Source organism: Ursus arctos, chromosome X (assembly GCF_023065955.2).
Source record: "Ursus arctos isolate Adak ecotype North America chromosome X, UrsArc2.0, whole genome shotgun sequence".
Taxonomy (NCBI): Eukaryota; Metazoa; Chordata; class Mammalia; order Carnivora; family Ursidae; genus Ursus; species Ursus arctos.
Window position 1 is genome coordinate 93,519,177 of NC_079873.1, and position 260,282 is coordinate 93,779,458.

The window sequence follows — 260,282 nt, forward strand, 5'->3', positions numbered from 1 at the left end:
GGGTAAAGGCAGGTGTGTGGGCACTAGGCAAAAGCATGCCGTTTGCCAGTTAGGATAGAAAGCTGAAAACCTGGCCAAGCGACATTGTCATTTCACTTCAGCCCCCGTGCTTCTCTGTGTGTCTTGGGTCATCATGGGTTAGTGCCTTGGTCTATCCACCAGGAAGAATGGATATCAATTTCTCTTGTTGGAGTTTCAATACCGTTTCTTAGTTCTCCTACTAGGGGCTATGGCCCTTTTCTGAATTTCTAGAGCCCGACAGATTGGATGAAGTGAAGCCTGTTTCTTATGATAAAACAATTGATACAACCAAGCACCGGGGACTTCTCAGAAACTCCAGAACCAGGGTAGGATCATGGCTATTTTGACCTCTTCTGTGCCTGATGTCGTGCTAAGCGCATCACGGGACGTAGAGTAACTCTCCCGATCCTCTCGACAGGCCTGAGAGAGAGGAATTGTAATTAATTCCATTTCACAGCGGACAAAACTGAGGCTTGCCGAGGCAAGATAATGCATGCACTCTGAGCCGTCTGACTTGACGGGAGTTTCAAAGAGCACGGCACAGTGAACCTGTCCAACATTTTATTGTGGGTCATGAAACATATTAAAATATGAAAGCCGGCTAGTTTCAATAACAAAAGACAGAATCCACTTGACAAATATTGAAGAGAAATTGTAATAACCAAAGCACGGTTCACAGAATCCATTTTTAGAGAACAGGTTATTATCTCTTTTTATTATTTTTATTGTTTTTTTATTTTTTTACGATTTTATTTATTTATTTGAGAGCGAGAAAAAGAGAGCATGAGCGGGGGGGGGGCAGAGGGAGAGGGAGAAGCAGGCTCCCCGCTGAGCAGGGACCCCCCCCCCCATGTGGGGCTCGATCCCAGAACCCTGGGATCACGACCTGAGCCGAAGGCAGACACTTAACCATCTGAGCCACCCAGGCGCCCCTGTTTTCTCTTTTTAGCCAATTTAAGAATTATTGTTGTAAAAAAAAAAATCACTGGAACCTAAAGCTCTCGAGTTAAGTTTGATTTTATTCAAGTTGCGTTAACTTTTCCGGGACAGACCTTCCTTCTAAATGAAGGCTCTTCGCCAGGAATGCAGAGCTCCCTGTAAGGCTGCACGCCTGGCGGCTGGGAATATGGGGCCCTGGGGTAGGCTTAGCCCAAACCGAATACCACAAGCACATGGCCAGATAGTGTTGGGCGCCCCTTCGCCCCTCCCCAGGCTTGCAGAGACCTGGCTGGGCCTTGGTCTATCTTCCCCAATTGCACCTTACCTGGAGAGACATTCCTACTACTCTTCTCAGCACATGCTCTGTGGTCCCAAACCAAGCCACTTGCCATCCCCTTGTCACGCTGCCTATCCACTTTGAGGTTTCCAGACTTGGCTGTATTACTCCTCCCGCCCTCTGCCCCGCTGGCCCCTTGACCAGGACACAGTCCTTCAAGACCCAGCTGAGATCCCACGTCCTCCTCGAGCCTTCCCCAGACCCCAGCGCCCAGGCTCTCTGCCATCTTCTTCGAAGTGCTAAAGTAGTCTATCTGTATCAGCTCCACGTGCACAGGGATTTTGTCTGGTTCATTCATGGTTGTAGCCCCTGTGCCTAGAACAGTGCCTGGCACGTAGTAGGTATTCAAGAAAGACTCGTTAAGTGATTGGATTAAAATGTTTATTTCATGGTATGGTAGCCACGTGTTTCCTTGTCTGTTTCCATTAGGGGTTCTCTCTGGCTCCTCTTTACGTTCCTAACACTGAGCACAGAACCTAACACACAGTGAATGTCCATTGGAGAGAGAAATGAGGGAAGGAAAGAAGGAAGGAAGGAAGGAAGGAAGGAAGGAAGGAAGGAAGGAAGGAAAGAAGGAAGGAAGGAAGAAAGGAAGGAAGAAGGAATGCCATGTGGCATTTGTTCCTCTGGTTATCCATCGGCATGACTGTATTTGGGCTGGATCCAGCCTCTCGCTACCTGGGGACAGTCCTGCAGTACTAAACTGCACGGGGCCTTCCTGACTTGCATCTGTTGTTTGCCTCGCCCCTGGGCTTACAGGGAGGATCTGGAACAGCAGGGCTTCGGAAATCCTGTACTACTGTTATGTTGTCCATGCTAGGGAACTAGAGAGCCAGGGGCTGGGGTTGCATCCCTCCCCAAATCTGCGTAAAAACAGGCCTGAGTCCACATCAGGTGCTCCTACCAACCTGTGAGCACACGCTGCCCGTTTGAGCATAAGCCCCTGGCACAGGGTAAATACTTGATGGGTATCTGATTGTGATGGTGACAATGCTGAACACCGATTGTCACACAAGATGACTCAGGCCACTCCAGGGGAGAGGAACAGGCATGTTATTGGGGCACCTGAGGACGCTGCCATCAGAGCCGTACCAACGGCACACCCACGTGACCTATTAGGGCTGATTAGACCAGACATACTTCTGCGCCTGGGCCTGATGTTCCCAGCTCCTAAGACAGCGTAGCGTGCTCATTGAAAGCGGTCAGAACCCTAGAGTGAACGTGACCCTCTTTGACCTGCTCTGAAAGCAGGTGAGTTTGTTCTTTCCCTTCCTCTCTCCCTCCATCTCTGTCTCTGTCTCTCTGTGTCCTTCTCCCTCTCCCTCTCTCTCTCAGGGCGATGGGAAGCCCTTAGGGGGAGCAGGGTCTTGGTCTATTGCTGCTCGCCATTCGTCATTTCTGGAGCGTTTTACTATGGGCCAGGCACTCTTTACTTGCGCGTGGATTCTCTCATGCAGTGCTTTCGGCAGCTTTATGATGCAAGGGCTATGATGACCATTTCTCAGATGGGAAGACTGAGGCCCCTGGCGTGCCACATAAAGCCCCTGCAGCTGAAAGCAGAGGCCCGGCCTCTCAGAGAGGGCCGGGCAGCCGCGCAGGATAGCGCGATGCCTGGAAAATGACCAGGGAGAGCTGAGGAAGCGGACTGCTTCCGCCTGGGAACCACCGGCCTGTGTGGGGACTGGCCCAACGTCAGCCGTGAGGAGAGGCACTTGGTATCGTGCTTTATTAAGAGCATGACTCTGCCTCTTTCCAGCTGCAAGACCGTGGGCAAGGTCCTAAGCGCTCGGCGCCTCAGCTTGCTCAGCTGTGAAATGGGGTCAAGAGCAGCACCGTAGTGCGGACGGCATCAGTGAGTCAGGACCGGCGAGGTGCACGGGCTAGAGCTTGGCACAGCCTGTGAGCTCACGCGGGAAGGCCCCCTCGTCCGTGCAGAGGTCGGCTTTTTCCAGGGAAGCTTTGTAGGGGGCGCTCTCGGCGTGTTGGCGGTACGGTAGTCTTTGCTGTCGACGGGGGAGCGGCCGAGGGAAACGTACCCACCTGCCGCTGGCGGAACTGGGGGCGAGTACCTGGCCGAGCGGAGGGCTGGGCACGCCCTGCGGGGACAACACGGCTGTCGTGGGCCTCGTGGCGACTGAAAGCGGCTGGCGGTGCCAGGCTGGGTGAGAGAGGCGACTGAGAAAGCCCCCCGCGCGGCCGCCGCCGCCAACGGCGAGCTCACGGCCGCCGCGCCCCGGGCCGGGCTCCGGGCACCTCCGCGCGGCGGCCTGCAGAGGGCGCGCTCCCTCGCTCCCGCGGCCCTGCCGCCCTGCGCCCCTGCTCCCCTGCGACCCCGCGCCCCTGCGCCCCTACGCCCCGCGCTGCCGCCGGCCGGCTCCCGGTGCGGTGCCCTCTGCGCAGGCCGCTCCCCGCCCATATCCGGCCAGCCCACCTCTCCCAAGAAGCCCCCTCAGTCCGCCAAGGCCGCACGCTTCCGCCCAAGAACCCCCAACCGGTCGTTCGCACTTGCGTAATTTGAACTTGGCTGTGCGCTGGCTGGTTCCCTAAGAGCCGGCACAGCAACAGCAAAGCAGGTCCCCCCCCCCATCACACACAGCCCCTGGCACCCTGGGAGCGAGTGCCCAGCAAACACTTGACTTGCCTTTATGAGGTCTCGCTGTAGTGACTCCCGAAGGAGAGCCCCCGGAGTGGCAGAAGAGGCGCCGGGCAGGATGCCTGCATGGCCTCAGTTGTCGCCTTGAGCCTCCACTCACCTGGTGGGACTGGTAGGCCAGGCCTTGGTGCGGAGGGTAGCCGTCTGCGGGAGCGCCGGCTAGGTGGAACACTGCAGTAGGAGCCCTGCGCTGGCACCCAGGGCACAGGTATGAACAAGCTGCTGGCCCTCGGGGGAGGCAGCGTGGAAAAATGGAAATGAGAGATTTCGAGTTGGGAAATCCCCCCCCCCTCCACTAGCTGTGTGACCTTGAGCATACCATGTCACTTGTCTCAGCCTGTTTCCTCGCCTGCGTCTCTGAGGGGGGGTGGGGGGGTGGGGGGGATGGGGTGGGGTGCTCAAAGAATACTGGAGCCAGGTCTGTAATGTTTGCGTTTTCACGAGGAGAATGTATTTATCTACTAAGTAATTTAAATTACATTTGATTGTCAGTTATTTATTTTTGTAAGAGTCTGCGTTTTTAAAGTAATCACTACACCCAACATGGGGCTCCAACCTACAACCCCGAGATCAAGAGTCGCGTGCTCCACCCACTGAGCCAGCTGGGCGCCCCTAAATGACATTTTATAGTTGAAAAGTAAAATGGCAGGGGTAGCATTTTGTAACAACCAAATGATCAAATATTTATGAAAGCTCTTCATTCATTCAGGGGGGCTCCACAAAGGTTCAGCGGTTTTTCCATCGCTCAAATACACAGTAGCCACTTGCTAACTGCTTCTGGATGAGAAAGAAAGTGTGTGCTGGGTGATGACGGGAATAGGAGCAAGTCAAATGACAGGATCCACATACCAGTGTGAAAGTTAAGGATACGAATGGCTGGCGTGTGCCAAGTGACTTGTGCGGACACCCGAGCTGTCCAGATGGCAAACGCTGGGTGGCCTCAGAGCTGGGAGTAATGACCCATCCCTGGGAGTGGGTGCAGGCTCCCCGGTGGGGGCCAGGCTCAAGACGGGCTTTGAGGATTGGACTGGATTTCAGTAAAGAGGCATAGGGAAGGGCATCTAGAAAGAGGGAATGGCATGAGTAAAGGTGCAGAGGCAGGAAGTATGAAAGGTTAGGCACGGCAAGTGCCAGAGACCCAGGACCTCCGCCTCATTTCACTATCATGTCCCAGGGACTAGCACGGTCCTTGGTACGTGGTAGGCCCTCAGAAAGTGTTTGTGGAAGGAACCAACAAATGAGCGAATGAATTTGACCAAGTTGAAACCAAAGTTTCCCATCCATTGAGTCGGGACAAGCAGACAAAAAGAAACCAGAAGGACACAGGGGCTTTCAAGAACATTTTCTCCCCCGCCAGATTGGAAGCTCCAAGAATCGGGGACAGAGCCATGCCTGGCTTGTTCCTGCCTGTATCCTCAGCACCAAGAACGGGACCCAGCACACAGAAAGAGCTCTGTAAGAACTCAGTGAAGTGAGTGGATGGATGTGGCGGTTTGTGGGAAGGCATAGACCGTGGAGTCCGAGAGCCCCGAGTCTGAGGGTTGGCCCTACTGGTTATTGCTTCGGTGACCTCCGACAAGTTGCCTAACATCTCGGAGGCTCAGTTTCCCTTCTGATGATGACTCCCACTTCACAGGGTTGTCCTGAAGATTCAGTGACAGAACGTGTATCAAGGGCCTGCTGCCACCTGCAGGGACGGTTCGGAGCCCTCGCGCTCACACCCCGTCGGCTGGAGCAGATGCGGGAGTCCGAGTGGGCAGCGGGGGAGATGGAGAGAAAGGGATGAGGGGGAAAGGAGGCTCGAGGGCCCTGGTTATTTCTGAAGGGAGACCGCAGGGTGCACGCCTGCAAACTAAAGGGAGAGATAGGGACGAGCTCCGGAAGAGGCAGACACCTGCCAAGTGGGCTTTACCGCCGAAGAGCAGGGTGCTGTCTGGAGCCCCCAGGCGACAAGCAGAAGAACCCAGAAGACTCACAAGGGGTTCTGCTGTTCCTGGTCAAGGAAAGCCGCCGTGGCTGATTCCCAGACCCTGCCAGGTTTTCGGGTATTTTCGCAGGAATTTTAGAGACTCGCATGTATTTTCTTCTCTTCTCCCAAAATGTCACAAAAGCACAGTCCACAAGGGGGCAGATGCTGTCTGGCGGAGTCCAATCACCCTAGAAACGCGGGGATATCAAAAGGCCAGCTTCCCCCATAGATGCTCTGGCAACGGAGCAAGCGATGGCAGGGTCACTGGTGACAGTCCCTCCCCCGCCTCATTAGCAGAGGTGTGCGAGTCGTGATGTGGCCACGAGGTGAGCGCTGGGAAGCCGCGGGGCCCTGACTGACGCCAGGGGACATCGGTGATTGCTCAGACTCGGCACGGCTCCCTGCTTCTGGTCTAGCCTTGCTGTTTGTGTCTCCCTCGCAGGGCCGGGGAGAAGCAAAGGGCCTGATGGCTGGCAGGCCTGACGGGGTGAGCAGAACTCCTGCAAACAGATCTGGCCCATGCCCACTCCATGCAGGGCCCGGGATTGGGTGTCAGGAGATGGAAATCCAAAAGAAAGCAGAAGAATCTAATGGAAATGAGGAGGCAAACCCACACTGATTCAGGGAGTGGCTCTGGGATTAGAGAGGCCTGGGTTCAGATCCCAGCTCTACCACTTCTTAGCTGTATGTCCTAGGACAAGCTTCTTAACCTCAGTTTTCCCGTCCAGAAAATGGGGAGAGTAATCACGGTGCTCACCTCATAGGGTGGTTGTGGGGTTTCAGTGAGATAACGTATCAATGAGATAGTGCCTGGGCAAACGACCCTCAATAAACGGCAGCTGGCATCCTTGTTACTGCTTGTAGTGACAATGAAGCAGTCTGGCACATATTGAATACAGAAAAACCTGGAAGACACAGCGGCAAGGTATGCGGAGGCGGGTTTTACCCTGAGTTGTTGAAGGTGAAGAGGCAGGAGTTGTGAGCACAGAATGGGGAGGGCGTAAGGGTAGAGGGAAAGGGAGGAAGTCTTCAAGGTCAGCAGGTGGCCTCACTGGGGCTGAGGGGCCGCAGGCCCTGGCGGGCCAGGCGAGACAGGCTGCTTGGCTCCCCTTCTCTGAATTAGGAAGCCGGGGAAGTGATGTAAGGAAAAGAGTGTCTCAGGTGATTGGTAGAGAAGTCTCTTGGTTTCCAGCCTCAGCATTTTAGAAGAGGAAGGCGAATCCAAGAGAGCAAGTGCATTAGAATTCTCTAGAGAAACAGGACCAATAGGAGGTAGACACAGATTGATGATAGAAAGGTAGATGGATAGATGATGATAGATAGATAGATAGATAGATAGATAGATAGATTTCTTTTAAAGATTTTATTAGAGAGAGAATGTGCACATGCGAGAGAGAGAAAGCGAGAGTGAGCGAGCAGGAGCAGAGGGAGAGGGAGAAGCAGACCCCCCACTGAGCAGAGAGCCTGATGCGGGGCTCGATCCCAGGACCCCAGGATCATGATCTGAGCTGAAGACAGATGCTTAACCAACTGAGCCACCCAGGCGCCCCTAGAGAGATAATTATTAGAAGAATTAGCTCATGTGATTACGAAGGCCAGGAAATTCCCAAGAACTGTCATCTGCCCCTGGAGACTCAGGAAAACTATTGGTGTAACCCTGTCTGAGTCCAAAGGCCTGAGAACCATGTGGCCGATGGCATGAGTCCTGGTCCAAGTTCAAAAGCCCAAGACCAGAAGCATCAATGTCTGAGAGCGAAAAAAAAAAAAAAGCAAATTTGCCTTTCCTCCATCTTTTTGTTCTATTTGGGCCCTCAATAGATTGGCTAATGCCCACCTGCATTGGTGAGGGCAATCTTTACTCAGTCTCCCAATTCTAATGCTAATCTCTTCCAGAGGCACCCTCACAGACACACCCACAAATCATCTTTTACCAGCTAGCTGGGCCTCCCTTAACCTAGTTGACATGTAAAACTAACCAGTACAGCAAGCCGAGGAAGAGAAGAGTAGCAGTGTTCTCTCTGCAGGTGCAGACCCAGGGGGAATAAACTGAGAATACAGAATAAAGGAGTCAGACACGTATATGGAATTCCACCACGGTGACCCAGTGGGACCTAGAGGTCAGCTTCTACCCACAAAGCCCTCAGCTATCAGCTGCAAACACTCATCCCCAGGCAGTGCCCTCCCCCAGCCCCCACCCCAGGGCAGTAAGTTGGAAGGGGGTTCCTGGCATTTGGAATCCCAGGCCCTGGTCTAAGGCTTTCATTTCCATGCTGATTTTATAAGCTTAACTTTCCCTGTTAGCAGATCTTTTTAGGGCCTTGACTCAGGGCCAGCGGAGCTGGGCTTATTTCCTGTCTGCCCAAATGGTATGTACCCAGAGAACCCTTGGTCCCATAGGTCCCTGGGGGGAGGCCTCAGCCCGAAGAGCCCCAAACAAGCGATAATAGAAGAGCCTTTTATATTTAGCTTTAGGATATCATAAGTGATTTTTTGGCAGCACATTTCCCTTCGTAAATAGGGCCGGATTAGGCGACAATTAAAATTAACTTTATGAGAGGCAGTAGAGCAGAGTGGTTAAGAGCCTATAAGCAAAGCGCTGATGGGCTGGTAACCACATGGACCGGTTTCCAACAGGTCCCCACCACTTACTAGCTGTCTTTGCGAGGCTGAGTTTCTTTAACTGTAAAAGGAAGACAGACAGAAGCCCTTCCTCATGGGATGTCCGCGAGGACTGCTCGAGAGAGAACGCGTGTACGGTGCTGAGCTCCGTGCCCGACCACAGAAGCGCTCCCGAAACGGTAGCAGTCATGCTTATTATCGCATGGTTACTATTTCCCAGCAGATGGGATGCGCTTCGCAGAAGGGAGCCTGAAGGTAGCCTGGGGGTGGGGGGTGCAGAGGGAAAAGTCAGAGCAGGATTCAAAACGGCCAGCACACGGTCCAGAAAAACCACGCCACACCGGAAAACTGACTTGTCCACCTGCCCTCCCCGAAACCACCAGAACCTACTTTGCCAACCCTTGTTCTCAGGCTGGGGCTAGCTCCTTAGCAGGTTTCGGCTGGATCCAGCCGGAGGCATTGGCTTCTGCCCAGCTGGCCAGAGCCGATCGGGGACACACTTCTCTGGGCCAGGGCCAGGCCTGGCTGGGGACAGGGGCGTGTCTGCAAGGTGATGGGCTGTCACCCACGGAGTCACCTTTGTCCATGAAGGGCGGATGACGCAGTCAAAGCCCGTGGAAGGACAAACTCCCTTCTGCCTTGTCACCTGCCTCCGCATTCTTGCCGGGTTATCAGTCTCCTCATGTGATGTGCTTGGAAAAACGACAAGAAAACACCCACCTCTTTCTAGCCAGGACATGGTAAGAAGACCTCTTGGAAATAATCGCTGTGGCGAGAGCCCAAACAAAGTGTGTCCCAGGCCAGGAAGACCAATTGGTCAATTCCGTTGGTATGTCCTGGATCCTTCGTCGTTGTCAACAACCCTGGCACTTCAAATCTATTTTTTTTAAGTTTTATTTATTTAAGTAATCTCTACACCCAACATGGGGCTCGAACCCACAACCCAGAGATCAAGAGTCGCACGCTCTTCCGACCGAGCCGGCCGGGTGTCCCTCATTTATTGTCTGCATAGGTCATAGGTGCCTCTGATAGCAAATTCACAAGGTGACCGCTTAGTCTCTCTCCCACTGCTGTAGCCAAACCACTCACAGGCAACCCGTTACAACGTTCTGCTCTTGCCGTCCCCAGGTGATCGATGCATGGGCAAGCATAGATCATATCAGCACAGATGGTAGCATTTGTACTCATATTCGTAGTCCCTGTGCCCAGCGGAGTGCCAAACACGTCTCCCTTTAAAGAAAGTTCAGTGGTTGAAGGTTTTGGCTCCGAAGTGTGTTGCCCTCGTCCCAGCCCCGGTGCGTGCGCTGTCTGCTTGCTATTTCCACAGGCAGAGAGGCGCGTTACCAGTCGGGGCTTGCAGCTCTGGTCATACTTTCTCAGGACTGAGATTTACAAGGAGGCCACTGGGGCCTGGCTCACTGTAAACAACTTGTTATCTACCCCGACGAACTCGTTTTCTTCCCCGTTCTGTTCAGTGTCCGGCCAAAGCTTAGCTCTGGCCGCTCTTTGGTGGTGGTTTTTGCCTGAGGCTAGGGTTAGAAAGATTGTGATGCCATGGTCATCTCTGGGGAGTCCCTAGGCACACTCAGCTCAGAATTTGGGCTCGGGAAATGAGCTGCAGGAGTTTCCGAACCCTGGAGGTACGCCTCACCTCTGCTCGAGCTGACTTTTCCAGAACCATCCGAGCATCCAGACAATGTCCTCATTTTCTTTTTCCCTCTCTCTGTCTCTGGTGTGACCAGGGGACAGGCTGGACCCCTGCACTTCATCCATATAAAAGGGCCTATGGAAGAGAGTTGAAAAGGGGAAGTAGGAAGGTTGCTCCTTGTCCTGCTCTGTTCTCACAAGGATAAGCCCAGGGAGGCAGCAGGACAAAAAAGTAAAGAGAACAGAGTCTGGGGTTACACTACCTGGGCTGGAGTCACTCTGCCATTTATCAGCTGTGTGACCTTAAGCAAGCTATTTAACCTCTCTGTGCCTCAGTTTCTTCAACTATCAAATGGGGATGATGACTGGACCTACTTTAAAGGGTTGTTATGAGAGTTAATGAGTTAACAGATTGCAAAGCATTTGAAACTGCCTGGCATATGGTTAATGCTATATAAGAGCTTTAGAAATAAAAATGAAAATGATCGTGTTAGCAGTTCCTGCGTTAGATCCTTTTCCCCCTAGTCCCTGGCTGTAAGTTTCCGGGCCGCCACTCGTGGATCTGGGGCCCGCTGGTGCATGTTTTTTCTCTTGGGAAAAAGCTGAATGCTGTGGGGTGTATGGCGCATCTCTGACCCAGAGGGAAGCCTGGAGAATAGCCTCTATCTAGACAAAAACGCCTGTATAAAGGCAGGACTGTGCTAAAGTCCTATGATGCCGACCTCTGCCTGGGGTTGCCCTGGGGGCTCCACCCCCATCTCTAAGGGGCTGAGAAGAGCCCTCCCGCGAGCTTCCCCAGCCAGTGCCTTCTGGGAGAGGTTGCTCTGGCTTCTGCACTGGGCGAAGCCCTCAGCCTCCCCAAAGGCGCTTGTGCTGCCATGGCAACGCGCAGCGGCCCTGTGGAGCTTCGGAGGGAGACACCAGCCCGGAATCCAGGTCCGGGTCTTGGTGGGCATCCGAGCTCATTCTGCCAGATTGGCAGGCGGGGCTCCAGACCGCGGAGGTGCCCTGCGCTCTTCAGAGGGCTGGGTTATCAGCCCAACTTCTCCTACGCCTCCTCCCCAAGCCTCTCCTGTTCTGTTTTATCCTGACCCAAGCAGTGTGGCTTCCGAGTGACCTAGCTCCAGAAAGACTTCCCGAGTCAGCTTGGCCAGGGCATCCTGGAAAGTTCCATGGTAGAAGCCAGGGACTGTCATCTAGGAAGACTTCAAAACCTCAAGGATGGGTCCTGGACCTCCCTCAGTCACCCTTGGAGACTCACTCAGTTTTTGGCATCCCTCAGTAATGGGAACCCTAATGACCTTGACCACATACACTTACATTTCCTGTGCGCAGGCAGGGCCGGGCCCGACTGTGCCAGAAGAGCGGGGGTTCGAAGGGCACGGCACCTGGTTCCCAGATGTCACCCAAACAGAGCTTAGTGCGGTTCTGTGGAAAGGTGGGGGAGGGGAGCGTATCCTTATCAACCAATACACATCCGGACTCGGTCAGCAAACCTTTGTTGAGTGCCTGCTATGAATCAGGCCCTGTGCCAAGTATTGAGCGAAGGGGAAGAGGATACAGAGATGAGTTAAGTGTGGTTCTTGTCCTTAAGGACTTTGTCCTCTGCCGGAGAAGCCAGCGACATGTATATATACAGCTAACTAACTAGCTATAACATGAGACCAAACTCATTCACTGATCTGACATTTGAATACATATTCTGGGCAGGGCACAGCAGAGAGCAAGAGAGAAAAAGCTGTACCCTTGAGGAGCTTGTAGCCCAATGAGGGAGGCAAAGAAGTAAGAAGAAAATTACGATACAGTGTGACGAGGGTGTTGATACAGCTTCGGGAGCAAAGAGCATGAATGCCTGACCAGTGCTTGGGGAATCTGGGAAAGCTTCCAGGAGGAAGTTTCATCTAAACCAAGACCCCCAGCTGCCACTTGGCATGGCCGCAATGTGAATGGCACCCCCTGGAGTTGTGCACCATTTGTGGCAGCCCAGGCTGAGGGACGGATAAGAGTTAGCCAAGAGTACCTGGCGGGTGTAGCAAACGGACAGTGGCTCATAATGGCTAGAGTGCAAGGACCAAGTGGTGACTGTGGATGGAGGGAGTGTGGGAGTTGGAGACTTGTCATTTTTTTAAAAGATTTTATTTTGAGAGCGTGTGTGTGCATGAGAGCAGGGGGAGGGGCGGGGGCAGAGGGAGAGAGAGAATCACAAGCAGACTCGACGCTGAGCGCAGAGCCCAACATGGGGCTCAATCCCAGGACCCTGAGATCACGACCTGATCAAGCGTCGGACATTCAACCAACTGAGCCACCCAAGTGCCCCGGAAACTTGTCATTTTGCAGCTATCATTGTAAGGACTGGATCGGACAAGAATTGCCAATGGATGCTAAACTCAGTGGAGATTTTATTTTTATTTATTTATTTAGGGGAGGGCAGAGGGAGAGGGAGAGAGAGAATCTTAAGCAGGTCAGGTTCTATACCCAGCGCGGAGCCCCATGTGGGCTTGATCTCAGGAACCTGAGATCAGGACCTGAGCAGAAATCAAGAGTCCCAGGCTTAACCGACCGAGTCCCCCAGGTGCCCCCCAGTGGAGATTTTAATGAGAAGCAGGACATTTGATGGTCTTAAAGTGTCTCCCCACAGACTGTTTATTATATGCAAAGGAGAAAAAAAAGTAGCTATAGGGTCGAGACCTCGGGCACCACCTTGAACTGGTGATTGAAATTTGCATCACCAATGAGAGACAGATATCAGCTGCGCGCCCCCAGATTGCAGAGCCCCGATCTAATCATGAGGAAACACCAGGTAAGCACAGCATGAGGAGCCTTCTGCTGAGAAATGTTGGCAGGAAAGAAAAACGTGAATATTTATATTGGCGGGAGGGGGAAGTGATCTGTGCAAAAACAGCAAGGTCATAAAGACCCAAATGCGTGGGGTGTTCCAGATTAACGCAGGCTACATAGAAAGAACAACGCCGGGGCGCCTGGGTGGCACAGCGGTTAAGCGTCTGCCTTCGGCTCAGGGCGTGATCCCAGGGTTATGGGATCGAGTCCCACATCAGGCTCCTCTACTATGAGCCTGCTTCTTCCTCTCCCACTCCCCCTGCTTGTGTTCCCTCTCTCACTGGCTGTCTCTATCTCTGTCGAATAAATAAATAAAATCTTTAAAAAAAAAAAAAGAAAGAAAGAACAACGCCATGCAACACCTGACGCTAGAGTAGCTCCTGTACTGGAAGGGAAGAAATGTTCTAAAGGGCATCAGTGTGTCACCTGACAAAACTGCAATGTGGACAGTGGATTAAAGTATTGATTGACTCTAGGGGCGCCTGGCTGGCTCAGCCGGTTGAGCGTCTGACTCTTGGTTCCGGCTCAGGTCATGACCTCAGGGTTCTGAGATCGAGCCCCACGTTGGGGCTTCGTGCTCAGCGGGGAGTCTGCTTCTCCCTCACCTTCCCCCTCTCTCCTTCCCTCTGCGCGCTCACTTTCTCCCCTTCCTAAAAAAAAAAAAAAGTATTGTAACACTGTTCCATGTAGGAAACTGAAAGCCATTCTCTGGCTGTGGGAGAGGATGTCTCTCTGCTTAGGAAATTCACTGAAGTGTAGGAGTAAAGGATCATGATACATACAACCTCCCCTCGCGTGGCTCAGACAGGAGTGTGTATGTGCGAGTATAAGATGGTATTCAGGATGTATATATGTAATGTGCACATACGTGTGTGTGGATAATGTATACACATGATGTGTGCGTGCGGGCAGAGAACCCAAATGATAAAGGCAATGGGATAAAATATTAACAATAGGCTTATACAAGTGCTCCTTGTGCTATTTTCATTCTTCCAGTGTTTTCTAAATTGGAAATTCTTTCCAAATAAAAATTAAAAAATGATAACCGGCTGTCAGGTACAAAGGAACAGGGGTTGGGGGAGCGCTGAGAGGTAAAAACAGCAGCCGGACCTTTGTTTTTGCAGCTTTCCTGAGCTGTAATTCGCAGATAACACCGTGTGAGTGTAAGACGTACAACGTGATTTGTATATTGTGAAATGACAAGCATCAGAGTGTTCACTAACACGTCCATCCCGTCACATGCCATTTCTTGTTTGTGCTCAGAACATTTAAGATCGACCCTCCTAGCAACTTTCAAGTATATAATACAGTCTGATTAACTATAATCACCACGCTGTTAGGTCTCTAGAACTTACTCATAAACACAAGTGTACCCTCTGACCGACATCTCCTCATTTAGCAGCCGCCAGATCTTGAAGAGACTTGCAAATTATGATTGGCATCTGGACTTTAATCCCGAGGACAATGAGGTCTACACAACCTGTATCTGTAGGGAAAAAAAAAAAAGACCTTTCGCCACAATGTTGACTCATGTTTTGTTTTGTAATTTGTAGCTTTGGGTAGTTTGGGGATTTGGAACCCTCCCCACCTCCCGCGTTACAGGGCTGCGGGGCTGAGAGAGGTAAAAGATGGATTCCCAAGGACTGCAGGGAGAGGGGTTGGCCTCAGAGGAAGAGCCAGCACAGAAGACGGGCCCCTTGCAGGCTGAACGGGGAGAGGCATCGGGGTAATTATGTTTGGGGGGAAATGTGGGGCTGTCACCTCTTGGAGTCAGAGGTCTCCGAGGGGAGAATGGGAGCTCCTTCTACAGCCCCACCCCCAATTCCCTCTCCCTGGTTTCTGCCCCCTCTGGAAGGAAGCCCAACCCCCTCCTGGGAGATGTAGCCCTCTCCCTCTGGGAAGTCTCGGATGGCTCCACCCCCGAGAGACCCCAGGAGGGAAGTTTCCGTCCAGTCACTGCAGGAGCTGGCTGGTTCCCACCCTCCCTTCCCCAGGTCAAGGCCTTCCTCTGGGCACACTTTCTTCTAGGTGGTCCCTTCCAGACCCAGCCCAGCCCTTTCCCGGAAGCCACTTTTCTCGAATCCTGGGAATCGCCTCTAGCCTTGCGGACCTGCACATGACCCTACTCTGGGCCTTCCCCTGCCTTTCTCATCCGTGTCAACGCTTACTTTTTATGTCACATTTCTTCCTTTCTGCCCAGGAAAACTCGATGCCAGTAGGAAAAGTCAGAGAAGCTGGGTTCTGCTCCAGAGCGAGCTAGCTAATAGGTCAGCCATGTCCCCAGAAACTACCGAAATAAGGGGCATTTCAGGCACCTACAAGTTGGAGAGAAAGATGCGTTTGGGCAGGTGGGCCTTGTCCCCGCTGCCTTGGGCACATCATTCGGGACTGGTTTAGGGACAGGGCTGTGGGACTGGTGTGGGGGGTGCAGCCGGGATGCTGGGAGGATTGGAGGCAAGAAAGCACCTCAAGAGGCTGTCACCGTGCTTCGAGAAGTTGGTGAGCTGACCTGAGGTCTTGGCAGGCTGTGCAGGGCCAGCTGGATGAGGCTCAAGTGTGCAGGACAGGACAGGCTTGACTTGGTGGCCAAGGGAAACGGGGCTGTGCGGTGAGGGAGCGCCCAGCTTTCCCGGTTGGCCGCGGAGCTGAGTGGCAGTGCGATTTCTTGAGAAAGGGATCATGGGGCAGGAGCGACTGTGGGTTCGAGGGGGAAGGAGGGGACGAGAAGCGTAGGGGATGTGAAACAGCAGTTGCCTGTGGGACATCCAAGTGACACCTGGACTGGGGGCTCCGGAGCACAGGAGAGTCTGGTCTGGAAACACAGTTTTAATATTTCCACACACACACACACACACACACACACACACACAGACACAGACACGGGCACTAGAACTTCCAGCCTGGCACCCTCGGAGGGTCACAGCCCAGGACGTGTTGAGAGGAGTGGCTGCGCTCCCCGGAGCCGGGCATCCGGCATTGTTAGAAGGACGGCAGCGACCCTGGGCCCAGAGACAGCTCGCTACGGGCGCTCCAGTGCCATGCCTCTCTGTGGGCTTCCTCGGAAGGCCTGCCCTCTCTCTCTCCCCTCACCCCCGTGAATGGTGTTGTCCGAAGGCGTCTGCCGAAAGACAGTGTGTGGATGCTGGGGTGGGGGTGGGTGGGGTGCGGGGGCTTGGCAGGGAGCGGACCGCTTGTACCTCTGTCTCCTGGGATCCCTCCCGCTTCAGAGGGTCCTGAGCCCGTATTGTCTCCGTCCTCACCCCGGGCTGGTCGCTTCCCATCCCGCGCCGTCCAGGGAGGGCCGGCCCAGCCTCTCAGCAGTACAGGATGTTCTGGGGCTTGACGCCAAGAGCAGCCGCTCCCAGTCAGCACTTGGGCCAGCAGCCGGGCAGGGGAGGCGCGGCGTGGGGCGGCGCACGGCCGAGGGCTGAGGGGTAAAGGTGACTTTTCTCTTAGGTTGGAAGGAAGACATTGGCGTCCAAACTTCCTGGTTACCGAACAGCTAACTGGTAAAAACCGTGTATGCGTGGAGGTGGGGACTGGGGAGTTTGCCCCCCCCCCACATGTTAGCAATCTAGAGGACGCTCCTTGGACAAGATTCCAAAATGAGCGCTTCCACACCGGGCTCCACACTGTGATTCTGCTTCACCAGGAAGCGATCTTGACTGTCCGCCAGGCGTGTCCTCATTGATGCATTCAGTCACTGAGGGCTGGTCCTTGTGCTGAGTGCGCGCTGGGGTGGGGCCGGGCACTGGGCGCTTGGAGAGCTGCCAGCCGAGGTGCAAACACAGCCCGCTCATTCATGCGGTGGCATCCAGAGCCCAGCAGGGCCCAACCGTAACCGAGCAGCTGGACCTGCTAAGTTGCCTGGGGGTGACCTAGAGAGCAGAGACAAGGGCATGTGGCCTGGAAGGAAACAGGGTTCGTCTGTGGCCTGTTCTCGGAGGATGGCCTAGAATGCTGGGCAGACTTTCCACCAGACATAATTAGATTCCAGAACAGACTTGGCCAGTCAGGAAGAGGCCCAACCGAAGACCCAAAGTCACTGCCACCCTCTCCTACCGCAAAGGAAATGGGCCCAAAAAGTAGACTCCAAGAACGAACTTTGGACCGCCCTCGGGAGTAGCTTCCAGGGCTCTGGCTAACATCCTAGAGGCAGGAGGGAAGGGCTTGCCCCCCTTCCCTAACCTACAGTCTCCAGGGTCACCAGCCTTTCTGGAAAGCCTTCAATAAGAAATTATAGCCCAGGAGTAGGGCCAAGTGGACAGAGGGCTGTGCCTTCCAGGCTCACCGCAAGTGTCTCTGGCTCTCTTCCACCTCTGCTTTTTTTCTCAGGTAGAAAGAGGCCACCCAGCCGTGGAAAAGCCCCTGGTGTCCCTCTGTCCCCAGGGCCCTCACTCAATGTGGCAACTAGGGTTAGCTCTGGAATCTAGGCGCTCCTCATCCATGGCAGTGGGCTGGGAGGTCTAGACTGAATGGCAAAGCGGTGTGGGAGTGGGGATGTGGGTCATTCAGGACCTGGAAATACAGCCAGGCCCAGGCGTGTGCTGGAGCTGGCTCCTTCTGGCTCGTGACAGCCAAATGCTACATTGTCACAAACGTGAGCTGGCTGTTAAAGCTACACTGAAATAAATTCTATTAAAAATTTGGTAAGAAATAGCCCCACACTCATCACTTCCTAATCATTTTACTCTATTTCACGGTCATCTGTGCACTTACGTGATCATCTCCCGCACCTGTGTGGTGGAAATACCGCAGGGAAGCTGGTGACTTGAGATCGTGGCGGAGTGCTTACGACTCAGAGATCAGTAAATACTCTTAATCAGGCTTTGCTTTATTTGTTGTTGTTGTTGTTGATTTGCTAGACCTAAGAAAGTGAGGCGGGGAAATGTTAGTAATGCAGATTAAACTCTACTGTGAGCCAAGTCGCTAGCTGCCGCACTGTGAATAATACCAAATCATGGGGCAATCATCTCCCAGTGTCTGAAAACCATGATCCTAGTCAAGAGAGAAGTCACTCACATCACTGAGGAATGAATGAAGTTCCGACGTACGTCTTTGTTGTTTCACACATAAATGAAAAGGTCAACTAACAGTCATGTCGGAACTACATCTGTTTAGCAATGGCAACCACAAGTTGGTTACAGATACAAGAGTCCGGCAAAAACCCACGAAAGCATTCTGCGAGAATTGGTCAGCTACTGATTAACAAGTAATACTAAAATTATTACTTAATGCCAACAATATTATTAATGATAATGATGTGTGGCTAAGAAACTAGTTGAATACATTTATAAATTAATTTATTAATAATGAATCTTTTATTAATAATGTTATATGCGTTTTATAATATGTGATGTGTGTTGCATGCATACTTAATATCGGTAAAATTTAGAATTATCTTAGGTACACATATACATGTATACACTTCCCCCCAGAGAGGTGACTGTTAAACATTTATCACACGCCACTGGTTAAGCCCAAGGTTCAGAACTCCTTTGGCACCAGAAACAAGTTTCAAAGGTCTGAGAGCTACTCCAACCCCCACCAAAACTTGGTAGACGATGGACACGTGACTAAAACTCATGTGTGTGAGTTTTTTAAGCCAACAAATAAAAACCTTTCTTGGATCTCACGAGGCTATCAAGTCTACGAAGGGAGGTAGGGACTTTGCCCTTCTCATTCATACTGATAACCCGGGCACCCGCTCCGCGCCTGGCTTGTACAAGGTGCTCAGTCACGTCTTCTTGAAAAAAATGAACGCTTCTAGGTGCTAGCTTGGTGTCTCCACTCCTTGACAAACCACTTAGGTCTAGCCGCCAACTGTGCCTGTATGGACAGAATGGAAGGAAATTAGGGCAGGGAGGGAGAGTACAGGCAATGAGGGAAGTTCAGAAAAGTACATCCCAGATGGGAAGCCATTTGGCTTGGGGAAAAAACAAACATAGACCAGTCTCCTGACTAGCAACCTATGGAAATTTCTAGTTCAACCTACCACTAGTGGCTGGGAGACCTTTGACAACCACTTTACCTCTCTGATCCTCAGCTGGCTGATGTAGAAAATGATCTCGGGGGACTCCTCTAGATCTCCTTCACCAGCTTTGCCGGCTTTGGGGGCTGCTGCTGGTACGTACCCCTGCAATCTAGGGGGGATTCTGATGCACCAGAAGATGGCATCGCTTGATGCTGGGGAGAGGTGTGTTTTTCAGAAACGAATTTCCCTGTAGGAAGAAGCAAAAGCGTGCGGAAAACATTCCAGTCGGTGAGGCCGACTGAAAAAAATAGGGCTGCAGCATCCGAAAGGCTTGGATAAATGCATGGCTGACCGTTTACTAAAGGACTCGAGGGCATTGGGGTCTTTGCAGCCCATGATGTCCTTGTCCGAGTAAGAGGAGTCGGGCCTCACCCACAGTGCGGCATATTCACACTCCTGTGTTCTCGTGTCCTTCAAATGCTCTGGCTCAAGTCCCTGCAGCCGCATAGGCATGCCCACACCTTCTTCCCGCAGGAAACCACCGCCGCAAGGCAGGCAAGGTGATCTGCAAAATGAAGCCCAGCAGCTTCCGGAGAGCAGACAGGAAGCTGCTCCTCGGCTCCGCTCCCCCCCCCCGCCACTTCCTGTCCCCAAAGGCAGTGTGGGCTCAACTCCCTGTGAGTGCAAGTCCTAGGCTTCTCGCTCTGCTCTGCCCCATCTCCTGATGCTGTGAGAAGGGTACGGCTGGCGTTTTGCAATCCTGCCGCCACACTGCTCATAGCAGTGGGAGCCTTCCCCAGTGGTGCTTTCCTCCTGCTTCTCTGCTGTTCAGGATGTCTCCAGCTGCCTGCTAATTTGAGCCCAAATTCATGGCCTCACCTTCGAGAAGTTACCATGAGTCGACACGTGCTCTGTGCCAGGCATATCGAATCCAAGCGTGGTCATAGCCCCTGAACCCAGTAGCTAGTCTAGGTTAGGCTGTCTGCTGTCTGTCACATGAATGAGTGAAGAAGTCTTCAGAACAACCCTGAAAGGCACCTGCCTTTAATTCCCTGTTCTACCAAGCAGGAGACTGAGGCATAGGGGAGTTAAGTTTAAGTTGCCCGAGGTCATGGTTAATAAGAGGAAGAGTCAGGATTCAAGCCCAGGTCTGCCCGACTCCGAATCCTGGAGATGCTTTGTATACATGGTTCTTCAAGTCTCTCCCTCCCTCAGCCTCCCTCCCCCGGGAGGGTTCTGGCCTGGCACACTCAGCCCTGTGATATTTTGGGTTCCAGTTACACCTGTGGAGCAGCTGCGTCCTTCAGGCGGGGGGCACCTATAGCAGGTGCCCCGTCTACAGGTTCACTGCCCTTCACACATGGCTTGTCACATCCAGAGGATTGGCCGGATAATAAGGCGCTGCGCCTGGGAATTTCGCCCGCCTTCCCGGGATAAGCAGACCATTGGCCAGACCCAAACCCTGGTACATCAGGGGAAGAGGCACTTCCTAGAAGTTCTGGTGGTAGAAGGATTTCCTTTCACGTAGCTGCTGTGCAGCCGGGAACCAGGTAGGGGAGCAGGGAGGATGGCTCCGCCTTCCATTAGGAGGGATGCCCCCAGACCCCCCACTCTGCTGCTATGGAACCTACTGACCCCTTGTGGGCAGAGTGTAAGTGCACTGTGACCAGACAGCCTTCGAGGGCTCAGCCCCACAGCCACCTGCCTCTCCGGAAGCTGGGCTCCCTCATCTTCCTGTTCTTTGGAAGCCTTTTTACCAGGCTTCCCAGGTTCGAGGTTTGATCTGTCTCTGACAGTGCTGTGCGGTAGGTCTCTGGACCTTGCTGCGCCTTGCTTTCTTTCCCTGGAAAATGGGGATCAAAAAAAAAAAAAGACCCCTGCCATATTTTAAGACACGAGGAAAAGCTTCAACTGGGGGGGGGGGGGGGAATGTATGGGTAAATTCAAGACACCAAGGCCCCAGGTAGACATTCAAGAAATTCTTGTAGCCTGATCAGAATGATTAGAGATCATTCGACGATATTAATCAAACTTTTTCATGTCACAGCACACAGAAAATATTTGGCTAGCGCCCTGGGAGAGAAAGGAAGAGGCTTCTGTGGGGCAGAGCTGCTCAGGCTCGGCCCAGCTAGCCCAAAGGCCAAGGGCGCAGACAACGCTACGTTCCTGGAGTCCTTCTGCAGCCCCTGAGCTATTCCTGGCCGCCGTAGACAAAAGCCTTGGTGACATTCTCTTTCCCCTCTTTCCTGTGGGTCAGCCAGCAGAGGGCTGGGGTGGGAGGCCCTGCTCTCTGAGCACCCCCCCGCCCCGGGTGGGAGTGGTCGCCGGGCAATGGGCAAGGGTCTTCTCTGCCTGGCTGTGGCCAGGGTAGCCGGCTCGCTTGCGCTCCTTTCCTTTTTTTTTTTTTTAAGATTTTATTTATTTATCTGACAGAGATAGAGACAGCCAGTGAGAGAGGGAACACAAGCAGGGGGAGTGGGAGAGGAAGAAGCAGGCTCATAGCGGAGGAGCCTGATGTGGGGCTCGATCCCATAACGCCGGGATCACGCCCTGAGCCGAAGGCAGACGCTTAACCGCTGTGCCACCCAGGCACCCCTTGCGCTCCTTTCCTAATGCAGGAAGGTGAGGAGGCCACAGCCAGCCACAGACCTCGAGGCAAGCGAAATCGTGAGAGGGGACATCTGCCTTCTGTCTCCTCCCAAGATTCTTGTTCTCTTTTCTCCTCCTGCTACCCCCTCACATCTCATTGATGCATCCATCCCCAAAGCCCTTAATAAGGGGCAACCAATTGCCAAACCCCGTGCCCGGTACTGGGATTACAGGATGGAACAGTTGGCTTCAAGGAACTCAGTCCGGTAGAAAGAAAGACCTGGAAGGAGAGGCAGTGAAGAAGGTGCCCTAGGTCTTATGGATGTCTGTAAAGAGGAGGGAAAACGCGCGGGCTGGAGACAGCCTCGGAGAGCCTCGGAGAGCCTGGGAAGTTTGCAAGGACACTTGCAGCATAGATGGGGGCTGGGGGAGGGAAGAGAAGCTGGGGAGTCATGAGGCAGCTTTCCAGAGAGAAGGACGCGCACAAAGGAGGCATTGAGACATGGGAGAATGAAGCATGTTCAAAGCACTTCAAGCAGTCCAGTTACGCGAGAATATAAAGCACTAGACGGGGTGGGGGGTGAGGAAGCCAGGCAGGCGGTAGCCAGATCAGAGAGGCGCCAATTACAGGCGTCTTTACTTCATCCTAAAGGCAACAGGGGGCCACTGAGGCATTTGGAACAGGGGAGCACCATGATCCAAGTGACTTTGAAGGAGCACTGCTCCGGCAGCAGAGGGAAGGGCGGTGTCAAGGCGGAGAGGCTGCTGAGGAAGCTTGCTGCAGTCATTGGGGTTATATGGGTCCAAAGATCAAACTAAGACATTGTCAGTGAGGGCAGGAAAGAGGGATTCGAGAACCTTCGAATGAGCAGAATCAACAGAAGGTGATTGTTGTGGAGAAGTAGGTGACATGGGAGGGGCGTCATGCCTAGAACAGTGCCGGTTTTCCGGCTTGAGTCACGGGGTACACGGTGGTCCCATTCACTGAGACTGGAACACAGGGAGGACGCAGGCTGCGGAAGGGGTGGAGACGAGCGCCATCGTGGATAGGCTGGCGTTGAGGTACTTGCGCGACGTCAAGGGGGGACTGTCTCATAGCCACTTGGATTCAAAAGTGTTATCACTCAGCGGCAGAGGTCTGGGCTGGAGGTAGGAATTTGGACACCTTCGACGTATGGGAGTGGTTGAAGCCATGGTCATGAATGACTTCCAGAAGAAGGAGAGGGCTAAGGGTGGGGCTCTGGACATCACATCACTGAAGGAACGTAAAGAAAGTGGGAGAGAGCCACGTGTCCTGGAAATGAAGAGAGGAGAGAATGGCCGTCAGAGCCAGATGCCCCAGAGAAGTCAAATGAGACAGGGCCGAAGCCAGACAGCAGCGGGCCAGTTCCAGAAGCTTAGACTGCGAAGGGTTAGAAAGAACAGAAGCTCGAAGGGGGCTCCGTGTCAAAGGAGGTTTTTGTCGAAGACAGTTGTTCAAATTTCCATGCTGAGGGGAAGAGATGGAGGGGGTGGGGAAGTTGAAGCTTCGGGAAAGAGAGAGAAAATGAGTGATGGAGCAAGGCCCAAGGGGAGGTGAGGGGGACCGGACGCCAGCACACCAGAGAGGTGGGTCTCATCCTTGGGCAGGAGGGGGGGTGGGGGTAGGAGAAGAGAGCGTAACAGGTTGGGTTTGCTGAAAAGCCAATTCTTTTTATTTTAAGATTTTATTTATTTATTCAAGAGAGAGAACTGGCAAAGGGAGAGGGAGAAGCAGACTCCCCACTGAGCAGGGAGCCCAATGCAGGGCTTGATCCCAGAACCCCGAGATCATGACCTGAGCCGAAGGCAGACACTTAACCGACTGAGCCTCGCAGGTACCCCGAGAAGCCAATTCTGAGATCGAGATCAGCAGGTTTACTAGGGAGTGCTCTTGGGAGGACTTCCACCACCCACGGAAGGGAAGGAATGGGAGCAGGATGGGAGGAAGGAGATGTTGGGCTGCAACGTGGGTTCCACAAAGCCTCGGGCAGCCCCATGGGAAGCTCTGAAGCTAGGAGTGGGGACCAGGGGGTTGGCCTTTATACTCAGTCCTTCATGGGGTGCAGGCTGCCCTGGGAAGGGGGCTTTCTTCAGCTGAAGCGATCCCCAAAGGGGGCTGAGGGCTGAGGGCCGTGGGCCACAGGCACCGCTGAGTCCTTCAGTCCGGAAGGGGGTCCCGGAAGCACATCCAGTGCCCACGGCAGAGAGGAAGGGGGCGCTGTTGCATTTGAGTTGAATCTGTGGGCCAGCCAGTGGCACTGAAGAGGAACTGATCAGGGACATGGGGCAGGATTGCCAAGTGGTGTTGTGGTCTTAGTTAAAGCTAGAAGACGAATCATTTAGACACACCCAAACAGTGCTCAGATTTCAAGGTCCCTCATCTTTGGCCACTTGGATCCGTCCTCTCTCCCTTGGATTAGTTTGTACCAGGAAATGTGTATATTATTTAGAGAACATTTTACGACACTGTGTTCCTAAATTCCCCAATTTTTTACCTCAACGACTTCCTTTTTTAAAAAAAGGTTTATTTTTTGTCGTAACCTACACCCAACATGGGGCTCGAACTGACCGCCCCCGAGATCAAGAGTCACATGCTCTTCTGGCCGAGCCAGCCTACCTCAACTACTTCCTAAACGCGACTCAGATCCAAGGATTTTGGTAGATAACCATTATTTCTGTTATGACAGTCGTTACTTATGTTAATGCCAACAATCTAAATCACAGGTAAATAAAACTGTGGATATTGCGTGTTATAAAAACCCCTCAGGAAACTATTTCTGAGCAATGAATAAACACTTGTCTCTGAGCGGATGAATGAAAATCACGGGCGTCAGGACTAAGCCTAATTAGTAGGCAAATACAATATGTAGAAAATGACAAAGGAAAACTAATTATAAAGCTACAAAGGGACACGCATGGCGGTGTGGCCCGACACAGAACGGGCGGTGCCCCGGGTACTACAGTGACAAAAGAGAAGTCCGCTGCCTAATTACAGGGGCTTTCTAAACCCATACAGGAATGACACAGATGACCTTCAAAAACAGTGCCATGCTGTTCTGAGAAGAAAGGGTCCCCGCGTGGGGGGGGGCAGAATGAGAGCCCCCTGGGCTTACAGCGCGGGCCAGGCCGTCCACTGCGCCTCACTCAGGAAGACAGCTTGCCAGCCCAGAGCAACTCTGAGCCAGTGGCAACGACTTTTCTAACTGGCCATAGCAACGTGGTTCCTAGGACAAAATGAAAAACAAAGTCAGCCTTGGTCACGGGGCCTCACCCTGAGCCCCCACACAGGTTTGCCTCCGAGCATACATTTTAACGAAGGCTTTGTCGCTCGGGTGATGGGTGACTCTGACTGCAGGAACCTTAGGACACAGAGAGTGGCAGAAGGGGAGGGGAGCTCTTTAGGAGGGATCACCTTGGTGTGCCCTAAAAACCATTCTAGATGGAAGAGCAGTCAGTCCTGCTGCCAGCCCGGCCTTCGGGGGTGAGATGGGGCTGCTTACAGCTTCTAGGGGCAGATCCGTCCTAGCAGATACCATCTTCTAGATCCTGCCACCAGCCTGCCAGACCACTGGGCGTAAATTCTGGAACCAACTCTTGTTCCACATCCCATACTGCCTAACCTCAGAAACACACACACACACACACACACACACACACACACACACACACCCCAGGTGGTCTTCTTCTCCAATGCTAATGCCTACCTTATCACATTCCAGACATTCTACTAGGGGCTTTGCCTTGTCTTTTTCCCTCCAGAACCCTGTAGGGTAGGCACTGCTGTTATCCCCACTTTATGGAGAAGGACACTGCCACAGAGAAGTAAAGTGACTTGCCCAAGGTCACAGGCAGGCGTGTGACAGAGCCCCTGAAGGTAAGGTTGTGCCCTTCCCATGGACTATTATGCCTCCCACCGTTTGAGTACCAGACCCGTGATTCCCAAAGCATTCTTTCTTTTCTTTTTTAAAGATTTTATTTATTTATTTGAGAGAGAGAAAGAGCATGAGCAGCGGGCAGAGGGAGAAACAGGGAGCCCCTGAGGCGGGGCTCGATCCCAGGCCCCTGGGCTCATGACCTGATCCGAAGGCAGACCTTCACCGACTGAGCCAGCCAGGCGCCCCTGCCCATTCTCTCCTCACGGGCCCCTCTGGTGAAATCAGTGAATCCCCTTCACAGAAAAATGCCCATCTCCGCGTGCACACCAAATATGTTTAATGCCAAGGAGCGCGGGCCGCACCGTGGAACGCGGCCGGAGCGCCGCCGCCGCAGGCTAGCCCGCCCGCAGCAAGCAGCCCGGCCCAGACCAGCTCGGCTGAGCGCGCCCTAGCTTCCTCTGGGACACTGCCGACCCGGCTTGGGGGCTACCCCGCGGCTGGGGTTCGGAACGCTCGGCCTCTGTAGCCCCGCACTCGTGCCCTCCTGTCCCCCGCGCCCCGTGCCCGGGCCAGCCCCCGCCGCACCGGACTGAGGTCTCCGGTGGGCTCGCCCAGCCCCGGCCCGGAGACCAGAAGAAAGCTCTAGGCGGCTCCGCGGACAGACCGGGGCCCTGGGCTCCGACTGCGGCAGCGGAGACGGAGGGAAATCGAGCTCCCGGGCAGAGCCGGTGAAAACGGGGCGGGGGGGGGGCGTCAAGGGCGCCCCAGGCCCTGCCACGGGTAACGCAGTCGAGGGAGGATGCAAGGGGACGCAGAGGGAAGCTCGCCCTGAGGGCCTCTAGGGTGGCTGCTGCGGCTTGGCTCCCCCTCCCAGAAGCGCGGCAGAGGCGAGCCGTTGGAGAGAGCTCAAGGAGCTGGCTCTGTGGCCGAGCCCAGGACGGGGGCGGGGGGGACCCCATCTGCAGCTCATTCATTGCAGAAACAGGGAGCCCGGCCCCCGTGCTAAGCGCTTGACAGACACGAACCCGCTTGGCGCTCCTAACGCCAGATGAGACGGGCGCTACCACTGTCTCCCCCCGACAGATGGGGACCCTGAAGCCCAAGGGGGAGGCGGCGACTTGCCTGAAGTTACACAGCGAGTCAGAGGCAGAGCGGATTCAAACTCGGGCGGTCGCGCCCACAGCACCCTCGCTCGGCTCTGCAGAGAGCGCGGTCCGGGACCCGGCTGGTTACTGGCCAAGGAGCCGGGAGCGGCGCCGCCGCAGGCTCTGCCCTCGAGGGGCTGACGCTAGACGGGCGACAGGTGATCACGGCCGTTACCATGCATTCCGCCGTCGGGGTGGGGCGGCTGTGGCCGCGCTCCGGAGTGGCCGGGGCTCCAGGCTCCCCAGCAGCAGCTCGCAGGTTGCAGGGATCCCTTTCTCGGCCCGGGACCGAAGGAGCCAACGGAAGGAGGGGAACCCTCCCTGGTTGTGGGCCCACCCGTGCAGCTCCCACGCCGAAGCCTGGAATCCAAACAGCTGTGAGCGAGGCTCCCGTCAGGCAAGTGTCCTCACTCCTGTCTGGGGTATCCGAACAGGGGGTCCCTACAGGCCTGTCTCATCGCCCGCTCTCGCAGAGGCAGCGAGCTCCCGAGGGCTAGACGTAGGCTTGCATCTTTCTCCATCATACCGCAGGGCCTAGCACGGCCGGCGCAGCAGCCAGCGCTCAGCGTCTGCTCGGCCCGTGCACTCACTCCGCCGACGTTCGCTGAGCATCCGCGATGTTACCGGGAACGCTGCTAGGCTCTGGCATACAACAGCGACCCCAAAAATAACCCCTCTCTTCGCTGAGCTTACATCACGGTGGGAGTGCCAGACAATAAACAAAACGAGCGACAAAAATATATGGAGCCTGGGGAGGGGGATGGCAGCAAGAAAGGAGGGTAGGAAGTACGGGCAGGTGAGGAAATTTTCAGGAGAATGGACAGCAAAGACTTCTCTGAGAAAAAGACATTAACGTCAAGGCCCGAAGCAGGTGAAGGAGCAGGCCACACAGATACCCGAGGAAAGAGCGTTCCAGGCAGGGGAACGGCAAACGCGAAGGCCTCAGGCGGGAACGTGCCTGTGAGAATGAGGGAACGAACCTGTGAGAAGCGGGGAGGAGACCGCAGGGGCTGGAGGGCAGTGAGCGCGGGGGGATCGCAGGAGTTGGGGATCAGAAGGAATGAACAAGCCGTGGAGATTGTGCGTGGTGCCTAGGAGCAGGGGAACCAAACTGGATCCCCGGCTTGGAAGCCGTCCAAATCGGGCCGGGACTCACGGGGGGAGGGTGGGGAGGCCCCGCAGGAAAGTCTATTAATAACTCACTCTCTCCAGGGCTCCATTCCAAAGGCATGACCGGGTTCCCTCCTGCACCCCCAACCCCCAGCCACCCGGGAGGACAGGCAGGGGCTTCCTGGAAGCTCATCCTTGCTCTCAGTCTTAGGCCAGGGCTGAGCTGGAAGGGGCAAGCTGAGATTAAGAACGGACCTTTCAGGGCGCCTGGCTGGCTCAGTCGGTCGAGCGGGGGACTCTTCACCAAAAAGAGAGAGAGAGACTTGACCTTTAGAGTTGACTCGGTCTATCCTTCCACCTCCAGAGAGCACTCCACTCACCTGTCCTTTCAGGGTCTGTGACCGAGGCCACGATGGGCTGGGGCCACCTGTTCCCCTGGTCTTTCTGGGAGGAAAAACCCCGTTCAGTGACGGTTTTTCGACAGCAAATTCTATTTCAGAGTCCTACCTTCCCACCTCCCTCCCTCTCTCTGGCTCTACCTTCAGAGGCAAAAGGAGTCAGTGGCCTTGGCCTCCTTGTGGGGTGTCTGTGTCTGACTGCCAAAGTCAAACCCTCTATTGTCTAGATGATTTGTAGTTCTCTAGAGATTTTGGACATGAGCTTTATACTTTCCTGTATTAGAAATATCTTCACCCGCTCTGTGGTTTGCTATTACACGCTCTTAATGGTGTTTTGTTTTGTTGATGAACGGAAGCTCTGAATTTTAATGTAGCCAAATGCATACCTCTTTTATGGTTAGTGCTTTTTGTGTTTTGATTGAAAGGTCTTTCATTTCCCAAAGATAATGAAAATATTTTACTATAGTATTTTCTAGCCTTTTTTTTTTTAGAAGTTTTGTTTGTTTTGTTTAAAGATTTTATTTATTTGACAGAGAGAGAGAGCACAAGTAGGGGGAGCAGCAGGCAGAGAGAGGGAGAAGCAGGCTCCCCGCTGAGCTGGGATCATGACCTGAGCTGAAGGCAGACACTTAACCAACTGAGCCACCCAGGCGTCCCTAGAATTTTTTTTTTTTTAAGTAAACTCTACACCCAATGTGGGACTTGATCCCATGACCCTAAGATCAAGAGTTGCGTGCTCTACCAACTGAGCCAGCCAGGCTCCCCATTTTCTAGAAGTTTTTTTTATTTTACCTTGCTCATTTAGATCTATGATTTATCTGGAATTGATATTTACGGATGATATGAGGTAGTGGTCATGTTTTCTTTTTGCCATATGGCCAGGTAATTGTCCTGGCGAAGTTTATTGGAAAAAAATCCTTTTCCTACGGAGAAGCAGTGGCACCTTTGTTACATAGCTGTTGTATCTGTGTGGGTCTGTTTCTGGATTCCCTGTTCTGTTCTATTGGTCCATATGCCTATCACTGGGCCAATATCATATTGTTTTAATTACTTTCGCTATATAATAAGAATATCTAGTAGAACTATCTTTCTACCTAGCTCTTCGAGAGTGCCTTGGCTATTCTCGGACCTTTTCCATAGAATTTAAATTACCTTGTCAAGTCACCCCCCCCAACACACACACACATACAAATGTTGGGATTTTTGAATGGAGTCTCATTGAATCTATAAATCACTCTGCTGAGAATTGACACCCTAAAGCTATCGAGTCTTCCAACCCATGAATATCACTCCATTTATTTAGGTTTTAATTTTTCTCAGTACTCTTTTATATTTTTCTAGGTAAAGGCCTTACCCATGTTTTCCTAGATTTATCTGTAGGTATTTCTTATGCTATTATAATGACTTAATATTTATTTTTTTAAGTTTCCAAATGCTTGTTGCTTAGAGAAATACAATTAATTTTCCATATTGACCACATGTCCAGCAACTTATGTAAATTCATTTAACAATTCAAACGTTTATCCTTCAATTCTTTTGGATATTCTTTGTACACGGTTGTGTTTTCTACAAATGATGACAGCATTATTTCTTCTTTTCTAGTTCTTTAATCTTTTTGTTTATTTTTCTTCTTTTATTGCACTGGCTAGGATTTCCAATACAATGGTAATAGAGGGAATCCATGTCTCATTTCCAATTCCAGGAGGCAAGCTTTTAAGTATGATACTTGTTGTACAATTTTTTGTAGATACCTTTGATCATTATTAAGAAATTTTTCTTCTATTCCTAGTCCCTTACTCCCATGTATATCTTTACAATTAATCCCTATTATTTAAGATAACTTGAGTACCTGTTCCTAATATCCAAAAAAACCTTAATAAAACAATGATCATTTTGTCACTTCCTTTAAAATATTTATACCTCTCAATCTTCTTATTTTATTCAGGAAGGTAGAACTTCCAGAATAATATTGAGTAGTAGCAATGATGGCAGGCATCCTAGTCTCATTCCTGACATTAATGAAAATGCCTCTAGAATGTCATCTAAATTCTACTTGTTAACATCTTATTTAGAACTTTAGAACATCTATATTCAGGATTTTTTTATATGTATATTTTTAGGTGAGATTGGTCCATACATTTCTTTTTCCTGCTATCATTGTCAGGTTTGGTATCAGTTATCCTATTTTCATATAAAGAATTGGGGGAAATGATCTTTTTCTATTCTCTAGAACAGTTTAAGAACTGTCTGTTCATTGAACTGTTCACTGCTAGAACTCAATGACACATTCTCATTACCCAGAGATCACTGCTGTTAGTATCTCAATGCATATCCTTCCAGATCTTCCCCCTCCCCGTGTATACATGTGTATACATGAACAGATACATAATAAACCAAGTAAGATCACTCCATATACTGTTTTGCAAACTGCTTTTTTCAGCCAATAATCTTCACCATTTTAATAAGCTTTCATCTCATCGAATACCACATATGTATATTATATTTTCCCAATTGACCCCAAAATGACCCTTACAGCTGGTTTATCCAAAGCATAACCCAATCCAGAACAAGGCATTAATTGCATCTGATTATTGTGAAAAGGAAAGTTTTTCTAACAATTATATCTGCCTTAAAACGGAAATGGCTGCTTTGTAAGACTGGAGACTCTCAAGCAAAGGCTGGGCCAATATGTGTCTGGGGGGCTGCCCGGGGAATTCCTGCATGTGGGAGGTTAGAGCACACGATTTTTAAGGTGTTTTTCCAAAGCTGAGTGATGAAGATACTAGGACTGATTTTCTACAAACAGTATTATTGTATCATTTTGCACTGGCTCCTATCCCCTCCTGTCCACTCAGGTAGATTACTCCAGTAATTCCCTCTCCTGCATGATCCATTTTTACTTCTCTCTTGGCTTTTTCCTCATCAGCATTCAAATATGCTGTTATTTCTTCTATCTTGAAAATACCTACTGTCAATCTTACTTCCCACTTCACATACCACTTTTCCTTTTACAGCAAAACTCCAAAAAAAAAAAAAAAAAGTCATCTGTATTCACTGCCTCCAATCCCTCTCCTCCCATTCTCTCTTGAATTCACTCCTGTCAGGCTTTTGCTCACACCACTCTCCTGAACGGCTCTTCTCAAGGTCACGGGTGACCTCCACTAAATGCAATACTTATTTCCAAGCCCTCACCTTATTTACACGTGCTGGCCATTTGCCTATTTGTTCTCAGAGCCACCCCCCCCCCCGACCTTTCCGCTCTTGTTGTGTACAATAGACAACTACATTTCCCAGGTGCCCTTTCCCTCTGACTTCCGATCGGGTTTGGCCAATGGGAACCACTGGCTGAAGACTGGCGCGCAGGCGGAGGGGAGGAGCCAGGGTACTCCCCTCCCTTTCCCTCTGTGTGGAGTGTCATCTCTAACAGTGACTGCACCTCTTCCGAGGCTCCCCCTGGATAGGCCCTCCTCCCTCCACGGACCCAGCTCCTGCTGGGCCAGCCTTCCTGCTTCTGCTGGTTACCTACTTGAGTAACACCACCTCCTACTTTTACCTCCTGTGGAGGGGAAGCAGCTAGAAGCCCTAGAGGCGAAGCAGCTTCCTGCTGTTGCGCAATTTCTGGGTAAATTCACCATCCCCACCTTCGCTTCTCAGCGCTTCCTGAGAGGAATAGCTCTCACCTGAGTAACCAACTCCTCATGTTAGGTTCTTTCCGTTTAAAATTCTGAATGTGGTGTCTGTTTTCTATCTGGCCCCTGGCTGACAGAAAACACCCACTTCTCTCAGCTTTCAGGATAGTTCCCTCTGTTCCCCTCCAACCTTACTAGCCATATCTATTCAGTCTTCTTCGCTGATTCTCCTCATCTCTTGACCATTAAATGTTGGGAGCGCCCCAGGATTCAGTCCTTGCACCCATGCTCTTCGCCATTGACACTTATGTCTTTGGGACTCTCCTCCTGGCTCGTGGCTTTAAACAACATCTATCTACCAAAACCTCCCAAATTATCATCTCTATAGCTAGTCCTCCACCATTGAGCTCCAGACTACATCGCCAACTGACTGCTTGACATCTCCACTTTGATAGGCAGTAGTTATTTCAAACATAATACATCCAAACGGTGTGTTTGGCTTTCCCCCGAAAGCTGTTCCTCCGCATCTCAGTAAATGGCACTTCGATTCACCCCCTCTAGCCACAAATCAAGAAGTTGTCCTTGATTTCCCTCTTCCGCTCACTTCCCACATCTGATCCATCAGCTCATCCTGATAACAGAACCTCCTTTTTTTTTATACATATATATATATGTATATACATACACGGCCCGGCTCCTACTCACTCCTCTGACCTCACCTCTTGCAGCTGCTCGTTCTCTCGCTCCGTACAATCTAGTCCCACTGGCCTTCTTTCTGTTCCTCCAACATGCTCAGCGTATCCGTCCACTGGGCCTTCATACTTCCTATTGCCCTCATCTGGGTTGCTTCCCCCTCCCATCCTTACCTGGCTGACTCCTTCTCATCCTTCGGGTCTGACAGGCTCAACGGCCCCTCCTCAGAGTCCGTCCCTGACCACCCGTCATTCTCTGCCACATCATACTATTTTAACTGGTCCATTTCTGGCTCACCTGCTTGTCTGCCACCCCTGCCCCCGGACATGAGCTGCTTTGCTCTCCACTATGTCCCCAGCTCCTTGTGCAAAATCTAGCCCATTATCGCTACTCAATATATAGTAGTTGAGTAAGGTACCAGATGAGCCTTGAGCAGGAAGAGGGCCACCTCTTCCTCCGGGACCAGGAGGAGAGAAGATGGGGAATGGATGCAACTAAGGGTGCCCCTATGTCCTCGGTGCTTTGGGAAGAAAAATGCTGAGAGAGGGGGGGCTTGCCAGCAGAGAGGTTGGGGGCAAGCGGTGAAGCGGTAAATTGTTCTGGGGGGAACCGGAGGGCTGCTGACCGAAATGCACAGAAGGACTGGCGAGCTGTGGCGGGACCCCATCTGATTCTGAAACCAGATATTCATGATGTCAGACTCCACCCATTTACAAGCGATAGACACTCATCTATCTGGGTAAAAGGTCAGAGAAAGCAGACAGTGGGTCTGCTTCTAAATTGGGAGTTTGCAGGGCAGACGTCATACTATTAAAAGGAGGTGAGATTTATCTAATTATGTTTCCAACGAAGCACGGTTGCTGTAACAGAAATCAAGGCCAGGGTATTGATCAGAATGTTTGATAATTAGGAATCATTGGCAGTGGCTTAGACTATTTGGGCAGAAGACTGTTACTGTATAAATTTGGCTAATTTTTTTTTTTTAGAAGAACTGCAGGCCTGGCCTCCGCACACCGGGCTCTAACCGCTGTCACTAGGATGGCGTGGCATTGCCTCTCACCCACTTCCCACACCTGCTGTAATTCCAGACCGGCTCGCCTAGAGACCGCTGAGCCGAGAGACAACAATGCATCCCCCGGACACTGCCACAAACACGTATTTTGAATTTTCTTTATGGCCTTCCCCAAAAGGTCCTGCAGCTATTGACCAAAGCTCCTGTCCGCTAGGGAAGGAGAGCCAGAATACCGCCACCAGACAAGCCAGGCTGGGGGCTCAGAGCATGGGGTCAGGAGACAAATGCAAGTTCAGCCTGCGTTCATATCACAATAGGTCTCAGTGAGTTTGCAGATCCACTCAGAGATTATTTTCCTTGTTTAAAAGGAAGTAAGGTTTGGGGCACCTGGCTGGCTCAGTTAGTAGAGATGCAACTCTGGCTCTCGGGCTTGTGAGTTCGAGCCCCACATTGGGTGTAGAGATTACTTAAAAATAAATGAAAATTAAAACAATTTTAAAAAAAGAGGTAAGGTTTACAATAGCACCAGAAAAAACAACAACAACAACAAAGTACTTAGGTTTAAATTTAAACAAAATATTTGCCCAATTTGTACAAGAAAAACTACAAAATACTGATGAAAGAAACCAAAGATCTAAATAAATGGAGAGAGAACTGTGTTCATGGGTTAGAAAATGCAATATTATTAAGATGTCAATTCTCCCCAGATTGATCTTTAGTTTTTACACAATTCCAATCAAAATTCCGGCAAGAATTTCAGAGACACCAAAGAGCTGATTCTAAGATGTCTATGGAAAGGCAAAGGAACTAGAATAACCAAGGCAATTTTCCAAACGAGCAAAGCTGGACAAGTCACGCTGCCCGATTTCAAGACTTGCTACAAAGCTGTAAGAGTCGAGTCCAGGTAGTGCCCCGTCAGTGCACAGACAACAGCCAGAAGAGAAAGGCCAAAAATACAGTCAACTGACTTTCAACAAAGGTACAAAGGCAACTGAATGGAGAAAGGAAAGTCTTTTCAGCAGATGATGCTGGAACAATTGGACGTCTATATGCAAAAAAAAAAAAAAAAAAAAAGAACCTCTACACATGCATCACACCTTATACAAAAATTAATTCAAAATGGGGGAGCCTGGGTGGCTCAGTCGGTTGAGCGTCCGACTTTTGATTTTGGCTCAGGTCACGATCTCAGGGTCTTGAGATCAAGCCCCACGTCAGGCTCCCTGCTCAGTGGGGAGTCTGCTTGAGATTCTCTCCCTTTCCTCGCTCTCTCTCTAAAATAAAAATAAATCTTTAAAAAAATTAATTCAAAATGGATCACAGACCTAAAAGTAAAATATAAAACTTACAGAAGAAAATCTGCATGATCCTGGGTCATGAAAGCTACTATACTATATTATATATACTATATATACTATATTAAGAGAATAAAAAGACAACCCCCACCCTGGGAGATGTTGCAAATCACATGTCTGATAAAAGATTTATATCCAAACTATACAAAGAGCTCTTAAAACCCAACAATAAAAAAACGAACAAACCCAGTTTAAAAATGGGCAAAAGATCTGAACAGATGCTTCTCTAAAGAAGGCATACAGATGGAAAATCAGCTAATAAAAATATGTTCACAACAGCAAATCAAATAATCCAATTAAAAATGACCAGACCTTTCTCCAAAGATATTATACAAATAGACAAGAATCATATGAAAAGGTAATCAACGTGACTAATTATGGGGTGACTGGGTGGCTCAGTCGGTTAAGCATCTGCCTTTGCCTCAGATCATGATCCTAGGGCACTGGGATCGAGTCCCACATCGGGCTCCCTGCTCAGCAGGGAGTCTGCTTCTCCCTCTCCCTCTGCCCCTCCCTCCCACTCATTCTCTCTCTCAAATAAATAAGATCTTTTTTAAAAATTCAACATAGAATTACCATATGATCCAGAAATCCCACTTCTAGGTATTTACCCAACAATCGAAAGCAGGGCTGCAAAGACATCGGCTGTCATTAGGGAGATGCAAATTGAAAGCACAAGATACCACTGAGAAACTGTCACAGACCAGAGGAGACTAAAGAGACACGGCAGCTAAGTGCAGCGTGCAATTGTGAATGCGGTCCTCAGACACAGGACATAGAACAACTGGTGAAGTCCAAATAAAGTGTGTAGTTTAAGATTATTGTACCAACGTTAACTTCTTAGTTTTGACCATTGTACTATGGTTTTATATATATTAGTCTGCTTGGGCTGCTATGACCAAATACCATAGACCGAGTGGCATACACAATAGACATTAATTCTCACAGTTCTGGAGACTGGGAAGTCCAAGGTCCAGGTGCCAGCTGATTCAGTGCCTAGTGAGAGCTCTTGTCCTGGCTTGCAGACGGCCGCCTTCTTGCCATGTCTTCATGTGGGAGAGAGAGAGGCAGGTAGAAAGAGAGAGAGCTCTCCAGTCTCTTCTTTGAAGCGTACTGATCCCATCATAAGGGTCCCACGTCATGATATCATCTAAACCTAATTACTTCCCAAAGGCCCATCTCCAAATCCCATCACACTGGGAGTTAAGGCTTCAACACAGGAATTTTGGAGAGGACGCGATTCGGCCCATAGCATTATATAAGACGTTACTATTAGGGAACCCGAGTGGAGAGTATACAGGAACTCTCTGAACTCTCTCTGGAACTTTTCTGTGCATCTAAAATGATTCGAAGACCTTAAGATAAAAACTCAAGGTCACGGGCCCCTGGCTGGCTCAGTCGGTAGAGCATGCGACCCTTGATCTCAGGATTGTGAGTTCAAGCCCCACTTGGGCATGGAGCCTACTTAAAAAAAAAACAAAAACAAACTCAAGGTCAGAAGGGTTGAAGGTGAGAGGACTTGAGATCCCCAACCACAGGATCAGGCTGGTTCGGAAAGAAGACGGGTAGTGACAGGATGGCAATACCGGGAGAAAACAGGAAGATCAAGGTTGTATGACATGTAAGGTTTAGTTCACCACAAGTGATGTTTTTTGTTTTCCTGAAGGAATATCAGATACTAAAAGCTCAAGTGTAATGGACTGTGCTTTGTTAGAACAGAGTTAAAAAATGGAGTAGCCGGGGACGCCTGGGTGGCTCAGTGGGTGAAGCGTCTGCCTGCAGCTCAGCTCAGGATCCCAGGGTCCTGGGATCGGGTCCTGCATCCCGGCTCCTTGCTCAGCAGGGAGCCTGCTTCTCCCTCTGCCTGCCGCTCCCCCTGCTTGCGCTCTTTCTCTGACAAATAATAAAATCTTTTTTAAAATCTTAAAAAAAAAAACAACACAACAGAGTAGTCAGAGAGGCAAAGCAGCAGCAGAATAAAACATCAAGGAAATTAAAAAGGGAAGCTTTTTCCTTAAGAGAGGGAGGTGGTCCATAGTGATAATCAGGATCGCAAAATGGTGGAGACGAGCTAGTTTTTAAAAAGCTTTTCAATTTCTCTTATGCAATAGAATTACACTTCCAAATGTAACCAATTATTCCCGTGGAAACATTTCACAACATTTTACTATTTTAGTACAGTTGACAATGTGCACAAACACACACAAAAGAAAACAGAGTAAGACTCTCCAAAATTGCAATATGGCTCTTAATACCAACAGGAAAACACTGTATTTGCTGCTAAAATCCTACAAGGAAATAAAGAGACTAGAGAAACGATGGCATATCATTTTAGTAAGTATTTCAATACGAAAGAAGCAAACGTTAAGGAGCACATGTTTATTTGGTGCTAATGCCATCATGATTTGCAGTCCTAAAGATGAAGCAAACTGCGTAATTTGAACCAGATGTTAAAATGGTTTAGGGTTAGCATCTAAGGACACATATTTCAGAAAAATATGTGGAAAGGTGACGACAGATTTGCTACAGGGAGTTCTCTATGTAAGTGTCTTTATATCGCATTTTACTTGGTTTCTCAAAATGAAATTGCTATCTGTTCTCAATAATAGATTTAAAAAAAAATCCCACAGGAGAAACATTTCAGCCTAGTTTGATAGTCAGATTTCTGGCTTTAGCACTTCCTGGCTATGGGATCTTGGGAAACTCATGCTCTCGGAGCCTCGGATACTCGTTTGAGAAATGAGAATGAGAACACTTAGACCTATCTCATAGGACTGTCGTCTGGTTTAGATTAGGATAATACCCATAAAGTGCTTTCCATGGCACGTGACACATCGTAAAAGTGCCCATTAAAGAGCATTATCCTCATTGGTAAACGTAAGTACTAATAAAATAACCACCCTTCAAATCTAAAAACAAACAAAACCGGTTTAGTGAAGTCAGAGCACGAGAGTAGCAATGTTAGGAGGCTGGGATCAAGGAGCACAAGTCTGGATGTCAGACGTGGTGGATGTGGCAGCCGGGCCGCGGTCCTGGGAGTTGGTGGCTAAAGTGACGTGCAGGGGAAGGTCACTGTTTGGAGGTGAGGTCAAGGCCCTGTGAGATTATGGGTGGCCACCCACATGCTGGGGAGGTATCTTTCAGAAGGACGACAGGAAATGAGGTGGAGAGGAAGACTCAGCTGCAAAGACCTCACTGGATGCAGGAGAATAACTTGGAAAGATGGTAACACAGCCCCACCCGGCTCTCCCAGGACCCCAGACGCCCCTCTTTCTCCCAGTTCTTGCTAGCTCACATCTACCCCCCTACTCCAACCTACTTTGCCTTCCAAATAAGGAAGGCAGGAAAAAAGCAAAGAAAAATGCCCTATTATTTCCCAACAGTACCTCACATACATGTCTTGAGTGACTGCTAAGTGCAACCCACCGTAGAGAGTACGGGGAGCTTAAAATCCTCGTCCGGCCCCGACGGCTTGTAATACAGGTGAACAGATAAAAACACATACGTAACACTCCACACTGCTATCACTGAAACAGCGTGACATTAAATATTTACCTTTTTTTTTATTTTTAAAGATTTTATTTATGTGAGAGAGAGCGCGTGCATGAGAGAGAAAGAGAGAGAGCAAGAGCTGGGGGAGAGGGAGAGGGAGAGGCAGACTCCCCGCTGACCAGGGAGCCCGACACGGGGCTCGATCCTCAGGATCACGACTGAGCCACCCCGGCGCCCCTCAATATTTAAATAGACAACACTCCTCTACAAATAGCAAATGTGAACCGCAAGCTAGCCAACAGATACTTCTGTCTTGTCTCAGTATCATTTCTTACTCTGTGTCTCCCTCCCACACCCACATGCGGACGCAGTGCTCTTCTCAGCTGCCCGACGGGACGACGGGACGGTAGCTACCTTGGGTTGCTCACTGAGACCCCATTTTCATGTAGATCTGGGCTACCCTACCCGCCCCCCTCACTCTAATCTGGCTGTTCCTTCTTTAAGTACAAAGTCCGATCAAGAATAATTCACCTGTAGCTTCACCATTTGAAGGAAAGGAAGCAAGACTATACTTTCACGGATCATTTCTGTAGTTTGTCACCGGGGAAGTTTCTCTGAACGTGAAGCTTTTAAAGGAAGCTGTATGTAGGTTCTGGCTTTTCACTGATTTTTTTCTGACAGTAGACAGTTTTAAACCATAGCCAATCCCTGCCTAAGAATAGAGTCACTTAAAAGAATCAGAGCTGCTGGAACTTTAAATATAATCTATGCCACTTTTTCTATGACACATCATGATACTTTTTCAAAAATCTATAAACATTAACTTTGAAGAAGGAATAAGAACAGCTACTTTAGAAACGAGACACACTCGAGCACTGATGTGTTCACAGAGTTTCCACACAGCTGAAGAAGTTTACATCAAATGGACAAAAAATAGTACAGAAGACCTATATACGGAAAGATTCAGAAAACCCATCTCTAGAAAGCAGGGCAGATGGACTCAAAGACCTCACCGAAAGTAGGAGGAATCAATGAGAAGCAATGGAAAGCCTTCTGCTGGGGCAAAAAGGTGGCCACAGTCCATGGAGTCAAGAGACCGTTCTTTTTCCTCCTCATGTAAACGCTTGCCTCAGGTCTGGGTTGAGAGAAGGGTCCTGATCACTTGAACTGGTTGTCAATCAAGGTCCCCTTCATCTTTGCTTTCTTGGCTTCCAGTTCAGCCTGAAAAGGAAGAAAAGTATATGCCCTGATACGTGCCATGAAATTCTTCCTTTCCTTCCTTCTTCTAACTGCCCAAACACTATCCTTTCATGTTCATTTAGTACAGAAACTAGAACAGTGGTTGGCAAATTGTTATGAATCTCTAGCAACCGATTTCCGAACTTTCTGATATTCTGGTGCACACAGAAAACGACGGTGTCTGCATGGTTAAGAGGCCGCGGTCAGAGGTGATCAGTGCAGGGCTCCTACAGCCCCAGGCCCCTCAAAGCGCCAAGGGAATCAATACTGTGGTATATCAGTATCCTATGCCTGGCAGAACAGGAAAAGAAACACTGTTCTCGAACGGTGTTACTTCAGGTTGTGCAGTCCAGGAACAAGGTTTGTTGCTGGTTCATGCAAGATACGTATGAAAATCGAGAGTTAGCATTTCGAAACTTACATAGTAATTTGGCAGAGTGATAACAAAATAAAATAATTTAATAAAAGCACTTGAGGCAAATGCATTTCTATGGCATTTTGTAAATTACAAATCTGTTCTTGACAAACTGGAGATTTAAAAAAAGAAGCAAGCCCTGGTCCCTCCCTTTGGCAAATGGGATAGGCACGGCTCTACACCATGACGGCGATGGTAATGCCGCTCCCAAGACCCACCACCTTTGTCACCAGAGAATCCTCTACGGTCACGCGAATGGACCGGCACACCCTCTGATGAGGCACCAAGGCCGTGCTGGACGATTCTAAAGAAACAGCGTAAGTACATTATTATCAAGAAGACACAGCTTGCAGGCGCCGTCAAACAGAAGTGTGCCCGCGCTACGATGAGCCATGAGCCGAGGTTAACATGAAAGTGGGGGCGGCCCCGGGGCTTTAGGAAGCAACCAGGCCCCCGTCCTGGTGCTGCTGATGTAGCCCTGCTGTACGCCCTCACATCCTGGGAGCACGTCCACGAACCTGACCTTGACCTCGACCTCCTGACCCAGGACCCCGGGTAGCAGGTTCAAGTACCATTCTGGTCAGGGCTGGCTGACAAGTACTCTAACTTCAGGCCTGGAGCCCGCGGTCACTAGAGCACGGTATACGGACCGTTACAGCCCAGGGGTAGACACCTAGCTGCCAACTACGCCAGGAAGCCTCGCACAGACTTCCTGCAGGATCTCCCTGACTGCTGGAGGGTGTCTCAGACCGAGAAACCCTTGCCGCCCCGGGCCGCTCACCAGCTCCTGCAGCCGCCTCTTGCTCATGCCTTTGCGCTCCAGCTGCTTTTCAATCACTTTGGCGTTCTGTGCGTACGAGTCGGCGACTTCTCTCTGAGGGAAGAAAAGCAGCCCCCGTAACCCAGCAGTACCAGTGAGTCAGAGAGACTTCAAGTAGCAATTCATACAATGCAGGTCTCAAAATCATTCCTGAAATGGGACTCTGTTCCCTCTGAACGCATCAGCTTCTCAGTAATCCAGCAGAGCTCAGGTCTTGGCTGACCATTTGAAAAATAACAGATAACATCTCTCTGTGAACCCCATTACACTGAAGTACCATAAAGGTAATCGCCACTACTGCCCAGGACAGCCTCATGAACCACTCGAGCCGGACTGGACAGGACCTGAAACTGCGGAGTCCGATAGGTTTTAAGCTGAAGAGGGATGAGAATCACCCCCTGAAAGCAACTCAAAACACAGTATGAAAATGCCACCTATCTCGTCCAACTCCCTGCTTCTCATTTTACAGATGTCCTTGGGATCCAGGGAAACAGGAACCGGCCCGGTGTCTAGTTTCTTACTAGCAGAGCAAGGCCTAGGAGCAAAGGTTCGAATTATTCCGCTACTCGAATGCGCTGGTTCTAGAGTCCCCGCTCCTTCCGGGCCCACCCCACAAGCCAGCTCCCTCGAGAGCAGAAGCACTCACAGCCTCGATCTCCTCTTCCTCTTCATCAATGGTAGACACGGTGACAGAGCTGAACTTGCCCATGTCTTTCGTCCGTTTGGTCATCATCACCTGGGGCCACAGGAGAAATCAGTCTCGTGCACTGCAAGAGGCTCTGTGAGCCGCACGCGTGTGTCCACATGCGTGTGCGCGTGTGTGCGCGCGTGCGCCCATGCCCGACTGCAGCGGGAGGCGGCTGCGGGGGCGGGGAGGACACACCTCTTTGGGACAGACTGGCCTATCTGAAAGTGCCAGTGGGTTTTTTCTCTATCTGGAGTCTATTTTTCTAACATTTGCCATCCAGGCTTTTAAAAGTATATTCAAAACTGAGCCTGCTTCCTTTCGTTTTAACTGTCCACACTGAAAAAAGACAACATTTCAAAGGAAATCGATGTGAATCAAAACTATGCCATTTCTAACTTAGCTCCTGGGACAGCCATAGGAAAGAAAAAAGAACACATGATAGGTGTTACGTGTAACATCTGCTTACACATAAAAATGGCATCCTCTTAACAAAGAATGCATCCAGAAGGGGCGCGTCCTCATTAGAAGCCGCTTTAAAGATGGAGGGCGAGCCACAGATTCGGAGCCACATTAACCAGTCTGTCCCCTTCAATCATTACCTTCTTAGGAGGCTCTTGTTTCTGGGTATAGATATTCGTTTTGCCGAAACCCTGGCCGAACTTGACTACTGCTCCATCCACGATGAAGGTCACGGGGGCGTTCTTGGGCTGGGACTGATAGAAGAGCGGCAGTCCACACCTGCAAACAGCAGAGTCGACCTCTGGGAAGCTCGGCATCCAAATCCCCAAAACACCGATTCACGAAGCGTGCTCAGACGCGGGAACAGTTTTGTTTGTGGCATAAACTAGGGATTCACTCCTTCCAGTGTCTCCCAAAACTACTTCATAAGAATCACTGAGGAATCGCTTTAACAAGTAAGAATTTGTTATAATTGCTGCTCGGATTCCCAGGTCCTACCTTCCGAAGATCCTGATTCAGCACATCTGGGAGCTGAGGCCTGGGAATCTGTCACTTTCCTCAGCATCCCAAGTGATTATCGCTGGACAAGTTTGGGAAATGCTGGCTCCTGCTACTGTTTGCTTTCCAGTAAAAGCTGCTGCCATTCTGGGGCGCCTGGCTGGCTTGGTTGGGAGAGCATGCGATTCTGGATCATGGGATTGTGAGTTCAAGCCCCACACTGGGTGGAAAGATGACTTAAAAAAATAAACAACAATTTTAAAATAATAAAAGTTTCTAACAATACATATATTAAAAAAAAAAAACACTGGGGTACCCGGGTGGTGCCTCCAACTCTTGGTTTCAGCTCAGGTCACGACCTCAGGGCCGTGGGATTGGGCCCCGCGTTGGGCTCTGCACTCAGCGAGGAGTCTGCTTGGGTTCCCTTCTCTTTCTCTCTAATAAACAGGTATATCTTTAGGGGGAAGAAAAAACTGCTGCCATACTTTCAAGAAGTCTGGGTACCCAGCGTGGGGGTTTTGTCTAGTTTTGTTTGGGTTTTCGTAGTGTCGAGGGGGAGTGTTCTACTGCAGCGGCTGGCAAAGCGCTCTGGAGTAATCGTCACGCTTGCTTTGGTTGGTCAGTTTTATTGCACTTTTTCAGCTACATCAAGTAGACTCATAAGACATGATAAAATGGGGGGGCGCTTGGCTGGCTCAGTCGGTGGAGTGTGGACCCCTGACCTTGGGGTGTTGTGAGTTTGAGCCCCACGGGGGGTGCAGGCATTACTTAAAAATCAAATCTTAGGGGTACCTGTGTGGCACAGCGGTTAAGCGTCTGCCTTCGGCTCAGGGCGTGATCCCAGCGTTATGGGATCGAGCCCCACATCAGGCTCCTCCGCTATGAGCCTGCTTCTTCCTCTCCCACTCCCCCTGCTTGTGTTCCCTCTCTCGCTGGCTGTCTCTCTCTCTGTCAAATAAATAAATAAAATCTTTAAAAAACAATCAAATCTTAAAAAAAAAAGAGAGAGACATAGAAGAAAGTTAACGACTCCAGTGTGGCTGGGAACTCAAATGCCTTCTTAGCTATTTCCGTGCCTTGATTCTCCTCGCCTGAGTCTTCTGAGAGCCGAGATGTAACTGTCGTGCCATCAACAAGATGAAACTCACTGTAGTTTAGTACTCTCACTACTAACGGCCTAAAGCTGGAAATGGATATATAGCTTTAAAGAACAGTGTCTAAAGTTCTTGGGTCTGTGGGCCTACAAGAGGCTTTATAAATGAGTCTGGATTACATTACGCTATATTCCATTTACTGTATGACCCAGCAATTCCACTCCAAGACAAAACACATGTCCCCACCAAGATTTATACTAGAATGGTCAGAATAGCTTTATTCAGAACAGTCAAAACCGTTAGCAACTCAAAATGCATTTCGAGGGGTGAGGAGGGAAACTGGCACCATGAATACGACTCAGCCATAAAGAGGAACAAACTATCGATAAACCTAACAACTTGGCTGAAACCCAGAAGCGTTATGCGGAAAGAGAGCAAACTAAAAGCTACGTACTGTATGTAGCAGAACACACGTCGTAGAATTCAGATCACTGTTTTAGAAAAGGCGAAACTGTAGCTGGAGCAGGCGGACCAGCGGCTGAGGGGGTGGGGGGTAATTTGGGGGCTGACCGCAAAGGGCCCAGGGGGGCCGGGGGATGTCCTGCATCGGGGCAGCGCTGCTGTTACAGGGACCTCTCACACTGTATGCTTGGTGGGCAAATTGGGGGGGCGCCTGGCTGGCTCGGTCAGTACAGCATGTGACAGCTGGTCTTGGGGTCGTGAGCTCAAGCCCTACAAGTGGGCGTAGAGAGTCCACAAGAAAAAAGAAGGGCAAATGTTATCATATATAAATTACATCTCTACTTTAAAAATGATACTATGTTAAAAAAAAAAAAAACCTTTTCTGTGACCAGCTGGTCAGAGATGTGACTTCGACTAGTCTGTCCGAGGAGCATACTGGTGTTTGTGTAGTTGAAGTCTGAAGGCAGCTAGGATTATAAGGATAAAGACACACCAGAAACTGTATCCACGTAATTCTTTTCCGAATACATTATTGCCTCTTCTTTCTTATGCTTGGACAAACGCACGCTGTTAAATACTTACTTTGCACACTTCTTCCTGTACTGTCGTTCAATGCCTTCAGGCCTGTGCAGAAAATGGAATTTAAAAAAAAAAAGATATGAACAAATCTCATAACCTACCCACCTCACTACCTCATTTCTTCAAATGCTAAAAGGGCCTTTCGAAAGTTTTCATTTCCTAGATGAACCGGTTAGTTAAACCTGTATTAATTTTAAAACATTCCTGCCTCCCCCACCCATTTCCTGAGCCCCTAATGCGGGTCAGGTATCTCCCTGACACGGGTGGGGAGGAGCGGGAGCTACAGGCACCGCGGCGGGCAGGGTCATGGTGATAACAATAACAACAACAGTAATAATACCAGCAAGCACGCGGGCCCTGTGCTCAGGCACACGGGGATTAAGTCCTTTGAGCCTTACAGCAACCCGGAGAGGTAGTTCCTACCACCATTCACATTTTACAGACGAAGGCTCCTAAGCACAGGCCACATGATTTGCCCCAGGTCAGAGGCAGGAGGCAGAACAGGCTGAATTCAAGCCCAGGCCACCACGCCCAAGAGCCCACAAGACCGCCACCCACCCAGATGCTTAACAAAAACCTGGGACTCATCCTTGATTCTTCTCTTTCCCTTACCACACCTAGTCCATTAGCAAATCCTCTGGATTTTATCTCCAAAAAAAGATCTTGAACCTGCCTGCTTTGCTCTACCTTCCGGCCACCATCCTAGCCCCGGCCACCAGCAGCTCTTCCTCGGGCGACTGTCATCGCTTCCGGACTGGTCTCCTCACGTCCCCTCCCCTCGTTTGTTTCCATTTTTTAATAGGCAATATGCACACATGGTATATACAAGAGTACAAAGAAAAGTAAAATATCCTCCCCGCCCACCCTTCACCCACCCAGTTCTCTTCCTTGGGGGCAAATATTGTTTCTGGTTTCTTCTGTTCCTCCTAGAGATAGTTGATGATAAAAGCAAAGAATCCTTATTGATATATAAAGAAAACATATTTTATTTTCCTTTTTAGACAAACGCAGCATACCTTACACTGTTCTCTACTTCTTTGTTTGCTTAAAAATGTGTCCTGGTTAGAAAATACGTATGTGACCCTTCCTTACCAATTGACAAAGACGTGCCTCATTCTTCATAAGGGCTGCACTGTATTCTTTTGTGTGGATAAACCGAAATGTCTTTTACCTGTTGGATAAATTCCCAGAAGTGTATCCACTTTAAATTCTGATAAATACTGCCAAATTACTCTCTAGGAAGTTGAACCAGTTTATGTTCCCACCACCAATGTGACAGTTCCTGTTTCTCTCCAATTTCACCAACACAATATGTTATTAAATTGCACAAGTGCCAATCTGGCACGTGAAAACTGTGCTCTCATAATTTGCATTTCCTTTTTTAAAGAGTGAAGTTAGGCATCTTTTCATATATTTAATAGGCATTTGTGGTTTCTTTTTTTGGCTGAACTGTCAGTTCATATCTTTTGCCTACTGAGTTGTCTTTTTCTTTTCTATTAAGGAGACTTGCAAATGTTGATGGGCCTTGTAAATATTTCTTCCCCAGTACGATGTCTGTCTTTGGCTCCCCCCGATGTGGAAATTTCAGATTTCTGTGCAGTCAAATCAACAGAATGTGTGTACGCGTATGCACGCACGCATGCGTGCGTGTGGTATGCAGTTAGGCCTTCCCCATTCTAAATTCATACCTAACATACAAACTTTAACTGCTATTCTAGAATCTGCTTCCACGACTGTTTCATTCCAAATCATTCTTTAAACAGCGGCAAGAGTGGCTTCCTAAGACACCTAGAATAAAATCCAGCCTCCTTACCGTGACCTCCTAGGCACCAACTGAGCGCATAACCGGCCCCGTCTCATCCCACAGATGCCCGCCCTCCCTCCCTACGAACTAGCCACACCAGCCTTCTGTTCTTTGAGCAAACAAGTGCTTTCCCACCTCGGACCTTTCACACACACTCCTCTCTGCCTGGAATGCTCTTCTCACTGCTTTCCCATTCTCATTTTCGGGGTCTCAGCCACCTTTTCAAAGAGGTTTTCATGAGCTTCTCTGTATGAGCCCTTTGTTTCATTCACAGAACTTCCCATAATCATACTGACTTCATTTTTCTGTCATCCCACTAGACTGTAAGGTCCATGAGATCAGAGATTAACAGAGACCATGCCTGTCTGATCCTCTATCCCCAGAGGCGAGCAACAAAACAGACATGCAATAAACCCTGGCTGAAAGAATTCTTTTAAGAATTCGGTTGAGTGAGGAAAATTATAATCATGGAGGTTAAGTTCTTAAATGAAGAAATGTATACCATGTAATGGGAACGCAGAGGTGGGAGCACCAAGTCTGTCTGAGGCAGTCATGGAAGGCTTCAGGAGGAGGTGACTGAAAGCCAACAGTCCTGATAGAAAGTAGTATGTCAAGCAGTGGGAATACCGCATGCAAAGCCAAAACCGCACAGCATACTCAGGGAATTACAAATAGTCTAATGTTAGTAGGACTTTAAAAAATCAAGAGTACTACTGGTCTGACAGAAAAAGATTTGTAAGATTATACTATGAATGACCGTATGGCAACAATTTAGATAGTCGAGATGAAATGGGCAAACTCCTAGAACAACAGAATAACACAAACTACCAAAAGTCACTGGAAAAGAAACAGAAAATCTGAATAGACTATTCCGCGCAAAGACATTTAATTAGTAATCAAAAACCTTCACACGGAGAAGAGCCCAGAACAAGTGGCTTCACTGGTGAACTCTACTAAGAGTTCAAAGAAGAATTAGTACCAATGCTTCACGAACGTTTCAAAAGAGGAGGAAACATTTCCTAGCTCATAGTGTGAAGCCAGTATCACCCCGATACCAAAACCAAACAAAGGCACAACAACAACAAACTGGAGATCAATCTTGCTTAAGAATACACAGGCAAAACCAAACACTACTAGCAAAGTGAACCCCGCAGCATATAAAAAAGATTATACAACATGACCAAGTGGAATCTATCCCAAGATGCGAGATTGGTGCAACATATAAAAAAATTAATAAAAGCAAGACAACACAGTAACAGAAGAGAAAAAAACACATGATCATCTCAACAGACACTGAAGAAAAGCACTTGACAAAATTCAAAACTCTTTTAATATACTAGAAATAGAAGGGAACTTTCTCCACCTGATAAAGGGCATCTATGAAAAACCCACAGTTACTAAGTTACCTAACAGTTACATAAACTAATATCATAATGGTGAAAGACTGAAAGCTTTTCTCCTAAGATCAGGAACAAGACAAGGATGCTTACTCTCAACACTTCTACTCAACATCGTATGAGAAGTTCTAGCCAGGGCAACTAGGCAAGAAAAAGAAATAAAAAGCATCCAGATTGGAAGGGAAAAAGGAAAACCATCTCTACTCGTAGATGACACGATCTTACATATAGAAACCCTAAAGAATGCACAAACATATACATAATTAGAGCTAATAAACAAGTTTTGCAAGGTTGCAGGTTACATGATCAATATATAAAAATTAATGGTAGTCCTATATAGTAAAAATGAACAATAAAAAATAAAGTTAAGAAAACTATTCCAGGGGCGCCTGGGTGGCACAGCGGTTGGGCGTCTGCCTTCGGCTCAGGGCGTGATCCCGGCGTTACGGGATCGAGCCCCACATCGGGCTCTTCCGCTATGAGTCTGTTTCTTCTTCTCCCACTCCCCCTGCTTGTGTTCCCTCTCTCTCTGGCTGTCTCTATCTCTGTCGAATAAATGAATAAAATCTTTAAAAAAAAAAAAGAAAAGAAAAGAAAACAATTCCAGTTACAATAGCATCAAAAAGAATAAAGTACTTAGGAAAAATTTAACCAAATAAGTGCAAGAGTTGTGCACTGAAAACTACAAAACATTGCTGAGAGAAATTAAAGAACACCTACATAAATGGAGTAAATCCCGTATTCGTGGACTGAAGACTTAACATTATTAAGATGGTAATACTCCCTAGGGGCGCCTGGGTGGTGCAGTCGTTAAGCGTCTGCCTTCAGCTCAGGGCGTGATCCTGGAGTTCTGGGGTCGAGCCCCACGTCAGGCTCTTCCGCTGGGAGCCTGCTTCTTCCTCTCCCACTCCCCCTGCTTGTTTTCCCTCTCTCACTGGCTCTCTCTCTGTCAAATGAATAAATAAGATCTTTTTAAAAAAATTTTTAAAAAAAGATGGTAATACTCCCTAAATGAATCTACAGCTTCAACACAATCCCTATCAAAATCAGAGCTGGCTTTTTGCAGAAATTGACAAGCTGATCCTAAAATTCACAAGGAATTGAAAGGAATCTAGAATAGCCAAAACAATCTTGAAAAAGAACAAAGTTGGAGGATTCATATTTGCTGATTTCAAAACCACAAAGGCCACAGTAATCAAGACAGGGTGGTACTGGCATAAACACAGATCAATGGAATGGAACTGAGAGTCCACAATAAACCCATACATATATGGCTAATTGATTTTTGACAAGGGTACCAAGACCATTCAAAGGAGAAAGAACAGACTTTCAATAAATGGTACCAGGATAACTGGATAGCCACATGTACAAGGATGAATTTATTAGATTCTTACCTGACGCCATCTAAAAAAATTAACTCAAAAAAATTTAACTCAAAATGGATGAAAGGCTTACACCTAAGAGCTAACACTATTAAACTCTTAGAAGAAAATGTAGGCATATACCTTCAAGACCTTGAATTAGGCAATGGTTTCTTAGATAAGGCTCCTAAAGCACAAGCAAAGAAAAAAAATAAATGGGACTTGATTAAATTAAAAGCTTTTACGCTTCTAAGAATATCATCAAGAGAGTGAAAAGGCAATCCACAGAATGGGAGAAAATACTTGCACATCATATATCTGATAGAGGGTTAGTACCCATACTATATAAATTCCTAGGACTCAACAATTAAAAAGACAAATACACCAATTAAAAAATGGGCAAAGAATTTGAATAGACATTTCTCCAAAGAAGATACACAAATGGCCAAAAGGTACACGAGAGGATGCTCAACATCATTAGCCAGCAGAGAGACGCAAATCGAAACCACACCAGGACAGCTATAATCTAAGAGACAGCCCATAGCAAACACTGGTGAGAATGTGGAGAAAGTGCAACTCTCATACATTACTGATGAGAATGCAACCTCTTTTGAAGATACTATACCAGTTCCTCAAAAGGTTAAACATAGAATTATCATATGACCCAGCAATTCGTTAAGTATACACCCATGAGAACCAAAAACATGTTCACATAAAATCTTCTACACACGTTCACACGTTTACAGCAATATTACCCATAATAGTAAAAAAAAAAAAAAAAGGAAACAGCCCAAATGCCCAGCAGCTGATGAACAGATAAACATATGGTATACCCATACAATGGAACATCATCAGCCACAAAAAAGAATAATGAGTCGTTCTACATTATGGATGAACCCTGAAAACATGCTAAATGAAAGATACAAGAAACAAAAAGCTACAATATTTATGGTTCCTTTTTAGTCAAGTGTCTAGAATAGGCGAATCCATAAGGACACAAAGTAGATTAATGGTTGCCAGGGGCTGTGGGAGAAGGAAATGGGGAATGACTACTAACAGGTACAAGGTTTGTTTTGGGGGTGTGTGAAAATGCTCTGGACTTGGTGATGACAGTTGCACAACCTCGTGAATATACTAAAACCACTGAATTGTACACTGTAAAATGGTGAGTTTTATGATACATGACTTACCCCTCAATTCAAAATACTACATCTCTGAGGGTGGAGGTGAGGTGTTAGGACTTTTTTAAAAAACTCCCCCAGATGGTGCTAACACAGCCGGGGTTGAGAGTCACTTCACAAAGGTGCATATGAACAAGAGTAGAATTGCACAGGAATAAATGAGATGCGTCTTTACTATACTCGATAATGCCGAAGTGCCTTCCAAAGTCATTATAACTATTTACGGTCCTTCTGGTACCGCAGAGACTCCTGGATGCTCTTTGACAACACATGGGTATTAGTTAAGGGATAAGGAAACTGGGGCCCAAAAAGGTTAAGTGAGTTGTTCGAAGTCACAAAGTGGTCCTGCTCCACCATGTTTAACACCCCGCCTCTCCGCGTACAAGTGCTGCTTATGTCCAATGTGCACCATGGGACTAGGGCCCTAGCAATAGTTCTTGCTAGGTTCCGTGTCACTCCTGGTTTCTACCGGGACTCTAAATTCACCCTCAGCCTGAAGGGCGACATCCACCATACAACTGACTTCTAGAATCCTGGAGTCAGCCAATCTCATAGGCCTGAGCTTTGAAAACACAGGATTTCAAAAAAAAGGGGACTATATATTTCTCAACGAGTTAATCTTCAAATACCAATGCCAAAGGGGATTTTGTCGAGTTTATAACAATTTATCTATTCTAACTATGTGCCAAGAGTCAGGCAAGACGTACTAAGGGTTTTGGAAGTATAAGGCAGGATTCTTGCTCTCAAAAAGTTCATGTAAGTGAGACAAGATATTTTTTTTAAGGATTTTATTTATTTATTTGACAGAGAGAGAGACAGCCAGCAAGAGAGGGAACACAGGCAAGGGCAGTGGGACAGGAAGAAGCAGGCTCCCAGCGGAGGAGCCTGATGTGGGGCTCGATCCCAGAACTCTGGGATCAGGCCCTGAGCCCAAGGCAGACACTTAACGACTGAGCCACCCAGGCGCCCCGAGACAAGATATTTAACTGGTATAAGGAAGTGATGAGCTAGATATCTGCACTAACTGACCTTGGTTTTCTATCCTACCCTTAATCTCTAGGATTATGTGAAGGAGGGAAGGCCAAGAACAAAACATTCTCCCTGGTTGTGGCAGTTTCTCAGATGGCCCCCAATAATTCTTGCACCCTGGTATTGACACCCTGTATAGTCCCCTCCCAAAACGAATAGGGCTGACCCATAATACCAAGAGGGCACTGTAGAAATAATGGTGCGTAACTACTGAGTCTTGGTCATAAAAGATGCTGTGGTTTCCACCTTGCTCTCTGTTGAATTACTCACGCCGTGGGAGGCCAGCTGCCACAACACAAGGATATTCAAGCAGCCCTACGGAAGATCCTTGCGGTGAGGAACTACGGTTAGCACTCAGCTGCCAACCACATGAGTGAGCCACCTTGGAGGTGGAACCCCCAGCCCTAATCAAGACTTCAAATGACCGCACCCATGATCGACCTCTTAACCACGGCCTCAGGAAGACATGGGAACCACCCAGCTAAACTGCTGTTGAATTCCTGACCCACGGAAACTGTATGAGATGACAAATGTTATTTTTTTTAAAAATCAAGGGGCACTTGGCTGGCTCAGTTGGTAGAGCATGAGACTCTTGATCTCAGGGTTATGAGTTCAAGCCCCACACTGGGCATAGAGCTTACTTAGAAAAAGAAAAGAAAAAAAAATCAAGGAGTACCAGGAGACAAGGATGAACAGGCAGGCCAAGGCGAGACCACAGAAAGCCTTCGGGCTTCAATTTTACCCCGCTAACCATGATTTCTAAAACTGTACTCCACCATGACCCCTAAATGAAACTGGAGAGGGGAAGGGGAGGAGTCTTAATGGGTTGGGCTCAACTCTTCCCCAGTCACAGCAGCTTCCTGCTTATTTATACTTCTGGACAAGCATTTCATTTGAAGAAAGGATTCATTGTCTAAAAAATGTTTGAAAAGGACTGCTGTAGGTGATGAAGAGGCACTGAAAGATTTGAAGCAGGAGACTGATGTCATGTGCATTTGAGACCACTCAGGCAGTAGACAGCAGACTGGAGGAGAAAATGAGAGGCAAAAAGACCAGATAAGAGGCTACTTCAACAGCTCAAGCAAGCGATGGTAGGTACTGGAAAGATGGCACTGCGGTAGGGCTAAACAGGAGGAGGCAACCACGAGAGATTAGAAAGTAGAGTCAACAGGACATGGTGAGCGACTGGATGTGTGCAGGGGTGGTGGGGGTTGGGGATGGATGAGACAAAGGGAGGACTGGCTTGCAGATTCCGGCTTGGGCTACTGCATGAACGGGGGTGTCATCATAGGAGGAAGGGAAGGAAGGAACTGTGTTTGGCTGATAGAGACCTGCCTGCAATGGCTTCAACACAATGGTTTGTTCTTCTGTAAAAGATATCCGAAGAGGGGCACCTGGGTGGCTCAGTCGGTTAAGCGTCCGACTCTTCATTTCGGCTCAGGTCATGATCTCAGGGTCGTGAGATCAAGCCCCACATCGGGCTGCATGCTGGGCATGGAGCCTGCTTGGGACTCCCCCTCTCTCTCTCCCTCTGCCCCTGCCCCCCACTCTCTCTCCCTCTCTTAAAAAAAAAAGTGGTTCATGGCAGTGACCGGGACCCAAGGACAGTAGTGGTGAAAGCTCTGCAAGTCCTGTGGCCTCTCCTTCCTGGTCCCAGGATGGCTGCTGGTGCTCCAATTACCATGTCCATTTCCCCAAAAAGCAGGGAGGAATAAGAATAGAAGAGTAAAAAGGCCTTTCTTTGGAAGCCCCACCCAACAACTTCTACTTCTATCCCCTTTACTTGGCAAAGTGAAGTCACATTCAGGATCGCAGGGGTTGTTTGGTGGGGCGGGGGCGCTGGAATATACACCGTAACTTTGCAGGTGCCCTTATATAGGCAGGTATAAGAGAAGACTGTCATAGTGGTGCCGGGTCAGTCCATCTGCAGTGTTTCCTTATTAGAGAAACGATGAGTTTGGCCTTAGTTATGTCGGATCGGAGATCGAATCAGGTGAAGAGGCAGAGCAGGCAGTTAGGTAAACAGTTCTGGGTACAGGAGAGAAGTGTAGGCAGGTCTAGATTTCGTGAGTCATCAGCGTGTAAGTGTAATGGATGCCATGAAAGGTCATGAGAACGTCCAAGGAGAGTACAGAGAGGGGATAAGACCAAGGTCAGAGCCCTGGGGAATACCAACATTTAAAGGGCAGGAGGCAGAAGAATCCAGAAGACTGAGAATGCCAAAGAAGCAGGAGAATCTCAAGAGCAGCTTCACAGAAATCAAGGAAGGAGAGCATCAAGGGAGGCAGGGTCAACAGAGAGACAGACAGAAAAGCACTGGATGTGCAATGGTGGGACTGGTGGATGGGAAAGGGGGCCCGGGGAACAATAGTGTCAAAAGAGAGGAACTTTAGAATGGAAGACTCGGAGGTGGACCGCGATAGACTCCAGGGCATATGTACTCTTTTTTTTTTTTTTTTCCTTAAAGTAGACTCCACACGTGGAGCCCAACATAGGGTTCGAACTCACGGCCCTGAGACCAAGACCTGAGCCAAGATCAAGAGCCGGATGCTCAACCGGCAGAGCCCTCACATGACCCTGGGCTCCAGGGCATATGGTGGGCAGACTGCACGTGTTCAGCAACCAATGCTCTCACACACAGCTGGCTCAGGAGGGAGAGCAAGCCGAGATGTCCCCTTGGCCAGCAAGGGAGCAAGCTAGAGTGGGCCACTGGACAGACTGCTCATGATTACAGCAGGAACTACGTCAACTGGGGGAAAGGTTACCCTGCCTTGTTGGTAAACTCAGAACTCTCTGGCCCAACAGAGTCATTTGGCCAGAGGCCACGAGCCTGGGCAATACCTGGCCCTAAGGCTAGGTCCCAAAGCTGGCTCACTTCCAGGACGAGGCTGGTTTGATTCTGGGGTTTCTACTTCAGCCTAAGGCCACGCCGTTTTCTGGCCTAGAGGTGAGGGCGTCTGCCTTTTAGTGCCATGGGGGCCTGTGGCCTGGCTGTGTTGTTAAATCAGTTTCTGTATTAACTGAATGACATACATCCGTTCAATATATAGTACTACTGTTATACATTATTATATGTAATTATGATATATATAATGAATACATCATAAGTATCTTAGTGATCTTAAAGTCACTCAGTTGGCAATTTTCTTTTTTTAAAAAAGATTTTCTTTATTTGAGAGAGAGCGAGCGAGCGAGCTCAAGCAGGGGGAGCGGCAGAGGGAAAGGGAGAAGCAGACTCCCCGCTGAGCAGGGATCCTGATGCGAGGCTCGATCCCCGGACCCCAGGATCATGACCTGAACTGAAGGCAGACGCTTAACTGACTGAGCCACCCAGGCGCCACTCAGTTGGCAATTTTCAAAATCAGAAAACTACATAGGGGTTAATGGAGGGAGAAAAAGCACAAGACAACGGATTAGCTTTAGATAGGGCATCTCGTCAACCTTCCTATTTACCATAATGGAGTGTTTTCCCCATGTTTCCCGAAGGGCATTCCCTTGTAGATTTCATCAGTTTTATAATCTGGTTGTATTACTGGCCTCAAGTTGTATCTTGTATAAAACCAATTTCCTCTTCAGCTGCACTATTCTAGAAGCCCAGTTGTCATAATGGTGCTCGAGGCCTGATTTGCTATTGAATGTCACCTAGCGGTACTTCTTTTCATTAGTGTGGGCTGACAACAGTTTGGTTTCTTAAATTAACATAGCAAGACATCAGCCTGTCGCTTTTCCCAGCTCAACACTAGAATACAAGCTCCATACAGGCAGGGTTCTTTGCTTGTTTACTGGTTGTAGTGGGTTGGATGGTATCCCTTAAAAAGTCACGTCCTTCTAGGAACCTCAGAATGTGACCTTATTTGGAAAGAGGGTCGTGGCAGATATAATTAGTTACAGTGAGGTCATGTAGATGACTAGAATGTGCCCTTAATCCAATGTGACCTGTGTCCCTATAAAAAGAAAAGAAGAAGAACAGAGACAGAGACACAGGGAGAAGGCCATGTGATGGTACAGAGACAGAAGTGCGGCATCTACAAGCCAAGAAATGCCAAGGATTGCCGGCAGCCACCGGAAGCTGGGTGGGGGCCGAGGAAGGATCCTCCCCTGAAACCTTGAGAGACACCATGGCTCTGCCAACAGCTTCATTTCAGACTTGTAGCCTCCAGAAATGTGAGACAATCTCTGTGGCTTTAAGCCCCCTAGTTGGCGGTACTTTGTTGCAGGAGCCCCAGCAAATAAATACACTGGCATGCCGCAGGCTTCTAGGGCAGAACGCAGCACAGAGCAGGAGCTCAGGAAATGAAATGTGTGTGAAGGAACGTCTGGACTTTTTAACTGCCTGCAGCTGACCGCTCTGGGGCCTCAGGCACCTGTTGTGACCACCCTGGCAGACGCACGCACTCCCTGATACTCTCTTCTCCCATTTGCTACATCGCCAGGTTCCACTTATTTTGTCTGCTTTTTAAATGTCAATGTTCCCCAGGATTATATCTTCGGTCCTGTCTCTTCTTGCTCCACACTCCGTGTCATGTTAGCCCTTCCCAGCTTTCAATTCCTTATCTCAACCAAGGACTCCCAAATCTCAAACAGATCTAACCATGTCACTCCCCTGCTTAAAAGAGAGAGAGATGGCTCCTGCTGCCAGGTAAGGTCCAAACCTGTCTACTTCACGAACCTCTTCCTGTAAAGTCACCCGGGCCATCTGAAGTTCCCACGCACACCATAGTGCTCCTTTCCATGCTTCCATGTCCCCTCCCCCCGGGATGCTCCTCAGCCCCCTCAGCTCCTCGGTGAAATCCTAGTTCAAGGCCAAACACAAATGTCATCATCTTTTGGTGCCTTTCCTGACCACCACTCAGGAGAATGACCCACCCCCATCCATTTTCCCATAGCTTTTGGCTCACCACACCGGCATTTTATCCTATCACAGTAGATAGCCAGTTCTCCCACTGAGCCGTGGGCTCTTTCATGGTCACCTCCACAGAGCCAGTCCCCAGCTTGGTGCCTGGCACATGGCACGCTCCAAGACATCACAGGTTAAATGAACTCATTCTCCTTGCAAAAAAAACAAATTACAGCTATCAAATTGGCAACAGAATCACGTCTCAGCAGCATTTCAACAAAGAACAGCAAGGGTCTTGCTGCATTAGCAGAAGTTAGAAAGCTAACATAAATGTCAAAGTACTGGGCCCATAAGGATGACCTGCTCAGCACTAGATGGGGTCCTTATATTCCTCAGAACCAGACTGAAACACAACAAGGAAAGCCTAGACAGACAGCATCAACCTCTTACCTCCGAAGATACATGGTCTCCTCGTCTTCCGTGTTACAAAACTTGTGGGCGTGTTTGGCAGCATCGATCACGCGGGACCGATCCCGGGGCCTCATGGGCAATTTCTCTAACTGACAGTCTGAAGAAATGGAATAAGATTCGGTCACTAGAGCCCCTGAAAAATAGCCTGGGGCAATCACAAGTGTTCAGTGGGGGCCCTTAGCACTGTAATGTTTTACTATAATTACTATGCTTATGGAAGCCTATTATTGAATTCCCCAACTGAAAATGACTTGGTGTCTGAAGATCTGGAGCTCTGTTACCATCTTGGTGATCTTTGGCAAATTACTTCCTCTTGGGTTTTTTTTCCTTATTTGAAGGACAAGTAGATGTCAATATCTCAAAAGTCCCTCCCAGCATGGCAAGTTTGCTATGAATGTTTCTGTGATCATGGTACACTTGGTTCGTGTTCTAACGCATGAGAATCAGACGAGACAGTCAAGCCTCCCAAAATGCCTATGAGGAAAGCATTGGGAAAAGTGGTTAAGTGCTCAGAAAAAGAGAGAGAGAGGGTCGCTGCTATGCTACACGTGGTAAGCAAATGACCCAACCAGCTCCAGGAGTGTCAATCTGAAAACAATGAAAACATACAGGAAATAAATGAGGTGCAGTTAAAAACCAGATGGAAATTGATATCATGCAAATGAAGTACCTAACGGGTCACAGGGAAGTCAAGTGATCACAGTGCCTGGAGATGAATGGAGGAAGGGGCGGGGGAGTTAAAGAGAGCACCAGGCAGTTTGCGTGTTCATTAATCTCCACAATGACCTGCTGGAGCAGACATTTTGTATTCCTAGTTTAGAAATGAGGGAATTGAGGCTTACAAAGGGCAAGAGACTTGCCACGCATTTACTAAAAGGGAGAACAAGAATTCAGATTCAACTCTAGGGGATCAAAAGAGAACTCATTTATACAACAAAGATTCGAGGGCTCTCCATGTACCAGGCGCCGTTCAAACACTGCCGGGGATTCAGCAAAGGACAAAGCAGAGTCCCTGCCCTGATGAAGTTTACACTCTAGTGGAAGAGGCAGAAAATTTAAAAGAATTATATAATATGACCTTGAATAATGACAAGTGCTAATCGAAAAAAAATTAGCAGGATATTAAGAGGATGGACAGTGATCTCAGATAGTGATAAGTGCTACCAAGAAAAATCACGGAGGGTAAGAGGACAAAGAGTAACAAGGGTGTCATTTTAGATAGTCAGGGAAGAGTTTTCTAAGGAAGGGATATTTCAGCAGAGACCTGAATGAAATAAGGAAGCACCAAGGGAAGAGGGTTCCAAGCAGGGAAAACCGCAATCCCAAAGGCCCTGGGGCAGGACATTTTGATATGATGAAGAAAAATCAAGAAGGCTACTGTAGCTGGAGTACAGCTAGCCAGGGGAAGAGTGTTAGGAGATGAAGTCCGAGAAGTGGCTGAGGATCTGATCCTGCAGGGTCTAGGTACGGACTTTGGTTTTACTCTCGGTTTTACAGGAAAACACCAGTTTGGAACAGAACTCTGGTTGCTGTGCAGAAAGCAGACCACTGGAGACAAAGAGTGGAGAGTAAGAGGCTGTGGCAATTCCAGGTGAGGGATGATGGTGGCTTGGACTAGCGTGGCAGAAATGCAAGTGGTAAAAAGTAGTAGGGATTCTGGATAGATTTTCGAGGAAGTACTGGCAGAATGTGTCGATGGATTGGATAGGTGTAAGGGAGGGGAAAAAGAAGTGATGACTGATTCTGAGATTCTGGGTGAACAGTGCGGACTACACTAGGGTGGAACAGTGGAGAGCAGGAAGTAGGGGATCATGAAGTCGATTTGAACATGATCGTTTTGAGAGACCCCTCTGACATCCAAGTGGAGACAGGGAACAGGCAGCTGGAGTTGGAGGGGAAGCGTAGGTTAAAGATGAACATTTGGGAGGCATCGGCATGTAAATGGTAGTTAAAGCTTGGGAATGGTTGTGGTCACTTAGGAAGTGAGTACAAATTGAGAACAGGTGAGAGGACCCTAGGGCCTTGAAGTGCCTAAAAATCGGAGTCAGAAAAGGAGCCAGACACTGGGGAGGGGCAAAATCAAGGTAGGAGAACAATCAGGAGACTGTGGGGTCTTGGAAGCAACTGAAAAAAAGTGTTTTAAGAAGGATGGAATCATCATCTTTGTCAAATGACACTGAGGTGAGGACTAAACTGAGCATTGATAACTGACCACTGGGACTACTAGCAGGTTCAGTTATTGACCTTGACAAATATGGTTTAGATGGTGAGGTGGGAAGAGAAGTCTGGCTGAAGTGAGGATGCAGCGACAGGCAATATAAGCAACTCTTTTTGGAAGTTTTGCTATAAAAGCAGCAAAGAAATGGGGTTACAGCTGGAAGAGAACGTAGGATCAAGGGAACGTTTTATTCTCGTTTAAGAGATACGACAGCATTCTAGTATGCAGCAGAAAGGTTACAAAGTTTCTAGAGGCGGAGTGAGAGGAAAGGGAATAAACAGTTTATTTTTTCCGAAGGAGGAATTTAGTTTTGAGGGCAGCCTAGATACACTCACAAGGTTACACAGAAAAGCTGCCCTGCAGTGGGGCATGGAAGCATCAGCATGGAGCAGAAAAGCCCACCAATCTTCAGAGACGCGCCCCCCAGTTCACAGCCAGAGGCAATCCGCCCTCGAGACCCCGAAGTTTCGCTTCTTGCGGACGCCCTCCGGTTCCCGACTACTCACCCAGCACCAGCACCATCTGGCCACACAAACAGTAGTAGACGTGCAGGGGCTTCTCGCCGTCGTCATACTCCTCCCGATCCCGGGTGTCGGAGCACACTACCGACCGCGACACTACTTTAGGCATCCTTCACAGAAGCAGCCCGAAAACCCTGCGCCAAAAACAAGGGTCGCGCAGAAATGACGTCACAGACGGGCGTCGAGCCTGTTCCCAGCCGCAACGCTGGTCACGTGTCAGTAGCAGTCCTGTGGACTTCCGGGCCGTTCCATTGGGCCCGGATGCGCGGGGGCGTCCTGGGCCTCCAGAACCTCCTTTGCTTTGGCCTGAGTGACCTGGGACGGCTTTACTTGGGACACTCCTGATACTTTTTCAATTATTCATGTATATTTCGGTACACGTATGTATATGCAGATACATAAAACCAGATAAAGAACTATATTTACGCATTATAGGCATAATACAGGTTTTAGGTGTGCCTGTAAATAGGTTTTGATTTTAATGGCTGTACTCAGGATGAGTACCTGATGAGGTAGAGGTATCTTTTTTAACTTGAGATATAATTCATATGACATAAAATTCACCCTTATGAAGTGTATAATGCGGAGGTTTTAGTTATAGTCACAAAGTTGTGCAACCATCACCACTATCTAATTCCAGAACATTATCATCGTCCCCAAAAGAAATCCCATATAATTAGCAGTCACTCCCCACTTTTTCCCAGGGCCTGGCAACCACGAATCCACTTTCCGTCTCAGTGGATTTGACTCTTCTGGACATTCATATGAATGAAATCATATAGCATGTGGCTGTTGGTGGCTGGCTTCTTAGCATAACGTTTTCAAGGTGCATCCATGCTGTAGTGTGAACAGGTAAAAATCAGCAATGAATCAGTAAAAAGGAACTTCATTCTTTTTTTTTTTTTTTTAAAGATTTTATTTATTTATTTAACACAGATAGAGACAGCCAGCGAGAGAGGGAACACAAGCAGGGGGAGTGGGAGAGGAAGAAGCAGGCTCATAGCGGAGGAGCCTGATGCGGGGCTCGATCCCATAACGCTGGGATCACGCCCTGAGCCGAAGGCAGACGCTTAACCGCTGTGCCACCCAGGCGCCCCTATTTTTTTTTTTATTAATAATGATTTTTTATTATATTATGTTAGTCACCATACAGTACATCCCCGGTTTTCGATGTAAGGCTCGATGATTCATTAGTTGTGTATAACACCCAGTGCACCATGCAATATGTGCCCTCCTTACTACCCATCACCGGTCTATCCCATTCCCCCACCCCCCTCCCCTCTGTAGCCCTCAGTTTGTTTCTCATAGTCCATAGTCTCTCATGTTTCATTCCCCCTTCTGATTACCCCCCCCTTTCTTTATCCCTTTCTTCCCCTACTGATCATTCTAGTTCTTATGAGGAACTTCATTCTTTTTCATGGCTGAATATCCCATTGCATGGCTATCCCACATTTTGTATATTCATCAGTTAATGGACATTTAGGCTTTTCCCACTTTTTGGATATAATGATTAATGCTAATGTGAACAAGTTTTTGTGAGGACGTATGTTCTGAGTTCTCTTCCTTGTATACTTAGGAGTGGAATTGCTGGGTTATATGGTGACTTTATGTTTTACTTTTTAAGGAACTGCCAAGAGTGTTTCCCAAAGCAGCTTTACCATTTTACATTCCCACCAGAATATATATGGAGGAGGGGGTCTGATTTCTTCACAACCTCACCAATAATTATTTTTGTCTGTCGTTTTTATCATAAACATCCTGGTGGGTGTGAAGTGATACCTCACTGTGGTTTTGATTTTCCTTTCCCTGGTGGGTAACGTTGAGCACCTTTTCATGTGCTGATTGGTTATTTATGTATCTTCTTTGGAAGATACTGAAATTGACGATACTGAAACACTCCCAGAACGTTCTTTGTGGAGGACAAGGGCCTGGATCAATCCAGAATAAGGACATCGAGACAGTTTACATAGGCTAACTTCAAAAAATCCAAATGAAGACACCAAAATAGTGGATTTTTAACAGAGAACATAGTGAAGGCAGCAGGAGCTTGTGACTAGAAATTGACAGTTTGGCTGGAGGAAGTGTAGCGTTCAACACACACAAGATGTAAACCAAGGGGAATTTAAAGCCATCTGCTAGACCTCAAATGAACGTGAATTAAATAAAATATAAAAAATATATATGTATAATATATATATGTATGTGTAATATATATATATATTATATGTGTATGTATAATATATTATATATATGTATATTATATACCTGTACATATGTGTATATATGTATATAATATATGTATATATGTATAATATATATATATATATATACACACACACACACACACAAATGGAATATTACTCAAGCATAGAAAAGGAGGGGATCTTGCCATTTGCAATAGCATGCATGGACCTGGAGGGTATGATGCTAAGTGAAATAAGTCAAAGAAAGACAAATACCATATGATTTCACTTATATGTGGAATCGAAAAAACAAAACAAACAAAAAGCAGAATCAGACTTATAAATACAGAGAACAAACAGTTGCCTGGGGCGCCTGGGTGGTTCAGTCGTTAAGTGTCTGCCTTCGGCCCAGGACATGATCCCAGGGTTCTGGGATCGAGCCCCGCATCAGGCTCCCTGCTCCCCTGGGAGCCTGCTTCTTCCTCTCCCACTCCCTCTGCTTGTGTTCCCTCTCTCACTGGCTGTCAAATAAATAAATAAAATCTTAAAAAAAAAAAAAACCCACAGTTGCCAGATGGAAGGGGGGTGGAAGAATGGGCAAAATGGGTGAAAGGGAGTAGGAGATAGACTTCCAGGTATGGAACGAAGAAGTCATGGAAATAGAAGGTACAGCATAGGGAATGCAGTCAATGCCATTGTGTTAGTATTGCATGGTGATGGATGGGAGCTACACTGTGGTGAGCATAGCATAATGTATAAAGTAATTGAATCACTATGTTGCACACCTGAAACTAATGTAACATCATGTGTCAACTACCATCAAATTTTTTTTAAAATCAGTTCAAATCTTAAGGAACCACAGTGTTTGTTCCTTAGGTCTTACTCCAATGTCTTCTCTATGATTTCATGTTAGTCTGTATTTATTGATCTTCTACTGTGTGTTAGGCACAGCACTATATACTAGTTGTATAATGATCAACTATAAATTATCTCACCCCTCATGTGCCTTAGTCTGGTGCAGGGGTGAGTAAACTTTTTCTGTAAAGGGCCAGAGAGTAAATATTTTAGGCTTTGAAGGCCAGGAAGCAAAATCAAGAAAATTATGTGGGTACCTATATAACAAGAGAGAAAACAAATTTTCACAAGTGTTTTATTGATGAAATTCAAGATATAATAGTAATTATATTTTTGTAAGACAGGTCTGCTAATGAGAAGAATAGCATTCTTTTATGGAGGGGATAATATTTCACTTAATTAGGGTTCAAAGTGAGTGTTCTCTATCATCAGAATCATTTGCAATCTCAATACACCTTGACAGGTTTTTAAATTGCTTCATATTTGGTCAAGCTGAGTTTTTTAAGAACCTCATTTTTGGGGGCGCCTGGGTGGCTCAGTCGTTAAGCATCTGCCTTCGGCTCAGGGCGTGATCCCAGAGTCCTGGGATGGAGCCCCGCATCAGGCTCCTCCGCTATGAGCCTTCTTCTTCCTCTCCCACTCCCCCTGCTTGTGTTCCCTCTCTCACTGGCTGTCTCTCTCTCTGTCAAATAAATAAATAAAATCTTAAAAAAAAAAAAAGGAACCTCATTTTTGATTTATAATAAAAGTTTACAGTTTTTTTCTAGAGTCAACAAAATGAAAGCACCTGTTAATAAAGGTCTTCTTAAAAAGATTTATTTATTTATTTTTAGAAAGGTGGGAGAGGCAGAGGGAGAGAGAATCTTTTTTTTTTTTAAGATTTTATTTATTTATTCGACAGGATAGAGACAGCCAGCGAGAGAGGGAACACAAGCAGGCGGAGTGGGAGGGGAAGAAGCAGGCTCATAGCGGAGGAGCCTGATGTGGGGCTCAATCCCACAACGCCGGGATCACGCCCTGAGCCGAAGGCAGACGCTTAACCGCTGTGCCACCCAGGCACCCCAGGGAGAGAGAATCTTAAGCAGACTCTGTGCTGAGCGTGGAACCCAAGGCAGGGCTCAATGTCATGACCCTGAAATCACGACCTGAACCAAAACCAAGAGTCAGACGCTTAACTGACTATGCCACCAGCACCTGTTAATAAAGGTCTTAATGAAATAAATCAGTTGCAAATATTCATCCATTAATACTTATCTGTAATGAGATTTTACGTATATCATCTTTGAAAAAAATTTTTTAACACAGATAAGTACTGCCAAATACTGATAGCAAATACCTGATTTTAATTGAGCATATTCATCTTTTAGAAGGCATTTATGAAATTCAATTAGATTCTTCTCTCTCAAATATCAATTAGATATTTGCTTTTTAGCATGTCATTGCATACAGAATAATCATGTCCAATTGAAACAGGTGGAAGCTCGTGAATTGCACAGTGAAAATGATTTTTTTTCAATCAGAGAGAGAGCCCAAGCAGGGGGAGTGGCAGGCAGAGGGAGAAACAGGCTCCCTGCTGAGCAAGGAGACCTAAGCAGGACTCAATCCCAGGACCTTAGGATCATGACCTGAGCCAAAGGCAGCCGCTTAACCGGTTGAGCCACCCAGGTGTCCCTGAAATTGGTTTTTTTTTTTTTTGAAGATTTTATTCATTTATTTGAGAGAGAGAGAGACAGAGAGAGGACAAGCAGGGAGACTGGGAACAGGAAAGGGAGAAGCAGGCTCCCTGCCAAGCAGGGAGCCCGATATGGGGCGGGGGCTCAATCCCAGTACTCTGGGATCATGAGCTGAGCTGAAGGCAGAGGCTTAACCGACTGAGCCCCCCAGGTGCCCCCGGTGAAATTGATGTTTAAATATTGAAATTTCCTTTGCACTTTGCATCAAGTTCCGAAAAAACACCACTGGAATTGTAATTTGAGCTCAGAAAAGATATTCATTGCAAATTGGTGTGGGAATGCAAATCTTGATTTTTGTTTTCATTTTTGACAGCACAGGAAGAGATTAAAGTAATGACATTACTTGCAATTCAAACAATGTTAGTTGTCATTGAAATGACTTTACTGAAATGTAAGTTTCACATATAAGCAGTGTTTTGCCTTGTAATTTTAGTTTAAATGCATTAACATTAAGTCTACAGCAAAAGTTAATTTTAAAAACCATCCAGTGTTCAATAATAGTGGTTGCAGGTGGTTGTCATTCAGAAAACTTTCAATCTCAGCCCTAAGCTCAAAAAAAAATTTTTTTTAACTTAGAAAAACTTCGCCACTGCCAAGCTATTGAACTGCTGTTGGTTGGGCAAGTCAGAATCTTCAGCTTCTGTATCTGACAAAAATTCATGTGACAGTGGTTTAGTCCATGAATAAATGAAGTGTTGACACTAATGGTTGAAATACACAAGATAGACTCAAATATTTTCCTGCAAAATACCTGCAGTTTAATAATACAATGAATAACCAGAGAATTTAAACAACTCACGTTCTCACAAGCTTTGTAAACTAAGCTTTGTTCTGCTCCATACATATACTCAGCCTAGCAGAGTCTACTTCAGGTTGTACTGAATTAGTATTTTCTTGACTTCTTTGAAAATATTCTCATCTGGGGCACCTGGGTGGCTCAGTCATTGGGGAGTTGGCTTCTCCCGCTACTCATGAGCTCTCTCTTTCTTTCTCTTTCTCTCTCCCTCTCAAATAAATAAATAAATAAATAAGGGTTATGGTTAGAAGATTTTACTTATTTATTTGAGAGGGGGAGAGAAAGAGAGAGAGCATGAGCGGAAGGAAGTGCAGAAGGAGAGGGAGAAGCAGACTCCCCACTGAGCAGGGAGCAGGGAGCCAGACATGGGACTCGATCCCACGACCCTGAGATCATAACCTGAGCCAAAGACAGACTCTTAATGGACTGAGCCACCCAGGAGCCCCAAATAAATACAATCTTTTTAAAAGAAGAAAGAAAGAAAGAAAGAAAGAAAGAAAGAAAGAAAGAAAGAAAGAAAGAAAGAAAGAAAGAAAGAAAGAAAGAGAGAAAGAGAAAGAAAATATTCTCATCTGAGTTATTCCACACAAGCCAATTCTTCCATCACTTTGAACTCAGCATTGGCTCTTTGAGTAAAGTACAACTGAGTAGTATCGGTAACATCTGTCACCTCATTGAGAGCCGGGGAAAATCACTTGAAATCATTTTCCCTGGTTTTTTTTTTTGTTTTGTTTTAAGATTTATTTATTTGTTTGAGAAAGGGGGGACGGGCAGAGAGAAACTTAAGCATACTCTGTGCCGAGAACAGAGCCAGACACGGTGCTCAACCTCACAACCCTGAGATCAGGGCCTGAGCTGAAACCTTGTCAGTCGCTCAACCAACTGCGTCACCCAGGTGTCCCTGCCCTGTTCTTTTTTTAATGACTGTTCTTTTTTTAATGACTGTTGGTGTTGCTTCCAAAGTCCTCAACTCTTTGAGCCACTATTCTTGCCGAAAGGCATTAAAATAGTCTTTGAAAAGTTTATTCTCCCTGGACACATTTCTTTGGCTTCTGCAATCAAACACGATTTAATTAACTCATCATCAGTAAATGGCTTTCCTTGCTTGGCTAACAAATGAGCCACTCAGAAAATTACTGTGGCTGCAGCCTCATTTTCATTTTTTTATTTTTGTGAAGAATTTTGCTATGATAAGATATTCCATTTTAAACTTTCTAGTTTTTCTAACCACTGCTTTTCTGGGAATCAGGAACATTGCAACGAGCACTTACTTTGGTAATGTTGTTGCATACTGTATTCTTTTAGCAACACTACAGTGCCATTGTGTAATAAACACAGTGCTTTGACATCTAATGTGATAAACAGGTAATCTACATTTCACTGTGCCTTAAAAGCATGACATTCAACCCCCCCCTTTTTTTGACATGATAGTTATGCACGTGCAATAAAACAAACAAACAAACACGGAAATGCCATAATCTGGTGATACACGTGGCATTCAAAATGCTGTCGAGTTATAACCACATCACTGCGATGTATGGTACACCCACCAACAATGTGTAGTGGTGACGGCACCACATACAGTCTCTGTCACAGCTCCTCAACTCGGCTCCCAGAGCACAGAAACAGGCACAGACAACCCATGATGGAAATAGCATGGCTGTGTCCTGGTGAAACTTTATGGACGTTGAAAATCTAAGTTTCATATTATCCTCACATGTCCTGAAATATGAAATACTCTTCTTTTGATTTTTGCAACCATTTAAAAATACAGAAAAATCACTTTGGGCTTGCAGGCCCTAGGAGAAAAGATGGTGGGCTGGATTTGGGTGTAGTTTGCTGGTGGATATGGCCAGTTTGATTGAATTCCTGTACCCGACGTCGAAACCATGTGTATTGGTTTTCTGTTGCTGCTGTAACATGCTACCACAGACTTAGTGGCTTAAGGAAACACAAATGTATTATCTTACAGTTCTGGAGATCAGAAGTCCAGAATCACTCTCACTGCTTTAAAGTCAAGATGTCAGCAGGGCTGGTTGCTCCTAGAAACTCCAGGGGAAGACCCATTTTTGCCTCATGTGGCGTCTAGAAGCTACCAGCATCCCTTGGCTCCTTGGCTGGTGGTTGTATCGCTCGAATAGCTGCTTCCATGGTCATGTGACCTTCTTTCTGACTCCAGACTTTCTTCCCTCTTATAAGGACTCCTGTGATTACATCAGGCCCCCTGGTTTTATCCTGGATAATCTCCCCATCTCAAGATTCTTAATTTAATTACATCTGCAAAGTCCCTTTCACCATATAAGGTAACATATCTACAAGTTCCAGAGATGAGAATGAGAAGATCCTGGGGAAGGGGTGCATTAGCCTACCACGCCACGCCTTTGTTTGTGATTCTGCAACGTAGCAGGTAGTGAAAGTCTATGTTCATGGCCCTCATGTCCCCATTTCTCTAAACTTCTCTCTCCCTCTCTTTCTCTCCTTGTGTGCTAGGGTCTATCGATGAGCAGCTTACTACTGTTACTGCCGAGAATACACATTGTGACAACTGTTGTTTCCTATAAGCAATTCTCTTGACTTGGCTTCTGAGGCTATTGGAGTTGAGAAAGACCTCGTGATTTTATATTCTGTAGTTTCTTGGTGGCCATTTGTACTCAATGTTAGTGACAGAAGCGGGAACTATAGGAAAATAAAATTCCTTGCCTTCTCTGGCTAACAGAAATACAAACTCACAGCCTCCTAAGGCAGGAAATGATAGTTTATTCAGTCTCTCTCTCTCCGACCCAAAATAGTTCAGGAAAATCACAATCCAGTCTGCATTTCGAAAGCCTCATGAATGAAATCCCACAATTTCCCTAGTTATATATTCCCGTACCTTGCAGTCCTCCCTTTTAGGAAAATTCTCAAGTCCTTGCCTGGGGATGGTTTGGAACTTTTTACCTTCCCGGCAGCTGCATCTCTAACACACTTTTCTTTCCGCTGAAAAGGGCTTCTATTCTGGACCCCCTGCTTTTGGGGAGGGGAGTGGTGCTTGGCTGTGAAGAGGGTATTTCTTCAAGATGTTAAGGTGAAAAGGGGATGGAAGGAACGCTTGGCCAGCTATGCTATAGTTAACATGTTCTAGCCTGAGCCTCGTCTATGCTAGAGAACCATCTTCCGTATTGCTGCTTGCTATGACAACGCTGCTTCCGGGGAGGAATGTGGGGGCACAGTATTTCTGCAGCGTGATTCCACCATGCAGTCAGGGCATGCTCTCCCCATCCCCTGCTGCCACAGGGCTTCCAAACTGCTGTGGTTCATGTCCCCGAGGTTTCTTTTTTTTCTTTTTTTTTTTTTTAAAGATTTTATTTATTTGACAGAGATAGAGACAGCCAGTGAGAGAGGGAACACAAGCAGGGGGACTGGGAGAGGAAGAAGCAGGCTCATAGCGGAGGAGCCCGATGTGGGGCTCGATCCCACAACGCCAGGATCACACCCTGAGCCGAAGGCAGACGCTTAACCGCTGTGCCACCCAGGCGCCCCAATCCCCGAGGTTTCTTGATCAGACGGTCAGAGAGCTACTCGCAAGCTAAGGCGAATGAAGTTCAGAAAATCAACAAGCCCACAGCAAACTCAGATACATCTCTGGCCTTCAGTGAGTTTCAGACGTTTCTATCCAATGGCAGGAGCTTCCCCTCCCAGCCCCTTCCCTGCTTTCCAGTGCGGTATAGGCAGCTTCTCAGCACCTATGCGAGCTAGACCTGGAAAACCTATAAAAGCTGCCTGTCAAGGGGAGCCTGGGTGACTCAGTTGGTTAAGCGACTGCCTTTGGCTCAGGTCATGATCCTGGAGTCCCAGGATCGAGTCCCAGTTTGGCCTCCCTGCTCAGTGGGGAGTCTGCTTCTCCCTCTGAATCTCTCTCTTAAATAAATAAATAAATAAAATCTTTAAAAAAAGCCGCCTATCAAGCCTAAAGCCCTCATCCTTGCGTTTGAGGGCATCTAACCAACTTCTCCCGCCAGTCTGCCCAGTATCCCCAGAACATGCTTGAGCTCCACGTGCTCCTTCCTTTCCTGCTGGTGCGCTCAGAGAAACTGCTTGACTTCTCTCCCAGGAAGTCGCTCCCTGCTGTCACTTCTGTTTGAAACAAAACTGAAACAAACCCATTCCAGGAAGCTCATTCTAACCCCCAGCAGACTGAGGGTTTCCCCCGCTGTGCGGCCGGCCCTCTGCCTGTGTAGACTCACACACTTCTGCTCTGGCAGAAAGAATTCGAAAACCCCTGGCCGCAGATGGACACACACCTTTCTCCCAGTTATTCAGTCAAACGCTGGTCTACGTTCTGCTGTGAGGGAATTTTGCGGATGTGATTAAGGTCCCAGATCAGATAATATTAGGAGATGGGGGGGGGTTACCCAGGGTGGGCCTGACCTAATTAGATAAGCCCTTAAAGTGAACTGGGCTGTTCCTGAAGAAAGAGTCCAAGTGTGAGGGGGATTTCATGAGAGAGAAGTTCTCTGATGCTGGCTTGAAAATGGAGCAGGCCACATGGCAAGGAATGTAGGTGACCTCTAGGAGCTGAGAATGGTCCCCGGCTGGTAGCCAGTGAGCAAATGGGGGCCTCAGTCCTTACAACTGCAAGAAACTGAACTTGGCCTACAGCTTGTGGTAATTTGTTAAGGAGCAATTGAAAACAAATGCACTTGCTTTTGTAGATTACATAAGTGTGTATTAGCAGACTGCCAGTCACCAGATGAGAGGGAAAGGAGATTTTAAACTCATTTTTGTACCCCCCGCCCACCACAGTCACAATGTGATGCTATTAGGGAGACCTGCTTTAACTCCTGGTATGTTGGAATCAATGCGAGATAGAAATCCTTTCCCACGAAAGTTCCTGTTAAGCAGCAGCTAGAATCACGGCCATTGTCGAGTGTCTCCGGCCTCCCACCTTAGAAACAAATTTCTGCGCGACTGATATCTTACAGACATCTTTGCTCAGATGCCTCACCAGTCCCATGCACTCAGTAAGTTCCCAAACTTCCTGTCCCCAAACGGCCCCCTCCCCACTCTGAACCCGAGTCCTGTCCATGGCACCTTCAAAGCCCCAGTCTTAGAACTCCAGCCATTGTCGACTCCTTCCTCTCTCTTGCCTCCAAGTTCAATCTGTTGCCGAGTTCTCTCCCTTCATGCCATCCTCTCCATTTTGGTTGTCACTGCCTGGTTCAGTATTTCTCACCTGGACTATTTCAAGGGTCTCCTGGCTGCCCTCCGGGGACCCATCTGTGACAAGCACGGCTCTAATTACGTGCAGGCTCCTTGCAAGGACACTGTTAGCTTGACATTCAAAACTCTGCGTGACTCAACCCAACCCTACCTTTCTCACATTTTCAGAAATTCTTAAAATGAGTGTTTTGCCTACCTTCTAAGTTATTTGGGGATGACCTTTACAAATTATCCTTTAAAACTGTTATTGCTTTTGCAGGTCCACATACTAACTGTGACTCTTCTCTGCAACCTGCAGCTTTTTCGCGTGCATCTTACCGTTACTTTTACTTCAGACTCTCTGCCCTTCCAATTCTCCGCAGTCGGATATTCTCATACCTTGGACTCTTCTGAATATATAGTTGCCGCTTGGCTTGTTGAACTGCCAAGGGGAAATGTGGTTCCAGAGCCAAATTGTGAGTGCCCAGAGCAAAAACCTCATTGTGCTTTCCTTAAGCTCTCATTCCCTCCCCCAGGACACACACCACCATTTTATCCTGCTTGGGGGTGATCACTGGCCTAAACATTGCGACCCGAATCCCGCACGTTCATCTCATAGACGAGGGACCCACAGCTCCCTGTTATAGCCGAGGCCGATTTATTCTTTGGATTTTCGGTGATTTGAACCCGTCACACGCCCTCCTCCCCAGCCTCCCGGGTCCCTAGAGTTCCCGCTTTCTGAGAACCAGATTTGCCTCCACCCACTCTCTCCTCCCTTCTACTTAGGGACTTCCACCTTTCTTCTCTCCCCCCGCCCCCAGCCACAGTGCGCACCGTCATAAGTGATCTGATCTCCAAAAAAAAAAAAAAAATAGAGAAAGAAAAGAGAAAAAAGCTTCCCAGGGCTCGTCCTAGCCTGGGCAGGTGGAGACGGACCCCGTTCCAGCGCTCCTTCCCAGTGAATTACAGGCTCCCGCTCGGCCGGGCAGCTGGCCTCTCCCTCGCGCGCGAGCCCGGCGCTCCCCGCCTCCCGCTGGGGTTTAATGACCTAAGCAACTTTCCTTGCCACCCCCCCCGCCCTGTCTTGGTACGGCCTGTCCGGCGTTCCGGCGTTCCACACCCCCCCTCTCCTTCCAGGTTGGTTCAGCCCCCGTCTACTCCGGGGTGGTGCTTAGCCGGCGCCAGACCGACCCTCGACTTCGGAGGGGCAGTGCCGTTCCTCTGGGCGCCTCCTCCGCGGCCGCTTCGGCTCCTTCAGCCTCCTCGGCCTCCTCAGGCTCCGCCGGGACCCGAGACCTCGGTGTATGCCCCACCCCTGACCCCGCTAGAGATATGTCCACCCCGGCTCGGCGGCGCCTCATGCGGGACTTCAAGAGGTAAAGCGACGGCGGCGCCGAGGCCGGGGGCTGCCAGGCGGGGCGCAGGGCGGGTCCCGAGGCGGGCCGGGCGCGGGGAGGGCCGGGGGGGGCGGCCCGGAGCGGACGCGAGTGCCGGACTGCGGAGCCCCTGTCCGTTTCCCTGAAGGTTGCAGGAGGACCCTCCAGCCGGAGTCAGCGGGGCTCCGTCCGAGAACAACATAATGGTTTGGAACGCGGTCATTTTTGGGTGAGTCTGCGTTCCGGGAGGTGGCGGGAGGTGGGGGACTCGAGCCGGCCCAGCCTGCCGTCGGGGACCGGCCCCTGGCGAGGACGGAGAGGGAGAGGGGGAATGTTTGGGTCCGGCCGGGCCTAGGCGCCTCCCCGGAGCCTGTGCCTCGATTAGCTCAGTTCCCGCTGCCAGGGGAACCGTTTGGGGTTCTAAGGGGGGCGGAGCGGGGAGTGGTGGCGGTTAGGCGCGGCGGCCTGCGCCGGGTTGCTGAGCCCGAAACATCTCTTGGTAGTGGCTTTCTGACCCAGGAAGGGGTGGTTTACCAGAGGTAGGGTGGGCGGAGCTGGGAATAGCCGAGTCTTAGGGTGAACCTCTTAAGGGAGCAGGGAGCCCCCGAAGCGGGAACTGACTGTTTTTCTCTGTGTTGCAGGCCTGAAGGGACCCCGTTTGAGGATGGTAAGAGAGTTTCTTTACCCACCTTTCAGCAGCCTGACCATCTGGGGGAGAGGGTTCCCAGTCATCCTGGAAGTGCCTCCTACTTAAGAACCCGCTTCTCCCTAGCCTCTGCCTGCCAAAGGCTTGAGTGGACTCCCGTATGTGGCAAGTTGTTCTGGCCATTGTCCACTTGACTAGACCTGCACCTTCTTGCTTGCTTCTTTAAAAAAAAAAAAAAAAGATCCGGGTAAGGCAATCACTTTTTAGAAGGAGCATCATAGACAGCATTGGTGTTGAGGATTTTTGAGGTTGGGCTGTGAGCCTGCTAAATTCAGCACCCTATCAAGATACTGACTTAGTATCAGCCCAGCCACTTGCTGATAGACTCAGAGACCCCAGAGACCGCCTAGTTCAGAATTCTGCCACCAGGGCAGGGGCTGTGTTCAGCAGGTGCTTAATATGTGTGTTGGATGTTGGATGGGTGCGAGAGTCCCTGGCGCAGGACGATCTGGTTTCTACAATCTGGTGTTGAATGCCTGTCAGCCTCACTGCTCTAAGGGGGTCTTTAATGGTACCTTTAATGGCCAGTTTGAATATAACAGCGTTTCTTATTTTTAAGTAAGTTTTCAGTGTGTTTTTAGCAAGACTTGATGGTCACTGTTCTCAAAGCAGCTTCAGAATTGAGGGGAGCCTTAATGTACTCTCTTGACAAGTGTCCAGCCTTCTTAAAGGTACTATGTGTGTTGCAGTTACAGGATCTTTAATGGATTTAGGCTTGACTTTTAAAAACACGTTACTTGCTTTTTAAGTTGTTTTTTAAACTTTCTATTTTGAGATAATCAGAGATTCATGTGCAGTTGTAATTAATAATAATAATAACGCAGAGAGACCTTGTATACCTTTCACCCATTCCCCCACCCCTTTGGTAACATCTTGAATGACTGTACTACAACATCACAACCAGGAAATTGACATCAATCTAGTTTCATGTGCATTCAATTGCGTGCATGCGTGCGTAGTCGTTTTTGGAAAGCTTAATACATTTCCAACACAATTCAAAGCATTTGAACTACCGATTGACATCTTTAATATCTCAGGTATTTAAAAAAGAAAAGGACCTTTGTTATTTTCTTCAGTGACCATCTTCCGTTCCTCATTGAGCATTTGATACACACACACACACACACACACACACACAAACACATATATATATACATACACAGCGCTCCGTTTGAAGGTGGGAACCCAACCACTTTTGCAGACAACTAAGCAGGTACTTACATGGCCGAGTCGGATTGCTTTCTGACGCTACCCGTCCGCAGGGTATGATGAAGGAGGGCGACTGCAACCAACTCTCTAATTTGTCTGAAATACTCCGATTTCCCTAGGAGACTGTGGACGGTCACCCGAATACTTTTACCTTCCTCCCTGTCTCCACCCCCTGGGTAAATGTCACCGCTCTTCAGTGCCGCCATAAAAAGAAATGACAGCAAGCGAGTGATTCTAAAGGCATATACTACTTTGGTGCAGTAAATCGTTTGAACTGATCCATAGCAAGAGCTGGCTCGACTTCATTTTCCTCCGCTAGGCTGGTGCTGGTTGTTGATGCCTCAGCACTGTGTGCAGATTAGCTGTGTGTTTGCTTCAGCTCTGGTAGGCTCTATTTTCATTGGCTTCTTCTTTTCCTCCCGACTTTACTCAGATGGCTTTATGCTGGACACAGCTTTATTAATAGTACATCACTTTGCTGGAGGACTGGCTACTTAAATATTTCAAGGGTGCTTCACTCGTTTTAAGTGGTATGAATTGAGAAGGTACTTAAGGAATCCATTATCTACCTGGATCTTCCCCGTTGACATCACCGGTTCTATTTCTGACGATGTGTATCTCAGTACCGGCGTTACTGAAAGGAACTACTCCAGCTAAATGGCAGTACACTTTTCTGATTCATTCTCTTGAGCAGTCTGCTATCCATGGATGCTTCCTCGGGTGTCTAGAACATGGGCTGTGGCTACAAAAATATATTTTGACCATTTTTTAATACCTTTTATTTACACTTAGGGAATTCACTAGAAAAGACTGATTTAGGGACAAGTGGCATCGTTGATCCTGCTGTTCCCAACATGTTATATAAATCAGCAACCCCAAAACTACTTTTGCTGTTTCCTTGTAAATCATTTGTGGTGGACATTTCTGGAACAGCCAGGCCCCAGTTAAAGAGATGAAGACTTAAGGAACTCTTGAAGGTATTTTGATTTAACTTCACACACTTAAAGCGAGAGGAAAATGTTCTCAAGAACTTACACTACCAGACAGAACACTGGGGGGCAATGCTTCCTCATCAAAATACCTTGGCATGTAATGCTAGTACAAAGACTGTGGAATAAAGTATTCCCCGTCACAGCAGCTAAAAATTGTTAGTACACACAGTAAGATACTAGTATTTGCTTTTTGTAAGAATTTGGTCGTAAGTCTTTTAAAAATTCATCACTTAAAATCCACTGAGGGTGTTCTTAACGTAAATACATCCTATGATGAAGAGTATTTGGGTATTATCTTAAAAATCACAATTTCCGGTCATCAAAAAAATTTTTTTTAGTTGCACGTACTTTGTTTTCTCCTCCAGGGTCACAAGCTGGTGGCCAAATGGCAGAAAACGCAGGTGTTTTCTTTGGCCGACACAGTATTTTCAAAAATTTGAATTTGTGAATGTCTTTTGCAGAACACACACTCGCTAGTCGAACCATATCACTCCTTATTGCCATACCCCTGCCACTGGACGCATAGAACTTTCCCAGTCCCCGTGTGTGGCTGGATGGATTGATACTTTCCTTACAATGCTTTGGCCTCCTCAGAAGGATGAACAAAAGCAGTACAGTTGGTGTACAACGATGGTGAGGCTTAAGTGCTCTGTTATTTTAAAGCCTAACCTAAATATCCAGCGGATTAACTCTGGTCTCAACTGCATAATATTCTAGGATTTTAAATTTCCTTAGCGTTTGTTTCGGGTCTCAGAAATTGCGTTGAGGGTTGTATTAAAAAGGTTCCAGTAGTACAATGTGGCTGAAAGTATGAACTCTCCCCTTCTAAATAAGTATTTGAAATAAGATTTGGGGTAAGCCCTAATTGATATTCAAGCAGACATAAGCACGTTGTTTCACTTCCCAAGATAGTAAAGGAGCTGTTCGAAAAGACTTGATTCACTTATCTGGTAGCTAGTGTTGAACTTCTGGGCGAGTACTAGGCAGAAAGTTCAAGTCAAGGGTTTCGAGAGCCACCAGCCTACATACTCAACTTGAATTCAGCTGTGAGCATTTGCTGTCGATCAGAAAGAGTCGTATTTCGTATTTAAATTCATTAATTGTATATTTCTTACGGATGGTCAAGTTGGGATGTGTGGTTTTTGCCTCCTTCGGTTGGGTCTAGGGATGTGAAACTTCAGGATTATTGTAGCTACCGTATTTCTGGAGCACTGACTTTGTGTCACTGTGCACATTTCCCTCATTTAACCCTCACAACAGTGTAATGTGGTGGCTGCTGTTACTAACCCCATTTGACAGACGAGGAACTTGAGGTTTAGTCGAGTCCAGTGGCTTCCGCAAGGTCTCACAGCTAGTAAGCAGCAAAGCAGGGAATGGAGTCTGGGTCCGACGGCAAGGCTTGTGCTCTTGCCACTGTGTTCTACCGTTTCCACTTAGGCCTGTCTTACGTGTTGCCTTGCCACTTTGGGATATCATATTGAATGATGGTCTTGATTTAAAGTGCCCGGGACTAGTACCTGTGTGCTATTAAATCCGCCCACTTTTAGAGCAATTCCGTGATGATAAATGTCTTACCTATAATTTAATCAGATTTCAGCATTGAGCCCAATGTGTTTATACTTGAGAAGCATAAGGAAGCTCAAAGTTTTGAACTCTCTGACACTCAACCCCACTTTTTCCTGCGTATTATAATACCAGCGGCACTGAAGAGGGAGAACCAATACTTCTTCCTCAAAAAATAGGAAGATTCACGACCAGGTGGTAATAAGGCGAAGTATGTTCTGATAGACTGTAGCGTGTTTGTTCATCCCAAAATATTTCACTCTTGGCCCTGAGTTATACAGTATCTTCAGATCTGGCTTTCACGCAGTTCAGGGAGTAACAGTAGTTTGGGGACTGTGTCTTTATATGTTGCCGTTTAAATTATTCTGCAACTTGAACATAGGTTCATCGTACTAAGGGCAACTGTGTTAGCAAATGCTTTCCTGCGCGTTTGCCCGTAGGAAACAAACTTCGGTGTTGATATGTAAGCGATCCAGCAATAGAATGCGGTCCCTTTTGCTTAAGTGGCGATAAACCTGTTGATGGAAGGAGGAGATTGCCAGCTCTGAAGGAACCAGTAACAAAGTATCCTCGACCTCAAGTGTGGGCTATAGCATTAGAATAGATATATTAAATGGACCAGAGTAATGCAGTGGGACGTCCATTACCTTAGGCCGGACAGTGATTCCCTAAGTTTATCTGAAGAGATTTCAGTCAGGAAAAAACAATTGCCCGATTGTTTTCTTGGATTTATTAAACCCAATTAAAAAAAATATTTTGAAGGAAACAGTCTCCCCAAATCAGAACGTCCTACAGTCCTCGAATGAGATCCAGTTTGTTCATTCCTTATAAATAAGTCTATAACCTAGTATACGTCAGGGCCTCCTGCTACCTGAGTTGACACGTATTCAGGGAAGGTAAATTCATTTCAGTAGTAGCCTAAACAAACATCATTAGAAAGATAAATTTGCTGGAGACACGAATGCAATCTAATGTGATTTTTAAATTATTTCTGCCATTAATTCCCTCCATTAGTGTGAATAATTGAGTTGATTTTATAGTGAAGTGCCTTGTGAGTCATACTTAAGGATTTTTGAGAGAGACTATAAAGTTTTTTCTGGCTTACATTCAATTATGTTTTCATTATAGAGTCGCTATTCTATGAAAAGGAGCCAGTGAACACCTTGATACTTATTCCCTTCCATTTTTAAAGATAATTTGGTTATCGATTTGTATTTCTAGCATTGATTTTGGAACCTTTGTACTCTCGTTCTCTCTAGCCCACGTCAGAATCACTGGAGACTTTAAGGTGGCGGCTGGTTAAAACAGGCCTCTGAGGTCTCTCAGTCTTCTGAGGCATGAGTGCCAAATTTTGGCTCTAGTTTCTTGTCATTTTAAGGATATCTTCAAAGTGGACAGTGGCTCAAGTTATCCTGCACGCAGTACTTTTGAGTTTAAGACAACTGTATTTAAGTTCAGACGGGAATGACGGCAAAGCAAAAGAACAAATCCCCTTCGGAAGCGGCGGTTCTTATCATATCTGTTAATTTTTAGAGCCGTTCCTGGAGCTCTTACCTTACCTTGTGTCTACCTGGTCTTTCTTTCCTCTCTACCCTGTATCTTTGCATTATTTCGTTTAGTACTGGGAAAAAAATGTCATGTAGCATTAAAAAGAAAGTACTGCTGAACAAAGTGATAAATCTGTTTCTTAAACCTTTCTTTTCTAACTCCAGGAACATTTAAGCTTACAATAGAATTCACTGAAGAATATCCAAATAAACCACCTACGGTTAGATTTGTCTCTAAGATGTTTCATCCAAATGGCAAGTATCACTTTAAAGCAATATTTTAAACCACACTGTTAATTATGGGAGGTGTTCCACGTTGCCTGGGTATTTGTCCGTAGTACCTGAGTATTGGTCAGGCATCTTGCCGTTCCCTGAAAACAGCTCATTCGCGATGGTCCCCTTGCCGTCGTGATCTCTAGTCCTAGACCGCAAGCGGTGAAGGTCCTCTGCCTCGGCCGGGAGTCTGCAGGCCGCCTGGTTTGGATGATCGTCAGCATTCACCTACTGCACAAAAATAAGGACGCTCTCGACGTTTCCTTTTAATGTCGGATTGGGGTAGTCTTGTGTTGTGACTATGCTCACAATTTGGAACTATTTCGAACAATAGTGTTCAACCCCAGATGCAGATCACAATTACCGTGGGACACTGTAAAAATAGAGAGGCCTTGGCCCCACTCCAGACCTCCTGAGTGTGAGATTGTGTGGCTGAAGGCTACAGTGTATTGGAAAAGCAGCGCGGGTGATTCTAACTTACACTCTGCTTTTTTGGCTAGTAGTAAGCCTAGAACAGCTTGCTTTTTTATTCGGGTTAATAAAGTATTTTCCGGCATATCAGGCATTTTTTTATCTTCATGCCGAAATGAGACCTTGTGAACGCCGAGCTCTCTTTTGTTATTTCAGATAGGAGACAGAGTTTGCAAATTTAGTGGAATACATTCCCCACGTGTCTGGATGGCTAGGGACCCTGGTGGAAGACGTGTACGATTTCCTGGTTAATAGGGCAGTCTTTTCAGAAGAAAGAGCCCTGAGTATCTTCTAGTTTTATACCAATTATATTTGACAGTCTTTGATTATTTCGCTAGCGATGATTAGGACTCTTCTTAGGAAGGTAACTGAGAAGCAGTTTAGCAATCTTTTTAAACCTCACAAGCCAAGTATGCTTGACTCTGTTTGTCTTGACTGTGATGTTAAACATCTTACTGGTTTTATTACACGTAACGTACCTGCTTCTGTGCTCTTAGTCTATGCAGATGGTAGTATATGTCTGGACATACTTCAGAACCGCTGGAGTCCAACCTATGATGTGTCTTCCATTCTAACATCCATACAGGTGAATTTTCCTTCATGTGACCAACTATGGCCTTTGATACGTTTCCGTTAGCACTTGAATTGTTTCTGAAAGTCCTAACTTAAGGTAAAGGGCAGGTCATTAAGACCCAAGCTCCCAGAAAACATGCGTTTGCCTGGCTACTAGCAGATCGATGTTACTCTAGGTTAGTATGCCAAGAGAGCAACTTTTGTTTTACTGAGGACCATTCGGTTGAGTGTTTTGAATATATGTGTATATGTATATTTTACATTAAGGAACTGACCTTTTACAAATTGTCTCTATAGTCCCTATTGGATGAACCCAATCCCAATAGTCCAGCAAACAGCCAGGCTGCTCAGCTGTACCAGGAGAACAAGCGGGAATATGAAAAACGTGTTTCTGCGATAGTAGAACAGAGCTGGCGTGACTGTTGACCCGGGGGCAGCAAAAGAAGACGCCGGTCATAAGGAAAATATATATTGATGTGTCTGTCACCTTCCTGTTCCTCAGTGTCATTACATTACTTTATTAAAAGCAAAATAGCTGTCGTGCTGTTTCCATCTTCCCTTGCCGAGCTTTTCCGACCCCTTCTCCCCTCTCCTTGAACATCAGAAAACACCCTCTACGAGATCAAATGTACTGTACCTGGGTTACGTGCGAAAATTACTAATGCTTCGTTCCTTTTCTGTTGTGTCTCATCTCCAGTTTTAGGGCAGTATTGTGTCACTGTACTTTACACTAAGCTTTGAAAGTGAATCGTTATACAAGTGGTGCTTATGCATAGCTTGATGACCAGGATGTTATTTTTAACAAAAGGATCGCTAAAGTGTTTCATCCTGGCTGGTCCTTCACTTGTGTTGGATTTAGAAGTGAACGTTTGGAATATGGCCTATGGAAAACGGGGACAGACCCATATAAACACCCATTCTGAAAGAGCACTGGAGGCTACAAATGCTATTATACTAAGATCTAACCAATGTGAATTACAAGACAGTTTCTACTGGTACAAGGAAAAAGTTAAAGGACCCAGCCAAAGGAACGCAGCAGTAATTGTAACTGACACATCCTCTCCTTGCAAGATACTCACTGGGCTCACCCATGCTAAGTTTCAGAATACTGAAGTCTTCTGGGTTTCGGCTTTTTAAAGAGGTGTGGGAGCAGAGGAATGGAAACAATCATTAGTTTTTAAGCTAGGGAAGGTGGGAGTTCCTTTCATCTTTTCAAGGGAGCAGTGCCACCCTAGATAAACTGCAATCCCCCATCGTTTCTTAAGAGTTTTCACTCACCCAAGGAGGGGACCGTATCCGTGGCAAACTATTTTCCACTCAAACCCCGAGTTAATGCTGCATGCTTTAGTTTCGTCTTCCCTTTCAGTGTTAGAAGAACCTCGAAGTCACGTTTGTGATTTGTCTCTGGCTATTTATACTTTAGACAGACAGTCCCTTTAAGTAGCAGTGTGGGACAAGCTCGCACATGTTTTGTCTAATGTTCCATCGTCACCTTTTGTGCATTTGTCACTCTTCGAAATCTAACTTTGCACAAGTAACCCATGTAAAAACAATGTACATTTTTCAAAACTTGTAAATAAAAATAACCTTAAAATTTTGTAGTCAAGGTATAATTATATTTTAGCTCACTATGAACTTTTAGTGTTGACTTATTGGAATCTCACATCTACTCACTTTCCCCCTTGAAGCAAACATGGTTAAAGAGAAGTACACGCGCTGGGAGAGGAAAAAGAGGAGTAGATACTGCTGGAGAGGACCTCCTTTCTTGTCATAAGTGTTAATGCTTTGCCTTTTTTTAACGTTTTAACAAGAATGTAAAACTGTTAAATAAAACAAAGTTCCTTCAGCACATAGTATGGTCAATCAAGCGAATGAAATGGCTTTGGGAAGGGGGGTGATAAGCACACCTGGCTATTTACTGGTGCCCCCAGAGACCAAGACCGCCCTTGTTGATCCTGACAGTCCACCCCTTGAAGAAGCCCTAGCTTAAAAACAAACAGCACCAAACTGTTATAAAACGGTATTTTAACTCCCGAGTGAAGTTTGAGAATACAGGTACCCTCAATCTTAAACAAAACTGCTTTCTTCTGGGGAGCAACCGGTCTCATTTTAAAGAGCCAAGAACAGTGACTTTGTAGAAACTCTCGCCTCTCGTCTGGGGTAGGGTCTAAATGAAATTAAGTTTTTATATGGGGTGCCTGGGGAGCTCAGGTCATGATCTCGGGGTCCCTGGGATCGAGCCCCCAGATCGGGCTGTCTGCTCGGTGGGGAGCCGGCTTCTCCTTCGCCCTCTCAAATCTTAAAGATAAAAATGAAACGAAGTCTTTATGGTGTACGTACTCCACTCATCCTCTAAGACATGGCGCTTGAAGGAACCTCAATGTGGCAGAGTTCATTCAACGCATTGATTGGTTGGTTCCACCTAGAAGCATCATCCCGAGATGTGCTTAATATTTTCCCTCAAGTCCATTTCTGCTTCCAAGTAGAACCACATTAAATTGGTCTTTATGTGGTAGATTAGTTTTACATGAACTTTTTCATCCTACTGTGGCTGGGTACCTTAAATAGTGACACTGTTAGTCACACTTTAAAAAATTAAGGTGAGATTGGTAACAAGTGCAGATTTAATTTTTTCTTTTTATACACCGCCTGAGAAACACCATTCCATCTTTTTCATGGTTTCAAGGTTTCTTTAAAACCTTACAACAAAGTCAACAAGCTGATCTCTAAAAGCATCATATCCACAGTCAAGGCACTACAAAATCCATTCATTCAAACATTTAATGCTAATTTGCCTTTTTTTCTTTACAATGTTTTTTACAAATGCCACAGGCTGCCTGCAGATAATTAGATCGATAAAGTTAAAACAGATTTGTGAGGTCCCCTTACAAACGGCAGTCTGATTTGAACTGGAGTCTTCAATTCTGCACCTGCTGATACGGGGAAGGGGACATGGGGGAGAACCATAAGAATTGTAACCAAGTTATAATTAAGAGTCCTTTAGTTAGGACTCCTCTCCAGCTTCAGGGTACTCACAGCAAAGTGAATGCACTATATCCTACTAAAAAAAAAAAGTATCCCAACAGAATGCATGAAATTCCCATTCATTTGGCCATGAAAGGAGAGGGAAAAAATCTAAAAAGTAGATCTGTGAGACTCGAGGCTACATATGTAACTGAAAGAGTTACTTCGGGGCGCCTGGGTGGCTTAGCGGTTGGGCGTCTGCCTTCGGCTCAGGGCGTGATCCCGGAGTCCTGGGATCGAGCCCCACATCAGGCTCCTCCGCTAGGAGCCTGCTTCTTCCTCTCCCACTCCCCCTGCTTGTGTTCCCTCTCTCGCTGGCTGTCTCTATCTCTGCCAAATAAATAAATAAAATCTTTAAAAAAAAAAAAGAGTTACTTCCGCAGTGTAACTTTTTAAAGTAATTCAAATAAAACTTGAAGTGGCTCATTTATCTGTGGTTTTATAGCAAAGTTACTGAGTTACAAATGACTGCTCTTTCGAAGAAAAGGAAAATACAGGAGCCAACAGAATGGGGACAAATAGAACAGCGAGGTTGTCAGCAGCTCATTCTCAACATATTTTATTGTCAAGCAGAGTTAAGTGACTTCACTCTAATTCCACATCGATACCAAAGCCGATCTAAGAAGTCAGGAAATCTGGACCCTCAAAACCAGAACCAAATATATAGTTGGCCCAATTATTTGGGAGCCTTAATTAACTGTGACTACGTTAATATTCTGTTCTGTTAAACTTAGCTAAGAAAACCAGATTTATGTGTTAACATGTCCCTACTCCCCACCTCCCTCCCCCTGCCCTGTCATTTTGGGGAGATAAAAGAAATGTAAAAAGAAATGAGTTTTCACCCCGCCCTGATCCGCAAAGCCACTTGTACTCCAGAGAACTGAAGGCTGCCTTTTCTGACTTGCTAAATGAACCACAGCTTCTCAAGGCTGGCATGAGCCCTGTAGGTCTTTTTTAAAAAAATCCTATAAAATCTATAAACATCCTAGCTTATGTTCCCTTTGCCATTGTTAAAACATTAAGTGCCAAAATAAAATGCACACCTCATTTCTCTGCCTACCAACAATAGGAAAGGCCACACACTGTAGGAAGAAAGGCAGTTAGTGAAAAGCAAATATCACACAGTTAATCACTGCGGGTGACTAAAACTTACAGATCCAGGTATAAAAGCCAATCCCTTTATGTTTTTAAAATACTGATTTAATGACAACGGACAGCTTCTTGATGCAAAATATAGAAGAGAGGGGAAAGGGAATTACTGATTATCGTGGGCCAATGACGTGTCAAGCATGGTGCTGAATGTTTGCAGACACTCTCGACAACCTAATTGTTCTATCATTTCACTGGCGTGTTTAACCATCGATATTACTATTCGTCTCAGAATATTGATACTTGATTTATCGGAGCTCCAAAACCGAAGTCATGTCAAAGCGCACGGCCGCAGACGGGGCTGCAGCACGCTGGCCCCCGGGACACAACCTGGCGGGTGACCGACCGGCTGCTCGCACCCGCGCCGCCCTTGCGTTCACCTCCGTGTGCTCTGGTGGTGAGACCTCTCGGGCAAACACCACCTCCCCTCCTCAAATAAGCCGAAGTGTCGCTACCGGGCCGCTGCCCAGAAATAAGCACACTGCCGTTCTGACCAACGTCAGCTCCTTTTTATTCAGGAAGCATACACTAATTCTTTTTTATACATTTTTTTTACATTCCAGAAATAAGCGAAAATAGCAGTTTTAAATATGTTACAAAGTTGGCTTTGGGGGCTTCATAAGCTTTTTGAGAGAGGGACCAGCCAACTGACCTTTTCCTCAAAGCACCAATGTGTCTTCAGTCTCTTACCGAGCTGTGCCCCAGCTGTGGCCGCCCTGGATGTGCTGTACCCCAAAGCGCGTGAAAGCTCTACCGGAGAGTCGCTGTGAGTCTCTCTGCAAGGCACCAAGAACAAGCAGCTCCAGCTTCCTTTCTTCACATCGAATCAAAGTTTTTGAAACTTTTCAACTGCTCTCTCAAGTAGTGCTCTCTCAGCATGAAGACTAGAATTTGTTAAAACTCATATATATATATCACAAGAGAACAGTAAATCACTTCCAATATTCTGGGAACCACATGGTAGAAGTTATAAATAAATGAACGCTAAAATCACTTTAAGAAAGTTTTACATCATTTAGTCGGTAAGGACATTTACACGTACAGCACAATTTACTGTTAAACATTCTTCAACTGGCTTCACACAAAGATGAAAATAGTAATACAAAATGATCTGACATTTTCAGGAAGTCCAAAATTAAGACTGTAGTTTTATCATAATCAATATCAGCTTTACATATTGTTGCAGATTGCTGTGCTATGCCCCTTAAAATGGGAATTTCTTCTCGGGGTGAAATTCCATTTGGATAGGTGTTCTTGCTTTGTACAAACTACTAAAATCGGAGGGCACAGCAATACCAAGACACAACAGTAACTGCACGACATCATCTGCTGGATTTAAGCTAATACAAGTGGACAGAATTCTTCAGGTTCCAATATCCAATATCTAATAAAGTACTATATGAAATGAACAAGGTGAAACATCTTAAGAATGAATATACTCTGCAACCAGGACATGTGGCATTTCTTTAATTCACAAATCTGCCTCATTGGGCATTTACAAAATAAATGAGTTAAGAGCTCAGTTTGCTTGAGGCATCACAAGCTCGTAATGCCCCACTTGGCCTTCCTGCTTGAGCTGATCTAGGAGGTCTTCCTTCCGTCTCTTTCTACCGACCACCAAGTACCTATCGTGGCCTACCCCATGGGACTTACTCTTAAGACCGTACTTCTGGGCAATCTGGTGTATTTGCTTCCGCTCGTCGTTAGTCAGCTCCGTGGAGAAAGTCAAATCCGTGTGGCTCTCCGAGCGGGCGTAGTTTCTAATGATCTGTTCGATATCTCTCTTGGCGATTTTGTTCACCCTCTCTACGTCCAGCCCGAGCCCTTCTCGCTTATGCTGCTCTTTGACAGAGATCGGCTCCCGAATGCCCTCACCAGATTTACCTAAACCACCACCCGTCCAGCCCATCTTTCTCAGCAGCTGGTTTCCTATGTTATCTTCTTTGATTTGTTGTTTGTACGCCTCCTCTGCTGAGCGGCCCTGAATCTCATTCCTGGAAATCACATCTTCGATAGCTCCTTTCTTCAAATTGTTAATGACGGTCGGCTGGGTCTTTTTGAGGGTTTTTACAGCTTCCCCAGCAGCTTCGTACTTGACCGTTTTCTTCACCCCGACCGCTTCTGCGATCACTTCGCTCTCCAGGATCACCTTGCATTTCCATCGGAGGCCTGTCATTCTTTCGTAGACGTATTCGACCGTCATGCGGTTAAACTGAGCTGTGTCGTTCAGGGTGCACACCGGATTGGAAGAATTCTCGTAAACTACAAGATCCTTTATATCTTTCTTCTTTCCAGATCCCCTGGGTGAAGAGCCTGTCTGGCACTGTGAACTTTTGACCGAGGGGTAAGTGGGCTGTGTTTTTTGAAGGATTTTCAAAGCCTCATCGGCAGCTGCATGTTTACTGGTTTTTTTGGTTCCATAACCTTCAGCTAAGCAGTGATCTTGCAGAAACACTCGGCAACGCCACGTGCGATTCGGCATCATCTCGTATTTGTATTCGACTGACATTTTGTTGTATGAGGCAGAATTGTTGAGGATGCCGATCGCATCGTTTGCATTCTCTGTAAGGACAAAATTGGTCCAGTGTTTGGCGGAAGCATTAAAAATCGGCTGCCCGGAAGCATCTTTAGCCAGCACCACCAGCTCTTCCGGCGGCTTCAGAGCCGGAGGAAACTCGTACGCGGGCATGCCGATCTGACACACCACCAGGTCCTCTCCAATCGTGTGCTTGAATTTCCGCCGGACAACACGAACTTCGATACGTTTCTGCAAGAGTTTTACAGCTAGCTCAGTAGCTCGATCCCTGGACCCATTCTTGCTGCCAGCATAACCTGTGGTTAAGTAGATATTTTGGCATCTAACTTCACACGCATAGCCGTCTGTTAGAAGTTTTTTATTTTTGGGGATGTCAGCAGGAGGGATCTCTTTTAAAGGAGCGTATATGTACTCAGGATTTGTCTTACACGCCTGAATACACCGAGTTAACATATATGTATAATTAATTTTATCAGAGCCAGAAGTCATCTCTGGGTTAGAAAGGTTCTTCCAGATAGTCGCTGTTAATTTTTCAATAAAATACTGCTTCTCGGCTACCACTGACTCAGGAAATGTCTGTGACGGTGAAGGCTCAGGAGCTGACTGAGAGTTTGCCTGCTGTGACGTGCTGCTTGGGGCGGGGTTCCCACTGTCAAAATACATGTTGGCTGTTACGGGCTGGTCTTTTGTGAAAATAAATCCTGACGAATCACAATACTGAGAATTCCCATCTTGCACACTGAAAGAGTCTTGAGTATAATCTTGGTAGACGTCTCTTGGCATGCTGGCAAAATGTGTTTGTTCATTTACCTCTTTTGTCTGAGGACCATAAGGATCTTCCTGTCTTTCGTCTTTTGAACTACTAGCTACAAAATGTACAGGCTCAAAACGAGGTCTCGCATGGAATTTGGAACCGGCTTGCTTTTTAGGAGGATTTTGACCTACAGAATGAGTGAAATTTACAATTCATTAAAAAGGGAGTATTTCAAAAGAAGCAAACAGGAAAACAGTACCGACCATATTACTCGCAAGTTGCACTGTTGGTACAAGATACTTCCCATCACAAAAACTGCAGGTCATTTAGGTGAAGGGACTCAAATATCAAAGTAGGATTCCAGCATAAGAAGGGATGTTCCCTGTCCCACGTGTAAGGGAAAGAACTTGACAGAAAATATGCCACTGAATCGGGTATGCAGGTCAGCAGCACACGTGACTGGCAGGTGCTTTTGTATCGAATGAGCTGAAGCGCAGGGGAAGCGTACGGAGTAAGAGGTTGTCCGGTGTAATCTCATAGCACCTGTGCTGGAAAGCACCCTTCTTAAAAAACTGCAAATGGAAGAGATGGCTCTAATGCAAGAGAGGTGGTGGCCAGGGGCGTTTACACAGCCCCTCTCTCTCTGGTAGCAGAGGTAACTCTGTCACAGTTCCTTACGGGGTTGGGACAAAAAATCAAATAAAAATTATTACCAAAAGATCCCACAGGTTTTCAACTTTAAAATCTTAGTTCTGACCTATTCTGCACAAAAGGGTGGTTTGCTATATTTTATCTCTAGAACAAATAGCAGCTGGAAACTAATGATTTATGGGGGATATTGACTTGAACGCTATGAAGAACTCTCTGTTGAGGTTAGACCAGACACTAGAGCTCCCTCCCTACAGCACTGTTCAGTAGAAAGCTGGTCCACCTTGGACCCATCCAAGAGGATTTAGTTACTTAGATGTTCAAATGATCAGAGTATAAGGTTGTTCTATTTAGAGGGAGGTTCCATGGCATGGACTTCAAGGATGCCATTATCGTGTGACATCAGTATTCTTAGTTTTCAGTTCTATTTAGCACCCTCAAAAAAAAAAAAAACCAAACCTGTACATAACTAAAAGTTAAAACTCTTTTACATCTGTGTAAGATCCAATGTTACCAATGTTATTTAAGACCATATACCACACTCGTATCATTTTTTAAAAAGCCATGTTGTTTCTTCAAATCCCACCTTCCAGAAATAAGTATACTCACCATCACATCCTGAGAGGTGACGTTTTTGACCTTTGGAAGGTTTGGACAGCATCAGATCATATGAAGGCGTCTCCCCAATAGCAATACCTTCAGCCATTTGGAGAATTTTTTCCATCAGGCGTGGGCTGTACCTATTTAAATTAATATAACCCACAGTTAAAACAGGTAAGAATACAGGTTTTAAAAAAGCTTCTAAATGAGCTAATCTTCTAATTGCTCCCACAGGACTTTATCAAAAGAGTATCTTGGCTATAAAACTGAAGAATGTGCCCTATAATACTTACCTATCAAATGAGTAATTATGTTACCGTCACTAGAAGACATACTAACATAAAACCAAGGCATTTAAGTGGAGATCTTATCTTTAATTTGAATTAAAAGCAGCCATATAAACTCATGATTTTTCTCTATCATATATGCATATTATATGTAAATAATTACATCTGTATATTTACAGAAGTACTAAGAATGTTAAGAGTGTCTGTGTTGTTAACATCCAGACTGTGGTTTTTACCATTTCCCACAGAAAGGAATCAGGCTCCTTAGAGAAATGGCTGATTCCAAGTCTGGGGGAGGAAATGTACAAGATGAACCTGGGAGATATTCTGTGCTTGGAAACAAAGAAGCTGTGAAAGGCCTCAGGGGTTGTGTCAAATGGACTCAGAAGCCAGTCTGAACACACTCCTACTGGCAAAGTAAGCCAACTGGAGTATCAGTAAGAATAATAACCTGCGGTGGATTCAGACACAACAAATATGCTAACAATCCAACAGTCTGTAATGATACGTACAAACTCCTTCTTGGTCACCTTTGGAAGATGGTAGGGAATCGAGTCAGTATTCCAAAACCAGGTAATATTAAAGGAAGAAAGCAAGCACTTATCTGGCATTTTCCTGTACAAATTGTATGTCAGAGCAACTACAAGTTGATGAGAAAAATCTCTTTTACAGAAGCATTCCAGCTAATAAATGAAGGACGACTACTGCCACTTTGCGACCCATCATAAAATAATAAATAACCATCGATGGCTGCTAGGCCTATGAGGTGAAAAGTTGATGGGGAAGAACCCAGAAAGAGACCCCCACAAATACGTTCCAGCTGCAAAAGCAACTCAATAGAGGAAGACATCCTTTTCAATGAATGGTGCTGGAGGACGTGGGCATCCGTCAGCAACAAACAAAACCTCAACCTCACTTCTCAGAAAAATTCATTCAAAATGTATCACGGACCTAAATGTAAAGTGTGAAACTATACATTTTTTTAAAAAAACACAGGAGAAAATCTTCAGGATCTAGAGCTAGGCCAACAGTTCTCATACTTGACCCAAAAACAAAATCCATAAAAGGAAAAATTGATAAAACGGACTTCATCAAAATTAAAAACTTTTGCTCTCAAAAGCCCCTGTGAGAAGGACAAAAAGACAGGCTACAGACTGGGAGAGACAGTTACAAACCAAACATCCCCCCCAAAAAAAAAGAACAACTAGTATCCAGTATAAATGTCTTTTGAAATGCAACAGAAAAATATATATATATATTAAAAAATGAACAAAAAGACATGAACAGAACATATAAGCAAACAGGACAGACATTGCAAACAAGCACATGAAAAGATGGTCAACATCACTAACTACCAGAGAAATGTAATTTAAAACCATAACGAGGTATCATTATGCACCCTCAGAACGGCTAAAGTAAAAAAGAGCGACAACATCAAATGCTGGCAAGGACACAGAGAAACCGGATCATTCATCAGCGGCTGGAGGGAATGAAAAATGGTATGGCCACTCTGGAAGACAACTTGGAAGTGTCTTATAAAATTAAACATGCAATTACCACACGACCTAGCAATGCCCCCCCCTTTTTTTTGGCCATTTATCTCAGAGAAATCAAAACTTACATTCACACAAAAACCTGTACATGAATATTCATAGCAGTTTTCTTTGTAACAGCCGAACACCGCCATCAGCTCAGAAGTCCTTCAACAGGCGGGTGGTCAAACTCTGGTACGTACGCACCTCAGAACACTACTCAGCAATACAAAGGAATAAACTCCCGATACACACAGTATCGTGTATGACTGGGAAGGAAATGGAGGCGTTTTGTTTTGGTTTGTTTTTTTTTTTTTTTTTTGAAGATTTTATTTATTTGTCAGAGAGAGGGAGCGAGCACAAAGCAGGGGGAGCGGCAGGCTGAGGGAGAAGCAGGCTCCCGGCTGAGCAAGGAGCCCATGTGGGACTCGATCCCAGGACCCTGGGATCATGACTTGAGCCGAAAAGAGATGCTTAACTAACTGAGCCACCCAGGCATCCCCGGATGTGGTTATAAAAGGGTCTTATGAGGGATCCTTGCAGTACTGGAACTGTTTGATATCTTGACTGTGGTAGTGATACACAAATCTACACATGTAAAAAACTGTACTCAACTAAATACACACACGAGTACTAGTAAAACCGGGAGACTGAATAAAATCAGTGGATTGTTAACAATGTCATTGTCCTGGTTTTGATATTACACAATAATTTTGCAAAATGTTATCACTGGGGGAACTGGATAAAGAATGCGGGGCATCTCTTTGTGTTATTTCCTACAACTCTATGTGAATCTATAATTGTTTCAATAAAAATTTTGATAAAAAAAGTTGATGGGAACTTTATAATCTTACTATCACTAAAAGATGAAATAAGCAGACATGTGCCCCCTTATATGATACGACAGGAAATACAAAGCACTATTTATAAAGTATTGTCCTTCAAGTAATTGAATCTAAGCAAGCGCCTCGCTCCCAGAAGTAGTTAAACATCACCGTAAGAACCTAGACAGCCAAATCCAGAATGAAGGAGACACTATGTGACAATCCAATTTCTTCATCAAATTAACAGCATGAAAATAAACGGATAGGGAATGGGGTTATAGATTAAAGAGGACAGACCAATCAAATACAACGCATGGACCTGGTTTGGATCATGAATCAAACAAACCAACTGTAAAAATACACATGAGGGGCGCATGGCTGGCTCAGTCCATAGAGCACGCATCTCTTGATCTCAGAGTTGTGAGTTTGAGCCCCATGTTGGGGGTAAGAGATTACTTAAAAATAAAATTTAAAAAAATACATTTTGAGACAAATGGAGAAAACTGAACATGGATTTTAAGAAATTACTGTTAATTTTGTTGAGTGTAAATAATGGTATTATGACTCCATTTTTTTAAGTAGGCTCCACACTCAGCATGGAGCCCAACATGGGGCTTAAACCCACGTCCCTGAGATCAAGACCTGAGTTCTGAGCTGAGATCAAGAGTCAGATGCTTAACGAACTTAGCCACCCAGGCACCCCTATTATGACTCTATTTGTAAAAATTCTTACCTGTGGGGCACCTGGGTGACTCTGTCCGTTAAGCATCCGACTCCTAATTTTGGCTCAGGATATGGTCTCAGGGTTCTGAGATAGAGCCCGGTGATGGGCTCAACGCTCAGGGGAGCCTGCTTAAGATTCTCTCTCTTCCTCTCCCTCTGCCCCTCCCCCCACTAAAAACATAAAAATAAAAATTCCTGTCTGCTACAGATACATACTGAAGTATTCACAGGTGAAATGATGTCAAGATTTTCTTTAATATACTCCAGACTATCTCTCACAAAAAAACCAGGGGCACAATAGAAGAAATGAGAAGGGCAGCATGACAAACTGTTGATACTGCTGAAGTCGACTGATGGGTACATCGAGGTCCATTAAACTCTTCTACCTTTGTGTGTTTGATTTTTTCCATAATAAAAAGCTTCAAAACACACAATTTTTAAAAGGGTTCCTTATAAACTAGATTGGCTCCTTGACAGAATATCTTATAACTGCAGAGAAACAAACATACAGGCTCAAGCAAGTTTTTGTTACCATGGGGACTACTCATCCTTCCTACCTTGAGAGCCTTTCCTGGCCTATGACCAAAAAAGAGACTCCTGGTGGCATTTGGGAAGAAAGTTCGGAATATGAGTAACCATCACACCTTGACATGTATAGGTTCTGAACCTGAAGGAAGGTCACATTTTCCATTTTTGGCACAACTGGTTCCACACCCATCAGACGTCTTTCCTTGCAGAGCAGGGAAGGCAAGACATGGCGGACTTCACTGACAGATTCGCACAAGCTAGCTCGGCTGTAACCTGCTCTTCCCACTGATAATTATTCCCACTGCTGCTGCTGCAGCTGCTAACATCAGCATTTAAATGCCAAGAGTAATTTTATTTTCATTTATTCTTACCTAAACATCAGAAACTATAGCCTAAAAAAAAAAGTACAGCCTAAAAAAAAAAAAAGGAAGTACAGCCTAAAACACTGTACTTTTTATATATCACTTCCATTCAGATTTGGAAGTCCAATTTCCAAGGTACAGGATGAAAACAAAAGATTATGAAAATGAAAGTCTATAAATCTTAAACTGCTGGTGCCACTTTGGCCACCTGAATTGGTACTACACTCAAGCCACTCACCTTGAGTTCCAGTCAAAATTCTCCAGACTTCAGTCCCAGCCTGATTCCAAATCTGGCGTACAACTGTAAACGGCATGTATGCCGTACACGCAACGTGCATAAATGATGCATTTGGGGCTCATTCCGCTCATCTTTCTCTTACGTTTCTTCCAGCATTAGTAATGATTATACCTACTTACTCTTCCCTATTCATTGCATCTGCCACAAAATTCAACATCACCCATGGGCTATAAAAATCAACCTTTGCGTAGGTTGTGAACACAGTTCCTTATTAGGAAGTCGTAATACTGAGGAAACCCATCCAACCTGCTCAAACAATAATGGAAAAGACTGTTATAGTACCTAACTCTTGACTATTCAGAGAACAATACAAATATTAATCTAGAGTCTTTAATAAGATCACTAGGATTACATTCCTATTTCTCAAATTCTTCAGAGAGTAGCTATCCAAGAACGAAGAACTAGTTCCACAAATTTTAAATAAGCCAAGCCAGCAAAACTTTCATTACTGGTTTCCATTATGTATTTTTTCGTCATAGATTTATTTATTTTTAAAAGATTTATTTATTTTAGAGAAAGAGAGACAGCGCATCAGCGGGAGGGGGCAGAGGGAGAGGGAGAGAAAATCCCAGGCAGACTCCATCCTAAACACAGAGGCTGAGGCGGGGTTCGATCTCACGACCCTGAGATCAGGACCTGAGATGAGGACCGGGCCAAAATCAAGAGTCATTCACTTAACCGACTGCACCACCCAGGTGCCCCTAAAGGTGTTACTTTAAAATCTACCATGAGGGGCACCTGGGTGGCACAGTCGGTTAAGCATCTGACTCTTCATTTCCCCTCAGGTCCTGATCTCAGGTCATGAGATGGAGCCCTGCCTCAGGATCTGTGCTCGGTGCTGAGCCTGCTTGAGATTCTCTCTCTCTCTCTCTCTCTGCCACCCCAACCCCGCTCTCTCTCAAATAAACAAATAAATCTTAAAAAGATAAAGTATCACCTTTACTCCAGAAATTTTAGAGAACCCACCAAGAAAAGCACCTACAAACCCAACCACTGATAACTTCCTCAATCTTCTATAGATCATCTATGTTAATTTGCAATCTGGTAGGGTGGGGGGCTGTTCTCAATTTATGAGATCATAAGTTTTTTTCTGTCATTACCACGTGAGTTTTAATGGCTACACAATATTTTACCTTATGGAGAGACCATGATGCAAAGTATCATTAAGGCAAATCTAATACAGTAATTTTAAGATGCATGCATATTATATATTTAAGTCTGTTAATTTACCCATTTGATCACAAATGCTTAAAAACAAAACAAAACAAAAAACCTCAGCAGGTCTTCAGGGTTTTCAAAGACAGCTTATTATGTACCACGCTTTTGGAAATCAGGATGCTATTCAACCGTCCCACCATGCCTGGCATACATAAAGTTGATTTATAATGGACGAAGACATATGACTTCATGAATCTTACATTCTTGAAAAAAGATAGGCGCATACTTATGAACTACAATGGCACCTGAAATTTACCAAACATTTAGTAATGCTTCCAAAATTTTTAAAAATTTATTAAACTGCTCTACTCGGTCCAAAAACAGCTGAGGTTTGAAAACTAAACAAAGATCAGGATTTCCAAGTATAAAATTATTTATTCAAAAGTAGTAATAAGACTCTTAACATCATAAATGACTAACACACAACCAGATTATTGATAAATCTTTTGAAAGCTCCCACTCCTGTTTCTTCAGCAGGTGACCGATGCAGGCTACCTATGTGCAAAGTTAGTTTCACAACATGAGCTCCACTGGCATCTACTTTCCAAAAATCAGACTCATAGCAACAAGGAAGAGACAATAATCAAGGCAGCAAACCTGGTTTCATTTTAAGATACATTTTTCCTATAACTATCTCACCAAAAATCAATAGGCCAGGATTCTGCTTCTAATCCTATTGATGAAGAATAATCGAAAACCTGAATGCTCTAGTTAACCAAACATTCTGCTTTATTAAATATAGACACATTATCTACAGTTTTTAAGTAAAAATCGCAGTTCCCCAGGCATTCATATGAACAATTATGTCAGTGCTATACTTGATTAGAAGACTGCACTAACTTTTCTTTTTTTATTGTTTCAGAGGTAGAGGTCAGTGATTCGTCAGTTGCAGATCACACCCAGTGCTCATTCATTCCATCAAGTGCCCTCCTTAACACCCATCACCCAGTCACCCCATCCCCCACTTACCTGCACTAACTTTTCATTAGTCACAAGACATATCTTAGAAATTGCTTGCAGAAAGAATTCTTTTGACAGGTTTACTTTTATGAAGCAGACAAAACAATGAAGAGAAATAATTTCAGCTATTTGAGCTTCCTGGTTGCCTGGACCATGAGGGAAAAAGGATCAAAAAGCAGATTGGAAAAACACTGCTTTATTTTATCCTACAAAGCAGTGGTTCTCAGGGTGTAATCACTGGACCAGCATCACCTGATCATCAGTATCACCTGGGAACTTGTTAGAAATTCAAATTCGGGGGCGCCTGGGTGGCTCAGCCGTTAAGCGTCTGCCTTCGGCTGAGGTCATGATCCCAGGGTCCTGGGATCGAGCCCCGCATTGGGCTCCCTGCTCGGCGAGAAGCCTGCTTCTCCCTCTCACGCTCCCCTTGCTTGTGTTCCCTCTCTCGCTGTCTCTCGCTGTCAAATTAATAAATAAATAAAATCTTTAAAGAAAAAAAGAAAAGAAATTCAAATTCAGGGTTCCTGCCTGAGACCGACTGAATCAGAAAGCCTGGGGTGGGGCCCAGCAATCTGTGTTTTAACAAAACTGAAAGTTGATTCTAATGCTTGCTTAAGTTTGAGAACACTGTTGCAGAATCAAGATAGTCAAGCTTGTTCCATGAAAATTGCTACTATCACCAAAAGGAATGAAACATGGTTGCCTCCCTGCGCATGTGAGCTCCTCCTGGCTTGGTCTTATGATCAAGGAGTTTTCAAAGATACCCTTGACCTAGGAGTTATTTCAGCCCTAACTAAAACAGAACACAGAAAGCCCTTCACTGGGGGAAAAAAAAGTGCTACTACTTACAACCTGTTCCCAAAGTCAAGGGATGAACAACAAATTAACAATTTAAATTTAGAATAGGCTGTTACACCACGTATTCTGCAGTTCCCTTGAGAGAACAATCTTCTGTCATAGAACAGACCAGAAAATGAGCTCTGCCAAAATGAACCTTAAGAAGTACTGGAATGTAGATTTTACCCCCCAAAGCTGACAGCTAACATAAAGCCTGACTAGCATGGAACACTGCACTTGGTCCCTAGCTTCCAAGATTCTTTATTGCCCCTTCCCTTTCTCCTGTATCTATGTTATTAGATACAATGTAAACATTATTCTTCAGTTAAGCCATTTGATGTTATAGCAATTCATGTAGTGATGGAACTGACTTAACTAAAATGTGACATGATGAAATGTGTGTGTGTGTGTGCGTGTGTATCTCCATTCATCTTGTTACACACACACACACACACACACACACACGACACACAGATGTGCTTAGGTGAGTGCATACACACACAAAATGTCCTGGATGCTTGAGCTTTTAACACCAACTACCATTGGCCTGCTTTGTGTTGGTTAATGCCCTAGTTATATAAAGGGCTGTTGTTCTCAGAATGAAATCCTGAGGTATAATAATGATGTGGCTTGTGTCAGTTACTTGCTTTCACTCCTGGTCCATCCTTCCCAAATATAGCAGCTGTGTCTCAGTGGAAAGAGCATTAGAAGACCTGAGCCCTAGCCCCGACTGTGGGACCTTGGAAAAGTCATTTAACTTCTTGGCCTCCATTGATTTAGCTGTAAAAATGAGATATCACCTAATTCCCAAGGTTGTTGTATTAAGAGAGATACATAAATAATTAAAATATGTTGTACATTATAAAGCTATATTCATCTGTTCACCCCACACATATTTATTGAGTGGCTATCGTGCAGAAGACACTTTTGTAGGCACTGAGGATACAAGCGTGAACGAGAAAGCAAAAACCTCTTTCCCAAAGGAGCATACATTCTTGTGGGAAGGTAAGATTTATTAACACAAAGGACAGCTATTCTCCCCCACGTAAATTTTTTTTTTCAGGATTCAGATTTCCCATGGCCTTCTGTGATATCAAGGAGATGTATGATTATAGGATAAAGGTACTTTTTCAACTGCAAAAACAATATTGCTAAGTGAAGGTCAATTAGATTTAACTGACTTAATAACTGAGGCTTCCCCAGTTGTAACCAGTTCCTCCAGTGAAATCATCATTGTCTCTTGGGCAGAAATTATACTAACCTAGAGAAAACAGGAAAAAATAAAATTTTGTGATCACAGCAAAACAAAGTATACACTGGATGCTATGTTCAACAATTAAAGGTAGAAGTGGACAATCCTATTTCTCTGTATTTGTTATGGTCATTCCTAGAACTGAATTGGCTGAATTTGATCTGATCATTTCCAGAATTTCTTATCCTTCCTAATAAAAAATTCACTGTGAGGCAGGAGTGTCCAAAAAAAGAAGCCTCTCAGTCTATCAAAGGATTGATGAGTCTAGGACCGATTTGGGGGTGCAGAAGGACAGAGGTCCAAGTAGTCTGTTTTTTAAAAAATGCGTTGGAACCATACTGCAGTCTCCATTGAATGCAAAAAGCTCTCAAAGAGGCCTGTTCAGAACGCACACCAGGTTCTAGGAAAGGGGACACACACACCCACACCCACCCCTAAAACCTCACCCAGAGGCCAAATATTAATCCTTCTGATCACATTCAAGGTGAAAGGAAAGCAATCCATTTTTAGAGTAAGATATATCCATCTCTTTGTTTGCGTCCAGACATATTATGCGCAAATCTACAAGCAAGGCGGACCCTGCAGCTGAGAGACCTCATACAAACCGCCTCCCCAAGAAAAGACAGTAAAACCCCGCCGGGGGGCTGGTGCTGTTTTATTTAATGGGGATGGAAAGAGGGAGTGGTCAGGAGGAGACTAGCAGGGTTCCTTTCGCCGCCCCCCTCCCCAACCGCCCGCAGACCCTCGAAGCCCCGACTGTGGAGTATCTCTGCGGATACCGCATCCTTGCAAGGTCCTACGCAGGTCCGAGGTTCTGCTATTTGTCGTTTCCCACGCCCTCCAAAACCACCGCCACAATGACCACCCCTCAACAATCGCCTTCCAGGTGCTGCTTTATCTCCAACCCTGGTCCTGGAGGAGCTGCTCCCGCGATCCCCGCACCCTTCCTCCGGCTGTTATGTCATCCCCTACCACCGCGGTCGGCCGATCCCCCCAGACCAATACTGAACCCTCTGGTGTCCTCCAGCGCCTCCGAATCTCCAGCCTCTAAACCCTCGTCCCTATCCCGACCCCCATCAGCGAGCCCCCTACCCGGTCCCTAACCCGACCCTCACACCTTCCTCACCTGCAGCCCAGGAAAACGTGGTTGGTCCAGGCGGCGGAGAGCGCGAGGAGCTGGTCCAGGGCAGCCCCGGGATAGCTGTGCAGGTGCCGACAGATGAAGCTGCGCCGCAGAGCCCACTGCCAGTCACTTTCGTGGCTATAGCGCCACTGCTCCAGCACTGGCTCGGGCGGGGGCGGCGGGAGGGGCGGCAGCGGCGGCGGCGGGAGGGGGGGCAGCGGCGGCGGCGACAGGAAGTCGCCCCCCAGCAGCAGACGTCCGCCAGCCATCTTCTCCGCCCCCAAGCAGGGACCCCAGGGATGAAGCCGGCTACCCACTAGGAGCGAGCGGGAACGGGGGTCGGTGGGAGGAGCCGGGTGAGGAGGGGCGCGCCGAGGCGCGAAGACCAACTCTCAGGGGACTGGAGTGTGTGCGTGGGGGGGCGACCGTTAAAAAGGAAAAGGCGAGCACGAGCTCACGTCCCAACGCCGGGGCGCAAGCCGGCGGCACTCCTCCAACTCGTGGAGGTGCAGGACGGCGCCCGCCGCAGTCACACGCGCGCCTGGGAGGCTGGGCCCGGCCCGGTGCACCGCACCTCCAGGGACCCGCAGACCCACGCACTGCGCGGTGACCGGGGGAGACACCAGCACGCTCTGCTCCCCTCCTCTGGGCTCTAGCCTACCTACCCGCGTGCCGCCCCGAGGTTGTGAGGCCAGTGCGCGTGCGCCGCGGTTGTTCCCTAACTTCGAAATCCCGTCGCCGAATCTCGCGCGAGGTACATTTTTCGCTCCTGTGACGACTAGGACCCTTTGACGCACTGTGGTGACAAGCAGAGGGCGGGGACTTTGGGAAGGGAATTTTGGAAGGTTCTCTAAGGTTCGGGAACATCTGCCTGAAATCCCTGGAAGGCGCCCTCAGATGATTGTTGGCCCAGCGGCTCGCCTGACGCTTTTGCCTGGGTTTTTGAGCGGTGCGACAGTGGGACCATGCCCTTTTACAAAGGGGAGGGGGGCGGGGACTTCGGTTTGGATTTTACACTTTTTTTTTTTTAATGTCAGCTCTCCGAGGCGCCTTTTCTTCAGAGGCTAGCTTGAAAACCTCTGCATCGTGCGTCATTAGCTTTGTATTTTATTGTGAAAACATAGGGAAAATGTAATACTTTGCAAAGAAAATCATCCACAGCGCCACTTCTCAAGTCAGCCACTTGTATCATCCATATGCAGTTCTGATTGCTGACAAATATAGACACCATGTTCACACAGTTCTGATCGCAATTGCAAATAATTCTGTATGTCATGTGTGAATTTAAAACGTGCAAAATATTACAAAATACAAAAAGAGCTCAAAGAAGAGGGTTAAAAGCTGCGCAGCAGCAAATGGCTAAATCACTCCGTTGTCAGACGTATCACTCCACCTGTGGATCTGCTCTAGGCAGTTTCCTCAGTTCCTGTCTGCCGCCAACCTGCGATATTCAAGTAATCAACAAATGTCTCTCAGCGGGAATTTACACAGCACGTACTGTGCGCTCAAAATAGTAGAAATACAAAGGAAAAAGAAACAGGGTTTTCTCTGTTGTCCTGGAACTGATTACAATCTTGGTGGGGGAAAATAGTCCTGCATAAAACTCAGCGATCCACTGGCAGCAGAACCACTGGGCGAGGCGGCTTTGACCCATTGCCTTCTTTACCTCTTTAAATGGCATATTTTTAAAAAAGGTTTTATTTATTTATTTGAGAGAGAGAGAGGCAGCGAGAGAGGGAACACAAGCAGGGGGAGTGGGAGAGGGAGAAGCAGGCTTCCCGACAAGCAGGGAGCCTGGCATGGGGCTGGATCCTAGAACGCTGGGATCATGACCTGAATGGAAAGCAGACGCTTAACGACTGAGCCACCGGGGCGCCCCTAAATGACATATTTTTTAAATGGCATATTTCGCGTTATATGACACATCTTCTGTGTAGGGTTATATTGGACTAAGAAGAGCAGAAGAAAACAGCAGGTTTCACACTGTTTCATAATGATTTATTTCCATGTCTGTCCCATTACACGGAGTGTGCTTCGTCTTTGACTCAATGGTAAGCATTCATGTTTACTGAAGTAATGGTCTTCAAACCATCAAATCAGAGAACATGATACTAGGAAGGAAGCTTAGTGATCATACATTCAAGTCATCCTTGAATGAGTGAGAAAAATAAGGCCAGAGAGGTGAATTGACTTGCTGAAGGCTGTAGAGACTGTTCCGGGCAAAGCTGAGATCAGAATCTCTGTCACCTGACTCCTTATCCAGTGTTTTCCCAGTCACTTGCCATTGCATTACCCTGGGTTCTCTTCTCCACCTCCTCCTCCTCCTCCTTCTTCACAGCATGATCAACTTTTGATACATGTTTGACAGTTCCCACCCCCCAAGAATGTCAGCTCCATGAGAACAAGGAACTCATTCATCTTGCTTTTAGCACCTAGACCTGGCCCCTGTAGACACCCCAGAGAGATTTGTTGAATTAAATGAATCATTGAATGAATGAATGAATGAATGAATGCTCTTCCCAATGTCCCAAACTCCTGGAATTCATTTCTTGGAGCCTACATTTTAAGTCATTTGTTATTTCTTTTTTTTTTAAGATTTTATTTATTTGAGAGAGAATGAGAGAGAGAGCATGAAAGGGGGGAGGGTCAGAGGGAGAAGCAGACTCCTTGCTGAGAAGGGAGCCCGATGTGGGACTGATCCTGGGACTCGATTCTGGGACTCCAGGATCATGACCTGAGCCGAAGGCAGTCTCTTAACCAACTGAGCCAAGCAGGCGTCCCAATTTGTTATTTCACAGCTGGATTAATTTCAGCCTAAACTGCCAACTTTGATCAAAATCAGCATTGTATTCAATACACATCTTTCCTAGAAAAAGATTTGAAAAAATAAAAACTACTTCCTCTCGGCTTGGATTAAAACTTTTCCATCACATAACAACAAATAATTGCGGTCTGAGTTTTTTTTTTTTTTAAAGATTTTATTTATTTATTTGACAGAGATAGAGACAGCCAGCGAGAGAGGGAACACAAGCAGGGGGGGTGGGAGAGGAAGAAGCAGGCTCATAGCGGAGGAGCCTGATGTGGGGCTCGATCCCATAACGCCGGGATCACGCCCTGAGCCGAAGGCAGACGCTTAACTGCTGTGCCACCCAGGCGCCCCTGCGGTCTGAGTTTTGAACGTGAATTACAAAATGAAAGGCAGTGAAACTGATATTAGAGGCCATTTGCTCTGGGACAGCCATAACTGGATTCCACTTGTAATTCCCACTGTGGAAAAAAAACCAGCTCCATCCTCTAGAAAACAGAACAAAAATTTGCATGGTTCTCCATGACCTTCTTTCCCACTAATCCTTCTGATCAAAAAATCCTTCAGCCAACCTATCTTCAGCCCATTCCTGTCTCACAAGCCACAGATATTTTCTCACTAAGCAGGAACTGAGGCCTCTAAGCAAAAGTAGATTATCTGAATAATGGTTGAAGAGAGGTGTAGGAGGGAGCAATGATAAAGGCAGTCATCACAATCCTAAAATGATCCAGAAACTTCCTGTAATCATCCATCCTCCTCTCCTCCATCGTCTTTCTCTGCTCTAACACAGGCTCATGCCACCGTCTTTACACTACACACACAGACAGCTGTGAAATTCCCTCCCTGCCCTTTCCTATGGGGGAGTCGGTGAGTGTTTAAAAGACGGAGACCCAGAACCTGCCCCCCCATAAACTACCTAAACTACCCCAGAAATTAGATAACCAAACATTCTTGACCAGAGTCGTCTGCACTACAATATCTTTTTGAGAATGTTTCCTGGCAGATTAAAAGCAAGAGCTAGGAGCTCTCACTGGCCAAATCTTGGTAATTTGAGTATCAAAATTATTTAGGACTGTTGGAGAAATAGGAAGCCATAAGTTCACAGTGCTACTAAGTAGCTGAAGAAGTAATGTGGGAGAAGGGAGGGCCTTGGCTTACGACAGAGTACTGTGTGCTGACTGGTGAAAGTGAATGGAGTGCTGGAGCTGGAAAATCCTCATTCCGTAGATCGGCTCAGGCAAGAATTATCAATAGATGCTAAATCTAGGGGGAGATTTTTGATGAGGACTACGATATCTGCATGGATTTATAGTTTCTCCCCCACAGATTGTTTATTAGTAGAAAAGAAGGAAAAAAACCCCAGTAATTATATAGTTGAGAAATTGGGCAACACCTTGACCCCAAATGAGAACAATCTATTTTTTAAATGGGATTCTTAAAATACCAATGTCATGGGGCACCTGGATGGCTCAGTCGGTTAAGCGCCTGTCTCTTGATTTCACCTCAGGTCATGATCTCAGGGTTGTAAGATGAAGTCCCATGTCGGGCTCCACACTGGGTGTGGAGCTTGCTTAAGATTCTCTCTCTCCCTCTCCACCTGCCCCTCCCCCCTCTCTAAAATATGTGTGTGTGTATCGGTGTCAAAAAAGACAAAGATTCTGGGGCGCCTGGGTGGCACAGCAGTTAAGCGTCTGCCTTCGGCTCAGGGCGTGATCCCAGGGTCCTGGGATTGAGCCCCGCATCAGGCTCCTCTGCTGGGAGCCTGCTTCTTCCTCTCCCACTCCCCCTGCTTGTGTTCCCTCTCTCGCTGGCTGTCTCTCTCTCTGTCAAATAAATAAATAAAATCTTTAAAAAAAAAAAAAGACAAAGATTCTATATTAAAGGAGAATAGAGATAGGACACAATGGGGGATCCTAGACAAAATCCTATATGGCAAGAAAAATAGTGCTATAAAGCATGCTATTCAATAGATAAAGGTGTAAAAATGTTAAATTTGCTGAAGTTGATAACTGTGTGTGGTTATGTAAGAGAATATCTTTATTATTAGGAAATGCCCACTGGAATATTTAGGGGTAAAGTGCCATGATACATGTAAATTACCTTCAAATGGTTCAGAAAAAATATGAATAGCTATCTATAGACCACATCTGTATACATAGAGAGAGTGCACAATGGTAAAGCAAATGGGGCAAAATGTTATCAACTGGTGACTCTGTCAAGAGTATGTGGATATACTTTCTAGTATTCTCATAACTTAATTCCAAAATTAAATGTTTGAAAAGTGCAACAGCTCCCTACATTGCTGAAGAATCTCAATCTCTCTACCTCTTAATTACTTTTTGTTGTGTGGCCGGCTCTTTACTGGGCTCTCTGAAGGGCTCTAAATGATGTTCCTACCTGTAGGAAGCTTCACATCTCTTGAGGAGGGAAGTCTTTAAACTGGAGGCAGAAAAGATTATAAAAGTTCAACTAGGAAGTTTAAAAATGGAGAAGAGATCGGGATACATGGATGGGATCAAGAAAGACTTCAAAGAGAAGGTTGGACCTGAGCCTTGAAAGCAGGATTTAAATCAGTAGAGGGTATTTCAGACAAAGTCAACAAGTGGTTTGTGTAACTCCAGGAGAGGCTCGTGCAGACTGATGAGTGGACTGAAGACTGGGTATTAGGGGGGCGCCTGGGTGGCTCAGTCGTTAAGCGTCTGCCTTCAGCTCAGCCCGTGATCCTGGAGTCCTGGGATCGAGCCCCACATCAGGCTCCTCCCCTGGGAGCCTGCTTCTTCCTCTCGCACTCCCTCTGCCTGTGTTCCCTCTCTAGCTGGCTGTCTCTCTCTCCGTCAAAAAAAAAAAAAAAAAAAGACTGGGTATTAGGAAGGATTGGAAAATAGGGTTGAGTAGATAAGATGCGGCCGGTCTGTAAGTTCCTCAAGAGCAGTATCTACCTAGATCTCATGCAACACTATCGCCCAAAGCATAGGGCACAGGGCCAAACCCATGGGAGGAGTTCAATATATCCTTATTATTGGCTCGAGGACAAGTAATCTAAGCCCCAAACCAAGATAAGGAGTTTGGCCCCAAGTCTATATGTAACAGATAGACGTATAATTTTTTATAGGTATTGAGCCCAGAGCAGGTGCCTTCTAAAGCCCAAGCCAAACGAGCTAAGAGGTAGTGCAGGGTCTGGATAGACACCTACGTTAAGGTAGCAGCAGGTGGCAAAAACCCTGTGAGGTACTACTGTCTAGTGCACAGCTCTTTCGGGGGGGGGACCCACATTTTAAAAGAATGGCTTTGCAAGAAAGCTGTACTTTTAACAAAGGGATGAATCTCCCCAAGTGGGGGCATCTCAGATAGGAGAGGATACTGGTTCAACTCAGTACTTACAGCTGGAGCCCTGGCTGCTAGGCTTTTCTGAGTGTTTTATTTATTTATATTTTTTAAAGATTTTATTTATTTATTCTACAGAGATAGAGACAGTCAGCGAGAGAGGGAACACAAGCAGGGGGAATGGGAGAGGAAGAAGCAGGCTCATAGTGGAGGAGCCTGATGTGGGGCTCGATCCCATAACGCTGGGATCACGCCCTGAGCCGAAGGCAGACGCTTAACCGCTGTGCCACCCAGGCGCCCCTTTCTGAGTGTTTTAGAGGCCGGGTTCTCTCCCTAGAAGGAATTGGCATTGTCACCTGCTCAGCAATGCCCCAGGAGCAGGCCCTCATTGCCACAGCAGGCCCCTGCCCCCACGTCTCTTCTCCAGCAAAACTGTATGCAAATTTTAGTTAAGCCCATTTCCCCCCACGAACTTGCATGAAGTCTTCAGCCATTTGTCTTCATTTCTGATCTCTCTCTCTTTTTAAAAAATATTTTATTTATTTATTTGAGAGAGCACAAGCGGGGGGACCGGAAAAGGGAGAAGCAGGCCCCCCGCTGAGCAGGGAACCCGATGACATGGGGCTCCATCCCAGGACCCTGGGATCATGACCTGAGCCAAGGGCAGAAGCTTCACCCAACTGAGCCACCCAGGCGCCCCTATTTCTCATTTCTTCTAACTGGCCAGTTACTTCTAACACCTTTAGGTTGAATGATACACCAACCAGCACTAAAAGGTGTTAGAGGTGCGGTCGGCAAACAATGACTGATGGCTCACAGGCCAAATCTGCTCCCACTGCCTGCATTTGTAAGGCCCTCATGCTAAGAATGGTTTTTATATTTTCCAATGCTTGAAAAAATAAAAAGAATAATAATTCGGGACATGGGAAAATGAGATTCACGTGTGAATTTCAAATTTCAGTATCTATAAATAAAGTTTTATTGGCACGCAGCCGTGCTCATCCTTTTACCTATTATCTATGGCTGCTTTTGTGCTAGAGTGAACAGTTGCAGAGGCCACATTGCCCGTGAAGCCTAAAATAACTTACCAGCTGCGCCTTTATAGAAGAAGTTTGCTGACCCCTGGCCTACAACAATGGCTCTCGATATGGGACGGTTGTGCCCTCCAGGAGGCATTTTTGGTTATCACAGCTTGGGGTGGGAGGGAGGGTGCTAAACGTGCTGCAATGCCCAGGACGGCCACTACGACAAAGAATTCTCTGGCCTCAAATATGTCAATAGTGCTGAGGCTGAGAAACCCTGGATTAGAGGAACCTAAGGTACTTCGAGTAAAGGAAAAACTCCATCCTTAATAAGGGATGTGGTTTATTGAACAACCAGATTGCTCATTTACATTAGCTCTTGTGGCTGGCTCCAGAGCCTGTATTTTTCCACCCCTAGGCGCCGGCCACTGCTCAGTGACGTCATAAGCGAGTATTTCTCGCTCTCTCTCTCTCTCTGTGTCTCTCTCGGCTGCCATCTAGTGTGCGAGCCGCGCAAACTCAGGTCAGTGTCGTTTCCTCCGGTCCGGAGAGGATAGGGGACGCTTCTCCGGTCTCCGGGTCTCCAGCCTCTGGCCAATCGGGAAATGAAACCGAGGAAAGAAAACCCTACCTCGACTGCAACCAGAATTGTAGAAAGTTGAGCCTCCTCCCCTCTTGCCCACCTTAATGCTGGGGGCAACAGGAGGCTTCCCCGCCCCCCCCCCCCCCCCCCCCCCGCCAGACCCAGGACGTAAAGTCCTACTTGCTATCTATAGAACGCTTTTCGAGTCCTCAAGCACGGTCATATTCATGAATTTCCGGGATGCTCACATCACAGGATTAAATGAAAGAAGACATGCAGTGCGGAGTTCTTTTCCTTCAGGAATTAAAATTCACCAGAATCTTGTTTGTAGGATCTGGCGTTCCACTTCCTCCACGTTTTATCCTAGATGATAATCAGCTCAATGCATCAGTTAAATCCATGCTAATGAAGGAAAAGTAGAGGACTTCCTGCCCACCCCCTCCCCGCCCCGTGGGAACTGCAGTCCCAAATGGGGAGAGGGAGGCACAGCAGCCCACCTACGAAGATTGTATATGGGCTTGCCTCCCTGAGCCGCTTCAGTCACCCACTTGGAAGGCGGCCACCCACTCCACATCACCTAACGATTTAAGATCAGATCACACAGCCATTGAGCATTTCTTTGAATTTTATTGAAAATTGACATGGACATTAGAAAGGTATCAAGCTAAACAGTGCTGGTTTTGGGATGTTTCTCCTGGCGAATGAAAGCCCCAGAGGGGCGGTGACTGGTCACACTTCTGAGCAAAAAGAACAAAGGAGAAGAAAGGAAAAACACAGATTCTGGAAAACATGCAAAGAGGCTCTCTCAGGAGGCACCGGACAGTGGAATGGCAATGGTTGTAGGGATACACGGGAATGAGCCCGCTCACATGGTATTTTGATGCAAGTTAAGCCAATGAAATCAAGGCAGATTTATCAACATGGAAGTTCTCCTTGCAGATCCCAGGTTGAGCAGAAACCTCTCACAAAACCCCAACTGGCCCTGGAGGGTTGGATGGAGTAATTTTGCTCTTACTAAGCTTAAACCCCCTCCTGTCTCTCCCTTCCCCACCTGAGTGTGAGTGGGTCCATTTTCCCCCTTGTTGGGAAGAGGGGGTGGGGGGGTGTCTGCAGAAGGCCTGTGAGTGCTGAAGAGAGGACTGTCGCTTGACTTTCTCTTCCCATGTTCAGAAATGTTTAATAGTGGCCGTGGACAGTCAACCCATTGGACCGGAGGACTGGTGTTTTAGAAGGAAAACCGGGAAACCTGTGAACAGCACTTCCACACCCACAGCTGAGGTCTCCTGCCCCAGTCACTTACACTTGGGTGAGTCGTCCTGCGGTTGTCTCTCTGAGGTTACATTTGGTCCATTCTCCAGCTCAGAAGGTTCTTTTCCTACCTTGGGTAGGTTAGGACAAGACATTTCCATTTAAAATACCATGTGAGCCAGGAGAGAGCTTCTTGCCTGGACACAGGGACACGGGAACACTTGTGGAGTGTGTGGCGTGTGTTATGTGCGCAGTTTGAGGGGAGAAGGGGATTGGTTGGTTTCTGGTTTGAGACAATATAATGGCAGTCTTCTCCTTTAGACTTAGTGCAGCTGCTGAAGACAAGATTAAAAAAAGCTGGAGAGGGAGAGAGAAAGAGAAAGAGAACATGAAATTAGCCAAAGAAAAAGGACATTCAAAGTAAGACAAGGCAAGGGGAGTGGGCAGTGTGGGGCAGCACAGATTATGCTTGGAGAAGACAGGTTAGAAAGGGGACCACCAACAGACCGTCACCACCGGGAAATCTGCTGAGAAGAGTTTAAGAACACCACACACCGGTTTGAAGCTTCTTGTTTTAATAAAAAAACAGCCACGTGTGAATGCCAAATGATTAAAAGCAAAACCAAAAGCCATCTGCACCGCAGCAAGAAAAAGCAAACCTCTTGCTTAAGAGAAATGGTGTGTGTGTGTGTGTGGTCACGTGTGGGGATTTTTCAGGAAAACCATTCCATTCCAGTCTGGGAAAATAAAAGCGCAGACCATTTCTAATGACTGGATTTGTTTCACCAGAAGTTAACAGAGTACTTAGGGTATTTTTTAAAAAAATAATTGTGTTAATTAAAAAGCTTCTTCACTGAAGGGGGAGAAAAAAAAATTTTGTCTACAGTGAGAAAAGCTACCCAGTAAAATAACTATTTTCATCCTTTTAATCAACTTTCTATAGGCCTTCTGTTCACTCGCAGGGTAGATGTTTTTGTTTACCAAACTTCCTTGAATACGAGGAATCGAGGAATCGTGTGAGTACCTGTTCACCCTCGCGTGCCTGGGCCGCAGTCCAGACTTCCAGGGAAGCTGACCTGCCAACAGGCACCGTCAGCAGAAACACTGGGCTCGGGAGCTGGCCTGGAGTCCCCAGCTTTGCCTGCCCTGCCCCCTTCATCCTCAGATAGCTTTCTATGGGGGCAGGGGAAACCCTCAAAGGCCCTGTAATGCCAATTATTCATTTTCTCAGAACAACATCAAAAGACCTTGGTCTCCAGCAACATAGAGAGGAACAGGTTGAATCCATTTGTGACACGAAGCCGGGGTCAGGAGGCACTGAATTTTGCCTGGCTTCTGCCGCAAAACAGCACTGGGACATCGGGGCCAGTCCCTCGACTTCTCTGGGTCTCCATTTCCTTTGGGTCGTAGCTGTTTGAGGGACCAAAATTTCTCCCTGGCCTGGACATTCCCGCCTAGGCCCGGATGTTCTCCCCAAGGCTGGCTGGCCGGCTACTACTTTCGAAGTTCTCGTTGCTCCTCAGGCCTCAAGTAGTTAATGTGTAAACAATGCAAATGAGAGCCCCCCCCCACTTGTGATGCAAATGATAACCCAGGGGAAATGGTGACCGGCTGCTTGGTTGAGTCTGAGATTCTTGGGAAAGAGCTATAAAACTGGACACCGAGACATCAAAGCTGCCAGTGACATGTCTTTCCCAAGGAGACTTGCAGCCCTAATTTAGGGTCTCTCTGAGCTACTGACGGAGTATCCAGTTTTTGTTTTGTTTTGTTTTGAACCTCCGAGCATGGGGTCTCCTAACATGCTCCCCTAGGAGACTCGGATGTTTCTCAAGAAACTAGCTTATACTCCATCCTTGCCTCTGGCCACTAACCAATCGGTGACTCACCCAACAATACACATCAAAACTGCACTCTCGCTCTGCGGACTAGAACATAGAAAGCGTGTGCGTAGCTTCGCTTGTTTCTTCTACTTTTCGCTTCCTACAATTTATGATCTCTTATGGAAGAGAGGACAGCCCCTCCCCATTCTCAACACTTCAGAAAGCCCTGAAAATTTGGCATAGCCTGGTTTAAGTGTGCGTTTTGAGAAAAAGAAAGAGTGATCCAAAAAAAAAAAAAAACAAACCACCTCAAAAAAACAATAAAGAAGAAGAAGGTCATGATCAGTGCCAATGGACTCGGAGGCAGAATTCAGAAGATGAGGTGGGACTCAAAGTGGAAGTACATGGCAGGGGCGGGGGTGGGGGCTGCTGCCTGCCCCCCCCCCATAGGAAAGCTGTCAGTTAAAATAGGAACCTTGGCTTAAAAGGCTAAATGGAGTCCAGTCCAGCTGTAGCGGGGGCTACTATTCAGTACACAGCCATGGATTACTGCAAAGGAAGGGCAGAGAAACGGCGCATTAGCCACAGATCATTGCCAGGTGACCTTCAGCTCTCTCTCTCTCTCTCTCTCTCTCTCTCTCTCTCTTTCTCTCTCTTGCTGGCCAAACACCAAGGCCGCTGTACCTCATGGTCCTGACAGTGGAGGGCTCTCTACTTCAAAGGCGTTCCCAAAGCCACTATCAGATGGGCCCGTTATAAAAATTGGGGCTGGAATATCTTTTAAATATCACATCCTTAGACCGGAGATAAAGTCGGGGACCTTCTGAGACACAACACCTCTCCTCTCCTTCCCAGCTGATGGTCTCACCTCTTCTAATGGGGGGGGGCACATGCAAAATACAGATTAAAACTCATCCCACGCACCAAATAAACAGACTGGAAGACTCATCAGAGCAAAGCTGAAAACACTGCTCCTTTGACCATGCAGCTGGGCAGTTTGCAACATGAACCGGCGACTGAGCCTGCCTGAGTGGGATGGTGTGGGGCCCTAAGGGACATTACAGAGATACTGAGACACCTCAGAAGAATTCCAGAAGTCTATCATTGAAGACACTAGGCTGGTAATAATATTCAGGTTTATTCCCCCTTCTGCATTTGTGGGGTACCCAGAATTATAGAGAGCAGACATTTATGCTATTTTCTTCAGCAGTCATCTTTTCTGGAAAGGGCTTGTTCTGTCAATAAACTCGTTCTGGATTTTTAACACAACTTGAGTGCACTTACTTGGAGCAACTCAAAACTGGAAAAGGCTGGGCTGAGAGGCCAGAAGAAAAAGGCACCAGAGGATCTCCTTTTGGAGGCCTCTCAGAAGGGGCCATGGCTCCTGTCAGGGGTTGGGGGGGTCAGGGAAGCCCAGTGCATGGGGACTAACTGGGACTAACTGGCGCTTACCCAGGCATGGTGGAGGCAAATACTTCAGGGAAACAAGCAGCAATCAGAATTCGAACAGGGAAGCTGGTGGTGGAGAATAGCAGATGGGACCCTTGAACATGTTACACTCTGGCAAAGATGGCAGGGGAGTGGCTGGCGGGGGGGGGGGGAGCAGGGGGGACTGGGATGCAGGAGGCATCTCCATTTCCGAGCCATGTGACTGCTGGCTTCTTGACCAGAGGCCAGACACCATCCTCAGACTCCCAGGCTTCTATAAACTTTGGCAGGAAGAGAGGGGAGGGCATGGGTCGTGTGCCCCCTCAGGCATGTTAAGGGGGAATTAGAGAAAGGGAGGCCCAGCTCTGTTGCGCAGGAAAAGGGCGTCTACAGGAAGCCCAAACTGAAAATGAAAAGAGAAGTTGGGTTAATGAATGGATGGATTAATGTACAACAACAACAACAAAAAAAAAGGGTTAGAAGAAAATTGTCGTGATGACTAATGGATAAATTAGAATATAGCTATGTTAGAATAAGGTCTTATTGCATTGGCTCCTGGGAACATGCTTTCTCTCTCACACACCCCCACACACCTCTGAGTGGCAGTAGAGTGCCATTAGCTAAGCAAAATAATTATCAACAGCCAGGAGAATATTTTCTCTCTTCCTAATTACTGGGTCCTAATGCTCCCCCACCCAGACACCGTCCAGGAGTCCGGTCAGCAAATCTCCAGGGGGCCTCAGGCCGCTGGGCAGAGCGCCAGGCTCTCGGCCACGGATTGCCTTGTCCCACAGGGAAAACAGAGGCGGTGGAGGGATCTCCTCAGGTAGACTTTGGAGCAGCCCCAGTTAGCTAACTGGTACCCCGGGGCAAGACTGTTTGAGAAGTATCTGGAGACGGCTGAGGGGTCTGCAGTAGGGTCCAGACCACAGTGTCCTGAAAATCTGAACTACGGCAATCCATTTTGGGTACACATTTACCTCATTACATCAAGGCTATCAGATGTCTGGGAAGGCTGTCAAAAGCACATGTGTATGGGAGTATGTTTGTACAGTCACTTCCTCAGAGCGAATACATCCACACAGCTCTCCACACACGCACCTCTACTCTCTCTCATAGCCATTTATGCCAGGAATTAGTTCTGCACTCCTCTTCCAACTCTGCCGCTAACTCACTGTGTGAGCCTTGGTAAGTCTCTGAAATTCCCCACTCCTCCATGCGCTCATCCTGCAAACTGAAGATTATTCCTTTCTTCTCTACCTCACAGGATTGTTGTAAGATGAAAATAATGTCATCTGGAGAAGCACTTCAAAAAGTATCAAAATGCCACACGAACGCTCACCTCTTATTCTAGTCTTTGTCTACTGCCCAGGGGAAGGGAGACCTAAACAACATGGCGACGGCCTATATTCTGGGCTGCGCGGGAAGGCGGACATATTTTGATCCGTGTATCCTGTCCACATACGGTGCGCACACCCCCCCCCGAATGGGCCAAGGGGCCAGTAACCATTGAGATACAGTATCGGCAACTGGGCAACTGCACAGGGGTCCCAGAGGAATTTCTCTTACAATTGCGGAGAGCGGCCCCTAGCGCCTCCAGCAATTTCAAAACCAGTGAGGAACAGAGAGCCTCCCTCAGCCCACACTCCAGTTAATGAGGGGTGGCCTTTGTGATCCGCCCCTGGAATGAGGGCCTTGGGGAGGGGACAGGCTGCCTTTGTGGCTTTCGGGTCCCCTGGAGCCAAGGCCTCCCTCCCTTATTTGGTTTGGAACCGCTCTTGTGGTCTGCTGGGGAAAAGCCTGCCAGGAAAAGCCAATCTACTTGGGGTTCGGGTGGCCTGTTCCCACTGGTTGCCAATTGCCTCTCACTTGTACAGCATGGCTTTAATTATAGTTTTGCCAGAATTCATTTTCGTAATGGCTACTAACAATGATTGACTCGAAACCTGAACCAAATTGTGTCTGGCCACGTGCGTCGCCACCAGAGTCAACTGAAATCTACCAGCATTCATCTTTCCTGCGCTCCTCGCTGAAAACGGGGGAACAAATGAACGGAGCCCCTAGAGGTGTCGGACACTTTGTTGGAGACACGAGAGCCACGGCAGTGGACAGACCGAGGAATCCAAAGTCTTCCCAAACGGAGATTCGCAGTTTAATTCCTGTCAACTAACAGGGGCACCAAGACTTGCCTTTAAGCCAGACAATAAATCATTGCATTGTTCTTTTAGGGTTGTTTCCTTTGGCCCAGTTTCAGGGGCCTGATGTTTCAGAAGCCTCTGTGAACTTCCTCTTGGAGATTTGCTTGAAAGTAGGATGTTTTGCCAACTGCCCGAAGTCCCCAGGGCCAACAGCTATAGCTTTGGCAACTAACAGCAGGTTCTCCATTTAAATCATAAATTACATTGGTGAGTGGGGAGAAGGCTGCTCGATATTTTATATTCCCTGACCCAAACAAACCAAAGGTAAAAGGCATTTATGAGACAACCGGGGCATTTGGAATGTCGACTAGAAATGTGATGTTAACAAATTATGCATTTGGTAGGTGTGGTAATGGTGGCGCTGTGGTTATGGGTTTAAGAGTCATTATCTCTTAGAGATACAGGCTAAAGTATTTACAGATGAAATGATATGGCTTTTGCTTTACAATAATCCAGCAAATTTGGGATAATGGATGAGACGGTATTGGCCATATGTTGAGAATTGCCTGGGGGCTGGGTTGTGGGCACTCTCTTCTCTCTTATTCCTGTGTGGAAGTTTCTATGGTAAAGTTTAAAAAATAGCAATAAGCCTAATTATGTGGAACATACTTATGTTCCCTCCCTACCTATTGAGTCTAGAAGAATAGATAGAAGGTGCTTACTCTTTGCTATAATCAACATATAAACCACATGATATCAAGGACGCATGATTCACTCTGTAGACCTAAGAGCCCTCAGGAATCCGTGCTATCAAAGGTTACCCATTTACCTTCTTATCAAAGGTGTTCACGCAGCTGCTGAATGAAATGTAAGGAAATCTCTATAATGTTGGAAATCTCTTCATTTTCTTCCACTTTTATTATAGGTTTTTTGGGGGGAGGGGCACACAGCCAAAGGAAATTTGAGAACTTAAACCCCTCAGATAAGAAACAGCCACCAGAGGGAAATAGAGAAGCACGTTTCCGTTGACTTGGAACATTCCCAAACCTGGGGGTCAACGCCAACTGTGACATTACAGGACAGACTAGCGGGCCCATTGATTTCCCTCGTCACTACCTGCTAGTTAATTTTGAAAGCAATGATTAGGGCGCTTTTAAGAAAAAAGAACGGCCAAGAGTGAAACCTCAGCTACTGATCGCAGGACCCACCTATGCTACTCAACCGTTCTAGTGGCAAGTCTGCAAACACTCTGCTTGTCACCGCGCAGGCAAACATTCCACATGTACACTGGAGACTACAGCAAACTGTTTCTTAATCCTGTCAGTCACAAGAGCTAGGACAGTGAAGCAGCTTCTTTCGTGATTAGGTATGTGTGTTGGGCGGGGAGCGGGGTTTGGGGAGATGTGTTCTAGAAGCCACCGCCAGTTCTATTTAGAGTTAATAAAGCTTACCAGGACCTGGGTCTCATGCAGCATGCAGCAAACAGCAGAGTTAACTGTAAAACAGTAAGAGCTGATGAAGATGGAGGGAGCTTGAGGAGAGATCCAATATTATGAGTTGACACCAACAATGAAGGATTAGCCATCGAAGGAAATGAGGAAGAGTGGGGGCGGGGGAGAGGGAGGGCGGGCTGGTAGGGACCCCAGAAACACCAGTACTCTTTCTTAACCTCTGGAGAGACACGTCTCCCTACGTAGGGTCTTCTGCCTGGAATGGGAGTGGGGGGATCAGTCCATGTGAGACCACTGGGAGAGAGAGCCTGGTCTGGGAGGAACTTGCACTGAACATCTGACTAGGGAATATTTATAGTTTAGTGCCAGTGGGGTCCAAACAAAGGAATCTCCTAATTCCAGCGAGCAGGCTGTGACGCTGCCCCAGGGACTGAGGTAACAAATATCCCAGGCCAAGAAGGCAGCAGGTTAGAGCTGGAAGACAAATTTAGTTTTTTCTGATCTTAAAAATAGGAACCCGTTCCTGCTGGTGTCTCACACACGACTCCAGGTCAGTTAATATACGGTGTGTCCAAAGCGGCCTTTTTCTGGCTAGTTAAACTTTATCCATCAGGTTACCACCGAAACAAGTTCATTAGTCAGTGAATCTGACACAAAGCGTGGTGACTCAGTAGCAAACATCTCTGGACTCACGGGTGAAAATGTTCAAATTACGCTTCTGAATAAATGGATTGCAAAACCGAGTGCCTTCAAATAGTAACTATTCTACTGTTATACCCAAGTCACTGTTTTATTTCTAAGAGATCAGCCAGGCACAGAGGAAAGGAAGAGGTTTCCTCCTTCTGGCAGCCATCCCAGAGTTGAGTCAGGAACAAGTCGCTAAGAACAGAAGGCAAAGACCATGGACACCTTTCGGATCCTCAGGCCCCTTTGGTAAGGACATGGCCCAGCACTCCACGTGAGGGCTCCCCGCGTCACACTGCACAAGCGGCTAGAGCACAGGGGACCCCTGGACGGTTTCCCGGTGCTTCACAGGTCCCACGGGAAATCCTTTCCTCTCCTCTGGCTCTGGATGAGGAACGGGGAGCTTGGGCCAGCAGAGCCCGGAGTCAGCTCGGGGTTACGGACCCACATGGAAGCAGGAGTCCGCGCTGTCCTGCCTCACCAGATACCGGGGGGATGGACAGACTCTACAGCCACTGCCCAGCCTGAGGATGGGGCACGTGAGTCTACTAGCATCTGGGGGCTCCCCACCAAGTCCTCAGCACCCCAGGCCAGGAACAATGAAACGGCCAAGAGGGAGGGATGCCACAGAGTGGGAGACCCCGACTGGGCTGCAGCCTTCAGTAAGAGCTGTTCAACTGCTGGCTGCAGCTAAGTGAGAATGGGGTTGGGGGGCTACAGGCACGGGGAGGTGAACACCCCAGACACGGGATGAACACGCAGGCCAGTAAGCCAGATCAGCGCCAACCTCTTGAGGGAGAAAGAGGGTGTCCAGAGGCTTCTGCTAAGGCGCCCTCTCCCCTTTATCCTCTAGCTGTCCTTCTCCTTCACCTCTTTCTTACACCTCCGCAGATCTCATGGTTTCCTCCTTTCTTTCTCACCTCCCACGTTCCCTTTGCCTCTCTTCTGTCCCTCCCTCTCCACCTACCTGGAGCTTACAGGGCTTTCCCAAGCAGCTGAGTGGAGGCGCCAGGCCCCTGGGACCACAGGCCCCCCTACTCTCGCCCCCGGGACCACAGGCCCCCCTACTCTCAGTTCCCCAAACTCAGGGGACACAGAGACCAGTTATAGGGACCCAAACGCAAAACACACCTGTCAGCCCACATATCACCTCTGGCCCCCAGCCCTCAGCACCCCCCTCTGCCCCCCCAGTCTCCAGGCCCTGTGCTGAGGGGACGAGCAGGAGGAGGAAGCCAGAACCCCAGAACAGCCTACCACTTACTTTTTCTTCTCTTTGTCCCTCTTCAGAGTCTGTGAGCCTCCAGCCTGGGAGCCCTGGGACTGGAGCAGCTCAGCCGCTGTCTTTCTCTGTTTGAAGGCGTTGACTTCATCGTCCAGGCATTTCTTCTTATCCTCCAGCTTCTTCTTCTCGTCCTGGTGCAGTTTCTTCAGACGGTCAAACTTCTCGTGCAGCTGGCAGGGAAGCACAGGGAGTCTGAGGAGCGGCCTCCCTGGGAGCAGCTCCTCTCGGAGCAGAGCCCAGGGCGGCTGGGGACCGGTGGGACCCGGGGACCTCAGGAGACATTTCTGCCAGGGACCGCTCTGATAGCACCAAAGGGCACAGTGTTCGGGGTAGGTCCCTTTCCTGCCACTTCACCTCCACGTTTCTGCTCTTGAATGTGGTCAGGGAACTATTATTAATGAATATTAATTAATAATTAGTATCAAGAACTATGCTGTTATTATTGGTATTCTATGAGGGAACAGAAGGTCAGAGAAGTGAAGGACTTTGCCCAAGGTTAACCCATGCTTCGGAGGATTATATAGCGAGATGGCCCAATATGAGAGGGGGCCCCTGCCTTTCCCTCCCCGCTGTGGTCAAGGAGCATCGCCATGGGTTGCAGAGAAAACTTCAGCAATGCCAAAGCTGGTCAGAGAAAATACCTGTCCTCAGACATGGGAGGAGATGAAGGCATTTGATAAAATGCAGTGAGTGCAGAGACCTCAGCTTTGACCAAGGGGAGACTCAGCTAGCCCTGAATAGAACCAGACACCCCAAGGAGCACGGTAAGAATATTCTGGCACGCCACTGTGCTAACAAACCGGAATGTGATAAAGGACCCTGAAGACTAAGAGCAGACCAAGCATAACCTCACTTGCTTTTGAGGGTTCTGGAGAGAATTTAGGATTCCACAGCACTCGAAGCATATCATGGAGGAGGGCGGGTCTCTGGGTCCTACAGGTATTTGGGACTGCCACTTAGTAATGGGTGGTGGACGACAGGCTTGCTGCGTAGACCAGCTTCTACTAGTCCCTGGGGGTAGGGTGGTGGAAGCTGTGGCCGTCCGTTGCTCTAACCTGGCTTTTGTTCACTGGACTTTCACTCATTTACCTTTAAGATCCCCTCACGTCTCCTCCCAAAGTACTGGGTGACATTTTTCTTTTGAAAAGTGAAACTGAAAAAAAAAATCAATATCCACGCCATGGACTTGGTCTTGATTCTTGAGCTGCGTTGCCCAATGGAACTTTCTGTGGTGATGGAAATGTTCTATGGCTGTGCTGTCCAATACGATAGCCGCTAGTCGCAGGGGGACAGCATCTGAAATGTGGCTAATGCGACTGAGGAACTGAGTTTTAAGTTTTATTTAATTGTAATCCGTCTGAGTGTAAACAGCCACATGTGGCTGGTGGCTACTGTGTGAGAGAGCCGGCTCCAGGGAACGAAGTAACAGGGAATGAGAACACATCCACGCCTTGGGGAACGGGGGATCAAGAAGACAGAGATCTCACCTCGCCGCCCTAGGTGCCAGCCAAGGCAGGTCTGCTCAGGCCGGCCCCACTCCTGCCTGGAAGCTTCGAGGCTCTGACGGGCTGTGCCCTCGGGGCAGAAGCCCCTGCCTCATCCAAGCTCAGCCCCCTCTTCCTGCCTGCTGGGCAGTCAGGGTCACATTTACCTCTTTCTCTGCCTCTTTAAGTTCAGCTTCTTTCTCTTTGACCCTCTGGACGAACATCTGTCTCATCTCCTCTTCTTTTTTCTGGAGCTCCCCTAGGAACTCGTTCCTTTTGGCCTCGTATGTCTCCTGTAAGCTGCGAACACGGTCAGGTTAATTCCCCTCCCTTTGGAATGGCTCCTATTCAATGAAAACTGGCCCCAGTGATCCTCCCTGGGTCCCCCTCCCCCCCTTTCCCCAATTCTGGACGTGCAAAAACAGAAGCACAAAGCTGCAGGCAGCTGGCCTGGCATGTGACAGCAGGGTCATGGGCTGCTTGCGGGGGCCAGGGCAGCCCTGGGGAACTGACAAGATCCTTGGAACTGGAAGTGACTCAGAACATCTGCTTCTCCACCCTGGTCACACAGATGAGGAAAGAGGACCAGAGAGGTGAGGTGATCTTCTCAGGACCACACGGCTAGGTAGAGGCAAGGCAGGGACCAGAAGCTGGGTCTCTCATCTCTTAATCTGGGTCCTTCCTCTGAACCGGGCTCCCAGGTCCTGGCTCTGAAACTGGCCACATTAATGAACTATTGCAAAAAACACTTGGTGAGACTCCATCGCATGCTAGACACAGGACTAAGTGACACTATGCTAGTCATTCAACATCTAGAGCCAACAGCCACTGGGCGCGCCATCAAGGAACGCACGGTCTACTGGGAGATGTCCGGGCCGAGTCTCCCCGCCCCCAGCCTCAGTTTTAAAGCAACAGGAGTCAGCCCAGTGAAGAAGAGGAAGACTCATGCTCCGAAGAGGGCAGCAGGTGGAAGGGCACATGTGGAGCCAGGACGATGTACTTGGGGAGCCAGGCATAGTCCAACACGGCTCCAGACGATGGTGGAAGCTGTGGAGTAGAGGGAGGTGAGGTCTCGAGTCCAGCAGGAGAGAGCCGGTGTCGGATGTCGTATTACAGGCCTGGTCATTTATCCACTGCAGGGTTGCAAGCAGGAGGACTGACTTCATGCAATTTGAAAATGAGAAAGACCACTCCGGCTGTTGCGTGAAGGACAGACTTCCCCACAATCCAAATAAGAAATGTTGGGATCTCTCACTCCCACAAGAAAGATGTAAAACAGAAAGAGATCTTGCCATTTGCCATGATATGGATGGAGCCGGGGGGTGTAAGCCTAAGTAAACAAGTCAGTCAGAGAAAGACAAACGCCGCGTGATTTCACTCAAATGTGCAATTTAAGAAACAACACAAACGAATGAAGAAAAAGGAGAGACAAACCAAAAAAACCCAGGCCCCTAAATACAGAAAATTATCCATGAGTGGTTGCCAGGAGGGGAGGTGTTGGGGGGAGGTGGGTGGGGGACGGAGGAACTAGAATAAGCAAGAAACGGTGGGGTCTGAACGTTAAGGGCTGGTCGGGATGGAGGATTTGGGGGAACTTAAGAAACAGTGAGGGAAGCAGAACTCCTAGGACTTGGAAGGACTTTAAACTAATTCGGGTTTTTTGGCTTGGGCAACCAGGCAGACGGTGGACCTGGGAACACTGGGAAAGGGGCGTGTTTACGAGGGAAGAAGATGAACTGAAGCTTAGACTGCTGCTCTTGGAGGTACGTCCTCCGTGGGACGTCTGAGTGAGAATATCCGGTGGGCAGTTGGAGCAGTAGGTTTGGAGCTCAGAAATATGATTTTGGCGGGGGAGTCATCTCTTTCTAGGCGGCAAGTAGGGCTGATCGTAGAAAGAACCTGCTGCCAAGAGAACACAGAGTGACAGGAGCAGAGATCCTAGGAAGGAACCCCGGGGCACACCCATGCTTAGAGGAGTGAGCTGAAGAAAAGGTGCCTGCCAATGAGGCCCAGAAGGGGTAGCGAGAGAGAGGGACTCGACACAGCCAGGCAGTGCGAGAAAAGCCAAAGGCAGAGAGAATTTCAGGACAGAGGTGGTGGGGAGGAATATCGAACGAGACACTGAAATAAAAAAAGATGGGACTCAGAGGCCCCATCATAACTGGCCGTGAGTATGTGATTGCTGACCTCGGAGAGAAGCATTTCAGAGGCGCAGTGGGGGCAGAAGCCAGTAAGTACAAATCACTCTTCCTCTTTCCCACCAGAGCCAAGCTTCTGGAAAGGGCAGGGGATGGCGAGGAGGAGGAGTTAAGGGAGCGTCTCTTCGGAATGAAGGAGCCAGGGCAGAGGGTGAAGACTCCGGTAACAGGTGTTCGGGACGGAGCAAGAGGCGCGGAGGGGACTAGAGATGAGCAGACAGAGGCATACCTCCTCCCCGCAGATGCAGATTAAAGCTGTGGGACGGGGGCGCCTGGGTGGCTCGGTCAGTGAAGCCGCTGCCTTCGGCTCAGGTTATGATCTCAGGGTCCTGGGATCGAGTCCCGCATCGGGCTCCCTGCTCAATGGGGAGCCTGCTTTTCCCTCTGCCTCTGCCCCTTCCTCTCCCCCTGCTTGTGCTCGCTCTCTCTCCTCTCTCTGACAAATAAATCATTTTTTTATAAAAAGGCTGTGGGAGGGGAAGGAGAGAGAAAACTGAGGGAGTGCCCACCAGAGAGGTGAGCACAACTTTCTCCACCCCCAGGAGCTCCGGCAGTCCCTGTTCCTGAAGGTGAGCGAGTCCACCCCCTCTAGAACGAGGCATCCCTGCAGGACCGGCCACGCTCTGTCCCTAGGCTGGCTTCGTTCTGGGAACAGGTACTGCGGGATCTCAGGGGCCATCTGAAAGCCTTCTTGGCCCACAAGCGTCCCCTTCACTTCCTAATTGAGGCGCGACACTTCCTGACAGGGGACTCAGCTGTAATAAAGGTCACCACATGGTGATTTCAAGTGTGGGACTTATGTTACGCATCACACAGACGGATCAGACGATGGTACTTGGCTGGCCTATGGCTCCTGTAGGCACAGTAAACTGCTTTCGAAAACATTCCTCTTGTCTGAAAGCATCTCAGATTCTGCTTTGAGAAGTATGTCAAGGATTATTAACATCCGGCGGTCGAAACAAAACATGCCCCCGAACCCAGACCCTAAGGACAGTGCCTGAAGAGCATGAAGGTCACCAACACATGTGCAATGACTGCTACCTGCTCCCATCATCTGGGCTTGACAAGGGGAAGGAGGGGAAGGAGCAGATTGGAAATCTGGCGGGGCAGCCGGAGTCTGAAGAAGAAAGCGGGCCGGAGGACGGGCACAGGCTGCCACGTTGTAGAACAAAACCTCAGCTCAGGGGTCCCCTCCGGCACAGGTGACCACAGCCCGTGTGCGCTCGTGTGTGTGTGTGGCAGGGAGCCCGTGGGCCTCGTGCTCTGGGCCTCCTCCCTGGCCCAGCACTCAGCGAGCCCCCCGCCCACCACGGCAGGTAGAAGGGGCGGGGACAGCCCTGCGGGTCTAGGTCCGGGTCCCTGGGTCTCGCCTCCCCGTGGGAACTGTCCCGGGCCGGCCAGCGGGGTACCTGAAGGGTTTGCTGTCGGGGTCGGTGTCCTTGAAGCCCATCTCCTCCAGCTTGCAGCGGCGGTAGAGCTCGTAGTGCCGGCTGTGGGTCTGCTCCCGGAGGTCCTCCATGTTCACCCGGATCAGCATCTCCCGCAGCTTCACGAAGTCGCAGTGCGCCTCGTTCTCGACTGCGCGGCGGGGGAGGGGGATTGAAAGCGCCCTGAGAGGCAGGCCAGGAGCGGCGGAAATGGACGAATCCCTCTCGGCCACACGGCCTTTCCACCTGTGTATGTGCAGGCTGCGAATGTGCCTCCCGATGCCCTTTCCCATGGAAAACGCGCACGGAAAGTTACAAGGCTGACAGTAATGGGAAATCGCAAGACCATAAAAAAATATCTAAGAAGACCTTCAGTGGTGCCTCAACCCAAACGCACCGATCAGACCCTCACGGGAATGTTTATTTGCTCTGCGCCCCGTTTAGGCTCGTGGCAAAGGCACGTTCAGCCGTCTGTCCAATAAACAGTTGCGGCATCTCTGCTCCCAGTATCGTGTGAGGCACCGGGAGTTCAGAAATGAAGTCATGGAGTCTGGCCCTAAGGAGCTTACAGCTGGAGTGGAAGAATGGATGCAAAGAGGTGAATAGAATACAAGGCAAAAATGAGCACAATGGAGGTCTACGCAATGCCAGCCCAGCAGAGGGGGGCCTGAGGTGCCCCCGCAGAGCGAAGGCTTCACCAGAGAGGCAACCCTCAGGATGACTCTTGAGGGAAGGAGCAGAATTTACCAGGCAGATCAGGAAATAGTCCACGCAAGGTCTCAATACGGTTAGGCAAGGTTATGTGGCTTGCGAGTTGCGTCTGGGCTCGAAATGCAGGCGAGCTGAAGGAGAGGCAGATGCCAAGGAGAGCAGGTGCCAAGTCTCCAGAACAAAGGGAAGGAACTAGGCCATCTATAGATAGCAGTGACCAGGAGGGGTGTGGACCCAGGTGTGGCCCATCTGGATGGTAGGTCGTAGCTTGAAAGGAGGTGTTTTTTAGAGGGTGGATAATGGCCTGACAGCAGCAATGATGACCGAGACAAAGTGGACCCCACTTTCCGGCCCAAAAGAACAAGTCCCCTTGTCAAAAGAGTACGGCAAAGGTCTGCATTTGGGGCAGTGGCTGAGAAGGACAGAAACAGAGACCAAATCATAGCAAAGTGGACTTCTGGTTGGAACACAAGACTGTGAGCAGTGCTCTGGCGTGTCCCTCCAAGCATGGCGTCCCCGGGCTGTGGTGGGGGTGTCTGGCCTGACCATGTGGGGACAGTGGTGTCTGAGATGATGAACCGGCCTAGTCACCCTAGCTTCTGTCTTTCAGGGCCTGGGAGAGAGGCGTGGGGACAGGGAGGGGGTCTGGGATGACAGGGTGGGCCACAGTAGCAGCAGACTGTCTCGTGGCCATCAGTGTGACCTTTCCAAAACTCACATCAGCTCACATAACCCCTCTGCTTAAGACCCATTCCCTTGGGACACTGAGCTGGCTCAGTGGGAAGAGCACGCAACCCTTGATCTTGGGGTCGTGAGTTTGAGCCCCACATTGGGTGTAGAGATTACTTAAAAAGTGAAACTTTTAGAAAATTAAAAAAAAAAAAAGACCCATTGCCTTGCAGATAAAGACCCTTGCTGTCATAGAACATAAGCTAATATGAAAAATCACATTGGTAACTGGCAACTTCTCGGGACCAGCTCTTCCTTCATCTCTCCGGACAGTAATCCCTGGTGGCGGGTCAGAAGGACTGACTCCAAGGTCACTCGAACAGAACAGTGAACTCCAACTTATACGAAAAACCTCGAAAAACCCCTTTGTTGGTTAGGTGTACGCGATCTAAATTGGAGGAAGTCACTGGAACCACGTCTGCTGGTTTCTCCTCATTTTCCTCCAGGCTCCTGTCTCTCAGACCACAAACTCATTCCCAGTTAGGACTGTGGGTCCAGGGACCATTCACAAATGTTCCTAGCAGAGCATCTCGGCCCCAGACGGCAGAGAAGACCAAAATTTAGCACAGCTCCGATAACCATCTTGCCCTACCTATGGAAAAATCCAGCAATCACTGCCAGCCTTGTATGCGAGCGAGGTGGACAACTTCCCACCCACTTCCCAGGCCTTGCTTTATCCACAGAACTGACTAGTTCCACGGGTAACTTACCACGTGTCAGGCAGACCACGAAAGGAAGTTTCCTGAGTGTATATACATCTGTTTTGAAACTGTATAATAATTATATATATAGAAATAAAGAAGAAAAAAATGAATACCAATGTTTCTACAAGCCCGGTAGCAGCACCTTGTGTCTCTCTGCCTGGTCTTGAAATGAGACTTAACCACTATCCCGACTTTGGGCTTTCTCATTCTGCCTTTTTTTATACAGTTTCGCCACTTGCGTATGAATTCCTAAAAGGATAGATCTTGTTCATGTTGTCTGCTTGGGGAATTCGCATCAGTGGAATCATACGGCATGTATTCTCTGCTTTATTGAGCCTAAGGTTATGTTTCTGAGATTTATTCTTGTATAAGTAACTATACTCCATTCATTTTCACCACTGTTTCTTATCCCATTAGATGAACATTTTGCAATTCATCCGGTCTATTTCTGATGGCTCTCTGGTTTGTCTGCTACTCATCTGCTATATTCTTGTACGTCTCCTGGGGCCCTGGGGCCCTGGGGCCAATTACACAGGCTTTCTTGAACATTCCTTCTTACCTGGCTCCAAAAAACATTCGTTTTTGTTTTAGGAATGCTTTCTCCATTAGAGACAAAGCTTGCTCGCAGCAGAGAAGCCGGGGGTGGGGCCAGAGCTTGCCTACAGCTGCGGGAAGCCCACGCCCAGTGAGTACAGACCGGGACAAGTTAGGGACTGGCCACACAGCGGCTGGAGGCAGGGAAAGGGGCACCGTCTCCTGGGCGCTCACTCACCCTGCACCGTGCCCCACGGATACTGCCGCGCCTTCATCATCTTGTTGCCTATCTTCAGCTCCTCTGTGCTGCCGATGACAGCAAATGGCAGGTGCGCCTGGAACAGAAGGCAAACTGAGGCTCAGAGCAGAGTCCCTGGAGAAAGGCACCGAGCATCCCTCGATACAACCGTTGCCCGGCTCTGGGACCTCGCGCCCATCACACTGTGGTGGTGTCCCCTCCCTGTCGCCATTGTCAAGAGGCATTTCTTAAGCTCTGAGCTGTGTGGGGCTAAGAAGCCTAGCCCACGCTTCTGCCGTTCAGAAATTCTCAATGACGTGGCCGAACACACAGGGAACAGACGAAGACGGGAAAAAGCCCAACACTGAGCAGATACCCAGATGAGCGCGCTGTTCACACGGCGCAGGTGCTGAGGGGGAAAGCCTTAGGAAGGCGGGTGAGTGGGATGAGGGGGGCTACGTGTGGCTAGAGAGAGGCCGAAGGGGACTGAGGGGGCCAGGGTCGCCTAACCTCCCCAGAGTGGGAGAGCCCTGGGAGCCAGTACGTACTGCTGACTGAGCTGTGCGCTCCTCGTTCTCACCCTTCCCTGAAGCAAGAGCTCATGCGGAACTCTCGAGTCTAGAAGTCAAGTCCACAGGTGTTTTCCCACAGGCCCATAACTGTGCTGGGTTGTTTTCAGCGCCGTTCGGGAGACAAAAGTAGACACAGCCCCCCTCACCCTCTAGGAGCTTACAATCTTGTTGGGAGCACTGGCATTACATACCCTGAATCGTATAAGACAGAATATGACCAAGGACTCAAATGTAGGAGCCAGTGCCTGCACACAGTAGGTGCTTAATAAATACTCCTTGAATGGAAGTAGCAGGGCCATCAACACAGTAGAGAGGAAAGAAAGCAAAAGTACAAACAGGGGTATGAGCGTGGTGCTTGCAGGGTAATGCAGAGCTAGGCCTGGCTGATGACGGTTTTGGGGGTCAGAGAAAAGGCAACTGCCCCCGACTGGTAGTGTGAAGTTTGGCAAACATTTCCAGCACCCTGTCTCCCAGGGAGCTGGCCAGGTCGTAAGTACTGTGACCCCCAGCCAAGTGATCCTGGGTGGGGCTTTACCTGAAAGGGCTTGCCACAGACAAGTGGAAGTCCACTGGAGCAAGCTTTCTTAGCCCACGTGGAGAAACAGGCCTCCGTCACAGACACGTGGACTCATTTGCTGACTCGTCTGTGCCACGAGTGTTTACTGAGCCCCTACTGTGTGCTAGGCATTAACGGTACAACGTTGAAGAAGCTCAGAGCCTGCTCCTGGAGAGCACACAGTCTGGCAGGGGAGAAAGACACGCCAGCAATGATAATATGGTAAAGTCTAGGTTATAAACAGAGGTTCAGGAGCTGGAGGAACAGAGGAGGGAGCAGCTCACTTCAGGAAATCAAGGCAGGCTTCACGGAGGCAGCAACAATTGTACCAGCAGTTGGAGTAGCTAGAGAACTGGTATGAGCAGCAGCAGCCGCTTACGAAGCTCGTTGCCTCCTCCCAACAGCACTGTGAGTTAGGTACTCCTAGCCCCATTTTATAGACAAGGAAACTGAGGTCCAGTTGCCAGCAGGCACACAGCAGTGAGGGCGAGCGCTAGGGATGGAGCCCGGGTCTCTCTGGCTTCAAGGCCCACCACTGGTCTGCCACGCCCACGTACGGGGTCCGAGCCGCAGGCGGGGTGAGCACTCCAAACCCTGGGGTGATCCGGTGGCGAAAAGCCAGATGATAAGAAGCAGGTCCATTCTGGCAAACCTACAGCAAATGTCTTTTGTTTGCCTAATCTGTGCGTGTGATGTCACCACCACTCCTCCCTCTCCATTCTCTTTAGCACCTGCCCCCCAAGAATGTTCTTCAGAGTGGAAAATCGTAGGACTTAATCGGGAGCTCAGCTCCAGGGCACCCGCAAGTACCCTGAGGCGCTCGGCCAACCTGCCAAAGTGGCTCTCCCGTCACCCTCTGCCCACGGCTCTCAGAGTATCACCTCAGCAACCCCCTCCACCCCTTCCCACCCGTGCCTGTGCCCGAAGTGGGGACATAGGAAAGAGGAGGTTATGGCTGTATGGAAGATGGGCCGGGGTGGCCGCGGGAAACGTTGCCTCGGTCCTAGGAGGGGACCGAACATGAGGGTTGTTGGGCGTGCAACACACGGGGCATGAGGGGGGCACCAAAGTCTGGAAAAGCCCACCCGAGGGCCAGAGCCTCCCTGACCTCTGCCAGCCGGCTTTGTCGGAGGGACATCCGGGCACGGTTCATTCCCACTCAGGACCCCAAGACAAGTGGGGAACCTCAAATCCACCCCCAAGTGCTTTCTGGGAAAATGCTGCCCCTCCTGCCGAGACCCAAGGCTTCAGCCACGTGACATAAAAGAGCCAGAGGGCAGCGATGGCAGAGGGCTAGACCGAGGGAGGAGGTGAGAAAGAGAATCTTCTGGTGCATCCCTGGCTCTAGTGGAAAGTGACGGAGGAGGGCGTGTGAAGTGGGTGGGGACTTCTCTGGGCTCAAGCGGAAAGGAGAAAAAAAAAAACCCAGGAAGAGAATAAAGACATTTAAAAAAAATCAGTTTTGGATTCCCTTACGCCTGTTAGATTTAGCCCCACAAGCCATCGTTAGTTAGGATGACAGGGTCACTTGCTTGCCTCTTTCTCACTGCGCCGTCATTCTATCCCTGCCCCCGCCAGGGCTCCCGAGACCTCCCACGGCCCACGCTTGGCAACTGGCATCAGAGTCTGTTCGGATAAGCATCCGCAAGCGGAATTTTTCTGGGTGCTGCCGGGAAGCTCTCGTTGGCTTCTCGCCAGAGCGCTACGGAGCGGTTCTCATACACCCTACTCGTGATCTGGGGGAAATGACTTGCCCAGGTCCCAGACTCCTGGGCCCAAATCTTGCCAGGGAGCAGTAAGGCCACCGAGCTTTAGCCGCCGGGCCCTCCCCGCCACCCGCAGCAGCCGGCGCTCTGCCTCATGGCTAAATGGCAAAAAGCTAACCCTGAAGGGCAGGAAATCGTGGGGCCGGGCTCCAGCCCTCATTCCGCTGCTCTTGAGAGATGGGTGGCTTTTAAGGACCAGGAGAGAGTCGAGCAGAGCAGGGAGATGGTACGCGCTCCAAGCAATCACGCTCCCGGGGGTGACACTTTGCAGGTGTGGGCCCAGGGAGGAGACTGCTGGCGGCAGGACAGGGCTGCCCCTGAAACACGCGCAGATGTGCACCCCCCCCCCCGCCCCGGCATCAGATGTCCAGCCTCCGAAAACTCCGAGAGACACTCTCAAGCCTCCTCTTGGGAGTCTGTTCTCAGATTCACTACCTTTCCTGTCTCGTATCTACCTTAAATTCCTCTTAGTATAGGGGTGCCTGGGTGGCTCAGTCAGTGAAGCGGCTGCCTTCGGATCAGGTCATGATCCCAGGGTCCTGGGATCGAGCCCCGCATCGGGCTCCTTGCTCAGCAGGGAGCCTGCTTCTCCTTTTCCCTCTGCCTGCTACTCTGCCTGCTTGTGCCCTCTCTGTCAAACAAATAAATAAAATCTTTTTAAAAATTCCTCTCAATATATTTTGAAGTGTTGGATGATCCCATTGGCACGAACTGGTCTATTTCAGTTCCAGAACATCCGTTATAGCTGGGAGGCTGGATGACCGTTCTCCTCAGTCTGGTGAAATAGAGATGGTCAGCACTGTTCATTCCTTGTCTGATAATAACCCGATCGCGAGTGGCTTCCTCCCGACATAGCAATTTTTAGAATTGAAGTCTACAACCTTGAGAGTTATCAGGGCACGGGTTGAAGATGCGTGCAACAATACCGCTCACTCCCTTCTCTTGCCGACCCCCAATCGGACATTGTTTTTCAGACCCACCCATAGGCTAAGGGGGAGGCTGTGACCTCATTAGTCTTATTTCCCCGCCATGGAAATCCCTAGTGGGGGGCGGCAGGATGACTGGCCACTCTTCTCCACTTGGGCAGGAGGCTCCTTCCACTTCTTCCAATCCAGTCCCCATGACAATTGGCTGGGGTGGCTGAGGCTGTGGGGCTAGAGCCAGAGCCAGAATTGAAAGGCCAGCCCCCATTCTTCCTACCACCCAAGCCCGGGTGTTCTGATTGACGCGGCTTCGTATGCCACAATTTGTCTGAAGACCTTGGGGACTTTTGACACAGTTGTTCAGGTGACAGGCGAAGCAAACCCGCCTACGTATGTTATAGCAGCGGCTCCCCGCCCTTTCCCCAACACAAGAGGTAACATGCGGCGTTCGCTTACATGCCCCTCTCCCGCAGGCATGCCCAATGCCAGCCACACTCCTCCCCACTCAGAAAAGCACAGTGGAATGTCAGGGAATGTTGAGTGATGTTATTATAGGGATAACCCTAAATCCACTCAATTCAGGGATAGCCCTAAATCCACTCAAATTTAGTTTTTCAAAGTGAAACGCCAGCACACTTTGGACTGTTGGAAGAAAGGACCCAGAACCGCCTCCCAGCCAAAACAGCATGGTTGAGAACTGCTGCTTCACAGCACGAGAAGTTTCCAACCCTAAGGCTGAGCCTACCCTAGGTTCAAGCAGGAGGGCACAGCTGAGCTGAGAGCAGAGCCCAAAATGACTGTTATTCCTGGTTCACAGTGTAATGCGCTGTCGTTTTTGGACGCCACCTCGAGACGGCTGAGAACTCTTTCCCCTATTAATTCTTAGCAAAGCAAACCACAAGCCCGAAAGCTACCTGGCGATGTAGGGGAACCCAAGTTTGAAGGTATCTATGGGGCCCGATGCTCTGAGGTGACTAAGCGCTTCCAGACATCGTGCCAGTGACACCACATGACGCTTCTCTCTAGGTTCCCCTTTTTCTGCAGGCTAAGCCCCCTTTCAGGTTTTCTCATCTTGGCGAAGCCTGGTTGCCATCGAAACGCCCTGACTGCTCGAGAGGATAAGGGCCCATCTTTCTGTTCCCCCTTTATTCACGCTCATGATGGGTCAGAGAGGCTAGGACTCCACCCACCCCAAGCCACGTAGCCTTACTCTTAGGCCAGATTGTCAAAGATGATGAGGGACTTCTCATAACCAACACATCTCGGGTGTACCGCTGAGCGGCACGGCGGGCGGAGACGATGACTCGCCGCCCCGCTATGCTAATTTGTTGGCCAAATTCTAGGAGGTAGCAGCTGATACCATAATGATAATTCAGGGGCGGCGGCAGCTGGAAAGTCTTCTAAAAATGGCTTTTATTACCAGGCTTTCCTGAGTTTGGCTATAACCGGGCATTATGTCATTAGGAAAAACTGATGCCTCTCAAGAGAGAGAGAAAAAAAATCTGTTCCCAAAGCAGAGGCTTTCTGAAAGCTATTAGCTGTCTCCTTGAAATCACAACATTGAAGATTTCGCAGCAACAGCATCAACACGTTGTAAAGAAGCATGAGGAAATGTTTGACTCCCCGCCTTGCTCATTACTCATTCCTCTAGTGGCGGGGGGCGGGGGGGGGAGTGGGAAAGGACTGGAAAGATGGCAAGTCGGGGTGGTTTTTTTTTTTTTTTATTCATTCACACTTAATAAAGCAAAGCATCACCCTGAAACTTTAAAAATAACATTTCTCTAGTCACCAGAAAAATCAGAGGCTATATGTCATTACTCCCCCCGGGGGTAGAGGCCTCGATGATCTGTGTACGCACTGTCCTGGAGCCCCGGAAGCCCGCCAACTTTTTCTGCTGTGGGTTGTCATGGCATTGTTTTGGTCAGAGAGGAAGACTGTTTGCCTTTCTGGCAGTCCCAGGGGGGCTAGCTTAGACTGAAGCAGCATCAAAAAGGAGGGTGGAAGGGGAGGTCCGAACCCCCCCCCCCAGACTCTTCCTGAAGTTGGCCTGTCCCTCTCTCAGTCTCTGCTATCAATCTCTGCATCTCTGAGGCTTTGAAGCAGCCAACACTAAGGGAGAGGAGCTGTTTGGGTTCTGGATTCTTCCTCACAAACACTGAGATTCAGATGATGGGCTTGACCTCACTAAAATGGATGGTGATGTTCGACGACCAGTTTGTAAAATAAAAATAATGATAAAAATAGGGGCGCTGGCGTGGCTCAGTCGGTGAAGTGTCTGCTTTCAGTTCAGGTCATGATCCCGGGGTCCTGGGATCAAGCCCCGCATCTGGCTCCCTGCTCAATGCAGAGCTTGCTTCTCCCTCCCTCTGCCGCGACCCCCTGCTCGTGCTCTCTCGCTCTCTCGAAAAAATAAATAAATAAAATCTTTGAAAAAATATAATAAAAATAAACAGCAAATGGTCAGAAAGTTGAACCCCTGTGCTCCCACTCACGTTCATGGTTCCATTGATCTCTGCCACTGACTCGTCGTCTGTAGGGAATTGGTAGATCTGGACCCCGTTGCTGACTAGTTCGCTGGTGATTTTGATTTTGAACTTCGTTAGCTCGCTCTTCGAAATGGCATCTGATTTGGCAATGATGGGGATGATGTTCACCTGGGGGAGGGAGGAGCAAAGCCGGATAATCTGCAACCGAAAGCAGCGCGACAGAGGACTTCCACCAGCTCAACCCAAACGGCCCAGGACTGGCCACCTCTGTAGCCAAATCACAACATAATAAATGACAGTGGGTGCTGCTTACTAAGCGCTGGATACTGGACAAAGCGCTTTACGTGGATTAACACAATTAATCCTGACAACACTCCTCTCATTTTGCCAATGAGAAACTGAGGCACAGAGAGGCTAAGTAACTTGTCCGAGGCCACAGAGCAGGTACGTAGCAGAACTGGGCTCCAGATCCAAGTTTAGCCTTCTTCCTAAATCCAGACTCTTGGGGCACCTGGGTGGCTCAGCTGTTAAGCGTCTGCCTTCAGCTCAGGTCGTGATCCCAGGATCCTGGGATCGAGCCCCGCATTGGGCTCCCTGCTCAGCAGGAGGCCTGCTTCTCCTCTCCCACTCCCCTTGCTTGTGTTCCCTCTCTCGCTGTCTTTCTCTGTCAAATAAATAAATAAAATCTTTTAAAAAATAAAAAAAATCAATAAATCCAGAGTCTTAACCAGCTCAGCTCCAAACTGATGGGCTGTGTGATATCTTAATACCGAGATCACTGCTTGGGTGATTCCGAGCAGAAAGAGGACCGTTGGGAATCTGTGGCTGACAAGGAGGGGAGGTGGCCACTCCTTGTTAACAGTAAATTGGCCCAACCGATCTGGTGCAGGCTAGCCCCAGCGTGTTACGGACCCACCCCCATGGGCCATGGCAGGGAGGGGAGGCAGGGCAGAGCTCAGCGAAGGAGCTCACCTGGCCCCCCTTTCTGGCAGCAAACTTATGAACCAACCCAGCTGGATGAAGAAGACCCTCTCAGTTACCAGTGTGATCTGACACTTCATGCAAAAAAGAGTTTGACTGCCTGAGTTTTGTGATTAATTTCTTTTTTTTTTTTAAGATTTTATTTATTTATTTGACAGAGAGAGACAGCCAGCGAGAGAGGGAACACAAGCAGGGGGAGTGGGAGAGGAAGAAGCAGGCTCCCAGCGGAGAAGCCTGATGTGGGGCTTGATCCCGAAACGCGGGGATCACGCCCTGAGCCGAAGGCAGACGCTTAATGACTGCGCCACCCAGGCGCCCCTCGTGATTAATTTCTGCACAAAGCAAGCAGGCATATATGCCCAGTTTCAGACAGCAGGACAAAGGCCTAACGCCACCCCAAAGTTAATCCACCTGAACCCTGCTCCTTGAAATGACTCCAAGCAGAGACAAGGCTTCTGCTGCGGGAGGGTGAAGAACTGTGCCCCGCCCACGCCTTCGTGGGACAGAGCACACCCGAGCTCACGTTCACGGGGGAGCAGAGGCGTTGCCGCCAGCAGACTGCTGTGGGGCGTCATCCATAGTGCTTGGGCCTGGGAAGGAGCTCGACACTCGGAGGCCGCCGTCTGCCCGCTTTACGCGTTGCCTGCCGAGTACCCATAAAGGTTGCCGCCCGTTTTACGTGCACCGGGTCAAAGATTGAGCCCTGCAGGTGCCTTCTTTGAAGTCTTTGCAGGAGGGGGGCGGGTCAGAGCCTTTGCCAAGGGGGAAGACGGGCAGAGCCAATTCTCCTCGTCACTTTTCACCGTGTCCCCATGGACACACGACGAGCCTATGCCACAGGCTGCTTAACTTAACCCCACCCACCCACCGGGCCACCGGCGCATGGCTCTCTGCTGCCCTATACAGGACATGCAGGGCATAGCGACATTTCTGCCGCAGCCGGTACTCCTGGGTGGTGAGCTCATGGCTGCAAAAAAAAAGAAAAAGAAAAAGAAAAAGAAAAAACTGCTCCTATTTTGATTTGAGCTGAATGTCAGTTTTTCTCACGGATAGGCTACTAAATAACGCATATAAATTAGAATTTCATAAAATAAAATACCTTGGAGTCAGAGCGAGCCAGGTCCAAATCACAGACCCCTTACAAGTTGTCCAACCTGGAGAAAGCTACTTGGCTCTCTGTGCCTCAGTTTTCTCATGAGGAAGTGGGAATAACAGTACCCACCACACTGGATTCTTGGAAGGATGAAATAAAATAATGTCTATAACGTACTCAACCCAGTGCCAGGCACATAGGCAATGTTAGGGGGAAATGTGTTCGGCTTTTTAAGGAATCCCGCATCAATTCTTTAGTACAGCAAACAATCCTTTCACAGGAAGAACCCTTGTCTGATGTCTATCTGGTGTGGGACTTACATTTTTCAGTTCCTTTTACAGCAGGACACGACCGATTCCCACAGCCATCTTTCTCAGGAATGGAGGCCACAGAATGTGGCGCCAGGGATCTGAGTTCGAATCTAGCCTCTGCCAGAAGCTAGCTACATGACAACAGGCAAGTCCCTTAACCTCTTAGAGCCTCTGTGTCCGCTAAGTGGGGGATAATGACGGTGTTTGCCTCAGCGGGTTGTGAGAATTCAAGGAGATACTCCAGATGGTGCTTGCACAGTAGTGGCACAGAATGAGGATTTAACAAACATTAGCTGCTGTTACTAAAATTCTTATTGATAATAAAAATAACCTCCTTCAAAGTCCAGTTTGCCTGTTCGAGAACAGTCAATCCTGGGGCAAAGAAAAAACACCTTTCCATTGCCAAAGGCTGCGTGCCCAGGCCCTGGCAGCCATCTTGCCTGCAGTCACCCTTAACCCCCAGAGCGATCAGGGCAGAAAGATGGCTCAGGGCAGACCCGTGCCCAGCGCTGGGAAAACGGATCACAAGGTGTACGACGCAGGTGCTGGATCAATGACACCATCTTTCCGGAGGGACAGGGAATGAAGGAGAGGATGAGGAGGCCACAGAGCGTCTCCTGGAGTCTGGCACCAGCGTGGCCCGCGAGACCAATAAGCGTGGTCCCGGTGCATCCCGCCCCCCGCGCGCCCTCGGCCCTGCCTCCGTACCTTACTGTCCAGCTTCTTCATCGTCACGAGGTCCAGAGACTTCAGGGAGTGGCCCGTGGGCGCGATGAAGTACAAGCAGGCGTGGATTCGGGAGTCGTGGTAGCTGTGCAGCACCCTGCGGATCTTCAGCTCCTCCTGCAGGTAGGCCTCGAACTGGGCGTCGATGAATTCCACGATGGGCTTGTAGCTGGGCAGGGCAGGGAGAGCAGGGACGTGGCTGGACCGCTTGCAAACCTGGGCTTTCGGTACAGTCCCTTCTCGAAGTTTAAAATGCCCTGGGTCATCTGGCTCTCCCCATGCAGCTGGGTTCCTCCAGCTCCCTTCGACGGGCTGGCCGAACTTCGGCCTCTGGGCACAGCTTGGCTCTGGAATGCCCGCCTCTCTCTTCTCACCCCAGTCCTGCCCTCCCAGACCTCAGGGCCATGGAATGTCCCCCTCCTCTTCCACACGGTCTTCCCCACTTCTGCCAAAAACCCCTTCTGTGACCCCGGAGTATACAAAAAATGATAATAATGCTATCAGATCGCTTACTCTCGCTTCACAAGGATTACTGTCCCCTCAAATACGCTGTGTCCCTCTGAGGGGCGGAGGCCACGAAGGGCACTAGTCTCGTCCCCATGGGGTATCTGCGGGTGGGTTGATCATGCTTCGGGCTGGTTCCCAGTCTGTGTTTCCTCGGTTTCCCGCCCTCCACCCCCAGTGCCTAGTGTGACAGCTGGGAACCCGGTGGTGGCCGGGACCTCTCCTTGACCCACCGCGGGGGAAAGTTGTCAGAACACTCTGGGTTCCGCTCAGTCTTGCTGGATTTATGGGACAGCCCACATGGCTCCCCTAAGGTCCACATATTTTTCTGGTTCTCATTTCCTCCAAGAGTGTGACTTTAAAATCTAAGCACATTGACAACATTTGGTAGAGATCTCCCCCCTCCCACACACGCACACCCAGCTCACTGAGTCTCCAGGCAAAATCCCCTTTATGACCCCAAGTCTTGCCAGGGCGTCTTAAACCAGAGCCAGTCCTCTGCTCCTCCCTGTCCCGGGAAGCTTCTCTCTTCTCTCCCGGGCAGTTCCTGCCACCCCTGCAGCCTCCGTCTGCTCTAACTAGGTCAGCGTGGCTTCAGCTCTGCCTCTGCTCTCATCACCCCATCTGTCCGCTGCCTCGCCATCCAAGGCTTCCTGCCTTCAAGACCAAGCAGCGAGCTTGCCGATAGCACTGCCAGACAGAAACATGATCAAAGGGATCCCCGTGGTAGAGAAGGGAAAATGGCTTAAAAAAATCCCCAAATCCTAGATTCTGAGAGCTACATACAGAGGAGAGATCCAGGTGCAAGGTATCTCTGGAGCCCCAGAGAAAATTCCAAAAATAAAATCCTTTTTTCCCCCTTTCTTCCTTTGATCTCGCTGAGTCAAACATCATTCTGAAGGGTAACAGCATCCAAGAATCTCTTGGTGTCAAAGATCCTTAGAAGGTTCCTGAAGAATTAGGAGCAAGTGTGGGGGATGCACCCCTTTGACTTCTCTAATTTTTGGATGATTGGCTCATTTGAATTATCGAATCATGGCACTGCTAGCTTTTTTTTTTTTTTGCTTTCTCCATTACATAACTTTTTTTTTACTTCATTTTTTTATTCTGCAAAAGGAACCAAAGGAGGAAAGAAAAGAGTGCATTTTGAGTTTTTTTTATCACCAATCTCTGGTGATACCCTGGGCCTATCTTTCTGCTGCTGCCTCAGACCCTTAGGCGGCTCTGGATCAGACCAGCCAAACGAGCCAATCAACCGACAGCCCTGGGTTTAGACCGGTCATAATGGGTGATTCATCTTTGTCTTACTCGTCTGTGTATCCTCGGTGTCCAGCGTGGTTATCTGGAATATAGTCAGGATTCCACCCCACTCTGTTGTGCTCACCGCCCCCCACCCCGTCCATGAGAAACCAAACCCCTTACTCCCACAGGCGGTCTCTGCATAAATGTTTCCTTGTCCTGGGTAATACCTGACTCCCCTTCGAAGACGGGGCTTCCCTCATATACCTTCTTAGCTGGAAATTTCAACATCTCTTGCACCCAAGTTCCATGGAGGGGTGGCGAAGGCAGCTTTCTTCTGGCGCATTATACCCTGGCCTCCTACAATCTCTTCCATCTGCTACAAAAACTCAGCTCTACAGGGCGCCTGGGTGGCTCAGTCTGTTGAGCATCTGACCCTTGGTTTCAGCTCAGGTCGTGATCTCAGGATCGTGAGATCGAGCCCCGCGAAGGGCTCCGCACTCAGCAGGGAGTCTGCTTGAGATTCTCTCCCTCTCCCTCTGCATCCCCCTGCTCATGCGTGCATGCACGCACACACCCTCTCTCTCAAATAAATAAAGTCTTAAAAAAAAAAACCCAGCTCCAACATAATCCACCCCTCCTTGTCACTACTGTTTGTCTTTCACAATTTAGGGTAGGAGCTCTTAACCTGGGCTCCACAGACTTCCAAGGGGTCTATGGAGAGAATTCGCAGGAACCATGAACTTGGATAGGAAAGAACCACATTGTTTTCACTGAGCTCTCACTGAAGCTTAGCGGTTTCTTCAGGTACAAATGCAGGTGACAATCTACAGTAATTTTAGCAGTACCTGCGATTTCACAGTCAATAGAAATCACCGATATTTTTGCTTCCTATTACAGTTGTTGCAAATATCTCAAAATAGCATTTATACTTACACACCTTCTAAATTATGATAGTTATTAGGGCTGCGTGTAGATATTACTTCAGGAACTAATAAAGAAGGACAGGGATTTATGTCCTTCTGGAAGTGGAATCATACAGTATTTGTCCTTTTGACAAATCACAATTTGAAAATATTTTGGGAAGTGTATTTCTAGTATAATGGGCATATTTTAGGCATTTAAAACCGTTATTTGAAGAATGAGTCCATAGGCCTCAATGGATTGTTAAGGAGGCCAAAGGCACAAAACAGTTCTTGGTCTGGGGCGCCTGGGTGGCTCAGTCGGTAAACCATCTGCCTTCAGCTCAGGTCATGATCTCAGGGTCCTGGGATCGAGCCCCACCATGGATGGACTGTCTCTCTGCTCAGTGGGGAGCCCGCTTCTCCCTCCCCCTCTGCCCTTCCCCCTGCCCATGATCTCTCTCAAACAAATAAATAAAAATCTTTTAAAAAAATATTTTAAAAAACCAATTTCTGGTCTGGACACTACTTCTTATTCCTGTCAATAATGGGGATAAAAAGTGACCAGGAAGGCTTCCCTGACAACGTGAACTTTAAGCTGCACAGTCAGGAATAAGAGAGCCATGGCAGAATCTAGGAGAAGAGCATTCCAGAGAGGAATAAGAAAGGTAACGGTCCAGAGGGAGAAATGAGCTTGAGGAGGTTTGCAATAGGAAGAAGGCAAGGTTGCTGGGACCTAGTGCAGGAAAGAACTATTCACAATTGCTCGAAGGTGAAAACAGCCCAGTGGCCATCAAGTGACGACTGGCTCCACACAATGTGGGAGATCCAGACAATGGACTATTACGCAGTCTCTAAAAGGAAGACAAGTCTCATGCGTGCTACCCCAGGGATGAACCTTGAAAACACCGTTCAAGTGAAAAGGACAAAAAAGGACACAAAAGGACAAATACTGTATGATTCCACGTACAGGAGGTGCCCAGAAGAGCCAGAGTCACAGAGAAAGGAAAGAGAATAGTGGTTCCTGGGGAACAAGGGGAGTGGGGAGTTAGTGCTCAGTGTTTCCTTTGGGGCGATGACAATGTTTGGAACGAGGCAGAGGGGACGGTCGCACCACATTGTGAATGTATTAAATGCCACTAAGTTGTTCACTTTAAAATAGTCCATTTTATGTTGTGTGAATTTCACCTTTTTAAAAATAAGAACAGGGGCACCTGGGTGGCTCAGTTGGTTAAGCATTCGACTCTTGATCTCAGCTCAGTTCTTGATCTCAGGGTCGTGAGTTCAAGCCCCACACTGGGCCCAGGCTGGGTGTGGAGTCTACTTTAAAAAAGGGGGGGACCAAGAACAGTAAAAGATGAAGTAAGCGAGGGAGCAGGGGACAGATCACATAGGGTCTGTGGGCAGGATAGAGTAAGGGGTTTTTACTGTGAACGGGGTCTTCTGTTCCATAATGTTTTCTAGCTAGTTATTGTCGGTTGATAAGAAGTCCATGGTTTTCTTCGTGTCTCTTTTGAAACTGGCTACCTAACTGAACTGGTATTCGTTAGAATTGTTTTCAAGATGATTGATTACCTTGGGTTTCTTAAACAGTCACATTATAAAAAACTAATGATTATACCTCTCAGCAGGCACTTTTCAATTGTCATCTTTCTGGACACTGTTGACCAGTCCCTTCTTGAAACACTGCCCTCTGGCTTCACTGCCGCCAGTATCTCCTGCGTCTAAAACTCTTCTTTCTCACTCACCTTAAATCTTGGCCTGTCTCGAAGGTTCCATCCCGGACCCATCTTTTGCCGTCATTCTACACGTTGCCCACGCATTATCCCTGGGTGCTCTCGCTCATTCCCACGGCTGCAGTGGTCACCACCCTCCACTCATGCTTCCTAGACACCTCCAGGTCATCCCAGTCTCTTTCCTCTCCCACGGTCGGTCCTCTGTGTAGCCACAGCCATCCGAGCACCCCTCCCCCACTGGAAACTCACAAGGCCTGGTCACAGACACCGTGCTTGAGCAACAGCATCTCGGCCAGCAAAACCAAGGAGGCACAAGGTCAGGTTTACAGGAACAAAGCCAGACGTGTGGGTTTGTTGGAAATGCAGAATCCCCGGTCCCCAACCTAGACCTACAGGATCGGAGTCTCTGTCTTCTCGAGAGCCTCCGGGGCTTGTAGGCAACATGAAAGTTTAAGCAGCACTGGCCTCTGTCATCTTCCTTTCCACAGAACTTGCCTACCTCTTGCCCTAATGGAAACCTAATCCCTCCCCCTGCCCCCCGCAAGGATACCACAACCCTGAGGACATCATTACCCAGCAGCCCTCTCCGGAGTAGGCTACTCATTCTCCCACAACCTGTGTGCCTTGGGGTCAGTGGAATGGGCACTCGTGTAGCTCCCCAGTGCCACTTCTAGATCATTCCTCCTCTACCTCAGTGTAAAACCTTTTCTTCATTTGAGACGTATTCCATCGTCTTCTGGTGGCACCTGACCCACGCGGTTTCTCTCTCCATTCTGGGTGATGGCAGTGTGCTCGTAGACAACCCATCAACCTTCAGCCTCTTTATTCCCTGATTGTCTACACTCCACAACCTTCGGGCTCCCTCTACTTCAGCCACCGACACACCTTGCCATTGGCCTGATCAGCTTCCCCCCAACACATCCTCTCTCTAACTCCCCGCTCTCTGGCCACAACCTCTCATCTTTCCAACCCTCTTACACATTGGATCCTCCTAAACCTGACCTTTCACCTCACAGAACCCTTGGGTACCTTGACCTCTCTATTGTCTCATAGGCTATCAGCCCCTCACTGGCCTCATCCCCTTCTCGGGCCCAGCTGAACCCCAAAACTGATTACCTGAACCACTCTTTTATCAACACTTTCATCTCCACCATGCCCTTGCCTTCCACCCTCCCGGCCCAGCAAATTGTGTGATGAATACATTTCAGGGTCTGCCCTCTGCTCCCCACACCACTGCTGTTGAAGTTAGCTAGAGGCCATCACAGAAGTCTTGGCACCCAAAACCATTGCCTCCAACCTCAGATAGAGCAGGACAATCCCCTTACTTGACCTTGACTGGCTCCCTTCCCATTGCCTTCATTGACCATTCCAAACTTTCACTACTTTCCTCAAGCTCCAAAACTTACTCGTGATATCTTCACTCTCATGAGATGGTCTTACCTCCTACATTACCAACAAAACTGGGGCCACTAGCCTCACACCGGTTCAACTTCCTGCCTCACTCCCTCCTCTCTAAAACTCAATCAGTCCTTCCCAACCTCCTTCTATCATCACCCTTTGTGAACTCGCTCTCATTCCTTTCAGGCTCTTTGAGAATCTTGCTTCAGCTATCAGCTCCTCGCCCCCTACTGACTCTTCCTCAACCTATAAACATGCTGAAGTCTCCCCTCATCTCAAAAGAAAGATCCTTCCTCAACTCAATCCCCCTCAACCATGCATTCTCCCCAACCACTGCCCTAGGTCTTTTCTTCCCTTAGGAATAGAGTTTGTCTTCTGCACCTACCACAGAGCCTGGCATATAACAGAAGTTCAATAAATATTTAATGGATAAATGGAGATATTTTGGAAAAAATAATCTATTCATTCATTCATTCATTCTCATTCACTCCTAACACATCGTAGACTGTTTTCTACTCTCATCGGCATCCTCGTTAACACATTCAATGGATATGTTTGGTCTTGAAAGATATAAACCTTAGAGGTATTTTTTAAATTTTATTTTTGCCATCAACGTGTATTTCATTCATTCAGCAAATAGGTACTGAATACCCACAGTATGCCGGTTGGCTAACTTGGGCGCATCCTGCAAGATTTCAAGACTTAGCTCAGTCATTCCTGACCACCTCGTTTCCACCTTACACTCCCACCGGGCTCTGCCAATTGCTACGTTTTCTTTTCCCCACAGTTCTCTCCATGTGCCTTTGTTATGGTACTCACTACATTACGTAGAATTTGTATGCTCCGTATTAGTCCCTTCCATTAAACTACAGCTTCCTTATTTCTTAGTATTCCTGGCACCTCACACCGTATCAGGCACAAAGTTGGCATTTAGTATAATGTTATCAACTGAACTAGATCCCCCACGCCAATCTGGCTACTGGATGTCGTGGATTCTTTCTCTTATACCTGCCTCCTCCTCTCTGTCCTAGAAGCTTCTGCTCCTGTTCAAGCCCTCATCCTCTCTCTCAGCCTCAAAAACATCACCCCTGGGGGTGCCTAGCTGGCTCAGTCCAAAGAGCATGCGACTCTTGATCTCGGGGTCATGAGCTCGAGCCCCACGTTGGGTGTAGAGATTACTACAAAAAACAAATAAACTTAAAAAAAAAAAGTCGCTCCTGACCTCTTTCCCTCCCTCTACACACTGCCTTATCTCTTTTTCCCAGTTCAGGAAAGCTTTTTAAATGAGCGGTCTACACCCACTTTATCTGCTTCCTTTTTTAAGACTTCATTCTTGTTTAAAATTTATTCTTAATTGCATAACCCATACGTGTACTTATGCTCCCCTCCTCAGAGGTAACTACTATTTTCAGTTTGTTGGTTCACCTTGAAGGTCTTTTTCTATGTATTTATATGGAGGGGTGTTTGGTGTTTCATTGGGAAGGGTGGATTTATGCAAATGGCATCATGATCTGTGTATCATTCTGCAACCCTTCTTTTCACTTAATAACACACCCACGTGAGTGCACACAGATCTGCATTCTTTTAAACTGCCAAATGTATTTATTGCATGGTACGGTTGCACCATAGCTCATTGTGTTGCTCTATTGGTGGAAATTTCAGCTGTTTAAAAAAATTTTTTATTCCATATCCAGTGTTGCAGTGAACATCCTTTCTGTGTGTTTTTCATGAACTTGTGCAATTGTTTCTCTCGGCTGTATTCCTAAAAGTGGAACTGCTGGATCATAAGGTGTTCACATTAAGAATTTTAATAGGTCCCACCAGATCTGCCCTCTAAAACATCTGTACCCATTTACATTGCCAGAAACATGAATGAAATTAGCCGATGTTAGCAGCCACTGTACTTTTATCTTTTATTTTTGCAAATCTGATGGATAAAAAGTATTCCATTTTTCCTTTTGCACTTCCCTAATCACTGGTGACATTAGATGAACATCTGTTGGTATGTTAGTTGTCAATTTCCATTTTCCCCCCTTCTGTCAATTACCTGTTTATTTCTCATTGAACTGTAGAAGCTCTCTTTACAATTTAGAAAAATCCTTTGTTTGTAATATAGGTTGCAAATATCTTCTATTTGTAGTTTCTTTACTTTTGTTAAGAGCATCTTTCAGTTTGCAAAAGGTTTTCTTTTTATTTTAATAAGTTTAAATCTGTCGATCTTTTCTTATATGGCTTTGGGATTTTTGTGTCACGATTAGAAAAACCTTCTCTACCCCTAAAGCTATAAAAACATTCTCCTATATTTTCTCCTTATATTTTTAGAATTTGTTTTTAATCCATCTGGAATCTATTTTTGTGACTAGTGTTTGTGTGGGACGGTCTCATTTTATTTTTTCCTAATGGATGGCCTATTTTCCCAGCACAGTTTCTTGAACAGTCCATTCTTTCCCTGCTGACTTACATATGCCAAATTCCCGCGTAAACACGAACTTGATCTTGGTCTCACTTCTCTGTCCTGTTGCTCTTTTTGTTATTCTGATGCCTTTACTTACTTACCTTCCATTCACTCATGGCAAGTTAGCTTCCAACCACAGCTTCCCTGGAATTATTATTCCTTGGTGTATTCATGACCTTCATGTTGCCACACCCAACGGATATTTTTCAGGTCCATTTATCATTGCCTCCGTTATGCTACACAGCACAACTCTCCCTTGACTCTTCTACCAATAAAAGTCATCATCATAACAGTATCTTCTGTTCGTTAGTTACTCTGTGCCAGGCAGTGTTTTTTTTTTTTTTAAAGAATTTATTTATTTATTTGAGAGAGAGAGAGAGAATGAGTGGCGGGGAGCAGCAGAGGGAGAGGGAGAAGCAGGCTCCCTGTGGAGCAAGGAGCCTGACCCAGGCCGATCCCAGGAGCCTGGGATCATGACCTGAGCCAAAAGCAGACGCTTCACCGACTGAGCCACGCAGGTGCCCCTGTGCCTGGCACTGTTGAAGCATTTCATATACCAGAAATGTCAAGTATGCCTCACCACAATCCTCTAGGGTAGATATTAGTATTATCATCATCCCCACTTTATAGGTGAGAAAACTGAGCCATAGAGAATTTAAGTGTCTTACAATGCAAGTTCTGAGAGTTGGTTTTCCTTTTTTGCCATGCAAGTGCCTGATTTAAGTTTGATGGCCGAGGCATCCACTTCAAAGACAACTGACTATCTCGAATAAACACACTGCCAGCCACCTAAAGGTAAAGAGTCAGCCCTCCATCCTCCCACCGCCCCCGAGGGGCTCCTTTGTTTCAGAAATCTTGGTTGACTTCCCTAAGGGACCGTTTGGGCCACTTGTTTTTTTCTCTTCCGCTGCTTTAAATTCTCCTTCTGATGTTTTAAATTCACCCATCTAGGGGTACCTGGGTGGCTCAGTCGGTTGGGCGGGCGTCTGCCTTTGGCTCAGGTCATGATCGTGGGATCCCGGGATGGAGCACCATGTCAGGCTCCCTGCTCAGTGGGGAGTCTGCTTCTCCCTCTTCCTCTACCCTCCCCCTCCCCCGGCCTGTGTGCTCTCTCTCTCATGCGCTGTCTCTCAAGTGAATAAATAAAAACCAATAAATAAATAAATAAATAAATTCTCCCCTCTAGAGCAAGCCTACCAAATCCTAGACCTAAACCCTCCATCTCAAAAAAAGCAGAACCCCAGACTCACGCCTGCTCTCTCTCCCCTGCGACCTCACTGTGTAGTCCCAGCTGTGCCCTGTGCTTTCCAGGACCTGTGAATAATAAACCTTTCTGGTCTCCAAGTTCCCTGATGTTTACTGCTGAGAGCATCTTGCAATCCTAAGGACCACAAGGGTCGGACCAGCCACAGCGTTAGTTATCAATAGGCTGAGAGCGGCACAAAACCCTTGTCTCACATCGCTGGGTTAATCAGTGGCAAGATGCGATCTGAACCCAGGTCGGTCTGAGACCAAAGCCTAAATTCCCAATCACACCTCTTTCCAGCCTGTCCTCAGTCTCCCTCTTGAGTTCCTTTTGCTCCAGCACCTTTTTTTTTTTTTAAAGATTGTATCCATTTATTTGACAGAGAGAGAGAGAGAGCACAACCAAAGGGAGGGGCAGAGGGAGAGGGAGAGGTAGGCTCCCTGCTGAGCAGGGAGTCAGGCGGAAGGGGGGTGGGGAACATGACCCCGGGATCAAGACCTGAGCCAAAGACAGATGCTTCACCAACAGAGCCAGCCAGGCGCCCCATGCTCCTGCCTCTTTTAAACAAGTGGCTTTCCCCAGGGTCTGGCCTTAATCACTGCTCTTCTTAGAAGACCACGCACCGTGGGTGAAGGCTCGCATTCTGGCGCTCTGCCTCAGTGCGGCTATACTGACACGTATCTATGCCCAAATGATCCCATCAGTATGGAGAAAACACTGCTTTTTATTACGAATCCCTGGGGCTTGCCCCAGCCCTGCTCTCCAGCCCAGTTTCTGAGAGGCTTTTCATTTCTACTTACTTGAGTTTGTATTATTTGATTTTGTATTAGTATGCATCATGTTTATAATCAGGAAAAACAATAAGAATATTACCAAAGTAATGGAAGTAGATTAGCCTCTAAGGGGCCGTATCAGCTCAGTCCTCTCAAACCGTCATTACCAAAGCCGTTTCCAATGTCAGATATGTTAAATGTATGTTGCCGAGAAATGTGAGAAATTTAATTGAAAAGATCCTGAGCCGTCTGCAGCTGAGATGACCCCAAATACCCATCCCCTTTCCCCAGGGTCCAATTTATTCTCAACCAAGCACAATTAGCATAATACGCAAAGCGATAAAAAGCAGAGGTATCCGTCTAGAATTTCAAATGAAAAACAAAGTTCAGTTCAATTATTAAGAAGCTAAATGTACGGCTGTTGGAACTTCAAGGGAGAAATAGGAGAATTGGGGATCCAGTTCAGCTAAGAAGCAAGAGAATCCTCAAAGGATGGGCAGACACTGCCTAAAATGATGAATGGCCTTTTCTGAGATGGGCATTGTGATAACCACGTGACGTCTAGTTAAATGCGGATGGTGCCTGACCCCCTCCCTGACCCCAGCCCTCAACACATCCCGGTGTCTGAGCCGCCCCACCCCTCACTCACACTCCATTCTCACCCCCTGCAGTCTCTCCTCCTACCTCTCTGCATATTCCTGTTCATTCTTTTTCCAGAATGTGTCATTTGCTCCATCTGCTGACTTAACATCCTAAGGTTTTTGTCTGTAGCCCCGTGCTCACCACCCCGCACTCCGATGCCCGGGTGATCTTACGTGGGTCTGCGGTTGGAACATAGCACCTATACCTCGATAATCCAAATCGCTATTTCCAGCGCAGACCCTCTGCCGACCTCTAACCCCTGTGTATTCAGCTGCCTGCCACCGAAGGTCATCAGGGGTCTCGGTAGTCCACGGACAGCTCAACCTCAACAGGTCCAAAACACAGCTGGTTCTTTTAGAACGTGATTCTCTTATATGAGTTTTCCTACCGAATGCCACCACCATTTGTCCACTCTCCAAAGCCAGAAGTCTGGGCCTCTTTCTAGATTCTTCTTTTGCCTTCACGACCCCACACCAAGTCTCTGTCTAGAGTCCTGTTGATTCTACCTACTCGATATTTACCAAACCTACCTCCTCTTTCCCATCTCAGCACCTGTGTTACCTCTGGCCTCGACCTAATTGGTCCAATAGTCTCTTAACGGGGCTTCCTGCTCCCCCTACCCTTCCAAAGAACCTACTTCAAGGCCAGTCAGACTATCCCATTCTTTTTTTTTAAAGATTTTATTTATTTATTTGAGAGAGAAAGAGAGCACAAGCGGTGGAGAAGAGCAGAGGGAGAGGGAGAAGCAGACTCCCCACTGAGCGGGGAGGGAGCCCAACGCGGGGCTTGATCGCTGGACCCCGAGATCACGACCTGAGCCGAAAGCAGACACTTAACTGACTGAGCCACGCAGGTGCCCTGAGACTATCTCATTCTACTTCATAAAACCTCTCAATGGCTCCGTGTCTGCACATTCTAGAAATGCCCCCCTGATCTGACTCCTGCTTCCCTCTTCAGGCTCATCTCCGCCTACCTTCCCCTCACTCACGCCAAGCAGCAGCCCAGGGGCAGACACGGGTACTGTGGGACCTTAAGCTTATGCAATGAGAAGGGCCCTCCAGAAAGACAGCACAACATTATGACTAATAATTAGTTACAGGACCTTGGCAGCTTTAGCTTCATCAGCTCGCAGTCAATCCGCTTCTGCACTCGACAGATCCCTAGAATCTGCCATCATCTTCTACACCTCTTTGCCTTTGTACAAGCGCTCCCCCAGCCTGGGCTGCCCTTCCCTCCGTTGCCTTGTCTGGCCGGCAAAAGAGTTCATCCCTCAAGGGCCCACTCAGGAGGCACTTCCTCTGTGAAGGCCTCCCTGACCTCCCCACATGGAACTGACTGTCCTCTCCTTTAGGTGCTCATTGTTACTTGTCCTTCACCTCTTCGTACCCCGTCCTTTCCGAAGCACATCACACTCGATGGAGCTTATTTGTTCAAAACCGGTCTCCCCGGTGAGTGCCTCAAGGGCAGAGACAAAGTCATTCCTTTTTAGATTGTCAGGGCATAGCAGCGCCTGGCACAAGGCAGGAAGGAGCTCAATACATGTCTGCCACATGGAACGGAGACCTCGCCCACGCACACTGGAAAGACGCCTTTCTTTTGGCAGAGCGCGTGGAGTGGAATGGTTGGTGGGAACTGGGACCCTGGGCGGAGGCGGAGCCCTGAGGTGTCTGCGGCCTGCACGCGCCATTTTGGGAGGACGTCCAGGCAGGACCCCGTGGTGAGCTCCTCCCACCAGCCTCCGGGCCCCATTGCCTTCCTTACCTGTCCTCCTTGTTGATCTGGTCCCCAAAGCCCACCGTGCTGACAATGGTCAGCTTCAGCCCCACGTTGCTCTCTTGGAGGTCATAGGTATTGGACCGGAGCTGGACACCTGGCTGTGTGTGGGTGGCCGGCTCCCCCTCAAACTTGGTGTTGAACAGGGTGTCCATGAGGGTAGACTTGCCCAAACCTGTCTCTCCTGAAAAACAAAAGAGGAAATTATGGTCCGTTCATGCCACGGCCATGCAGCCATCCCCCATCATGGTTTGGACGTATGTTCATTGGCGTGGGAGCCCGTACACAATAAGAGCGGATAAAACTAGATAGACTGTTGGCACTCAGGTAAGTGAGAGAGACTGAAAGGAACTGCATCAACGTCTCAACAGTAGCGTCTCAGGAAGTGGAACTGGGGTAATTTTCCTCTTAGTCTTCCTATTTTTGTGTCATTTGAAGGTTGAGGATGCATGGCTTTTATCGTCAGAAAAAGAACGTCTGTTACAGGCAGTGCTAGAGAGGTAGCAGTTACGCCTGGAAAAAGTCCAGAAGGACACACAATATACTCTTACCCAGAGGGCTAGCACTGCGTGGTGGGGGTGATGTGCGGTGTTCATTTCTCTCTTCAGGCTTCTGTGTATTTTCCAAGTTTTCTACGTGGAACATGCATAGCTTTTGTAATAAAAATTAAAGGGCTGTTTTCGATTTTAAAAGAAAGGGACAGAGGTCCCTTGTCAAATAAATATCCTCTCCTTTTCATCGCCACCTCACCTCCCCGCCAGGCCCAGACTGTGCTCTGCACATGCCCGGATGTGTCTCCCAGTGGGGAGGCCATTTTTAGCTAATGGGGAGGGAAGTTAACAGGCCACAGATTCTTCTTCTCCTTAAATTTCAAACAAACCAGTCATTTGTTTGTTTAACTAACAGCCTGCGGGATACTAATAAATTAAACCATTGGAATTCCAAGTCTTGACTTTCACACCAGGGAGAGGAGTGGGGGAAAGCCTGTGGAGACCGGTGAAGGTTTTTTGGAGGTCATTCCTGGGAGACCCGAGGGAGGTCAAGCCACTGCCAGGAGCCAAGGGGTCTCTTCAGGGAAAGAAGACATTGGAGGAGAATTGGTGGCCTGGGAGTTGGGCAGGAACGTGACAGGAGGCCACAAGCTGGGCTGGGCGCTACAGAGGCTTGTCATCTCCAGAGATCCAAACCGTATTTGGGCTTCCACCCCGCCCCCCACCAAGCGATTCAGGAATGCCAGGAATAAAGGATTCAGTAGCTAATCACCCCCAGATTGCCTTTTGAATACCTAGACCACCCGGCTCTTCAGGTCCCCGGCAGGAGACGTACAACGTGTAAATGCAAATGGCCCCCTCCCCTTCCGCCCTCTGGGTGTGTCTAGCTTTGCATCTCGCTGCCTTTTATCCTGAATAATGAGCGACGAAAACAGGAGGTGCTTTTTCCAATCTCTGTCTCCAATGAGAGCTTTCTGTGTGTGTTGAGATTGGTGAGCGAGAGAACAAGAAGAACATTCAACTCAGCCTGGCTCCCCAGCCCCCCAGCCAACGTTCATGGCCAGGTCTGACGAACGTGCCGGATTGCCAGGGTGCAGGGAAATGGTCCCTCACACAGATCATGTTTCCAGCCAAGGTCTGCTATACCTATTAGCAGCAAAGATTCTCCCAGAAGAGGCCCCCCCAACTTTTCCCCCTCCCTAAAGGAACAGGAAGTATTTGGGTCTCAAGAAAAATTTGGTGAGGTGGGGCCTTTGCAGTGGGAAGTGACAGACTTGGCCAAGCAACGGAATGTAGCACCCCCTCCCCGCCCAAGGGGGGGTGCAGCTCAGTTGCACAGGGGACCAGCCCCTCTGAGGTGGGAACACGGGGGGTGGGTCCCTCACCCCTAACTCACCTTCCCTCTGGGAGCGGAGATTCCAGCACCATTCGAGCCCATCTTTGTGTGTGCCTGATGAACCTTCCACGGACATCCCCACCTCCCCCCTTCCGTGAGCTCTTGGCTGAACACCCCGCAGCTCCTAGAATGCTGAGCCCTGTCTCCCCAGCATCCAGAGCTGGCTCCTGGGCCCCTGATCCCCAGGATCCTCAGAGAGCCAGGGATGGGGCATCTTCCCGTACTCCCCAGAGGGCCTAGCCCAGGTGCACACAGAGGCCTGGGGCCAGGCTGCTGTGTTTGCCGGCCGGAGGAATGCAGACCGGCCAGGCAGGGCAGGGCAGGGCAGCAGGGAGGAGCGGCAGGCCAAATGACCACGAGAATGCCTGCCAACACCAAAGGGCTGTGGAAATTAGATGCCCAATGATGAGTGGAAGAAAAGAACCCGCGGGTGTCCCGGGAATTATGACACATGCAACATGAGAAGAGGGCAGAGAAGCAAGCGAGCTAGTCCCGTGGCTGTGGAGGGCTCCCGTCCCACTCTGCCATCAGTGTGGAGCCTGCGGGCTGCAGGGGCCCCTCTTCATGGTTGGCACGGGCCCAGCCTGAGCGGAGGATGCAGCCCCCTCCCACGCTGCCCTGGGCCCAGCATCGGGGACTCCACACCCCTGCAGGAAGGTGGGGACTTGGCAGATTCCAGCAGGAAACCTGGGGAGTCCCCAGGGGTCAATTTCTCTCCCCTCCTCCCTCCTCGGACAGACAGCAGGATTTCTTAACCCTTTTCAGGTCGTCACCACCGGCCCAGAGGATTCCATCTCGCTTTGTTTAATGGAGAAAAGATGCTGGAAACACCCGGTTTTTTAAATAGCATTTCTATTTAAAACGTGTAATGTGAAATACGCTTTTTCAAACTACACTCCCTGGGATAATCCACTGTTGACCTCTCTACTCAGCCTTTTTCCTCATCTGCTGCAAACGCCCGAATCTTCTGGCACCTTGTGTCATTAAGTCCTTGCAAGCGGGGGTGGGGGTGGGGGAGGGCGGACGCAGAGGCCCAGCCAGGTGATGCCCGGCCAGAAGCGGTCCCCTCGCTGGGCCCCGGTCTCTTTCCTCAGAAAACGAACAGGCTGGACTCATAATAATAGCGATGGCTTCTGGAGCAGCCACGATGTGCCAGGCACGGCTGTGCCGGTAGCTCCCCTGTTCCCCACAATAGACCTAGGAGGTAGGTACTATTATTTGTCCTTCAGTAACGGAAGGGTCAGCCAAGCTACTTGCCAGCTGGGTGAATTCGCCGCACTCCCCGGTCTCTCTGCACCTTACCTTCCTCATCTGTAACCTGTGGACGAAGGAACTGGTCTAGGGTCGCAAAGGAATCCGTAGCAGAGCGGGCCCTGAGTCAGACACTGGCGCCCAGACGTATAACCAGTATGCCCCAGTGTGTCCCACTTGCCACTTGGGCCTTCGACAAATGTTCGCAGGGCCTCTAGTCGGAGCCACGTGCAATTTTAGGGACTAAAGATACAACAGGGAACAGGACAGCCCCCATCCCTGTCCGCAGGGAGCTCGCGGTCCCTGAAGCCAAGGTCTCTGCCAGCTCCGAAACGTGGGAAGCCACCAAGAGAGACGTCTCCCGAGTTCAAAAGGTGTTCAAAAGGAAACACTCCAGGAACTCCAGGGAGCCTATCGACAGAGACAAGGTCATGGCTGGCTCTCTAACCTTGCCCTCGGCTCCTTCCTGACCTTGCCGAAGCCTGGCCCACAGGGGTGTGCTGGAGCCGGCTCCCCCACCCTCTTGCAGATCTGCTTCTCCTGTGCGTCTTATTCCAAGTTCAACACGGCCCAGTTGAGCCTGGAATCCTGAGCAGCTTCAAAGTAAATATTATCGTTATGACGCTCTGCGCTCCTCACAGGCATTACTGTGGCCGGCACATTCGGAGCGCAGCATCTCTCCGGAGCTCCTTCCCAGCCGTGCAGAGCGACGGGCCCCAGGACGTTTGTCCTGCTGGCTCCAGGGGCTCCTCGGAGGCCTCCTGCACTAGATCTAGGATCGAGGGATCTTTGCAATTTCCAGAGCTAAGCGATTAGCCTATGGTTTTTGTTGGGGGTGGGGGGGCTGGGGAGGGAGAGGGCAACATCACCCCCTCAGTAATTATTGTCAACATAGAAAATCTGTTCGAGAGGAGTCATGATATGCCCACACCCATGTGCCTAGCCCTCTAAAAATAATAACTGTGGGTGCCATTTATCAGTACCCTTACATATGAATTAGGCTCTGGATTCATAAACCTTCTCTCTCTCAATCCCACCGTGCACTGTGTGCACAGGCACACACCTCCATCAGGCTGGAGGGTACTCACCCTGCTGGGGCTTGGACTTCTACGGTCAGTAGCCCAGCACCCGGATAAAAAATGCTGTGATCAAAACGTCTTAGGTCTCTGTTACACTTAACATGCCTTACGAGAAAAGAAAAGAAAATCCTTTGGGGGAACATAGTCTCTGCCCAAACAGACTCGTTTGAGAACAGTCATTACGGCAGTAAACCTGATAGCTACGCACAGGCGGTCAGCATGAAGGAACGGCCACCGAAAGTCCTGCGAGGGAAAAGATCACCTTCAGCAGGCAAGCTACGGACCCTTGGCCAAGCCGGTGCCAGCACCTAGCCCCATGGCTGGGCTGAGATTGCAGCCTGAGAGCCCATCTCAACCACTCGTGACCTTGGCCCAAATTGTGGGTTCTCTGAGCAATGACAGGGTTGTGAGAACAGACAGAGAGCAGGATTCGAAGGCTGCCGGCTTGTTTGGATCAGGGATGGGGAATGAAAGGATCCCAGTCCAGCTGGGGGCCTCCACTGAGCAAACCCGCAGCGCCAAGAGGGGGGCTAATAGGGTGATTTCCTGGGACTTGGTAGGTGTGGAAAGAAAGAGAGGGGGTGACTCTTTGGGGCAGAGGATCTCCTTCCTACCCCTCCCCTCTTGAAGGGTCTGGGGCAGTTGAGTCATCTCACCCCAGCAGGTGCACGCCAAAGCGGTTATAGCTGTCCTGTGCCTGGGTGGGAACTCAAGGACAAGCGTTTACTATTTCTCCCACTCACTTTGCCTTGTGCTTGGCTGCCTCCTCTTCAGGGCCCTAGGGGAGCCCACGGTCCCCAGGTCCAATTGCACTACACCGCTGGCCCTCGGAGAGCCATTCTGATTTCTGTGGCCTCCCTCCTAAAGCCTCATTCACCCGCCCAACTGCACTTAGTTGAAAGGTTGATGAGGGTGGGCCTGTCACGTCACTTCGCAATTCCTCAGCTTCACTGCAGGTCATACTGAGCTCTGGGAGGAATGCCAAGGGAATCCAATATGTTTATGCGGAAATTTTTCAGTAATCAAATATTATGCAAAATAAGTTGGCCAACGGCCAAAGATCGGAGCGATTTGGCAGTGCTAATATTGGATGTGATGGCATCTCCATGTTGATCAGCGTGGCTTCTATTTCTTTTGTACCCTTCTCCTAAAAGCATCTCATCATCACCACGAGTAGACTTGCTGGCCTAGCTCTGAATGCCGAGGCCCATGACATGTGATTCTGTGAAGCACATATCGCCATCTCCTGGGTTCCCAAGCTGATGTGTGGGAGGGAGTCATTCAGCCAGTGAGTGAGCCTAGCCGACTGCCTGTCATCCATAGTGAGAAGTGGCCTCCCTGTTCTCTACTCGTCCCTGGGTACATAGTTACTCTTCTACACGAAGTGATCAAGAAAGAGCGCTAAGGATGGAGAAGAAATAGAAAGAGTCCAAGAAAATGAACGACTCTAGTTAGAAAACAGAATTTTAGGGGCACCTGGGTGGCTCAGTCATTAAGAGGCTGCCTTTGGCTCAGGGCGTGATCCCGGCGTCATGGGATCGAGCCCCACATCAGGCTCCTCTGCTGGGAGCCTGCTTCTTCCTCTCCCATTCCCCCTGCCTGTGTTCCTTCTCTCGCTGGCTGTCTCTGGGTCACATAAATAAATAAAATCTTAAAAAAAAAAGAAAACAGAATTTTAGACGATATTAATGAGTAAAATATACAACTCAGCCGTGGTCAGAGCCTCAATATGAATGAATCCCCATATACTCTCTAGAAAAATAAGAACGGCAATCAGCAAAGCGTCTGAGTGTTCCAACCAGCAGGAAAACGCACTCTATTATAGTGTTTATACAATCATTAAGGTTTGGAAGTAAGGCACTGAAAATGCGCGGGTATACTTTGCTGCACAAGAGAGTGAAAATCATACGCTATGATCGTGTTTGCAAATTCGGGACTTTTGAAGGTCTAAGGAGAGATTCTTACAGAATGTCAAGGAACTCTTGTTCCTCCCATTTGTTGGGTTGGTGTTTGACCCTTTCCAGAGTGCCTTTGTGTTCTTAAGAGACATCGCTGGAAGCAGTTAGGAAAGCGGGAGGAGGGCCAACGGATCAGCCAGACCTGGGGCCTTGTCCGCACTCCAGCACTTCCTCTGTGCCGCCCGGGTCACGTCTCTTAGCCTCCCCAAATGTCTGGGTCTCCATCTGCTCTGTGAAGGTACAAACGCTACTCACTCTGCTCATTCACAGAGTCCTAGTAAGGACTCAAACTGCTACTGGGGAAAGGGTTTGAGAAATATAATGAGTGGTTCCCATGGGGTTAACTCATTCATTCATTTCGCAGACATTACTGAATTCCCTTGGCGCTGTGATTAGCACACTAGAGGTGACTAAGGCTTGGTTCCCACATTCCAGACTAAAGGTCCTGGTGGAGATATGCTTTTTTTTTTTTTAAGATTTTATTTATTTATTTGTCAGAGAGAGAGAGAGCACGCAAGCAGGGGGAGCGGCAGGCAGAGGGAGAAGCAGGCTTCCCGCTGAGCAGGGAGCCCGATGTGGGACTCCATCCCAGGACCCTGGGATCGTGACCGGAGCCGAAGGCAGACGCTTCACCGACAGAGCCACCCAGGCGCTGCTGGATGGAGGTATGTTTAAAGGGAATAAAAGAACTTTTGCACCCTTGAGCTCAAACTGTACAGAGCATTACAGGGCTAAGAGCAAACGGCCCCAGCCCACTGCCCAAGCCCACACCCGGTGGGCAGGCGCCTACCACACCCATCAGTCGGCCTTCCCATTCTGCCCTGGCTCCTATTTGTTGACGTCCAAGTGAACTTGACCGCGGTAGCTGAGCCAGCCAGCTCCCTTACAAAATTTCCACTGGGTGTCACATGGCTCAGTTTCCCCCCAACGTACGGCCCTGTATTCTGGTCTGACCGGGGAAAAATATCATCACAGACGGCTGCTCGCAAAAGCAAACAGACGGATAAAAGAGGAAGAGGGGGGAAGACACTTTTGCAAATAGACCAGAATGACACAGTATTTAACCTAATTACCTGCCAAGCCACATCCAGCCATTAAGGATCCATATTCTGTAATAGAATTTCCTGCTAGGGAAATACTCACCCACGCACAGGATGTTGAAGCAGAAGCCCTGGCTGACTGACTTATTCACCAGCTGGTCGGGCAAGCTGTCAAACCCCACATGTCCAGCCAGGGGGACGGTTCGGCAACCTTCACCCTGATTTGGAAAGGGAGGGAGGGGAGAAAACGAAAATGTGCTTAAAAGCAATCTGGATCCTCACTTCTCATCTAACCGACTTGCGAGCGAGGAAGTAACCCCTGCCCAGGCCCCGTGTGTCCTGCCTTCCCTCAGCTCCTCCCTGCTCCGAAGCAGAACGGCCCGCCAGCTTAGAAGTCATGGGCTCTTGGGGACAGGCATCTGCAGGCTGCGATGGTCGCTGTAGGTCCACACACACAGCAAACTGCCCGGGTGGCTTCTGGGACCGGGGGGTGGGGGGGAGAGGGGGGGTCAGGAGATGAGGTTCACGGACTTGGGGTAACCCCACGCAATCACTTATAAGCCGGGTCACCTCTCCATGACTCCCTTTCCTGGCACGTCTGTCTGATGAGATAATATCACCTATCTGACAGGTGGTCGCAGGACTCAAACGAGCTTAGCACAAGGCCTGGTCCGTGCCTAAGTGTCCAGTAAACAGTACAAAAGGACTTCCAAAAGCAAGGCCTCCTCTCTCGAGGCCGTCTTGGGCAACTACAAAGGTGGCACAGTGTGCGGGTCAAGAGAAGAGGCTTTGAACTGAGACAGGTCTCAAGGACAGTCCCACCCCCTGCACCTCCTGACCTCTGACAAGTTACTTAAGTCCTCAGAGTTTGCCCGTCTGTAAAGTCTGGGACGAGCAGTGACTAGCTCATAGGACTGGGGTGCGGGTCACACAGGTTACTGTTCCGCAAGTCCTGAGCACAGCGCCTGGCACGTGGGGAGCAGCCCATCAACAGAAGCTACCCCTCCTATTGCTCTGCGAGGGTACCCCTCTCCTCAGACTCCCCAGATAACACGTGATGTCATGGGACACTCGGGGCTCCCCCGGCTCGAGAGAGCTGCCTCTGTGCTCCTCCCACCCCTTCCCTGCTCTCCACGGGGGGCAGCCAAGCCATTCACAGCTCTGGAAAGCAGAGGGCCCTTGCTTCACCTGTTAGTCCCAGAGCTTCTTACTGTTAATGGTTTTATAAAAAACGGGGAGAGCCTCAAACTGGGGCAGGCTTCCAAGGAGCCGGGGGAAAGGAAAAAGAGGCCTGCGTGTACTCAAGACAAGTGCTAACTGCCAATGGCCCCAGGGGAAGAGAGAAGGGCAGCCGGACGCAGCTAGACAAGAGGTAAGGGCTATGTAAGGGGTCGGGAGTTTCTCTTGGGTGGGGGGCTACAGCAAGATTTCGGGGAACCAGAAAGGTGCCCAGAGCAATCCAAGAAGGGCATGGTTAGTGTCAGGAGGCCCGCCCCAGCATCCTGGGCTGTGCCAGCGGGCAACTCTTTCTGCTCACCTGGACCTGCTTTTAGGCTAGGGCCCTAAGGGTCTCCAGTGCACCCGGAGAGGGACGGGCAGAGCCACTCAGCAGCTGCTGTCGCCAGAACTGGTTCCCAGGTAGCCCCTTCACCCAGTTGTGCCATCGGTCTTCCAAGAGCGGGAGACAGGGCTAGGGCCAGGACTGCCATCTGGCAAGTTCGTTACCCTCACACATCTCACCCCACACACTCCCAGCGGAGAATATTCCTGACACACAACCATATGCCATCATTCAGTCTGAGTTGGCGTCTTCCGGGCCCCCAAGGGGCACCTGAAAACAGCTGGGTTTCACGCGTGGCCCACGGCACTTGCGGCTGGCTCTACATACACCCCTCTCTGCTTCCCCTCACCCCTTCCTCCTTCTTTTTCTTAAAGCGAACAAAGGAAGATGTAAGTTTCCCACTGGTTGCTCTTAGTCCTCACCCCTGCAGGGGACACAGACACTTAAGAGCCAATATGTTTTCTTGATGGGTCCTCCTCCGTAGCAGGCATCGGAAACTGGGACCGACTCAGAGCGGAGGTTTCCTGAGCCATAGTTTATCGCCCCTGGCTGCCTCTTCCTGTCTCCAAATTCAGCACCATGAAACTCTGGCCTCTGGTCCAAGTGCCAAACAAAGAGGAAAGGGAATTTTCAAACTGAACATAGTGGAGACATGGGGAGAACTCCACTCCTTTTTTTTAAGATTTTATTTTTATTTATTTATTTGACAGAGAAAGGGAGCGCTCACAAGCAGGGGTGGGGGAGCAGGAGAAGGAGAAGCAGACTCGTGGGGCTCAATCCCAGGACCCCAAGATCATGACCTGTGCCAAACTGAGTCACCAGTTTGTCACCTCTTCTTCTTCTTTTTTTTTTTTTTTTAAAGATTTTATTTATTTATTTGACAGAGATAGAGACAGCTAGCGAGAGAGGAAACGCAAGCAGGGGGAGTGGGAGAGGAAGAAGCAGGCTCATAGCGGAGGAGCCTGACGTGGGGCTCGATCCCAGAACGCCGGGATCACGCCCTGAGCTGAAGGCAGACGCTTAACCGCTGTGCCACCCAGGCGCCCCTCTTCTTCTTTTTTTTTAAAGAGATGGAGAGAGGGGCGCCTGAGTGGCGCCAGTTTGTCACCTCCTCTTCTTTTTTTTTAAAGAGATGGAGAGAGGGGCGCCTGAGTGGCGCCAGTTTGTCACCTCTTCTTCTTTTTTTTTTAAGAGATGGAGAGAGGGGTGCCTGAGTGGCTCATTGGCTTGAGCGTCGGACTCTTGGTTTCAGCTCAGGTCTGATCTTGGGATAGTGGGATCGAGCTCCACGTCAGGCTCCATGCTAGGTGTGGAGTCCGCTTGGGTTTCTCTCTCCCTCTCCCTCTGCCCCTCCCCCAGCACTCTCACTCTAAAATAAATGAATGGATATATCTTTTTAAAGAGAGAGAACGAAAGAGAGAGGGTGGGGGAGGGGCAGAGGGAGAGAATCATCTTTTTTTTTTAGAGAAAGAGGGAGAGGTGGGAAAGTGGTACAGAGGAAGAGGAAGAGAGAGAATCTTAAGCAGGCTCCACACCCAGCACAGAGCCCTACAGAGAGCTCATTGCAGGGCTCGATCTCACAACCCTAAGATCGTGACTTGAGCAGAAATCAAGAGTCAATGCTTAACCGACTGAGCCACCCAGAAGCCCCTCCACACCTTATTCTTAAAGACGTCCTTCGTTGTCAACAACTCACTAAGAACCTCCCATGTCCCCCCCCCACTGTTACCTCCCACCCAGCACCATGCTGTAAAGAGCCCTAAATAGCAGAAGAAAGAGTATGGGCTTTATTCCCTAGGCAACAGAGTTCGGGGGTCCTTGGAGTGTTTCGAGCAGGGAGAGCCATGATACAAGTAGCATTTTTCGAACATTCCAGCGGCGGGACGTTTGATTGATTGGAGGAGAGAGGGAGCAGAGGCAGGAAGACAGATGACTCCACTAACACGGACCTGGCAGAGTGACATCCAGGCACGGTGCCAATAAACGCCGGTTGAACTGAGCTGCTCTGACTTGGGACTCAGGAGGGAGGAACAAACTTGAGAGATGTCCTAAAGAAGGGTGATCACTCCATCAGTGAGGGGGTAAGTGGAATGAAGGGGCAATCGAAGCTCCAAGGCTGCAAGGTTCTGAGCCTGGGAGCTTGGATGGGTGGCACCATGGCCAGAAGAGAGAGAAGCCAGGAAAGGGGGCTTGCTTAGAGGGGGAATGGAGGGTTCTGGCTTTAAATAAGCTATCCTGAAAGCAGTACCTTTATCGGGGTTTTTATTTTCTAAAAAGTAAGCAATGTTCGCCGTAAAAATTTTAGAACACAGGGAAAATGATAAAGGAGAAAACAACAACCACTCATGACATTTATATGTGTTTCCCTCCAGTCTGTATACCTTTTGTTTCTTACAAAATAAGGATAATTCTGTATATTCCTTTTCATAGCCCTACGCTTAAGAGAGTATGGATGTTTTCTTGAGAAATTAGGCATACTTCTAAAACGTTATGTGTATTGGCCACATAGCATTCCACTGAACCAGCCGTCCACTGCTAGACATTCAGCATGTTTCCATGTTTTAAACCATGTAAACAATAATTTTCCTTCCTACAGGTTTGCAAAGATCTTTGATTATCGTCTTAAGTTAAATTCCTAGAATGGAAGCCTAAGGGCACACACACTTGAAAGACTTTGGTACATACTGGAAAATCATTCAACAGAGAATAGTACAAATGTCTGTTTCTGCCACCAATATGCGAGAGCGTCTGTTTACCTATCCTTAGACCAACACTAAGTTTCTGAGGCTTTTAAACCACTGTGAAAGGAATTATTGAAAAATGGCATCGTAACGTTTAATTTGCGTTGTATCGGTGAAGGTGAACATTCTTTTTATTGTTCAACCCTATACATGTATTGTGTATATGTACACTTATATGTGAGTTGCCTACTCATGTCCCTGCCCATTTTTTTAAATTGGTGTTTGTCTCTGTCTTCTGGATCTGTAAAACCATGTTTTTTAAAGATTTTATTTCCTTATTTATTTGAGAGAGAGAAAGAGCGAGAGCACGAGCTGGGGGAGGAGCAGAGGGAGAGGGCCAAGTAGACTCCAGGCTGAGCGCAGAGCCCAACACAGGGCTCGATCCCAGGACCCCAAGTTCATGACCTGAGCTGAAATCAAGAGTTGGGACGCTTAACCGACTGAGCCACCCAGGTGCCCCAAAGCATTTTGTATGTTAAGGAAAATAAGATGTTTTTGGTTTCCTGGTGAGATATGCAGGAGAAGAAATCCAACAATTCCTTACCCATATGGGATTGTAGGCTCAAGGAGAATTCGGGACTGGGGTATGAATTTAGGAGTGGGAGGTATGAAACTGGATGTGTTCTCTAAGAGATAGTACAGGGAGAAAAGAGCTGGAGATTGAATATAAGAAATGCCCCCAAATAAGGAATGGAAAGATTGAAAGGATTCTTCCAAGAGGGGAAAATGATCAGAAAAATCAGAGAGGACCCAGTAGTTTTCTGGCACCAGAGGCCAAGGTCGAAGTCAGGAAGAACTACAGAGAAGTAACTATTAATCTGGAATTTGGTGAAGGTCACTTTAGAATCCCTATTTCTTCTCTTTTTACCCCGTGTCCATCCAATACACAGAAATTAACTGGAAGGTTTGGGGACAAGGGGACATGGGAGCCAACAATTCCTTACCCATGTGTTTTTCTTGCTAAGATTTAAGGAGCAAACTCTGTCTCAGTGCTTATAGCCGAGAAAGCTTCAAAAACGTATTTGTATATATATTTCCTGCTTTAGGAAATCCTGTCTAGCAAGCACCATTGACTCTTGTTTTGATAAATCTTATAAGATGTCAAGGTCATCATTATGATTATTAGTCCTCATTGTTCAGAGCTAAATATGTAGAGGTAAAAAGGACATTGGACTGAATGTACACTGACCCCAGGACAGTCCCTGGAAGTTTCTGCCCCCTCCCTCACTAAAGCTCTACTATCTTACCTCTTTCCTCTTTCTCTTTAAGGTGGCCTGATTAACTGAGGTCTTAATTACTGTGATTGCAGTTAACTGAAAGTTCCCTGGATTACAATGTGAACAAAAGAAGATGGAACTGACAACCTGGCCCAAAACTAATACCTGAAGTTATCATCTTGAGTAGCAGGTGGTGGGTGCCATGTTTAAGGCTGGAACTGAGATGCCAGAAAGGCCACGGTCACCAAATGTTAAAGGGCCCATTTCCGGGGCGCCTGAGTGGCTCAGTCGGTTAAGCGTCTGCCTTTGGCTCAGGTCACGATCCCAGGATCCTGGGATCGTGCCCCACATTGGGCTCCCTGCTCAGAGGGGAGTCTGCTTCTCCCTCTCCCTCTGCCCTCCCCCCACCAATTTGTGTGTTATCACGTGCTCTCTCTTAAATCAATAAAATCTTTTTTTTTTAATGGCCCATCGCCTGTCACCCTGCAACCTCCCCTAGGAATCTATTCTATAGAAATTCAATGTCTGTACAAAGATCCATGTACAAGAAAATTCATTACAGCATTGACGATAATACTGAAAAACTAGGGGAAAAACCCATGTCTGATAATAGAAAAATATTTAACTAAATTTTGGTAAATGCATGTTCTAGAATATTCTGCAGCCATTGAGAAGAATGTGGTAGGTCTTGGGGTACCTGGATGGCTCAGTCCATTGAGCACCCAACTCTTGGTTTCAGTTCAGGTCGTAATCTCAGGGTCGTGGGATCGAGCCCCACATTGGGCTCCACACTCAGCGGGGAGCCTGCTTGAGATTCTCTCTCTCCCTCTCCCTCTGCTCCTCCCCCCACTCATGTGCTCTCTCTCTCCCTCTTTCTCTCTAAAATAAATAAATAAGGGTACTGGGTGGTTCAGTCAGCTAAGCGTCTGCCTTCAGCTCAGGTCACGATGCCAGGGTCCTGGGATCAAGGCCCGCCTCAGGCTCCCCGCTCAGGGAGGAGCCTGCTTCTCCCTCTCCCTCTGCCCACTGCTCCCCCTACTTGTGCATGCTCTCTCTCCCTCAAATAAATAAAATCTTTTTTTTTAACAAATTAAATAAATAAATAAATCCCTACAAAAGAAGAAGAAGAATGCAGCAGGTCCGTATGTTCCGATGCGAATATCTCCAAGACCTATCTAATAATGTAGAAAAAAGAAGTCATAGAACAACAAGCCCAAGGGGAGTCCATGCGTGCAAAAGAGCCCGACATATGTGTGTCTGCACATAGATGTATGTGGGCGCATAGAAAGGAGCCAGAGAAGATCCCACCAAAGCAGGCACATCGGTGCTGCCTCAGGGGAGTGAAGTGGAAACAGGGGCTTACTCGGGTGGGGGGGGGTAGTCAGTATGCTTCCATATTGTTTGATCCTTTTACAGCATGAATGTATTCACACATTACCCGTGTCATTTAGAAACATTTTTAATACAAGAAAAGAGAGTTCTCGCTCAGCTTTGCAGCAGGGGTAATTAGGATGCAGAGTCTGAGAAGAGCTAAAAGGAAGGCAAAATGAAAGAGAGCTCCTGAGAATTGAGAGAGCCCCCCCTCCCCCTCCCCCTCCCCTGCCCAATTACATTTCCTGTTTTCTCCCCATCTGCAGTCACCTGCGGTTTGAAATACGTTATACCACATTTCATATCACGGGCAGAAACATCGCTCTCTTTCTCTTCCGCCTCCTCCCCTGGGGACAGACCGATTTCGTTTGTTAATTGAATATTCAAAGGTTCATGTTACGAAGAACGAGTTATGGCGGTTCCAGCTGTACATCTCGCTCCCACTGCTGTTATTCTGAAAATAAAGAGTCCCATAAGCGCCCCAATGGGCAACCCCTGTCCCCCTCTCTGCTTCCCCCGCCCCTCTTCCAACCTTAGTGGTACAGGAAGCAAGCAGTACTTGAGGCCTCTGGGAACTGAGGGTGCTTCTGTGTCAATGGAGTTTCCTGCCTCCGCCCCCCCCCCATTCGGGGTGGCTAAGTTAGTAGCTGACATGCTGAAAAAGGAAACCCAAACAAGGCGCCTGGCCGGCTCAGTGGGGAGAGCATGGGACTCTTGATCTCGGGGTCGTGGGTTCAAGCCCCACATTGAAGGTAGAGATGACTTAAATAAATGAATAGGTACATAAGTATGAGACCAAAACAAAAAGGTTGGAACTCGTCGCTGACGACCGGCCTTTCCCTAAACTTTCTCCTCTGGCCTCTGCACATGTGTCACTTACTGCTGGGCCTGGCCTCTCACACCTTCCTTTCTCCATCTCCATCCCAGCCCTGAATGCCGATCTTTTGGGGAGGGGCAGAGGGAGAGGGAGAGAGAGAATCTTCACCAGGCTCCACGCCTAGCATAGAACCTGACTCGGGGCTCGATCTCACCACCCTGAGATCATGACCTGAGCCCAAATCAAGAGCTGGACGCTTAACCGACTGAGCCACCCAGGCGCCCCTGAACACTGATCTTTGATAGACCCTGCTGAATATACAGCATCATTCCAATCATGGGGGAAAATGTATATGTATTTTTTAAAGCTTGGAAGAATATACAGTCGACCCTTGAGCAGCAAGGTTTGAACTGCCTGGGTCCACTTATACATGGATTTTTTTCAGAAATACAAGACAGGACTGTAAATGTGTTTTCCCTTCCTTATGGTTTTCTTCTCTTTTTTTAATGATTTTATTTATTTATTAGAGAGAGAGAGAGATGGAGGTAGGTGGGGGCAGGTGGAGACAGAGGGGGAGAGAGAGAGAGAGAATCTCAAACGGAGTCCAAGCTGAGCGAGGAGCAGATGCGGGACTTGATCTCACGACGCTGAGATCATGACCTGAGCCAAAATCAAGAATTGGACGCTTAACCAACTGAGCCACCCAGGCGCCTCCCCTTATGCTTTTCTTACTAACATTTTATTTCCTCTAGCTTACTTTATTGTAAGAATACAGTATGTCATACATACGACATACAAAATACATGCTAGTCCTACTATTTACGTGATAGGTAAAGCTTCAAGTCAGCAGTGGGCTGTTAGCAGTTAAGTTTTGGGGGAGACGAAAGTCATACATGGATTCTTCACTGTGCGGGGTCGGCGCCCCTAACCCCTGTGTTGGTCAACGTTACACCAAAATGGTGACAACAGTTACTTTTGAGTGGAAGAAATGTAGGTGCTGTTGCTTTTCTGCGTCTTCCAAATTTTCGACAATAGGCATCTTTTACCTTTTTGGGGGGCAGATTTGACTTTTATAATCAGAATAGAAATGTCAGTTCTTTAAAAAAGATTCTACGGCGATACTTTCTTAGGCAAGAAAGTAGCCTCAGATATTTTGGCAAAATCTTCAACCACAACTACCAGAAAGGTGCTTTACACACAGATGATCAGAAAATCCGGTTAAGTAGTCTGCTTTGGGACGGTTTTATTGTACGTAAACATTTATTTTACCAATAATACAACAAAGCCCTATTATTATCCTTATTATACCATTATATATACATAACTTATTATTATACGGTATAACGTATTATTATAAGGATTCATGGGAACCAGAAGTCAAATCACATATCCTGAAACATGCAGCAAAAGCGCTTGCTGAAGTAATCAGGTGGCTGATGGCCCTATCTGCTGCCTCCAGCCAGGGGAGTGGATGCCACTGTATTATCTGCCGTAAGAACCACAAAAACACTGAGAAGTTCCCAGAGGTTAAAAAACAAGAACCCTCCAGCGCGCCTCACACACATGTCAGGATTTCCCTTCTGCCGATTAAGCCAGGCTAAGAGGAAACTGACAAGAGTAGCAATGCCCTGAATTGGGAGAGAGACATTTGGGGGCCTGTCTGAGGAGAAAGAAGCCTTGCCCACGCTGGCCTTTCAGTGGGAGAGCAGCTTCGGGGACCCTGGGGAAGCGCAAAGGAACCCATCCTTACCATACAGGGAGCAGGCCCATTTTTTGGCAACTCCAGTAGATGAAACTCGGGATTTTAATACACCAGATCAATTCCTCAGTGGCTTTTCATTCTATAAAAGGATTCACAGCAGGATTCCATTACATGGCCAGCTCTCCCAGTGCATTTAAAATCGGATTCTAATAGACAGAAATTCAGCTGTCATGGATCTTTATAGGAAGACAATCGCTATACACACCCACATGGACAGACTATGGGAAGGCTGTTTCTATTCTTACAGAGCCCCTGCCGAGCTCAAAGCACAGACTTGCCTTTTCCACAACTCTCTCCCCCACCCGGCTCAAGGAGTCAAAGCGGGGAAGAGGTGGAGTTCAATCGGCCACCTCAGTCGGAAGCAGAAGCAGGCAAGAGCCTGCAAGGAATTCAGCTGCAGAACAAGGAAACAGAAGAACCATAGAGCCTTAGAGGTGGTCACGCCCTTAAGGCTCACCTACTCCCACCCGCTCATTTTACAAAAGGGGAAACAGAGACTCAGAGAGACGAAGTGACTTGTCTGGAGTCACAGAGGGATTTCGGGGCTGAGAGCGGTTTGGGGCTCCGCGGCCCTGTCAAGCCAACTGCCGCCTTCAGATGGAAAAGCTTGATTCCAAGTTGGCAGGTGTATTCCTTCATGCTGCTCAGGTTCTGGGGCTCTGGGCTTATGGCTTAAGGACAGTCACGATGGACAAGGGTCATGGATCACGACCTGGACCCCTGTGTGCTCACCAAGGTGGCTCTGGCCCACGGAAGGCGACAGAGGCAGCGGATGCCATGGAGAGGCTGGGACGTGCTCCTGCCTTCTCTCTGTCATTTGCCTCTCTTCTGACTTGGGCCTAAGGAAACCTGAGCCCCAGGGCGACCTCACCCAACTAGCCAGACCTAAGCAAAAACCAGTTCCACCTCAGGCCTGGGGCAACTCCTGCTGGGAGTGGGTCACCTTTCCCACATAGAGCCAGAAAGATTCCCTTCAAGCCAGGCTCTTTAAACAGAGTTTTCGAGGTGTCCTGGCCACTGTTATCTCCAATCTGCTTTAAAAAAAAAAAAAGAAAGAAAGAAAAGAAAAGAAAGGTTTACTCACAGGCCTCTGGATGAATGCCCCACTGTCCTCTAGGGAGCCTGAATTTGCCTCTGCCTCCATCTGGTCTCATTTAAAGTGGATCCGAAAAAACCCAGTTCCTGCCTCCGCGCCGGTGTTCAGAGCCCGGGCCTCCACTGGGAAAGGAAACTCAGCACCGCCTCACACCTCATCAGAGTCAGAAAGCAGAGATCTGCTCCTGTTACCCCAGGGCCTTCATTAGGGGTCACAGGGGGCCCTGCCAGGGGAAACCTGAGCCCTGAGTCCTGTCCCCGCCCCTCTCGAGAAGGCCTGCAAATCTTTTCCCCAGTCACCTTTCAGTGAGTGGAACAGATGACCCAAGCCCAGGGCCAGCAGAGAGCACTCGGCATAATTCCGCAGACGGCTGCCTCTAATGGGGAGACACAGAACAGGACGAGAACATTATTTCTCACCCTCCTGAGCATGTGGCCTCCTTCCTCTGTGCAGGCAGCGGAGAAACCCACGGTTTCAAATCCCAGCAGCAGAAGCCGCCTCCTGCCAAACCGAGGAGGAAGGGTCTGTGTTTCTAATTTATTCTGCTCCCCCCCAAGTTGTTACTTAAAATAATCCATCATTACACGGCTGGTGGCTCCAAGATTTTTATTTAAAGCAACATGGGAAGAAAGAAAAAGAAAGAAAACCCACACATAACCCATGACTGCGCTATCTGGGATCGAAGCTGAGAATCTTTTTACCATCACGGGGTCTTCAAGGCACCCAAGTATACCCTTCTCTGACCCCCCCACGGGTGCGCTGGGGTGGGGGGGGAATGCAGTGAAGAGAGGGGGAAGTTAGGGTCTGGCAGGATTTGTATTTCTTCGAAATGTCACGAAAAGGTCAGGTTTGGTTGTTTTGAAGGCATCTTTGTCATCCGGTGTGCGTCTCATTGTTTCATCCACTGAGCAGCACTAACCCTTTGGACTAAGTCCCTTGGTCTCCCTGTACCCATAAAAGAAGAAAACACGAATACGTGTGCAGGAAATAGAGATGAAAGCATTGTGAGACCGTCGAAAAAAACACGTTACACTGATCCGTGGTATTCTCTTTCCTTGCTTTTTTCTCTTTCTCTTCCTTGAATGTGGTCTCAAAAGTACACGCAACTTAAAAGCCCTTCTCCATTGTTCAGGCTAATACGAAACCACCGCTCTGATAATCCAGAAACCCAGGCAAGTCTAGAAATCAGTCCTATTTCGTTCTGGAATACCCTTTTCCAGAGGACTTATCTTCCTAATTAGTTTTGCGCCGACTCATGCAACGGGTTTGCCCCCTTACAGCACACAAAGGGAGGGACGTGCTGGGTAACAAAGCCAGCAATTAACAGAAAATTTACAGCAGAGGCTCCGCAAGGTAAACGCCCTGCACATGACTGCAGATCAAAATCTCGTTATACCGTACAGACAAATCGCTCAGCTGTAATGCAGTTTTGTAATAAGAACACTGCTAACACTCAACATTTCCAGGATTTAGAAAATGAAAGGAAACGGGGCGGGGGGGGGGCTGATTCCTCCCTGTCATCTGGAAGCTCTCAGAGGGCACGGTCCTGTGTGCCTTGGCACCACCATATCCCTTAGCACCTGGCACGGGGCCTGGCAGAGTTGGTGCCCAATCAACACACGTTGAAGGAATGAATGAGAATAAAAGCGTGTGAATTAACAAATGAAATGTTCCCCGCCCAGGAGCAGAGTGAGTGCTCACCCATCTTCACACCTACCCCCTTTCTTAGCTGAAGCCCTCGGAAGTCCTTTCCTGTCACCCACCGCCCCCACTGGAGGCTGGATTGGGTCCCCTCGTAAGGAATTCTTAGAGCAGACAGCAGCTCTGCTGTGCAGCACCGATCACAGTGATAATTATATAATTATTTAAGTCTGCCTCCACTACTAGATCGTAAACTCCCTGAGGGAAGGGACCCGGAAGCACTTGATGGTGGGGGGGAGGGGACATTGTCATCTCCCGCCCAGCTTTTTCTTTAGAAAGTTCTCAAACACATAGAAAAGTTAAAAAATGGTAACCGTGATCACCAATGTAACCTTGGTTTAGAGTCAATAATTTTTATTACTCGGTGCCATGTAAATTTTCTTTTTATGTTTAAAGATTTACTTATTTATTTATCTGAGAGAGAAAGAGAGTGCAGGTAGGCAAGCAGGAAGGGGGGAAGGGCAGAGGCAGAGAGAGAATCTCAAGCAGACTCCCCGCTGAGCACGGAGCCCTCTCCCCAGGCGGGGCTTGATCCCACAACCCTGAGTTCACAACCTGAGCCAACCCTGAGTTCACGACCTGAGCCAACCCTGAGTTCATGACCTGAGCCAACCCTGAGTTCACGACCTGAGCCAACCCTGAGATCACAGTAGACCCTGAGATCATGGACTGAGAGGACCCTGAGTTCACGGACTGAGCCGACCCTGAGATCACGACCTGAGCTGAAAGCAAGAGTCAGGCAATCAGCCGACTGAGCCACCCAGGCGCCCCAGACATGTCAATTTTCTGCGCTGTATCCTCAGGGGAGGTATGGTACATACTGGGGTTTTGCTCTCCCTGCTTGGGGTAGAACATTACTTTTAGTATGAGGTGGTACAGATGGCTGAGGCAGGGAGCTTCCAGGGGAATCGATGGGGCAGAGTTAGTCCCCGCCAAGATCTTTCATTTGGGAGAAAGACCGATAGGGCTACCACCGGAGGAGAGCATCACTGTCCACATTGTGGGATCAGTTGAAGCCAGAATCAATGAGCTGTTCTTTCTATGGGCCAGCGCTTACAGTCTGGACCCCAAAATGCAACACTGAAAGAAACAGCTCAATGAAAAAGCCAGAAGATGCAGCCCCTGAGGCCTGGGCTGTGCCTTGCTAGGTGACCTTGGACAAGTCATGTAACCGCGAAGAATAAATATTAATAGCCCAAGCCACCTCACAGGCAGGAGCTGGGAGTGGAGACATCCCAAGAATCTTCTATAGTTCTCTAATTATTTCACAGTGTCCACAATCTTTCTCTCAAACTAGACCATAAGCTTAAAAGCCAGGAACTATGTCTACTACTTTCCTCTTTCTTTCTTTCTTTCTTTCTTTCTTTCTTTCTTTCTTTCTTTCTCTCTCTTTCTTTCTTTCTCTCTCTCTCTTTCTCTTTCTTTCTTTCTTTCTTTCTTTCTTTCTTTCTTTCTTTCTTTCTCTCTTGTCGAGTTGACCAGGGCGGGCCATAGTGCTGGACACTTATCAGTCAAAAGTCAACGTGTGGACACAACGGAGGAATAGTTTTGCCATACAGAATCTTCGTGGTGTTCGTTCAGATGGGATGGGATCATATTGCGTACACAGGAGCTGAACTTCCAACGCGTGCATGTCCAAATAAGGGTCCTATCCAAAACTCCATGGCCTGTCTTAAGTCTCTAAGGATGTTACCTTACCAGCCGTGGTGCCCTTCAACTGCCTGGAGAGAACACGCCCCACACGCACACACCAGAGCACTGCTTGGATGGTGCCACGTGTCAGAGCTCATTCAGAAGAACTCCTATGCTAGGCACACTTAGGTCGATTCTCCAGTCTTCTCTTCCCAGACCCTGGATATGAGGTCCTTGGAAGAAACAAGCCGCAACCAGACATCCAAGGTCTCCTGAGCTAATTCCATCTTCCCCTGGTGAATTACAACTTCTTGCAGACACAAAGGAGAGCAGAGAGACAAATGACACATAAACAAGAGCTTTACAGACTGGGGGAGGGGGGGCAGGGAGAGTGACGTCAGTTTTCCCAGAAACCCATTTATCCTGATAACAAGGTCTCAAGTGCTTGGGCTGCTCTTTCAGCTTCAGAATCTGGCATACAATTATGTTCTTCATCATACAATATGGGCAAGGCCAGCCAGAGCAAACTGGAACCACGCAAAGCAAACCAAATGGCCCTAAATCACCCCCACCCCCCATCCACCGAACAAAGGGGACCTCTGGGTTGCCTGAATCTGCCTGAGGTGAAACACAACCTTCTGGAATGTTCCGCATTACAACATCTGCCCTGCAATCCTAATCCAGGCAAGGGGGACTGGTGACAGAGCATGGACAGGTCGATGCAAATTAATTAGTGACGAGAAAAATCATTAGCATCCTTTTAGGTCACTAAAGATGGGAGCAAGCGTAATCCAGGAGCCTAATCCCTCTCCTTAAACCACGCCATCTCTAAAATGCAGGTAATGGGGAGCAGAAAAGCACTCTGGTAACCTCAAAATGCCACAGCAATAAATATGACAGTGCCAATCTTAGAGAGAAGAGAATTCTCTCAAATTCCATTATCACAGAGGCCTGTCTGTCTACTCCTGGTCCTTCCACATCATGACTGCATAACCAGCTTGGTGCTGGGGTCTGCAGGGGTTGGGGGGGTTCAAAAGAAATCACCCTGCCCTTCCAAACAGGGACAAAAAGGGTGGACTAAATTCACGTATATCTGTAGAGAAAATACTACACCAGATACTGGGTTCAGATTTTGAAAACAAAAACAAATCAATTTCAATTACACCAAATACCTAGAGGCTTTTTTTTTTTTTTTTTGCCCTGGAATTGCAGTGCATGGACTATTTACCTAAATTAGTAAGCCACAAGGTTTAAAAACTTTTGTGTGTGTGTAGTTGAGAGATTTTCATCCCGTATAATTTGGTGTTATGGGGTTCACCTGCCTCTACTTCGCTCTCCCTCACCACAGAGTGAGAGTAACTGTGGGCTTCTGAAGACCCCAGATACCCACGGGTGAAGAGAAAGCCTAGACTGTTCCCTCAAATGGAATCATCCCCTCCCTTTACAGCCAAACTTCTGGTCTAAAAAAACCCAAACAAATATGGAGCTCAGGTCACTTCGGTATGATTTCTCTGAACATCCCAGGCTGGAAAACTTCAGTTCTTTAAAAGAAGGTTTTGTGTGGGTTTTTTGTTTTTTTTTTTTTTCCCCTAGAGTCTGCTGCCAACAAAAAGAGACGGCACCGCTTTTGCAAGACTCACACTTATTTTCCTGAGTCCCCATAGAAAGAAACCAGCTCCAGCTCCACAGGTTTTGGCATTCAAGCCCAGGTACACTGAACACGCACCCGAGGGGGACCCCCAGAGGCCCACAAAACCCCAGGCAAGGATCCAGAAACATGCCAAAATACGCAGCCAGCCACCCCCAGACCAGCGAGTGCACACACACACACACACACACACACGCACCCACGGGACCCCCAGCTCAAGCAGAGCGGGGCCGGGACCCACGGACACACGCCACGGAGGTAAGCGCCCACAGAGAAACAGGCGGACTCATCCAGGGTCACAGACAGCCCCGGAGCCGCCGCCCGCCCGGGAGGCACGAGTGCGCGCGCGTGCACTCAGACGCACACGGCGATATACACACACACAGACGCAGTCACATATGTAATGCACATGGAGAAACCCTACCCCAGCCCGTCCCCTCCCTGCCCCCCTCACCACTCACCGCCTCCTGGCCCGGTCTCACCCCAGCCCCGCGCCCCTCTTCCGCAGGAGGCCCGGGTCCCGGGGGGCGGCTGGACGCAGGGGCGCGGCCCGACGGCAGGAGGAAGCGAGACCGGGGGGTCTGGGACCCCGAGGGCTCGGCGGCCCGTTCGGCCATTCATTCGGCAACGCCCCAGCGGCGCGGCGGCAGCTGCGGCGAGGGAGGCGGCGGCGCTCACTGCAGCTCTTGGGCAATGCAAGTTCAGCTGCCGGCCCGCAGCCTCCGCCAGGCCCCCCCACCCGCCCGCCACCAGCGCTCTCGGGGACAGGCTGGGGGAGTGAGCCGCTGACCCCGGGAGCAGAAGTCCCGCCGCGCCCTGGCTCCTAATGCTGCCCGCTGCCCTCGCGGCGGCCGTGGCGGCGGCCAGGTCTCCTCCGCCCTTCCCAGGCCCCCGGCCCCGGCGCCGGCACCCCAGCCCTGCACTCACCACCTGGCGAGCTATATCGGTCGCTGCCATCGCTCCTGCGTCCGCCAGGGCTGCCACGGGTGCCGCCGCAACCGGAGCTACAGCACAAGAAACAGCGGAGCTCCTCCGACAAAGAGAAAGTGTTACACTTCGGGCGCGACCAAGTCCGGTGGGGGGAGGTGCGAGGGAGGGGCCCCCGCGCCGCTGCTCCAACCCCAACCTCCCCTCTATCGCCCACCCCCTCGGAAGTGGGGTACGGGGAGGGGGCGGATTTCACGCGCCGCTTCCCGCTGCGGCGAGCCCAGTTCCAGTTCTCCCTGCAACCTCAGCTGTAGGCCTTTGCGAAGGGGGGCGGGGGCTCCCCTCGGTGACCACGTCCTCTGCCCCCCCCCCGCCACTGGGCTCCGTGGTACGTCCCGACCTCTGCTGAATTGTCACACCCCCCTGCTCTCGCCTTACATCCCAGAGTCCCCAGACCCCGGAGGCTGGAAGGGAGCCCCTGCCCCTCCCCCTCCCGCGCGCAGCTCCGCGGCTGAGCTCTGCAGTCCTCCTCCCCCTCCTCCCAGCCCCCTGCACCCCCTCTTCCTCTCCACCGAGATCTCAGGGTGCTCGGATGGGAGCTCCCGCGGCTGGAGACTCGAGGCTCCACTACACCTCCTCCCACCCCCCATGGCCCGGGAGTGCTGCTGGGGCGGGAGGAGGGGGGCAGCTGCGGCACCTGCCGCTCCACAGTGGAGCTTAGAGAGCGGGCAGTTTGGGGGGAGCCGCACTGCGGCCCCGCAGCTGAGCTGTGACGTGCGTAGTCCGAGGCCCGCGGACTCGAGGTCCCCTTCTGCCCTGGGGTTTCCAAGCTTCGGATGCTGTGGGCTGTAATTTCGTGGAGCCGAGCTCACCACTGTTAGATACTTAATACAGACGGACCTCCACGTCTCCTCTCCCCACCAAGCCCTAGAAGCTCAGCGTGTGAGCGGGGGCTCAGATCACGGCTCCCTTCTAGTGCCTGGGTGGCCGGGGAGTCTCAGAGGAGGAGCTTGGGGAGATGAAGACCCCCAGCTCTGTCGAGCGGGATGTGGGAGTGACGCGGAGCGGCCTCCGGTGGCTCTGTCCCGCCCGGATTTCCCCTTCACCTTCGCTCAGCCCCAGAGAAGGCGGCTGGCGGTGCGCAGTGAGAGCCTCCGAAGGCAGAGGCTGTGCCAAGCTGCTTTCCTTTTCCTCCTGGCCAACCGCGGCCGCGGGTCCTCTCCCTCGCCCTCGGCACCTCTCCCCTTCTCCAGCCCTGACGCCCCCCACCCCACCCGGGGAGTGGCCCCTTGCTAGCTCCCTGGCACTAGCGAACCCTGGCAGACCTGGCGTGCCCGAGGCCCTAGCGGGCGGACACTGCGCTCCACTAGCGCTTCGGTAGGGCTGCCGCTCTGGTCTCGGAGGGGCGCCCAGACCCTCAAGTGGAACCCGAGACGGCAGGGGGAGGCAGGCCTACGGACAAAAGCCGGGACAGCGAGGTGGCCCGAATGGGGCAGGGCACATGGCCCCGAAGCGGCCCAAAGGCGGGAGCGGCTGAGGGGGAGGCAGGAGGGAGGAAAGGAGAAAAACAGGAACCAGGGAGAGAGAAGGAGAAGGAACCCGATGCCGAAGCCCAGGCCTGGGGAGAAGGAGGGATGGCAGAGAAAGGGGGTGGCCACATGACGTGCTTCCCTGGCACTCGGTTCCACCTGCCGGGCAGTGCTTCTCCCACTGTGTCAGGGAGCTTAGACTCTACGTGCGGTGCGCACCTCGAGAACAGGGACTCCGCAAATAACATCCCCAGTGCCTAGTTCGGGGTCTGGCATCCAGGAAGCGCCCAATTAAGCGTTTCCTGAGCAAGAGGGCAGGGAATTGGGATGAGGGGAGGGGCGTGTACAGAAGAAAGAGACGCGAGGAGGGGGTACCAGTCGGGACAGTCCTGACGAGCCAAGTATTGAGGGTGCCCACCGTGTGCCTATCATTGCGCTAGAGACCCAGGAGAGGCCAAAAGAGAAGAGCCTGGCACAATCAGGGACCAGTACAGGGGAGTTCAGTAGACAGCGCAGGCCCTCGGGGCAGATGGCGATGGCAGGGAAGAGGGTCCGCTGTAGTCTCCGAGGCCCGCCAGGGTGCTGGGGCAGGGCCTGGGGGAGGCGCCGGACCCTGGATTGGGGTGGCAGCGGCACTCCGGACTAGCGCTGTATATGAGGAACCACTGTACGGCTGGGCCCAGACCGGATGGGGGCGGGGAGTCAGAGGTGACTGGCCGCTTCCCGGCTGGGTGTCTGGGAGGAAAACAGGTCTTCCCTGGCAAAGCCTGGGGCGTGGTGGACGGAGAAGGGCTCGAGGTCACTAAATGATCTGGACATGGGACTTGGGTGGTGACGGGACGAGAGGGGTGCATCTGGAAGCCAGAGGCGAGAGCTGATACCCAGAGCATCGGGAGCGGAACCCGGAGGAGGGCCTGGTGTGGCTGGGCTTCCCGGGAATCCTGCCTGCTCTGGCGTACTGCCAGCCCCGCCACCCGCCATCTCACCCCACCCCCAAGCCTGAGCGCTCCGCACTGACCAAAGCTCCGTACATTTCAGCCCCTCCAGGGGGTACCTTGGCTCAAAATCCTTGGTGCCCCTCCCATGTGACCCACTCCCCCCCGCCTGTCCCTAGGGACCCTCAGAACCTGGGAGGCCCTCTCCTCCAAAAATCTGGACCTCCAGATGGGAACCAAGTGTGTAATTCAAGTCTCCTGCAATCCTTTGGTCCGTCTAGGACCTGCTGCCTGCTGCCGCAAGCCCTTGCTGGGTCCTGGGCATCCCGGGTCCCCTGGGCTGTGGGTTGGTATTGACATGTGAGTCGGTGTGCATTCATATGTGTCAGTGTGTGTGTCAGCCATGTGTCTGTGCGTTTCAGCATGTGTCAGTGTGTGTGTGTTGGCATGTGTTTAGTCCTATGTTTGTGTTTGTTGTGTGTCTGCCAGTGTGTGTCTGTTTCAGTATGTGTCTGTGACTGTGTTGATGTGTGTGTCAGAGTGTATTTTCAGTGTGTGTTGGTATGCGTATAAAGGCGTGCATGCCAGTATTGGGTGTTGGTGTGTGTGTCGGTATGTGTGTATGTTGGTATTTGTGTCGTTGTGTACGTGTGTCGGTGTGCATACGTCCGCATGGGTGTGTGTATGCGCAGAGTTTTTAGCTCACTGTGTTCTCGACTTTACATAGCTTGGCCTCACTCCATACAGTGGGCCAATGACTGAGAGCTGCGGATTATGTTTATTTCAGCAAAGAGGTTTGGAAACTCACTGGGTTGGTGTTTCCCAATCTTTGGTCCTGGGTCACCTGCCCAGGCCCAGGGCAGGCAGAAAGGCTGAGGCAAGAGGCCTCATGAAGGGTCAGTTTCTGGGGCGCCTGGGTGGCACAGTCGTTAAGCGTCTGCCTTCGGCTCAGGGCGTGATCCCGGCGTTCTGGGATCGAGCCCCACATCAGGCTCCTCCGCTAGGAGCTTGCTTCTCCCTCTCCCACTCCCCCTGCTGTGTTCCCTCTCTCGCTGGCTGTCTCTCTGTCAAATAAATAAATAATCTTTTTTTAAAAAAAAGGGTCAGTTTCTTCCTTGAATGTCTGTCCCCATTGAGTGGAGCAAAAGATCCCCTTCGCGAAGAGGCATCGTGGACCCTCAGACGCTGCCATGAACACGTGCCCATGTTCCATGTGTCCTGCGGGGATCCCTCGGGCCCAGCGCAGTGTCTGGCAGGGGCTCAATCAATGTCTGTTGAGTGAATGAATGAACGGAAGCATTTAAACGTGCTGTTTTCAGTGTTTCCACTGTCCTTGAGGAAGCTGGAGCACGCAGCGATTGCCCAGGGCCAGCAGGTGACTGTCATTAGCATGCTAATGTTGTTTGTGGAACGAGGCTCCTGGGGAGGGGAAATGGCTACCCCTGCTAGATGGGAGTGGACCCTAATTGGAGCCAAGCTTTAGAAAGGGCACTCACTGCTGGGGCAGCTAAAACTGAATGGGGAAGCGGGGAGGGGAAAGAGGGCGATGAAATGGAGCTAAGAGCTCAGGAAAGCCTTTGTCCTGAAATGGTGGCTTTATGAAAAGAGGAAGAGAGGGATGGTAGTGTTGGGCTAAAGCAAAGAAGCTAGAGAACAATCTGAAAAGATCAGAAAGTTGGAGGAGGAGGACGAGGCAAAGCAGGGGGAAAATGATCTGGGATGAAACAAATCCACATAGTGCCGAGGGACTTGGGTGGTGACGGGACGAGAGGGGCGCATCTGGAAGCCAGAGGCGAGAGCTGATACCAGAGCATCTCGAGCGGAACCCGGAGGAGGTTCAAAGGCGGAGTCAGGACCAAGTAAGTGTTCCTTTGTGTATCATTACCTGCTGCCCCTGGTTTCACACTCATTCACCCCAGTGGTTGTCAAAACTGGTCTTTGTCTAGCAGCATCACCTGGGACGTTAGTAGAAATGCAAGTTCCCAGCCCCCACCCGAGACCTACTGAATCAGCCCCTAGAGGGCTGGGACCCAGCAACCTGTGTCTGAACTTAATGCTGAAGTGTGAGAACCACTGATCATCTGAAATCTAGCCCATGGAGGGATGGTACACAGGACGGGTAAGGTACGGTGGGATATCGGGGAAAAGCTTGCAGCCTGGGCTCCAGCAACGATGGCAGATCCTGGTGGATTTCTACATGGACTGCATAAGGTTACAGAGTGCGTTGGGTTGGGGAAGGCGTGCCAAAAAGGTGCAGATGGCACCCCTGTAGGGAGCTGGAGGATTCTAAAAATAAACTTCACTTCCTTTGCAATTGTACTCACTCATTACACAAATAGGCACCCAGTCCCCATTGCACATCAGCCACCGTGCTAGGTGCCAGAGAACTCACACAAGAATCCCTCCTGCCACCTGAGGGACCTCCCAGGCCAGCTGGCAGGTAGCTCCACAAACAAGCAGTGACCTCATCAGTCCAGAGCAAGACCTTGGGGAGATAGAGAGCCAGAGAGGTGAAGATGGCACCTGAAGGAATAGTCATCGGGTGGAGTCTTGAAGAATGAGTAGTAGGTTATCTGGCCATCAAGGCAGGGGAGGGGGAGTGGCAGGCAGTAGAATGGTATTTGTAAAATCACAAGACAGCCAACATTTAGCGAATTCCAAGTCTTGGCCCTGGGGGAAGGGGGGGTTCAGTGGCTATCAATGAAGCTAGAAGATAAGATGAGGTCAGATCTGGAAGCATCTCATTGGTCTTGTCAAAGAGTTTAGGTTTCATGCTCCAGAGTAGGGGTTCTCAAGTTGTGCTCTCCGGGGACAATGCCTGCTCAGTCTGGAAACACGCCTGCCGCAAACGGATGGAGGCTCACAGTGAAAAAAAGAAAAAAAAATCAGATAATGGGTAGAAATGTCTCTTAACTTTTTTTAACCATAAATTTTTCCTAAATCTTTGACAGATGCTCCTGTTTATCTGCTAGGAAGCAACAAAATGAATGAACAAGAAGCAAATGAATATTAAACAGACAATCCCAGTATTGATCATGCTTAATTCAACAGTTTATTTTTTTCGTGGACATCTGTGCTTGTGCTATGATTTCATATTGCACACACATAATGTGGACGTATTTTCTGCTAGTAGTATTCTTTTGAAAAGTGTTTTATTTCTTTTTTTAGAGATTTTATTTATTTATTTGAGAGAGAGAGAGACTGAGCGAGAGAGCGGCAGAGGGAGAGGGAGAAGCAGGCTCCCTGCCAAGCAAGGAGCCCGATGTGGGGCTCGATCCCAGGACCCGAAGGCAGATGCTCAACCGGTGGAGTCACCCAGGCACCCCGAAACGTGTTTTATTTTATAAAGTGCGATTTAATGTATCGATTATTCCATGGCATTCTAGAAAGAGCACCGTGACCTCGCCTTGGACCTGCTGAATCAAACTCTTTGCACGGGAAAAGCACAGGTTTGTAGGGAGCTTCCCAGGTGCGTCAGGGCTGGAGAACCACTGCATGAACGGTTATTGAGCTGTAGCATGACAAAGTGACGCCTGTGTCCACACAGGTCACTCGAGTCACCACCCGAAGAACTGATTGAACGAGGGCAAGACGAGAGACCCAAAGGCCAGCTAGGAGGCTGCCCCAATAGTTCCAGGCTGGCTTTTGACATTGGGCACAAGCCAGAACTCAAGAGAAGGCTGGGCTGACCGCCCACATGGTGATATACTAGTTGTCCTTATATCCCGATCTGTGCACACAGATTTTGACAAATGATACAATTTTGTATCCCTCAAACAATTCTTGTTTGCCAAAATTAGCCTTCAGTGGTCTTCCCGGAGTCACAGAGTTCATCTAAGATGCAGACTCACATAAAATGCACTGCCCACCTACTCCATCTAGGGCACTCACCGCGCTAGGCACTGTGGGAGGTATAAAGAAATACGAAGTATGATTTCTGCTCTCAGGGAGCTAACTGAGAAGGTTTGCTATGTGTGCACTGAAAGTCAAGTAGTAAGTACCAAACGTACCAAAAGGCAGTATCCAACACGCACCATAGACAATAAATACCAATGCTTTATTTCTTAACCTGGTGGTGGTCACGTGAGCGTTTGCTTTATAAACACTGATTTTTGCTGTATTTGCTTTAGGAACTCTTCTGAAGTGTGTTACATCTCGCAAGATAAAAAATGGTTTAAAAAGACAAGGGGCGGGGCGCCTGGGTAGCGCAGTTGTTAAGCACCTGCCTTCGGCTCAGGGTGTGATCCTGGCGTTGCGGTATCGAGTCCCACATCGGGCTCCTCCGCTGGGAGCCTGCTTCTTCCTCTCCCACTCCCTGCTGTGTTCCCTCTCTCGCTGGCTGTCTCTCTGTCACATAAATAAATAAAATCTTTAAAAAAATAAAAATAAAAAGACAAGGGGCGCCTGGCTGGCTCCGTTGGTGGAGCTCATGACCCTTGGTCTCGGCGGCGTTGTGAGTTCAAGTCCCATGTTGGGTGTGGAGATTACTGAAAAATATAAAACCTTGAAAAAAATTTTTAGGGATGGCTGGGTGGCCCAGGCGGTTAAGCATCTGCCTTCAGCTCAGGGCATGATCCCAGGATCTTGGGATCGAGCCCCAGATTGGGCTCCCTGCTCAGCGGGGAGCCTGCTTCTCTCGCTGCTGCTCCCCCTGCTTGTGCTCTCTCTCTTTCCCTTCCAAATAAATAAATAAAATCTTTTAAAAAATTTTTAAAAAGACAATAAGTTCTGTTATTTGAATAATATTAATCAACAGCCCCTAGACATGGTACAGAATCTAGAGAAACAAGGTCCCTACCCAGTGTCCTTACAGTCCACACATGAGCCACAAGCACTGTGAAAGGTTTGAAATATGAGACAGAGGGGCGCCTGGCTGGCTCAGCTGGTGGTTAAACATCCAGCTCTTGATTTTAGCTCCGCTCATGATCTCGTGGTCCTGGGATTGAGCCCCACGTGGGGCTCTGTGCTCAGTGGAGACTCTGCCTGAGGATTTCCTCTCTCTCTCTCCCCCTCGGCCCCTGCGTGCACACGCACTCTTTCTCTCTCTCTCTAAAATAAATAAATAAATCTTTTAAAAAAAAGAGGTCTTCATTTGTATTGATCTCTCAACGTATTGCATTTACGTACTGATTTATCTTTGTAGCCGTATGTATGTTCACATGCGTGCGTGCGTGTGTGGGCACACACAGCATCTTATTCCAAAACACATTTTATGGGTCAATAAACTTGGAATAGAACATCAGGATTAAAAGAGATGATTCACATATTTTATTTATAGATGGTTGATATGATTACTGTGATTAAGCTTTAAATATGATTCTCAGCTTCCTGGAAGCCTTAATAAAAGGAGAAATACTAGCTGGCCTAGTTTTATGAATTTCCTATCCACAAGAATCATTAAGTGATTCATTAATCCTGCAAGTATTAATTATGCACCTACTGTGTGCCAAGTCTTAGACCAAGTGCTGGAGATTAATGACGAGCAAAAACAGACTTAGTCCTTGCCTTCGTGGAGTTTATGGTCTAGTGGGGAAGACAGACAATAATCAAATAATCACACACATAAATGCAAAAATAAAACTGTAATAAGAGCAATTAAGGAGATATTTAATGTACCCTGAGAACCTATAATGGCGGGGTGGGATTGGGGGGGTGCAGATTGGATTTAGTCTAGCATGTCAGTATAGGAGGCTTCATGGAGGAAGTGGTACTTGAATTGAGAAGACAGATTAGATAGATAGGAGTGAGCAAGGCGCAGGGAGGACAGGAGGGGAAAGCACATTCCAGGCAAAGGGAAGAGCATGCGTGAAGGCTCTGTTCAAGAAACCAGAAGAAAGTTGGCGTGCCTGGAGAACAGGGGGACTGGAGTGGTATGAAATGAAGCTGGAGACATGGGTATAGAGCCAGATATTTCAGGGCCCTAGGCCATTGCAAGTTTTTTTTTTATTCCTAAGCAATGGGAAGCCATTGCGAGGTTTAAGGCAGGAGTGTGACGCGATCAGACTCCCATTATGAAAAGTTCCCTTGTGGGGGCGCCTGGGTGGCTCTTGTTTTCAGCTCAGGTCATGATCTCAGCCTCTGTGCTCAGCAGGAAGTCTGCTTGAGTTTCCCTCTCCCTCTTCCTCTGTCCCTCCCCATTGCACGCATGCACTCGCGCGCTCTCTCTCTTCCTGAAATAAATAAATAAATCTTGAAAAAGAAAAGACTGTTCGTTGTGGAGAGCATATCTAAGGGAAGAAAATGGAGGCAGGAAGACCAGTTAGGAGGCTGTCCTGCTGAAAGATCATGGAGGCTTGTACTAGAGCAGAGGAAGTGGACACGGAGAGAAGAGAACTTACCTGGGGAATATTTAGAAGGCAAAGACAACCCAGACTTGGGATGTGGGAGATGAGGAAGACAGGGATGCCAAAGTTGGCTCCTAAGTTTCTGGCTTATATCGTGGTGTATTTTATTGAGATGGGGAACACTAGAAAACCTCTGATTTGAGGAAAAGAGAGAAACTCTTTGGCTCGAGTTTGGGATATGCTGAGTCTGAGATGCTTTTGAGACACTGAAGGAGAGACATTGTCAAGTAGGCAATTAGAACTCAGAGGAGAGGCGAGGGCTGGAGATACAGATCTAGAAGTCACTTGCATGTAAGTCGTGTTTAAAGTCACGGGAATGGGGGCACCTGGGTGACTCAGTCGGTTAAGCATCCAACTCTTGGTTTTGGCTCAGTTCATGATCTCAAGATCCTGAGATCAAGCCCCAAGTTGGGCTCTGCACTCAGCGGGAAGTCTGCTTCCCTTCTCTCTCTCCCTCTGCCCCTCTCCCCCCGCCCCCGATCATGCTCTTTCTCTCTCTCTCTCTCAAAATAGATAAATAAATCTTAAAAAAATAAAATAAAGTCACAGGAATGGATGACATCACCTAAGGAGAGAATAGAGAAGAGACGAGGACGCAAGACTAATCCCTGGAAAACACCAACATTTAGATGTGGGACATGGAAAGAAGAATCTGAGAAGGGAACCAAAAAGAGGAGCTAAAAAGATTGGAGGAAAACCAGGATCATGTATTACTCTGAAGCCCAAGGACAAGAAGATTTCAAGAAGGTAATGGTCAAACAGAGGTGAATACCGCCAAGAGGTCAGAAGGGTAAGGGAAACTCTCCATAGAATTTAGGGTTCATGGAGGTCATTGAGCTGGGGCAAGAGCTATTTCAGGGGAGCGGTGGTGGCAAAAAATGGCTCAAGTGTGTTGAAGAATAATTAGGAAATGAGTAAATGGATTCAGCAAGTCTAGATAATTCTTTGAAGAAGTTTGATGTGAAGGAAGACAGAAATGGTATGGCAGCTGGGGAAGGACAAAGTATGGGTTGGGACTTCTTTAAAGATGGCAGAGAAGACTTAAGAGTGTTTAAATGTAGTTGGAAAGGAACCAGGTGAGAGAGAATGACTGAACATGCGCAGTGGTTTGCTGGTAAATGTTTAACAACCTGTTCTCCGGGAAGAAAACCAAACTCGGATATGCAGCGCTTGCTGGTTTCCATGGTGGAAATACTCTCACCGTGACTGATTTCAAGCTATCAGTATGAGGTCTCAAGCCCTCAATTAGGCTCCAGCATTCCACTAACAAGAGAAAGGAGGATTGAAATGTTCAGTTATTACCCAACTGTATTTTTTCTTTTATGAATTTCCCATTACGTCCTTTGCCTTTTAAATTGAAACACTTATTTTTCTGTTAATTCGTATGAGCTCTTTATACAGTATGGATATTAATCCTTTGTCAGTAATTTTATGATGGATCTTGGTGAAAAGAAGTTAAAAATATTTATACAGTCAAAATCGATCAATATTTCCCTTTATGATTTTTCCCTTGGGGTTCTGGATTTCTTTGTAAATTGGTAAACTGGCACTCTGCTTTAATGAATGTGAAATTAGCTACCATGAGTTCATTTTCCTGGGTTGGAGTGTTTTATTTTTTGTTTGTTTTTAAATTTTTTAGTATTATTTTTTAGTCCTAGAAAAATATACATAAAATTTACCATGTCAACCAATTTTTAAGTGCACAGCTCACTAGCATTGAGCGCATTCACATGGTTATGCAACCATCACCACCACCCGTCTCCAGAACTTTCCTCATTTTTCAAAACTGAAACTCTATACCTATTAAATAATAACTCCCACCCCTTGTGCCCCCAGCCTTTGGCAACCACCATTCCATTTTCTGTCTCAATGAACGTGACGACTCTAGGACCTCGCCTAAGTGGAATCATACGGTATTCGTCCTTTGGTAACTGACTTATTTCACTCAGCATAACATCTTTAAGATTGGTCCATGTTGTAGCGTGTGTCAGAATTTCCTTCCTTGTTCACACTGCAAAATATTCCATTGCGTGTATATAGCACATTTTGTTTATCTAGAGGCCGAAGTGTTTTAAGTTGCAAAGGTGAAGGATAGACTGTGGATCTTAGCAAATTCACCAAGGTACTACCATCCTGTGAGTCCTCTTGGTGGCCGGGTAACTTCTCTGATCTCATCTTTTCTACTAATTATTTCCAATATTGTCATAGGTCGGAAAGCACCTGCCAAGAGCCTGCCTTCTTCTTTTAAAATTTCTCCTCCAATAATCTGAATCTGCATTTCAATCACCATGGCAAATAGACACGGGGACCTTTAGTAGGCTGGTGACATGATTCTATCATCACCTGTCAAGAGGTATCTCAAAAGATAAGTGGTCATGGTATTTCACTCCTATTAGAATTAATGAAGATGAAATTGTAATCATTGACTTCAGCCATATTTTCTATACTCAATTGGTCAATATTAAATAACTTTACAAAGAAAGTTCAGTCACCTGGGGGCATATTGACTCGCAGCTAATTCAACCAAGCCAACTCTTGGGGAGGTCATGTTACTTAAAATCAGACGTTTCGTAGTGTCAATCTCCAGCTAAGGGTTCAAGTCAAGGACACAGGCAGGGTTTAAAGGAGTGGGTAAGCCAGTGGAATGAATTCACTTAGTTTATTCAGTAAAGGTTGATGGGGCCCTGCTGGTCACTGGTGCGGCAGGGAACGAGTGCTATCATGGAACTTACATTCCAGGTGCGTGTGGACAGAGAAGAAGCCATACAGGCTCTTGTAATACAGAATGATGAAGAGAACAACACAACGCTCTAGAATACCTAGTGGGACAGGTATCTAACTCAGACTCAGATAATTCATTCAGCGAGGCTTCCCAGAGGTAGTGATAATGAAGTTGAGGTCTCTGTAGCGGTAGGAGTTGGGTGAGTGAAGAAGACAAAAGAAATGATCATCTTATCAGGATGAGGTCTAAGAATGGAACACTAGGAACCAGAGATGGGTTGAGAAATGCCAGGTGGTCAAGAAAGGCTCAGGAGTGGACTCCAATGGTACGAGTCCATTACCTCGAGCTGGAATCAAAACTGAAGGCGAGCGTGGATGTGTATCTGGGAGGTAGGGGGCGAAGGTTCTAGAATTAAGAACCCTTGGTTCTCCCTGCAGAGACATGGGATATGGGAACTTTGAAGAGACCTCTAAAGTAAGTAAGCCTGAAATCATCATGCCTCAAGTGCAGGTGGGATCTGGTCAGAAAAGACAAACACCCTTTACTGAAGCGCACTTTCATACGGGGTGCCCCGCCGCCACTCCCCAAAGGGGGCCTCCGTGGTCCTTCCAGAGCTGAAATAGTATTGAGGTTACTGGTTAATTCCATGCTTCATATTGTGAAACTCGGAGACTCGATAAAGCACTTTTTGACATGCTGGCAAAGAACCAAAGTTGCTTCCTGAGGAAGATCCGGGCGTCATTGTACGTAGCTTCCTGGCCCACCTCCAGAGACGCTATGACCATCCATTTCGGTGAGACCAGAGGTTAAGCTTCTCAGCTTCCATAACAGAATATCTCCCAACCACCTGCTCTATTGGTTTCCAAAATAAATAGATTAGCCCTCAATAAACAATAGAGATAAAATACTAGCTCTCTAAGCCCCTTATCAGATATTACAGGTTTAAATGACTTCCCATGTAGCTCTGATCGCGAAGCTAGACAAGGGAACTGAACCGTCAGTAGAGGTGGTTTAAGGCAGGGCACCCACATTTTTTCCATCATAGGTCACATAATAAAAGATGCAGATATGTACAAGCCACATAAATGGATAGTAATAGTGAAATACGGCTTTATTGGCTCTTCAGTGATAGGGACTATAGGGACAGGAACACAAAAGCATCCAGAAAAAGTTACATCAACTGCATTCACTCAAAAGTGCACATTTATAGGCCTATTGTTGGTCATTGGTCCATTTCCATTGGTTCAATGAGAATAGAACACTGATATTTACCAAAATGAACTGGAAAAGCAGGAGCTATTCAGTCTGGGCCTGTCTCATGCTGACTCCAGAGACAGACCGTCCAGGGCTTCAGTTTTGGCAGTTTTAAGAAAGAGGGCACACTTTCAGCTGCATCAGGAAGACCCTAACCTTGTCTAGAGATTGGCTATCCAACCGGAGAGGTTGGGATCATGTTTACCTGCAAAATTCTGGGCGGATCCAGTCCACTGAGCTGAATGTTGACGCACACTAGCCGTAGTGGGTCTGCTAATTTAGCAATAGGCAGGGTGTACATAAATCAATGACAACCTAATATCTGTACTCTCAAGACAATCATAAAAATGTCTTTTAAATTATATTTTGTGTGTTTATGAAAATTAAGGACTGTCTGGACTCATCAAAACATATAAGCCCGATGCATAGTGTGGTATGTGAATTATAGCTCACTAAAACTGCAATATTGGAGAAAACAAAACCTAGCAAGCTCTTCTGACCATCCCACCCTTGTGCCTTGAACTCGGCTGGGCCCTCTGCATCCTATCAAGCCTGATACACAAAATGCAATGCAATCAAGCATGCTTGCAGCCTGCCAAGCATGGCCCAGGCCCGGAAGTTGGCTCTGATCCTGCTGTTACCGCTCTGGCCTTTTTGGCTTGCACATCGCTGGCTCTGTGTGTCTAGTCCAAGGTAAGGGACTCCCTCTTCCAGTCCTGGGCTCTCAGGATACCGTGGTCTAAACTCTCCTCTGCACCTCTCCCCCAGCATCCAGGGAAGAAAATCCTCACACACATTGACTTATCTTCCACCAAAGGGAGTGCAGCATTCTTCAAAATCTATGGATGCATTGAACTCGAGATAACTTGGTAATGGAAAAGGAGCGGCTTCCCGTCACCATCTGCCCAGTCCACACGTCCAGTTGGAGTCTTCATTGCCTTGAACAAATCAACGGAGCTTTTGTTTGTCCCCTGCAGTTTCAAGTTCAACGTGTTTAGATGTCTTGTCACATCCCTATGAAAATATAATCTTGTGAATCACTGGAGGTCTAACAAATTGGATTTGGGAACTCTTATTCCAAAAGCCCTTGATTGGAGATGGCAGCTCAGTAAATCTCCATACTTGAGATCAAGCTCTTCTAAATAGCTCGTAAACTCCCCATGATTAAAGACATGAGCACAGATAAAATTCGTAATCTTTATTGCTTTCGCCAGCACACCATGTGGTGAACCGGACTTGCAAAATTCATGACATGAGGCATGAGGCAATGACAGCTGGGCCCACCAAATTTCTCTTGGCTTGAATAAATTGCTTAAACGTGGGTTTAAATTTCAGCATGCCTCTTACTAGCTATGTGATCTTAGGCAAAATGAACCTCTTTGTGCCTTGGTTTCTTCTTTCCCTGTAAAATTCAGATAATGATAATAACAGTACCTATTTTCAGGGGCTATTATGAAGATTTGATTAATTAATTAATTAACTGATTAATTAATTTAGACAGCATGTAAGCAGAGGAAGGGGCAGAGAGAGAGGGAGACAATCCCAAGCAGATTCTGTGCTGAGAGTGGAGCCCAACATGGGGCTCAGTCTCACGACCTTAAGATCATGACCTGAGCCAAAACTAAGAGTCGGGCGCTTAACCAACTGAGCCACCCAGGCGCCTCTAAATATATTTAAATTTGCAAAATGTTTAGGACAGTACTGGCATACAGTAATGTTATATGTCAATTATATCTCAATTGAAAAATAAAAGGTAAAAATAATAGGCAAATGATCTGAATAGACATTTCTCCAAAGAAGATGTAGACAGGTGGCACGTCTGTGAGAAGATGCTCATCATTAGCCTTCAGAGAAATGTAAATGGAAACCACGAGAAACACCCACTTCACACATACTAGGATAGCTACAATAAAAAAGACATACAATAGTCATTAAGCGTCTGCCTTCGGCTCAGGGCGTAATCCTAGGGTCCTGGGATGGAGCCCCACATCGGGCTCCCTGCTCTGCTGGGAGCCTGCTTCTTCCTCTCCCACTCCCCCTGTTTGTGTTCCCTCTCTCGCTGGCTGCCTCTCTCTCTCTCTGTCAAATAAATAAATAAAATCTTTTAAAAAAAGAAAAAAAGTCATACAATAGCAAGAGCTGGCAAGAAAGTGGAGAAACTGGAACCCTCCTTCACAGCCGGCTGGAATGTACAAGGGAGCAGCCGCTTTGGAAAGCAGGCTGGCAGTTCCTAAAATGTTAAGCAGAGTCATCATATGACCCACGAGAACAACCCAAAAGAAATGAAAACATATGTCTACCCAAAAACTTGTACGTGAAAACACATAGCAGCATTCATCGTAATGACCAAAAAGTGGAAACAACCCAAATGTCTGTCAATGGACGGATGGAGAAATAACATGTGGTACGTCCATACAGTGGAATATTATCCTTCCTTAAAAAGGAGTGGAGTTCTGATGAACCTTGAAAACATGCTGCTAAGTGAAAGAAGCAAGTCACCAAAGACCACGTATTGTGTAACTCTGATTTTACTAAGTGTCCAGAATAGGGAAATCTAGAGAGACAGAGCATAGATTCGTCTTTGCCTAGAGCTGGAAAGGTTGGAAGGAGGGGGTGGGGAGTGACAGCCAATGGCTATGGCGTTTCTTATGGAGGTGAGGAAAATGTTCTAAAATTAGATTGGGACAATGGTTGCAAATATCTGTGAAATGCTAAAAGCCACTGAATTGTACCTTTTAAAAAGAAGAACTGGGTGATATGTGAATTACATTTCAATAAAGCCATTATTGAGAAAAATCTTTGGGAGGCTTGGGTGGCTCAGTCGGGGAAGCGTCTGCCTTCAGCTCAGGTTGTGATCCCGGGGTCCTGGGATCGAGCCCCACATCGGGCTCCCTGCTCGGCAGGCAGTCTGCTTCTCCCTCCCCCTCTGCCGTGCCCCCTGTTTGTGTTCTCTCACTCTCGCTGTCTCTCAAATAAATAAATAAAGTCTTTTTTAAAGAAGAAAGAAAAAGCTTTGTGGTGACAGGTGCAGAAAAGAAACTGGAGGCGGTGAGCCTGGAGGCCACAGAAGTGACTGGTGCATGGTCGGGGCAGGAGAGGATGAGGTCTGAGCTGGAACACGGTTGATGGACTAGATTCAAGAGAGAGACTCCAGATGGAGATAGGCCAGGACTCGGTGATGATTGGGTTTTGGCTTGATTCTCGGTTGCGTCGTATCTGTCCCGACGCTACCAGAGTTTGTATCCGTGCTTTGCTCTTTGTGTACGAAGCTGCCACGCTGCTCCAAGCCAGCAGCATCATCGTTCATCTCAACTACCGCCCTCTTGGATGGCCTACCTGCATCCACTCATGCTCCCTGCCAATCCCTCCTCTACACTGGAGCCCCAGTGTTCTTCTCACGCTGCAAATCTGATCACGTCATCCTCCAGCTTTCAACTCGTCAATGATTTCCCTTCGCACTTCAGATAAAGACCAAAATCCTTAACCTGCTTGACCAGCCTGAATGCCCCGGCCCGTGCCTCTCTCTCTGAACCTGTCCTTTACTCCTTGTGCTCCGAGTCTGCTGACTGCTTTTCAGTACCTCCCCGTGCTCTCTCCTACCACAGGGTCTTTGCACATGTTGTTTTCTCTCTGGACTACTTCCTTGCTTTGCTTGCTGACTCTAACGCTCCCTTCAGTTACCAACCTCACCATCACTTCCTCCGGGAAGCCTTCCCCGATGGCCCAAGTCCCCTGTTTTATGTTCTCAAAGCTCTTTATACTTCTCCTTCATGACCCTTATCACAGGTGTGTTTATTTACGGCATCCTTTGATTAATGTCTGTGTCTTTCATTCAGTTGTAAGCTTTTTTAAGATCGGTATCTGTGGCCATTTTTGTTCACCACCGTGTCTCTGGTACGTAATGCAGTGTTCAGCACATGGTTGGTTCTGAATTATATCTGTTACATAATAAACGTCAGGAACAATTGTCAATGCTAATTAAAGCCGACAGTGATCTACCCTATTGTGCCCATCGATTGGTAAAGTTGAAAAAGATTTAGGGGCGCCTGGGTGGCACAGCGGTTAAGCGTCTGCCTTCGGCTCAGGGCGTGATCCCGGCGTTATGGGATCGAGCCCCACATCAGGCTCCTCCACTATGAGCCTGCTTCTTCCTCTCCCACTCCCCCTGCTGTGTTCCCTCTCTCGCTGGCTGTCTCTATCCCTGTTAAATAAATAAATAAAACCTTTAAAAAAAAAAAAGAAAAAGATTTAAAATACTCAGCGTAGGCAAGGATTGGACCCCACAATTCTACCCATGAAAATTTATTCCAAGAAAATGATCACTCATGTGCATAACGGTATACACGGCAGGATGTTTACTGAAATGTTCTACACCAGGATATTAGTTCAATAAACCATGGTACATTCATACAATGGAATACCGTGCAGCCATTAAAAATAGTCATGTAAATTGAATTTATTGACATGGTAAGGTGTTCGGGATAGAATCCGTAGTATAAATAAGCAGTTACTAGGAAGTGTGATAGAAGGATGCAAGGTTTTCTTTCTTAATAGTATGTAGTGCGGATCTCCAAATTCAGAGAAAAACAGCCACAGGGATAAATGCAAAGCTCTTTACTATGAATTGCTTCTGGGTCTTTCATATTTGACCCTATATTGTTCTATATTGTGTTGAAAGCTTTTGTGAAAATGTACTCAAGCATCACCTGCATCATTGAAGAAGTTTCTTTTTTTTTTTAAAGATTTTATTTATTTATGTGACAGAGAGACAGCCAGCGAGAGAGGGAACACAGGCAGGGGGAGTGGGAGAGGAAGAAGCCGACGCCCAGCGGAGGAGCCTGATGCGGGGCTCGATCCCAGAACTCCGGGATCACGTCCTGAGCAGAAGGCAGACGCCTAACGACCGCGCCACCCAGGTGCCCCTGAAGAAGTTTCAAATAAAAAAAAAAGAAAAAAGAAAAAAGAAAAAGAAAAAGAAAGAATACCAAAGGTAAATATCCACATATGATCATATGCATACCTATTGTAGATAAATGTACATATTAAAAGGATCCGAGCTCATCACAAAAGTACTAACACAAAATCACAAAGGTACTAACAGTGGTGGTGCGGGGTTGTGGGGTTTATGGGTGACCTTTATGCTCTCATCTTGCTTGTCTGTATTTTCTATAATTAGCGTCTATTACTTCTGTAATAAGAGAACATCGTGAAATAGATTTCATTTTGAAAAAACACTACAATGAGAAATAGAGGCCAAGAGAGAAGGACTATTTTTGCGGGCTAGCCAGCCCGTTATGCCCTCTGGGCAGATCTATTCAAGGGGCCACATTTTAATGAGAAGGTTGCTTAGTGACCATAGAACTAGAGCGAAGGGCTTAGCTGGAGGGCTTTAATGTCCAAAGACTTCAAGCGATGGTAGCGAGCTACGGGCTACGTTCGCCTCCACTGCAGGGGGAAACTGCCCGCCCCGAATACACTGCCTTTAAAACAGCCTGACATACCTAGTGCCCCAAGAACCCACCCCAAGATTGTTTGATCCCATTGCACTGGACCTCCTTGCTTGTATATACATACACGACTTCACCTCCCCTGACTGTGTCTTAGAGGCCAACAGTCATCCCACAGCAGCACGACTCAGCTTTGCATGCATTTGAGGTCTGGCGTCTGACCCTCTGTTTTGCCCTTGGACTTCTTGAGGCTTCATTCGCAGCCTTTCCCCAGTGGATTTCACGTTGGACTTGCTCCTTGGCTCTTCCCGCTAAGCTTCTCTGGCTCCGCCGCCCCAGTAGAGGCCCTGCCTCTACCTGCCCCGCTCCTGGGGTGGGAGCAAGGTGTGGGGATTCAGACACACACCTGACAAGTGACCCAGACATCTCAAGAAGCTGAGTGAGACCCTCGGACGTGAGAGCATGGGGTGGGCCCTGCCAACTCTTTTTCTCGTTCCTGCTTCTCTGTGCCTCATGTGGACTGCTTCCCTTCTGACCAACACATCCTCTCTTCAGCTTATAACTCTCTGTTAACTTACAATTTCTTATTCTCCCTGCTTTGGGTCTGGGAAACATTTTGCCCTTAAAATATTATTTTTAGTGTTTGATCTTCTCCATCATATGCTGATTTTATTACCTCGAGGAAGGGATTGCCCTGCAATTCTCCTACACAGATTTAAAGCTGCTAACCAACAGAGACCAAATCATATTTTAAATTTCTTATGTACCCTTAGTGTCTAACACAATGCCATGCATACAGCAGGCGCTCAGTAATAACTGAGTGGAAGAATGCATTCAATGAAAGTGGATGCGGACAACAGAGTGGGGATATGGAACAAATCAGCCTTTTAGAGTTTGAGTCTTAAAACATAAATGTATTATTAACCGCACAGATAATACATGAATCCAATGTTATAAAAAAGAAAACAAAAGACAAAAGAATAAAGTCGAAGTTCCCCAGGGTGCCTGTGGCTGGCTGGGTCCGAGGAACGTGTGACTCTTGAGCTCAGGGTTGTGAGTTCGAGCCCCACTTGGGCGTAGAGATGACTTAAATAAATGAATCCTTTTTTTTTTAAGATTTTATTTATTTATTCGACAGAGATAGAGACAGCCAGCGAGAGAGGGAACACAAGCAGGGGGAGTGGGAGAGGAAGAAGCAGGCTCATAGCGGAGGAGCCTGATGTGGGGCTCGATCCCATAACGCCGGGATCACGCCCTGAGCCGAAGGCAGACGCTTAACCGCTGTGCCACCCAGGTGCCCCAAATGAATCCTTTTTTAAAAAGTCAAGTTCCCTTTCATCAACTATCCCCAAACCTAATCTCATCTTCTGAAGCACTTCACCTGCATTATCTCTATGTCTGCTGATGCGGAGTGAACTCAAAGATACATTGTAAAATGAAAAAATATTGTAAAGCGATATTTACAATCTGGCACCACATGTTTTTTTAAAACTCTTCTTAACTATGACTTTGGTTCTGGACACGATTCCAATGTGTAGTGGGGGGGGGGCAGGGAAGGGGCTCCCCTCACACCAGAAAGAAACTCTCGGATACCGGCAGGGGGACTGAGGATTCAACTCAGTGATGGGGTCAGGTGTCCCAGGTCAAGGGTTCAATCTCCCAAGACTGTCCCCCCCACCCCTGCCGCCACTTCAGGTACCAATGGCAAGTACGGGTTATAAGGGCTATAAATCAGAGGTTCCCACAGCCCCTCCTCAGGTGCAGTTCTTTTGCTAGAGTGGCTCATAGAACCCAGGGAAACACGTTTGCCAGTTTGTTGAAGGGTATGATAAGGACGCAGATGGACAGGGACGCCTGAGTGGCTCAGTCGGTGAAGCATCTGCCTTCGGCTCAGGTCATGATCCCAGGGTCCTGGGATCGAGTCCCTGCTGGGCGGGGAGCCTGCTTCTCCCTCTGCCTGCTGCTCTCTCCAGGAACACCACTGCCCCCAGTCTCCACATGTTCGCCAACCTGGAAGCTCTCTGAACCCCGTACTGGGGGGACTTTATGGAGGCGCCCTCACACAGTCATGATTGATCATTAATTCCATTTTCAGCCCTTCTCCCTTCTCAAGGAAATAAGGGACAGGGCAGAAAATTCCAAGCTTCTAATCAAGGCTTGGTCTTTCTGGCAAGCAGTCCTCATCCAGGAGTCACCCAAGAGCCCACCCGGAGTCACCTCATTAGAACAAAGGACACTCCTGTCACCCTGAAATGATAAGGGTCAGGAGTCCTGTGTCAAAAAATTGTCAAACCCCAACATTAGAGCACAAGAGGCCCCTGGTTCTCTTACCACGTGGGAAATCACAATGGTTCAAGAGCCCTGTGCCAGGAAACGGGAGCAGAGACAAACACATATATTTTTTTCTATTATCTCACAGCTGGACCCCTGGTCTCTGGCCACAGAGCCCTTACAGCACAATGACTCCCAAGTCAAAAGATACAGGCTCATTACTAGAACCTCACGCAGTCATCGATACCTACCCAGTCCATCATCATATCGTAGGAAAACGTCTCCCTGCGCAAGGCCGCTCAGGTGAGCCGGGTTCCACTCGGTCTCGTCCCAAAAGCAAGAGTGGTTTCAGCAAACATATGGCTTCACAATTTCAGGCATCTGGTATAATTAGCTAAGAGCCAGTATCATCTTTTGCTCGGAGCTTCTTTCGAAGTGTTAATGTAATATTGGATTTCCCTTTATTACATAACCCATGTGTTTATTTCCTTACCCTCAATGACCCTTTTTCCTCCTCTCCACTTACACGCAAACTTTTTCACCTTGGGGAGGGAAATTGGGTCCAGTCACTGTGCTGGTCTACACTGCAGGCAGCACTCTCGGCCCAGCAAGTACCCGCCCTCGGTCCACTGCTGTTCACACAGGGTCCGGGTCACGGGTACAGAGCTAGCGGGCTCTCTTCCCCACCAGGTGGTATATGGCTGCATTTGCTGTTCATTCCAGTTTTGTCCGAGGAGATGAAGACACATCCTGCCCCATTAGGCCCTTAGAAATTCTGTCTCACATACGGGTTACAAGCATAGTTCTGGTGTCTCGTTCAGAAACCAGCCCTGCTTCCAGCCCTTGTTAATTGTGGCCCAGGTCCCATGACCACTGCTCCAAGTTGGGGGGGGGAGGTGATATGGGGAAGAAGAAAAAAAAAGTATAGCCCTGATACTTGTGTCTTCCCTTGGCAAGAACAGCATAGTCAACCGTGTATGATGCTAAGTGAAATAGGTCAGAGAAAGACAAATACTGTATGATTTCACTTCTATGTGAAATCGAAAAAACAAAACAAAGGAACAAACCAAACCAAACCAAACAGAAACGGGCTGGTAAGTACAGAGAACAAACTGGCGGATGCCAGAGGGGCGGGGGTGGGGGGATGCATGAGGTAGGCGAGGTGGATCCAAAGGTACCGACTTCCAGTTATACAATAAATAAGTCACGGGGAGTAAAGTCCAGCTCAGTGAACGTGGTCAGGAATATCGTAATGACTTTGTAGGGTGACCCCACTTATCACCGTGAGCATTTTGTAACGTATATAATTCTCTAATCACTATGGTGTACGCCTGAAACTAATTTTTTAAAAGAATTGGATTTTTTGCTTTTAAGACTTTATTTGTTTGAGACAGAGCACAAGCCAGGGGAGGGGCAGAGGGAGAGGGAGAAGCAGACTCCCCGCCGAGCGGGGACCCTGACTCGGGGCTCGATTCCAGGACCCCGGGATCATGACCTGAGCCCAAGATAGACGCTTAACCAGCTGAGCCACCCAGGCGCCCCAGACAATCACTGTTTTATTTATCCATTCCCTTCTCTGTCAAGTCAGAACTCCGAGGACATCCCTCTGCCCGCACGTGGGCATTACGGGCTGCAAACTGAGTCCCAAGGCCTGAAGAAATGGCAGTCAGCTGTCCATACTGCTGAGGTTCTTTCAGAGTGCTCAGGACATTGGCATCTCCCACCAGGCAAGCAACACCCAGACTAGAGTCAGCATCTATTCGTGTCGAGACCCATCGGTGGCCCCCAGCGCTGCCACCATCAGTCTCACTTGCCAGCTACGTGCAGGGCCTTCCCACCCTCGGCCACACAGCCTTCTGCAGTCTCTGCCTCTCTTGATGGCAGACAGAACTGTTTTTATTGGCACTTCGTGCCTCAGAAGGTGCAAGAGGAACATGTCTACACTCAGCCCATCTCTGCCTTGCTGGAGACCTCCAATGGCCCTCTCCAGGGAGCACCCGGGGATAGCTGCTTGTCGATTCCCGTCATCTTTCAGACCTGGAAGGGAGCTCTTCTGATGGGCATGGACACGTCCTTCTTCAATGCACCTGTCAAATTTCCTAAGAGCTGTGCCCCATACAGGCATCCTTTTAATAGGCCAGATTTTCATTGTCCTCCTGTCCGACCATATGACCCGACCATTGGCCACTTCCTGTGAGTTGGTAAAAACCCCAACATAGGGGCTTTTTCCACCGTTCAATTCTTCCATCACTGCAGGGAAACAGTATGCATTTCAGCCCCCTGAGCCAATTTGTTTTGACCTTCTTTGATCAGAGCGGCAGCCATCCGAACAAGATGTTGCCCATTCACCGTGGAACTGTCACGCATGAACCAAGCAGCTCTTTGCTGGTCCCTCGAGAGCGGGGTGGAGGGCACTGTCCAAGTCCAGGAGACGCCAACAGGTCCTCATGCAGTTCCAGAGTCAGTCCTGGGGGTGGGGGGAAGTCTCCTTGCTCACGAGTATCTCCTCCTCAGGATCCCATATAAACCACTTCCATTTTCTTACGGAACTCCTCTGGGTGCTGCCATTTCCATGAGAGCTTTGCTCCAACATCACCCAAGACATTGCAGGTATTTAAGGTTTCAAGAGCATTTTACGTACTTCAGTCAGCGGCACAGCTTTAATTACTGTCCGAAAGCAAGGTAGTGAATGCCCCTCAAATCGAATTCTCTAGCTCAAAGTCCTAGTAGTCATCGCTGGGAGGCACTCACAGACTTTTGCCAGAAGTCCCTGTCCACTGTCCACACGGGGTTATTGCCCCGAGAAATGGTCCCTACCAACACTCCAGCTTGTGTCCCCCACCATGCGGGGTCACGTGGTCTTCCGGATTCCCATTTAGCATGCCCACATAATAGCGCATGATAGGCCAATTTGCACACCTTCTGTTTATAAAACAGAACACTAGGTGGGGGAAACATTCTCCAGTCAGATACAATGTTTGTTTCCAAAATACAATCAAGTAATGACCCGACCACTTCACAGAAAGACCTTTCAAACGTACCAATTCTCCTACAGACTTCTACCTGAATTCCATCAACCCTTACACTCCTAACTGCGGCCTCCATTAAGGCTTCGTCAGCACGTTTTGGTTTTACAGATAGGGAAAGGGTTTCGGGGCCAGACATAATATCCAATTATGGGGCGCTGAGACCTCCCTGTAATAAAAAACTGATTAGCAGGAAAAAAAACAAACAGAAGTTTAATAACACGTACACCTCCTGTAAACACAGGACATACCAGGAAAACTAACTTCTAGAAATGGCCCAAGTTACCACCTTAAATATCTCCAGCTAAAAACAAAAGATGGGGGTGGGGGAAGCAGTTATGGGAGGTTCCCAGGCAAAGCACAGTAAAGGAGGGTAAGTCTCAGATTTCAGTGTCTGCCTTTTCCACTGATAAAAATTTCTAGAGATTTCTCAGTCCTCCTTCTTTTTCCAGTACACCAAAGGAGACACCCTTACAGATGGAGATTTCCCTTATAAACATAGATGTCCCTTACAAAAGGGTAACTTCTCCTTGTTTCAGAGCTTCTCCTATAACCAGCTCAAGATAATCCTTATGCCAAAGAGGCCTTTTGGGGGTGGCCACTTCTGCTCCCTTTCACCCATAAAACATTCCGGGGGCACGACTTCTTTACACAATGCCTGTTGACATGTTCCAACCCTCACAATCCTATCAATCATTTTAAAATTCTTTCAATCTAATTGTAGCCGGAACCAGGGCTTCACCAGTGTTTTGGTACCACAGTGTGCGAGGCTCCTGTATGGATGAGTCCTGGAAACTTCTCTAACCTGCCTAACCACCGCCCCCAGTGATTGCTGGTCAGCTTTCTCGTAGTACTCTCCACCTTCCAGCTTTTAAAAATTTAACACCAGCCGTGCCTGGGTGGCTCAGTCGGTGAAGCATCTGACTCTCGGTTTCAGCTCAGGTCATGATCTCAGGGTTGTGAGATCAAGCCCCACGTCAGGCTCCGTGCTGGGCATGGAGCCTGCTTAAGATTCTCTCTCTCTCTGGGGGCACCTGGGTGGCTCAGTCAGTTAAGCATCTGCCTTCAGCTCAAGTCATGATCTCGGGGTCCTCAGATGGAGCCCCATGTCCGGCTCCCTGCTCTGCAGGGAGTCTGCTTCTCCCTCTCTCTCTCTGCCCTTCCTGCCTGCTCATGCTCATTCTCTCTCTCTCAAATAAATAAAAATTAAAAAAAAAAAGATTCTCTCTCTCCTTCTGCCCCTGCCCCCTCCCTCTCTCTAAAAAAATTTTTACACCATAAATAAATAAATTTTAACACCAAACAGGGGTAAATAGAGTACATTTATTTGGGTCACTTTAATGTTGGGAGAACCAATAGGGAGTCCCTTTGTTTCACACAGCCTTTGGTAATACGATTAAAACCTTGGTTTTGTTAAAAAGAAAACCACAGGCCCAAAATGGCATTCCTTGGGCCAAGCCAAGTCCCCAAACCAGGGCTTCAAACCTAACCTAATTGCAGTCTCGAGCTCCCCCTGAAATATAAGTCTTGACGTGTCAATCAGGAATTTTCTGATGAACACCAATGAGGTCATCTGTCACACAGGCCTCCTCCATCCGGCAAAGGAAGATAAGATGATCCGCATATGACCCTTGCCTGTCTCCCAGGGGAAGGTGATCCCACCTGAAACATTCCCGGCTTTTCTTTCGCTTATAACTTTCTTGCCCCTTCGTACAAAGACCCTTCCATTTTGTTCTTCTGGGAGTTTGCTCTTCCTCCGCTTGCTGGATAAGGGGCAGCGGTTCATGAACTGCTGAATAAAACCGGTCAGATCTGCAAATGTACTCAGTTGAATTTTTGCTTTTTAACAGATTTAACCCTGTCCATGTCCATTTATTCGTCCCATTTCTTAATAACCACGTAAAGACTTCCACCCTGCTGGGGAGAGACCAGTGACTCTCTCCTTTCTGTGTCCTCTTGGTTTTGCCCCATCACTATTTGCCTTACCCACCGTATTTCTTATTAGCCATTTAAAAACGTCCACCTTAGGGCCCCCTGACTGGCTCAGTCCCTAGAGCACGCAAGTCTTGATCTCGAGGTCATGAGTTCAAGCCCCACACTGGGTGTAGAGCTTACTTAATCACACACACACAGTTTTAAAATTTTTTTAAATTTTCCACCTTGGTGATAAGAGTTCCATGACTCTCCCCTGGGGCTCTCCCCATTTCCTTGTTAATTAACTTACTGAGGTTTTTGTTTGTTTTTTAAAGATTTTTAAAAAGATTTTATTTGGGGCGCCTGGGTGGCGCAATCGTTAAGCATCTGCCTTGGGCTCAGGGCGTGATCCCAGCGTTCTGGGATCGAGCCCCACATCAGGCTTCTCCGCTGGGAGCCTGCTTCTTCCTCTCCCACTCCCCCTGCTTGTGTTCTCTCTCTCGTTGGCTGTCTCTGTCAAATAAATAAATAAATAAATTTAAAAAAATAAAAAGATTTATTTATTTATTTGAGAGAGAGGGAGAGACAGTAGGAGCAGTGGCAGAGGGAGAGGGAGAAACAAGCTCTCTGCTGAGCAGGGAGCCCGACCGGGGGGCTCGATCCCAGGACCCCAAGATCATAACCTGAGCTGAAGATAGATGCTTAACGGACGGAGCCACCCAGGCACCCTGAGATTTTGTATTCTTAAGTAGTCTCTGTCAACATTGCCCTGTCATGCAGCTCGTGTCTTCAGGGAGAAGGTGTTTCTGGCAATAGCTCTGCTCCTTTCCAGTGGACTGTTAGGCAGTTGAGGGGGGAGGTAAAGAGCTTTTCCTGAACCTGCTGGGGTCTGATCGCCTTTAGCTCAAAATCATCCTCGTGCCAAAGTGACATATTTGGGGGTGCTAAGCTCTACTCCCCTTCACCACGGATCAAAACAGCTCCTTCACGCTATCCCCCCTGGTTTCAACGGTTTCTTGGTTTTTGCCCCTCCCCCACGTTGACTACCTCCTTGGGGACCAGAGGTCCTAGAGCTACGTTCTGTGGCCCCTACATAACGGTTCTCTTTGTAGGGGGCTTCGAGGCCGGTCACTGAGGCTTGGGCCAAACCCCATCTGAGCTTGGTTTAGCATCAAGGATGGTCAGGCACTTTCTTTGACTTTCATTTTAGCTTGTTCACTTTCAAAATAAAACTGCCCGTTATTTTACCAGCAACAATGGGTTTATTCCGGAATAGCAATTCGGGACAAGAAAGCTGCACAAAACCAGAGGCCAGTCCGGAGAACAAAGGAGAGGACCGCTCTTTTATAGAGGAAACGGGGGGAGTGTGTGGGGGGGCTTTTAGAAGCACATTGCTAGGGCCCCACAGCTCCCGGGGTGACGGGTCAGAGGCCTGGCTTTGCCCGGCCGCTGCTCAGCTTCTGCTGTCGCCAGGAAAAATAGTCCCCTTGCCCGGGGTTAGGCGCTAATTGCCCCCAAAGTCTTCGGAGAGCTATTTGGCTCAGCAAGGTGTAGCCTTGTGCAGGCTGAGCGCTCCCGGGGAGTCCTCCCGGAGAGTCCTCCGAGCTCTCAGAATCTACAGTCTAAATGTCCCTTTGCCACGGTTGCTTCTTCATATGTTTTTATTCATGAGCCCTCATGGGGCCCCTCAGCAGCTGAGCTACTAAGTTCTTTTTTTTTTTTTAAGATTTATTTATTTATTTGAGAGAGAGAGAGAGAGCACGCACACATCCCGAGATGGGGAGGAGCAGAGGGAGAGGGAGAATCTCAAGCAGCTTCAAGCTCAGTGCAGAGCCCGTCGTGGGGCTCGATCTCACCACGCTGAGAGCATGACCTGAGCCGACATCAAGAGTCGGACACTCACCCCTGAGCCTCCCAGGCACCCCCTGAGCTACTGAGTTCTCATCGGTGAGAACACAGAAGACAGTATCCGAATACGACTTACTTCATTCTTGTATCAGAACGAATTTACTTCCAAAAACAACTTTGTTTTTTGGTCTTTGCCATCAATCAGTAGATTAAACAACTTCACTCACGTCATAAACAAGCGGATCTGTAATCACTCTGTGGTGTCTGCCTGTTCCTCAGGTCTGCTGTATAGCAAAGTACCACAATCTAGGTGAGGGAAAACTCCAGAAATGTATTGTCTTACAGTTCTGGGGCCTCCAAGTTCAAAACCAGGAGTCGTCAGGGCCACACTCCCTCTGCCACCTGCACGGGAATCCTTCCTTGTCTCTTTCTAGCTTCTGGCGGTTCACCGGGGACCGTTGATGTTCTTTGGCTTGTAGAGGCATTGCCCCAGCCCTCCAGGCTCCCCTGCCATCCTTGCCATCCTCCCTGTGTGTCTCACGGCATCTTTGCTCTGGCCATGTCTCTGTGTTCAAATTCTCCCTTTCCATGAGGACGCCAGCCATATTGAATTGGGGCCCACTCTATTGACTTCATCTCAACTTGATTACGCTGTAAAGACCCTCTCTCCAAATTAGGTCACATTCTGATGTACTGGGGGTTAGGACTTCAACATCTCTTTTTTTGGAGGGACACCGTTCAGCCAATAACAGCCCCCAGGAAACCATGTTAAGATTGCCATGGTCACCCTCCTGCCCTGGCTGATTGAACTAGGGTGACTCAAGGTGAATTAATCGGGCTTTTTCTCTCAGGATTTTGGATCTGGAATCGAGACACGTCATCTTCAGGTGTGAACTGGGGGCTGAAAAGGGCTATTTTGCACTCTGTGGGCCAGAAAAGCAGAAAAAGCCGTCTGGAGAGAGAGTATGGAAGCAGGTGCACATAGAGAAATAGGGGAGGAGAGTACGCAATCCCCGTGTGCTGAATACGGATGATGTGCGAGGTCTGGGCAACTGCTTTCTACCTGTTAGCTAAGTGCCTCATCTTAACAGATATTATCTCCATTGTAAAGACGAGAAAAGTGAGGTTCAGAAGGGTTAAGCTGCTTGCCCAAAGCCACCCAGCTATTCAATAACAAAGAAAGTTTCAAATCTGCCTGGACCCGCAGTTCTATACTCTCACTGATCACACTAGATTGCTGCCCTGGCTTCAGTCCCATCCTGAGGCCCAACTACGTTTCTGCCCTTGAATTCCAAGACACGTTATAATAAAGTACACACATCGTAAATGTATAGATCAATAATTTTTTACATATTTTGGGGGCACCTGGATGGTTCAGTTGGTGAAGCGTCTTCCTTCGGCTCGCGTCATGATCCCGGGGTCCTGGGATCGAGCCCCGTGTGGGGCTCCCTGCTCAGTGGAGAGTCTGCTTCTCCCTCCCCCCACTCATGCTCTCTCTCTCTCAAATAAATAAAATCTTTAAATAAATAAATAAATAAATTTTTACATATTTTTATATACACCCGCGTACATGTACCTAATTCATGATGGAGGACATTTCCGGTGCCCCGGAAGCCTCCCTCCTGACACCTCCCAGTCAATCCCCCCCAAGGGTGACCCCCTCTCTGATCTCTCTACCACCATAGACAAAGGCGGGTTTGGTTTTGTTTTTTACCAGCTCTTGTGATCTTCTCTTACCTACAACCTGAGAGTCCTCTGATTCAGTGGGTTTCACACTAAGTTGTGACCCATTAGTGGCTTTTGAAATCGAGCATTTTCTTTTTAAGAGAAGAGAAAACCTCGGAGTACCTCAGAAGTAGTGAGGGCGTTGTTATTTTGAAACCTGTACGATAATGGCGCGTGTCTGCGTGTATGAGTGCGTGTTGCTGGGTCGTGAAGGAAAATGCGTTTCTCTGTAGCGGTCATATTAAAAAAAATGTTTCCAAAACACGGCATTAACTCCCACAGGGGGCTGGGGAGAATGGTGGCCCCTTCTCTGTCCCAGGCCTGGTGGCGGGGGCGGTGGGGCGACCCATTTCAGCTGGCTGGCTGCCAGGGCCTGAGAAGACACGGCTCCCTGAGCCCCGGGTCCCTCTGTGGGCTGACTCTGGCTCAGTCCTCGCCGGGCCGTTTGGCGGAGGCCAAACCCCAAGGAGGTGTGTCTGGGTGTCAAGAGACACAGCAAGCAGGCTGGCTGCGAGCTAGGTCGTGCAGCTGGCTCTGTGGCCCTGACTACGGGCTGCCCTTGAGTCTGCCTCACGCTGCCTCTCAGATCCCGTGGGACGGGCCGCTGTCCCACTCACCTAGTGTGTTGTCTTGGGGCTCGAGGTCCACGGTGGCCCTGAGGAAGGCAGCCCGACGCGCTCAGAAAGGGCTGGCGGCACCCGAGAAACAGCCTTTTGAAACTGGAGCTATACGGGGCCTCTGCGCACAAATCTTGCAGCTTTTCTGGAAGCTAGAAATCATTTCCAAAATAAAACATTTTAATTTGAAACCATTTTAATTGCCTTCTGGAGACTCCTTCCCGTTAGAAACAGCTCACAGAAGCCAGGATGGTTCTCAGTGGATCCTAGGTGGCAGGTGCAATGGTAGAGGTTCAAAGAAATAAAAACACGCATTTTCATTCTTCGTTCCATAAATATTCATCGAGAAGCTCCTCTGTACTCAGCAATGTGTTAGAAACTGCGGGCACGGCTGAGGGAAGGCCCACCAGCACCCAGCCCTCAGGGAGCTCACAGTCTAGTAGAGGTCGGTCATGAAGAATCACACCCAGGGGCGCCTGGGGGGCTCCGTCGGTGAAGCGTCTGCCTTCGGCTCAGGTCATGATCCCGGGGTCCTGGGATCAAGTCCCGCATCGGGCTCCCTGCTCAGTGGGGAGTCTGCTTCTCCCTCTGCCTCTGCCGCTCCCCCTGCTTGTGCTCTTGCAGTCTCTCTCCCAAATGAATAAATAAAATCTTAAAGAAAATAAAAGAATCACATACAGGGGCACCTGGCTGGCTCAGTCGGTAGAGCATGTGACAGTTAATCTCAGGGTTGTGAGTTCAAGTCCCATGTTGGGCATGGAGCCTACTTAAAATTTTTAAAAATCACGTACAGGGGTGCCGGGGTGGCTCAGTCAGTTAAGCGTCTGACTCTTGGTTTCAGCTCAGGCCATGGTCTCGGGGTCCTGGGATTGAGCCCCGTGTTGGGCTCTGTGCCCAGTGGGGAGACTGCTCAGGGATTCTCTCACTCCTTCTGCCCCTCCCTCTGCTCACTCTCTCTCTGTTTCTCAAATAAATAAGTAAACCTTTTTAAAAAATTAAAAAATAAAAAAAATTACATACAGACATGTAAAATTACAACCATAATCAGGTCAGGGAAGGAGAATTAGGTGAGAACCCATAATAAGCAGAATTCTCAAGCCTTTTCTGAGGCAATGATCATAAGATCAAAAGGATGATTAGGTGTTAACTAGGCAGAGCGGAGGAAAGACTTGTTTAAAAAATGGGGGGGCACAGTATGTGCAAAGGCCCTGCGGTAGGAGGTAGCTGGCCATCCACAAGGAACTGAAGGCATGCCAGTGACACCAGAGTCCTGAGAGCAAGGGGGACCTTGGGGATGATGAGGCTGGAGAGGAAGCAGAGCCAGACCACACAGGACCTTGGAGGCCATGCCAAGAACTGTGGCCTTTATTTTAACAGGAAGGGAAACCATTGAAGTATTTTCGGCAGGGGTGGGTAGAAGCAGGGAAACCAGTTAGACGACCATCCAAGATGGAGATGGAGACCCAAAAAAGATCCGGAGCCACAGGATTTGGTGGTGGGAAATAGAGGGGGTGGAAGAAGGGAGTACAGCTATGGAACCCACTGGAAGACAAGAGGGCCAGAGGTTTGGAGGTGAGCGATCATGTTGAGGTGGCAAGGCCTTTGAAACATTCAGGCTGAGATATTCGAGAAGCAGCTAGATACGTGGTCTGGAGTTCAGGGGCGTGTCTGGGTTAGCCATATAAATTTGGGAGTCATTGGCACGTAGATGGTATGGAAGCTGGGAACGGTGCAGAGAGGAGCCAAGAGGGTCTAGAGTACAGAGACCAGAAGGACCAGAAGAAAAGGCGCTCAGGAAAGAGGCTTGAGGCGCACCTCCTTAATGGCCAGGGAGAGAATGTTGAGCCTGAGAAGGAGATGGAGAAGGATCAGAGAGGAGGCAGGAAAGCCAGGGGGAGAGTGGGCTGCAGAAACCTGGGATATCAGCAACGTCAAAATCAGAAAATTCGCAATCTTCAAAAGGGGGCTGAAAAATGACCTTTGGGCTGGGTGACACAGAGACCCTTCGTGACCTTGCCGATCGCCGTTTCTGGGGAGTGGCGGTGGCAGGAGCCAGGCCGGCGTGGGTGCAGGCAGAGGCCAGTGGGAAAGGAAGTGAAGGTAGCCGGTATAGACGCCCCAGGTAGGGCAGTTACGAGGGGACGAGGGGAATGGCAGCGGCTGCGAGGGGGTGCCGTGGGGTCGAGGCAGGGATGGTGTGTTGTGTTTTACATAAGGATCCTGAGTTGACTTTGATGCAAACTAGCCTAGAAGCAGCAGAGGGTGCTCGAAAGAGCTTGGTCCTGACCTCGGTTTAAATCTTATCGGTGCCACATGGCAGCTGGGCTGCCTCAGCTGTAACCCAACTCCGCACTCAGACTCCCTGATGTGACCGTGGGCCAGTTACGTGCTGTGCCTCGGTTGCCCTTTCTGTCAAATGGGCATAGTAACAGTACCCACCCCATAGGTTTGCTGTAAGAAGTGAGATCGTTTCTGCAAAGTGCTTAGAACAGGGAGTGCCCAGTGCAGGTTAGCATTTCCCGTGCATTAACTGCTCTTAGTGTTGCTGGCTAATTGACCTTGGCCATGTCATTTAACCCTCCATCTGCCTTTCAAGCTCTCATTTATCTTCTCATCATTCCTCACTTGATTGCTCTAAGGATTCAAATCACCTGGTACGTAACAGGTATTCAGTAACAGTTCCCTCCGTTCTTTATACAGTAGTAATACTATTTCACATTTGAATCCTTACTATGTGCTGAGCATTTTACCTATTGCCTTGATTATCCGACCATATGAGGAAGGTGTGTGATTGGGAAGCAAATATCCCTAGTTCACAGATGAGGAAGCAGAGGGGCATAGAGGTTGCGAATGGCCCCAGGGCACATACAAAGTGGTGGCGCTGCGATTTAAATGATTTATCTTTCGAATATTGAAAGATACGGTGAATTCCGTGGCTGGTCCTTTATTGCTATATGGCTTCAGACGGATAGTCCTTACAGGTTGGTGAGGAAAGGCTTCCTAGCTTCCCCCTGAGCAAGAACGCTTTGCTGCCCCCTTGTGATTCATCAAGGTTCGGCTTCATTAAAAAAAAAAAAAAGTGTCTTTTTTTTTTTAAGATTTTATGTATTTATTTGACAGAGAAAGAGAGCACAAACAGGGGGAGCCACAGGCAGAGGGAGAAGCAGGCTCCCCGCCAAGCAGGGAGCCCGATGCGGGGCTCGATTCCAGGACCCCGGAATCACGGCCTGAGCTGGAGGCCGTTGCTCAACCCACTGAGCCACTCAGGCGCCCCCATTCGTGTATTTTATATACACACATACAGGTGTCGACTGTTTCGTATACACACGTGCACATGCATCGATGCCCACACACACACCAGGGGAGGTTATGTCCAGATATTGTGTTCAGCGTTAAGGATACAGGACTGTGGATAGGTTTTTCTCTACACTTACCTATATTTTCTAAAAAAAGCAAAATTCAATTGAGTAAAATGGATGAAAGATTTAAATGTGAGACAGGAATCCATCAAAATCCTCGAGAACACAGGCAGCAACCTCTGTGACCTCAGCCGCCGCAACTTCTTGCTAGACACATCACCAAAGGCAAGGGACACAAAGGCAAAAATGAACTATTGGGACTTCATCAAAATAAAAAGCTTTCGCACAGCAAAGCAAACATTCGACAAAACCGAATGATAACTGACAGAATGGGAGAAGACATTTGCAAATGTCTTACCAGATAAAGGGCTAGTATCCAAAATCTGTAAAGAGCTTACCAAACACAACACCCAAAGAACAAATAATCCAATCAAGAAATGGGAGAAGACATGAACAGACATTTCTGCAAAGAAGACATCATGGCCAACAGACACATGAAAAATGTTCCACATCACTTGGCGTCAGGGACATACAAATCAAAACTACAGTGAGATACCACCTTGCACCGGTCAGAATGGCTACAATGAACAAGTCAGGAAATCACAGATGTTGTTGTGAGGATTCGGAGAAAGGGGAGCCCTCCTATACTGTTGGTGGGAATGCAAGCTGGGGGAGCCAGTCCGGAAAACAGTATGGAGCTTCCTTAAAAATAGAACTACGCTGTGATCCAGCAATTGCAAAGGAGACAAACATAGTGATTCAAAGGGGGTACATGCACCCCGATGTTTATAGGAGCAATGTCCACAATAGCCAAACTATCGAAAAAGCCCAGATGTCCATTGACAGATGAATGGATAAAGAATAGGTGGTATATGTATGTATATACACACACACACACACACACACACACACACACACAATGGAATACTACTCAGCCATCAAAACAATGAAATCTTGCCATTTGCAATGACATGGTTGGAACTAGAGTGTATTATGCTAAGTGAAATAAGTCAGCCAGAGAAAGACAATTATCATACGATCTCACTCATATGTGGAATTTAAGAAACAAAACAGAGGATCATAGGGGAAGGGAGGGAAAAATAAAACAAGACGACATCAGAGAGGGAGACGAACCATTAAGAGACTCTTTTTTTAAGAAAAAGATTTTATTTATTTGAGATAGAGAGAGAAGGAGAGCATGAGTGGGGGGAGGGGCAGAGGGAAAAGGAGAAACAGGCTTCCCACTGAGCAAGGAGCCCGATGCGGGACTCGATCTCAGGATCCTGGGATCGTGACCTGAGCCAAAAGCAGAAGCTTCAACGACTGAGCCACCCAGGCGCCCCCCATAAGAGACTCTTAATCATAGGAAACAAACTGAGGGTTGCTGGAGTGGAGGGGGAGTGGGGATGGGGTCGCTGGGTGACGGGCATTACGGAGGGCACGTGATGGAACGAGCACGGGGTGTTACATGAGACTGATGTACCTCCAAACTAATAATACACTATACGTTAATTAATTGAATTTAAATTAAAAAAAATAAATAAAAGCCAAAAATCTCAATTGAGTAAATTTGAAGATCTACTTGGCTTTATTCAACAATTTATGGGGGTGCCTGGGTGGCACAGCAGTTAAGCATCTGCCTTCGGCTCAGGGCGTGATCCCAGCGTTATGGGATCGAGTCCCACATCGGGCTCCTCCGCTGGGAGCCTGCTTCTTCCTCTCCCACTCCCCCTGCTTGTGTTCCCTCTCTCGCTGGCTGTCTCTCTCTCTGTCAAATAAATAAATAAAATCTTTAAAAAAAAACAAATAATTTATGGATTGAGCACATCTCACCCAGCAAGTAGAAAGAAGCTCTAACGAGCTACACAGGAGGAAGGGCTTTCATAGGCAGAAGGGGGCAGGAAAGGGACATTTCTAGTAAAGAGTGGATTTAAAAAAATTTTTTTTTAAAGATTTTATTTATTTATTTATTTGAGAGAGAGTGGGCACGAGAGCAGGGTGGGGGCAGAGGGAGAAGCAGATGATGAGGGACTCGATCTCGGGACTCTGGGTCATGACCTGAGCTGAAGGCAGACGCTTAACCGACTGAGCCACCCAGGGGCCCCAATAGTGGATTTCTTAAAAAGATTTATTTATTTATTTATTTGAGAGAGAGAGAGAGTGAGAGAGAGAGCATGGCATGCGTGGGGAGAGGGAGAGCAGCAGACTCCCCCACTGAGCTCAGAGCCTGACAGGGGCTCTATCTCACAACTCTTGAGATCATGACCTGAGCTGAAATTAAGAGTCAGAAGCTCAACGGACTGAGCCACCCAGGAGCCCCAAAGAGGGAATTGTTTTAGGCAAGGTCACCTTCCTATAGGGGACAGGAGGGGCTTATCAGGTGGCTTACCTCACTAGCATTGACCAGGTGATTCCAGATGGACTGGTTCAGGCTCACATTGCCGGGAGAGGCTGAAACTGCAGGGAGGTTAGGTATTAAGTCTTAGTTTGCTGATGTGGGGCTTAGCACAAATGACTCCATTTGGGGCCTGTTTCTTTTTTTAACAGACTTTTAAAATTCAGGTTTGTTGTCTCTCAAAGACATGCTCAAACTTGTCAGATAGTGGGTCCTCATTCTGGAGTTTGGAAATTAAAGTCATTGTGGCTGAGAATGTTTGGATAAGGGGCAAGGTATTGAGGTCAGTCTGGAAAACAGCAGAACTTTCCTAGTGAGGGGCTTCCAGGCACCCTGAGGACACCTACAGGGAAAGAAATGGTTCCCTCTTTCCCCCCTTTCTACTTCTTTCCTCTCCCCTCTTTTCCTTCATTTATTCACTCAGTCAGCAAACCTTTACGGAATACATAAGGCTATTTAGGCACTGGACGAGGCCCTGGGGACGCAGGGCTGAAAAGACACAGAGCCTGCCCTTGGGAAGCTCACAGTTTCCTGGAGAAGAGAGGCAGGCATTGACTGAAGCATGTCCAGGACGCTGAGGGTCCCTGAGGAACATTTGGCTAACTCTGCCTGGGGACATGGGAGCTTGACAAAGGTGGTGACAGTTGGGTTGGGTCTTGAAGGATAAGTAAGAGTTTTCCAGGCAGATGAAGAGGAGGAAGGGCCTTCCGAGCTAAGGGAAGAGTATCAGCAAAGGCAAGGAGAGTTCATGGAGCACCGTAGGATCTTAAGCTAGGAGAGCGGCAGGATCCGATCGAGGTATTCATGGACTCCATATACGTGCCGTGTACCCCACTAGGTGGTGAGGATGACGGTGGTGAAAAAACCTAGCCGCTAAACTCAGGGAGCTTACATTCCAGTGGAGAGATCAACAAGGAGCAAAGGGATAAAAATCAAGAGGGGATGAGGATACAGAGGCACCAGAAGATGCTATTTTATTTTTTTTTAAAGATTTTATTTATGTATTTGAGAGAGAGCACAAGCAGGGGGAGCAGCAGACAGAGACAAGAAGACTCCCCGCTGAGCAGAGAGCCCAGTGTGGGGCTCGATCCCAGGACCTTGAGATCATGACCTGAGCCGAAGGCAGATGCTTCACCGACTGAGCCACCCAGGTGCCCCAGAAGATGCTATTTTAGACAGGTGGTCAGGGAAGGCCTCCCTGAGCAAGTGACGTTTGAGCAGCACTGAATGAAGTGAGGGAGCGAGCCTCTTGAATAAATGGGGACAGATACACTAGGCAGCGAGGACTGCAGGTGCAAAGGCCCTGAGGTGGGATCGTGCTAGGCGTGATCAAGGAAAAAGCAAGCGGGGTGGGGGAGGACAGGGGCAGCGTGAGGAGGTGGGGGTGGAGTTGGTAGGAGATGGAACGGGGGAGGCAGAGGAGGACCAGATCACGTAGGGCCTTGTGGGCCACACACAGCAAGGAGTGGACATCTCACTCGAGGTGGGATGGGACCGTGTGCTGAGACTGCATGTTGGGGTACAAGAGGAAAGTGAGGCGTGAAGATGACATGAAGGTTTTCACCCAAGCAGCTGGAAGGGTTGCCATTAAGGGGTGGGGGGGATATTGGCAGGGAGGCTCAGGAGGACTTCAGTTTGGACGTGCTAAGTTTGACAGGCCTATTAGACCTCCAAAGGGAGCTGTCCAGGAGGCAGCCGGATGGGTCTGTCTGGAGCCCAGAGGAAAGTTCTGGGCAGCAGGTGTCCTTGCAGATGGAGTGTTTAAAGACCTGAAATTAGATGAGCTCCTTGAGGGGGTGAATGTGCAGAGAAGTAGTCAAGGACCCGAGCCCCAGGGCTCTCCAACCTCCAGCCTCTAGAGGATGGAGGGAGGAGGAACCAGCAGAAAGCACAGAGGACCGACTGACTGGTGAGATAGGAGAGAAATCAGGAGAGCTTGGTGTCCCAGAAGCCAAGGGAAACAAGGGTGGCAAGAACAGGGTGATCAATTATGTCAGATGCCACTGAGAAGCCCAGTAAGGTGGGGACTTCCAACTCGCCCTGGATTTGATAGCAGGAAGAGAGCCCGTGGATGACCTCGGCACACTCCTCTTCATAGGCATGCAACCTATGCACTTAGATAGGGTCCCGTGCTTTACTTCTGAGACCATCTTGACTTTCTTAAGTAACTTTGTATAGCGGGTTGAATGATGGTCCCTCTCCTAAAAGATATGTCCACCCCGAGTGTGACCTTATTTGGAAATAAGTTCTTTGCAGATGTAATTAAGGTGAAGATCTTGAGATGAGCTCAAATCAGGGTGAGCCTTACTTTAACGGCAGGTATCCTCACGAGAGAAAAGTGGGGGAAAGACACACAGAAGGTGATGGGAGGACAGAGGCCAGCACTGGAGTGATGTATCTACAAGCCAAGGAATGCACACCATCAGAAGCTAGCAGAGAGGCGTGGAATAGGTTCTCTTTCAGTCTCCAGAAGGAATCCACCCAGCTGACACCTTGGTTTCCAACTTCTGCCTCCAGAACCATGAAAGGATCAATTCCTGTTGTTTCAAGCCACCCATTTTGTGGTCATTTGTTATGATAACTCTAAGAAACAAAGGCACCTTTGAACAAGGAACCCCACATTTTCACTTTGCACTGGACCCTGCAAATTATGTGGACGGTCCTGCCTTGGCAAGCGTGGATTCCGAGGTTTGGTGAACTTTATTGGAATGTGTTCGAGAGACAATGGAAGGTGAGGAAGTAGAAACTGCCAGAAAAGACAACTCGAATTCTTGAGAGTCTTGCTGCAAAGGAGGGCCACGGGAATGGGGGTGGTGGGTAGATGGGGAAATGGGGTCAAGAAGGTTGTGGGTTTTCTAAAGAGAGGAAACATTACAGTATACTTGAATGTGGGTGGCAATGTTCCATTGGGGGGGAAGGGGTTAATGATGCAGGGACAGGAGGGGACACTTGCCCTAGCGAAGTCCTGGAGTACTTGTGAAACTAAAGGAAACCTTATTTAAAATGGAGTCAGGAGGCCAGAAGGGGGAGCTCTAATGCCCTACTACCCCTCATCAATGGCAGACCCAGCAGGCTGAGAGGTCCCCGGCCTCCTTGCCCAGCAACAAGCTCAGCCAATAGGAAAGTAGCACAGTCCAGCCAATAAGAAACGGCCACCACCCTGAACTCTCGGTTTCCTCCAATAAACGTTCGCTCAAAGCCGCCCCTTCCAACTTCCTCTTTTTCTCTATAAAGTAACATTCCTCTCCCCTTTGGCTTTTTCAAGATTTTATTTTTTAAGTAATTTCTACACCCAAGGCAGCACTTGAACTCACACCCCCCCAGATCAAGAGGCGCGTGAGCCACTGACTGAGCCCGCCAGGCGCCCCCCTGTCCGTTGATCGCTCCTCTTGTCTCTGTTTTGCCATCCCTCGCATGCCCTGAATTGCAGTTTCCCTATTTCCAAATAAGTTCGTTTCGCTGGTGTAATATCTGGCTTGTTTTACTTTTAAGGTCGACATACTTCAGAGGAGAATCAAAGGTAAATTTTATCTGTTCACACACACACACACACACACACACACACACACGATTTTTTAATCAGTGTTTCTGTGTCTTCTTTGAAACGCTGCGCCCACACCGCACGGCAGTGGCAGTGCCTCCCGGCATCAGTGTGCCTACCAAGTGTTCCTGTCCGGGGTCTCATGTGATCCTCACACATTTGACCTGCGGGGTAAAAAAGTAGTTCCTTTCACGCCCATTTTTCAGATGAGAACACAGAGGCTCAGAGAGATTTAAGGAATCACCCAAGGTCACGCAGCTGGTGACAGGTGGACAGACCTAGGGCTCCAATCCCAATACGGTCTTACCCTCTCTCCTTGGCTGCCCATTTTTTACTGGTTTTCAAAGTACGAGGAGTGCGGGGAGCAAACTCCTGGGGCACGTCCACTCACGGGTTTGGAAACCAATGTCTCTGTGGGGAGTGGTGGCTGTTCCTCTCACAACAGTGATCCAGGCCAACCCTCGGCAGGACTCCATCCCTGGAGGTGGCTTCAGAGTCGGCCGGTTGGCCGCCAGCCGGGCTCACGGAGAGGACCCGAGTGGAGGGAAGAACCCTGGGAAGGGCACCGCAGGGACATGGGTCCAACAGGCCCGGGCTGTGTGCTTCTGCCCCACGGAAGACAGTGGTGCTGGGGGAGACAGAGGGCACAGGCAAGGGCTGCCTCGAGAAGCACTAGAATCTTCCATGTGGCTGCCGAGCGGGGGTGGGCACAGCAGGGGGAGATGGAAGAGTGCCCAGGGGCCGAGGCTGTCGAGCTGAGGCTGGATGGGGATGGCAGTTTGAGGTGCCGGTTGAAGGAGAGAAGTGACAAGCTGAGCTAAGTGGTGGCGGTGGGTAGGAGGGCAGTCCAGGCTCTGGGGGAAAACAGCACGTGGACCGTCCTTTGTGACAGTGAACTGAGCAGAAAAATGGCACTTTCAGGGCCTGAAAATGGCCAGAAAGGCATGATGCGGCAGATTCCTGCCGCAGCCTCCTTCCCACCCAGGAGCTGGGGCTGTAGGGCAAGGTGGCCGGCCTGGGTGACAAATAGACTTGGCCCTCAGTGTTCAGTCACCCAAGCCAAGATCAGAAGCCACAAAGTCCCATCCCCAGAGGAGCTGCGTGGCCCAGATGCTTCAGGGGGCCAGAGGATCGAGAGCGCCAGGTGTGGGGCACCTGTTACAGACCATCGGACGGGAGCCAAGGGGAGAGGGGCGGACTCGACCCTGCTCTCTGAATGACAGCCGAAGGAACAGGCCCCAGGGAGAGGACAGAGGAGCCCAGGGCCGGTCAGGGAGGTCACGGCTGAATCGGGATCATAAAACAAGACCAAACCAAATCCAGCTGCTGCTCGCTGAGGCTTGCCTCACGCCAGGCGCGGTGCTATACGCCGCCTTCAGAAGAGTTACTTCAGTTCTGGGGACTAGCTTGGGAGGCAGGCATAATTATCACGACCTCCACTTTTTACATGTGGACCTGAAGTACAGAACAGCGAAGTGCCTTACAAAGGTCACATAGCTGAGATTCCATGTTGAAGTTCAAACCCGGTCCGTCTGACTCCAAAGCCCATTCTGTTCATTCTCCTCCATACAGGGCCATGGTAAACATGAAAGAAAATAAACTATGATATTATTAATCGTAAAAATAACCACCTCCTTGCGTTGAACACCTATGTGCAGACATTCTTCTAAGAGCTTTTACAGGCAAAAAAAAAAGGGGGGGGCTCATTTACTTGTCACTAGCACCCTGGGAGTAGATTTTATCATTGTTGGCACCCTCCTTCTACAAATGAGGAAACTCATTCGGGTAAAATGAGGCAGAAGGCCCAGTTTTTGCAAATTGCCCAAGGGCTCCTGGATGGCTCCTGGATGGGGGCGGTCAGAATGACCAAGCCAGGGGCGCCTGGCTGGGTCAGTTGGTAGAGCTTATGACCCTTGACCTCAGGGTTGTGAGTTCAAGCCCCGCACTGGGTGTGGAGATTACTTAAAAATAAAATCTTTTGAAAAAGAAAGAAAGAGGGGCACCTGGGTGGCTCAGTCGGTTAAGCAACTCTTATCTTTGGCTCAGGTCACCATCTCAGGGTCCTGGGATCGAGCCCGGCATCAGGCTCCCTGCTCAGCAAGGCGCCTATTTCTCCCTCTCCCTCTGCCCCTCCCCCCCTGCTTGTACTCTCTCTCTCTCTCTGTCAAATAAATAAATAAAATCTTTTAAAAGAAAGAAAGAAGAAAGAAAGAAAGAAGAAAGAAAGAAAGAAAGAAAGAAAGAAAGAAAGAAAGAAAGAAAGGCCAAGCCATAATTAGAAGCTTGGAATTTTCAGCCCACCCCTCTCATCCTCCAGAGAGAAATGAAGTTAATGACGAATTACGCCTGCATAAGGAAGCGTCCATAAAATCCCGATAGTAGGGGGTTTGGAGAGCTTCCAGGCTGGTGGACACATCCAGAGTGACATATCCCAACTTCAAGGGGACAGAAGCTCCTGCACTCAGAACCCTCCTGGTCCTTGCCCTATGTATCTCTCTCTATGTGGCTATTCCTCTTGTTAAACAACAAAATTTCAACTGAGTACATTTATTTTTTTCCATTTTTTTAAAGATTTATTTATTTACCTGAGAGAGAGAGAGAGCATGTGTGGGGGAGTGGCAGAGGGAGAGAATCCTCAAGCAGGCTCTCCACTAAGTGGGGGAGCCTGACATGGGTTTGGATCCCACGACCCCAAGATCATGACCTGAGCCAAAACCAAGAGTCAGATGCTTAACCGACTGAGGCACCCAGGCGCCCCTTGACTGAGTACATTTAAAGATCAAATTGGCTTTATTCAGTCATTCGTGAATTGGGCAGCTTCCCATCTAACAAACAGAAAGGTGCTCCAAGGAACTGTACAAAATGGAAGGCTTTCACAGGCAGGAGGGGAAGTGATAAGGAAAGAGCAGATTGCCTCACCGTTCTTTGGGGGATAGAAAGGATTTATATGGCAGATTACCTCACGAGTGCTAACCAGGGAATTCCAGATTGACTGGCTAAAGGTCACATTCCTGGGGGACATTGACACTATAACTAGGTTAGGTATTAAGTCTTGGTTTGCTAACATGGGTCTTAGCACAAGTGACTCCATTTTGGGCCTGCTGTCTCCTTCTTAACAATCTGAATCCTCTATCATATCCTTTCATAAACTAGTAAACATAAATGTTTCCCTGATTTCTGTGAGCTACTCTAGCAAATTATCTAAGCCAAAGAGGTTGTTGGAACCTCTGATCTACAGCCAGTTGGTCAGAAGCAGAAGTAAAAACCTGGCATCACAGACTGGTTTCTGAAGCGCGTGGGGGGGGTGCAGTCTTGTGGGACCGAGCCCTTAACCTTCTGGGATCTGGTGCTCTCTCCAGATAGAGAGTGTCAGAATTGAGTTAAATTCTAGGACATCCATCTGGTGTCATGGAGAATTGCTTGGTGTGGGGGAAACCTCTACACATTTGGGGACCAGAAGTGAAGTGGTTTCTGTGAGCAGCAAGGGAAGAAACACACAGCAGGGGAAGAACTGGGGTTTTCCCCACAGAGTGTGGAGGGAGGAAAAAGAATTTTCCCCCTACCCTTCTAGGTACATGGCCGAGACACCCCTGTAAATAAAAAGACATATTAACAGGAGAAAAACAAGCAGAAGTTTAATACCTTGTATATGTCCTGCATCCGTGGGAGAGACCCAGGAAAACTGAGTAACTCTCCCAAATGGCCCAAACCACCAGCTTAAATATCTCCAGCTAAAGACAAAAGGTGTTGGGCGGTAGGGACAAGAGGAAGGAGCTACGGAAGAAATGACCATAGTCCCTTTTCTTTCGATAGAAATGGAACAGTGTTTTGACAGTGGGGATTTGAAAGAGGACGCCAATTACCTCCATTTTCTTCTTCCCGACTTATCTCTTAACTCAGGCCAAAGACCTGGTGGGCAAAGCATCCTGGGATGGGAAATGAAACTACCCCCACAAGCAGTAAGGACTGCCCTGAGCCAGCAAGACCCCGCGTGACTGACCCCGAGACACCTGACCTTTCCTGCCCGCCTGCATGTCCCCACCGACCTTTGTCCCACCTTTTCCTTACACGAACCTGGAAGGATTTTCAGCACTTGGAGACAACCTTCAAGTCTTCAGTCCCCTGTCTTCCTGGTGGTGGTCCCTCTGAAATAAATCCCGTCCTCATCTTACCACTGCTCATCTCTCTGCCTTTGGACTTTGGAGTGGCTGAGCCTGGTCTGTTCGCAACCCCTGGAGCCAGGGGCTCTCGCACCCCTGTGCCCCGGTTACAAGAAGATAGGGGGCCCGCTCACGGGTGACCTTGCCCCACTGATGAGAACAAGAGGTGAGGGACAGCCAGAGGCAAGAAGCCCCATCCTCTTGGATCTGCTGTCCTCAGGCAGCAGAATGGAGCCCCCCCCCCCCAGACTGGGCCTGGGGCAGGAGTGGGCGAGAACAGTTGAGAAAGATTCCCTGTAGGGTCAATATTTGTTAACTCCAATCCGCACGCTGGTGTGATTCCATCCCCGAAACCAGCCAAGTACGGAGGAGGTGGCTCCTTGGTTCCCTACGAGGACAGATTCCCAGGACAAGTCTTCGGAGGCCTGAGCCAGGCTGGCCCAGGATAGCAGCCCTCAGGGACACCGTTTCTACAGCTCTAGAATCCACACCTTCGATTTAACAGACGCCTGGCTGAGCAGCTTGGGGGGGGGGGAGTCAACCCTGTGAGGAAAAAAGGCTCTCTCGGTTTCTCTATCCCCAGCTCTCAGAACAACCCGACCAGGGATAGGAGCTGGACAAACATGTGTGAAGTGTGACGGGTGGGGGAGGGGCGGGGCCAGAAGGGGTGCAGTCCTGGAGACCAGCAGCACACCCCGGCCCCAGAATGCCTTTTTTTTTTTTTTAAAGATTTTCTTTATTTATTTGACAGAGAGAGAGACAGCGAGAGAGGGAACACAAGCAGGGGGAGTGGGAGAGGGAGAAGCAGGCTCCCAGCAGAGCAGGGAGCCCAATGCGGGGCTCGATCCCAGGACCCTGGGATCACGCCCTGAGCTGAAGGCAGATGCTTAACGCCTGAGCCACCCAGGGAGCCCCCCAGAATGGCTTTTGGCACTTACCGAGTCCTTCAAACCTTTTCTGTTTACTTCCTGGATACTGTTGCCACATATAATTTTTAATGGATTTCATTTTTATTTCTTTTAAATCCCACAAAAGTAATACAGGAATACGTTTTCCTTGGGAAAAAACATTATGGAGATGACTACAGTCTTCTTTCACACACCCCCCCTCCCAAGCCCACTGGGAGCAACCCCACTTATAACCACTGCTATTGCTTGGGTGTGATCCTTCCAGAGCCCATTCCACGCGTGTCCCTCCATTTGCATATGCATATATGCAGACGGAGAACGGTGCCTTGTGGGCGTTCTTTTACATAAATTAGCTCACACTATTCTTGCTGCGCTGCAACTCGCGTTTGTCACTTACCAGTCCATCTGGGACATTAACAAACATTTATTGAGCACTTACCCGTGCCAGGCACTGTTCTAGCGGCTGGAGCGACCTCGCCACACACAAGTGTACAACACAACACCAAACTGCCTGCCCTCGTGGAGCTTACGTTGCACCGGGAGTGGGGGGGAGACAGTCCGTACTAAACAACATAACTGAGTAAAACATAGAGTAGGCCAGATGGTGATGAGTGCTAAGGAAAAAATAAAGCAGGGAAGGGAAAGTGGGACAGAGGGGCTGGCCGGGGGGGAGTGGGGGAGCTGCAGTTTTAAGCAGGAAGATCAGGGAAAGCCTCACCAAGAACATCTGGAGGAGGTGGGTGAGCAAGCAGACCTGGGATCTGGGGAAAGAGCATTCCAGGCCAGGAGCTTGGCCGGCATCTGGGAGGAATCGCAAGGAGGTCTGCGGATTCCTGCAGCAGGTTAAATGGGAAGAGCAGTTGGGAGGTGAGGACTTTGGCCTTTGCTTTGATTGAAATGGAGTCGGGGGCACCTGGGCGGCTCAGTCGGTGAAGCGTCTGCCTTCGGCTCAGGTCATGATCCTGGGGGTGCCTCTCCCTCTGCCTGCGCCCCTCCCCCCTGCTCATGCTCTCACTGGCTTGCTCTCTCTCTCAAATGAATAAAAAAAGAAAAAAAAAGGTGGAGCCACTGGGTGGTTCTGTGCAGAGAGACGACGTGATCTGATCTATGTTCTACCGGGAAGCGAGAAGCGGCTGCGTTCTGGATACATGTTGAAGGTAGAGCTGACAGGATGTGCTGATGAACCGGATGTGGGGTGCAAGATGACCCCAAGGTTTTTAGCCGGAGCGACTGAAAGCATGGAGTTGCCATTTGTGGAATGAGGTGGATGGTGGGAGGAGCAGGTGTGCGGGTAAGGCGCGGGGCATTCGCTGTGGAGCCTGCCGAGTGCGTGTGGCACGTAGACACCCAGGCGGTGATGTCAAGGTTGATTACACCAGGATGGAGTTCGAGGCAGAGGTCCCGGCCAGAGTTGCGAACATGGGAGCTGTCCTGTATATAGAAGCAAGAATGATGCTCAGTGTATGTTCAAAGCCCTGGTCTGGATGAGACCGCTAGGAAACACTAGGGAAGAAAAGAGATGTGAGGACACAGCCCTGGGGGCACTCCACCCTTTAGAAGTCAGGACATGTGGAGGAACCTAAAGGGGATTGGGGGCCCATGAGGTAGGAGAGTGTGGTGTCCTGGAGCGGGAGGGAGAGGTCAACTTTACTGATCACGCAGAAGGGACAAGTCAGAGGAGGATGGAGAAAAGTGATCCTGGATTTGGCAGCATATAAATTGTTGGTGATTGTATAGGGAAGAACCTCGGTTTTATTCCTTCCAATGTAGGGGCAAACTCAGTTCTTTCCTATGTGTCTCCTTTACCTTCCCAGAGAACACTTCACTTCTGACACTTGTGTTCACCAAATGTGGAGGCCACGCCAACAGGCAATTCGTGCACACCAGCAAGGTGTCCAGGAATTCAACTCTGTTCTGACAGTATTTACCCAGAACGGCATCAGATTCCAGAAGTTAAGAGCTTAGGCCCAGAAGACTGCCCCCCAACTTCAGATGCCAGTCACAAGCCCAGGATCGCCCCTGTGTTTCTGACCTACCAGCTATGGAGCAGAAGTTCCAATAACCTCTCCCCCTCTTAGGTTCCATGAATTTGCTAGAGCGGCTCACAGAACTCAGGGAAACACTTAACGTTTACCAGTTTATTAAAGGATATGATAAGGGATAGAGATGAACAGCCAGATGAAGAGATACATAGGGCAAGAGGTCCGTGTCCCCACAGAACTGGGGCCCCCCACCCTCCCGGTGTGGATGTGTGTGGATGTATTGACCAACCGGAAACTCTCTGAACCCCCTACTGTTGGGATGTGACGGGGGCCTTCCTCATGTGGGCATAATCCATTATTAGCTCCACTTCCAGCCCTCTCCCCCTTTCTGGAGGATGGGGTTGAGGCTGAAAATTCCAAGCTACTAATCATGGCTTGGTCTTTCTGGTGACCAGCCCCCATCCAAGAACCATCCAGGAGCCCAATCGGGGTCACTCCAATAGCACAAAAGATGCTTCTAGTGCTCTTATAACTTAGGAAAATACAAGGGTTTTAGGAGCTCTATGCCAGGAACTGGGAGCAGAGGCCAAGATATATTTTGTCTATGAACTCACAATGATCTTAAAAACAACTTTGGTGGAATGGTGGGGGCAAAGGCCAGATTGGAGTATGTACAAGAGAGGCTTGTTGTGGGGCGCCTGGGTGGATCTGGCGGTTAAGCGTCTGCCTTCGGCTCAGGTCATGATCCTGGGGTCCTGCGGTGCCCTGCATGGGCTCTCTGCTCAGCAGGGAGCCTGCTTCTCCTTCTCCCTCCGCCTGCCATTCCCCCTGCTTGTGCTCTCTCTCTGTGTCAAATAAATAAATAAAATCTTTAAAAAGGAGAGAGAGAGAGAGAGAGAGGCTTGGAGGAGAAAGACTAGAGGCAGCAAACGCAGGCAGCTCTTTTGAGCTGTTCAGAAAAAGGGAAGGAAAGAAACGAGGCAACAGCTAGAGGAAATCGGTTTTCTTTTTCTTCAGTTGCAGAATAAACAGCATATGTATGTGCGAATAGAAAAGATCCAGCAGAGAAGGAAAAGCTGATGATTCAGGAAAGCAGGGCCAACTGCTAGGCAAGGGGTGGTAAATAGGGGAGAGGGAACGGGGCCCGAAGCAGAGTGGAGCCTGCACAGCTCCTTATAGTGACAGGACTGTGCAAGAACTCAGTAGAGAATCTTCAACCCGCAGGGTTGGAAAAGACCTTAGAAGTGATGCACTCTGGGGCACGTGGCTGGCTTGGGGTTGTGAGTTCGAGCCCCCTGTTGGGTGTAGAGATTACTGAAATAAAGTTAAAAAAAAAAAAGAAGTAATGACTCCAACTTTATTCCACATGCAGGAATTCCCCCATGCAGCCTTCCAGAAAATACTGGTCCAGCCTCTGTTTGAACATCTTCAGTGATGATGGAAATGGCCCCTTCTCAAAGCGGCCATTTGCACGTTAAGATCCCTCTGTGGGTCCCGGGGCTCTTTGCAATTGTCCGCCGCCAAGGCCGGCCTCTCTGTCAGTTTCACCACCACAGACACTCACAGTAACACAACTTGCCAAGAATTTTGCAGATTTCAAGCCCTCTTTTATAGACCACCTCTCACTGAAGCCTCACAACAGCACGGTGAGGAAGGTATTCTCCTCCTGACCAATGAAGAAACTGAGGCTCGGAGAGATTCCGTGACCTACCAAAGGGAGGAGCCGTGGTAAGTTGCAGAGCCATGAATTCAGCTGGGGGTCCTGAGTCCAAAGCCTACTCTACGCGCCTCCACTCTGCCTTGAGTCCCCTCCAGCTCTCCCACGGGCCAGCCCTTCGGTTTTTCAAAGGCAGCTTCACATCTGGCCACACTCAGGCTCCAAAACCCGAGTACCATCTTCCGGGTGGGGTCTGGCCAGTCCGGTGTACAGCAACCTCCTCGTGCCCCACCCCCCATTTTGCTCTGGACCCTGTCCCGCCGTTGCTACAGCCTGGAATCAAATGTCTGAGTTGGTAACGGAGCTTCATCAATCTGTTGTCTTACTCATTTTTTACTCATAAATATGAATAATTTGCATATGTGTTTGGTCTGTTTTGTTCCTTTACAAAATCTTCAGTCCCCAGGAGCCCTGAGAAACAAGTGTTATATGAGCACAGAAGGAGAGGCATGAGGCAGCCCCGACATTTAATTATACTTTGCAATGTGTGGAGAAGTGTGAAACCTACCCTACCCGACTTGCTAGATGAGGCATGTGGGTCCTATCTGTCTTTGGAAGGAGTGTGTCCTCCCTCTGGATCTCGATGAATGAAACCATGTCGAGCTGTTGCACTGTGTGGATTTCCAGCAGCTCTGAGCGTCTGGCAGCCAGGAAACAAATCAAGTGACTATTCTTCCCAGCCCGCTCTTGCCAAACCAGCTGCCGGGGACCCCAGCAACAGAACCCTTGATGATGCCAGCTGGCCAGACTGGAACGGAGGGCCAAATTGGGGCAGATTCTTCCTTGTGCCTTTTGGGAGCAGGTCTTCCCAAAAGAATGGGAAGGACCCCTTGATAGGTAATACTGAGCGGTAGGCTTCAGGGTCCTAGAGCACCCGGCGGGCATTTGACCCTGACCCTTCCGCTGTCCTGGGCCAGGCAGGGCTGTTTTCCTTCACGGGGTTGACAGCCTGCGGCCTGCGTGCCGAAGACGGCAGGCAAATCCATTAGCGATGGTGCCGGGACCCGCTGCCAAGCTCTCTCCCTCTCCCTTCCCCTGCTGTATGTGGGCACCGCTAGCCTTTCACTGCACGAGCTGGCCCAGGGACAGTGTCTTCTCTTGAGAGCCCGTGCTGAGCTCGAAGCCCTCCTTGCGCCCTCTACAAACCTGAACCAAACCCCAGCACATCAGGCAGAGAGCCCACGCTCTTAGCAGACCAACTGTGAGCGACTGTCCACACCTCCCCTAACTGACAGGTGAAAACAGTATGGTTTCCACAAGGCCACGGAAAGCACAGGTGAGAGCCACAGACTCGGGGCCATCAAAGGCACAGGCCCTGTTTCTTTCTTTTTTTCACATTTTATTTATTTACTTGAGAGAGAGACAGAGACAGAGAGAACATGAGTGGGGGAGGGGCAGAGGGAGAGGGAGAAGCAGACTCCCGGCTGAGCAGGGAGCCGGACGCAGGCCTCGATTCTAGGACCCTGGGATCATGACCCGAGCCGAAGGCAGATGCTTCACCGACTGAGCCGCCCAGGCGCCCCTCTTTTCTTTTTTTAATCAATTAATTAACATATAGCGTATTATTAGTTTCAGAGACAGGCCCTGTTTCTTGGTCTCCAGAGGCAGAACAGATGACAACGAAGTATGATACAAAATAAACCCCAAAATGCCGCACGTTGAGATCTCACCAGAGCCTGCCCACTCGAGTCAGAACAATGTCAAGTGGCCTTACGAGCGCCACTGAAACATGGAGGCCAAGGCTTGGAGGCCTTGAGTCATGGGGGAAGATGCCCCAAGCCCAAGCAAGGAGCTAGCTTCCCTCGTTTACTTCACGCAAGAGGCAGGTCCGGTCTCCCAGAGGAGCCGCCGGGAAACACAGGGCTCGGGTGACAGAGTTGAGTGCCTCCAGGAAAGGCCTCCAAGACCAGAATTCTCTCCCCTGTCAGGCTCTCCCATGTCTGAGATCGCCACCATGAGAGCCACTCCTGCAGTTTAAGGCATTGCAGGCTCATCGTGATAAGAAGGCAAATGTTTCAGGGGCGCCTGGGTGGCGCAGAGGTTAAGCCTCTGCCTTCAGCTCAGGGCGTGATCCCGGCGTTATGGGATCGAGTCCCACATCAGGCTGCTCCGCTGGGAGCCTGCTTCTTCCTCTCCCACTCCCCCTGCTTGTGTTCCCTCTCTCGCTGGCTGCCTCTGTCACATAAATAAATTAAAAAAAAAAAAAGGCAAATGTTTCAGAGAATAAGCTAGCGGCTAAACATCTGCCCCTAGAGCCACACTGCCCGGGTTCGAATCCCAGCTCCGCTACATACTAGCCGTGCAATCTTGGGTGAGTCACTTAACCTCTTAACTTCGCTGTGCCTCAGTTGTCCCCTCTGTAAAATGGAGATAATAACGGAATGTACTGATGAGGTTAACTGTTATCATTAGGATGGGGTCAGATTGCCGAGGGCTTGGAATGCCAGGCTAAGGAACAATGCGGGCTCAGGCCCTGCCTAGGAGGCAGACCTACTCCTCCCCACCCATGACTGGAGCCCATTTCCGAGGATCAACCAACCCTCTAGCCATGGGCTCAGCCCTGGCCCAGGCTCTAGGCCAGCAGGACATTAGGAGCTCCAGCTCAGCGCTCGGAGACTCAGCCTGGGGTCACCCTTCCTGCTGAGCCAGCACCGACTTCAGACCTCAGTTCTGATAACTGGGCAGCCCCCTTGTGTCCCCTTCCATCCTGCTTCGGTGCTGGCTGCTAAATTGTTGCCTTTTCCTCTGTGCTTGCTTTGGGGACCTTTCACCCAGGTGGGAAATTGAGACATGAGTCATGAGAACCATTCAAGCTACTATATGACAACATGTCGGGTTGGGTGTTCCAGATGGCAAGGATTCTGTGAGGGGGCAAGTGACTCGGATCAGAGCAGTTGGGCAGAGCTGCCTGGAGGGAGCAGAGCTGGGATAGGCAGCATCTGCACTGGCAGAAGGTGGAAGGGAAAAGCTGGAGTCTGGTCACGTGCCTGGACCTTGAGCTTAGCCCTCTAAAAACTCTCTTGACAATCTAGTCCTAGTTTCCACTGTCCATCCTGTCCCACAGCAGTTCACCGGGTCATGTCCGGCTGTCTCTGGAGAGATGGCAGTGGCTACCAGCCCTGAGAACAGCAGTGGCATGTGTGGACCCGGAGGACGGCACAGGGATGCCCTCTGTTGATGGATGGTCACGGAGCACTACCAAGCGAGCCCTCGAAATAAAAATGACACTGGATCTTTTTCTCACCTAAAGCCAGCTGCCTCATCCTCAGGCCCTTATTGTGTCCCACAAACCCTCAGCATCAGGTTCAACTTGGGATGAATCAAGTCAGTCCCAGAATGCTTTGGGAACCACTCGCAGGCAGCTCACCACTCCTCTGGCTTGGAGTTGACCACTCCTGCTCCCCCAGTGACAGACCATGTGCGTGGATGGTGCACAGGATCTGTTTAGACTAGTGCTTCTCAAACGATCTGTGGTGAAAGATAAGTGATTTATTTTTTTTAATTTCCAATCTGTCATAAGCAGATACTTTAGCAAGATAAAAAAATGAATCATGTGCTGAGATGCCGCAGTAATATCGAATTTCCAGAAATGTTTCTAAGCTCTCCATTTCTTTTCTTCTCCTGCTGGACTGGTGTCAGTCCACAGACCACACCATTCTAGGCCTTTTTGGATTCCATCTGCTCAGGGAGATGCTGATGGCACCGTTATCGAGCTCCCTAAGACAGGCGGGCTTTATTGAGATTCTGTCCATGCCCTGCCCAAAGCCATGACAGCAGGGACGCCAGCCTGGGAGATCTGTCCCTGGCTAGCAGCCCTGTGACCCCTGACAAGTTGTCTAGCCTCTCTGAGCCTCAGTTTCTGCATCTGTAAAAGGAGTTCCTTTCTCGTGAGCCTGTTGTTTGAATTCAGTGAGATGTAACACATGGAACGCAGCTGTCACAGCCCTGGCGCGTTGCTGCGTCTTACCGTGTGCTCGTTAAAATGGCCTTACCTACGAGGCGGACGGTCTAGACGCACAACTACACATTGGTTAAGAGCCCAGGGTTAGGAGTCATCGCATTTTTGTCTTGGAATGCCAGCGTGGCCACCTAATCCATCGGTCATCTGTGAAAGGGCGACAACACTCAGACCCACCTCCTCGGGCCGCGGGGAGGATTCGGTGCTGCTCTCTGTGTCTTGCACAGAGTAAGTGCCCAGGGACGGGTAGTTAGAGTCCAGCTGCGCCCACATCCTCCCTCGAATCCTAACCCCTGCTCTGCCATAGACCACCCAGAGGGAAACGTGCCCTCAGCTGAGAAAATAAGATGCAACGTTCACCATTCTGGTATCTGAAACCAGAAACTCTGTGCCGCTGAGTCAGCCAGAAGCTTTTGCTCTTAACTGAAGGAGCACAGGCTACGGAGTCAGACGGACCTGTCTGAAGCCTCGCTCCATCGCCTGCTGGCTGTGCGTCCTTGACACGGTTGCTCCACCTGCCCGCACCTCAGCTCCCTCATTTGTAAAACGGAACCAGGGCAATGCGCCAGATGACTCCAAAGTGGGGTGTGCGAGATGACTCACGGAGGTGTGGGAAGAAAATATGAGAACTTCTATTTAGATTTCTTTTGTGACAAAGATACAAGGGAAATTAAAGTGTAATGTACACAACACGTCCAGTCCATTTGTAAGAAGGTCCCGGATGGGTGTCCAGAGGGAGGAACAGGAATTCCACGACGCAGAAAGATGGATGGTGATGCCAGCCCTCTTCCATTTTATTTTTAACTTCTTGCAAAGTTCTGCAATTTCTGTGTTGGGTTGTGAATTTACAGATTATACCATCTGGTTCTAACTAAACCAGTCCTCCCCAAGTGGAAAAGTGGCTTGAAAAGATGCCTACAAAACCACAGCCCGAAGGAAGATAATATGAAGAATACAAGTACAAATGGAGAAAGGAAAATGGCAGAACGGATTGATCTCCATTCCTAGTGTGAGCTTCTTATACGCCCCATGACAAAGTAAGAGCAACAACAAACACTGATTCTGATAAGAAATCAGCCAAAAGAAAAAAAAAAAGAAACAAAAAAGAAAAGTCTCAAAAAAGCTACTTGAAGTATGATTCACATCCACTTCGTTAATAGCAAACTCACTTGAAGTGTATACTTTGCCTCAAGATACTGGCTCATAATAATATGCAGGGATCATGATTAGCAGAATCCATGAGCATAATAAAATTGTGCTCACCACTACATTTGGAGGTGATTTGTTACTGAAGAGATAACGAGAGGCTAGGCGTACAAAGGACACTTCTGCGCACTATGATACTCTATTTCTTGATCTGGGTGCTGGTGGTAAATTTGTAAAAATTGTCAAGCTGTACACTTATGATTTGTGCACTTTTCTGTAGATATGTCCTATTTTTTTTTTAAGTTTACATTATAAAGCTGGGTATGCAGAACATAATGATAAATCTCTGGGGCACCTGGGTGGCACAGTCGATTGAGTGTCTGACACTTGGTTTCAGCTCAGGTCATGATCTCAGGGTGGTGAGATCGAGCCCCCCACGTCAGGCTCTGCACTCAGCAGGGGTCTGCTTGAAGATTCTCTCCCACTGCCCCCTCCCCACTCGCGTGCTCTCTCTCTCTCAAATAAATAAACAAATCTTTTTATTTATATATATATATTGTTTTTTATATTATATATTTATATATATTATATATATATATATATATATAGTTTTTCCGATTATGGTAAAAATGGTCAAAATATGGGGTTCCTGGGTGGCTCAGTTGGTGAAGTGTGTGCCTTCGGCTCAGATCATGATCCCAAGGTCCTGGGATCGAGCCCTACGTTGGGCTCCCCGCTCAGTGGGGAGTCTGCTTCTCCTTCTCCCTCTGCACCTTCCCGCTGCTCATGTGCTCTCTCCCCGCCCCAAATAAATAAAATAAAATAAAATAAAATAAAATAAAATAAAATAAAATAAAATAAAAACAAAAGTGGTCAAAATAAATCCATCTGAAATAGTATGGTGACAAATTGAAATTTGTTCGTTTGTCAGCAAATGCTGTTGGAAGGGTATCTAGAGAACATTGTGGAAGATTTGAACAAAGAGTATTGGAATAAATGATAAAGTGTGGGAAGTTTGCTATACAGCTGGATAAAATGTTTTTAACATTTGCAGCTTTGTATTTGCTAGATTCTGTTTCATTAATGAAATCCACGAAAAAACTACTTTTTGTGCGCTACTAAAGGAAAGATATAAAGAAAAAGATGCAATTTGATCAAAACATGACTGGTTTAAAAAATGACTGGTTTAATTTTTTTATTATTTTTTTTAAAGATTTTATGTATTTGAGATGGAGAGAGACAGAGATAGCGAGAGAGAGCACAAGCAGGGAGGAGAGGGAGAAGCAGGCTCCCTGCCAAGCAGGGAGCAGGGAGCCCGATGCAGCACTCAATCCCAGGACCATGGGATCATGACCTCAGCCGAAGGCAGACACTTAACTGACTGAGCCACCCAGGAGCCCCTTTATTTTATTATTAAAAAAAAATTAAGTAGGCTCCACACCCCACATGGGGCTTGAACTCACGACCCTGAGATCAAGAGTCACATGTTCTACTGACTGAGCTGGTCAGGCACCCCCCTGATTTTTTAAATATCTTTTAGAAAAACTGGAAATACAGTAGTGCTGCTTTGACAGGAATTTTTTTTCAAAAGGTGGGCGTGGATTTCAAGGTAAGTACCGAGAAAGTTGGCAAGCTGTTTGGACTAAGATACTGAAGCCTGAAATATGCAAAGTGCTATTGGATTCATTCAGTATGGTATAGAAACTAGATCTTTCGATACACAGTAAAATCTTTACAGTGTTCTATTTTGTAACAAGGTAGAGAATGACACTCCCATTGTCACTTTGGTACCACACAGAGGCTGTTTATTTTGTGACAAGGTCCTTAAAAGAGTTTCAATATAAAAGATACGCTTTCCTTTCCCACAAAGATATATGTTTCAAATTTACTGACGTCTTCCCTGGTGTCCTATAGCAGTCAGTGAACATTAAAAAAACAAACAATTATAATAAACACACCCAATCTAGCTATTCAAGGTTAAATTGATATTTTAAGAATGAGTGAGAAAGTAACCGCTTTGGAAGGAAACTCAGTACATGGAGAGAAGATTTGGAAAACGAATACACGTGTTTTCACTGTTATGTAATTTTATTGCCAAAAATGATGTAAGTTGCATACGTAGAAACCCTCTCGTATCTGCACACTTACAAACCTGGGACTGAAATTTTCTACCGCGGTTTAAAATCTTTCCAATGTAGAGTTTTTGTGGGTTCTGAAGACATTTGTTAAAAACACAAAAGTGCAACGGGTGCTGACTGATCGGCAAGAACAAATGATAGACACCAGGAAAGGTGACCGTTTACCAGCTGAATTTCATCAAAAACCGTTGCATAATTGGTGGGTGGAATTGAAAAATGAGAATCATGATATAGCAAGCCCAGTCAGTGGAATTTGCCTTCTGCTGGTGGCTGATATGTTTCTCATCTATGACAGCCCTTGAGGCCAAGTGCTGAAATTAACAAGTTCGGAACCACACCTTTGCACAGCTATATTACAGTGTTAACCTGACTTTTTTTTTTAAAGGATTTTATTTATTTATTTGAGAGAGAGAGAGCGCGCGCACACAAGTAGGGGGAGGGGCAGAGGGAGAGGGAGAAGCAGACTCCCCGCTGACAGGGAGCTGGACGGATGGACGGATGTCGGGATTGATCCCAGGACCCTGGAATTGGGACCTGGGCCCAAGGCAGATGCTTCACTGACTGAGCCACCCAGGCGCCCCTAAGCTGAAGTTTTTAAAAATTGAAGCATACGTAATCACATTCTCTTGTGAAAAAATTTATTTTTTTTTTAAGATTTTTATTTATTTATTTGACAGAGATAGAGACAGCCAGGAGAGAGGGAACACAAGCAGGGGGAGTGGGAGAGGAAGAAGCAGGCTCATAGCGGAGGAGCCTGACGTGGGGCTCGATCCCACAACGCCGGGATCACGCCCTGAGCCGAAGGCAGACGCTTAACCGCTGTGCCACCCAGGCGCCCCTGTGAAAAAATTTATTAATGATAACACTGTAGTGCCAGTCAAAATCAAGTTTGTACTCAAAGTATATAAAAAGTTTAAGTTATTTGAAATCAGTTTATCTCATCCTTGTCTCATCTATGAAAATGTCCTTTTTGCGTATGCTTTCTAATACACATCATATATTAGTAAAGTAACACACATTGTTTTGAAATTACAAAACACTCAAATGTGGGGAATACTGGCTCAAAATATTTTCATTCGAGGGATGTGCAATCAAAAAAATCGGGGAGACCGGGGCGCCTGGGTGGTTCAGTCGGTTAAGCATCCGACTCTTGATTTCGGCTGGCTCGGGTCATGATCTTGGGGTTGTGAGATTTAGCCCCGCATCGGGATCGGCGCTGGGCGTGGAGCCTGCTTGGGATTCTCTCTCTCCCTCTCCCTCTGCCCCCCCTCACCCCGGCTCGGATGCATGCATGCGCGTGCTCTCTCTTTCTCAAAAAAAAAAAAAAAAAAGTTGGGAGACTACTGCTTTCGTAGTATCTACCTGGTTTTAAGCAGCAACAGGATTCATGACCGTAATGTGCGTGGCACATAATAAGTCCTCAGTGAGTGTTGGCCCTAACAGCATCCTCTCTCCGAGTGATGCACTAGAGGCAGCTTAAGATACGATCACAGGCACAAGCCTTGCAGTCAGGCCAAATTGGATGGGTTCCCTTGACACTTACTAGCTGAGTGAATGTGACCACATTATTTTCGTTGGGCCTCAATTTCTCACTAGTCCCCATCTCTTTAGGGTTGTAAGGATTAAGAGAGAGAGAATGGACTTTTTTCATAACAGCTTTACTGAAACATAATCCACACACCAGATAATTCGCCCCTTTAAAGTGTGCACCTCAGTGATTTTTAGTATATGGATCCATCACCACAATCTAATTCCAGAACCTTTTGGACACCCCAAAAAGAAACCTGTACCCATTAGCAGTCATTCTCCAATAGCCCTTTCCTGCCTCCACCCCACCCCCCCAAGCCTCAGCAACCGCTAACCTGCTTTCTGTCTCTACGGATTTGCCCCTTCTGGACATTTGGTATAAATGAAATCAGACAACATGCGGTCTTTTGTGTCTGGCTTCTTTCACTTAGCCTCGTGTTTCCAGGGTCCCTCCATGTTGTAGCATGTGTCATTATTTCATTCTTGCTATGACCAAGTAACATTCCACTGCGTGGATACACCACATTTAGTTTATCCACTCATCTGTTGGACATCGGGATTGTTTCGACCTTTTGGGTGTTGTGAATAGAACTGCTAGAACTTTCATGTATGATTGCGCATGTTTAATGTTTGACACGAGGCTTACCAGGCACCCGAAGGCTCAGGACCAGCAAGTAGCTGTCACCCTTATCACTAGGGAGTGCTACATTGGGTGATTTGGGGCGTGGGGCGTCTGGATTAGACACAGAAGGCAGAAGGCACCATGGACAACATTCCCACACTGCACAACGATGCTGTCTGCTGCCTCGGCCCACCAGACCCAAATGAGTAAGGCAGCATGACACGCAGGCAAGAGTGCAGACCCTGCCCCAGCACTTTTGGGCTGTGTGACTCTGGGCAGGTCACTTAACCTCTCTCAGTCTTCTGTGTGAATTGGATAGAAATACTGTCTTTTCTACATACCTCACAGCCTTGCTGCCTGGGTCGAAGAGATCATTAAAAAATATGAAAGCGCTTTGAAAATCATAAGGGATCATTATTCCAAGCCTTACATATTACAGAAGCCTACCCCTCTTGAATAAAGTAAGGAAACACTTTGTTCTGTTCACCATCCTCCTTCTCTTTCCAGATTGTTCCCATTCTCTTCAAGATGACACCCCGGCCTTCTCCCCACGGGCCCTGATGCCAGCACCTCCTTCTTCGCATCTACTTAAGGGCCAAGGGTGAGCCGCCTGGGTAAAAACCTGAATCCGCATCCACAAAGGACCTACAAATGCCTCTTTCCTCCCAGGTTGACATCCGTGCGACCTTTCTGGTTTGCTGGCGCTCTGGTTGGTTAGAGCGCCCTCGTGTGTCTCCACGTGGTAATACTTCAGGTCTTTCCCGGGATGTGACCTTTTCACAGCACTATCAGTACAATGTGCACTGGAATCGTTTTTTTTCCTCGTCACACTTCAGGGCCGATGCTTGGCATGTGGAACCCAGTAAAGCCATTGCAGCCCAAGTCTTTTTTTTTTAACTATTTACTAATTTTTTTAAGATTTTTTATTTATTTAGGGCAACCCTCTCGGGTCCGCTCCCTCCTCGGGAGATTTGTACTATCACTTCGCTATCACTCCATAAACCTTGCTTTGCTGCCCCCCAAAAAGATTTTTTATTTATTTATGAGAGAGTGAGAAAAAGAGAGAGAAAGAGCATGAGCAGAGGGAGAGGGAGAAGCAGATTCCCCACTGAGCAGGGAGCCTGATGAGGGGCTCGATTCCAGGACCCTGAGATCAACACCTGAGCTGAAGGCAGTCACTTAACGGACTGAGCCACCCAGGGGCCCCACAGCCCAAGTCTTAGCAAGTTTCTTGTTCGCACCAGGGCCTAAGGATGTCTTTCTGCTCCCTGCACGCCCCTTTTCTCCTCCGCCATTTTGAAAACCCCTGGTCCCATCGTTCACAGAAGTCAGCCTGGTCCTACCACCTTCTATTCCAAGCTTACCCTGCTCCCGGAGTAAGCTCATAACCTTTTTTCTAAAAAGTACATGCCACTTTACTGAAGGACTGGGGTGGGGGAGTAATTCCAAAGTACTAGGAAAGGATTTTTAAAGTGTTTTTAAGTGATTTGTTCTATCAGCCAAGGAAAGGTATTCAGAATGTTAAACCTTTCACAGAGGTGTCCTCACGTAAAGCCCTGACACTCGGAAAGGGGAAAATGACAGCCAGAGACAGTTAGCCTGGCAGTGCGCACACACATGAACACACACTCAAGCATACACTCGCACACACATTTACACACAGCCACACGCTCTTGCTCAGTGGGAAAGGGGCTTTCTCTCATGGCTTTCTCCTTCATTGAGAATCACGTGATGGTATCAGCATAGGTTTCTGGAAGAAAGAAAACATTTTATATCTCGAACTTCAAGAATGTTCCCTGCTCCCTCCATCAGCAAGGATTGTAGAAGCTGGAGGAACTTTCCTTCTCATGTTCCACATATTCCCCTCTTGCCTGTTTTGCAGCCATGGATTTTTCTAAAGCCATAGGCCTCACTGGCAAACGCCACTGAGAGCCAAAGATGCATGTGCCTTTGGCTTCCCCCCAGGAACATGTTCCTGAAAAGCTGCATGCAAATTACATTTTTGCAGATCAATTATCACTCCCCACGGACTTCTCGTAAGATACGCGAGCCCCTCTCTCTTCATTGAGATTGAGTTTCAATGTATGCCTAACACCTCAGCTTTAAGTTTCTCTGCCTCCTACCATCCTTTTTGACAGTTAAACCACATCTAAAAAAGAAGAAACGACCAACGAAACATGAAGTTCTAGTGCAAATAGTCCAGGATCTGCCAACAAACCCACAAGTACAACAGAGAGGCTATCTGGAAGAGACACCAGGCATCGCCATTTGAAATGCAAATACCCACCCTGTGTGCACCTGTGGGGGGAGGCTCTTTCCAAGGGCTTGAGGGATTTCTGCCCCACTCCCTGGGGAGGGGGCGGCCACCTCAAGGTGATGGGCATCTTCATCTTGGGGGGGGCGGTCAGGACCGTCCCTTCTGCTTTCTGCATCCTCTACCCCACTCCCAGCTCTGAAATTCCAGAGACCCTCTCTACCAGAACAAAGACGGGGTGCGGTGGCTCTGGGGACCCGCGTATGCAGCTGGTGACCTAGGGTAGGAAGTACTAGCTCAGAGTCGTTAGGGAGGTGCCATGGCTTCCATCTCTGGCAACAGAGCTAAGCGAGGGCACGTGCGTCACGGGAGTGTGGCGCTGGTCAGGACTTTGCGGTCTTTGGACTGGAACCAGAGGTATTATTAGTGCGGATGGGGAAGGGACTTGCTTGCTTAGTGGCGAGGAAAATTAGGAGCCCAAGCATTCTTCCATCCTGCATTCTCCATGCTGGCATTTTGATTAAAAAAAAATATTGCTGCAGCTGTTTGCATATTCTCGAAGTGTGTGTGCATGTGTGTGGTTTGGTGTTTACAAATTTGGGGTTATGGAGGGGAGTTTCCAGAGCAACGGAAGTAGCTGCTTGTCAGTCAGGGTTCATTTTGAAAATGAAAGCCTGAAAGACGCTGGGCCTGGGCTTGGTCTCTGAGGAGTCAGCGAAGGCCAGGAGGTGGCTTTGGCCAGTTGGCTCGGGGAAGCAACTACGTCATCGCTGTTTTATTTTTTACGAGCCGATGAAATCTATGGAAGATGGATTTTGGTGTCCCACAGGTTCGGTCTGAGGCCGGGATGTGGGACTGGGCACAGAGGCTCCGGCTACAGATGAACCCCCCCCTCCGCCGACACGCAGGCCCGCAGCTCCCCCTCCACACACACACACACAATCACAGTTTCCCAGGCTGGCAACCCAGAACAAGGTAACAACTAGCTCCCCCGCACCTACTAGGGGCACAAGGGTGGTATGACATAGTCATCCCAGAGTTTAGAGTCTAGCTGGCATGTCAGGGAAAGAGAGACACAGCCCGGGGCCATCTGTGCCGGGTGCCAGAGGACCACCGCCAGCCGCCTGGGAGAGGGGCCGGGAGGGCCATCGCTCTGGCCTGCGCTAATCAGAGGAGGCCCCCTGGAGAAGACGGACGCTGAGGCCAAGCTCGGAGGACAGGGAGAGCTTCCCTAGACAGAAGCGCTGAGGGAGGACATTGTAGAGGAGGGCCGCTTCAGATATGCTTAGGTTAGCGCAAGTCCCTCTGCTGGGCTGGAATTTGGGGCTTGTGTTGATAAGCCTGGCTTCAATGCCAGTCCCTAGGCTACGGTGTCACACAGACCTGCTCTGCCACTTCCTGCTGGGTGACCTTGAGCAAGGGGCCGAAACCTCTCTGCAGACTGGAGACAGTATTAATACTTGGCTTTTGAGGCTGCTGGGAGGATTAAAAGTGTTAACATATATATATATAAAGCATCTAGCAGTGTCTGGCACGTAATCAATGTTCAGACATTGATTACAAATGCAGGGGCTGTCATGAAGGAAAGCTCGAGATATTGACGGCAAGATATTTGAGGGCCAAGGAGGAAAGCCTCTGATACCTTCCATCACTGTTGGGCCCAGGGGAGTGGGCTGGCTTGGCCTGAACCCCCATCCCCTTTGGCCTAGACTGTTGGAAAAGTCTCCTGGCTTCTTGTCTGCCTCTCCCAGAATCATCTTCCTAAACACCACCTTAATCATGACTGCGTCCCTCTCTGACTCAAGAATCTTCTAGGAGGGTCCCTGTCGATTACTAACTGAACTCCCTAACATGGTGGGGGGCAGGAAGCAAGAACTATCACTTATTGAGGGAAGGGAAGAGCAAAGAGAAGGCCACTCTTGGGATAGGGTAAAATATCCTCAAGGAGACAACAGGGACACGTCCCTGAAGAGGGCAGGGCACTCCCGCGCCGGCGGACTGGTTCACCTGTGCCTGTTTCTTCAAGCCAACTTGGCTTGGAAGGTTAAAGAGGAGAAGAGGGTGGAGGGCCGAGCAGGGACCCGCGGGGAAGAAGGGAATACCCTTTCCCAGTTCTCTGCAAGAGCTTCTGCCTGGTCCCTCTGCAGGAATCCCGGGCAACTCCAGGATCTGCGGGGACGGTCAAGGCCATACAAAGTACAAGGCAGGGGAGCCCGAGTCCCAGGCCGCTTCGCGGAACGCTAGGGGCGGGACAAAGGCTGCTCCGGGACAAAGTGCAGGAGATAAGAGGGAAGGGCGAAGGAAGGGGGCGGGGAGGCAGCGCCCTGGAGCTCAAGGATCGCGCTCGCGGAGGCCTTGGCTGCCCGCCGAGCTCAGCCCTCCGGGGAGGGGGCGCCCTAGAGCCTCTTCACCCTGGCAGCGGCGGGGATGCTGAGAAGCAAGCTGGCGGGGCGCTCGGGGCCCGCTCGCCCCCACCCCGCGCCCGCCCCACCGTAGCGCGCGGCGCGAGAGGCGGGGCTGCCCGGCTCACCTGGCCGTTTGGGGCGGGGCCGCCCGCGACCCGGGGACGCGGAGGTGGCGGCGGTCCCCGCGGGGCGCTAGAAGGGCTGGCCCCGGGGACCGGGCCCGGAGCTCCCACCCCTCCACGCCCCCCACCTCCCGCGCCGGGGCCCTCCCTCGGCTCGCTGGCTCTCTCTCCCTCCCTCTCCCCTCCTTCGCTCCCTCCCTCCGAGCCCAATTGCTCAAGCCGCTTCCTTCCCCAACGCCAGCGCCAGTTCCTCTCCCGGAGGGGCCCGGGAAGGGCAGCGAACGCTCGACACTGGAAGCGCCGCGCCGGCGGCGGCGGGACCATGGCCGAGCCCCGAGGGACCGCGAGCCCGGGGCCCAAGGCCTCCCTCGCCGCCACCGCGCTGAGCCCGCGGAGCGCCCTGCAGCCCCGCCCCTGGAGAGCGGACACCGGCACCCTGGGCAGGTACCGGGGCCACGCCGCCGCCTCCCGGGACCCCCTCCACCACGGCTCGCTGATGCTCTCGGGCTCGGGCTCGGGCCGCCGGCGGGGAGCGCTGCGGGAGCTGCTGGGGCTGCAGGGGGCGGCCCCCGCCGGCTGGCTGTCGGAGGAGCGCGCCGAGGAGCAGTCCCCTGCCGGGCCGAACGGGCCGAACGGCCCGGGCGGCGGCGGGCTGTGCCTGGAGCCCCACGAGCACGCGTGGATACTGGCGGCCGCCGAGGGCCGCCTTGAGGTGCTGTGGGAGCAGCTGGAAGCCGAGCCCGCCCTGTTGCTGCGGTGCGACCCGATCACGGGCTACACGGTGCTGCACTGGTTGGCCAAGCACGGGTGCCACGAGGAGCTCATCCTGGTGCACGACTTCGCCCAGCGCCGGGGGCTGCAGCTCGACGTGAGCGCCTCGGGGAGCGGCGGCCTCACGCCCCTGCACCTGGCGGCCCTGCAGGGCCACGACATGGTCATCAAGGTGCTGGTGGGCGCCTTGGGGGCCGACCCCTCGCGCCGCGACTACAGCGGCCACCGGGCCTGTCACTACCTGCGGCCCGACGCGCCCCAGAGCCTGCGGGAGCTGTCGGGGGCCGAGGACTGGGAGACGGCGGGCCGCTGCGAGCGGATCAACGCCAACAACAACAGCAGCGGCGGCGCCGCGTGGGCGCTGCGACGGACCCCGAGCTCGGTGGGCACGAGCTGCGTGGAGACCCGGGCCAGAGCCGCGGCGTCGCCCGGCAAGGAGAAGAACTACGCTGGCAGCCGGGTGGCGCATATTCAGGGCCTTCTCCGCCAAATGTTCCCCTTCTTCCATGACCGTTGAGGGCGACAGAGACTGGAGAGCGCGGAGGGACGGCGACGCTGCGGTCGAGGCCTCGGTCTCGGATGGTCTCGAGCCGCACCCGAAGGGGCGGCAGCTCCGGCCGCAGCCGAGTGCGCTGGGCCTGCAAGCAGCGGACCACCTCCAGGTTTGTCGCAGGTACCTGTCCCAGGTCTCCTACAGCCACCGGCCAGGAGACCTGGGGACCGGGACACCCTCACCGCGAGAGAGCAAAGACCAAGCTGTCCTGGCGCCGAGTCCCGAAACCAGGGGACTAAGGAGTTAGGGGCAGGAGTGTGGTCTTGCTTGGGAGAGGAAACGTTAGGCTTCCAGGAGCCATTTCTGGGCAGGCAGAAGCTCTGGGTTTATTGGGAAGCACTTGCTAGAAGACTTGAGTTAAGACTGGAAACCACTGATAGAGAGGAAACGCCTAACTGAAGGCTTGACCCGGCTATTCCTGCGGGCGGAGGCACCTTTCCCCCCAACCTGCTCCTGAGAGATCCAGGCTTTACTGGCACTTTTTCTAATGTATCACGGATGACTTCTTAAGCATATTAAAGCAGGGCATGTTTTCCTTTCACGTGACAAAGCTGTCCTTTGAGTGACTTTTTTTTTTTTTCCATTAACCACTGAGCGCGGGAAGCGTCCCACATTCTCAGGGAAAAGAGTTCACCAACCCATGGCCATGAGCTAGTGATCCCCGCGGCTCTGGACCTTGTTCCCACAGCAAATGGCCAAGCCGTGCGCTGGAAGGAGCTACATTCATTCACCTTGGCTCTGAGTAGAGACACAGTTTGCCTGTCTCCCGGGTTCTTTTGGCAGCTAGATCCCGCTTCTGGCACAAGTCTCATCCTAGACGAGTTGTCTGTAGGGGGCAGAGGGGTGGTAAAAGGGAAAAATCTCCAAAGGTACATTTCTGATGTTTTGTGGTGAGTCATGTAATTTACCTTGACTTCTGCCCTCCTCTGAGACACACCCACGGACGCTTTTTCCAAGATAGGGCTTTAATCGTCGTGGTTGCTTTTTCATTACATCTAACATGTCAGTTGTAGTTTGGAAACTGGCTCTCACTGAGAAATTGTATGAATCAAGTAGGATACAGGAGAGTTGACTGGCTGAAAGAAGGGAAAGCAGTTGGTGGCTAGGGATCCATGCTGCCTTAGAGAACAGTGCATTTTCATTTTTTTAAAGATTTTATTTATGTACTTGAGAGAGAGAATGAGCAAGAGGGAGGGAGGGAGAGAGAGCATTGGCAGGGGGAGGAGCAGAGGGAGAGGGAGAAGCAGACTCCTGAGTAGGGAGCCTGACTCCGGACTCAATCCCACAACCCTGGGATCATGACCTGAGCCAAAGACACACACTTAACCGACTGAGCCACCCAGGTGCCCCAGAGAACAGTGCATTTTCAAAACAGCACTGTATCCCAGGAAGCTTGGGGCCACCCTTGTAATGGACTGTTGAATCCCCAGCCCTCCCATCCCTGTCCTTGAACACCAGGAAGAAACAGTCATCACAGAACACGGGAAGCCCAGAAACATTACCCTGAGCTCATCCGTATAGATTTCCATCTCTGCCTGGTGGTCCCGTCGCTCCCTCTATTACCTCCTCTGTGCTCGAAATGTCCGATCTTCCCCTAATAACCCATTGGGTTTCTTCCATGAAATAATCCAAACCCTCCCTAGCAATGTTTTCAGCCCGTCACATGTTTCTAGGAACTACACCTTAAAACAAATTTACACAGTGTGATGTAGCAATAACTTTCTGTTCTCAATGAACGTCTTCAATGTTTGAAAGGGGGAGGGCGAGTCATTCCTGCATTCGGGCAGGCAGCGTCAGCATCTGGCATAACTCCCTCCACCCCCGGGTCCATTTTATAGTTGTCGTTGTTTTTTTAAGAATTTATTTATTTATTTATTAGAGAGAGAGAGAGCACAAGCCAGGGGGGAGGGGCAGAGGGAGAGGGACAAGCAGACTCCCCGCTGAGCGGGGCTCCACCCCAGGACCCTAAGATCTCGACTTGATTGGAAATCAGACGCTTAAGCTTTACCGACTGAGCCACCCAGGTGCTCCCCCCACCCCCGCATGCCCATTTTATAGATGCAGGGCTGCGGTTTCTGCTCCATAGTCGCCCTTGACAGCTGCTGAGGCTGGTGGGGCTTGGTGGAGACCGCCCGGACAGGGCCTTCCTGCCAAATGGCTGGGTCTGCAGGCTTCTGGCTTGGCGGGAAGAGTGGCTTGTGCCTTTACCCAACATTCGAAGGACACTTAGAATGGTAGCCCCTCTTCATGGGAAAAGTCTGAACCTAAGCATCTTAACTAGGAGCAGATCTGGGGCCCAGAGACAAGCATCCGCCCTGCTTTTTCCAACAAGAAAACCAAGTCGGCTGGAAGGTTTGACGGCACTTTCTGTCGTTTCTCCTGCAGTCGGCTATTCTTCCCCACAGATTTTTCTCATCATGTGATAGTCCCCAGCCTACCTCCTCCATGTAAAATTGAGGTTTGGCTGCAGGGGACAAACTCCCATGCTGAAAACTCTCCATGCCTAACATCAAGCCATTGGCATTTCTGGTATGCTTTTTGAGGCAAGACTGGTATGCTTACCCCAAGAGAAAGAACAAATTCCCTAAGAAACTGCTTTCCAGGGGAGCAAAACGGAGTTAGGCAGATGATGCAAATCTGCATTCTAATGGAGCAAGGGACACGACAAGGTGACAGGAGCAGGGCTGTGACAGGTGAGCATGGCAGTTGGGGGGGCGGAGGGGGGTGCTGCGCCAGGGCGGGGCCTGACCCAGGCGAAAGATGCAGGGAAGGCTTTCCAGGGAGGAAGGTAAGGCCTGATCTAAGGCTCCAGGGGTGAGTAGGAGTTGGTCGGTGGAGAAGGGGAGGGGCCTCCTGGCGGAGCCGCCCTGGAGCAGGTCTGGGAGAAGGGAGCAAGTGCCAGGAAATGTAAGTCAGCCGGTTTGGCAGGCAGGTGGGAGCTGGGGAGTGATTAAGGGCAAAGCTGGAGAAGTGGATGGGGGCTCAGACCACTAAGGGTCTCAGAGGTCATGCTAAAAGAGGAGCAGAGATTTTAACCTAAAGGTAGCCGGGAGCCAGAGAAGGTTTCTAAGCAGAGGAGTAACCCGATGGGATTCTAGAGGAGTCCTTCTGGCAGTCACGTGGAGGACGGATGTGTCAGGGAGCAGGGCGACAACTGGGGGAGGGGGTGGGGGTGGGGTGGAGCATCACCCAAGCAAAGGGTTTCTGGCGAAACGCCTCAAGAAAAGTCAGCCTTCAGCTGAGAAGTTCAAAGAACCCTGCGGAGAGCGCTGGCTTTCAAACTTTCTTTCCCCCATAGAATTTGCAGTCACGAAGCTTCCCTCCAAAGCCCCATGTGTGAAACTGGCAAAGGCCCAGGCGAAGAGATGGGAGCTCACGGTGACCCCCGGAGCGAGGTTCAAAACCACTGGGGGGCACGGCGCTCGGCCTGACCCGGGTTCCAACGCTCACTACCAGTCACCGTCCCCTCTTGAGACGTTGCGTTCCTCATCGGTAAAAGGGGACCGATCCAATCTCCCTCGCGGGCTTCAGAGGGTTCGAGATCATGTGTAGGCATCCCCTAGCACGCTGCAGGGCGCAGAGAAAATGAGCCGCCGTTTGGAAGAATGGAGAGGGGTTCAGGTGTGTGGTAAAGCTGGGTTCCCGGCGAGGGTGGTCCAGGAAGGCCCTTGTGGGTATCTGTGTTAACCTCTCTCTCAAATGCGTGCGCACCGACTGCAGGTTCCTGTCTCTCTGCTGTTCCTCAAAGGAGACGCTTCCTGGGCTGATGTTCTCCACAACTGACACACTTGGACCTTAGACAGAAGCGTAGCCAGCTGACTTAGCTTGGCCCCCGGGCCGCAGAGGTCAAAGCAGCACGGTAGTAAGGGCCCGCCAGATACTAAGTAGGTGAGATGGTGTTTCTGGAAAAAGTCATAAGCTGGAGTCAGGGCTAGACCCAAAGTCCTCTGAGGAGAATAAAAGCATGCAAGTCCTTCATCTCCTGACCCTTTCATCCACACAAATGCCTGCTTCCGCCCCCTACCCACCATTCCACACTGGCCTCCTGGGGCCTCTTCCCTCTCTCGGCTCATCTGAAGGAAGGAGATGCCGGTCTCTCCTCTCAAGGTGTGACTCCAGGGCCTGAAGCTGTCAGTTGTCCCTCTCCCGTGTCTCCAAGCTCCCCATCACTGTGGTTCCATGTAATAAACATTTATTAAGAAGCCAGGCTCTTGGGGGGCAAACAGGCTGAAGCCTCTTCCCCCCCCCCCACCTTCTGGCCCAGCTTGGTGACTCTTCCTCTCCTGTTCACCACCAAGTCTCCTCCCCTCACTGCCTCCGTCTCCTACCTCCTCACCTCTCCTGAACCCTCTGTATTCTGCTTTCCACCTCCATCATCTCAACGAGGGTCTCCAGTGATGACCCCCTCCCCAAGCTGCCAAATGCAAGTCCTTATCTTAATTCACTTCTTGGCCTCACTGGCCAATGTTGGCTATTTCCGACTCCTTGAAACTCCCTTCTCTAGTCTTCCATGACCTCCTACAGCTTTAACTGCCGGTGTTTACCAACTTGAAGTCTCAGCAAACCTTTCTTTTTGCTCTACATTCTCTCCCCAAGTTCTCTTCCCGCCCTTCTCCCTCTCTTCCTCTGCTCCAGCCACACAGTCCTCCTTGCTGTTCCTTGAAAGAGCCATGTTCTTCTGAGCTCTGGGATTTCTTACATGCTGTTCCCTCTCCAGAAACACTCTTCCCTCTATTCCTTGCCCCCTTCACCTGGCCCACCCCTGCTCACCCTTCAGATGTTAGTCACCACCTTGGGGAGGACTCCTTGCCCCTTCGCCTAGGTTAGCACGTCACTCACTGCTCCTTTTCATAGTCCTTATTACGCTGGAGGAAACTGTTCCAGCAGTTACTAGATTCCTCTCTCCCCTGCCACCACTAGACTGACATTCCATGAGGACAGGGACCCAGTCTGTCTTATCTACCACAGTAACCCTGCTTCCTGGTAGAAGGCAGGCGCTCAATAAATAGATACTGATTGGCAACGGAATCACAGATTGAACTCAAAAGCAACAAACAAAACAAGAAATAGATAAATGGGACTTCCTCGGAATTAAAGGCTTTCAGGCCTCAAAGGCCAACTATTGGAAAAGTACAAGGACAACCCACAGAACGGCAGAAAATATTCGCAAACGTATATCTTATAAGGGTCCAGTATCCCGAATATATAAAGAATCCTCAACTCAACAACAAAATAACACAAACAACCTGCCTTATAAATGGGCAAAGGACTTGAACAGACATGTCTCCGAAGAAGACACATATGCAAATCTCCAACGAGCACATGAAAAGATGCTCAACATCATTAGTCGTTAGGACTCGGTTTTGTTTTGTTTTGGGGGAGGAGCAGAGGGAGAGAGAGAATCTTAAGCAGGCTCCACACTCGGCGTGGAGCCCGACGCGGGGCTCCAGCCCATGACCCTGAGATCAGGACCCGAGCCAAAATCAAGAGTCAGACGTTTAACCGTCTGAGCCACCCAGGTGCCCCTGTTCTTTGTTTTTTTAAGTAAGCGCTAGGCCCAAAGTGGGGCTTAAACTCGTGACCCCAAGATCAAGAGTCGCGTGCTCTACCGACTGAGCCGGCCAGGCGCCCGCACATCATCAGTCATTCGGGAAACGCAAGTGAAACCAGAATGAGATGCCACTTTATACCCACCACGATGGCTATGATCAAAAAGTGAGATGAGAACAAGCGCTGGGCGAGGACGCAGAGAAATAAGAAGCCTCACGCTCTGCTGGTACAGCTGTGAAATGGTGCAGCCGCTTCGGAAAGCTGGCAGCTCCTCGGAAGGTTAAACCCAGAGTCACCCTATGTGCTATTGTGATTTATAATAAATATATATTTGGTCTCTGACCCTGTTCCAAGGCACAGAGCTCCTAAAACCCTTGGAATTTCCTGTGATAAGAGTGATCATGGTGTCTTTTGTTATGTTAAACAGGTGGTTTTGGGGAAGCCCCCCCTTTTTTCCTTAAGATTTCATCCCTTTATTTGAGACAGAAAGACAGCCCAGAAGCAGCGGAAGCGGAAGCGGCAGCAGGCTCCCCGCTGAGCAGGGAGCCCGATGTGGGACTCGATCCCAGCACCCCAGGATCGGGGATCATGACCGGAGCCGAAGGCAGATGCTTCACCGACTGAGCCCCCCAGGCGCCCCTGGAAAGCCCTTAAGATGGGGGCTGGTTGCCAGGGGAATCAACCATGTGATTATACCTCCCCCAAAACTCCTGGGAGGGAAGAGGGCTTGGAGGTTGAGTCAATGGTCAAAGGCCAACGATTTAATCAATTGTGACTATGTAATGAAGCCTCGACAAAGACCCAAAAGGACAAGGTTCTAAGAGCTTCTGGGCTGGCGACCACAGGGAGGTGCTGGGTGAGTGGCGCCCTGGAGGGTGTGGGAGTTCTGAGCCCCTCCCCGTGCCTTGCCCTGGGCATCGCCTCCATCTGTCTCTTACTGAGTTGTAGCCTCTTATAATAAACTAGGGATCTAATAAGAAAAATGTTTCTCTGATTTCTGTGAGCTGCTCCAGCAAATTAATCGAACCCAAGGAAAAGGGCCTTGGAAGCTGCCATCTACAGCTGGTCGGTCAGATGCTCAGGTGACACCTGCGTTTGTGACTGGTGTCCAGAGTTGGCAGGGGAGGGGGCAGTCTTGTAGGACTCTGTCCTCAACCTGTGGAATCTGAGGCCAGCTCCCAGCAGACGGTGTCAGAATTAAGTGAAATTGAGTTCCATTGTGGGATACCCAGCTGCTGTCAGAGAGTTTCTCCTGGTTAGTGTGGGGACCCCCTGATACACACACACACACACACACACACACACACACACACACACACACACATATTGGAATTGGTACAAGAACCTGTTTACTATACGACCCAGGAATTCCACTCCTAGTATCTAGGTATCTACCTAGGAGAAATAAAAGCAATGTCCACACAAAAACGCCATGAATGTTCATGACAGCATCATTCATAATAGCCAAAGGGTAAAAATAACCCTACTGTCTATCAACAGATGAATGGATACACAAAATGTGGTGGCACCATATGATGGAATATTATTTAGCCATGAAAAGGAATGAAGTTCTGATCTATGCAATAACGTGGATGAACCTTGAAAAGGTTATGATATGTGAGATAAGCCAGTCACAAAACACCGTATATTATAAGATCGCACTGATATGTCCAGAATAGGCAAATGCACAGAGACAGAAAGGAGATTAATGGTTGCCTAGGGCTGCAGAGGATGGGAGACTAGACGGTGATAGCTAAAGGGCAGGGAATTTCTTTTTAAGGTGATGAAAATGTTCTAAAATTGACTATGGAGGGGTGCCGAGCTGCGTCAGTCGGAATAGCGTGCAACTCTTTTTTTAAAAGATTTATTTATTTATTTTAGAGAGTGAGAGCAGGGGGAGAGGCAGAGGGAGAAGGAGAGAGAATCAAGCAGACTCGGAGCTGAGCGTGGAGCCAGCACCGGGCCTGGTCTCACAACCCTGAGATCAGGACCTGAGCCAAAATCAAGAATTGGACACTTAACAGACTGCATCACCCAGGCACCCCAAGTGTGCAACCCTTGATCTCAGGATGGTGAGTTAAAAAAATAAAAATAAAAAATTTAAAAAATTGACTGTGGTAATGGTTGCACATAGCCGTAAATATACTAAAAAACCACTAAACTGTACACTTTATTTTTTTAAGGTTTTCTTTTTAATTTGAGAGAGAGAGCACACACATGAGCAGGGGAAGGGGGCAGAGGGAGAGGGAGAGAGAATCTCAAGCAGACTTTCTACTGAGTGCAGAGCCCGACGCTGGGCTCGATCTCATGACCTGAGCTGAAATCAAGAGTCAGATGCTCAACTGACTGAGCCACTGAGGCGCCCCTACACTTTATTTTTTTTTAACTGAAGTATAGTTGACATACACTATTAGTTTTAAGTGTACAACTTAGTGATTTGACAATTATATACATTACAAAATGCTCATCACGACAAGTGTAGTTATCATTTGTCAACCATACAAAATGATTATAATATTACTGATTGTATTCCCTGTGCTGTATTTTTCATCCCTGTGATTGATTTATTTTATAACTGAAAGTTTGTACCTCCTTTTTTTTTAAGTAGGCCCCATGCCCAATATGGGGCTCTCAGCCCTGCGATTAAGAGTCACGTGCTCTACTGACCGAGCCAGCCAGGCGCCCCAAAAGTTTGTACATCTTAATCCTCTTCACCTATCTCCTCTGTCCCTCCACCCCTTCCCCTCTCGTAACTACCATCTTGTTATCTGTGTTTATGAGTCTGTTTCTGATTTGTTTGCTTGTTTGTTCTTTTGTTCTTTAGATTTCAACATATAAGTGAAATCTTTCGGTATTTGTCTTTGTCTGACTTATTTCACGTGGCGTAACACCCTCTAGGTCCATCCACGTTGTCATGAATGGCAAGATTTCATTCTTTTTTATGGCTATGGTTCCATTACAAATATATACACCACAATCTCTTATTGATGGACACTTAAGTTGCTTCCGTATCTTGGCTATTACAAATAACACTGCAATAAATAGAGGTGTGCATGTATCTTTTTGAATTACTGCTTTCAATATCTTTGGGTAAATAACCAGCAGTCGAACTACTGGATCATATGATATTTGTGCTATTAATTTTGGGGGGAACCTCCACGCTGTTTCCCACAGTGGCTGCACCACCTTCCATTCCCACCATCAGTGCATGAGGCTTCCCTTTTCTCCACGTCCTCACCAACATTTGTGATGTCTTGTCTTTCTGACACTAGCCATTCTGACAGGTGTGAAGTGGTATCTCACTGTGGTTTTGGCTTGCATCTCCCCAACGATGAGTGACGGTGAGCACCTTTCATGTGTGTTGGCCATCTGGAGGTCTTCTTTGGAAAAATGGCTATTCAGGCCCTTTGGCAATTTTTAAATCAGATTATTTGGTTTTTTGTTTGATTTTTAGTGTTGAGTTGTATGAGTTCTTTATAGATTTCGGATATTAACCCCTTAGCAGATATATCATTTGCATATATGTTCTCGCATTCAGTAGGTTGCCTTTTTGTTTTCTTGATGGTTCCCTTCTCTGTGCAAAAGCTTTTTACTTTCATGTAGTTGCAATTATTATTATTATTATTTTTTTGCTTTTGTTTCCCTTGCCTGAGGAAACAGATCTGGAAAAATATTGCTAAGGCTGATGTCTAAGAGATTATTGCTTTTTTTATTAAAGATTTATTTATTTGAGAGAGGGGGAGAGAGTGGGAGGGTAGGGGCAGAGGGAGAGAGAGAATTTTTTTTTTAATATTTCATTTATTTATTTATTTGAGAGAGAAAGAGCACACGTGAACCAGGGAGGGGCAGAAGGAGAGGGAGAAAGAGAATCCCAAGCAAGCTCCAGGCCCAGCACAGAGCCCCACGCAAGGTTCAATCTCCTAACCCTGAGATCATGACCTGAGCCAAAATCAAGAGTCAACTGCTTAACCCACTGAGCCACCCAGGCGCACCCCTTTACTTCTTCTTTACCAATTTCAATGCCATTTATTTATTTATTTATTTAGTCTGCTTGCTGTGGCTAGGACGTCCAGTGCTATGCTGGATAAAAGTGGTAAGAATGGACATCCTATTTTTGCTCCTGATCTTAGGGGAAAAGCTTTCAGCTTTCCACCATTGAATATGACATTAGTTGTAGGTTTGTCGTATGTGGCCTTGATGTTGAATTTTGTCAAACGCTCCTTCTGCATCTATTGAGATGATCATACGATTTTTTTTTAAAGATTTTATTTATTTATTTGACAGAGACAGCCAGCGAGAGAGGGAACACAAGCAGGGGGAGTGGGAGAGGAAGAAGCAGGCTCCCAGCAGAGGAGCCCGATGTGGGGCTCGATCCCGGAACACCAGGATCACGCCCTGAGCCGAAGGCAGACGCTTAACGACTGTGCTACCCAGGCGCCTCGATCATACGATTTTTATCCTTCGTTCTGTCAATGTAGTACATCGTGTTGATTTGCAGATGTTGAATAATCCCTTGCATCCCTGTAATAAACCCCACTTGATCATGGTGAATGATTTTTTAATGTCTTGTTAAATTCGGCTGCTAATATTTGTTGAGGATTTTTGTATCTATGTACATCAGGGATATTGATCTGTATTTTTTTTTTCGTAGTGCCTGATTTGGGTATTTGGGTAATACTGGCTTCACAGAATGAATCTGGAAGCTTTCCTTCCCCTTCTCTTTTTTGGAATAGTTGGAGAAGGATAGGGATTAAGTCTTGTTTAAATGTTTGGTAGAATTCACCAGGGAAGCCAATCGGTCTTGGACTTTCATTTGTTGGGAGTTTTTTGATTACCAGTTGAATTTTGTTACTAGCAATTGGTCTGTTCAGATTTTTTCTTTCTTCCTGATTCAGTCTCAGAAGATTGTATGTTTCTAGGAATTTATCCATTTCTTCCTGGTTGTCCAGTTTATTGGCTTATAATTTTCCTAGCAGTGTCTTATAATTCTTCCTCCTTGGTGTCAGTTCTAACTTCTCTTTCATTTCTGATTTTATTTATTAGAGTCCTCCCCTCCTTTTTTTCTTGATAAGTCTGGCTAAAGGATTATCAATTTCATTCATCTTTTCAAAGAACCAGCTCTTGGTTTTATTGATCTTTTCTACCTTTTTTTTTTTTTGTCTCTATTTTATCTATTTCCATTCTCATTATTTTCTCCTTCTACTAACTTTGGGCTTTGTTCTTTTTCTAGTTCCTTTGGATGTAAGGTGAGATTATTTATTTGAGACTTTTTTTCTTGTTTCTTGAGGTAGGCTTGTATTGCTACAAACTTCCCTCTTAGGACTGCTTTCTGTATCCCAAAGATTTGGAACTGTTGTTTCCATTTTCATTTGCCTCCAGGTATATTTTGATTTCCTCTTTGATTTCTCTGTTGACTCACTAACTTTTTTTTTAAGATTTTCTTTATTTATTTGACAGAGAGACAGCCAGCGAGAGAGGGAACACAAGCAGGGGGAGTGGGAGAGGAAGAAGCAGGCTCCCAGCTGAGCAGGGAGCCTGATGCGGGGCTCGATCCCAGGACCCTGGGATCACACCCTGAGCCAAAGGCAGACGCTTAACGACTGAGCCACCCAGGCGCCCCTCATTAACTGTTTAGTAGCATATTGTTTAGCTGCTACATGTTTGTGTTTTTCCTGTTTTTTTCTTATCATTGATTTCTAGTTTCAGACTGTGTGGTTAGAAAAAACGCTTGATATGATTTCAATCTTAAATCTATTGAGACTTGTTTTGTGACCTAACGTGGGATCTATCCTGTAGAGCGCTCCATGTGCACTTGAAAAGAACATGTATTCTGCTGTTTGGAGATGGTAGGTTCTGTGTATGTATATGTTAAGTCCATCTGATCGAATATGTTATTCAAAGCCATTTTTTCCTTACTGATTTTCTGTCTAGGTGATCTATCCACTGATGTAAGTGGAGGGTTAAAGTCCCCTACTATTATTGTATTACTGTCACTTTCTCCCTTTCCAGCTGTCAATATTTGCTTTATGTATTTAGGCACTCCACTATCGGGTGCATATATATTTACAACTGTTACATGTGCTTGTTGGATTGATCCCTTTATCATAATGTAATGTTCTTCTTTGTCTCTTATTACATTATTTCTTTTAAAGTCTATTTTGTTTGATGGAAGTACCGCTACCCCAGCCTTTTTTGTTTGTTTGTTTGCTTCCATTTACATGGAGTATATTTTTCCATTCATTCACTTTTTGTTTGTCTGTGTCTTTAAGTCTGATGCGAATCTCTTGTAGGTCGCATAGAGATGGGTCTTTTTTTTTTTTAATCCATTCAGTCACCCTCGTGTTTTGATTGGAACATTTAGACCATTTACTTTTAAACTAGTTATTGATGGGCATGTACTTATGTCCAATTTTGTTCATTGTTTTCTGGTTGCTTTTGTAGTTTTCTGTTCCTTTTTTCTTCTCTTGCTCACTTCCCTTGTTGATTGATGACTTTCTTTAGTGTTACCCTTGGCTTTCTTTCTCTTTATTTTTTGTGTATCTATCATAGGTTTTTGGTTTGTGGTTACCTTGAGGTTCATATGTAACATTCTAAGGATACGGCAGTCTGTAGTAAGTCGATGGTCACTTAAGTTCAAACACATTCTAGAAGCGCTAAATTTTTACTCCTTCTTCTCCACGTTTTATGTACATGATGTCATATTTTACATCTTTTTATTCTGTGATCCCTGAATTAATTTTTTAGATGTGATTAATTTTATTACTGTGGTCTTTTAATACTCATCCTAGCTTTATAAGTGATTGAGCTATACTACTTTCATTACATGTTTGCTTTTACCAGTAAAATTTTTTTCATAATTTTCTTACTTCTAGTTACGTGCTTTTGTTTTCCGCTTAAAGACCCTTTAACGTTGCTTGGAAGCCTGGTTTAGTGGTGATGAACTCCTTTAACTTTTCTTTTTTTTTTTTAAAAGATTATGTATCTATTTTAAAGAGAGAGCAGGGGGAGGAGAAGTGGGGTGGGAGAGGAAGGGGAAAGAATCTCAAGCAGACTCCGCGCTGAGAGCGGAGCATGACATGGGGCTTGATCTTATCACCTCGAAATCATGACCTGAGCCAAAACCAAGAGTCACACACCCAACTGACTCAGCCACCCAGGAGCCCCGTTAACTTTTATTTGTCTTAGAAACTCTCTCTCTTCAATTCTGAATGATGACCTTGCTGGATAGAGTATTCTTGGTTGTCGGTTTTTCCTTTCAGCACTGTGAGTATATCATGCCACCTTCTTCTGGCCTGCGAGCTTTCTGCTGAAAGATTAGCTGATAGCCTTATATGCTTTCCCTTGTACACAACACACACCAAGGTATTGAATAAATAATGAAGGGATAGTACCAGCTCTTCTTTGTCCCTGTACCCCCAGTCTCCAGCACAGAAATACGAGCGTTCATTTTGTGTAATGCTCTGGGTCGATCCATTTCCTATTTGACACTTGTCTCAACCTCCAGGGCAGAGAGAGACCTGTAGGACTGGTGTCTGTTCCCAGAGAACCTGTGAACACTTGGCTTTCAGCTCCCATCACCCAGCAAAGTTGTTGCGTGTAGTATGTGGGAGGGTCAGGCTAACGACAGTGAGAAGTGGCAGCCTTCAGAAAGGAAAGAAGGAGGAAGTCTGTCAATAGAAGGCCGATGGAGAGGGGGTGCTTGGCTGGCTCCTGCGGAAGAGTGTGTTGACTCTTAATCTCAGAGTCGTGAGCTCAGGCCCCACACTGGGTGTAGAGATTACTAAAATAAATAAATAAACTTTAAAAGAAAGTTGGCCGAGGAACTAAAAGTTCTGGAGCAACGAGGATCCTGGGCTTGGGGGTAAGTTGTCTTCCAGGCCTCGGAGGCCCTGAAGCACCCCTGTGAGTATTCAGTGTTCAGTTGAAGAAGGCAAGAAGTTTATGGTGCGTCCTGAATAGGTCACAGGCGAGGGGGCACCTGGCTGGCTCAGTTGGGAGAGCATGTGATTCCTAATCTTGGGGTCTTGAGTTCAAGCCCCACGTTGGGCATGGAGCTTACTTAAAACAAAACCAACCCAAAAAACCCTCTGTTCTGAATATGTAACAGTCTGAAAGCTTCAGCTCATAAGGGGGTGATGCGCCGCAAGGTGTGATGGTCTTTTTGATGTGTCAGCTTAGCTAGGCCACAGTCCACGCATTTATTCAAATACTAATCCGGGTGTTGCAGTCGGGGTATTTTGCAGATGTAATTAAATCTAGAGTTCGCTTTAAGTAAGGGAGGTTATCCCAGATAACCTGGGTGGGCCTGATTCAATCAGTTGAAAAGCCTTAAGAGCAGGGTTGAAGTTCCCCTGTGAAAAGAAATTCTGGGGCGCCTGGGTGGCTCAGTCGGTGAAGGTCTGCCTTCAGCTCAGGTCATGATCCTGGAGTCCTGGGATTGAGCCCCGCATCGGGCTCCTTGCTCAGCGGGGAGCCTGCTTCTCCCTCTGCCTGCTGCTCCCCCTGCTTGTGCACTCTCTCTCTCTTCTTCTTTCTTTCTCTCTCTGACAAATAAATAAAATCTTAAAAAAAAAAAGGAGAAAAAGAAAAGAAATGCTGCCTGGGGACAGTGGCTTCAGCCTGTGGACAGCCCATGCCTGTGAGGTCCGCTGTGCCCTTCTGAAAACCTGCCCTGTGAATTCCCAATTGGCCTAGTCAGACCTCACCATCGCAGAAGTCAGTTCCTGACGGTAAGTCTCTTAATAGGTATTTCCTACTGGTCCTGCTTCTCTGGTTGAACACTGACGGATAGGAAAAATAACTATGTTACTTCAAGATGATAGGTTCGTGATCAGATTAAAGTTTATTCAGATGGAAGATACCTACCACCGAGACGGTGATTTCTAATACCATTCTCCAATAAAAGAAACAAGCTTCCTTGTTTCCTTGGAGAAAAGGCTGATTCTAGGGCTGGGGAGGAACTGGATTATAGCACAAAGTATAAAAGAAATATCCATGTCCATTTTGATATAAAGAAATGATAGAAGGGGGGGCGCCAGGGTGGCTCAGTCGTTAAGCGTCTGCCTTTGGCTCAGGGCGTGATCCCGGCGTTCCAGGATCAAGCCCCACATCGGGCTCCTCCACTGGGAGCCTGCTTCTTCCTCTCCCACTCCCCCTGCTTGTGTTCCCTCTCTCGCTGGCTGTCTCTCTGTCACATAAATAAATAAAATCTTAAAAAAAAAAAAGAAATGATAGAAGGAATGAATGAATGAATAAATAAATAAATAAATAAATAGGAAAGAAGAGACGAATCTCACATGCAGAATAATTCCAAATAGTTTATGGAGATATTCCTTCCTTAAAGGGTGCTCCCCACTCCTTTAAAGAGCACTGTACATCGTGACTTCCTTCCACAGAGTTGTGAAGGGGGAAAAGCAACTTTCCAGTGGAGAACCCTGACCCAGACTACTTCAGCCGGTGATCGAGGTCCATATCAAGGGTGAGAAATCATATTGATAGTATGTACCCTTAAGATGATCTGATAAGAACGGCACCTCCCGAAACTTAAAACCTCAGTCTAAACATGAGAAAAACATCAAATAATCCAATAGAGGAGCACCGTCCAAACTATCTGGCCAGCACTCCTCAGAACTGTCGACGCCACCCGAAAGGAAAGTCCAAGACACTATCACAGCCAAGGGGAGCCTAAGGGGACATAACAACTATCTGCAAGGTGGATGGGATCCTGGGACAGAAAAACTAAGAAGATCCAAATAAACCATGACCTTTAACTCTGTATTACCTTCACAATTTTTTGGTAAATCTCAAACTGTTCTTTAAAAAGTCTATTAAGACACTGGATCGGGGGCGCCTGGCTGGTTCCATTGGGAGAGCATGTGACTCTTGATCTTGGGGTGGTCACTTCGAGCCCTACGTTGGGTGTAGAGATTACTTACAAAATAAAATCTTCTTTTAAAAAAAGAAACTAGATCAGGAAAAAAATCAGATGAGGGGCACCTGGGTGGCGCAGTCGTTAAGCGTCTGCCTTCTGCTCAGGGCGTGATCCCGGCGTTCTGGGATCGAGCCCCACATCAGGCTCCTCCGCTATGAGCCTGCTTCTTCCTCTCCCACTCCCCCTGCTTGTGTTCCCTCTCTCGCTGGCTGTCTCTCTCTGTCAAATAAATAAATAAAATCTTTAAAAATAATAATAAATAAATAAATAAAAGCAAATCTTGATGATTTCAGGGACTGGTAATTTGTTGACCCTCTGTTGATAGTGACTATCCTAGCTCCTAGTCAGTGCAAAAAACGTGGCTTTTCTACTCCCAGAGACATTAGCAGATAGTCCCCCAGAGATAACCTTACCTTTTATTTCATCAAAAGGATATAAAATACCTAAAAAGAATTTGTTCAACTTCCTGCAACCAAGCTCATGAACTGACTTGCATGTGTACCCATTTTTTTTACTCCTGTTATAGTAAGAACAGCTAGCATTGATGCAGTGCCAGGCACAATAGCAAGCCTCTTACATGCATTATCCCCTTTAATCATCAGAGCAAACTTAGGAGGTTCTCATAACTTTCCCACCTTAAAGTTGAGGAAACTGAGACTTGGCGAGGGTAAGTGACTTGTCCAGGGTCTCACAGCTACGTATTAGAACCAAGTATTCCAACCCAGATTCCAGAGTCTGAACTCTTTTTAAGTACTCTCTCCCCACAAAGTGGGGCTCAAACTCACAACCCCGAGTTCAACAGGCACGTGCTCTATGGATGAGCCAGCCAGGCACTCCGGAACTTTTTAAAAAATTCCAGTAGAGTTAACATAGTGTTATATTAGTTTCAGGCATACAATATAGTAATTCGACAATATACATTACTCAGTGCTCAGCAAGATAAGTGTACTTTTAAAGAGCTCACGTGTAAGGACGCCTGGGTGGCTCAGTCGGTTAAGCATCTACCGTAGGCTCAGGTCATGATCCCAGGGTTTCCGGATCGAGCCTGGCGTTGGGCTCCCTGCTCAGTGGAGAGTCTGCTTCTCCCTCTGCCCCTCCCCTCACTTGTGTTTTCTCTCTCTCTCTCAAATAAATAAGTAAAATCTTAAAAAAAAAATACGAAATCTTAGGGCTCCTGGGTGACTCAGTTAAGTGTCTGCCTTCGGCTCAGGTCATGATCTCAGGGTTGTGAGTTCAAGCCCAGTGTCCAGCTCCATGCTGGGCATGGAGCCTGCTTAGGATTCTCTCTCTCCTACTCCCTCTACCCCTTCCCACTTCCTCTCTAAAAACAAAAAGAGAGGTGCATCCTGGTGGCTGAGTGGGTTAAGTGTCTGACTTTGGCTCAGGTCATGATCTCGGGGTCCTGGGACCAAGCTCTGTTTCAGGCTCTCCGCTCACTGGGGAATCTGCTTGTTCCTCTCCCTCTACCCCTCCCCCCCCCCCCGCTCATGTTCTCTCTCTCTCTCCCACAAATAAATAAATAAATAACATCTTTTTAAAAAAAGAGTGAAATCTTGCCATTTGCAACAATGTGGATGGAGCTAGAGTGTATTATGCTAAGCAAAATAAGTCAGAGAAAGACAAATACCATACGATTTCACTCCTGTGTGGAATTTAGGAAACAAAACAGGTGAACATGTGGGAAGGGAAAAAAAGAGGAGAGAGGCAAACCATACGAGACTCTTAACAAGAGAAAACAAGCTGAGGGGTGATAGAGGGAGACGGGTGGGGGATGGGCTAGATGGGGGATGGGTATTAAGGAGGGCACTTGCTGTGACGAGCACTGGGTGCTGTAAGTGATGAGTCACTAAATTCAATTCCTGAAACCAATATTACACTATATGTTAACTAACTCGAATTTAAATAAAAATTTTGAAGGGGAAAAAACAGTACAAATTTTTTTTTAAGTGTACCTTTTTTTAAAGATAAGTATACTCCTAATTCCCTTCATCTATTTCACCCAACCCCCCACCAAGAGTCTGAGCTCTTAATTCCTAGGCTCTCCTCCTCTGTAAGACGAATCCCTATTCCTGTGCTGACCCAACCCTTCCCAGCCCTCAGAAGCTTCGATCCATTCACTATTCCTATTGACCCCTCTATCTTCCTACTTCTCCTCTCCTGTGTTCTTCACATCAGTACGCAAACACACTGTCACTTCTAGGTCAAAACAAAACCCCTCTCCTCACCCACGGCCTCCTCCACTTCTTCGGACTTGCACACCCACAACCCAGCTCTCTGCTGGGTATCTTCACCTGGAGGTCTTACAGCCATCCCGAATGAAACAGATGCCAACCTGAACGCTGGATCCCTCCACCTTTCCACCCAAAACTCTATTCTCATGGTCTTTCCCCTCTGAGTAAATGACACCACCACCCAATCCACCCTGTCGCTCAAACCAGAAACTTGGGCATCACCCTTGCCAGCCCTGTCTTCTTCCTCCCCTACACTCAACCACAAGGCTTGTTGCTTCTACTCAATCTCTCTTATCTGTCCATTTCACTCCGTCTCCGCTGCCTCGCCTTAGTGCTCACCACGATTTCTCACCCAGACTACAAACCCCAGCCTCTTACCAGTGCACTCCTAGCCTACCCCGCCTCACTTCCAACCAGTCTGATCTCAGCAGTCCACACAGCAACCTCGATGATTCCTTAAACCCACACCAGAGAGACCACTGTCCAATTTCGAAACCTTCCATGTTTTTCTGGGCCTCAGGATAGAATCCAAACTCCCTCTCAAGACTTAGAGGCTCCCCAAGATCTGACCCCGCTTATGTCTTCAGCCTCATCCCTCATCACTACCCCTGTCAGCACTCTCTCCTGCCATCGCCGAATATATATCCCGTCTGCACTTGGCCACACATAGTGACTCTCAGTTCCCTAAAGTCTCCAGGCTTCCTCTTGCCTGGGCCCTCTCACAGTCTCTTTCTTCTGCAGAGGATCTGAACACGCCACACTCCAACCCCCAGACCTAACTCCTCTTCAGCCTTCAGAGCTCCGTTTGCTCTCCCTCAGCCCCTCCCATGCTCGGGACAGCTACGCAAGCACGTAAGGCCTTCCTCGCCACCGCACTCAGCATTCGGGGCTGCAACTATCTGCGTGCTCGCCTGCAGACTGTGAACCCGTGTAGATGGGAGCCTGTGGCTGTGGCTCACCATTGCAGCCCAGCACGCAGCACGCAGCACCCAGCACCCAGCACCCAGCACTGTGGGTCTGCCTCATAGTCTGTAATGGGTGTTTATGGAATGAACAAGTGGGAGGTGGAGGCAGTTGACCTTGAATTCAGACCCACGGTCCCTCTGATTAAACTAATCGTTTCGTTGTAGTTCATTTGCCTCCCGTTCCCATGCCTTTCTCCTGTCGGTGAGCCCCGTGGAAACACTTTTTCTAGTGAATACTGTATCAAGTGCACATTCAGAGAGTTACAAATGTGGCGCTAGGGGTTCATGACTTTAGAACCAATTTCCTCTTTTCAAGTGGAAGGAAACTGAAGTCCCAAAGCTGAAGCGGTCGGCAGGGGCAGGGCCCACTGCAGCTATAAATCTGGGACGAGACCTCAGATTTCTTTGGGTTTTTTTTTTAAGTTTGTTTATGTACTTAAGTCATCTCTACACCCAATGCGGAGCTCAATCTCATGACCCCGAGATCAAGAGTCACATGCCCTTCTGACGGAGCCAGCCAGGTGCCCCCAAACCTCAGATTTCTCGATTCTCGTACTTTATCACCTCTCTTACATCATACTGTGACGGATTAAAGGTGATCACGAGTTCTTCGATACTCCTCCCAAGGGTGGGTTCTATATTTCCTTCCCTTGCATCCAGGTGGCTTCTGTAACTGCTTAGACCAATAAAATACAGCAAAAGAGATACGCTGGGAAGAGCCCGAACTGAGAATGTAGGATCCCTTCCAAACATTTATTAAGAATTTCAAGATGGTGTGGCACCTAGTTGGCTCAGCTGGGAGAGCATGGGACTCTTGACCTTAGGATCATGAGTTCAAGCCCCACACTGGGTATAGAGATCACTAAAAATAAATACATAAACTTTAAAAAAAAAATAGAAGAGGGGCGCCTGGGTGGTTCAGTCAGTGAAGCGACTGCCTTCGGCTCAGGTCATGATCCCGGGCTCCTGGGATCGAGCCCCGCGTCGGGCTCCTTGCTCGGCGGGGAGCCTGCTTCTCCCTCTCCCTCTGCCTGCTGCTCCTCCTGCTTGTGCTCTCTCTCTGTCAAATAAATAAATAGAATCATTTAAAAAAATAAGAAGAAATAAAATATTAGAATAATTTTAAAAAAGAATTTCAAGACGGCAAAAGCAGGGAGGGCGGCTGCAGAGTCAGTACGCCCATGAACATGCTCCTGCCGCCAGTTTCAGGGCTCAGGTCACAAGAGCCTGCCAGCAGCTTCCAGTTCCTGTTTCTTGGAACACGCAGTCAAGCCAGATGCCACGTAAGCAGTCAACTAGCCTGAGATCGCCGTGTTGTCAGAAGCCCGAGCTACATGGAGACGCCCTGGAGGATGAGAAGCCATGCGGAGGGAAACAGACCAAGGAGGGCCGAGGTGCTCAGCATGGGAGTGTAGGGGTTCAGAACGATCACCCCAAGATGTGCCATTTTTGCATGCAGATTATTTTGAGCTAAAAACAATCAAGGTCCAAAAGACTCAGGAAGAAATTCTGACCCTCCCCCTCCAACTGCCTAAAAGAATTTGGATGAAGAACTTGCTCTAGAAAGAGAGCTAACATAATATGAACTAAGTATGAGAGACAAGGAGGCACCTAGCAAGGCCCGTTTGATCCAAGTTCTACGTCCCACCGCTTTGTGTGGCCTAGCCAACACTTGTTTACCAAACATTTACTCCTTTCTATCTTCCTGTGAGTTGCTTTCCTTCCCTTTGAAGTCCCAGGCCCCTACCCTCTTCTTCTTATTTCAGAATGACAAATATACCTCGTTTTACCTGTCTTTGGAATCGCTCATGTTTTGTGGATTCCCCATACATACCTAATTGAATTTGATTTTCCCTGTCGATCTGTCTCATATCAAGACAATTCTTAGACGAGCCAGAAGAACTTTGAAGGGTAGAGAAGATTTTTCCTTCTCAGCATTAAGTGAAGAAACCATCCTGGGAGGGGATCCTCCAGTCCCTGTTGCCCCCAACATCCAGCCAAGGCCTACGCAAGTTCCTGACCCACAAAATGATGATGGAAACAAAATGTTTTAGGCCACTAGGTTTTAGGATAGTTTGTTACCCAGCAATAGATAATGGAAAAACATACTGTCTCTAGTGTTCTTCAGAATGTCAGTGAAAAGCTTTTAAAGCACAAAGCTTTTATTTGTATAAAATGCTACCATTCTGGGATCCCCGAATTACATACAAAATATATGGTTATATGCACATTATAAACATATTACAAATGTCACTTTGGTGGTTAAAGATAAAAAAAATGTAAAAATGAAAAAAAAGATTAAAAATGCCTCTCACCCTAGGGACATACACTGTTTCGGCAGCAGCCTTAACCAGACCTTCTAATTTAAAATATGTGAGTTCAGAATACTTCCCTCGGCCCCTAGAAATACATCTCTGTCACTGTACTTATGACGCTGTATGATAATTGCCTGTGTGTCTATTTCCCGGACTAGATCAATGTTTTTCAAACTGCGATGCAACCTATTAATGGGTTATGAAATGTCTTTTTTGATGAAATAGAATAAAATAAAAATGAGTATGTGTTGCACACAAGTATTAAATCAAGAAACTTGCAGGGGTGTGTGTGTGTCTGTGTGTGTCTACTGGACGAGACTGTGAGATCCCGGTACGGCGTCCACGCCTAGCCTATTCACCACGGTAGCCCCAGCAGCCAGCATGCTGTCTGGCCCATGCACATGTTCTATAAACATTTGTTACATGAGTGAATGTTATTCTTGACATTTCCTATTTGGAGATAAGCATCCTCATCTTCTTGGGACCCTTTACTGTTTCGTACTAATGCTGGGCTCCAGGCTTCCACTCCTTCCGTAAACTAGGGAGTCTTATCGCAGCTTATGTATTATTTATTCACTTTCAGTTTTTAGTTTTCAGTGTGTTCTTAAATATCTGCACCAGTGTGAGCTTTTTGTTAACTGTCTGCTGAAACAGAAACTGTCCATCCCCTCCCCAATCCAGTCAAAAGATAAAGAAGGAAGGAAAGGAAGGGAAGGAAGGGATGGAAGGGGAGGAAGGGAAGGAGAAGGAGAAAGAGAAAGAAGAAAAAATATTGGTTACAGATTTACTCCAGGAATGCTTAAAGATAACTTGTTACCATCTACTAAGTCCCAACAATAGACCAGGTGTTTTTGACATACTATCTCATTTAATTGTCACAGCAAGTCTGTAACACGGCATTATTAGCCCCCATTTCACATGTCCTCAGGGAGGTTAAGTAACTCCCCTAAGTCACCCAGCTGGCCAGTGACAGGCCATGTAAACCCAGAACTGCCCAGCTCCAAAGCTCCACGAGCTTCCTATATTCTTCTGCTGCTCCCACACAGTTAACGAAAGCAGCTACACAGAAGCTTCTACTAAGACCAGACAGCCTACAAATAGGCCATTTTCTCTGTCAACCAATGGGAAAACAATCTGTGTAGACACAACCTTAAGATACGCGTTACTGACGTAGACATCATCAGTGGACCTCAACAGCTTTTGGTGATGTGTAAGCATACCAGGAACTCACTTTCCAAAAGGCATGCTTCCTTCAACACCACCCTCTAAACTGCATACTTTTTTTTAAGATTTTTTTTTTAAGTAAGCTCTACATTCAACATGGGGCTCGAACTCACAACCCCGAGATCAAGAGTTGCATGCTCAACCGCCTGGACCAGCCAGGCACCCCTATTTCATTCTATTTTTAGACGAATGAGATAAATGTTTTATTTTCAAATAGTTTTAGATTTACAGAAAAGTGGCGAGAATATTACAGAGAGTTCCCGTATGTCCTGCACGCAATTTCCCCTATGGTTACTGTATTTTTTGAATGTTTTCAAACAAGGGGCGCCTGGGTGGCTCAGTCCATGAAGCATCTGACTTCGGCTCAAGTCATGATCCCGGGGTCCTGGGATGGAGCCCTGCGTCGGACTCCCTCCTCAGTGGGGAGCCTGCTTCTCCCTCTCCCTCTGCCGCTCCCCCACCCTGCTCGAGCTCGCTCTCTCGTTCTCAAATAAATAAAATCTTTAAAAAATGTTTTCAAACACAACCACAATAATGAATTGATAGCAATCGAACAAGTTGCCTCTATCGTGTGCTGTTCGGAACCCATCAAAATACACATTTCAGAGGACTCGGATGCCAGGCGGTGGCGTATAAGGCAGCCACAAGGGCTTCTTCCAGAATAAGCAGCTCCAGATAAGAACATGGGACTCATCCTTGAGTCTCCAAAGAGAAGTAACATTTTATTCTAGTTTGAACTTCCAACTGGCCTTGTGGCCCAAACTAAGAATTTGGTCTAAGGTCAAAAGGGTCTGTCTTTTTCAAATCCCACAGCTCATAAGCTGGTCTAATTTATTTCAGGATTCTCCCTTGTTTACTTGACATGTCATCTTTCCCACATCTCAGTATTCTTGGAAACTTCTGAAAATACACATAGCAAAGCAAACTTCAACAAAAATCAACATAAAGAACCGTAGGAAGCACTGGGTGAAGAGAAGCAACCAGAAGAGGGCAGAGGCCCAGAGACGGAAGATGTTGCTGGAAGCAGCACCAGGACTAGCGTGCAGGTGTCTTATTCCCGGCTCGGAGCTGGGGGATGCTCTTGGGGCAGGTCCCCTCAGTTCCTACTGCTCTCTCTAAGCACCAGCCCACCCACTGGGCAGTCATGCTTCCCCAGGACCCTGCCTATAGTTGCCTGATTTTTGACTGGGCCAATCAGGCTCACCCTCTCATGACCTTGCTGTTGGAATTCAGAGATTTCCACCCATTTCTTCCTGGGACAGAGTGGACGCCATGTTTGGCTTTGCTCTAAGAGAAACAGGGGACACAGGTCTGCCAAGAAGGACAAGAGCAAAGTGGATATTCAGAAAGAACCTGAAAGAGAGGCCCCCGGGGGAGAACAGCCTGCCTGGCTTCTTAATGGCTTTCAAGACTCTGGTTCTGGTTCTTCTCGAAGCCTGCCTGTCCCCTGTCCTGGGGTTCCACAAGACATCTTTGAAGTATACAAAAACCGCACTTAAAAAAAAAAAAAAAAAAGCAACATACGTGAGTGGCTCCATTCTAACCCTGAAAGTTAAGTTGACTTTTCCTGTTCTTTAAAAAGAAATTTTTTTTCTGATTATAAACACATGTTCCCTGTAGAAATTTTAATTAGCTTTCTTCCCATTATAAAAACATTTTTGTTAGGCCTATACATCCTGAGAAATATAAAATGAAAACTAAATCACTTGTAATGAGATGCATACACTTGGTTAACAAAAGATATGTGCCAAAATGTTCATAGCAGCTCTGTAAAGGCCCCAAACTGGAGACTATCCAGACGTCTATCAAGAGGGAAATGGGGAAATAAATTGTGTTATATTCACATGCTGGAACACTTGTGAAAATCGAAAAAAGGAAACCTCATTTAAAATGGAGTCAGGAGGGGTGCCTGACTCTTGGTTTCGCCTCAGGTCACGATCTCCCTGTGGTGGAACTGAGTCCCAGGTCGAGAGCCCCACCACGGGCTCTTCGCTCAGGGTGGAGTCTGCTTCGGATTCTTTCTTCCTCTCCCTCTCCTCTCCCCTCTGCCCCACCCCCCGTTCTCTCTCTTTCTCTCTCTCAAAATAAACGAACAAAATCTTCAAAAAATAATAAAAATAAAATGGGAGTCAGAAAGCCAGAAAGGCGAGCTCCCAGGCCCTAACGTTCACGGTCAGTTGCAGACCCCAAGAGGAAGATGTACCTTGCATTTTCCACAGGAAGAAGCCTCTATTACCCTAGGGGAGGAGGAATGATTTTCTCCTTGCAGAGCCAATGACCAACTGTCACAATCCAGCCAATGAAAAACCACCACACTCTGATCTCCCAGTTTACCCCAGTGGACTTTCTGTTTATAACAGCCCCTTGCAGCTCTCTCCTTTCCTCTCCAAAAGAGCCTTCATCTCCTTTGCTGCTTTTGCCTTGGTTTGCATGTCCTGAAACACAATTCTCTGCTATTCCTGAATAAACTCATTTTTGCTGGTGAAAGAAGTTTTATTTTATTTTTTTAAAGATGTTATTTATTTACTTGAGAGAGAGCAAGAGAGCACAAGCGGCGGGAATGGCAGAGGGAGAGGGAGAAGCAGGCAGGGAGCCTGACTCGGGGCTCGATCCCAGGACCCTGGGATCATGACCTGAGCTGAAGGCAGACGCTTCACCAACTGAGCCACCCAGGCGCCCCTGTATGTTACATTTTAATAGAATTTTAAAAATAGCCTATAATTCCAGATGAGGGGGGAGGTGTTCAATTTTAAACTTTCTCTTTTTCTTTGCTTCTTCTAGGAAATGACTTGGGTCTGGCCTATGCTGCCTGTCTTCGCTTTTTTGGTTTGCTTTTCTAACATTTCCCTCCCTCCTACTGTTATGTGCATCTTTGTTTTTCTGGAGCCTCTCTAAACTCTCTGTATTATCGGCTTCGCTGGAATCTAAATTATTCAAATTGATCAAGAGAACAGTTGCATTGAAGGTCAGGCTGAGAGCCAAGTCCCGTCGGGCTGCTTGGGTCTCCGTCAGCAGCGTCAGTCGCGCAGCCCCAAGTGGCCTTGTCGGGAACTGTTCTCCGAGCGCCTGTTACTGTGGCCAAGGAGGTGCTCCCACAACCGGGTGAATGGTGTCACTCCTGCCATGCCTGAGCTGTCACGATAGGTCCCCTCCTCCAGGTCCCTTCCCTAGCACCTCATACTCCAGCTACCTCCCCACCGTGCGTGCGTATGTTTGGGGGGGTCACAGTGTGTCCCCCTGGGAACCTGGCTGAGGCCTTCCCCAAGGCCCCAGGCAAGTCACTGCTCGCTCACTCCTTGTCGACGTGTTAGGCCCACAGTTTGTACCGCTCTCACTCACGTGCACGCCTGTTTCCCCCGTCACCCGTCTGCGTGCTCGGTCCGTACATCGACGGCGCACCTCCTTTGTGTCAAATGCTGGGTGAGGGGAGAGCAATGCGCAGCCAGCAGGACAGCCCCGTCCCTCTCCCTGTAGAGCCCGGGCCGATTTCAGAGGTACTAAGCACAAGGCCCCAACTGGATCGAGGGCAGAGACCGGGAGTCAGGGAAGGTCTCTCTGTGGAGGTGAAAAATAGGCTGAGACCTGAAGGACGACTGGGAGTTGGCCCAGGTGAAGAGGGAGAACTTTCCTTACCGGGACTAGCACGTGCGAAGGCTCTGAGGCAGGGCGGAGCTTGGGGCTCAGAGACCAAGCGGCCAGTGTGGCTGCATCCAGCTTAGAGTGAAGAGGGGGTACGAGCCATGCCATGTGTCTTTGGGGCCGCTTGAAGACTTGTCCCGGGACCAGTGTGAACTGGCAGGAAAGGGGACTGGTGTGCTGAGCCGATCTGTGTCTCAAAAAGCTCACTCTGGCTGGCTGCTGTGCAAGCAAGCCAGGACTTCTCAAACTCGCCACTATTGACATTTGGGGTCGGATAACAATTCTTTGCTGTGGGGGAATGCCCGGTGCATTGAAGGATGGTTTTTTGTTTTTGTTTTTAAGATTTTATTTATTTGAGAGAGAGACAGAGCACAAGCAGGGGGGCACAGCAGAGGGAGACAGAGAAGCAGACTTCCCGCTGAGCAGGGAGCCCGATGCGGGGCTCAATCCCAGGACCCTGGGGTCATGACCTGAGCCAAAAGCAGTTACTTAACAACTGAGCCACCCGGGCGCCCCGTATTGAAGGATGTTTAGCAGCACCCCTGGCCTCTATCCACTAGCTGTCCGTGGCACCTTCTTTCCCATTGTCGTAAACAAAGAGGTCAGACATTGTCAAATGTCCCCTGGGCGGGGCAGGGAGGGTTCTGGCAGCAAAATCGTTCCCAGCGAAGAACGACTGTCAAGCCATTTATTTCGGTCAGGCCAATCAGTGTTCTCTGATCAGGGTCTGCCACCATCCCTCCCTCGGTTCCCAGACACGCACATATGATGGACACAGGCACACACACAGGTGCACGCGGCCCTGACCACAGTACTCTTGCAAGTCATACTCGCCTCTGGCTGCCCAACACCCACCAGGGTTTGCATGGGCAGGGGTTTCGTGTTCACTTCTCTGGAACAGAACAGGTCCAGTGAGGTGTAAATGGTTAATACATTTACCATTTACCATAATACAGTGAAATGGTTTCACTCTGTTCGATCTGGTTCTCATTGCCATTCCTGCTTACAGCAGCCACCTGGCAGCTTAAGCACTCAATATGTTAGCTGCTATTTTAGCAGGAAATGAGAGTTGCAGAACCTTCTTTAATCTGTACAGTGGGAGAATACCCAGTACAACTGATCTTTTACAGACATTATCAATCCTTACAAACCCAAGGTAGGTATGATTTTCAACAGAGCACAAGCAGTGGAGAGGAAGAAGCAGGGAGCCCAAGGTGGGGCTCGATCCCATGACCCTGGGATCATGACCTGAACCCGAGGTGGACGAGTGATGGACTGAGCCACCCAGGCTCCAGAGATGACAGCTGATTCAGGGATGGAGCTGGGACTCCACCCAAGGCCTGAATGCATGGCCCGGGATTTTCACTCTCATGTTGCCCTGCCCCCTCTCCAAGCCCTTGAGGGGTTCATGTACTCCGAATTAGAATCCTGGAATTGGAAGGGAACCGGCATCAATCTAAGGCTGACACTGAGCACCGACTCCCAGCCGGCTCTGCCTGACTTCTCCCTTGACCATCTGCCCCTCCCCACTAACCCACTTTTTTTCCCTGCTTTATCCAGCACATCGCTCATGTCTGCTGGGGAGGGATCCACACCAAAACTTTAATCCTGCTCACTCCCCGTCCCTCTTCTTTTCCTAGCCAGGTACCAAACCAAGTGCTGTAGCCTACAATCACATCTCGTGCTCACAGTCCTCCGAGGGAGCTCCCCCTGGCCTCACATCACAGATGGGGACGCCGAGGCTTTGAGTGGGCAAAGGAAGAGCAGCACTGGAATCCCAACTCTGCAGTCCCCGCACACCCCAGACCTCTGCGGCCGGAGGCAAGGGCTGGGCAGTAATAACACAGGGTCGACCCCACATCGTCCCAAACTGACCTCTTAGTGCTACGCCTCCTGCAGTTTGTCCGTGTAGATCTTAAGTGTCTCAGAGCTCCCAGTAGTCCCCCTTCAGGAAGCACCATCCTAGTCCTTCACATCTGGGAAATCGAATACAGGCAGCTGTACGAGCTAGAGAGAGACCAACGGAACCAGGATCTGCACCGACCTCCCAGGCTCAACAGTAACCCGTTATGCACAAGCAGCTTGCCCTCCTGTCCGCGTCATTTTCCCCTTTCATTTCTACCACTACCTGTCAGGTCTGTAGGGACACTCACTCTGCAG

The 260,282-nt window shown here is 48.5% G+C and overlaps 5 protein-coding genes, 1 long non-coding RNA gene and 1 pseudogene across 16 annotated transcripts; 3 read left to right on the top strand and 4 right to left on the bottom strand.

The window, feature by feature from the left end:
* Positions 1 to 8,961: 8,961 nt before the first annotated feature.
* Positions 8,962 to 17,074, bottom strand: LOC113241272 (uncharacterized). 4 transcript variants are annotated; one of them, XR_008960012.1, is made up of 7 exons: positions 16,221 to 17,074; positions 15,533 to 15,717; positions 15,192 to 15,338; positions 14,379 to 14,509; positions 11,506 to 11,613; positions 10,190 to 10,321; positions 8,962 to 9,768 (listed from the first exon to the last, which is right to left on the bottom strand). It is a non-coding gene; the product is annotated as an uncharacterized LOC113241272 (long non-coding RNA). The 4 variants fall into 4 exon arrangements; XR_003311503.4 differs by lacking the exon at positions 15,533 to 15,717; XR_007188263.2 differs by lacking the exon at positions 15,533 to 15,717 and having other exon boundaries at positions 8,962 to 10,321; positions 16,221 to 16,665.
* A 21,303-nt stretch (positions 17,075 to 38,377) lies between these two features.
* STEEP1 (STING1 ER exit protein 1) lies at positions 38,378 to 59,553 on the bottom strand. Its single transcript, XM_026478891.4, has 7 exons — positions 59,372 to 59,553; positions 56,627 to 56,744; positions 44,571 to 44,612; positions 42,075 to 42,213; positions 41,434 to 41,523; positions 40,749 to 40,841; positions 38,378 to 39,534 (listed from the first exon to the last, which is right to left on the bottom strand). Exons 1-7 carry the CDS (start codon positions 59,493 to 59,495, stop codon positions 39,472 to 39,474), a joined length of 669 nt encoding a protein of 222 aa, XP_026334676.1. The 5' UTR covers positions 59,496 to 59,553; the 3' UTR covers positions 38,378 to 39,471.
* On the top strand, positions 38,876 to 38,991 carry LOC113241292 (small nucleolar RNA U3; annotated as a pseudogene).
* An 11,673-nt stretch (positions 59,554 to 71,226) lies between the features above and the next one.
* Positions 71,227 to 80,688, top strand: UBE2A (ubiquitin conjugating enzyme E2 A). The gene is made up of 6 exons (XM_026478892.4): positions 71,227 to 71,507; positions 71,656 to 71,736; positions 72,149 to 72,174; positions 77,690 to 77,779; positions 78,766 to 78,854; positions 79,139 to 80,688. The coding sequence occupies exons 1-6, from the start codon at positions 71,464 to 71,466 to the stop codon at positions 79,265 to 79,267; spliced, it is 459 nt and encodes a 152-aa protein (XP_026334677.1). The 5' UTR covers positions 71,227 to 71,463; the 3' UTR covers positions 79,268 to 80,688.
* Positions 80,689 to 83,501: 2,813 nt separating this feature from the next.
* On the bottom strand, positions 83,502 to 98,186 carry NKRF (NFKB repressing factor). Its single transcript, XM_026478893.4, has 3 exons — positions 97,500 to 98,186; positions 87,562 to 87,692; positions 83,502 to 86,491 (listed from the first exon to the last, which is right to left on the bottom strand). Exons 1-3 carry the CDS (start codon positions 97,763 to 97,765, stop codon positions 84,534 to 84,536), a joined length of 2,355 nt encoding a protein of 784 aa, XP_026334678.1. The 5' UTR covers positions 97,766 to 98,186; the 3' UTR covers positions 83,502 to 84,533.
* A 7,652-nt stretch (positions 98,187 to 105,838) lies between these two features.
* SEPTIN6 (septin 6) lies at positions 105,839 to 169,382 on the bottom strand. Of its 8 annotated transcripts, none has more exons than XM_044392114.3 (11): positions 169,078 to 169,225; positions 152,708 to 152,822; positions 145,378 to 145,573; positions 132,704 to 132,890; positions 129,617 to 129,778; positions 123,308 to 123,404; positions 120,374 to 120,542; positions 116,934 to 117,066; positions 115,262 to 115,452; positions 109,224 to 109,347; positions 107,038 to 108,848 (listed from the first exon to the last, which is right to left on the bottom strand). In XM_044392114.3, the coding sequence occupies exons 1-10, from the start codon at positions 169,105 to 169,107 to the stop codon at positions 109,248 to 109,250; spliced, it is 1,380 nt and encodes a 459-aa protein (XP_044248049.1). In that variant the 5' UTR covers positions 169,108 to 169,225; the 3' UTR covers positions 107,038 to 108,848; positions 109,224 to 109,247. The 8 variants fall into 8 exon arrangements, with proteins under 8 accessions (XP_044248046.1, XP_044248049.1, XP_044248043.1 ...); XM_044392108.3 differs by lacking the exon at positions 169,078 to 169,225 and adding an exon at positions 168,612 to 168,799; XM_044392111.3 differs by lacking the exons at positions 107,038 to 108,848; positions 109,224 to 109,347; positions 169,078 to 169,225 and adding exons at positions 105,839 to 106,836; positions 168,612 to 168,798.
* A 61,592-nt stretch (positions 169,383 to 230,974) lies between these two features.
* On the top strand, positions 230,975 to 232,824 carry SOWAHD (sosondowah ankyrin repeat domain family member D). Its single transcript, XM_026478900.4, has one exon. It carries the CDS (start codon positions 231,266 to 231,268, stop codon positions 232,229 to 232,231), a length of 966 nt encoding a protein of 321 aa, XP_026334685.1. The 5' UTR covers positions 230,975 to 231,265; the 3' UTR covers positions 232,232 to 232,824.
* The last annotated feature ends 27,458 nt before the right edge of the window (positions 232,825 to 260,282 follow it).

Excerpts from the sequence above, each read along its gene's own strand:
- STEEP1 (XM_026478891.4), bottom strand. The coding sequence starts at position 59,495 with ATGCCTAAAGTAGTGTCGCGGTCGGTAGTGTGCTCCGACACCCGGGAT. Across the intron at positions 42,214-44,570 it reads TACAGGAAGAAGTGTGCAAA|GTGTGGACTGCCGCTCTTCT; the intron begins GTAAGTATTTAA and ends TGCTGTTTGCAG. Across the intron at positions 39,535-40,748 it reads AGAGGCGGCTGCAGGAGCTG|GCTGAACTGGAAGCCAAGAA; the intron begins GTGAGCGGCCCG and ends CTTCCTTTTCAG.
- UBE2A (XM_026478892.4), top strand. The coding sequence starts at position 71,464 with ATGTCCACCCCGGCTCGGCGGCGCCTCATGCGGGACTTCAAGAG. Across the intron at positions 72,175-77,689 it reads AGGGACCCCGTTTGAGGATG|GAACATTTAAGCTTACAATA; the intron begins GTAAGAGAGTTT and ends TTCTAACTCCAG. Across the intron at positions 77,780-78,765 it reads TAAGATGTTTCATCCAAATG|TCTATGCAGATGGTAGTATA; the intron begins GCAAGTATCACT and ends CTGTGCTCTTAG.
- NKRF (XM_026478893.4), bottom strand. The coding sequence starts at position 97,765 with ATGGCTGGCGGACGTCTGCTGCTGGGGGGCGACTTCCTGTCGCCGCCG. Across the intron at positions 87,693-97,499 it reads CACGTTTTCCTGGGCTGCAG|GTACAGCCCACGCCTGATGG; the intron begins GTGAGGAAGGTG and ends TAATTTAAATAG. Across the intron at positions 86,492-87,561 it reads TCACCTCTCAGGATGTGATG|GTCAAAATCCTCCTAAAAAG; the intron begins GTGAGTATACTT and ends CTCATTCTGTAG.
- SEPTIN6 (XM_044392108.3), bottom strand. The coding sequence starts at position 168,767 with ATGGCCGAACGGGCCGCCGAGCCCTCGGGGTCCCAGACCCCCCGGTCT. Across the intron at positions 145,574-152,707 it reads CTTCAACATCCTGTGCGTGG|GAGAGACAGGTTTGGGCAAG; the intron begins GTGAGTATTTCC and ends TTTGTTTTTCAG. Across the intron at positions 109,348-115,261 it reads AGGGACAAAGAGAAGAAAAA|GGCCCCACACCATCCCACTC; the intron begins GTAAGTGGTAGG and ends AATGTCCCTTAG.
- SOWAHD (XM_026478900.4), top strand. The coding sequence starts at position 231,266 with ATGGCCGAGCCCCGAGGGACCGCGAGCCCGGGGCCCAAGGCCTCCCTC.